This window comes from Clavelina lepadiformis, chromosome 3, assembly GCF_947623445.1.
Source record: "Clavelina lepadiformis chromosome 3, kaClaLepa1.1, whole genome shotgun sequence".
In the NCBI taxonomy this organism is placed as follows: Eukaryota; Metazoa; Chordata; class Ascidiacea; order Aplousobranchia; family Clavelinidae; genus Clavelina; species Clavelina lepadiformis.
This window is the reverse complement of record NC_135242.1, coordinates 3,998,984-4,265,232: the sequence shown is the minus strand read 5'-3', so window position 1 is coordinate 4,265,232 and position 266,249 is coordinate 3,998,984. Positions and strand designations below refer to the sequence as shown.

The 266,249-nt window shown below is 36.8% G+C and overlaps 22 protein-coding genes across 47 annotated transcripts; 11 read left to right on the top strand and 11 right to left on the bottom strand.

The window, feature by feature from the left end:
* Positions 1-2,670: 2,670 nt before the first annotated feature.
* On the bottom strand, positions 2,671-11,146 carry LOC143450534 (uncharacterized). The gene is made up of 13 exons (XM_076951130.1): positions 11,026-11,146; positions 10,419-10,573; positions 8,337-8,436; positions 7,971-8,148; positions 7,756-7,877; positions 7,282-7,572; positions 6,332-6,541; positions 5,971-6,159; positions 5,612-5,787; positions 5,406-5,520; positions 4,640-5,293; positions 4,262-4,365; positions 2,671-3,139 (listed from the first exon to the last, which is right to left on the bottom strand). Exons 1-13 carry the CDS (start codon positions 11,096-11,098, stop codon positions 3,017-3,019), a joined length of 2,490 nt encoding a protein of 829 aa, XP_076807245.1. The 5' UTR covers positions 11,099-11,146; the 3' UTR covers positions 2,671-3,016.
* Positions 11,147-12,727: 1,581 nt separating this feature from the next.
* On the bottom strand, positions 12,728-20,564 carry LOC143450533 (uncharacterized). 2 transcript variants are annotated; one of them, XM_076951128.1, is made up of 17 exons: positions 20,447-20,564; positions 19,321-19,475; positions 18,997-19,096; positions 18,671-18,848; positions 18,470-18,591; positions 18,072-18,362; positions 17,578-17,790; positions 17,189-17,377; positions 16,785-16,963; positions 16,443-16,557; positions 15,942-16,187; positions 15,598-15,686; positions 15,063-15,216; positions 14,691-14,842; positions 14,399-14,612; positions 14,180-14,310; positions 12,728-13,896 (listed from the first exon to the last, which is right to left on the bottom strand). In XM_076951128.1, the coding sequence occupies exons 1-17, from the start codon at positions 20,523-20,525 to the stop codon at positions 13,669-13,671; spliced, it is 2,835 nt and encodes a 944-aa protein (XP_076807243.1). In that variant the 5' UTR covers positions 20,526-20,564; the 3' UTR covers positions 12,728-13,668. The 2 variants fall into 2 exon arrangements, with proteins under 2 accessions (XP_076807243.1, XP_076807244.1); XM_076951129.1 differs by having other exon boundaries at positions 19,351-19,475.
* A 12,798-nt stretch (positions 20,565-33,362) lies between these two features.
* LOC143450530 (uncharacterized) lies at positions 33,363-87,938 on the top strand. Of its 6 annotated transcripts, none has more exons than XM_076951117.1 (21): positions 33,363-33,503; positions 39,366-39,520; positions 39,601-39,700; positions 39,980-40,151; positions 40,238-40,359; positions 40,546-40,833; positions 41,121-41,318; positions 42,024-42,215; positions 42,350-42,519; positions 42,772-42,886; positions 43,470-49,127; positions 49,199-49,284; positions 49,406-49,568; positions 49,715-49,875; positions 49,984-50,101; positions 50,232-50,378; positions 50,445-50,558; positions 50,670-51,080; positions 86,554-86,766; positions 86,999-87,126; positions 87,381-87,938. In XM_076951117.1, exons 1-21 carry the CDS (start codon positions 33,428-33,430, stop codon positions 87,699-87,701), a joined length of 9,108 nt encoding a protein of 3,035 aa, XP_076807232.1. In that variant the 5' UTR covers positions 33,363-33,427; the 3' UTR covers positions 87,702-87,938. The 6 variants fall into 6 exon arrangements, 5 of the variants coding, with proteins under 5 accessions (XP_076807232.1, XP_076807233.1, XP_076807234.1 ...); XM_076951118.1 differs by lacking the exon at positions 86,554-86,766 and adding an exon at positions 51,167-51,379; XM_076951119.1 differs by lacking the exons at positions 86,554-86,766; positions 86,999-87,126; positions 87,381-87,938 and adding exons at positions 51,167-51,379; positions 51,714-51,838; positions 52,139-52,854.
* Positions 61,369-86,508, top strand: LOC143448473 (uncharacterized). Its single transcript, XM_076948236.1, has 26 exons — positions 61,369-61,495; positions 62,403-62,557; positions 63,049-63,148; positions 63,376-63,547; positions 63,633-63,754; positions 63,939-64,226; positions 64,398-64,595; positions 66,215-66,403; positions 68,320-68,486; positions 69,616-69,727; positions 71,117-71,716; positions 71,798-71,865; positions 72,151-72,292; positions 72,536-72,639; positions 73,099-73,935; positions 74,761-75,418; positions 76,472-77,154; positions 77,251-78,171; positions 78,847-79,356; positions 79,681-80,352; positions 80,440-81,310; positions 84,177-84,337; positions 84,533-84,650; positions 84,814-84,960; positions 85,031-85,144; positions 85,256-86,508. Exons 1-26 carry the CDS (start codon positions 61,420-61,422, stop codon positions 86,506-86,508), a joined length of 9,438 nt encoding a protein of 3,145 aa, XP_076804351.1. The 5' UTR covers positions 61,369-61,419.
* Positions 87,939-91,367: 3,429 nt separating the features above from the next.
* LOC143450539 (uncharacterized) lies at positions 91,368-93,457 on the bottom strand. The gene is made up of 5 exons (XM_076951137.1): positions 93,191-93,457; positions 92,736-92,961; positions 92,175-92,521; positions 91,789-92,036; positions 91,368-91,561 (listed from the first exon to the last, which is right to left on the bottom strand). Exons 1-5 carry the CDS (start codon positions 93,405-93,407, stop codon positions 91,475-91,477), a joined length of 1,125 nt encoding a protein of 374 aa, XP_076807252.1. The 5' UTR covers positions 93,408-93,457; the 3' UTR covers positions 91,368-91,474.
* Positions 93,458-95,720: 2,263 nt separating this feature from the next.
* On the bottom strand, positions 95,721-158,419 carry LOC143448287 (focal adhesion kinase 1-like). 8 transcript variants are annotated; one of them, XM_076947950.1, is made up of 38 exons: positions 158,012-158,419; positions 157,128-157,202; positions 154,140-154,232; positions 152,826-152,907; positions 150,221-150,748; positions 149,242-149,339; positions 148,746-148,961; positions 148,561-148,672; positions 148,287-148,395; positions 147,767-147,947; positions 147,577-147,647; positions 147,037-147,181; positions 141,027-141,117; positions 139,089-139,197; positions 138,508-138,683; positions 138,194-138,281; positions 137,445-137,587; positions 136,972-137,167; positions 136,554-136,658; positions 135,954-136,034; positions 135,195-135,305; positions 134,764-134,881; positions 123,934-123,987; positions 123,747-123,837; positions 123,570-123,667; positions 123,184-123,284; positions 122,911-123,026; positions 122,342-122,442; positions 122,172-122,261; positions 121,341-121,485; positions 120,987-121,046; positions 106,333-106,417; positions 99,117-99,275; positions 98,755-98,892; positions 97,843-98,025; positions 97,581-97,736; positions 97,260-97,449; positions 95,721-97,086 (listed from the first exon to the last, which is right to left on the bottom strand). In XM_076947950.1, the coding sequence occupies exons 1-38, from the start codon at positions 158,340-158,342 to the stop codon at positions 96,893-96,895; spliced, it is 5,220 nt and encodes a 1,739-aa protein (XP_076804065.1). In that variant the 5' UTR covers positions 158,343-158,419; the 3' UTR covers positions 95,721-96,892. The 8 variants fall into 8 exon arrangements, with proteins under 8 accessions (XP_076804065.1, XP_076804067.1, XP_076804066.1 ...); XM_076947952.1 differs by having other exon boundaries at positions 150,401-150,748; XM_076947951.1 differs by having other exon boundaries at positions 150,221-150,745.
* On the top strand, positions 127,979-134,245 carry LOC143448289 (uncharacterized). 3 transcript variants are annotated; one of them, XM_076947960.1, is made up of 10 exons: positions 127,979-129,337; positions 129,441-129,722; positions 130,006-130,134; positions 130,252-130,361; positions 131,700-131,859; positions 132,121-132,235; positions 132,410-132,562; positions 132,688-132,861; positions 132,963-133,182; positions 133,335-134,245. In XM_076947960.1, the coding sequence occupies exons 2-10, from the start codon at positions 129,445-129,447 to the stop codon at positions 133,955-133,957; spliced, it is 1,962 nt and encodes a 653-aa protein (XP_076804075.1). In that variant the 5' UTR covers positions 127,979-129,337; positions 129,441-129,444; the 3' UTR covers positions 133,958-134,245. The 3 variants fall into 3 exon arrangements, with proteins under 3 accessions (XP_076804075.1, XP_076804076.1, XP_076804074.1); XM_076947961.1 differs by having other exon boundaries at positions 127,979-129,559; positions 129,627-129,722; XM_076947959.1 differs by having other exon boundaries at positions 127,979-129,722.
* A 4,419-nt stretch (positions 158,420-162,838) lies between the features above and the next one.
* Positions 162,839-173,893, bottom strand: LOC143448433 (uncharacterized). 6 transcript variants are annotated; one of them, XM_076948190.1, is made up of 32 exons: positions 173,782-173,893; positions 173,628-173,683; positions 173,373-173,483; positions 173,047-173,187; positions 172,567-172,710; positions 172,166-172,288; positions 171,690-171,833; positions 171,400-171,537; positions 171,167-171,267; positions 170,813-171,029; positions 170,235-170,366; positions 170,057-170,158; positions 169,796-169,950; positions 169,599-169,626; positions 169,453-169,494; positions 169,249-169,281; positions 169,031-169,127; positions 168,670-168,814; positions 168,505-168,553; positions 167,900-167,985; positions 167,549-167,732; positions 167,284-167,349; positions 166,896-167,126; positions 166,602-166,676; positions 165,378-165,572; positions 165,201-165,220; positions 164,852-164,954; positions 164,618-164,752; positions 164,295-164,418; positions 163,997-164,109; positions 163,738-163,903; positions 162,839-163,403 (listed from the first exon to the last, which is right to left on the bottom strand). In XM_076948190.1, exons 1-32 carry the CDS (start codon positions 173,784-173,786, stop codon positions 163,286-163,288), a joined length of 3,579 nt encoding a protein of 1,192 aa, XP_076804305.1. In that variant the 5' UTR covers positions 173,787-173,893; the 3' UTR covers positions 162,839-163,285. The 6 variants fall into 6 exon arrangements, with proteins under 6 accessions (XP_076804305.1, XP_076804302.1, XP_076804301.1 ...); XM_076948187.1 differs by having other exon boundaries at positions 164,852-165,220; positions 166,896-166,911; positions 166,966-167,126; positions 173,782-173,892; XM_076948186.1 differs by having other exon boundaries at positions 164,852-165,220; positions 166,896-166,927; positions 166,970-167,126; positions 173,782-173,892.
* A 1,359-nt stretch (positions 173,894-175,252) lies between these two features.
* LOC143448434 (transmembrane 9 superfamily member 4-like) lies at positions 175,253-183,084 on the bottom strand. Its single transcript, XM_076948191.1, has 14 exons — positions 182,906-183,084; positions 182,667-182,766; positions 181,538-181,691; positions 181,172-181,306; positions 180,609-180,798; positions 180,210-180,321; positions 179,943-180,082; positions 179,580-179,728; positions 179,213-179,372; positions 178,785-178,960; positions 178,449-178,512; positions 177,485-177,604; positions 177,138-177,227; positions 175,253-176,639 (listed from the first exon to the last, which is right to left on the bottom strand). Exons 1-14 carry the CDS (start codon positions 183,029-183,031, stop codon positions 176,490-176,492), a joined length of 1,866 nt encoding a protein of 621 aa, XP_076804306.1. The 5' UTR covers positions 183,032-183,084; the 3' UTR covers positions 175,253-176,489.
* A 5,457-nt stretch (positions 183,085-188,541) lies between these two features.
* LOC143449600 (ubiquitin carboxyl-terminal hydrolase 14-like) lies at positions 188,542-193,186 on the top strand. Its single transcript, XM_076949864.1, has 12 exons — positions 188,542-188,617; positions 188,812-188,987; positions 190,018-190,122; positions 190,433-190,536; positions 190,748-190,970; positions 191,120-191,262; positions 191,409-191,499; positions 191,647-191,742; positions 191,853-191,945; positions 192,084-192,300; positions 192,369-192,476; positions 192,726-193,186. Exons 1-12 carry the CDS (start codon positions 188,602-188,604, stop codon positions 192,950-192,952), a joined length of 1,599 nt encoding a protein of 532 aa, XP_076805979.1. The 5' UTR covers positions 188,542-188,601; the 3' UTR covers positions 192,953-193,186.
* A 51-nt stretch (positions 193,187-193,237) lies between these two features.
* LOC143449601 (WD repeat-containing protein on Y chromosome-like) lies at positions 193,238-203,524 on the bottom strand. Its single transcript, XM_076949865.1, has 31 exons — positions 203,172-203,524; positions 203,010-203,101; positions 202,459-202,556; positions 201,506-201,652; positions 201,115-201,183; positions 201,013-201,047; positions 200,656-200,812; positions 200,331-200,433; positions 200,171-200,255; positions 199,848-199,969; positions 199,697-199,770; positions 199,434-199,603; positions 199,242-199,309; positions 198,998-199,143; positions 198,775-198,921; positions 197,044-197,151; positions 196,753-196,974; positions 196,594-196,664; positions 196,270-196,430; positions 196,086-196,189; positions 195,845-196,001; positions 195,690-195,756; positions 195,393-195,555; positions 195,021-195,236; positions 194,810-194,931; positions 194,560-194,738; positions 194,346-194,443; positions 194,099-194,236; positions 193,862-194,029; positions 193,679-193,786; positions 193,238-193,528 (listed from the first exon to the last, which is right to left on the bottom strand). The coding sequence occupies exons 1-31, from the start codon at positions 203,282-203,284 to the stop codon at positions 193,238-193,240; spliced, it is 3,999 nt and encodes a 1,332-aa protein (XP_076805980.1). The 5' UTR covers positions 203,285-203,524.
* A 172-nt stretch (positions 203,525-203,696) lies between these two features.
* LOC143450331 (uncharacterized) lies at positions 203,697-209,890 on the top strand. Of its 4 annotated transcripts, none has more exons than XM_076950837.1 (13): positions 203,697-204,150; positions 205,482-205,623; positions 205,769-205,952; positions 206,198-206,327; positions 206,531-206,624; positions 206,765-206,858; positions 207,229-207,328; positions 207,500-207,647; positions 207,854-207,921; positions 208,030-208,603; positions 208,701-208,835; positions 209,094-209,214; positions 209,421-209,890. In XM_076950837.1, the coding sequence occupies exons 1-13, from the start codon at positions 204,068-204,070 to the stop codon at positions 209,621-209,623; spliced, it is 2,076 nt and encodes a 691-aa protein (XP_076806952.1). In that variant the 5' UTR covers positions 203,697-204,067; the 3' UTR covers positions 209,624-209,890. The 4 variants fall into 4 exon arrangements, with proteins under 4 accessions (XP_076806952.1, XP_076806953.1, XP_076806951.1 ...); XM_076950838.1 differs by having other exon boundaries at positions 204,075-204,208; XM_076950836.1 differs by lacking the exon at positions 203,697-204,150 and adding an exon at positions 204,262-204,754 and having other exon boundaries at positions 207,503-207,647.
* Positions 209,891-210,173: 283 nt separating this feature from the next.
* LOC143450330 (uncharacterized) lies at positions 210,174-211,385 on the bottom strand. The gene is made up of 3 exons (XM_076950834.1): positions 210,783-211,385; positions 210,495-210,677; positions 210,174-210,374 (listed from the first exon to the last, which is right to left on the bottom strand). Exons 1-2 carry the CDS (start codon positions 211,222-211,224, stop codon positions 210,538-210,540), a joined length of 582 nt encoding a protein of 193 aa, XP_076806949.1. The 5' UTR covers positions 211,225-211,385; the 3' UTR covers positions 210,174-210,374; positions 210,495-210,537.
* Positions 211,386-217,823: 6,438 nt separating this feature from the next.
* On the top strand, positions 217,824-226,953 carry LOC143448365 (DDB1- and CUL4-associated factor 8-like). Its single transcript, XM_076948075.1, has 13 exons — positions 217,824-218,197; positions 218,750-219,060; positions 220,267-220,410; positions 222,362-222,573; positions 222,659-222,722; positions 222,912-223,120; positions 223,488-223,654; positions 224,489-224,706; positions 224,900-225,017; positions 225,121-225,244; positions 225,351-225,515; positions 226,109-226,215; positions 226,300-226,953. The coding sequence occupies exons 1-13, from the start codon at positions 217,869-217,871 to the stop codon at positions 226,409-226,411; spliced, it is 2,280 nt and encodes a 759-aa protein (XP_076804190.1). The 5' UTR covers positions 217,824-217,868; the 3' UTR covers positions 226,412-226,953.
* Positions 226,910-228,332, bottom strand: LOC143448367 (N-terminal Xaa-Pro-Lys N-methyltransferase 1-like). The gene is made up of 3 exons (XM_076948077.1): positions 228,137-228,332; positions 227,796-228,048; positions 226,910-227,251 (listed from the first exon to the last, which is right to left on the bottom strand). Exons 1-3 carry the CDS (start codon positions 228,308-228,310, stop codon positions 226,992-226,994), a joined length of 687 nt encoding a protein of 228 aa, XP_076804192.1. The 5' UTR covers positions 228,311-228,332; the 3' UTR covers positions 226,910-226,991.
* On the bottom strand, positions 228,332-231,239 carry LOC143448366 (uncharacterized). The gene has a single exon (XM_076948076.1). It carries the CDS (start codon positions 231,033-231,035, stop codon positions 228,831-228,833), a length of 2,205 nt encoding a protein of 734 aa, XP_076804191.1. The 5' UTR covers positions 231,036-231,239; the 3' UTR covers positions 228,332-228,830.
* A 1,330-nt stretch (positions 231,240-232,569) lies between these two features.
* LOC143448368 (large ribosomal subunit protein uL13m-like) lies at positions 232,570-234,502 on the top strand. The gene is made up of 6 exons (XM_076948078.1): positions 232,570-232,712; positions 233,318-233,535; positions 233,658-233,718; positions 233,806-233,892; positions 233,971-234,092; positions 234,306-234,502. Exons 1-6 carry the CDS (start codon positions 232,689-232,691, stop codon positions 234,328-234,330), a joined length of 537 nt encoding a protein of 178 aa, XP_076804193.1. The 5' UTR covers positions 232,570-232,688; the 3' UTR covers positions 234,331-234,502.
* Positions 234,503-236,407: 1,905 nt separating this feature from the next.
* Positions 236,408-241,250, top strand: LOC143448726 (uncharacterized). The gene is made up of 2 exons (XM_076948572.1): positions 236,408-238,096; positions 238,530-241,250. Exons 1-2 carry the CDS (start codon positions 236,484-236,486, stop codon positions 240,925-240,927), a joined length of 4,011 nt encoding a protein of 1,336 aa, XP_076804687.1. The 5' UTR covers positions 236,408-236,483; the 3' UTR covers positions 240,928-241,250.
* On the top strand, positions 241,209-243,250 carry LOC143449716 (replication protein A 32 kDa subunit-like). Its single transcript, XM_076950028.1, has 8 exons — positions 241,209-241,341; positions 241,416-241,492; positions 241,592-241,791; positions 241,918-242,020; positions 242,200-242,337; positions 242,475-242,582; positions 242,776-242,870; positions 243,000-243,250. Exons 1-8 carry the CDS (start codon positions 241,314-241,316, stop codon positions 243,076-243,078), a joined length of 828 nt encoding a protein of 275 aa, XP_076806143.1. The 5' UTR covers positions 241,209-241,313; the 3' UTR covers positions 243,079-243,250.
* Positions 243,251-244,700: 1,450 nt separating this feature from the next.
* LOC143449717 (2-iminobutanoate/2-iminopropanoate deaminase-like) lies at positions 244,701-248,894 on the top strand. The gene has a single exon (XM_076950029.1). It carries the CDS (start codon positions 246,856-246,858, stop codon positions 247,270-247,272), a length of 417 nt encoding a protein of 138 aa, XP_076806144.1. The 5' UTR covers positions 244,701-246,855; the 3' UTR covers positions 247,273-248,894.
* Positions 248,895-248,963: 69 nt separating this feature from the next.
* Positions 248,964-258,853, top strand: LOC143449715 (uncharacterized). Of its 3 annotated transcripts, XM_076950025.1 has the most exons (21): positions 248,964-249,103; positions 249,224-249,288; positions 249,759-249,802; positions 249,891-249,955; positions 250,162-250,281; positions 250,717-250,861; positions 251,025-251,078; positions 251,313-251,423; positions 252,103-252,203; positions 252,304-252,457; positions 252,574-252,746; positions 252,948-253,137; positions 253,323-253,361; positions 253,816-253,941; positions 254,298-254,350; positions 255,040-255,135; positions 256,253-256,451; positions 256,571-256,631; positions 256,706-256,763; positions 256,947-257,145; positions 257,366-258,853. In XM_076950025.1, the coding sequence occupies exons 1-21, from the start codon at positions 249,054-249,056 to the stop codon at positions 258,104-258,106; spliced, it is 2,844 nt and encodes a 947-aa protein (XP_076806140.1). In that variant the 5' UTR covers positions 248,964-249,053; the 3' UTR covers positions 258,107-258,853. The 3 variants fall into 3 exon arrangements, with proteins under 3 accessions (XP_076806140.1, XP_076806141.1, XP_076806142.1); XM_076950026.1 differs by lacking the exon at positions 253,323-253,361; XM_076950027.1 differs by lacking the exon at positions 255,040-255,135.
* Positions 258,854-261,871: 3,018 nt separating this feature from the next.
* LOC143450359 (casein kinase II subunit beta) lies at positions 261,872-263,883 on the bottom strand. The gene is made up of 5 exons (XM_076950874.1): positions 263,623-263,883; positions 262,939-263,089; positions 262,671-262,746; positions 262,287-262,476; positions 261,872-262,194 (listed from the first exon to the last, which is right to left on the bottom strand). Exons 1-5 carry the CDS (start codon positions 263,760-263,762, stop codon positions 262,104-262,106), a joined length of 648 nt encoding a protein of 215 aa, XP_076806989.1. The 5' UTR covers positions 263,763-263,883; the 3' UTR covers positions 261,872-262,103.
* Between the last annotated feature and the right edge of the window lie 2,366 nt (positions 263,884-266,249).

The following is a 266,249-nucleotide window of genomic DNA, read 5'->3' as shown; positions in this document are numbered from 1 at the left end:
CAATGAAAAGTGTTGACCAGACACTGTTGATCCGAAAATTACCCAATAACCCAGTATTAACTTCACCATATTAAAACCACCTTAGAGAAAACCCAAATCGACTCCAGGAAAATGTATTAATGAAGTTAATACGCAAGTCAAGAATAATTATGATACTTTTCTGAGTTTGGTGTAGTTGGTTTATTAGAAGAAAGCGCCGAAAATACTTACGATTGTTATAACTAAGTTTGAATTTTTCCAGCGTTGAGATTAATTTATAGTTGTCAAATATCCATTATCTGTCCATCTAGCCGATTAAGCGAATATCGTACTAGAATTGCAAATGTTTGTTACCACTGGGTAAATTTCATTGTGATAGGCGCGGTTTAAATTAGGGAGTTATTATTATAAATCTATTGTAACCACCTACGCAAACATGCGCTATTACGATGACAATAGTATTTACTGTGACGGTTCGTTTCGCGTAAACTGGTTGCGGTAATACATCATGAAAAATACGTTACGTATGTGATAAATGTTGTGTTAAATTTCATGACCGTTTCGCTACGAAAACCCCAAGCACCAACAAAACTCAGCAGAATTTATTCATCTTTTATGCTGGTACAACAAAGCTATTTACTGTGGTCTTTCTGATCAATCTTCTAACAAATCAATCGTGTTATTCAACGACCTTGCTTATTTAAAATTGTGACGAAGGATGATTCAAGATAATGACAATAAACGATATCTACTAATACCATGAGCCTATTGTACAGTAGTTCTTGCTAATTTTCTAATAGAAACAAGTCGACATGGTAGTTATGAAAACAATTCCTGTTAAACAGTGCGCTCATGTTTGTATCATTAATAAGACAGCAGCAAAGAGTTATGACAATAGCAAATACACCATGAATTATCGGTCGGTGCCCGATTTAAGCAAGCAAAGTTTTTAAGTGACACGCTGCCCAGTTTACAATGTCGACTTCAGCATCATTTCAAGAACAAACTTTAGGTGCCTTTTTTCAAATCACGAGCTCCTTTTCACAAATTGCTACAATTAACATTCATGAAAATCAAAACCAGTTTAAGCACAAAAACCCGCTTTCAATTCTTTGTTGCCGTTTCTAGCTTTTTCAAGATCGTTGAAACCAACCTGTAAACAAAGTGTAACTCATTATTATTATTATTATTATTATATATTATTATTATATATTATTATTATAACTCTTTCCGAGTTAGATCTAGGTATGGACGTGGTTTTCTTTAATTGGCCCGAAAAATTAACTCCAAGTAAACATGGTAAAATAGAGTATTACATCAACTCAATCTCTATTACCAAACGTAAAGGCCGGAAATGAATCGAAGTAAAACTGCCAAGTTGAACCAGCTTAATTGGGTTCAGCTAATATAGAATTTTACGTACGAGACATCTGTCAATATAACTGACACCACGTGTATTATGGCCCGGTTCACTCACAGGGTGGAAACCGCAAAGCAACAAAGATAAAACCCAATTGAAAGTAGAATTGAAATCACCACTGCTGCAATCCAAGACCAATGGATACCTGGAATGTGAATAGTTATTGTTTCGTGGGCTGGGATGAGTCATATGTTATTCTCACAGTTTGGTTGGTATAACTTAATATTAGGTATGCATCATTCACAAGAAAAGTGATTTATATTTTACAGTATGTACGGATAAGTGAAACATGTGCTTTAAAATTCCTGCACCATATTTGTAGACACACGTGAAACTTCCATCAGTGTGAACACAATCGTTATTTGCCGGACAAGTAAACTTGTATGATCAACACTGTTTTATATCAATGCATGATGTAGGCCTACCATTTCCTGCGTATCCAACGCATGATAAATTCATGTTTACGATCTCAGAAAGCCCTAGGCGAGACTATTCGAGTAATTGCTTTTTTGGTTATTTTTCTACATAAAGAAATCAACCAACAAATTGCCCTTTTTCTGACGCAACATACCCTTACTTACGTCACTTCACTCATTTTTGAAAATCTATGATGATTGCACGATTAGAGAATTGCGGTCCATCAAATAGCCTATTATGAACGATTACAATTGAATTTCCAGTGCAGAGTATATGCACGCAATTAAAATGCATTGTCACCGTGCGTCGTTTCAACTAATAAATAACCATTAGCTAACTTTTTCATAAGATTTGTAGCGGTAGCTGGCGCTGTAACCCACCAAAAAGCATTAATAATGATGACGTGTAATTTGGTTCTATTTGACGTCATAACTTATGCACCTTCTGGTTGTTTTGCAATCATGTGTGCATTAATGCTACCGCGTTGGCAAGTCACTCACAAATAACTCGCGAAACAGTAACTGAAGTTTCGGTGTGTATATATAGTTGACAAAGTTCCAAAGGCTGAAATACATCTTTACTTGGTCGTTTGAGCCTTTGTCCTAAGCTGAGGCTGTGGTGCGGAAGTAAGTTGATAAAGAGTAAGACGACAGAGTGACTATATGTTTATTTTGTTATCGTCCCAACCGGTACCTTATTTTATCCACTCTAGTAACAGACCAAAACCATCTTTAAAAAACCAACTTTATTAGTAACTATACTCCAAAACGCTTGAAGAACATAGTATTGACGTGTGCACTGTGCAGACACAGACATTGTTATGCTTCCCACAAGAATTACGCACTGATTAAAATTACATGAACGTTTGGCAAACTATAAGAAAAGTCCTACAAGTAGAAAGCTATGTGTGAATACAAAATGCTAATTTTTGGATTGAAATTATAAAGGTTGTCAACATTGTTACATTTAAGTTGGTCAATATTAATCTTGAGAGTTCTCGGGAGAGTTCCTTCAGATTGGAGAAAAGAATTTACATGTGTTCTTACAGCACTACAGCACTTTCTTATATCAGTGTTATCATTACATGCAAAGAAAATTACATTTCAAATGAAAAGATGAACTTATGCGCCATTAGATGGGTATTATTACATTGCTAATTATCGGACTTCCAAGCTTACAAAAAGTACTGTGTTATATTAATCAAAGGACACTGCCCACAAATCCACCGTCTTCATTTCTTTGTCTTTGGAACCTGACAGAGGCACTCGACTGCGTGGCGTTCAAAGAACTTCGTGCTTCTGGCAAATCATACAAGCCCTTTTGCTGTTGAAAGTATCAGCTTGATCAAAGAGTATCAGTAAATGTTTTAATTATTCAACTCAAGATGAACCATCGTACATCGTACTAACAGATTACACAAACAAGTTTTTTTTGTTTAGAAAATAACTAAGTAGCTTTAAACGGCGTTTCATGCAAAACGTGGTTTGTACTAGGGATGTGCCGCGAAGAAGATTATTCGGGTTCGTGCGAACCCGAATATCATGAAGGTTGACACGAACGAATCCGAATCTATTTGTATTAGAACCAAACAATAAAATTTCCTCCAAAAGTTGTCAAGTCTTGCTTCTAAAATAACGTAATCGATAAACAAATCGCTTTCTTTCAAAAAATAGTGTTTAAAAACGATTGAAAAAGCAAAATCATTGGGAAAGCGACCTTCATTGTAAGTACTGCTGACTCTAGTTTAGCTTTGTCGGAAAACTAGATCATCATTTTTTACGAAAGTCAGTAAATTTATAAGTAATATTGTATTCGGGTTCGCCATTGTTGGTATTCGTGTTCGCCCGAATCTTCCATAAAGGCGATATTCGACGAATCTATTCGGGTTCGGGTTCGTATAGGCCCGTCCCTAGTTTGTACATATACCGCAAGTTTGTACAGCACAAGTATTATAAACATCACATTTATCTAAAACGCTAACATACTTTTACCCTGTGCTTCATCAGAGCATAACAAAAGGAAGTATTTCCACTTAATTTATGACGTTTAAATTTGTTCGTATAAGTTTACCAAAGAACCACAAACTAACAACCACATGAAACAACAACAAAAGAAATAGTGTCAGCGTTAACGGCAACAGATACAAATAAGAATATATGAGTGCAATGTTGTGGGTGTAGAATCGGTAAAAGATCAGAAACGAACAATATAGACGGGTGTCAGTAATTGCAGTTTTCACGACAATACCGGAAGCAAAACAATAACTGATTGGGGTTAAGTATGTCATTCCTACAAAGCTCGATTTCCATATTAAGGTTACCACGGTCTCTTTCGTTTTTGTATCGTACGATAAACAAGCACAACGCAAATCAAATGTGGTAGATCTAAAATATATGATGTTTTTCTACATCTAAACGATTGAAATGCTTATTTAGAATATAGTACCTTATTTTTTAGTTTCTTAGTTAAAACAACCACAGCCAGTAAGAAAAGAAGCAATCCTCCCAAAACGGGGCCAATAAGCCAAACTAATGATCGTCCTCCAATATCTAAATAAATATTTATGTTTATACCGCTGAAGTATTAAAGCATACTACACATATATTATTGTAGTACAAGAACAAAATATTTTCATTATTATTATTATTATATATGTACTGATATATACATACAAATGATTACCACGATCACATGTTATAATATAAGCATGAAATAAAAGTATATAATATTATAAATTCATTGTACAGCTTAATAAATTATGTCTATCTTGATGAAACAAACTATCATTGCCTTGATCTTGAATAAATGAGGAAGGTAAATCACCCGCTCTTTCAGAAAAACAGTTTTTCTCACTGCACAGTAGAGAAGAACAAAACGAGCCATTTCCAGAATATCCATTATTACAATAACAAGCAAAACTTCCAGCAGCGTTGGTGCAATTGGCTCGAGGGTGACACTTTTCGATGCCCAGCGTACATTCATCAATATCAATGCAGATTTTACCATTACCAGTATATCCAGCGTTGCAGTTGCAAGTAAAACTTCCTTCAGTATTAATGCAATTTGCATTGGTATGGCAGTTGTGTGTATTAGTGACACATTCATCTATATCAACGCAGGATATGCCATTTCCACTGTATCCTTCACGGCAAGAACAAGTAAAGCCACCATTAGCATTGGCACAGTTGGCATTGGTATGACAGTTGTGTGTGTTAGTGACACATTCATCTATATCAACGCAGGATATGCCATTTCCACCATACCCATTATTGCAGGTACAACTAAAGCCTCCATCAAGATTAGTGCATGATGCAGAATTACTGCATCTATTACCATACAAGTTACATTCATTGATATCACTACAAGTGAAGCCGTCACCAGTGTAACCAGCATTACAAAAGCAAGTTGGACTTTCCACGTTATTGAGACACCTCGCATTAATGTGGCATGGATTCTCTTCAGTGCATTCATTGAAGTCTAGTAAAATCACAGAAACATAAATAAAGCATAAAGATCGTAACTGTAATCACAGTATTAAAGTTAATATTCGATTCACACTCGTCACACAACAAACCATAATTTCGAATACCGGTTGTAACTAAAAGGCTAGTTTTTGCTTTGGAAAGAGAGCCATCATGTTTTCGAGAAGTGGCTTCAACTGTAACAATGTTACTTTGGTGTTTCGGTAAATCAAATAGATGGACCTGGAAAGATATTCATAACACGACTCATTCAACAAATGTGTAATTTTCCTGATGGTTCATGGCTGGATTTGATAACGGTTTAATGACTTACCAAATACAGTGACGAGCTATCTAAGTCTGATTCTTGAAGTGTTGCAAGCACAGAGTTCACTGAAAGTGTGAAGCCAACAGCTCGCTTAATCCACACAGAAGGAATCTTCACCAACACACTAGTTACAGAAGTAGTTCTTTCAAATGTTAGGGAATTCCTCGGCAATGACCACAAACCTGAAGCAGGACCGTCAATTAAATAAAAAACAAAGTAATCATTTAATTATATGTTCAAAAATAAATATGATTTCCTAAAATGCGGAATCTCACAAAAAGCAATTTTACGTACTTTTGTTTACAAATCCAAACTCAAAACGCTAAGAAAGATAAGAAAAAAGAATTATCAATTAACAAAAGTACCTGATGTGTTGAAGATAGTATATTGGTCTGACTCCACTGGTGCCATAATATGTTTTGCGCCGTACAATCTATTGTAATAGGTTGTATGACGCTCCCGTTCTGGGCACGTTTTGATGAGATATTCCTGTTTGATTGCATACAGAGTATTTTGTGAGAAATTAAAAACCGTTCTTTCGTCGATTACAACTTCTGCGAATGAAGATAACGAGCAATGTTATTGAAATTAAAGTTCTTTAAAATTTGCTACTGTTATGATGACATATAACAAAATGGCTCTTTTAAGCTCTTTTTCCAAAAACACATACAGTTAGCAGATACGAACAAATATCTGAAATGTTGATTGCAGGCACAGAAGTTTTACCTCTTTCAGAAATATTTACTTTAGCCACGTGTTTGGGCGATTCGTCGTCAACAGTAGGCAAAACAGCCTGAACCTTTTCATTCCTGTCATACAAAGTCCAAAACCTTTTATCTGTTGAAATGTCGTCGCATAGAAGTCCTCCTCCATAGCCAAGAATATGAGTGTTGATATGGGACAAGTAACCATAATAGTAGCCAAGACCACCAATAGCTAAACAATAGAATACATGATAACAAATACGAGTACTCGCCCGGGTATTGGAAATTATGACCTGCTTAAATTTGCGAGTAATTCACAGTCTGTCTAAATTCGAACTGTATGAACGAAACTTTTGGTTTTGGAGTCATAACTTCCCCTTAAAGTACAGGCAATTCTTCAAGTAACTTTTTTAGTTTTCGCTCGAGTTTAGGGGGCACGGGCTAGGTGAAATAGGTTTTTCGTTGCCGAAAACTGCATGTTTTATCGTTATAGATTTAGGTTGTTCCACAAACGTGATGCATTTAGAAAAAAAAGTTAATAATGAAGAAAACAAACTAGTTCACAACAAATAAGCGAATAGATGGAGAAAGTCTAACACGGCGGGTCATATCATTATGTATTATTAATTATTATAATGTTTTTCATTAAATATTTTCATCCTTTAAAGTAACATCTCCTAAAGAGGCCATAGAATTTCACTCATTAATTTTCAAACATTCTTCCTACTAATTTCCATATCACCTGTCAATCATGACGTGTTTGACGTCACACAGAGGTGGAAAATTGCGTGAACTTACATGCCAACCATCTCTCAACAAGGCAGAAGTGTGTGTTTAATTAAGTAAAAAATATAAACTTCTCGTTAATTAGGAATCGCTACTGCTTATAAGTTAGTAGTGTAATAGCTAATAGGCCTCGCAAAATTGAACAAATTAGGATCCTCTACAAAGAGCTTCTTGTTCAGCGCTTACCATCAAAATGCACCATAGCATGGAGATACAACTCTGCATTGTTTAAAACGAAATCAGATATATCTGGAGGCCAATGTCGATCATTCAACACAATCTCATGATGACAAAGAATACTTCCTGATCCGTCATTCTCAAGTTCAACAACAGAGACATCAACAGTATTGCTTGCAACACTCTGATAAGCGTTCAACAATTCTGTTGCAATCTCTATCTTCAGTGCTGTGTTGGTGTTGTCAGTTGAAGTATAAGATCGAGTTATCAACTGGACACGTCCAAATGCACTGACTTTGTCTGTAAAAAACGCACAAATATAATCAACTTCACTGCATAATAACACGAGCTACGCAGGAAAACCCGTAAGCAATGGACGGAATTTTCGTATCAATCTCAGCAAAATTTCGAAGTGTATACAAATGTGAGTTCATACTCTAGAATTAAACCCCATAGTAAATCAAACAACACCTGGAAAAATACCTGTTTTTGAAATTGTAGTTTCTCCGTATGGGCTTTGTGCTTTATTATAATCTCTAAAGCCGCTGAGCTTAACAACTCTGACTCTAAGTTCGTAGACAGTGTTCGGCGAAAGAGGGGCGATTCTGGGAAAATTTCCAACCAAAACATTTGTAATTTATTCTTATCCACATAGCCTAAACACATTATTGCTCTGGTTGCAAATCTATCGTTCTTACATGGCAACATAATATGTCTGCGATGGCACATCATCCGGTACGGTTTTGGTGGCTTTCACTCCTGTTACGGTGTCGATGTATTCCACCTCCCATTTTACTGCTCCTGGTGTTTCCTCCAAAAATATAGTTACAAATGTTGGCGCTGTGATCACTTGGACAATTGTTGTTCCTCTTGGCGCTGTAATTTTGATTGCAAAAGTATTTAGAAAAACTGAAGAAAGAAAGAAAAACAATGGAAAGAGACCTTTCATATATTAAACAAAAAAATATAAGTTACAAATATAATAACAAATAACAACAGCATAACAAATAATAACAAATTCAATAACAAATAGTATAACAAACATACACCTATAATTGACACACCTGTTCTTGCCACAACAACGTTGCTGTAATTCCCACGCTCAACGTCCCTAACGCCACGAACCTTTACGTGGTAATTCGTATTTGATTTTAATCCGGTTATCTGTAGAAAATCTTATTCTAAGTAAACTTGTTATCTTGAGTAATCTTATTTAGTAAACAACGTGCTTAGACCAATCAGAAGGCAGCGTGGTTGGTGTTGTTTTCTAGCCTGGTAATTCCCTTAGCATTTGGCGCGTTTCAAAGTTCCAGGTTGGGCGGAAAACTTGGATAGAAATTGGCATGAAAAAGTGGGAAATGTGTGTTTTTAGGCTCAAAAATCCATTTTTGACTTTGGACGTACGTAACGGATTGTAGAGATTTGTGATTTTTATCTTTTGATATTGGTATTCCAGCATGAGATAGTATTAGGCAAGCCTAGTCCCGTGCAAATATTCAGGGATTCCCATGGAGCGATATTCGAGTAATTGTGTTTTGAATAATTTTACTACATATAGAAATAAACGAAGAAATTGATCCTTTTTTAAACTTATACGCCTCCGTAATACACTTCTTCAAAGTACTCAATTATTATCAACGAAATTGTGTCAGTTTAAAACTTCTTGAATGAAAGACAAATAATGAAAGAAATAAAACTGTTTATGTTTGAACCAAATTACCAATAATTCTCATCACACTCATTTTTCTGAAGTGTCTCGGTCGATTACGCAACCTAAAACTTAAAGGTCTAATAACCTACAGTTTCCTGATTCGTGTTCGATGCGACACATCCCTATTAAAACGCGTCTGAAATGACCTCGTGACGTAACAGCCCAAATTTAGATACGCAAGGATGGCGAGATGACGTCACCGGCTGTCTTGGAAGGCAGCTGCCCCTCCAAACTATTTTTGAATTACCCACATTGACAGGTTTTTGTTCACAAATCGTCAGCACTTATGTCAGTTTTGAGCAGTTCCACAAACAATTTTGAATGAAGGCAACGGAAGATAATACCTTGGTACGCGTACCACAGTTTGAGAACCACTGCTATACGTGGAACGTCAGAGTGCAAACGTTTCAACAATGCATTACGCTACTGCCAGCTAACGGTATTGCGCATGTGCTTCAATTTCAAGACGAATGAAGCTTGGTACTGGCAGCATTGTGTCTACAATTTATTACACAATAATTATGACACAACAATAAGTTTATGGTGTAATAAAAGCATTGAACTTTTGAACGGAGATAGTATATATTTGCGGTATACAGGGAGGTCAACAAGGTATTACAGGTTTTTGGAAAACGTTGCGGTTATAAAATTAAAACTTGTCGAATTTCTTGAAAGCGGGTTTTCATAAACGTCGCATCTATTTGAATGGCCACGAATAAAAGACTTGAGAGCCGCGGTTTGGCCACCGTTGTACACCTTTTAAATGTTTTTTTTCAAACCAGTTTTTCCAAATCAAAGACACTTTCTGAACAAACTGTTGTCACCAGTGTGCAATGTAGTAAACAAATATGTTTGTGTGTATTTATCGCTTTATTTTTGTTTTGTTGTCCAATAACTTGCGTTGACAGCGTAATCATAGTGATGTCATAACAAGTTTGCTGGACATTTTTTCTCCAATGTCTATGTTGTAAAATACTGTATGGGGTGAATTAGGTTCACTTCGACAATTTCATTAAACAACAAATAACTTCATATCAACTGTTCCAATGCGTGATTTATTTTGTGATAGTAGCAGAGGCAAAATTTTTTTCGTTTAAGCCTTGGCAACCGTAACGACAATGATCGGCAATCTATTGTGTTTTACGATTAACGAATTTGATTATAGTTTTATAACAACGTTGTCTGTATAGCGCATGTTTTGTCGCAAACACCTAGCCTCTGTCCGGTCAGTAGCCGCAAATATAAAATAAGAAAATGCGATGAATATAAAGAACAAAAGACGAAAGAGCGCTAACAGATGAAAAGACGGCCATAATGTCCTTCACTAAGTGCCCTAGTGCTTGATGCTAACATCCAGTTTCGTTAAACTGATAAAGAATACTCTTTCATGTGTTACAGGCAAAACGTTGCCTACTATATTTTTACGAAAACTCACCCTGCAAACGTTGGTAGCAGTAAAAAGACTTCCGTAACTTTCACGGTCATGTTGGGCTTTGTACGACACCTCGTAATGTGCAACGTCGCGAATACGATCAAAAGTCAAAGTGAAACCAAAATAAGTCTGGTCTTCAACTTGAACTGATGATGGGGCTGAAAATATATGATGCGTATTATGCACACATAGGCTATATCGTATATATAATTGTGTTTAATACGCCAAAAAAAACACAAACATAATGCACAAATAAAAAGATTGACCAGTTTAAATTTTACAATCCTCTAATTTAGAATTCATCTGTTTTACAAATCTAGCGAATTGTTAGAAGCGCGTGCCAAAATGTTAAGATTGCGTCCGCTTGTAAACTATCCATATCAAGAGCAGCATTGAATTAACAAAAACTTTCAGCTCTTCGTTTATGTGTTTTATAAGGACTTTGAACTTAAAGAGTGTGTTGGTCATCAGAAATAGAACAAAGCTCCGAACTTAATAACAGTTAACAGCGACAACAAGAGCATGGAAAAAATTTCGGCAAGCACAGAGGTCCTTTTTTTTCAGATATAACCGAGTTGAAAAATGCCACATAAAAACAAAAAATAAATACCTTTCAAAAAACCTGCAGTCCATCGCACACTTGCAAGAAATAAAAGTATCTTGAAAAGGATATAAGATTTCATGATGCAACCATTTGTTTATGAAAATACAAGATATAGTCTATATTTTCTACAACACGAATTAACACTTTTTTCCGAAGTATTACACTTGTATATAACCCTGCCTTGGGTTAGTTAAAACCTTGCCTTTAATGTTTTAAAATTCTTCCATTGTCCTGGTTTCTTAGTTTTAACCTTCAAAGAAATAGGCTTAATTCCTCGGTAACTATGTCCTGACAATTGAAAGTGTTTGCGTTTTCATCGCGGAAAACGCTTCTTTTTAAATCACACGCATTATATAGCGCAGATGCAATAAATCACATGTAGAAATGAAGCTGTATAAGATAGAAAAAAGTCACTGTGGGAGTTACTGGGCCACACCACGCTAATTTCTATACATCTGGATATGTACAAACTCTTTACGATTGTGCGAAATTTCATAACTTACTTTTGTTGAAACCTGAAGTTATGTTTGGAGGTTATTCGCATACTTTATGTGAAGTGCAGGTTTCTCCTCATAACAAAATTTAACAAACTTGATCAGTTTCAAAAAGAGGAAGATACCAAAGCACAACCAATCAATCAATGAAAAATCAGGCAAATGTGACGTAATTTGGATAAATTAATGAATTTGACGAAGTTCAATGTGACTTGTTTATTTAAATCAGAAAATTAATAACCATAGTAATTTCAGAAATTAATGCAAAATCGCCAACAAGCGCGCACAGAAAGAAAGCAGAATGCTGAACACATGAATAGAAATAAGCGCTACTTAATTTTTGGAAGTTTGCTGATTTCCACTGCGCACGGACGAGCGAGCTACTACGATATTGACGTCCTTCAAATTGGATTTGAGGTCGGCAGTGAGATCGACTTTACTTGGACTGCTTTGCCGGATCCAGTCGCTCCAAAGACCGTATAATTTTTCCTATTAAACAGCTTGTAGGAGAGATGCACTACCTCTAGTGACAGGTTTCACCGAGGTCATATGGTGGTTACGATGGGGTCGCATAAAGTTGAAATAGTTTTGGTTGAGCGGTTGCGTTATGACGTCAAATGATAGATGTTTTGTTTCCGTTTTGGGGATAGTTACAGGTCAATATAAAGTGTTGACTATGAGGTGAGCATGAGTTTAAACTTTCAGGTACGGTTCTATGAATTTCAGAAGGAAATGAATATTGTTCTCTTGTTAAGATTTCATTAAAGACTTTAAACCACAGGCAAGTTTCATTCCCATTTTCAGAGGTGGGACAAAAACAATATTATTCCCTTGAATGGCTTATAAGGATGGGGCGAGAATAGAATTACTCGCATTAATTAAAGCTACTCCTGAGTATACTTGGGCATGACGAAACAATGTTTACTTCAAATACGAAATTGTTGCAACCTTGCTGAGAAGGGCAAACGGGGTCATGCCCTTGAACGAAGCTTGATTGACAGCTGATATTAAATTCGTCATTACCTTTAACACTGAGCTATTTGTGAATATAAATTGTGCCTGGTGGCCATATCTATAGTGGTTTTTGTTATTGAAGACAACCCTAGCTAGGTAATGAATGATATAATGTGATATAAAAATTTAACCATCATTTTAATAATTCTAATATACTACCTATAAGGCTATAACCACTTTTTCTTTTCAAACGTTTTGTTTCTTACTGCATTTTATTTTGTACCGTAAAACATTCTGTATTTATAACAATAAAACTTGCAATATGACAATGGAACACACATTTACAGCATTAAATACCAATCCCCGGTGACAAACAAAAACAGTAATCTGAAGATTTAAAAATCTAAAACTTGATGTGATCTTATGACTTTGAAGTTGAGTTTTTGTTCCTATGAGTGAATGTATTTTTTCGGGGTTTAAGACTATCTTGTTATCCAGTCTATGTTCTCCACTTAATTTTGGGACATGTAGGTTATTTCAAACTGTTTGTACGTTGCTGTAGACAACAATTCAGATGACTAAAAGTTATTACTTCATTATATAGGTTAATGGGCCCAACTGACAGCGTTTGAATGAAATTACATTAACAAAATTTCAATTGCGTTCATAATGCAATTCAAATTAACAGCTTATTTTCGTAGTTTTACCTCACTGCTAGTGATATGCCAGGCCGTATACCTCTTCGCTTGCAATATTGAATCCACCGAAAGATCTCTGTTTTATGCAGCTTATTTCCAACACGTGGTTTCAAGATTAAATGATTGTAATTTTTTGTTAAACTTGCAAACGAAGAGAACTTTAAAGGAACATATTATATTTACACCATAACAATATCCGGGATTTCCCAACAAATGATGGAATGTTAAATTTTGTGCTTAACCTTAGATGGACGTTCAACAGACTAATGACTATTTGGCCAGAAAAAGTAGAACTATTTTCGCTGGAAATTCAGCAACTAAAATTTTCAAATTACAAACTACATTTTTTCTACCCGAATAACATCGCACTTTGCCTCATTAAAACCGACATTAGCGAAACACTAAAAACACACAAACTGCGAAACCCAAAGTTAGGAAAGTGAAAGCACTTCCATTAAAATTAATAACATGTTCAAAACGGCAAAAATAATTCTTTCATCGTATTATGAAGATATTTGACTGCTCAAGCCGCTATAAACTTCTCTTTCATTTTGAAGTGTGCTGTTTTGATTTCCGTTGTGCTCGAAGGTGCGGACAACTACGCTATCGACGTTGTCCAAATTGCATGCAAGGTCGGCGATGAGATCGGCTTTGCTAGGGCTTCTCTGCCGGTTCCAGTCGCTACGAAGTCCGTGTGACTTTTCCCGGTTGAACACGTTGTACGAACTTTTCTGGAAGAAGAATTAAATGTTTAAAATTCAGTTTCGGGATTAACCGTATATATCACATAAACTCAACGCGGTATCAAGATACAACGCTTAAACCAAAGGTATTTTAAGCATGACAACTGGCTGTTAGGTACGGTTGTTAAGGTTCGATCCAAATGTTATTCAAACAAACAAATCTTCATGTCAGAATATGGAAGCCATGCGAAATCCACTTAACATTATTACTGCCACCAAAATCAAGCACGCGGCGTCACAAATTTATTAGCTTAAATTGATAGCAACTTACGACGCTGCACACGCGATACGCTTTGCATATTGCAAAAGCTATTATCGAAATCCCAGTAAACATGATGGCAGGAGGGGCAATCCAGGGCAAAGATACAGAATTCTGCGGGGTTTCGGTTGGCCTTGGTCTCGCTGAGAAAAGATAAAATTACCGATGAGGACGGGCTAATAAATAATAACTAGTAATACATATTTTTTGCCGATTTCAAAACAAACTTACGCGTAGGTCGCCTTTGTGCTGGAGGATTCTCTTCCTCCTCCACTGATTCCTCTTCATCCCCCTCCTCCTCCTCCAGGACTCTCCTTCTCAATGGAGATATTGTGAAAGTTATAGATGAAGGTTCCCCGACGCCAGCGTTGTTTCGAGCGGCCACCGACGCGCTGTAAGTTGCGCCTTGAATCAGATTTGGAATAACGACGTTCGTAGCCGTCACCTGAAGTAAATGTATTTAGAGGTTAGAGCAATGTCCGCTAGTTGGCGGTAATTGAAAATGTACATCATGGGACCGTACGTTTCGGCGGATCACTTCCGCTTGTCTTTTTCTTCTGTGTTCAGCTCGTAAGAAAACCATAACGTAATGATGTGCGCCACGGACAACATCCCAACGCAGTTCGGCGTTATTCTTTCCCTTCACGGCGGATAAGTTGGTCACTTTGTTGCAGACTTGGAAAGAAACTTTGGTTAGTGTTTACAGTTTTTCGTATAACCACAACCTTACAATGATTAAAAAAATTTAAGTTTTATGACATTTGCTAGCATCCAAGCGGCAACCATGCGCCCAACTACAAGGCGCACGCTACATTACAGCTGCAAGATATTACTATTGAAGTCATACATCCCAGTAAATGGGCCAAGAGTAGGCAAGTAAAAAAGTCAAAATTACCAGTTATCTGACGTGTCGCCTGAGCTGAAATATTTTTTTCAAGGACTTGAATACGAACCAAGTAGACCACACCCGGCGATAAACCGGTTACATTGACAGGGGAAGACGACACATTTCTGTAGTTTTTCTTCACGTCATTCCCGGTGACCGTAATCTGAAAATAAAAATAAAAATTTTAAGAACTGTTTGATAGGTTTTTGACGAGATGCAATTATATACAATTTTGCAGAGTATACAAATCTTTGAGGTTAGCAACACCGAATAATATATAATATACCCTGATGTGCTGAATGTATTGAGGCATTTTTAAGCAAAATGCACACTCTATCAAAACCACTAACAAAAGGTACGGTTGAAGCGTCAAACAAGTTTCGCCGATTCCCAGAGATATCAAAAAGATTCTTTGTTGTTAAACAAGGAGTTTTGTACATACGGTGCGTTAACAATTCACTTCTCGCATGAGTGAAAACCTCTTTGTGCCCGACTTTAAAGGCGTTTTGTAATCAATTACAGGGTCGTATATAGAGTAACAAACCTGGTAATTGACAAGTTCAAAGAAGTTCCAGCGTAGTCGAAACGACGTCGTTTTGACAGAATCGAAAGACGCGACTGGTGTTGGAATGCCTGAAAATAAATAAAAACCGATTAGCAGCTTTTGACACAGACCGAGAAAACCGCTTTCTTGTAAACAACTCTAAGATTGTTATGACAGGAGAAAAGAATTCTGTCTTCCACGCACTTTTAGCAAAGCGCTGTAAGCCATAATCGAAACAAATAAAGAATTACTGTAGGTTGTAATATGCTATAAATGAGGAGATGTATTGGTTTATAACACCGCATTGTTTAAATCCCTACGTTTATTTGAACAAGCAGACTTACGTAGACACGAGGTGCCATTTTTCGCCTGTCGTGGCCCGCAAGTGCATTTATAACTTCCAGGTCTGTTTTCGCAAGTCAGCCAATCTTCACAGATATCAGGTCTATTTTCACACTCATTGATGTCGTCGCAAAAGGTACCGTTACCGGTGTATCCACTGCCGCAAGTGCAGACGTACCCGGGTATTCGGTTTCGGCAAGAGGCACCTGTAGCGCACGGGGAACGGGGCCTGGCACATTCGTCTTCGTCTGTGAAAATTGCAGGTAATATTATAATAACCAATGTAATTAACTGAATAAATAACTAACTAATAATTTAAAAAATGCTGTACGAAGATTTTTTAAACCCGCAAGAGAAAATAATGCAAGCTCGATTATAGTTCGCTGTGGCAAATTCACAAATACATGTTAGATGATAGATCCAAGAACTTCATTATAATAATTACTGCGCTCATAAATAGAGCTCGCGCGTCAGATAGATTCGACCAGTGTTACGTTTGTCACCTGTTCTCGCTTGAAGTGTCATTGTCGAGACTCCAACGGAACCGTTATGATATCTCGTGGATAGAGTAACTCTAAGGGAAGATGCAGAGTTCAAGGGGAGGTTTGTAACATTTATCTGAATAAAGCAATTAAAAAATATTTATTTCGAATCGAAATTTTGCAAACGAAGCATGTGTAGCGGTGTGCAAATGTTCTGTAAAGCAAACCTTGTATATTGCAATCAATGTTTATGTTATGTCACTGTCACATGCAAAACACAGACGTCAACCCAGAAAAATGAAAAAAAACAATATATTTACATAAAATTTGTAAAGTTAAACAGTGTGTAAACAAAACACTCACCGCATATAGTCTTGAGTTGTCCAAATCAGTCTCCATCAATGTTGTATTTGTGTCATTATGGGTGAAAACGACACTTGTTGCTCGTCTGAACAATGCCGACAAAAATCGCAAGTTGACCCCAGTTCCACTCTTCAAAGTACGAATGAAGAAAATTTCAGGCGACAAACTTGTTGAGTAACCTGAACCAATCACAACAAAAAATTTTCGTTTGATACCACGAAAAAATGGCTGACAATGACAAATTGATTATACAAGAATATGATATGATATCCACTTTAAGAAAATGTACTTCTCTGATAAAATAAACTAGCAGATTCTGAATTAAAATGAATAAAAAACAAATAAAAGGAAACTCATGTATATATTTTGTCACTGAGTTTGATGCAAGAAATTTTATCACTCACCAGTTGTGCCGAGTATTGTATAGCGGTCAGAAGTAAGAGCTGTTTTTGTACTTGTAGCGCCATACAATCTGTTGTAGTAAACGGTTAAATTCGCATCAGCAGGACACGTCCTCAACAGATAATTTTGCTTTATGGCAAATATGCTATTCGGAACCAGAGAAGCTGCTTCTATACCACGAACCATGATTGCTAAAAACATGGGTAAGTATTACAAAGAACAATGGTAATTACCTTTGTCACCGTTAACTGTAAGTTACAACCACAACTGTTTATTATGCTTAATAATTACAATGCATCTACATATCAAACATAATCATGATTATGCAAAATTGCTGCATATTGGCATTAGAGTCATAACACAGTTGTGTCTGTGTGCATGCAATGCATACATCTGTCAGATATATCCACATTCAGTGCGGCTGTTGGACTACTGGTTGCTGAACCATCCGGCAAAACTGCTAAAGTAGATCGTGTTCCAAAGTAGGATGTCCATGTTTTTTTATCGACAGACAAAGATGGACATCTTAACGGACCTCCATAAACTATGCCATTTCTTTGTGTGCCATTAAGTATTCCATAAAAATAACCAGGACTTTCACCAACTGTAAAAAACTCACTTTTTATTGCAATATATATATATTTCTTCTGAAACGTACCAGCAAAGGTGTATTGAGTTAACTTTATCAGCAATTTTGAGAAAGTGAGGCTTAATAGGATTTCACTGTATTTTCAATAATGCTCAAGTTTACCTAAAAGCTTTTATGGTGTCTGGACTACATTATGTAATAGAGTTCTACAGCTTTTAGATTGTGGAAGACAAAAAAACTAAAAGAAAACAAGCACATGAACAACTGCAAGTTTATTCATAGATTAAATTTCTTACCTCCTAGCTTTACAGTAGCTCCTCTGTATAGGCTTGAGTTTCTTAAAATCAAACCAGAAATATTAGGTGTAGGTGTTTGGTCGTTCAACAAAATCTCATGATGGCAAAGTATTTTTCCTGAACCATCATTTTCAAATTGTAAAACCGATACATTGGCAACATTGCTGTTGATGTTCTTATATGCATCGCGGAGCTCCCTCGCAAGCTGAGATTTTAATTCTGTGTTATCATTCGAATTCGTCGAGTAGTTTCTTGTTATGAGTTGTACACGTCCAAAAGCAGATATTTTGTCTAAATTGAGAAATGAAAAATATCGATATCATTTTGCAATGTGGTTTTGAATTGAAATGAAAGATTGAATTTCAATTGTAATGAAAACTTCCAAACCATTGACAAACCTGTCAACACAGACTTTACTGCCCCATAAGGGCTTGCAGATAGTGAATAATCAGTTGCACCAGCAATTTGAGAAACTCTTGCTCGAAAATTATAACGTGTGTTTGGTGATAATGGACTTATTCTGAAAAGGTAGTCATACCACATGTAAAACATTCCCACTAGAAATATATTTCCTGAGGTTCATATGGTTGAGTACTCACATAGCAACATAGGATGTGTTTGATATTACATCATCAGGTACAGTCTTGGTTGTCACAACTCCGGTAGCAGTGTTGTTGTATTCCAACTCCCATTTGGTCGCTGCTGGTGTTTGTTCGAAAAGCAGCGTGACAAAAGTTGGTGTTGTGATGATTTGGGTGATGTTTTGACCTTGAGGAGCTGTGGTAACATCACAAATAGATTTACCAACATCATGCAGATGAAGCATTCCAATTTGTTTTGTTACATTCGTAAATTGAGCTCGAAAAGAAATGAACAAAAAGTTTAAAAATGACTTAGAACCTGATACACAGAGTAAATGTATTACCTGTTCTTGCTTTAACAATTCTGCTATATTGGCCAGTATTAGCATTCTCAACTGCTCTCACTTGAACATGGTAATTAAAATTTGACTTGATTCCTGTAATCTGTAGCAAAGTAAAACAGTAGTTCTAAGTATAATGCAATGTCAATGAGGGCTCCTGCCTAATGATAAGATAATATGGTTGAAAATCACCAATAAGCTTTGCATGACTCAAAATATATTGAGCAGCGAGCATAGTACATCAATGTAATAAACCAGCATCATGCCAATTCAGTTCACAACAGATTAAGAACTTCAAGAAGGTAAAATAATAATAATCATACATACAGTGGCAGGAGATGAGGTAACACGTCTCACATTTCTGTCTGTGGTGTTATGCTGCGTGGTGTATAAAATGTCATAACCAGTCGCTCCTGGAACTGTACTAAAGTCGACATTAAATTTCTCAAAAGTGACACCTTGAATTGACACTGACGATGGTGCTAAAATGTACGAAAAACAACAAGTCTGATTATTTTTTTTATTGAATATCATTGTAATACATTGATATTAAATTTTATTAATAAAAACATCTTTGAAATGTCTCAAGTTATAAGCCTATTTACCTGTAAGCAGGTCACAAAACCTACTATAACAGTTAAAATAGGAGAAAGAATACAACAACGTTGGTAAGGTATAAAAATATTTATCCTCGGACTGAGGATTTCAAGTCTTTGCACGACTTAAACCCAGAGATGGTTCCTCATCGCTCGAGCCTCGATTACCGAACCAGTCTTCGTGGAAATTCTGATGTACACATAACTTTTATTTTGGTTTTTTACGTAGTATTGCGCCAATTTAGAACTGCCAACCAACTGTGTCTGAACATGAAAAAGTACTGCTTGTAATGTCTGTCCAAGGGCAGGACTGCAGAGTATGACCGTTTTCAGCAAGAGCTTGGGTGCGCCAAGCAACCAAAAATGACAATTGCAATGCGCAAAAATGCTCAGACCCAATCGAACCGCGCACTTTGCGCTCGAACCACTTCTAACGAGCTACGGAGCCGACGAAAACCGCAGTGTAATACACCGTAGATTGCTGTGCAAGGGTGCATTCCACGTGAATTATGTATGCTTCGGCGTTCCTCCTTAGGCATAACGTCAAACTGACTTTCGGCGTACGCATCGCATCGAATTAAAGTTACCGTAAACTTAGGTTAAATTCAGATTTGAAAATGAATTAAAAATTTAGTTCAACAAAGAATTGAAAAAAATAGAACTTTACAACTTTCTGCTGAAATAGTAACGGTCATTGTGAATGGATATTTCGTTCTTGCAAGCCTACAGACTAGTTTGCTCAATTAATTATTTTATTATTCCTCCCACAATCACTCTAACTAGGGGAAGGACCTAATGAGCGATTTAAAACTAAACAAACTAAAAAATGATTTCGATGAAAAGCAGTTCCTTCTTACCTGGTAATTCCATGGTAAAAACTGAAAGCAGCAAATGTTGAAATATTAGAGCTTTAAAATAATTTTTTTCGTAATCCATTGCAGGTTCAGCAATTTATCTATACAAATTTTCTTCAACCTAAAGTAAAGCTCTTTTATGAATTTCAGATGCGTTTCCTAACAGTGTTACTGTGTACTAAGGCTCAAAGTAAAATGTCATTTCCAGAAAAGTGATGTTTTGATCACACTGTGATCTTATACGCACTTTATCCCGTGTACATGCACTACCATCTAAATCGATTCGTTACTTGCTTGATCGCTTATACACAGCGTTTGTTGTTTTAGCTTCCCTTACTTAGCCTAGGTCTTTTTGCAGTGATCAAACAGGAAGGTAATCTCTCTGTTTTTCACAATGAATTAAATCCAGTGCTTCGATTTTTGTTTATAATTAGCTCCATAAAATTTTATTTCACAAATTACAAACAAGAACAAAAAAAACGTAACCTCGATAACACAGAATAACTAATGCATGGGCCTACTGTGGCTGAGTAGCAAACTTAGGCCTGACTATAGATTTTGTTACAATAAAGTGTGAATATCTTTGCTCTACATAACTAAAGCGTTATTCGCGTTTGAAAAGACTAAGAAGTAATAAAAGGTGTAAAAGATTCAAGGCACAAAAAGTGGCACATTTTTCATCTTTAAAAGTGAGCCGGTTTGCGTAAAAAATGTATAAATTTTTTAATCCCAAGATGACTTTGTGAAATCAGAACGTTCGATCAGGTGCGTTGATAGAAAACGACGGCGATAGAAAGTGACGGTAATGGACATTGTTTCCATTAAAGAATAAGTAATTTATTTTGGATTGATTTTCGGGCGTGAATTTGTTATCGCAGATAACCAAACTTAGCAGCAACAAGCATTGTTTTTACGTCTTCACAGCGCAAATAATGAAAGAAATGATTAGGGATATGTAATAAGACCTTTCAGCAAATAACGATTTGATTAGGACTAAATAGGGCTAAGACTGCATCCGGTTAAATGGAACGCTCAGCTCCGGCAAACTATGTAAATTTGACAATCCGCCTTGAATACCACATTCGTGTTTACTTAGTGAAATCCAATACAAATGTTGACAATATTAAACTTTATGTGTTATGTATATTCAACTCATATTTATTTAGCAAGAACTAGCGTTACTGATACATAAATGCATATGAATTGTAAGCAGAAATAAATAAATAATATACTGCACAGTGCTACCAAAACAGATTTGAAATAATGATGTGATTTTATTGAATAAACAGGAAGTAGAATATTCAAAAATAAGCCAGGAAAATAAAGACATATAATTTATTAATCTGGTACTAAACCAATTGAAGACAACATTTATGAGTACGTTTTTAAACCTGATCAACCCAGATCAATCAACTAGAAAAACCTGATAATCTTAAGACTATATTCCCATTTTATTAAATTATGCATTTTTAATGGAAACACTGTTTACCATTCATTTTCAGCGTTCCCCCTTCGATCTCCATTTGGACAAAACAAAACGTGACAATTGCTAAGCGTTTTTACTTTAAAATGTTTACTTAATCTGAGGCACTGAAACTACGTGTCTTGCTGTTTTAAGACGCAAATCCATTAAAACACCTGTTAACTTTAATGTAGCTATAAACTCTTAGTGAAAATAAGCTTAGACCACTCGTTTACATCATAAAAGGATTAATTTGTTGCTAATTGATTGAAAGTATGGCACTAGTGGAAGACACGTTCAACTTTAACCTTCCCTTTTTCTTGGTTGTGCGCTGCGTGTAATAGGCCTACGTTTTTAATACAGAATATTTGTTCTGGTTGGTTTTCAACAGCAACGACTTTCAAACATATCAACTCAGTGTGGGTCGGCCGATGTACCGATAAGAGGACTTACAACGTAGATGTATATTGTGTATCCTTTCTGCTTACAAGTTTGTAATGCATGACTTTATCTTGTTTCAGACACAAATAACATTGAGAAAAAGCTTTTAATTTCAATGCTCGTTCACCAACAAGTACTGTTTCGTGCAAACCTTGTGACATGATACGGTAAAAACTTGTCACACAAATACAGTGCTGTGTTTAGTAAAAACACTGGGAATTCTTTATGCTCTTTTTGCAAAGCAGTTGCGGTTATGGTAGCAGTTTATAGCAAGACACGTTTTTTAAAAATTCCAATTTTGTCTTTGTCATTGAAATTTACGTCCTATTTTGTAATGTGTATAGTGTTACTTTAACGTACGTCATCAAACAAACGTCTGTTATAGTCTACACTCTACACTCTACACAGAGGTCGTATATGCAAATAAAGCAAGGCTAAAACTCCACTGGCACATGCAGTTTGAAAAGAAGAATATTTTTTGCGCGTTTTGTCGCACGCTCAAACATTCAAATTTATCCCACATTTTTTTGAAAAATTTTCCGAAAGAACTGCTTTCTATATGACTCGTCGGAATGCAGATTTTACCCAATGACATCATCCGTTCAACATCATCCTGCAGCATTGCAAATCAGAAGACATGATTCGACGGCTGCCGATTTTTACTACGTCAGACTTTCATGCGTTACTTTGATTGCGTTACAAATGTAACGTTTGACAAGCACCTTATCAAACGTATAACAACGCAGTTTCTTTAAAAAAACACTAAAATGTAACAATACTTTGATAAGGAGCTTGTCAAACGTTACATTTGTAGACATTATCCGTTCAAGAATTTAAGGGCAAAGATATGAACGGAAGAGAAACCGGTGATGGATTTATTTCCAACACAAGTCGAGTCTTAAAAATAAGATTGAGTTTCTAATTTTTGTTATGATTTGCTTTGGTTTTGCACTCAACAACACGTCACGCTTGAGTCACCATGCAAGAAATTTAAGAAGGTTAATCTGTTTTTCACTTGCAAGCAGCCAAGGATTATTCGTTATTCATTATTATTCATGATAAATTATATTCATCTATTAGATCCATAGAAACGTTTTACAAAGTGTCATTCAATGTAATTGAATGGACTGGAGCTAGACTCACCACTTTTGAAAATAAATGTGTGAAAACAGGATAAACGCTTTTATGATAGACTTTTTAAGCCAGGCCATAGCCTAGCTACTGGATCTGCACCCACTAGCTTATTGAGTGGGCGTGGAGAGCATTGGACCATGCATCTCACAAACTCCTTTATGAGGCCATATAGCGGTTTTTTCGTTTTTATTTCGTTTCTTTCATTGTATTATTGTGTTTGCAACGGCTTATCGATTATAAGTTTTACAATGACAACTTTAGGTGGCCAGGTGTATTGTTGTAAAACAAGGACCGTAGTCAAGAACATAATAAGCTCATGCATACGGCAGGTTGCGAGTCGTTCTCGTCATCAAGCACTGAGAGATAGTTTTCGACGAATTATGCTTCCAACCAAGCAGATCGAGCTGTTGATGCGGAGTATTTCACCGATTAAATTAATTGTATACTGTAGATAGATTTTGAAAGGAAAAACGCTGAAAACCTCGTTATGATATGGGTATGGATACGTACCATAAGCAGTACAAGCTCAGTTTATCAAAAGCAATTGGCTAAATCTTGTAAACAATATAGGCCCAACGCGCAAAATCGTTTTATACGCCGTTTCAAAATTGAACGCCATAAAGAGCCAATTATACTGTACGCAAGGTTATGTGAATATATTTTATTTCGATGCGTTTTTAATCGTTTTCTGAAAAAATTGAGGCACAAAATTCTGAATTCTGGTACTTTCGGCGAGGTAAGTAGACGAAAGAAAATTTGATGAAACTTTTCGAAATTTTAAATCCAATTGAATTATGTTTCAATTAACGCGATGACTTTTTTGTAAAAAAACATGTTTGATGCAAAGGAAAGAGATAAAAAAGAATCCCAAAACTGATTGTTGTAATATTTTTTCGACAGTATCTATACAAAATATAGTGCCAGTTTGTTGTTGCTACTAACCTGAGTGCCAAAAAACGGTTACATAGATTTTGTATGCAGCAGTACGTTTCAGTTCTTTTCATGCATTTACAGAGAAAAAAGGTTGAAAAACACGGAGGTCTACTTTCACCAAAGTGGGGTAAAGTTGCAATATTTCACGGATGGTTATCGTGTCATTGAATTCTTATTCGCATCGCGCTAATTTAACTTTCTGGCCTGTTGCTGAGCAGCGCTGCCGTGTCCTCAATTAACTATTTTCTTTTTCGAAGTTGTCTTGAGTAATTTGATGCAAGCCAGACATTGACGGTCACCTTTTATGACGTCATCAATAAAGAATTTATTGTGAAAATCAGCGGTGAAATCTGCAACGGTGCAATCTTGTTGAGTCAAAGTAGGCTGCGGTCACTTTAAGAAAGCATCTTTGGAATCGCATGAGCCAATTTCTGTTTTTATAGTGTTGTTGATTTCCACTTTTGCCATAAATCTTACAGATATTGCAATAAAATTTATCATCAACTATTTTTGACGGTAAAATTCCTCTTATTTAAGCTTTTAGTTCACTCTTTTAGGTGACGTAGTTTTAATTTACTCCAAGCTGAATAAAGGTGAAACCAGAAGCAAGGATTTAAGTGAAACAATTCCTGTTTTTAGAATAACAAGCAAGGCCAGGAAACTGAAGGGTAAATTAAACCAGGAAATTGTCGTTTCCTTGCTTGCAACAAAACAAAGATCCAGAAGGATTCTTAAGTTTACAATTGAACGAAATGTGGAAGATTGAAAAAGCTTTTTAAACTTGAGCTTGGGGAGAAAACCACTTCAGAAAAAGGTGAATTTGGCGTCAAAAACTTTTGCAATCTTTTTGGACGGAACTTTAACTTCGATTCTCTTCGGTGAAATAATTCTAAACTTTTTCTCTAAAAAATTCTATTGCCTTTAAAAGTTCAACACGAACAGTAAATGACAGAAAAAGCGTGAGCTAAGTTTCAAGATTGAGATCTGCCATAACATAAGTTAGCTTATAAACACCCAAAAACTAAAAGGTATTTAGGTTGAAAGCTGGGCTATTATCAGTCTGCTGTAAACTTATTTATTTGTCTTTATAAGAACAGTTGACATTTACATCAGCTACGTTTAAAAATACTTGTTATAAGGTGTAAAACTACATATAATGTTTTGTAGTGATACATTTGTTTCACGAAAATGGTTTTGTCGGAAAAAACCTCTCTGAATAGGTTTTAGGCCTATTGGGTTCTGACGTAAATAGGCCTACAGTATAAGGTAACATTGAGCTGGTAAATTTTTGATGTTTTTCGGAATGACAATTTGATGACTTAATAATACCATTTATAGGCCTAGTTAAAAAATACTAAATTTGAAATGGAAAAGTCAGTTACTTGGTTTATCCTTATGTGTTTCCATGTACAGCATCAGAATGCTTCCGGGCAGTTGGCAGGTTCGGTACATTTATCTTTTTATTTGTCGATGATTATTATTATTAATAATTTTAAAGGAACGTTTTGTTAAAAAGATGGTATTCACTTATTTGAGTTTTGATTACAAAAAAGCAAATGTTAATTAATTCAACCGCCATTTTCAATTTTTTTTTTCTATATTTACCGTGATGTATGGGTACTACTTAACGTAACTACTTAAAGGCTTTGTGTGCGGAATCATGTAGAAAATGATCTATAGGTTTAGTACACTGATATACGACGTATATAAATAGCATTCTTCTCATAGACTATAATGAAGAAACGTAGCGAAAAAACACCACAGCCGGTTTTACTTTTGATAAATACCCGTATACCGATTTGTTCCCATATTTAACATTTCTTTCTTTTATCACACTTTGATTGATTGGATTAGAAGCCAGTGAGTGTAGCCAACTGCTGGTTTTATAGAATTTAGTGGTAATGCTTTACAGTGCTTTTGCATTTGGTGAAACCTAAAAGGTTTACATTTAAAAACCGTTTTGTTGTTTCTATGTTTCTCATGGACACTGATAATGCCGTCAAGTGAAACATATACATCTAATAACATATTAAAGTTGACAGATCTGTGAACTGCGTTTGCAATCATTGCTTATTGTGAAATATCGTATGCTTTATATGTTTTATTACTTATATATCATTCAAAACATTTAAAATCAAACTCTTTCCGTTAAAATTTCACTACGTTTCTAAAATTTATAAATAAACTAGTTGGCAATTATTTTACTTAGGGAAAACCCCGATAAAGAAAACGAGACGTCGATCTACCATTCATTTAATCTTGGCCTTAATTGCTGCAGCCAGTGGCATAGGGTAACCGTACTGGGCGCCTTGATTTCCTCAAACTACCGCTTTCCTTTTTATACTTTAAATGCTTAAATGTTACTTTCTTTGCATTTTTTAAAGTAGAGTTATTCCCTTTCTTCCTTACACTTGCGTCAGATCGTGAGTCAGATATTAGATGTGCAATACAACTAACATCATATTACCGGTACCATAGTGAAAATTGCGGCACCTGATCGCACGAGATTCATAAATGTGCAAGTCGAACCTTCTTACTTCACGAAACTGTCGCTGAACTTTATGCAATTTTCTGTCAAAACACGATTACGCTACGAAATCAACTTGATATTGATATTTTCGAAAGTACCAAGTTTTTGCACTAATTTTTCGTTATTGGAAACCATACTAAGCAGCTGTGATTGTTTGCGCGATCAAAGAACAAAACTATAGTCCAGGTAAAAGTTACTGGAAAAAGCGACTCAAGTCAAACCAACCAGAAAAGAAGAATATGCAAGACACTATAAATCAATCAATCATTTTATTTCTCGTCAAAAACGCGGTGGAGAGAAAAAATCAAGCCAGTTGTTACTAACACGCGCCAATGAACAGGAAAACGTGAAAAAGCCGAAAAGGCTTAAGGCGTGTTCAAGAGAAATAACATTAAAATTTGCTAGTAACAACTAGCACGGCCACTAAACTATAATTAGTTAAATCCACATATAAGCACAGCAACTATATACTTCGCACACCGAATCAAGTTTTTTGGGAAGATCAAGAATAACTGGAGGTCAACCTGCGTTAATTTTAGGCTGTAGTTAACTCTAAGGCCGTTTTCCAACTCTTAGACACTGCTCCTTTTACAAAGCGATGAACTCTCAGAACTATATTTTATTGATAACGATTTGGTATCTGGTTGTCAATAACCTTTTGTCAAATCATCACAAAGAATAAATAATGTAATGGACGTATCATCATTGCGTGTATTTGGTGGGTCTGCCAAACCATAGCTTCCGTTTTACGCTATTTTAAAAAATCAACCACTTGCAAGCATTGGCAAAAGAATACTATAGGTAAGCTCTTAGAGATTAGTAGTACAGTACTTGGAAATGCAGTTAAGAAATTAATACGTCAGAATTACCAATTGGGCAAGTTGAACAAATTAATCATATTGAATCAACGCTGGGTGTCGCTAGCAACCTTTAGGAAAGTTAGTTACACAAAGCTGCAAGCTATGAAGTGCGGACGCTGCATTTCCTCTAAATCGAAAGTATCTTATCTTTGTTAAAAATGTCTATCTAGTTGGCAAGAGTGGTTCTACATCAACTACCCTGGACAGTATTCTCAAAGAAAGTGCGCATTCTTAAAGTGGAGCAGAGGAAACACTAAAACATTTACTGGCGTTATTTTTGTCAAACAAATAACCTATAATTTTTACCGTCATATTTATGTTGCCTGTAAAGAAAAATTATTTCTTTCTCCACAAAAACAAAACATAGAGACAATGTATTAAAAACTTTGTAATTCATAGATATTAGCACTCTATAGGCTTATCTATTGATTATACTTTTGAAAATAAAGCTTATTAATTTTTATTTAAAAAAAAACAATAAAACAGTATTTGCTGTCATTACAAATGACTAAAAACTGCACAATATCGCAAATTTCAAACCACACTAGTTGTGTATGTTGCTTTTCAGCGCAAGTGTAAGCCAACTCTGCAAACGTACAAAAAATTCATTACGGCATGCAATTGTGAAGATACCGCTCTGCCAAATAGAGAAAAAGAAACATTTGACGACGCTAAACTTAGTTGGTTACACGTATAGTATACGATTGGTTGTCAACATGATTACTTGTTCTGTTTGGTATATTGGCAAACTCAATCATGTCGTCTTGTTTCTGAGTATAACAGTACTATTGAAAGACTATAAGTTGTGTGTACTTTCGGAACTCTCTTACACAAACCAATCGTGCGAGGTTTCACTTCCATCTGGAGTTGCAGAATTTTTTAAAAACAAATTCGTTCAATATACGACATAGCATCGAGAAAAAGATTTTTGTATTTCATGGCTTGTGCACAAGCAAGTGTTGTTTCGTGCGAACCAACAGCCTTGACTGCTGGGAAATTCTTCCATAAATATAAGACTGTGTGCGATGGAAACACAGTTTTCTTTATTCTTGTTTTTCTTTTTATTTTGTTTGCTGTCTGTGATTTGAAATTGTCCGTTGTATTTTGCTATGGTTTTGGTAACGCTATAGTGTTTGTTACCATATTACATGCATGACCGATTTATTGACGACATACATCGTATATGCAAATAATGAAGCAAATATCAAATTATGCTGATCTTATTTGAAAGGAAGATAATTTTGGGTCCACGACATATGGCCGCGGGAAAGTGACCGCGAACAAACTCACCGGGGTCAACTAAACGTGACGTAAATTGACCGCGAACAAACTGACTGTGATGTAAATTGACCGCGAACAAACTAACCAGGAACAGACTGACCGGAATGAAAATTGACCGGGAGGTAAATTGACCGTGCAAGTGCTGAATTATTGTGTTTAAGTTGATGGTAGTATATGATATGTAAATATTTGTTTGTAACTATTTCCTTTGTTTTTAACAAAAATTTTTTTTATTTCAATACACATTGAAACATTTATTGAAATTAACAGAAATATTTCCGGAAATACGAGAAATACGAGTAACAACATTAAAAGACGTTCACTGCAAAACACATATGACACTACATAATAAGGGCACTAAAATTTACACAAACTGTTATTTGACAAATAAGGAAGTTTATTGCGCAAATTGTAGGTTGTGGGCGATGCCTCTGAGAAAATCTAATATGTCACGAGATGAGATAGGGTGAGATAGGCTACAACGCATTGTTTCATAATCTTATGGGAATGATGGTGGTATGATGGTAGCTTAGGGATGGCCTAAGCCAAGCCAAGTTTTACAGTTTTATTGTCTGACTCCGAAATGATTGTCTTTGACTCCGTTGCGTTTACTGTCTCTATATTGCTTCTTAAATCAACACCAACTTCATAAAGTTTAATTGTTATATTGTCCGAATAAGTTGTATCGAATTAGCAATATTTACACCATGCTTCCAATTCCCAATATCTTAGCAATTACTTCAATTCACAGGAAATAACTCAGAAGAAGTCTATGTCTAAAAGGGGCGATTTAAACCAAATAATTCTTTTTATACTCAAAGTGTTGACCAATCAGCGCTTGCCAATTAGCCAGACAGTCAAAACGTGACTACTGTCAAGTATTCCAATTTAAGCCTTTTTCTCACAAAAATTCAAATCGATTTACATCGTGTACAGAAAACCACTTGACACACTTAACTACGTCACAGGTCAATTGGAACTACTTTTTGACTACAAATTGCTAGAAACAATGCATTTGCTACGTACAAACTATTACACGGTCAAATACAATGCTACCTGAAATACTTCAATCTGCGTCAAATATGTCGGTTAGTTTGAATACGAGCTTAGCACGCTACAAAGCTTTGCAAACATTATTATCTGCACTGGAGAAAAAATACAAAAACTTATGCAATGCCAATTTATATAAATTATTGCAATTATGAAATTATCACGAACGCCACAATCTCATCAAACAACTCGTCTAGACCGGGAAAATGCATGTAACAATAAGAAATCTATGAATATGGGTCACCGTACAAGGGGCCAAAAAACTCTACGAGTGGCAACCTTGACTGCAATACACATACTGGATAGTGACTAGATAGCGACTAGATAGTGAATTAGAATTTTGACCTTTTGACGGCCAATTTGTCGCCGGTTAATTTGATCGCCGGCCAATTTATCGACGGTTAATTTCATCGCCGGCCAGTTTACGTCACGGTTAATTTGATCACCGGCCAATTTGTTGCCGGTCAGTTGTCCACAACCAGTTGTCGCCGGCGAGTTTGTTCACGGCCATATGTCGTGATCCCGATAATTTTGTACCTTTATTGGTTTTAGTCGATTTTAATTACTATTGGATATTATCATACGATAGTAAATAACTTTTTCCGGAGAATCGCTTTGGAAAGATGCTTTTTATGACGCATCCGAATTCAGATATCGCTCATGACATCATCTGTTCAACATCACTCGGCACATCATAGAAGGAGATTTGTACTAACATTTGACGATTTGTATTATTGTCAGCAAGCTTTACTTTCATGTAAAAGGTGGAGTACACGAGAAAATATTTTATCCACAAAGAAGTGTAAGAACTAAAACTCGACCATGTTTTGTGATAATGTTACATCTTCGAATGGTTACCGGCAGTCGACGATTTCGGAGTAGGCCTACATATCTGGAACTAGACTTGATTACATCAAACACATGCCAACATTTAAAACAGGAAAGTTTTCACCAAGTCTTGCCGTCGACGAAGTTACAGTATTTCACGATCAACATCCTGATTATTTTGTGGCACCAAACAAGAAATTTGAGGAGACCTTGTTGCCTTTCAATTTGAAGTCACATGCCACACATAGAACCGTCGTTGGGATCTGCATTACATTTAGATTTTACAACATGTTGCAAGCGTATTTGTAATCGACCAGCAATATGATTTGATTTCAAAGAGTCATTAAACACGGTTTAACGCTGTAGACGAAAACTTAATTAAGCGCTTTGCCAACACATTCATTCTGCTTTTCCACGGTATTGTTTACTGGGTATTATCATGGACCGGATAGTATAATATTTGGAATTTGCATGCAATTGCACTACATATGGGCAAACGTGTTTGTAAATTGGCAAAAATTTATTGAACCGAATTACATTAACACAATTACCAAAGTGAGATTTTAATAAAGCAACATTTAGCTTACAGATACAATGTATATAACCTCTAGAGTCCAGGCTGAACGACCACAACGGGGGTTCATTCCAAAATACCAAGTAAAATCATTCAGAACATTTTTATATGTAATTTATACACAGACAAATAGTCTTTTGTTGAATGTTTTGAGTGTGACCTGCGAATTAAATTTGTTCTACGATCGTTGGAAAGTTTGTGTTATGTTTTTGCAGTCAAAAGGAGCAAGACGAAATATTTATTCGTAATACTTTGTCGTAAAATTGGTAAACGATTATTGATAAACCGCGAATTAAGGCGCAATTTTTCACGCTTCAATGCATGCAGTGCAACAGTGTATTTTTGGCGGGGAAAGCAGAGGAAAGAAAATTTGATGAAACTTTTCGAAATTTTAAATCCAATTGAATTATATTTCAATTAATGTGATGACTTTTTTGTAGAAAAACATGTTTGATGCAAAGGAAAGAGATAAAAAAGAATCCCAAAATCGGTTGTTGTAATATTTTTTCGAAAGTAGCTATACAACCTATAGTGCCAGTTTCTTGTTGCTACTAACTTGAGTGCTAAAAAAACGGTTAAGTAGATTTTGTATGCAGCAGTACGTTTCAGTTCTTTTCACGCATTTACAGAGAAAAAAGGTTGAAAAACACGGAGGTCTATTTTTTCCAAAGTGGGGTAAAGTTGCAATATTTCACGGATGGTTAAGCATCGTGCTAATTTATCTTTCTTGCCCGTTGCAGAGCAGCGTTGCCGTGTCCTCAATTATTTTCTTTTTCGAGGTTGTTTTGAGTAATTCGATGCAAGTCAGACATTGACGGTCAGCTTTTATGACGTCATCAATAAAGAATTTATTGTGAAAATCAGCGGTGAAATCTGCAACGGTGCAATCTTGTTGAGTCAAAGTAGGCTGCGGTCACTTTAAGAAAGCATCTTTGGAATCACGTGAGCCATATTCTGTTTTGATAGTGTTGCTGTTTTCCAGTTTTGCCATAAATCTTACAAGTATTGCCGTAAAATTTTTTACCAACTATTTTTGACGGTAAAATTCTTCTCGTTTAAGCTTTTAGTTCACTCTTTTAGGTGACGTATTTTTAATTTACTCCAAGCTGGATAAAGCGGGTGACATCGGAAGCAAGGATTTAAGTGAAACAATTCCTGTTTTTAGACATGCAAGGTCAGGAAACTGAAGGTTAAATTAAACCAAGAAATTGTCATTTTCTTCCTTGCGACTAAACAAAGATTCGAAAGGATTCTTAAGTTTAGAATTGAACGAAATGTGAAAGATTGAAAAAGCTTTTTAAACTTGAGCTTGGGGAGAAAACCACTTCAGAAAAAGGTGAATTTGGCGTCAAAAACTTTTACAATCTTTTTGGACGGAACTTTAACTTCGGTTCTCTTTGGTGACATAATTTTAAACTTTTTCTCTAAAAAATTTTTTTGTCTTTAAAAGTCCAACACGAACAGTAAATACTAGGACAAGCGTGAGCTAAGGTTCGAGATTGAGATCTTCCATAACATAAGTTAGCTTAAAAACACCCAAAAAATAAAAGGTATTTAGGTTGAAAGCTGGGCTATTATTTATCAGTCTGCTGTAAACTTATTTATTTGTCTTTATAAGAACAGTTGACATTTACATCAGCTACATTTAAAAATACTTGTTATAAGGTGTAAAACTACATAAAATGTTTTGTAGTGATACATTTGTTTCACGAAAATGGTTATGTCGGAAAAAACCTCTCTGAATAGGTTTTAGGCCTATTGGGTTCTGACGTAAATAGGCCTACAGTATAAGGTAACATTGAGCTGGTAAATTTTTGATGTTTTTCAGAATGACAATTTGATGACTTAATAATACCATTTATAGGCCTAGTTAAAAAATACTAAATTTGAAATGGAAAAGTTGGTTACTTGGTTTATACTTATGTGTTTCCATATACAGCATCAGAATGCTTCCGGGCAGTTGGCAGGTTCGGTACATTTATCTTTTTATTTGTCGATGATTATTATTATTAATAATTTTAAAGGAACGTTTTGTTAAAAAGATGGTATTCACTTATTTGAGTTTTGATTACAAAAAAGCAAATGTTAATTAATTCAACCGCCATTTTCAATTTTTTTTTTCTATATTTACCGTGATGTATGGGTACTACTTAACGTAACTACTTAAAGGCTTTGTGTGCGGAATCATGTAGAAAATGATCTATAGGTTTAGTACACTGATATACGACGTATATAAATAGCATTCTTCTCATAGACTATAATGAAGAAACGTAGCGAAAAAAACACCACAGCCGGTTTTACTTTTGATAAATACCCGTATACCGATTTGTTCCCATATTTAACATTTCTTTCTTTTATCACACTTTGATTGATTGGATTAGAAGCCAGTGAGTGTAGCCAACTGCTTGTTTTATAGAATTTAGTGGTAATGTTTTACAGTGCTTTTGCATTTGGTGAAACCTAAAAGGTTTACATTTAAAAACCGTTTTGTTGTTTCTATGTTTCTCATGGACACTGATAATGCCGTCAAGTGAAACATATACATCTAATAACATATTAAAGTCAACGGATCTGTGAATTGCGTTTGCAATTATTGCTTATTGTGAAATATCGTATGCTTTATATGTTTTATTACTTATATATCATTCAAAACATTTAAAATCAAAGTATCAAACTCTTTCCGTTAAAATTTCACTACGTTTCTAAAATTTATAAATAAACTAGTTGGCAATTATTTTACTTAGGGAAAAACCCGATAAAGAAAACGAGACGTCGATCTACCATTCATTTTATCTTCGCCTTAATTGCTGCAATCAGTGGCGGGTAATCTTACTGGGCGCCTTGAGTGGCTCAAACTACTGCTCTCCTTTTTATACTTTAAATGCGTAAATGTTACTTTCTTTGCGTTTTTTAAAGTAAAGTTATTCCTTAATCCCTTTCTTCCTTACACTTGCGTCAGATCGTGAGTCAGATACTAGATGTGCAATACAACTAACATCATATTACCGGTACCATAGTGAAAAGTGCGGCACCTGCTCGCACGAGATTCATCAATGTTTAAGTCGAACTTTTTTACTTCACGCCGATTTGTAATAAATAAATGAAAACACTGGTTGTTTAAACTGCAATTTATAATGAATAAACAAAAAATTAATTCTTGGGTGCACGCCATCACCCCAAAATGTCTATCTTGCTAGCTAGCTAGCTTTCTCGTCGAAAAGTACTTTCATATTTTCCTGTCAGGTAGGTATACATTAAAATGTTTAAAGGAATATATTATGAAATATTACTGTGGCGTTTGGATATCATCAAATTATAATTGACACTTTTAAAAGGCGGTTTTTGCATTCTCTCTGGCTGGAATTAAGTAAATGTTAAAACAGACGTATTTATCGTGTTAATCTCTTATTCAAACAAGAAATTCAGAACCGACATATTTAACGCAGATTGAAGTGTTTCAAATAGCATTGTTTTCACGGCGTAAAGTTTGAGTGTACTTGAAAACGTTCAGATAACGTACAATGCGACACGTGGTTTATGGTAGCAAGGTATTGTTTTAGTATCTTTAATCAAATCGTGGTTTCAAACCAATATGTGATATAGTAAGTGTGTCAAGTGGTTTTTCTGTACTGGTGTAAAATCGATTTGAATTCTTTGTGATGAAAAGCTTAGAATAACATGGACACATGTACACGTGTGATAGCAGTTAATTTGGCACTACCTCATTGGTCAATATTTTAGTATATAAAACAAGTGTTGGATTTAAATGGCTCTCTTGGAAATTCTCTCTTCTCGGAGTTATTTCCCTTGTTCTGCTAAATTGAAGTTATTACTGAATTACTATGAAAATGGGATCATGGTGTAAATATTGCTAATTCGATATCCTAATTCGGACAAGTTATTCGGACAATATAGCAAATTTGAACTTATGAAGTTGGTGTTGATTTAAGAAGCAATATAGAGACAGTAAACAACGGAGTCAAAGACAATCATAGGAGTCAGACAATAAAACTGAAAGACTGGGTTTGGCTTAGGCCATCCCAAAACCATTACCACACCAATTTATGGGATTTTGCGGTGTGGTAATGGTTTTGGGATGGCCTAAGCCAAACCCAGTCTTTCAGTTTTATTGTCTGACTCCTATGATTGTCTTTGACTCCGTTGTTTACTGTCTCTATATTGCTTCTTAAATCAACACCAACTTCATAAGTTCAAATTTGCTATATTGTCCGAATAACTTGTCCGAATTAGGATATCGAATTAGCAATATTTACACCATGATCCCATTTTCATAGTAATTCAGTAATAACTTCAATTTAGCAGAACAAGGGAAATAACTCCGAGAAGAGAGAATTTCCAAGAGAGCCATTTAAATCCAACACTTGTTTTATATACTAAAATATTGACCAATGAGGTAGTGCCAAATTAACTGCTATCACACGTGTACATGTGTCCATGTTATTCTAAGCTTTTCATCACAAAGAATTCAAATCGATTTTACACCAGTACAGAAAAACCACTTGACACACTTACTATATCACATATTGGTTTGAAACCACGATTTGATTAAAGATACTAAAACAATACCTTGCTACCATAAACCACGTGTCGCATTGTACGTTATCTGAACGTTTTCAAGTACACTCAAACTTTACGCCGTGAAAACAATGCTATTTGAAACACTTCAATCTGCGTTAAATATGTCGGTTCTGAATTTCTTGTTTGAATAAGAGATTAACACGATAAATACGTCTGTTTTAACATTTACTTAATTCCAGCCAGAGAGAATGCAAAAACCGCCTTTTAAAAGTGTCAATTATAATTTGATGATATCCAAACGCCACATTACCATAAGATGCCGAATTGAAATTGGTTATTTGAATAAACTTTCTAGATTTTAACACTTTATAATCTACCAAGCAAACCTGTAGCGCTTATCGTTGCAGTTTTCAGAACTAGACTAACTGCAACGCATACAAGTTAAATTATTTTCTTTTTTCTTGTGCTCAAGTTAAGCTATTTTCAATGAAAAACATGCCCTCTGTTGCAAATAGTTAGTTTAACTATTCTATAGCTATTCATCAGTTGCAGATCATCGTTAGCTTGATTGCTGAATCGGCAAAGCATTTTTTTCGAGAAAGAACATGGTGATATTTATTGGCTACATATCGCAGATCAATGCTCAATGAAAATGGCTTTTAGGTTTGCAGCAAACGCATTACAGCATATTCAGTTTGTGACCTTATTTCACTTGGCCTATGTTTTTATGAGTTTTGAAATATACGTTACAGTGTGTAGGCCATATAACCTTATGAAGGTCATCTTTTTGCCCATGTTTTGTGATGTGATAAGGCTGTTTCTCTCCATTAATCTTTGTGTTTATGCTTGCTAATCCACTTGGTACTTGATGTATATGCTTTTGCTTTTCTGAATTGCATTTTTAGATGTAGTGGAAAGGTGCATAAAGTGGACCACTTAAGCTTTAAACTGAATGATTATTTTGACTTATATGTAAATAAATTCTGGTTTATATGAAGCGTAAAGAATTTATGTGATGATATACAGTCGAAACGGTTTAATATCGTAGTTTTATCTGTAAGCGTTTTCTTTTTATAAACTGCTTACCAAAGCCCACTTTACCCCACCAGGGTTGGGTAAAGGCACAAAAGATGAGCGAGCTACTGTGCATGTTTTCATTTGTACTATTAGGGCTGGCAATTGTTTCTATTGCAACTTTCGGACTTCCTTGAGCACTGCACGAAGTTGTGGGCATGTCCATATTAGGATGCAATTGCTCGATTGTTGATGAGTTACGCTTATTTCCAGGTGTTGGATCATCCAATGGTACTAGTTCATCATACAAAACTGGTTCATTTGTTAAAAAAAGAGATTGCTATATCAGTTGTTTCTGCAGGTGCGAAATCAACATCATTAAAAACGTTACGATCAGGAGGAAAATTGTCGTTTTGTTAAAACCATTAATGGCGTTTGAGGTAGTAGCATGTGGCATTACAAAAAAGCTGCCCATTTGGTATTGCGTTACGCTTCTTCCTGGATTAGCACGAAGGAACTTTTCAATTTCCTGCGAGTAGAAAGTGTTTAGTGGCGCACTAAAAGCAATATCTAACGGCTGCAACTTATGACTACAATGTGGAGGTAGGCATAAAACCTCAACATAGTTCTCCCGAGCCAATTCAACAAACTGTAGATTTTTAGTGTGGGTTACGTGTCCATCCGAAATTGGAAGTAGTGGTTCATCTTCTGATTATAAAATCCAGAAAATGGCGAAACAATGAAGTAAAAAATTCTGTCTGCATCCACCATGAAGGATGGCAGGCATACCTAGTCCCTGGAGGAGCCCCATCAAGAAGCTCCGGTTTCATTAGTTTTCTAGGAAAAATTAAAAATGGTGGAACAAAGTTTCCACCAACAGACATGCAAACAACAGCTGTGCACCAAACTCCTCTTTATGCTAATATAAAGCTGACAACCTGTTTCCTTCCTTTGCATGCGAATATTTTAGACTTTTTTGTTTGTACAGTAGTGATACCATTTTCGCCTACATTGTAAACTTGATGAGCTTTGAATAGTTTTTTATCATATTCTGGTGTAAGCAGGTCAAAAATCTTTCCTGCGCTTACTTTGTTAATTCCTCTGGCCCGGGTAGCTGAAGTTGTTTTCGACGCAAGAAGGCTTATTTTCAGATTGCAGAGAAGAAATTCGCTTAACCTGTCCTTTTTCTGCTTGTTGCTGTTGAATTTGTGTTGCACACCGTTTTTTGTGGCAAGTTGAAATACCAGTTTCTGAAGATTTTTTCTTGTGATGCCAAATAATCTTTGCTCCAGTTGAAGGACATGTTGAACGAGTTCTTTCTTTTAGTATTCAGTAAAATCACAACAATAACATACAAACACTTTGGCAGATTCTTTTGTTGTGCTTTGAATAGACTCATCCTCCGCAGACTTGCTGCTCCAACTCTGCTGGTTTGATTTTCTTGCTTAAGCTCGACCTATTACTATGCTAGGGTACTCAATTAGGCTCTAATTACTATCTTTACAACTTTATCTTAATCAACAATTGCCATAAAATCTGCAAAAACAAATTGGTTTAACAAACTAAAATTTGTTGGGGTAAAGTGGACTCCTTCTGGTCCACTTTACCCGTTCTGGCAGTACTGAGTTTCTCCAACTTTTCTGACCTTGCCTGACTTTTTAACCTAAAATGACTCAACCTGCTAAAATGCTAAAGATTCTTCACCTTCGTTATTCGATTCAACACGATATGAAACCCTACTAATAGTTCGAAAACTGCTCTTGCCTTCTTACCAATAATAACATCAGAGTATGCCAAAATCAATCTTTCCCAAACAAATTTAGAACAAGCAACTAAATTACCAGAAACTACATGACAGACAGTATGGTCATGGCTAAATAATTACCAGAGTTTCCAATTAACCTTGTTACATCACAAGAAAATAATTAATCTGGGTGGTCCACTTTACCCAGGTGGTCTGCTTTATGTATCTTTCCCCTATTGTATCTATATTTCTGAACACTGTATTTCTAATAACTCAATTATTATTTATTGGTTATTGATAATTTTATGTTAAATATATTAAATTAATTTTATTGTGGTCAGTACTTCTGTGCCTCTTAAAATTTGGTGCCTAGGGCAGCGGCATCTCTTGTCTCGCTAATATTACATCACACGTGACAGGCGAAAAAATGTACCGACGTGGATGATCGCGAATGAACTAACAATTAAATTAAAGCGGAATAGTATTAATAAGCTCACTGTATTTTTATAACCAAAGTGTAACTTGCTTTTAGCACCCTCTTCACTGGCAATCAGCGGCGTCACATCGGAGTCGTTTACAGCAATCTTTGACTCAGTGTCTAGTGCAACGTCGTACGAAGTGTCATATACTGCTCAGCATGACTCAACAAATACTGGCAGTGTGAATATTACTGCAAACTATACAACGGTAAAATATTTTACAAACTATTTGGATAAATAATAAATTTTGTTGTAGATTGTTGGTGACTGTTTTATTTTTTCACTAAGGTTACTGGACTTGCTTCGAATCTCAATTATGATGTCAGAGTAAGAGCATTCCTGTCAGATGTGGCTGGAAATTACAGCACAACTGTGAGAGCTCGAACAGGTATGATTCAAAGAAAGTTTTATTTAAAAATGCACTGATTACAGAACATAGTATACAACTATGCATATCCTGATAACAAGTTTTTGTTAAATTGCATATATCTATGTATTAATTATCATAAAAAAGTTTCAGAACTATTAACCAACTGCACATCTTCTAAAAGTAATACCAAGACTGACTTCACCTTTTTTGTCTTGAATTAATAAATTAAAGTTTGGGCTTTATCAGTGTTTTGAGCGGATTATTAATAAATAAATTCAAGTTTGGTTATATTTTCAGCACCATCTGGTTCTTCAATCTTGCAAGTGATAACAACACCAACTTATATAACCGTATTTCTTGAGGAAACACCGGGAGCAAGCAAATGGGAGGTGGAATATTCAGGTGGAGGAAACACTTCAACAATAATTGTTCCTGATGATGTTCCATCCATGACTAACCACATAGCAATGTAAGTTAGACTTAAAATAATTTATAAATGAAATCAAACCTGTTTGAAAATTAGATGCATTATTATTATCATGCCTTACTATGCAGAATTTCATCATTTTTACCTAATACAAGTTATACGTTGAGAGCAAGAGTAAGTCAGATTAATGGTGACACAAATTACAATGTTACTCAAAGTCCTTATGGAACTTCTACTGAAATAACAACTGGTAAATAAAATATGAAAATTATATAATAATTAGATTTTATTGCAATAAATCTAAACAATATCCAGTCACTATGTAATTGTTTAAACAGACGTTTTTGTTTTCTTTTTCTTTTTAATATTGGTTTAATGGTGTTTTTTTACACTGCAATGATTAATATTTTGTAAACGATCCCGTTTTCTTCTGCAGACAAAGTCAGTGCATTTGGACGTGTCCAGTTGATAACTCGATCTTATACTTCAACTGACAACACCAACACAGCACTGAAGACAGAGATTGCAACAGAGTTGTTGAACGCTTATCAGAGTGTTGCAAGCAATGTTGTTGATGTCTCTGTTGTTGAGCTTGAGAACGGATCAGGAAATATTCTTTGTCATCATGAGATTGTGTTGAATGATCAAACTTCACCCCCAAATATATCTGCTTTAACTTTGAGTAATGCAACTTTGTACAATGGCAGCTCCGTGAGATTTGATGGTAAGTTTTAAAGCCAAATCTGTTTTATACTTATCTTTTGTATTCTTTTTTTAAATTGCATTAGAATTGAATAGAATTGAATAAACACAACTATTGCATTAGAATTGAATAGAAACTTAAGTCTGTAAAAATAGTTTTTTTTTGAAGTTGCTGAACACTTTTTTAAATTTCAAATTATTGCCCTCGATCTGATCATTGTTCGAAGCGGGAGAACGTTTCAATCCGGGTAATGTCTGGAGACCATTTTCTTGATAAATAAACACTTAACATTTTCATTTTTTTTACAGTGGATGAAAGTTTTAATGTGGAAAAGTTTGGAGATGATTTTGATATACAATATGCTGATGGAACACCTTGCCCAGGCTCTTTATCACCATCCAGAGTTTGGACATTATATGATAAAAATGGAAGCATTTCTTCAACTGAATTACCAAATGCCGATAACGCTATAGATGGTGTAAGCTCTGTGACCTTTGCAGATACAGGTATCAACCAAGTGTTTTAAACAGTAATTTAGATTAGAAATCTTTAAGCAAACCCAGGGACCCCCTAGTCAGCGACTGGATTGTGCAAGGGTTCAATAAATTTCTAGTAGTCAAAAAAATGGTGAAATGTTTGGGAGGAAAAAACACGGGACATAAACTCAATAGACATAAAGTCAATAAACTCTTAAAGATGAAAAAATGTCATTGGTTGGAATAAACGAAAACGATGATTGTTAACAACGCACATGTTATAAAGAACAGCACACACATAGGGTTTTTTCTAAGATAAGACGTGTTATTACCATTTACCAGAAGTTAGATTTTGGGTCTATTTTACAAACATGTAACCATTTTTAGTTTATTTACCATTCATAGTAACTTTCTTAAAGTTAAATGAAGAGATTGGTTGTGAGCTCTTTACAACTTTTTTATGTAATTGAAAAATATTTAGCTTTTCAACATGCAAAGGTTGATTTGATATCAAGGTTACTACGATTGAAAACGTTTTTGGTCTATTGTTTAGAATTTTAGACGAAAAATAGCCTGAATTATTCAACACTTTGCAAAATTTAATAAGCTATTATCTTTAGACATAAAATGGGGCTAGTATTTCGTTGTTTTTCATAACTTATATGTTTACAAATTGCCTTTATATTTTTATCACTTATCACTGATAGTTGTTAATCACTTTTATACTGTTTTTAGGTGTCACTGCTTCTTCTTCTACCATTTTGCTTCCCTTCTCACAAAACACCATATATGGAATAAAGCAGGAATATCTGATCAAAACTTGTCCTGATGGTGATAATTCTACTTTATATTACAACAGAGTGCATGGGGCCAATGGTGCATTCACAAATGTTGAAGCTAACAAGTACACAATCATACACACAACAAGTTAGCAGATAATCATGTTTTTTCATCAATATACTAACAGTGATTTCATATCATATTCTATCAACTTATGAAGAGCTAAACCAAATGTAATTAAAAAGCTGTTGGTAACGTCATGACATGTTTATATGTTCCAGACGTGCAATCAATTGGTTCCATCACTTACACCAGAGCAGCAAGTGGAACTGAAGTGACTTTGAATGTCCCAGGAGATTTAATACAAAGAGCTTTTCGGTATACTTTTGATGTGGCTGGACTTGTTACTACTTTGTCACAAAGTGACTTAGATAGTTCCACTACATATTTGGTTGGTGCCCCGGATCTATGAGATGCTTTTTATTGCTGTTATATTAAATTTACATTTTCTGATTATAAAATACACGTTAGATTAAATAGTATTTTAACAAATTACTTTTTTCCAACCCTTTTAAACACATGCTTATGTTGCTTATTTCATTTTTTGTCGTTTCCCGCTTGGTTCAGTGTACAGACTTTTAAAATTTACAATCCCAATTTTTTTATGATAAATTTGTTATGTTTCAATTTTCTTTGCCCTTAGGTGTCGTTAACCGGCTTACCCCAGGATGCAGCCTCAGATGTTACCATGGAAGTGAGAGCCAGAGGTGCCGATAGCTCCACTTTTACTGCCAGCAGAACTGTTACAGTCACTACAGGTATTGAAAGTTTGAAACTAACTGTAACTTAGCTATGGAGTTTCAGCTGACATGTTCTGTTCTATTACAAGTGTTAACTTTTTGTGTGAGGTTGTTTTTTTATGAATACTGTAAAGTGAAATTTCAGGAGTTGAGTGTGGAAACCCAGAAGTATTTACAAAAAACACTCAGCCAAAAAACTAGCATTAATTTTGCTCGTACATAGTTTAAGTTTTAAGTACCTGTTTTAAGCTGAGCTTTTTATCAATACGATTTGAGCAATCTGTGAGTGGAGTAATCCACAGCAATGCAGGGTATTTTTCAGCATAATATTATGCGAAAACAAAAAAAGATTAATGTCCTCAATAAAAATGTACACAACATATGTACAACATGTATTCACCACACAGCCAAATACATATTTACAACCAAAGCCCATCTCTTAGCTCCATTAACCAATAACTTGAGCTATGACCACAGTGCAGCCGTATTTTACCTTGCTTTTTAAAATAAGTTAAATAATGTTGAGTGATAAGCAACATCTGTTCTTTTAATTTCATAACTATACATAATAACTAATAACTTAGACCAAAATGTTTTACAGATAAAAATGAATGTGCAGTCCGCGTAAGCAATTGTGACACAAACGCGTCATGTGACAATTTTGTGACTAATTTTACGTGCACCTGCAATGATGGATACAGTGGGAATGGTACCACATGTAATGATATTGATGAATGCACCAACATGACTGATAACTGTCATGAAAATGCAAATTGCACTAATACTGATGGAAGTTACACTTGTACATGCAATGATGGATATACTGGGAATGGTACCACATGCAGTGATATTGATGAATGCACCGACATGACCGATAACTGTCATGAAAATGCAAATTGCACTAATACTGATGGAAGTTACACTTGTACTTGCATTGATGGATATACTGGGAATGGTACCACATGCAGTGATATTGATGAATGCACCAACATGATCGATAACTGTCATGAAAATGCAAATTGCACTAATACTGATGGAAGTTACACTTGTACTTGCAATGATGGATATACTGGGAATGGTACCACATGCAGTGATATTGATGAATGCACCGACATGACTGATAACTGTCATGAAAATGCAAATTGCACAAACACTGATGGAAGTTACACTTGTACTTGCAATGATGGATATACTGGGAATGGTACCACATGCAGTGATATTGATGAATGCACCGACATGACCAATAACTGTCATGGAAATGCAAATTGCACTAATACTGATGGAAGTTACACTTGTACTTGCAATGATGGATATACTGGGAATGGTGTCACATGCCGTTATATTGATGAATGCACCGACATGACTGATAACTGTCATGAAAATGCAACTTGCATTAACACTGGTGGTCTTTTTACTTGTATTTGCTATGATGGATATACTGGGAATGGTACCACATGCAGTGATATTGATGAATGCACCGACATGACCGATAACTGTCATGAAAATGCAAATTGCACTAATACTGATGGAAGTTACACTTGTACTTGCAATGATGGATATACTGGGAATGGTACCACATGCAGTGATATTGATGAATGCACCAACATGACCGATAACTGTCATGAAAATGCAAATTGCACTAATACTGATGGAAGTTACACTTGTACTTGCATTGATGGATATACTGGGAATGGTACCACATGCAGTGATATTGATGAATGCACCAACATGATCGATAACTGTCATGAAAATGCAAATTGCACTAATACTGATGGAAGTTACACTTGTACTTGCAATGATGGATATACTGGGAATGGTACCACATGCAGTGATATTGATGAATGCACCGACATGACTGATAACTGTCATGAAAATGCAAATTGCACAAACACTGATGGAAGTTACACTTGTACTTGCAATGATGGATATACTGGGAATGGTACCACATGCAGTGATATTGATGAATGCACCGACATGACCAATACCTGTCATGGAAATGCAAATTGCACTAATACTGAAGGAAGTTACACTTGTACTTGCAATGATGGATATACTGGGAATGGTGTCACATGCCGTTATATTGATGAATGCACCGACATGACCGATAACTGTCATGAAAATGCAACTTGCATTAACACTGGTGGTCTTTTTACTTGTATTTGCTATGATGGATATGCTGGGAATGGTACCACATGCAGTGATATTGATGAATGCACCGACATGACCGATAACTGTCATGAAAATGCAAATTGCACTAATACTGATGGAAGTTACACTTGTACTTGCAATGATGGATATACTGCGAATGGTACCACATGCAGTGATATTGATGAATGCACCGACATGACCGATAACTGTCATGAAAATGCAAATTGCACTAATACTGATGGAAGTTACACTTGTACTTGCAATGATGGATACAGTGGGAATGGTACCACATGCAGTGATATTAAAGAATGCACCAACATGACTGATAACTGTCATGAAAATGCAAATTGCACAAATACTGAAGGAAGTTACACTTGTACTTGCAATGATGGATATAGTGGGAATGGTACCACATGCAGTGATATTGATGAATGCACCGACATGACCGATAAATGTCATGAAAATGCAAATTGCACTAATACTGATGGAAGTTACACTTGTACTTGCAATGATGGATATACTGGGAATGGTGCCACATGCAGTGATATTGATGAATGCATCAACATGATTGATAACTGTCATGAAAATGCAAATTGCACTAATACTGATGGAAGTTACACTTGTACTTGCAATGATGGATACAGTGGGAATGGTACCACATGCAGTGATATTGATGAATGCACTGACATGACCGATAACTGTCATGAAAATGCAAATTGCACTAATACTGATGGAAGTTACACTTGTACTTGCAATGATGGATATAGTGGGAATGGTACCACATGCAGTGATATTGATGAATGCATCAACATGATTGATAACTGTCATGAAAATGCAAATTGCACTAATACTGATGGAAGTTACACTTGTACTTGCAATGATGGATATACTGGGAATGGTACCACATGCAGTGATATTGATGAATGCACCGACATGACTGATAACTGTCATGAAAATGCAAATTGCACTAATACTGATGGAAGTTACACTTGTACTTGCAATGATGGATATACTGGGAATGGTACCACATGCAGTGATATTGATGAATGCACCGACATGACCGATAACTGTCATGGAAATGCAAATTGCACTAATACTGAAGGAAGTTACACTTGTACTTGCAATGATGGATATACTGGGAATGGTGTCACATGCCGTTATATTGATGAATGCACCGACATGACCGATAACTGTCATGAAAATGCAACTTGCGTTAACACTGGTGGTCTTTTTACTTGTATTTGCTATGATGGATATACTGGGAATGGTACCACATGCAGTGATATTGATGAATGCACCGACATGACCGATAACTGTCATGAAAATGCAAATTGCACTAATACTGATGGAAGTTACACTTGTACTTGCAATGATGGATATACTGCGAATGGTACCACATGCAGTGATATTGATGAATGCACCGACATGACCGATAACTGTCATGAAAATGCAAAATGCACTAATACTGATGGAAGTTACACTTGTACTTGCAATGATGGATATACTGGGAATGGTGCCACATGCAATGATATTAAAGAATGCACCAACATGACTGATAACTGTCATGAAAATGCAAATTGCACAAATACTGAAGGAAGTTACACTTGTACTTGCAATGATGGATATAGTGGGAATGGTACCACATGCAGTGATATTGATGAATGCACCGACATGACCGATAACTGTCATGAAAATGCAAATTGCACTAATACTGATGGAAGTTACACTTGTACTTGCAATGATGGATACAGTGGGAATGGTACCACATGCAGTGATATTGATGAATGCACTGACATGACTGATAACTGTCATGAAAATGCAAATTGCACTAATACTGATGGAAGTTACACTTGTACTTGCAATGATGGATATAGTGGAAATGGTACCACATGCAGTGATATTGATGAATGCATCAACATGATTGATAACTGTCATGAAAATTCAAATTGCACTAATACTGATGGAAGTTACACTTGTACTTGCAATGATGGATACAGTGGGAATGGTACCACATGCAGTGATATTGATGAATGCATCAACATGATTGATAACTGTCATGAAAATGCAAATTGCACTAATACTGATGGAAGTTACACTTGTACTTGCAATGATGGATATAGTGGGAATGGTACCACATGCAGTGATATTGATGAATGCATCAACATGATTGATAACTGTCATGAAAATGCAAAATGCACTAATACTGAAGGAAGTTACACTTGTACTTGCAATGATGGATACAGTGGGAATGGTACCACATGCAGTGATATTAAAGAATGCACCAACATGACTGATAACTGTCATGAAAATGCAAATTGCACAAATACTGAAGGAAGTTACACTTGTACTTGCAATGATGGATATAGTGGGAATGGTACCACATGCAGTGATATTGATGAATGCACCGACATCACTGATAACTGTCATGAAAATGCAAATTGTACAAACACTGATGGAAGTTTTACTTGTATATGCGCTGATGGATATTGTGGGAATGGTGTCACATGCAGTGATCATGATGAATGCACTGGCATGACCGATAATTGTCATGAAAATGCAAATTTCACTAATACTGATGGAAGTTACACTTGTACTTGCATTGATGGATATAGTGGGAATGGTACCACATGCAGTGATATTGATGAATGCACTGACATGACTGATAACTGTCATGAAAATGCAAATTGCACTAATACTGATGGAAGTTACACTTGTACTTGCAATGATGGATATAGTGGAAATGGTACCACGTGCAGTGATATTGATGAATGCATCAACATGATTGATAACTGTCATGAAAATGCAAATTGCTCTAATACTGATGGAAGTTACACTTGTACTTGCAATGATGGATATAGTGGGAACGGTACCGCATGCAGTGATATTGATGAATGCATCAACATGATTGATAACTGTCATGAAAATGCAAATTGCACTAATACTGATGGAAGTTACACTTGTACGTGCAATGATGGATATAGTGGGAATGGTACCGCATGCAGTGATATTGATGAATGCATCAACATGATTGATAACTGTCATGAAAATGCAAATTGCACAAACACTGATGGAAGTTTTACTTGTATATGCGCTGATGGATATTGTGGGAATGGTGTCACATGCAGTGATATTGATGAATGCATCAACATGATTGATAACTGTCATGAAAATGCAAATTGCTCTAATACTGATGGAAGTTACACTTGTACTTGCAATGATGGATATAGTGGGAACGGTACCGCATGCAGTGATATTGATGAATGCATCAACATGATTGATAACTGTCATGAAAATGCAAATTGCACAAACACTGATGGAAGTTTTACTTGTATATGCGCTGATGGATATTGTGGGAATGGTGTCACATGCAGTGATCATGATGAATGCACTGGCATGACCGATAATTGTCATGAAAATGCAAATTTCACTAATACTGATGGAAGTTACACTTGTACTTGCATTGATGGATATAGTGGGAATGGTACCACATGCAGTGATATTGATGAATGCACTGACATGACTGATAACTGTCATGAAAATGCAAATTGCACTAATACTGATGGAAGTTACACTTGTACTTGCAATGATGGATATAGTGGAAATGGTACCACATGCAGTGATATTGATGAATGCATCAACATGATTGATAACTGTCATGAAAATGCAAATTGCTCTAATACTGATGGAAGTTACACTTGTACTTGCAATGATGGATATAGTGGGAACGGTACCACATGCAGTGATATTGATGAATGCATCAACATGATTGATAACTGTCATGAAAATGCAAATTGCACTAATACTGATGGAAGTTACACTTGTACGTGCAATGATGGATATAGTGGGAATGGTACCACATGCAGTGATATTGATGAATGCATCAACATGATTGATAATTGTCATGAAAATGCAAATTGCACTAATACTGATGGAAGTTACACTTGTACTTGCAATGATGGATATAGTGGGAATGGTACCACATGCAATGATACAGATGAATGTGCCCTTAATACAGATAACTGCCATAAAAATTCAACTTGCATTAACACTGGTGGTCTTTTTACTTGTATTTGCAATGAAGGGTTTATTGGAAATGAAACTTATTGTAAAGGTAATGCTGTAATTTTTGTATTTTTATGTATTTTGATTATTTTTTTATGTTTTCCTTTATATTATTTTCAGAGATTGTCATTCCTATTTTGTCAATATCGAATGTATCAGTTTCAGGCTTTTTTCTTTTATGGGATTTTGATTTTCATTTTGGAGTAGTAAGTTTAACTGCTGTAGTTGTACATTGCAAAATATTTGTCACCATTTTAATTTAGAAAAATTTTCATTTCAATTTTGATTTGAATTTCAGTTCCTGAAATTTTATACATTTCATTACAGGTTTCTTTGAGCTACCTTAATATGGTAATCAAGAATTATAATGTCAGTACATCACCTTTGCGTATATTCGGATTTGAGTCGGGAAGAAACTACTCCATTGATTTAGTCTCAACTATTTTTGAAAACTTTCCTGTAGAATCTGAGAGAATTTACCAGATGACTTGTAAATTTACACGTGGAAATGTTAAAAGTCTTGTTATTTGTATGAGACTGGTACAGTCTTTTTAAACTGATGTCATTAAGATTCATAGATATCTTTCCATTATTTCACTTATGTTACTTTGTATTTTATTTTTATATTTACTGTAGTGCCAGATGCTATTGGTGATGTCCAAGTCGATTCTGTGACAAGCAGTTCCTTATCATTGAGTTGGCAGGTGGTGCAAGGTGCCAGTAGTTATGATATAACAGTTTCTATGCTTATCAGCCGAAAAAGAAAAAAACGCCAGGCTGAATCTATGATGAAAACAGTAAGAATAGCTTTTGATTCACATTCACACACACATTCATGAGTATTATTTCTCTCTATTCTACTTCCTTTTTTTAGTATACAATGAACTTGTCGTTTGTGATTACAGGTGGTTGGCTCAAATGCAATAATAGATGGCCTAGAAGCTGGAACACCATATGAAATAGGCATAGCATCAGCAAATGATGGTGGCATTGGCGCTTCCACTATGATTAGAATTTCAACAAGTTAGTGAGACAATGACAACAATATCTCATAAAAACATGTTGTTGTAACCAATTGTTGAAGTTACTTTAAGTCTAAACATGAAAATTACATCATGCGCTAAAATTGCATGTTTTTTTGCATTTTTACCAGGTCCCACCTCTCCTAATAGTATCAGAGTTGAATTCTATAACAACACTGCTGCCAACATTACATGGGATCACAGCAAAGGATCTGCATATTACAACATGACCTTAAAAACATTGGATGAGATGCAGTTTTTGGAAGACAACACAACTGGTAAATGAATTTATAACTTAGTTGAATGTACATGCATTACTGATTGATTATCATTTTATATTAAAGGTTTATCGTATTTTGTGAATACCTTGAATCCATTGCTCGCTTACCAAGTTATGCTAAAGGCATGTACAGACATGGGTTGGTGCAGTGACACTGCGATTACAGTTTTGGAGCCAAGTAAATTGCTTATGTTGCTATCAAAGTGTACATATTTCTGAACAGCTGGGTATACTACTTGCCTGTTTCATAACAATAGTTTTTTTTTTTAAATACGTACTATGCTTACAGTGTGCGAGTTCAATCCATGCGATCCTGACCAGTCATGCAATGATAATGCGACAAACATCGTTTGTGATTGTCTTCCTGGTTTTATGAAAAATGAGGAAAACGCCTGCATAGACATCAATGAATGTTTAAATAATACATTGCACAGTTGTCATGTTAATGCAACTTGCATGAACACGCATGGCAGTTATAACTGCTTGTGCAAATCTGGATTTCTCAGAAATGGTACAACATGTATTGACATCGATGAATGTGCAAATTCTTCTTTGAACAACTGTGGTAGTAGCGTCACCTGCATTAACACTCTTGGAAATTACACCTGCTGTGATGCTAGATCGCGTGATCTTGTCTGTTCTCCAGAAAGCATTGCAAGATCTTGTACACCAGACAAAGTGTGCACATTGGATCCTGATAGTATGTACAGTATTAACCAAGCCATTTTTTGTTTAAGATAGTTTGCATGCAACATGTCACCTTGTCAGTACTTTTCTTCATTTCAGACACAACAGCTTTGGTTTATAATTGCTCTTGTCAAATGGAGCGGGTGTCGTCCTGTTTGGGTTTGGGATCAGTCGTGAGATGTAATTATGATTATTGTTCCAACGACAGTTCATCGTGTGGTTCAAACTTCAGATGCTTGTCTAGCTTAGGAACCGGCTTTTCCTGTGTCTGTGAAGCATCTTATTACTTTGAGAATGGCGAATGCAAACAAGGTATGGAATAGTAAGAAAGTAACCTTATGCTGAATTTATCAGTTATAGAAAATCCCAACTCTCTGAAAATAAAGTTTTGCATAATCCAAAGTAACTTAACTAGTCAGTGCAAGTTCGCAATACGTGCCCAATTACCTATGTACGTTGTGCCAATTTTCGTGAACTCAAAGCTATTAAACCTGTGTCATGAGTTTTATGTTAACGAGCTTTCACAGAACATGTTAATGAAGCAGTATGACGTTGTGTTCCAATTTAGTTTTATAATATAACTGAGAAACTAAGTGATACTTATGTGATTACGTTATAAAAACTCTATTGTGTCTGTTTTCATCAGTTTCCCCATCATTAATCCCTGTCTATGTTTGGGTGCTCGTTGCTTTGGGCATTCTGTTCTTCATTCTTGGAGGATTCGTTTTGTGGTATTGTCTCAATAAACACAGGAAAACTCAACAGGATCTTGTATGTCGTTTTACTTTTATCTTTTAGACTGTATTTAACCTTTGTGATTTTTAGTGTAGTTAGATTTCACTAACATACGATGTTTTTTATCAAAAATAAGTTTGTTTAATGCAAACACAGTTTGAGCAACGGAATTGATTGTTGCGGTATTGTATCTTTTTAACTACTATCAACCATTTTAAATACAATTTTAAACGTATTTTGACTTTAGTACAGTATTTCGATTTTAGAACCGCCTATGTAGGGCTAAATGAATGCGAAACACCTTAGAAAGGTTGAATCATAATTTTTTTGTTTAAGCATCAAAATCCACCCGTAACCGGGCAGCAGTTTGAATCAGCATTACCAACTTATAAACAAATTCCAGTTGCGAAATCACGCGGTGTAGACTTGATCAAAGAAAACCTGCCCAGGTTAATGTAGAAGAAAAACATTCAGTGCTTCTACTCAAGAAAGTGATGGTATCTTTGGCAGTTTTGCCTCCCTCAAAAAGTGTAACGATGAATCTTTTTCAATGCAACTCTAACCGGACTCAGATACTGAAGCATTACCAAAGAACATAGCCGAGGAGTCGAACAAAACCCAATGAAAAACTCTTGAAACATCTGATATTTCTTAATCAGAGGTGTCATGAGGAATACCCGGCCGCATTTGTTGTTATTGCCGTTCTGCCTACCATGTGAGAAAACGAGAAACGGCTTTAGAAAATGTCAGTTTGCTATTTATACGTTATCTTGTTTGATTCCAGGCAAATATTAGTGCAAAGGCTAACTGTATATGTGCTGTATATGCAAATTGTATGCTTGTGTTGATATTGAACGAGATTACATTAAATTCTTCCGTGTCGCTGAACTTTATGCAATTTTCTGTCATATGCGGAAACACGATTACGCTACGTAATCAGCTTGATTTTGTGCTATTTTCGAAAATACTAACATTTTGCACTAATTTTTGTTATTGGAAACCATACTAAGCAACAGTGATTGTTTGCGCGATTAAAGTACAAAACTAGTCCAGGTAAAAGTTACTGAAAAAAGCGACTCAAGTCAAACCAACTCCTACTAAAGCAAACCAACCAGAAAAGAAGAACATGCAAGACAATATCAGTCAATCAATCAGTTTATTTCTCGTCAAAAGCACGGTGGAGAGAGAAAATCAAGTTTCTAACACGCGCCAATGAACAGGAAAAAGTGACAATGCCGAAAAGGCTTAAAACGCGCTCAAGAGAAATAACATTAAAATTTGCTAGTAACAACAAGCACGGCCACTAAACATATAATTATTTAAATCTATATATAAGCACAGCAACTATGTACATCGCACACCGAATCAAGTTTTTGGGAAGATCAAGAATAACTGGAGGTCAACCTGCGTTAATCTTAGGCTGTAGTTAACTCTAAGGCTGTTTTCCAACACTTAGAGTCTTAGACACAGCTCCTTTTACAAAGCGATGAACTCTCAGAACTACATTTCATTGATAACGATTTGGTATCTGGTTGTCTATAACCTTTTGTCAAATCATCACAAAGAATAAATAATGTAATGGACGTATCACCATTGCGTGTATTTGGTAGGTCTGTCAAACCATAGCTTCCGTTTTACGCTATTTTAAAAAATCAACCACTTGCAAGCATTGGCAAAAGAATACTATAGATAAGCTCTTAGAGATTAGTAGTACTTGGAAATGCAGTTAAGAAATTAATACGTGAGAATTACCAATTGGGCAAGTTGAACAAATTAATCAAATTATTTCAACGCTGGGTGTCGCTAGCAACCTTTAGGAAAGTTAGTTACATAAAAGCTGCAAGCTATAAAATGCAGACCCGGCATTTTCTTTAAATCGAAAATATCTTATGTTTGCTTTAAAGTGTGTATCTAGTTGTCAAAAGTGGTTCTACATCAACTACCCTGGACAGTATTCTCAAAGAAAGTGCGCATTCTTAACGTGGAGTAGAGAAAGCACTAAAACATTTACTGGCGTTATTTTTGTCAAACAAATAACCTATAATTTTTACCGTCATATTTATGTTGCCTGTAAAGAAAAATTATTTCTTTCTCCACAAAAACAAAACATAGAGACTTAAGACAATGTATTAAAGAGAGACAATGACTTAGACAATGACAATGACTTAGAGACAATGTATTAAAAACTTTGTAATTTATAGATATTAGCACTCTATATGCTTATCTATTGATTATACTTTTGAAAATAAAGCCTATTAATTTTTATTTCAAAAAAAAAACAATAAAACAGTATTTGCTGTCATTACAAATGACTAAAAACTACACAATATCGCAAATTTCAAACCACACTAGTTGTGTATGTTGCTTTTCAGCGCAAGTGTAAGCCAACTCTGCAAACGTACAAAAAATTCATTACGGCATGCAATTGTGAAGATACCGCTCTGCCAAATAGAGAAAAAGAAACATTTGACGACACTAAACTTAGTTGGTTACACGTATAGTATACAATTGGTTGTCAACATGATTACTTGTTCTGTTTGGTATATAGGCAAACTCAATCATGTCGTCTTGTTTCTGAGTATAACAGTACTATTGAAAGACTATAAGTTGTGTGTACTTTCGGAACTCTCTTACACAAACCAATCGTGCGAGGTTTCACTTCCATCTGGAGTTGCAGAATTTTTTAAAAACAAATTCGTTCAATATACGACATAGCATCGAGAAAAAGATTTTTGTATTTCATGGCTTGTGCACAAGCAAGTGTTGTTTCGTGCGAACCAACAGCCTTGACTGCTGGGAAATTCTTCCATAAATATAAGACTGTGTGCGATGGAAACACAGTTTTCTTTATTCTTGTTTTTCTTTTTATTTTGTTTGCTGTCTGTGATTTGAAATTGTCCGTTGTATTTTGCTATGGTTTTGGTAACGCTATAGTGTTTGTTACCATATAACATGCATGACCGATTTATTGACGACATACATCGTATATGCAAATAATGAAGCAAAATTCAAATTATGCTGATCTTATTTGAAAGGAAGATAATTTTGTACCTTTATTGGTTTTAGTCGATTTTAAATACTGTTGGATATTATCATACGATAGTACATAACTTTTTCCGAGAATCGCTTTGAGAAGATGCTTTTTATGACGCGTCCGAATGCAGATACCACTCATGACATCATCTGTTCAACATCACTCGGCACATCATAGAAGGACATTTGTACAAACGTTTGACGATTTGTATTATTGTCAGCAGGCTTTACTTTCATGTAAAAGGTGGAGTACACGAGAAATTGTTTTATCCACAGAGAAGTGTAAGAAATAAAACTCGACTATGTTTTGTGATGATGTTACATCTTCGAATCGTTACCCGCAGTCGACGATTTCGGAGTTCATATCTGGAAATAGACTTGATTACATCAAACACATGCCAATATAACAGGAGAGTTTTCACCAAGTCTTGCCGTCGTTGGAGTTACAGTATTTCACGATCAACATCCTGCTTCTTTTATGGCACCACGCAGGAAATTCGAGGATACCGTGTTGCCTATCAATTTGAAGTCACGTGCCACACATAGAAGCGTCGTTGGGATCTGCGTTACATTTAGATTTTACAACATGTTGCAAGCGTATTTGTAATCGACCAGCAATATGATAGGTTTTCAAAGAGTCATTCAACACGGTTTAACGCTGTAGACGAAAACTTAATTAAGCGCTTTGCCAACACATTCATTCTGCTTTTCCACGGTATTGTTTACTGGGTATTATCATGGACCGGATAGTATAGTATTTGGAATTTGCATGCAATTGCACTGCATAGAGGCAAACGTGTTTGTAAATTGGCAAAAATTTACTGAACCGAATTACATTAACACAATTACCAAAGTGAGATTTTAATAAAGCAACATTTAGCTTACAAATACAATGTATATAACCTCTAGAGTCCAGGCTGATCGACCACAACGGGTGTTCATTCCAAAATACCAAGCAAAATCATTCAGAACATTTTTATATGTAATTTATACACAGACAAATAGTCTTTTGTTGAATGTTTTGAGTGTGACCTGCGAATTAAATTTAAATTAAACGTATCACATACAACCTGCAAGTGATGGTCGTACAATAAATGTCAATCCTATTATTTTGAAACGTTCTAATTCAAGCTTATTTTTGAATAATAATGTTCAAAGTTTTTCGAACCGCCAATTAAGGCGCAATTATTCACGCTTCAATGCATGCAGTGCAACAACAGCGTTTATTGTACAAAAAGGCCAAAAATGTTTTCAAGAAAGCAATAGAAGATTGCAATTACAATTGATAGACAGATATTGCAATATTCTACCAAAAAACGCTGGTACGTGGTGATAAACAGCAAAATTGTTCGATATTTTTAGTGTTATTATGCATCAGCACGAACATGTACATCATACATTGAACACTCGCTGGATATTTATCGTAACACCGTTTCTTTGCGAGATTTGCACTGAAATACCCCACAGCAGCATATGGGCTATATCTACTAACGGTTATATCGGAGAAGTAAAAATACTTCAATTGAAGCTGGATGCGCTTCATAGGCTGCTGCAGTAAGTGCGTTTTACATTACTTTACTACCTTTACCTTATCTACCGTTTAAGGGAGGCGAACAACGGTTTAAAGCCTGCACGCGCTTTTAAATTTTTTCCACCGCCTTGCGCCATGTCGAAACCGGTCAAATTGCGGGATGTTTCCACAGACGCGCGTCATAAACTTCGTTCTCTGGACGACATATTTGTTCTAGTTCGCATTCGTCACGAGCACGTGAAGAAGACGTGACGCCGGGTCCGTTATATTTATACCTAGAAGCTGGCATACCAGAAGCTGGCATACCAGAAGGTGGAATACCAGAAGGTGGAATACCAGAAGGTGGAATCCAGAATGCGAACTATAGTTTTGCGCATCAGACTATAGTAGTAGCATAATAGGCCTACAAAGGCGGAAGGATGCGGAACGTTTTGAAGTGCTGTTGAGTCTCTTTTAGTGAGAAAACTTAATTCTGCCACAAAGGAAAAAGAAGGGAGTTTATGTTATAGGTTTATATCAATTCAAGGTTGCGCAAAACTTGAGAAAAAGGTTGAACAACTAAACCGCTTATACGATTGTTTCAAAAATAATGTTTTATTTCATTTTAAAAGACCTCTAAAATAGCCAATTTACAGGAGGCCTAAACACTCGTAAGTGTTTATATCAATATAATTATCTGGTGTGTAATGTGTTAATTGTATTGCCGAGATATAAGCTTATTTGTATTTATTTGCTTCTAAGTGTAAGCGTTGCCAAGTAAAAACCAATAAGCGCAGCCTATATATATATTCATAGATTTAGAACAATTTTATTGTTTAAACATCAAACCTGTGATCAGAAATGCTTGCGTATATTTAAAAGTTTGGGAATCCTTTCATCAATGTCGAACGATTTGGCTTGGTCATTTCACGCATGATTAGGCTAAGCATTAACATTTCGCCATTCTGATCTCAGCAGACAAGCATTTCGTCAAACTTGTTGGACGGTTTGTTAACGATATTAGTAGAGAAGGTTTTCTAAAAAAAACTTGTTTTTTATGACTTGTCGAGTTGCAGGCACCACGCATTACCTCATCTGTTTCACGTCATCCATCAGTATATCAAAGTAGACAATTTGTATAAACGTCTGAGGAGATGTATTTTACATGAAACTGACTTCACTGTAAGCTTTAACGTCGGATATAAATTTCTTATCTCAAAGAATTTTTAAAAATAAACTTCAACCAAATATTGTCATGAGTTTACATTCTTGAGATTTCATACATTCGCAACGCATCAACGGCAAGGGTATTATGGGTATATATTGACCGATAAAGACGGAGACCGCGATGGAAGACAGAGACCGATAACGGCGATCGATTTACGTCCAATACTCGTCGAGTCTTAAAAATAGGATTAAATTTCATTTTCTTGCTTTGGTTCCACAGTATACTCGACAACACGTCACACTTATGACACTATGCCAGATATTTGAGAAGGTCAAGTTGTTTCTCACGCATAGACGGCTTCAACGAATGCATGCTTAAAATTTACGATATAGTTGTGCTTTTGAAAACTGAGGCGTTTATTACATCCATCAAAGCATTTGATGGTAGCAGTGCAATGACGTATGACGTATGCTTGTAGCAGTACAATGTCCCCCACTAAATGAGTAGAATTACTTTAACCTTACACTAAACGAGTCGTATAAACTACAAACAAAATCGTTATTCGAAATTCTAAGATATCGCCTCGGAATTGGTGTAGCTTGTATAGACGATTATTCGGCATGTCCATTTAAAGCCAAAAACTACCGACCAAAACCATTTAGAATTTTATTTGTGCATGGGTTCAGTATGGATGAAAAAGATTTCTGTCAGATGATTTAGGCGTGACTATAGCGAAAGAAATTTGTTTCCCTGCTGTTCGTCGGTGGTTTTCTCTTGTTATCTCGTGATGAAACTTTTGTTTGTAAAAATTTACCGCTGAAAATTAGACTGTATAGAAGTTTTCATTTCAATAGAAAAATATAGTGATGACGCTTCATATACAAACTGCAAGTGTAGCTCATAGAATAAAGACGAATGTTGCTTTTAACTTGTTTCAAGATAACACAGTTCAAAACACCAATAACTGTGCTAGGGTGAAATGCACGCGTGAGTGTATGAATTATTTCGAATGTATGAGCTCGAATGTTTTATGAAAAAACTATTAGGGTTCTTGTTCTTATAGTAATTCTAGTCTATAGTGAGCAAAGATAAAGAGAAGCTGATTAAAGCATCAGTGAGGAAAAAAAATTCAAATTCAAGTTTGACAGTTAGCTTTATTGTTCACTTTACTGTTCTTTTTAGTGTCATGAGAAACAATCGTTCAAAAATATGCGTACGCGTTAAAGTTTAGCGTTTTTTGAAATCAGTTAACTGAAAGCATGCAAGTGAGTCTCTGGACACGCTTGACGGACGTTCATTGACCTGGTGAACATTAAGAAAAAAAAACGAAGCCTTCTTGAAAACGCCTTGATGAAGACGTATGGCGGATCTTATTTGTACCTCGAAGTTGTCACAGTTGCTTTGAGGACTGGTGAAATATATGGCAGTGTGGGTTGATTTAATTAAAGCATAATACGGCGAAGAAGACAAAGTCAGTGATTTATTGATTGACATCATCGGTCTAGACGGCTATAACGCGGCCAAAAAATTAAGAAACAAACACACTATACAGTCTAGTACAGAGGTTCGCAACCTTTTTAAGGAGACGTAAGTTTTCATCGTTTTAGATTTAGATCCAGCTTTTGCTACGGCACATTAGGCCAACAGGCTTTCGCGAACCACTGAAGTAAACTTGTTCCGCCAAACAAACAAAACATACCGGTAGTATTCAGCACCAAAAGTTACGAACTCTACCAACTTGCCAAAGAAAATCCTGCGTTTGGTTGCAGTTTTTAGATTGCACAGTATTGAATTCGTCTCATAGGTTGTTGTCAGTGATTGCGTTCTATTGCTAATGCTTGGCGTATCATTTTTTAATCTTTCGTCACGAATTTGATATGAAACAACCTGAACGAATCACGCGTTGTTATTTCGTTTTAAAAATCTTGATTTGAATACTTGATGACTAATCCACGTTGGTTTGCAGTTTTGAGCACGTTTAGTTGAAACCAAAACCAAGTCATCACATGATACATTAACAAAATGCTTAGTGCTTCAATACGAGTGGTAACAAATGAATTTTTTTGCAACCCAGAGGAAAATGCTCAGCGACCCAACTTTGGGTCGTGACCCGTAACCCACATGCTGAGAACGCATGCGAATGAGTTTATAAACTTATTTACAAAATATGTTCATTTAAACCTTTCTGGCGATACCTTTAAAATATCATACCGCGTACAGGCAAACTATTTATTAATCTGATTTATACTGATCGTATATACAGCTGGGTTGGAAATGCTTACAAGGTATACAGAGAGCTGACAGGCGTATGAAGTTTTAGATACGGATAATCATAAGACCTAGGTTGTGTGTTATTAAGACGAAGCCGTGAACAAAACATTGCTCATATGGATTTGACGTCTCGTTCAACCAACGTGGGGCGAGATTGTGTCATTTCACGGGTGGTTTCATTTCTGGCACGTTACTGAACTGCGTTGGTGTGTTTAATCGTGTTCATTCTCTTTCTCAAAGTTGTGTTGAGTAAATCGATAGAGTTCTAATGTTTGAAGATCACCTTCAAAAAGTTACTTGTCGAGAATTTGTTTTGAAAATCAGCGGAGAAATCCACGACGTTGAAACTTCGACCCGTTCTACACTTCAAAACAACGATTTAAGAAAAACTTCGTGTCCTTTCAATGCCCCTGAGTTAAATTTATTGTGAAAGGCGAATCCAAAACACCAGCAATTTTGTCGTCTTAGTTGGATGTGTTTAGTTCTTTGTAGAAGCAACTTGTGTTTGTTGACAACTTTTTGGCAATAACCCTCGTTTGCAATTTAAAGCTTAAAGATAAAACTCTATTTTTTCTCTTTGTTATCTTCCTAAAGCAAAGCACAATCTTGTTCAAAGGAAGGATTTTTGCAGTAGTCTGAGTAATTATGCTCGTGTTGATGGCTTTTGTCGTCGACTTTACAAACAATGTACTGGAAATTGCAAATACTCTTGTTTCTGTGTCACTTTTTTGGTTAAACGTCTGAAATGAAGTGTTTTAATTGACTTCCAATCCGAAATTGCAAAGCAAAACGAAAATAAAAACTTAGATTTAATCTCATGTTGTCGAACGAGATTTTATTCAACCCAGGAAATTGGGGTTAGACGGTTAACGTCCTTGGGGTTGGGGTTGTCCGAAGGCGTTTCCTATCTGGCAGCGAAACCGTCTAAAAAGAAAACGTATCCCGTTCAGTGGTGCAGCATTTCAACAGGTCTAAAAGCTTGCTAAAACGTGAACTTGGGAGAAAACTACTTCAGACTAAGGGTGACTTTTGACATCAAGGACTGTCCAGGCTTGTATAAATCTTTATCGAAAATAGCGGTCGGCTTGCTTTAGTTACACAATTTCGCGTTACAAAGTGTGCGTGATTAGTCGATGATAAAATTTAAGCGCCGGTTAATGTTACAAAATCTAAAATAATGTCTATTCAGCAGTAGTCTCCGCTTCATTAGTTCCTGTTTTAGTAATTGCCGCGGCTTACACGCGCTTAAGCCATAATTTTAACTATTGTCAATTGGCTATATACCTAGTTATGTATTTTTTGTAAAAGAGTATGTATTTTAAAAATCAAATTAATTTCAATCGAATTCGTAAAGCATAAAATAGCTTTTACCGTTTTGCGGGAACAGCTTATACTAACGAAAGTAATTTGTCGAAAGTATCATATGTTTTTATAAGCAACAAAGTATCTAAGTTAAGAATTACATGATAAATTCTTGTTTTAACTTTCTTACATTATAACTTATTTGTACAATATGTAAGCAGATGTAACTTATAGCAACTATTCCACATGCTTGAAAACTAAAACTCTTTTATGTTTTTCAGAATGATGTTTCGAAAACTTCTATCATTTATAACATAAATCACAAAACTTGTAATGAGAAATTTATTTTTTTGGTTTCTTCTTTCATGTCTCTATTCACAGATTGAAAATTCTTCCGGACAGTTAGCAGGTTTGCAATAACTATATTTTATCATTACTGAACAATTAGGCCTAGCTGAGTTGTTTTTTCGTAATTTTTTAATGCTTTATTGCCCAGTTTTGAACTGTCCATGAGAACCTCGGAACAAAAGCAAGCGTCGCTAATGTCTTGACAAAGTGCATTTGGCCTACTACTGGGTCACCATCACTGGGTCTCGAACACCAGATCAGGGGTCGCATTACTGCAAGCCCAGCGCTCAACTAAACTAAACGCTGCGGAGCCGTCTAATTAACATTATTAATAAAGCGGAGAAGCAAGGTTTCACTTTAGGTAAATTCCCCTATACGGTTTTCCCAAGTATTTCCACTTGGCCCTGGTAGTTAAAAGTCCAGTAAAATGGTGAGACGTTGAGAATTAAGATCATGATCATGAGGTATTTTGAGGTATCTTTTTTGCTAGCACCGAAGTGCTTTGAAACTAGTGAAACCGAAGTGTTTCTAATTATTGATTCCAACTTTTTCACCGGGCATTTTACTTGATTGAACTGTATTTCATGAGAAAGGTAGTTAGACGGCCATTTCTGTATAATAGCAGTAACTTCTTTGCCCCTGTTTGTTGACTTACATGGATAATTAACTATATTATATTCAATTTCCAGCATTGATATAATATAAACATGAATTTATAAATTCACTTTTATAAATAAATCAACAAATCAGTAAACATAAATACACAACAGTCTGTAGGCTACTTAAAATCTTGACCGTTCAATTAATTACAGTTTTTAAGATTCTCAGAATCATATGAATAAGTTACCTTTTATTTTGCAAGTACATCATAGACTTAAATTTACTATGCTTTCATAAAAATCTGATGCTGTTGATTAATTTCTTAATTTTGCAATTAGCAATTAAATAACTAGCTTTCTATTTTGTAGCACCTGCTTCACTGGCAATCAGTGATGTCACATCAGAGTCATTTACAGCAAGTTTTGACCCCGTGACCAGTGCAACGTCCTATGAAGTGTCATATACTGCTCAGCATGACTCAACAAATGCTCGCAGTTTGAGTGTCACTGCAACAAATGCAACGGTAAAAAAATATATTTCAAAATAAGCTTTGCATTTGATTTCAGCCATAGGTTAAAATGCCCAAAAACTGTAAAGTTACAATGTACTTACTTGAGGTCACTCTTCTACCTGTTATAACGATAGCTGCTTAATGTTTCTAGTTTTGAGCTCTTTTAGATCAGATTGAATCCTAAATCCTTGCACAAGTAGTTTACTTTTTACTTTTAACCTATTGTCGGTGGTGTATTGGAAGGGAATTGCTGGGGATCATCTTCCCCTCCCCGCTCTTTTTTGACAGGGGATCGCGACCTCTTACTTTTTTTTGCTTTGTTCCATTTTATCCCCATTTTTATATACATTTAGATACAATAACATACCTGCTTGATAGCAAACCCCAACTTCTTGCTTTAGGAATACAGCAGCCAATACCAGGAATACAATAGCTTATTGTGACTTTGCAGCTTTAAAGTGAGTCAAATTCAAGCTTAATAATACAAAATTACTTTTATAAAGTTTACCAGTCTTGCGTCAAATCTCAATTATGATGTCCGGGTTCGAGCTTTCCAAGATGCTGTGGCTGGAAATTACAGCGCTGTTATGCGAGCACGAACAGGTATTGATTTTTAAACTTCATCTAGCTTTTACACAAAATATTATTTTTGCCTTGTTGTAACATTGCATGAGCGCTTTTAGGTAATTTCAACAATGCAAAGTTTTTATTGCCCCACTAAAATCTTTTGATTACGTATTATATTTAATTTGTACTGTATTTTGTTGTGAAGAACAATTTGATTTTCTTATTATTTTCATGTTTAAAATTAAACTTTGTCATATTTTCAGCACCATCTGGTTCTTCAATCTTGCAAGTGATCACAACACCGACTTATATAACCGTATTTCTTGAGGAAACACCAGGAGCAACTAAATGGGAGGTGGAATATTCAGATGGAGGAAACACTTCAACAATAATTGTTCCTGATGATGTTCCATCCATGACTAACTACATAGCAATGTAGGTTGACATTCTTAAAAAAATAAATAAAGACAACTGTTTCTACAAGAAAGTTTAAGTTTAAAATGATTCTCTTTACTTGTAGAATCACTTCACTTTCACCTAATACAAGTTATACACTGAGAGCAAGAGTAAGTCAGATAAATGGCGACACAAACTACAATGTTACTCAGAGTCCTTATGGAAGTCCTACTGAAATAACAACTGGTATATTTGAATATGAAAATAATATAGCAATTAGATTTTATTGCAATAAAGCTAAACAATATCCAGTCAATATACAATATTTTTAACAGATGTTATTGTTTTTTTCACTTTAATATTGGTTTAATGGTGTTTTTTTACACTGCAATGATTAATATTTTTTGAATTATCCCGTTTTCTTCTGCAGACAAAGTCAGTGCATTTGGACGTGTCCAGTTGATAACTCGTTCTTATACTTCAACTGACAACACCAACACAGCACTGAAGACAGAGATTGCAACAGAAATGTTGAACGCTTATCAGAGTGTTGCAAGCAATGTTGTTGATGTCTCTGTTGTTGAGCTTGAGAACGGATCAGGAAGTATTCTTTGTCATCATGAGATTGTGTTGAATGATCAAACTTCACCTCCAGATATATCTGCTTTAACTTTGAGTAATGCAACTTTGTACAATGGCAGCTCCGTAAGATTTGATGGTAAGTTTTAAAGGCAAATCTGTTTTATAACTATCTTTTTTAAATTGTTAGCATAACTATTGGATTAGAATTGAATAGAAACTTAAGTCTGTAAAAATAGATTTTCTTGAAGTTGCTAAACCCTTTTTTAAATTTTAAATTATTTCCCTCGATCTTGTCATTGTTTTACAGTGGGAGAAAGGTTTGATGTGAATAGGAATCGAGATGATTTTGATGTAGAATATGCTGATATATCACCTTGCGGAGGCTCTTTATCACCATCCAGAGTTTGGACATTATATGATAAAAATGGAAACATTTCTTCAACTGAACTACGAAATACTGATAACTATATAACTAGTTTAAGCACTGTGACCTTTGTGGATACAGGTATCAACCAAGTGTTTTAAACAGTAATTTAGATTAGGGATCACTAAACCAATCAAGACTGAGCTCAGGGACCCCTTGGTCAATGATTGGGCTCTGCAAGGGTTGAATAATTTCCTAGTGGTCAAAACAAACTGGGTCAAATGGTTGGAATAAAGGAAGATGCGTGATATTTTTAACCATGTACAATTGTACATAAGTGCAATTATAGCATAAAAAGAGCCGCACAGTTGTAGACATTTTTTCCTGAAATAAGACTTGTTCATTACCGCATAAAACAATTTAAAGCCACTAGAATTTTATAACATGTCCACCATCGATATAAAGTGTAGTTTTAAATTCTTACCTATTCGTAATTTGTTTCGAATGGGTGAAAGTAGTTGTAAAGGATTAAACAATTGTTTCTTTGTGGCTAGTTGTTGAAAACATTCATGATCTTTCCTGTACTTGTGTAAAACAACCTTTAAAGCAAATATTTTAAAAATCAAACTTTAAGAATAGATAAATAATGTTTCACTCATTAAAAAATTTAGGATTTTTAATGGCCTTATCAGAGGATATTAACCTAACATAAACGTAATCATTACTTAACATTGATCTCTATTAAGCAAATTGTTTTTAACGAATGTTCAGTTTTCATGTGTCTTCTTCTTAAAGTTAGCCACTTATTTCAAACAACTCTACATTTTAAGAAGTTGTCATGTTCTTAAAGTTAAATTTGTTTGGTAAAGTTAAATATAAGTTCTGCATTTTATCGCAGAAGAGTTGTGAACGTTATTTAATTACTTTATCTAAATACTTTACATTTGCTCATCTAAGTATATACTTTGTTTTATGCCTTGCATTTCATATCAAGGATACCATGAAGGATGTGATGGTGAAAAACTTGTAGAATTTCAAATAGCCATGCAAAATAGTTTAAATAATTAAAATTATTTTGTTTTGAGTTAAAATGTGGTTAGTAATTTCTTAGTCTGATGGCATAAAAACAAGTGTAACTTTTTTGTTTTTAAGTTGTAAAGCACTTTTGCTGAAATTCTCAAAAGGTGATTAAATTTTATGACAAGCGATTATTGAAAGTAATAAATTTGTTTTTTAAAACGTTTTCCATTTTGGTTTCAACTCCTATTATATGGCCTATTAGACCTCGCTGTAGGTAATTGCGGACATTTTTGGTGACATGCTGTATGTACGAGATTTAATTCATTCTGCTATTAACGTTCTATTTGTATTAGCTTGCACATGGTGCAATACTTTTTTGATTTCTGCTTTAGTAAAGATATTCCTGTATCTGATAGTACTGTGGATTGGTAAACACAACAAAAATATCACAAAATTATATATTTTTTTTTAATTGTTATATCTGATTGGCTAAAAAATGTTAACAACGCAATGCTAAACAAAGCTTTGCAACTTTCTTAAAATCTGTTTGCGAAAGATATTCATTATCAAAGACAATAAGTGCAACTTTCGAAAAGAATTAAACCAATGTTTCTAAATTTTCTGTTATATAGTAAATAAGTTGTTTTATTTGTTTTTTAATATTTAAAAAATGCTATGTTATTAGATATTTAGGTATTAAATGTTTAAACATTTACTAATCACTTTTATGCTGTTATTAGATTTTACTTCTTCTTCTACCGTCTTGCGTCCAATTTCACAAAACACCATATATGGAATAAAGCAGGAATATCTGATCAAAACTTGTCCTGATGGTGATGATTCTACTTTGTATTACAACAGACTGCATGGGGCCAATGGTACATTCACTGATGTTGAAGCTAACAAGTATACAATCATACACACAACAGGTTAGAAGATAGTTGTTTAGTTTCTTTCACCATAAGTTTCTTTCACCATATTCAAACTTATTTCATAACATGCACTACCATAGGATAAAGTATTATTATGTTAAGTACAGATTGTCTACTGACATTAAATTTTAATGTTTAAAGAAGTTGACAAATGAAAAATTGACCTTTAAGTTTTCTGTATAATGTGTAAATGCGGTGTCTTAAAATTTAAAGAAAATATTGAAATAAATGAAAAAGTTTTGGTTTTATGCAATGTCATGTGTAACTAATGATGCACATAATTTGGAATAATCAATCAATCAATCCCATGAGCACTGAATCTCAAATGACATCAATTTCATACTTTTTTCAAGCTCAGGAAACTTATTTTGTAATGAAATGCTTTTGTTGGCACACACTGGAATTTGTTGCCAATTTTTATTTCATACTGCAAATTGGAACGCTGGATATGTTAATTGTTGTTAATTGCATTATATCAATTAGACAGTGGTATATGTTTATGTTAGGTGCCCTTTTTTCCACCGTAATAACTTTGTAAATGTAGTGTAAAAACTCCAAAAGTACTGTTGGGAATTTAATTCAGTTTAGTTTTTTATAATTATTGCGGAATAGGATTTGAAATTCTGGTTTGGAATAAACTATTTTGCAATATCGTTGGATAGTCGATTTTTTGTAGTAAACAACCCTAGTCATAACCCAAATTTTCAATCAATAAACCTTTTTGTTTTTCTCTTACACATATTGGTATATTTTGCTTATTTTGTTTACTGCTTGTATTGCTTTTGACAGTTGTATAAATATTCACACAGAGATTTAGAAGTTTATTGTTTTTTTGCTTCTATGAGTCATTAAAAGTCTCATTATATGTTTAACATATACAGGTGGAAAACTTCTTGTTCTTGATGTTCTAATTTGCTTTATCATGTTGCTAATACTAGTCTATCGCTTTGATTTTCCGATGTAGATATCCTGTATTAACATTACTTTTTACTCATAAAGTACAAGTGCAATGCTAAAGTAAGGTTGTCTTGAGATAACATGTGCGGTTATCATATTTGCTCTTGTTTTGCTACAAAATTTGCATAATTGGTCGAAAAAAAATTGTACAGCATCTTTTTGAAAGTTTAATTCAAGCCTTCATAAAGGTACTTTATCTCTCAAATAGAAACATCTCAAAACATTTAATGGTTGATAATGAAAAAAGTTCCAGTTTAACGTTGTTTCTCCACCAACTATGCAAATATAAAACCGTGACGCGACAGTTAATCGAACGACAATTCATCGAACGACAGCTGATCGAACCGACAGTTGATCAAACCGACTGGGTTAGGGTTAGGGTTAGGATTTATTGTTCAATAAATAGTCGTTCGATCAACTTTCGGTTCGATTAGGGTTAGGATTTATCGTTCGATAAATTAACTGTCGGTTCGATGAATTGTCGTTCGATAAACTGTCGTAAAACCATATAAAACACAGTCAACATACTAACTACCTCTTACACATGTCATACTAAAACAATCTTAACTTTATCGTAATATTCTTGCACTTCCATCAAGTTGCTTAACTGAGCCAAGTAAATGGGTTTTTGTCGTATGTATTCAGCAATGTATTCATGTCAAGGCTCTCTAAAGTCTTCGCATATAAAACATCACGGCACGAATCTCCAACAACCAAAATTAAATTTTTATTCGTTTGTAAAAAACTTTCCGAAAGTGCCTTTTATAAAAAGTTGTTCCGAAATTTTTACATATCTTTCCAAACCATTTTACCCAGAGTATAAAATATATATGTAAAGGAAGAGAAAGTTCAGCTACTTTTTATTTTGGTGGTGACAAATAATATCATCATATATAGGCAAGGATAACTTGTTATTGAAAGACCTGTTTTTACATTACTTTTGCTTCATTTTTCAGATCTGCAATCTTTATCAAGTGACTCCATCAATTACACCAAAGCTGTGAGTGGAACTGAAGTAACATTAAATATTCCAGCCAATCTAGTGTCCAGAGCGATTGAATATGATGTTAGCACATATGGTTCCTTATCACAAAGTGACTTGGACAGTTCTTCAACATATATGGTAGGTTGTTTGATAATTTTGTTGCATATTAATCATAATAATTGAATATACGAACCGATGATTTGCAAATTGATTAAACACATTCCAGTGTTCAGCTGGGATAAAATATTTTAGTAAGGTTACAGTGTCTCAATAACGTTTGAAATTTTTTGATAATGTCACAAACCAAACGACATTTCAATGTTTCAAATTTTTTTACTGATTACCTCTGGTAAAAGTTCAGACTTTTTTATTAATTTCCAGTGTTAAGAAAGTAACTATTATTACATTTTTATCAATTCAAAGAAAAAATACCGCCTGGGGTTGCATTCACAATTTCAAATGGAATTGTGGGCAGCTACCACAGATCAAAGATGAACTCAGCCCAGCCCAGCTTAGCTTGAACTAGCTTACCTTTATTCTCTTGCAAACTCCCGAACTTGGCCAAAACAGTTGCACAGTCCCAAAATCATAATTGATCAAACCTTTCTGGTATTAGCGTAAAAGGTTCAACAAACATCTGTTGTTGCTGCCACACACTAAGTTAAAATTCAGAAATTAAATTCAAATTTGGTTTAAAATTTTTTAATTGCCTCCTATGAAGAACGATTTGTTCCTGGCATAATGACACACGGACTAAATTGCAACAATGCTTATACTGTACAGTATAAATCTATTGCTTATATATATATATTCGTATGTATCCAGTTATCCATATACTGTATATATATATACCATTACCGGTTACACTGGTTATGTGAAAGTAAAAAAAAAACAATTCATAAAAACGTTTTAAAAGACCTTAAGGTTCAAGTAATATTGAACACAAGAAAGGTATTTTTTGTTAATAAAATGCCAGCTCAAAGATTATTGTTACTAAGTCATAAAAGGATTCTGTGACTGTGGTTGTGACATGTTTGGAGGAACACACTCAAAGTTGTTTAAGGGCAGTCTACAGGCTGCAGGTGCACATCATAGAAGAGTGTGCTTGAAAGTAAATCGTTTTGTGCAGTTTTTTACGGCATTTTTCAAACACATCTAAAGTATATTTTTTAAATTAAAAACTTCCACAAAAACTCTTATCGGTAAGAAACTCCATAATTTTAGGTTATCTAACTGTTTAACATATTTTCACTTTGCATTTATGTAGATGCCACTTTCTGGATTAGCAATCAATGCAGGGACCGATGTCACGATAAATGCAACTGTAAGGGGCACTGACACCACGTCTTCAGCAAATGTAGATCTTCGAGTAGTGACAGGTTCTAACATCAATATTCAAAATTATCTTTATCTTAACTAAGTGCAAACAAAAAACAAAATTAACTAATGTTGATGCCACCTGTACCATAAATTACAAAACAGACTATTTGCAAATGGCATGGTATCACTTAGTTTATCCCATAGACCAGTGTTTCTCAACCTTTTTAGCCCACGGACTATTTTCCCTTTAGCATAAGTATTCGCACACTCGGGTAATAGGTTAGTTCAACACTAAAACAGTAAGATAAAAAAGCAGAAGCGGTTCGTTTATTGGGCATATATACACTATAAATCTCAGTGAGAACCTTGAAAATTACGACCTTTGCTCAACCTATCTTAATGAGAACCTTGTCCCTGAACTTGTTTCACAAGTTGATCGAAATCAGGAATTATTTATGGTCTTCAATGCACATCTGATATCATCTTCTGGTTGAAGTTGGTTGCGGTACTTGGTTTTAATCATAGAAAAATGAGTCAGAGAAACAATTTTGAACTTTGCGAGAATGACCTGATGTGACGTGCGCAGGCGAAATCGCATTGCTGGAGAATGAAAGAAACAAAAAAGGCGCTGACACTAAGAACTCCTTTTACAAAAGAGAAAAAAAGGGTGATTTGCGCGCCAGGAGTTGGAAGAAGGAAAAGAGAACAAAAGAATAAGGAATTGGATTGCCACCAGAGTAATAAGAGAAATAAGCAAGGCTCTTTATCAGACTATTCTAAATCACCAAAAATGGATGTTGTATTTACCAAAATTATCCAACAAACCAAGATATCTCTTGCGAGTTGCGACCCCTACTTTTTAAGGCAAATAGCCGTCGCAAAAAAAATGACCTATGCCCAACTATATAAAGTAAATTAATGGGCTTGCAGACTAACAAAAATCTTACGCGGACTCGGGGTTGAGAAACACTGCCATAGACTAAGGACGGTCTTTGCCAAGCTTCAACCCAGCAATGATATCTTGAGTCTCCGTTACCAAGACAGATTTTGTACCTGTTCTGATTTTCCGACATTTTCATTTGTTTTTTGATTTTGTATATCATATTTCTCAAATTTAAAACTGTCCATCAAGTCTACTGAACAGGAACAAGCAACATTATTACCTTGCCCAAGGATATTACAATAGTATCGCGCCAATGGGTATAGAAAATGGAATATGACTTACATTTTGGCAAGACCGCCTTTCAAACCACTTGATTACGGACTATAAACAAACGGAATTAAATCAACAAACTTTGTTAATGCTAAAATCTAATAATTGCTAAAAAGCAAGCTATTCGACAAATTCAACTAAGCAACCATTGTACCTCTAAAGCTATCACAGATATTAAAAGTAATTAAGTAAATTCCAATGCATTGTACAGCAACTCACTACAAAATCTATTTAGATCAAAATGAATGCATTTCTGACATTCATAACTGCCATGAAAATGCCACTTGCACAAACACAGATGGAAGTTTTACTTGTATGTGTGTCAGTGGATATACTGAGAATGGTACCGCATGCAGTGATATTGATGAATGCACCAACATGACATATAACTGCCATGAAAATGCAAATTGCACTAATACTGAAGGAAGTTACACTTGTACTTGCAATGATGGATATAGTGGGAATGGTACCACATGCAGTGATATTGATGAATGCACCAACATGACTGATAACTGTCATGAAAATGCAAATTGCACTAATACTGAAGGAAGTTACACTTGTACTTGCAATGATGGATATACTGAGAATGGTACCGCATGCAGTGATATTGATGAATGCACCAACATGACATATAACTGCCATGAAAATGCAAATTGCACTAATACTGAAGGAAGTTACACTTGTACTTGCAATGATGGATATACTGAGAATGGTACCGCATGCAGTGATATTGATGAATGCACCAACATGACATATAACTGCCATGAAAATGCAAATTGCACTAATACTGAAGGAAGTTACACTTGTACTTGCAATGATGGATATACTGAGAATGGTACCACATGCAGTGATATTGATGAATGCACCAACATGACTGATAACTGTCATGAAAATGCAAATTGCACTAATACTGAAGGAAGTTACACTTGTTCTTGCAACGATGGATATACTGAGAATGGTACCGCATGCAGTGATATTGATGAATGCACCAACATGACTGATAACTGCCATGAAAATGCAAATTGCACTAATACTGAAGGAAGTTACACTTGTACTTGCAATGATGGATATACTGAGAATGGTACCGCATGCAGTGATATTGATGAATGCACCAACATGACTGATAACTGCCATGAAAATGCAAATTGCACTAATACTGATGGAAGTTACACTTGTACTTGCAATGATGGATATACTGAGAATGGTACCGCATGCAGTGATATTGATGAATGCACCAACATGCCATATAACTGTCATGAAAATGCAAATTGCACTAATACTGAAGGAAGTTACACTTGTTCTTGCAATGATGGATATACTGAGAATGGTACCGCATGCAGTGATATTGATGAATGCACCAACATGACATATAACTGTCATGAAAATGCAAATTGCACTAATACTGAAGGAAGTTACACTTGTACTTGCAATGATGGATATACTGAGAATGGTACCGCATGCAGTGATATTGATGAATGCACCAACATGACATATAACTGTCATGAAAATGCAAATTGCACTAATACTGAAGGAAGTTACACTTGTACTTGCAACGATGGATATACTGAGAATGGTACCACATGCAGTGATATTGATGAATGCACCAACATGACTGATAACTGCCATGAAAATGCAAATTGCACTAATACTGAAGGAAGTTACACTTGTACTTGCAATGATGGATATACTGAGAATGGTACCGCATGCAGTGATATTGATGAATGCACCAACATGACATATAACTGTCATGAAAATGCAAATTGCACTAATACTGAAGGAAGTTACACTTGTACTTGCAACGATGGATATACTGAGAATGGTACCGCATGCAGTGATATTGATGAATGCACCAACATGACATATAACTGTCATGAAAATGCAAATTGCACTAATACTGAAGGAAGTTACACTTGTTCTTGCAACGATGGATATACTGAGAATGGTACCACATGCAGTGATATTGATGAATGCACCAACATGACTGATAACTGCCATGAAAATGCAAATTGCACTAATACTGAAGGAAGTTACACTTGTACTTGCAACGATGGATATACTGAGAATGGTACCGCATGCAGTGATATTGATGAATGCACCAACATGACATATAACTGTCATGAAAATGCAAATTGCACTAATACTGAAGGAAGTTACACTTGTTCTTGCAACGATGGATATACTGAGAATGGTACCGCATGCAGTGATATTGATGAATGCACCAACATGACATATAACTGTCATGAAAATGCAAATTGCACTAATACTGAAGGAAGTTACACTTGTACTTGCAACGATGGATATACTGAGAATGGTACCGCATGCAGTGATATTGATGAATGCACCAACATGACTGATAACTGCCATGAGAATGCAAATTGCACTAATACTGATGGAAGTTACACTTGTTCTTGCAATGATGGATATACTGAGAATGGTACGGCATGCAGTGATATTGATGAATGTACCAACATGACATATAACTGCCATGAAAATGCAAATTGCACTAATACTGAAGGAAGTTTCACTTGTACTTGCAATGATGGATATACTGAGAATGGTACAGCATGCAATGATATTAATGAATGCACCAACATGACTGATAACTGTCATGAAAATGCAAATTGCACTAATACTGAAGGAAGTTACACTTGTACTTGCAATGATGGATATAGTGGGAATGGTACCGCATGCAGTGATATTGATGAATGCACCAACATGACATATAACTGCCATGAAAATGCAAATTGCACTAATACTGAAGGAAGTTACACTTGTACTTGCAATGATGGATATAGTGGGTATGGTACCGCATGCAATGATATTAATGAATGCACCAACATGACTGATAACTGTCATGAAAATGCAAATTGCACTAATACTGAAGGAAGTTACACTTGTACTTGCAATGATGGATATACTGAGAATGGTACCGCATGCAGTGATATTGATGAATGCACCAACATGACTGATAACTGCCATGAAAATGCAAATTGCACTAATACTGAAGGAAGTTACACTTGTACTTGCAATGATGGATATACTGAGAATGGTACCGCATGCAGTGATATTGATGAATGCACCAACATGACATATAACTGTCATGAAAATGCAAATTGCACTAATACTGAAGGAAGTTACACTTGTACTTGCAACGATGGATATACTGAGAATGGTACCACATGCAGTGATATTGATGAATGCACCAACATGACTGATAACTGCCATGAAAATGCAAATTGCACTAATACTGAAGGAAGTTACACTTGTACTTGCAACGATGGATATACTGAGAATGGTACCGCATGCAGTGATATTGATGAATGCACCAACATGACATATAACTGTCATGAAAATGCAAATTGCACTAATACTGAAGGAAGTTACACTTGTACTTGCAACGATGGATATACTGAGAATGGTACCGCATGCAGTGATATTGATGAATGCACCAACATGACATATAACTGTCATGAAAATGCAAATTGCACTAATACTGAAGGAAGTTACACTTGTACTTGCAACGATGGATATACTGAGAATGGTACCGCATGCAGTGATATTGATGAATGTACCAACATGACATATAACTGCTATGAAAATGCAAATTGCACTAATACTGAAGGAAGTTACACTTGTACTTGCAATGATGGATATACTGAGAATGGTACCACATGCAGTGATATTGATGAATGCACCAACATGACTGATAACTGTCATGAAAATGCAAATTGCACTAATACTGAAGGAAGTTACACTTGTACTTGCAATGATGGATATACTGAGAATGGTACCGCATGCAATGATATTGATGAATGCACCAACATGACTGATAACTGTCATGAAAATGCAAATTGCACTAATACTGAAGGAAGTTACACTTGTACTTGCAACGATGGATATACTGAGAATGGTACCGCATGCAGTGATATTGATGAATGCACCAACATGACATATAACTGTCATGAAAATGCAAATTGCACTAATACTGAAGGAAGTTACACTTGTACTTGCAACGATGGATATACTGAGAATGGTACCGCATGCAGTGATATTGATGAATGCACCAACATGACATATAACTGTCATGAAAATGCAAATTGCACTAATACTGAAGGAAGTTACACTTGTACTTGCAATGATGGATATAGTGGGAATGGTACCGCATGCAGTGATATTGATGAATGCACCAACATGACATATAACTGCCATGAAAATGCAAATTGCACTAATACTGAAGGAAGTTACACTTGTACTTGCAATGATGGATATAGTGGGTATGGTACCGCATGCAATGATATTAATGAATGCACCAACATGACTGATAACTGTCATGAAAATGCAAATTGCACTAATACTGAAGGAAGTTACACTTGTACTTGCAATGATGGATATACTGAGAATGGTACCGCATGCAGTGATATTGATGAATGCACCAACATGACTGATAACTGCCATGAAAATGCAAATTGCACTAATACTGAAGGAAGTTACACTTGTACTTGCAATGATGGATATACTGAGAATGGTACCGCATGCAGTGATATTGATGAATGCACCAACATGACATATAACTGTCATGAAAATGCAAATTGCACTAATACTGAAGGAAGTTACACTTGTACTTGCAACGATGGATATACTGAGAATGGTACCACATGCAGTGATATTGATGAATGCACCAACATGACTGATAACTGCCATGAAAATGCAAATTGCACTAATACTGAAGGAAGTTACACTTGTACTTGCAACGATGGATATACTGAGAATGGTACCGCATGCAGTGATATTGATGAATGCACCAACATGACATATAACTGTCATGAAAATGCAAATTGCACTAATACTGAAGGAAGTTACACTTGTACTTGCAACGATGGATATACTGAGAATGGTACCGCATGCAGTGATATTGATGAATGCACCAACATGACATATAACTGTCATGAAAATGCAAATTGCACTAATACTGAAGGAAGTTACACTTGTACTTGCAACGATGGATATACTGAGAATGGTACCGCATGCAGTGATATTGATGAATGTACCAACATGACATATAACTGCTATGAAAATGCAAATTGCACTAATACTGAAGGAAGTTACACTTGTACTTGCAATGATGGATATACTGAGAATGGTACCACATGCAGTGATATTGATGAATGCACCAACATGACTGATAACTGTCATGAAAATGCAAATTGCACTAATACTGAAGGAAGTTACACTTGTACTTGCAATGATGGATATACTGAGAATGGTACCGCATGCAATGATATTGATGAATGCACCAACATGACTGATAACTGTCATGAAAATGCAAATTGCACTAATACTGAAGGAAGTTACACTTGTACTTGCAACGATGGATATACTGAGAATGGTACCGCATGCAGTGATATTGATGAATGCACCAACATGACATATAACTGTCATGAAAATGCAAATTGCACTAATACTGAAGGAAGTTACACTTGTACTTGCAACGATGGATATACTGAGAATGGTACCGCATGCAGTGATATTGATGAATGCACCAACATGACATATAACTGTCATGAAAATGCAAATTGCACTAATACTGAAGGAAGTTACACTTGTACTTGCAACGATGGATATACTGAGAATGGTACCGCATGCAGTGATATTGATGAATGTACCAACATGACATATAACTGCCATGAAAATGCAAATTGCACTAATACTGAAGGAAGTTACACTTGTACTTGCAATGATGGATATACTGAGAATGGTACCGCATGCAGTGATATTGATGAATGCACCAACATGACATATAACTGCCATGAAAATGCAAATTGCACTAATACTGAAGGAAGTTACACTTGTACTTGCAATGATGGATATACTGAGAATGGTACCGCATGCAGTGATATTGATGAATGCACCAACATGACATATAACTGCCATGAAAATGCAAATTGCACTAATACTGAAGGAAGTTACACTTGTACTTGCAACGATGGATTTACTGAGAATGGTACGGCATGCAGTGATATTGATGAATGCACCAACATGACATATAACTGTCATGAAAATGCAAATTGCACTAATACTGAAGGAAGTTACACTTGTTCTTGCAACGATGGATATACTGAGAATGGTACCGCATGCAGTGATATTGATGAATGCACCGACATGACATACAACTGTCATGAAAATGCAAATTGCACTAATACTGAAGGAAGTTACACTTGTTCTTGCAACGATGGATATACTGAGAATGGTACCGCATGCAGTGATATTGATGAATGCACCAACATGACTGATAACTGTCATGAAAATGCAAATTGCACTAATACTGAAGGAAGTTACACTTGTACTTGCAACGATGGATATACTGAGAATGGTACCGCATGCAGTGATATTGATGAATGCACCAACATGACATATAACTGCCATGAAAATGCAAATTGCACTAATACTGAAGGAAGTTACACTTGTACTTGCAATGATGGATATACTGAGAATGGTACCACATGCAATGATATTGATGAATGCACCAACATGACTGATAACTGCCATGAAAATGCAAATTGCACTAATACTGAAGGAAGTTACACTTGTACTTGCAATGATGGATATACTGAGAATGGTACGGCATGCAGTGATATTGATGAATGCACCAACATGACATATAACTGCCATGAAAATGCAAATTGCACTAATACTGAAGGAAGTTACACTTGTACTTGCAACGATGGATTTACTGAGAATGGTACCGCATGCAGTGATATTGATGAATGCACCAACATGACATATAACTGTCATGAAAATGCAAATTGCACTAATACTGAAGGAAGTTACACTTGTTCTTGCAACGATGGATATACTGAGAATGGTACCGCATGCAGTGATATTGATGAATGCACCAACATGACTGATAACTGTCATGAAAATGCAACTTGCACTAATACTGAAGGAAGTTACACTTGTTCTTGCAACGATGGATATACTGGGAATGGTACCGCATGCAGTGATATTGATGAATGCACCAACATGACTGATAACTGCCATGAAAATGCAAATTGCACTAATACTGAAGGAAGTTACACTTGTACTTGCAACGATGGATATACTGAGAATGGTACCGCATGCAGTGATATTGATGAATGCACCAACATGACATATAACTGTCATGAAAATGCAAATTGCACTAATACTGAAGGAAGTTACACTTGTACTTGCAACGATGGATATACTGAGAATGGTACCGCATGCAGTGATATTGATGAATGCACCAACATGACATATAACTGCAGTGAAAATGCAAATTGCACTAATACTGAAGGAAGTTACACTTGTACTTGCAATGATGGATATACTGAGAATGGTACCGCATGCAGTGATATTGATGAATGCACCAACATGACATATAACTGTCATGAAAATGCAAATTGCACTAATACTGAAGGAAGTTACACTTGTACTTGCAACAATGGATATACTGAGAATGGTACCGCATGCAGTGATATTGATGAATGCACCAACATGACATATAACTGTCATGAAAATGCAAATTGCACTAATACTGAAGGAAGTTACACTTGTACTTGCAATGATGGATATACTGAGAATGGTACCGCATGCAGTGATATTGATGAATGTACCAACATGACATATAACTGCCATGAAAATGCAAATTGCACTAATACTGATGGAAGTTACACTTGTACTTGCAATGATGGATATACTGAGAATGGTACCGCATGCAGTGATATTGATGAATGCACCAACATGACTGATAACTGCCATGAAAATGCAAATTGCACTAATACTGATGGAAGTTACACTTGTACTTGCAATGATGGATATACTGAGAATGGTACCGCATGCAGTGATATTGATGAATGCACCAACATGACATATAACTGCCATGAAAATGCAAATTGCACTAATACTGATGGAAGTTACACTTGTACTTGCAATGATGGATATACTGAGAATGGTACCGCATGCAATGATATTGATGAATGCACCAACATGACATATAACTGCCATGAAAATGCAAATTGCACTAATACTGAAGGAAGTTACACTTGTACTTGCAATGATGGATATACTGAGAATGGTACCGCATGCAGTGATATTGATGAATGTACCAACATGACCGATAACTGTCATGCAAATGCTACTTGCACTAATACTGAAGGAAGTTACACTTGTACTTGTAATGCTGGATATAGTGGGAATGGTACCGCATGCAGTGATATTGATGAATGCACCAACATGACTGATAACTGCCATGAAAATGCAAATTGCACTAATACTGAAGGAAGTTACACTTGTACTTGCAACGATGGATATACTGAGAATGGTACCGCATGCAGTGATATTGATGAATGCACCAACATGACTGATAACTGCCATGAAAATGCAAATTGCACTAATACTGAAGGAAGTTACACTTGTACTTGCAATGATGGATATACTGAGAATGGTACCGCATGCAGTGATATTGATGAATGCACCAACATGACTGATAACTGTCATGAAAATGCAAATTGCACTAATACTGAAGGAAGTTACACTTGTACTTGCAATGATGGATATACTGAGAATGGTACCGCATGCAGTGATATTGATGAATGCACCAACATGACTGATAACTGCCATGAAAATGCAAATTGCACTAATACTGAAGGAAGTTACACTTGTACTTGCAATGATGGATATACTGAGAATGGTACCGCATGCAGTGATATTGATGAATGCACCAACATGACTGATAACTGTCATGAAAATGCAAATTGCACTAATACTGAAGGAAGTTACACTTGTACTTGCAATGATGGATATACTGAGAATGGTACCGCATGCAGTGATATTGATGAATGCACCAACATGACATATAACTGCCATGAAAATGCAAATTGCACTAATACTGAAGGAAGTTACACTTGTACTTGCAATGATGGATATACTGAGAATGGTACCGCATGCAGTGATATTGATGAATGCACCAACATGACATATAACTGCCATGAAAATGCAAATTGCACTAATACTGAAGGAAGTTACACTTGTACTTGCAATGATGGATATACTGAGAATGGTACCGCATGCAGTGATATTGATGAATGCACCAACATGACATATAACTGCCATGAAAATGCAAATTGCACTAATACTGAAGGAAGTTACACTTGTACTTGCAATGATGGATATACTGAGAATGGTACCACATGCAGTGATATTGATGAATGCACCAACATGACTGATAACTGCCATGAAAATGCAAATTGCACTAATACTGATGGAAGTTACACTTGTGCTTGCAATGATGGATATACTGATAATGGTACCACATGCAGTGATATTGATGAATGCACCAACATGACATATAATTGCCATGAAAATGCAAATTGCACTAATACTGATGGAAGTTACACTTGTACTTGCAATGATGGATATACTGAGAATTGCACCGCATGCAGTGATATTGATGAATGCACCAACATGACATATAACTGTCATGAAAATGCAAATTGCACTAATACTGATGGAAGTTACACTTGTACTTGCAATGATGGATATACTGAGAATGGTACCACATGCAGTGATATTGATGAATGCACCAAGATGACATATAACTGCCATGAAAATGCAAATTGCACTAATACTGATGGAAGTTACACTTGTACTTGCAATGATGGATATACTGAGAATGGTACCGCATGCAGTGATATTGATGAATGCACCAACATGACATATAACTGTCATGAAAATGCAAATTGCACTAATACTGAAGGAAGTTACACTTGTACTTGCAACGATGGATATACTGAGAATGGTACCGCATGCAGTGATATTGATGAATGCACCAACATGACATATAACTGCCATGAAAATGCAAATTGCACTAATACTGATGGAAGTTACACTTGTACTTGCAACGATGGATATACTGAGAATGGTACCGCATGCAGTGATATTGATGAATGCACCAACATGACTGATAACTGCCATGAAAATGCAAATTGCACTAATACTGAAGGAAGTTACACTTGTACTTGCAATGATGGATATACTGAGAATGGTACCGCATGCAGTGATATTGATGAATGCACCAACATGACTGATAACTGCCATGAAAATGCAAATTGCACTAATACTGAAGGAAGTTACACTTGTACTTGCAATGATGGATATACTGAGAATGGTACCGCATGCAGTGATATTGATGAATGCACCAACATGACTGATAACTGTCATGAAAATGCAAATTGCACTAATACTGAAGGAAGTTACACTTGTACTTGCAATGATGGATATACTGGGAATGGTACCACATGCAATGATATTGATGAATGCACCAACATGACTGATAACTGCCATGAAAATGCAAATTGCACTAATACTGATGGAAGTTACACTTGTACATGCAACGATGGATATACTGAGAATGGTACTGCATGCAGTGATATTGATGAATGCACCAACATGACATATAACTGCCATGAAAATGCAAATTGCACTAATACTGAAGGAAGTTACACTTGTACTTGCAACGATGGATATACTGAGAATGGTACCGCATGCAGTGATATTGATGAATGCACCAACATGACATATAACTGTCATGAAAATGCAAATTGCACTAATACTGAAGGAAGTTACACTTGTACTTGCAACGATGGATATACTGAGAATGGTACCGCATGCAGTGATATTGATGAATGCACCAACATGACTGATAACTGTCATGAGAATGCAAATTGCACTAATACTGAAGGAAGTTACACTTGTTCTTGCAACGATGGATATACTGAGAATGGTACCGCATGCAGTGATATTGATGAATGCACCAACATGACATATAACTGTCATGAAAATGCAAATTGCACTAATACTGAAGGAAGTTACACTTGTACTTGCAACGATGGATATACTGAGAATGGTACCGCATGCAGTGATATTGATGAATGCACCAACATGACATATAACTGTCATGAAAATGCAAATTGCACTAATACTGAAGGAAGTTACACTTGTACTTGCAACGATGGATATATTGAGAATGGTACCGCATGCAGTGATATTGATGAATGCACCGACATGACTGATAACTGCCATGAAAATGCAAATTGCACTAATACTGATGGAAGTTACACTTGTACTTGCAATGATGGATATACTGGGAATGGTACCACATGCAATGATATTAATGAATGCACCGACATGACTGATAACTGTCATGAAAATGCAAATTGCACTAATACTGATGGAAGTTACACTTGTACTTGCAATGATGGATATACTGGGAATGGTACCACATGCAATGATATTAATGAATGCACCGACATGACTGATAACTGTCATGAAAATGCAAATTGCACTAATACTGATGGAAGTTTTGTTTGTAACTGTAATTCTTCAAATGGTTTCCTTGGAAACGGGACCTATTGTAAAGGTATTTTTTATTCGTTTTATCTGTAGTTTTGATTGTTAATTTTTTTATTTTTAGTTTTCATTCGTTCCGTAGTCGAGGTTTTTTTGTTTTAGGTTTGTACATTCCACGATTGTTAGTCACAATGATAACAACGTCAGGTTTCGTGCTTTCGTGGGAATATACTTCTGATATTTCATTTGGAGCGGTATGCGTTGTATGGTTATTTTTAATGGAAAGGTTTTAGTTTACTGTTTTTCTCTGTTATGACAATAATTTAATTTTTCAGCTGGTTTATGGATTACAATATTTTTCTTTTTTGTTTCAAGTCTGTTTTATGTTTTAGGTATGCTTGAATTTAAGTTCAGATTTTTTCCATGCTTTTTTCAGCCATTTTCTAAAATACTTCGTTTTTAATCTGGTGAAATCAATACAGTTTTTTTTGTTTGGATTCAGTAGATAGTTCCACCAGGAATATAAGCTAGTTTCAGTTTAAATACGTTCTGAAATTATAAAAACACAAATTCTTATTCCGGTCAATTTTTCCAATTTTTTGATTTTGGAACCAGGATTTTGTTAGTAAGAGATGCTGTCTTTGCCACAGGTTTCTTTTGGCTACAATGACTTAGTGATCAAAACATATATTGTCCATGCACCACCTTTGATGATAACCGACCTTGAGGCAGGAAGCAACTACTCAGTTGATTTAACCTCAACTTTTTTTGAAAATTCAACAGCACAATCTGAGAGAATCTACCAGGTTACTTGTAAGTTCACAAGCTTGCTGACAATTATGAGATTTGGGTATGCTTATATGATGTTGCTAATTTGCTATATATATATATATATATATATATTACACCTGCCGCATTTCTTCTAATTATATACCATCAGAATTCGTATATGTTTTATTAATCAATTTTTTACTGGTGCCAGTTATGAGACTGATATAAAATGTTGTCATTTGCGTGTGATTAGTATGTTCTCCTTCTTTTTGTGGATCTCAAGTTATCTTTTCAAGAGGGTTGTTGACGTAGCAGGTTTAGGAGCTCCCTAAACAGTTAGCTGTCTTTCGCCTGTTTGGTTAAAGAGATACCCGTTTGCGAATTACCGTACGAATTACGGTTAAGACTCTAAAGGCAACTTTAAATTGTGGGGTCCCTTATCTACCACGTTATGTTTATTCCAGTGCACTGAAACAGTGTCACATCCTGTTTTTTTGCCCTGCAAACAAATTGTCTCATTTTAGTGGCAAAAATAAGTACTTGTAAGCTACCTGGGCAGAAACTGTTGGATTGACACTAGAGTAGAAGAATTTCCACTCATCAAGCAATTAAACATTTCCGTAACTATGGGGCTTTGTTAAAAAAATAATATCTACAATGTCTAAGTGAGTAAGTTTGGTTTCTTCAACTAGTTGAAGAACTGAAGATCTTCAACTTTCTTTCCTGTCAGACAAAATACATACCAGTTCCACAGATAGCAAATGCATTGATGGTTTTCATTTTATGACCGGTTTGTGGTGGAGATTTTCGATTACTTTTCATACGTAACCCTCTTCCTAAAACTCCAACACCTTCCTCGTTAACTCACACAACAAACGTTGTTGCGGTATCGTTGACAGTTTTGTGTGTATTCATGATTTTTAGATTTTGATCACTTTTACTCTGACCTCTTGCTTTCGACCTGACCTGGTATCCCTTAGGAAACAAATCTTCTTCCAATTTAGCTTAAAGTTTGAGACACTCAAGCTTCTCTGCTATGACAATGCAGTAGTCCATAGAGGAGTTAGGCTTGTGTGGTCTTTCTAATCTGTTATCATTGGGATTCATAGATATCTTACTTCACTTGCACACTTTGCACCTAATTATTGTTTTCATTTTAGTGCCAGATGCTATTGGTAATATCCAAATTGACTCTGTGACAAGCAGCTCGTTATCGTTGAGTTGGCAGGTGGTGCAGGGTGCCAGTAGTTATTATATAACAGTTTCTATCTCTATCACTGGAAAAAGGAAAAGGCGTCAGACCGGGTCAATGATGAGGACTGTAAGTGGTAGCTTTCTATTTCGGGAAACTTCTGTTCTATCTATTAGATTCTACTATGTAGAGAATTTTGTTGCAGTTTCTGTTGAAAATTTTTCCCCACTGCTGTCCTACATGAATCTGAATGTATAAATCTATGTAACTGTATGAATATTTATAACTTTCTTTAGTAAAATTATACAATCTTCATGTTTACAGGTGGTTGGCTCAAATGCAATAATAGATGGCCTAGAAGCTGGAACACCATATGAAATAGGCATAGCATCAGCAAATGATGGTGGCGTTGGCGCTTCCACTATGATTACGATTTCCACAAGTTAGTGAAACAATAACAGTTAGTAAGATAATAAATCCAATTTTTAACACATATTTCACAAAATATATCGCCATAAATGAATTAGCACTGTTCCATGTATAAAAACTTAATCATGCACTAAATTTATTTGTATTCTTATGTTCATTTCTTGTTTTTTTTCCAGGTCCAACCTCTCCTGATAGTATGAGAGTTGAATTCTATAACAACACTGCTGCCAACATTACATGGGATCACGGCAAAGGATCTGCATATTACAACATTACCTTAAAATCATTGGATGAGATGCAGTTTTTGGACGACAACACAACTGGTAAATGATCTTATAACTTAGTTGAATGTACATGCACTACTGATTGATTGATTATCATTTTATATTAAAGGTTTATCGTATTTTGTGAATACCTTGAATCCATTGCTCGCTTACCAAGTTCTGCTAAAGGCATGTACAGGCATGGGTTGGTGCAGTGACACTGCAATTACAGTTTTGGAGCCAAGTAAGTTAGTCGTATTGCTATCAAAGTGGTCATATTTCTGGATAGCTGGGTATACTACTTTCCTGTTTCATTACTATAGTTTTTTTTAAAAAATACTTACTATGCTTACAGTATGCAAGTTCAATCCATGCAATCCTGACCAGTCATGCAATGATAATGCGACAAACATCGTTTGTGATTGTCTTCCTGGTTTTATGAAAAATGAGGAAAACGCCTGTATAGACATCAATGAATGTTTGAATAATACATTGCACAGTTGTCATGTTAATGCAACTTGCATGAACACCGTTGGAAGCTACGAATGCGATTGCAAGTCAGGATTAATTGGCGATGGTTCTATTTGTACAGATATCAATGAATGTACGACACCTATTTGCCACCCCAACGCAACTTGCATGAATTTTTATAGTGGTTACAGCTGTACATGTAATGCTGGTTTTACAGGCAATGGTACCAGCTGCACAAATAGGTGTTTAGTTGCCAGCTTAAATACATGCAGCGTAAATGAAACTTGTATTAACTCAGTGGAAGGTTATTCCTGTGACTGCAAACCAGGATATTTCAGAAATGCTTCAATGTGCATTGACATTGACGAAAGCGCAAGTTCTTCTCTGAACAATTGCAGTACCAATGCCATTTGTATCAATACCCCTGGAAGTTTTATTTGCAGATGCCTTGAAGGATTTACTGGAAACGGGACTTTTTGCAATGACATCAATGAATGCGAGTTATTTAATTGCTCAAGACATGCGGACTGTGATGATTTCAATTGTTACATTAGCAACTCAACAGGTGTTTCATGTCCGTGTGATGATAATGCCACATGCAAAAATTTGTTTGGCACTTACAACTGTACTTGTGATGTTGGTTTTACTGGAAATGGTTCGGTCTGTTGGGATATCAATGAATGTGAAAATACAACATTTACCGATTGTCATGCTGATGCCAATTGCTCAAATACCATTGGGGACTACGATTGCATTTGTAAGGCGAGATTTACCGGTAATGGCACCATCTGTACTGACGTCGATGAATGCTCAACTGCAGAATTAAATGACTGCCATGATAATGCTACTTGCATTAACACGCATGGCAGTTATAACTGCTTGTGCAAATCTGGATTTCTCGGAAATGGTACAACATGTATTGACATTGATGAATGTGCAAATTCTTCTTTGAACAACTGTGGTAGTAGCGTCACCTGCATCAACACTCTTGGAAATTACACTTGCTGTGATGGTAGACCACACGATCTTATCTGTTCTCCAGAAAGCATTGCAAGAGCTTGTACACCAGACATAGTGTGCACATTGGATCCTGATAGTATGTACAGCATTAACCAAGCCATTTTTTGTTTAAGGTAGTTTGCATGCAACATGTCACCTTGTCAGTACTTTCCTTCATTTCAGACACAACAGCTTTGGTTTACAATTGCTCTTGTCAAATGGAGCGGGTATCTCCCTGTGCGGGTTTGGGATCAGTCGTGAGATGTAATTATGATTATTGTTCGAACGACAGTTCATCGTGTGGTTCAAACTTCAGATGCTTGTCTAGCTTAGGAACCGGCTTTTCCTGTGTCTGTGAAGCATCTTATTACTTTGAGAATAGTGAATGCAAACAAGGTATGGAATAGTAAGAAAGTGACCTTATGTCGAATATGTCAGTTATAGAAAAAACTTGTTAACCCAATTCTCTTAAAACAAACTTAGTAGTTAATTTTAACTATCTTAACTATACTCAATGTAAAATGGTTTTACATGCCTACCAAAGTCTTGCCAACTTTGAAGAACCCAGAGTGGTATTTATGAGGGGCTGATTACGTAACAAAACTTTTGTTGTGTTTGTTTTCATCAGTGTTTCAGTCACCAACTCCTTGGTATGTTTGGGTGCTGATCGCTTTGGGCATTCTGGTCTTGATTGTTATAGTGGCACTCTCAGTGTGGTATTTGATCAAACAACACAGGAAAGGTCATTACGACGTGGTATGTATTTTACCTTTTTCTTTTGGACTTACTTTCTTTTGCATTAATCTACAATATTTTACATCAAATTGAGTTTATCAAATTTTTGCCAATACAGCCAACATTAATTTTCGTTCGGAAATAATGCCACGTTATTATCATTAACATTCTTTAAGTGCAGTTGTAAACATAAGATTTTGGTACTGCCTAGGTGCGGCTATACGAATACGAGATAGATATGTTGAAAATTATAATTTGAATTTTTCTTGTTTAAGTATAAAAAACATTCTGTAACCGGGCAACAGTTCGAATCAGCGATACCAAGCTATGATCAAATCTCAATGGCGTCATCATGCGGTTTGGACTTAAGTGAAGAAAAGGAAAAGAAAGAGAAAAGTCGATTTGCCCAAGCAAGTGACGACGTTACTGACAGCTTGGCCAATTCCGTTGATGCTTCGGTCGATATGTCTAGTGCAATTGAATCAATTACGGAACCAGACATTCGTGGGTTGTCAAAAAACTATGCCCAAGGATTAGACAGAGTAGATTGTAAAACTCTTGAAACAACTGATACACCCAAATCAATGGACCTATGACGAAATCCAGCTGTTGCTGGTTTTACTACCATATTTTTATCTCTTTATGCTTTATCTTGTTTGATCCCAAGCACTTTTTAATGCATTTTGTTGATGAGGTGTCTTCGCCTTGTTCTAAGTTTTTGAGATTTGTTTTTACCAAGTTTTGTACATTTTTCGTCGCAATTACAAGCACTATTGCATAGCGATGTTGGTTTCGTCGTTTTTGATTGAAAATATTAAACATTGCTGCACTTATTTTTGGTAACTGGAATAAACACGTTCAATTTATTTGCGATCATACGATAAAATTAGTTCATGTAACAGTTATCGTTGAGATCACTAAGTCATTACGTAATATGTTATCAACTGAAGGAGAAGTACGCGGACAAAAATACATAGGCTACTTACTTTAATTATCAAAACGAATTTTTATAACAAGATTGGATTGCGGTCAACCTGCACCGCCTTTTGACACATAGCAGTAGGATCTCCATTATCTGTTATAGTTTTCAGCTTTATAATGATTGCCGTAATGTTACTGTTGCAATCGCATTGCGTGTTCTCTTCACAGGCTGATTTCAAACGTCATTGACTGACTGACGTCATTGACAAGGTCGAGTATTAAATGGAAATACAAATTTATCTCTATCCATTTCTACAACGATCAAATGATTATTGTGAAGGACAGTTATGATTTCATAATGCCAAGCACATAATGTTTTAAAATGTTTAAATTGCAACTGGTTTGTCGGCTTCCCGCCATTTTTTTGTTGGTTTTTATTTAAATGCAATTTATTTGGCTGGTAAATATAGTAAAAATTAAACCATTATAACGTATCGCAGATATATACGTCATAATATATCCAGCTTTTTTGTGCTACTTGCAAAATCATCGATCTTATATTCTTAGCATTTGCTGCCTGTTATACTTATAGCCTATAAGATATTACTATCAAATAAATGTATTAATATATAATAACATATTTTTATAAGACTTCACATCTTGTTCCAAGTTAAAAATATTTTTATCATATACTTGGACTCAATAATAAATTAACTTAAATATTCATGGCACAATAATCTTCTCGGCAAGCAAATCTCCAACTAAGTTAATAAGGTTTCGGTGGCGACATCGCGCGGTTTATACAAGAAGGTGAACGCAAGGAACTATAGTATAGTACATTCACCCAAACCAGTAGAACATTTCTGAGTCGGATGGTTTTTAAGGTTAACTCTCTTGAAAGTTCCAGTACTCAACGAATTGCACAAAAACAGTCTGAATGTGTCAAGCAAAAGACGGAATCAATCCTGTACTGCATGTCACATCTGATGAGCAATGTTCAAACCGCATGACTGGTTTGAGCAAAAGCTCGACTGTTGCAAAAGATTCATAAAAAAAGCTTAACAGCATGAAATATTTTGCGTTATTTAATGAATATTGTTAGATCGAAAGCATAACATGCTGCTAACAGAAAATTTACTTGTTTTACAGTTTTATAGTTTTACTTGTTCTTACAACAATGGCTTTGTTGGAAACGGTATCATGTGCCATGACGAAGATGAATGCCAACCTACCACTTGCCACGAAAAAGCTACTTGCAACAACTCGGTTGGAACTTTTCAATGCTACTGTCAGGCTGGCTTTATCGTAAACAGGTCGTAATGTGAAGATATAGACGAGTGCGCTACAAATGCTGTTGTCTGACACAACAATGGAACTTGTTCAAATACAATCGGAGGTCATACTTGCACTTGTTTGAAAGGTTTCTATGGTGACCGGTGTGGGCTATCCTTGCGAGGTGATGGCGGGTCTCGAAATATTTGGCCTTGTAGTCTATACCGGTACCACTTGTGGGGTTTGATTTTAATAAGTTTGTTAAGAAATTGGTAACCTTAGGGATAGAAATTGTTCTCAGAATTTAATCATGCAATCTTTCCGGTAGTTAGGCCTGCTAGATCTACATCAAGAAAACTTTGCAATAATACCGAATTGCTTAAAATATATGACATGAATGAATATTTTTAGTACTATCGGTAGGCTTATCGTTCATTACTGTTATCTTAATGTTATAACTCAGTTAAGTTATCTTATAAATTATGGTAGTGATCTACATACTATGTACATTATACAACATCTACAACATTTTAGTGCTTGTTTTGGCGTTACCTGGGCACCTTTTACCTTGAGTGCTGATGAGTATTGAGCCATAAATATTACATTAATGTAGTATACTACAGATATAGAGATACGTATCTATGATTGAATCATCCCGCTTGCATTGGGCTGCATCAACTGTAACCGTATGTCATAGCGTTGGTAGCAATACACTTTTAACCAGTCAGAACCCGTTTCCCCAACAATCCGACCCTAAAAAATAGCTTAAACAATTTCGAAGCAGGGTTATCAATATTTTATTTGAAAAACAAATCGCAGGCTACGTTCGGAGCTATTATTTTCAGATTCTGGTTAACCTACTGTAACTTGAATGGTACACCATTGAGTATGACCTACACCTAACCTAAGTCTAGCTTCTAAGTCTTAATCTAACTTCTAATGAACCCTAAATGGCAAAGTCAACTATCTGCATACCGATTCTTCTAGCGTAACCGCCTATTTTTACAACAGGCTGCGTAGCTTATGATTGCGGTGAAATTGTCATTTTCTAAAGCAAAAGCTGGTTCTGGTCGCTCTGTATAAACGCAAATATTAAACTTGACAAGCTCATAAGCCTAGTCACAGATAAATGTAAAATTAGCAAGAAATGTGTTCGCTGTTAAATAGGTATCCAATGCACTGATAAATTATTCTGAAAACAGAAGCAACCTCTTAGGTTTGATGACGTTTCAAGTACCGCCCTGTCACCAACCTGTGCTAGACACCTTTGCTATTTTCACGTTTTGTTATTGCTATTTTGTAACAGCACAAATCTGTTTTGCACTAGTCACTAGTGGCTTTAATTTGAGTAACGCACTTAACCATAATTAACTATGAACAAAATGAGCGCTTCACATTTTGCTGTGCTCTGAAAAAGAACGAAAACTTAAAAGATGTCAGTTTTTCCAATGCAAGCAATATTTAAATTTGGTATTGTGTTGCTTATTGCGTCCACTTAATACACATATAAACGATAAACCTAGGCCTTCAATGCAAGTAGGTTTTTAAGGATCCATCACGGGTTAAAATTTTCTTATCCAAACTCTCTAGAACTTCATTTAATTAAAGAAGCATACAAAGCTTATTTACAGCTGTACTACAAGGAATATTTTCTCGCGTTATTTTGCAGTTGTTCATATGGAGCCTACTTGTGTTCTGGTTTTATTCTTGTGAACAAAGTTAAAGTTTGACAGCAAATCTTTGAGATGTCACATGCCATGGTAGTTGTTTGCTTATCACTATAGCAGAAAATACACATTTCTTATCAAGTAAAAGTTAAAAATGTAAACACAGGATTTTGCTATTTTTTGAAAGCTTATAGTGGAAATTTAATTACAACGCGAAGCTTTACAATAACAAGGGATGATACCACGACCAGTTTTGTGTCATTTTTGATATAATTTTACCAACCATTAGTTACATAAATATCAATATATTCAGTATTAACCGCATTTATTTTGAACTCAATACAAATATATTGCTTTTATTCGGTAACAAATTTATTTCAATTACCATATCTGTGTGTACACTCCAGATATCGTGTAACTTATAATTTTTCACCAGATACTAAGAACATTTGCTCTAAAAATGCAAATAAAAAAGCAAATTTGTCGATTTTGTGCAATGCAGTCAATTCTTATGGGCAACTTCCCGGTGTCACACGAAGTTGATCAATGGCCACATCTCCCATCCAATCAACTCCCCTTTCTCCAACAATCCGGATCTAAAGAGAAAGGTTCAAATAACCTTCAGATTAGGTTAAGCGAGATGTTAAACGAGAGAGTAAATGGAGAGTTCAAAGCTAGTTTTGATCACTTTTCTGCAAAAAGTAATTCTATAGCGAAGGTATATCTAATTGGAATGATACATAATTGTACATTTTGTGGGAAATGTATTTTAACCTACTGGTAGATAAACGTTTCATAAAATGGAAATTCTCTTGCGACATACCGCAGTAAATTCGTCAGAGTCAATCTGCAGGCTTCGCTGCACCCAATTTGCGTCGTCTCTAATTGGAATATTAAGAACTTCGTTGCCCAGTTCTACAAAGAGCCGGTGAGGCGGGTTCCGTCTACTAACAAACATGGATGCCGAAAATTGAAAACAGAAGCAACCTCTTAGGTTTGGTGACGTTTCAAGCACCGCCCTGTCGCCAGGCTGCGCTGGAGAGCTGGCGTCGAAATACGCATAAAAGTCGCCTGGAGCAACAATAAAAGTTACGTTAATATTACATAACAACAAGGGATTGCTCTGATATTTAACGATCACTGAAAGTTATGCGTCGTGTACCACTTTCAGGCCCAAGGCTATATACGTGCTGTAACAATATCAAATACCATCAAATGCTCCATTTGGTCCAGTGCTATATGACTGCGTTTGACCGCGGTTTCTTTGCCACTGTCGCACTCCTGTGTTTATCCAACCTCCAAAGTCCTCAGTTTCAAAAGAAGTTCTGTAACCACTGGCTGGGACTGAAGTTAGGGAGCTGAACCGGCACAGGTTCCCGCCACCAGGTGGAACAAATGGTAAAACTTCCGGAGTTGGTGGAAGTATTGGTGGGAGAATAGTCTGAGGCGGAGGGGGTAGGGTTTGTGGCGGAGGTGTTTGAGGAGAAGGTTCCACGCATCTCAGTTGCAAGACAACATCTTCTTGAAACGAAGCAAATGATTGAAGAACTGTTGCCCTAAATACACGAGAAAAAACCGACCACGATTAATAAACATATACCAGCCTCACTTTTAACTCAACCGAAATTTGCTTGCAGAAGAAAGGTCCTTGCTAGCTTTTATGGTACAGTACGTCATATAAACCTTAAGCATAAAACATCGAACTGCCCCAGTTAAATCATACACATAAGCTATAGTGGGCTATGATCAGTAGAAACATTCGGTATTTACCTGACAAAGTACGTTGCAGATTGGCAGGAGCCGCCTGGCGCCGTCCATGTGAAGCTTGCGCCATCTTTATTATTGCTATTGGAATGTGTAACGGTGCTTTGTCTGTTATCAAAGCATTCGAGGAACTTGAAACCAGCATTCGGAGTTTGCCAATTCCCGATCGCATTTCCGTCCAAACTTGGTCTGACTTGCATCACCAATCCTCTTAAGGTTCCAGGCACTTGAACTAAGTTAGAATAATCCGTTGTTACTGTTATTGAATAAACCAACACGGCATTGCTGGCGTAGAGTTTAACTCGTTATGGTTTGTTGAACTATACATAAATTAAATGAATTTAAAATGATCTTTGAATTCCTTACAAGATACGTAATTACTAATTAGTTAAGTTATTGTAATTACTAATTAGTTAAGTTATTGTAATTCACTAATTAGTTAAGCAAAATTTTATTTTTACTCGACACATTGTCGCCAGGACTAATCGTTGTTGGGTTCGCTTGAAGGGTGTAACCAAGATTGGGATCAGATGTATGACCTCTAAAAGTGTGACCCAGTGGGGTCAAAGAGCCACAAACTTGTGTAGGGGCACCAAACGGAAACGCGTAGCTTCCCGGAAGGAAAGCTGCAAACGTAACAATCAAACACGCCCATATAGGTATGCTTTCCATTCTCATTGGTACTTATTGTGCAACACGCCTATGTACTGTATGTAAATAAAAAAAGCAAAAGTAAAAGTAGTCTAAGAAATAAATTTAAACGCGATACATAAATTACAGAATCATCGTCTTCGCGAGCATATGTCACGAAGAAAAACGTTCCAGGTTAACAACAAATTTTGTGCTTTAGAAACGATCCTGTGTAGCAGTCGTTTTTAAGCAATTCCTGACTTCTACTTTATTCAATGAGTAAATCAATCTAAAATCTGAAATAAATCAACATTTTGCTTGTTTCTGTTCGCAGTTGCGTTACATTATTACGCGCTAAAACTGATTTGGGTCAACATCTTTACACCTTCTTCAGATCTGCGTATAACACAATAACCAGCTTTGCATCCCTTTGGGCCACGTAGAGAAGTTAATTTGGTAAACCTTACAGCAATAGGGTAAGACTAAACTGCTATTAATGTCAATATATTGGATCACTAAGTTCATCCGTTAGCAAACCAACAACGCCCAAAATGAAAGAAGTAGTTGACATTTTTGTTTTGGCCGTCGTCAACCCTCCTCGGGGCGGTTCAAGAATTCTTTTCCTGGGCTTGGCAGATTATGGTACAACAGGTTATTCAATATTATGACTCTGTTATCATATTGTACAAGCAATTACTAGCTGTATGACTGGGCATATTCTCGCCCATATATTGGTGGTCCAAATATGCTTGTCTAAATTCTTCATCAACGTTTTTAGTTGTTGGCAGCAGCACAAAACTGTATATTAGTTTTTTGTCATTACAGTTTTGCATACCACTTAAAGTAAAAGTTTATACCGCAGTTAATTAAGTGTCTATGTCTTTTCATGTTAATGGTATTCTTGATTGTTACTAGGCTTTATAAGAAGAATTTAAATTAATGTCGTCGGCAAACCGCTCCCTTTGAAATACCTAACACGCCTTTAAATGAATTAAATACTACTAGTAAGTTATTAGATGTATGATTTCATGTGATGTATCAATTGATGTATATTGTGAGACGGAACAGTTTAACCCGGGGCGTCATATCTCATATGCAATTAGAACGACTTTATTTGAATTTTTCATAACGACTTTTTAAAACTTGGAAGCCTTAAGTATTCTCCAATAGTTAACAAATTATATTGCCCTCCAAACACAAATACGTCGTAAAGTTAATGCCTTTGTTGTGATAGCAGGGCATTTTAAATTTCTTTTTTTTCACGCGAAATATGAAAAAACGAGTCGGCACTCAATTGCCAACAATGCGTTGTTAGCTTAATTTTACGAAAATATCCAAATGAAATCACTAATTCTACTTTATTGAACGTCGCATTGATGTGTAGCTTCAAACGGATGGGACGTGGTTTTAAACAGAAGAGTCGATTCTTTACCGTATAATATATAAAGTCTCTTTATGCAACTAAATAGTACCGTAACGATTACAACAGCCACAAAGTGGAAACAAAAGTACAGTATCTATGGATATTGATATCTACGCACAATGTGTGTTGAATATCTATTATTTATTTCTGTCCTATTTAGAAATAATCTACTTATTTTAAAGAAAACTGTCTACCCAAAATTTGCTTTGTTTTATTGAGCTTCAATTTTGCTTCACTATTATTTTGTAAACATTTTTATAGCGAACGTTTTTCAAATAAATTTTGTGAAGCAGTGCCAGTAATCTTTTGTTATTCTAGCTTTGTGTGGTGGGTAGGTGGCGCTATTAACCTTGCTTTCATGAAATCCTCCACTAATAATCCTCACACTACAGTAAATGCTAACTTGATAATGGTACAGTGAGTAGATGGATCTGAAAACACAGCGCATGAACGAAATCTTTCCTCACAAGCTGATGCCGCTTCATGACTTTTCAACTGAATAAAACCAGTTAAGCCTCATGCGTGGTGATTTGAATCGTCCTTTACTGGCCATTTCGGGTAGATTTGCTCATAGATTAGGATTTTCGTAAGGTTGGACGCCATTAAGTTATAGTCAACACCGCGCGCAATCCAGTTTTTGCACGTAATACTTTAGACGAAATATTGCCTATTGGTCTAATTACTTATACGTTTGTGACATTGCTTGAGTGCATTATTAACTGATGTAAGGATGTCTGACGAAGCCCCCTAACGATAACAAAGATTTCTACAACACGACTATTAGAAATTGGTGCCATGAACAACCGAAACCGAGTAATCCATTTTTGAGTAAAACTGCCCACTGTCTATCGTTGGTTTCTGCGGCTAAAATCACGGCATTACCCTATCACCCTTTTGTATAACTCACCCTCACAGACATATCTAAACAACGGGCATAGTCAATTTTAGCTTTGCTTTATTATTATTATTATTGGCTGCACGTAGCAAACGAAGGAATAATTAAAAACGTAAAAGAAGGCGGGAAAACTCGAGAAAAGAATTTGGCGCCAACATTGCGAAATACGAACCGCACAAGTAAGTATAGCAACGCGCGCCATTTTTATATAGCGGCGCCGTGAAATTCGTACGCAGCCTATAACATTCACAACGTTTCACACGATGGTTTGCTTTCGACGTCACGTTGGTACCAATCGTAAGAAACAAGAGATGTGTTTGGTCGTCCACGAAAAATGCGCACTATAACATACAGACGTTGACTTGCAGCTAACATAGGGAACAGACACACCGAAATATATACAATGGTCCACATAAGATATCTTTACTAGCACATTCAGATACTGCACGGTGATTACAGGCAAATAGAAAAACACTGGAATATCGTCGGAATGATAAAACCCGACAATGGCGGAAAACTCAGGCTGGCAAACGCAGGTACGAAACCGCATTTTGAACGACTACTTCGTAGCACGGTCCGGCAGTATAATGAAGGGCCAAGTAATGTGCTTATTCCAACATTTTTTCCCTATAGTTGTTTATTTTGAGACATTTAAGAACTTAAGAACCGCGTTTGGATTGTATACAATGTATAGCTATCGCGGTTTCTCACTTGACCATGCTTGAATACACGATACGCAGCAGATATTCTATACAGCGGTTTTACACTGAATCGCAATAACATTATCGCTGGTATGACGCGCTCGTTAAATAATTCCACTAAAACACCACAAACAAACAGGTTAAGTGCCAGTGCGGTCAAACACGTGAAAAGTATATAACAAGCAATAAAGAAATGACAGCTCATAATCGTGCGATCGACTCGAGTTTGACGTAAACATGACGTCATACCAAAAACGGTGTGTAAAGCGTGTTACTATTGCGCGCCTGAGCTGTTCTCAAAGCAATGTGGCTTGAATGGGTCGATGAAAAGTTTCCTGTGACCGTGTCGCAACCTTCCTAATCGGATGCCTGAGTAAATTGTTTATGATGTCACAATGGGTAATTTAAACAAAACAATTGGATGTTTTGTGACGTTTCACTCCAAATCCGTCCAACCTCGCACGTCGGCCAAACTTTTCAGGTTTCGTAAAAAATTGTTGTTTGTTTCATTGATTCAGCCTTCCTCGCCAGAAGGAGATGCAGCGAAGTCATCGGGATTTGAAGCTTGTTCCCGCGGGGATTCGGGCGGCGGACTTGGGCTGCTCGTCGAAGGTTGCTCCGCGTGTAATTTATGCAGTCGTGCTTTGTCAACGACGTCCAAAAGATTCTTGGCGTCCATTGCAAGGACCTGAGTGGCAGCCATCATACCTTAAAGAAAGCATCAGCTCAAAAATTAGTTCTAAGTTAAAATTTATCATTATTTCTAAATTCTAAACCGAATATTTGGCGTATTCAACAGCGATTCGACGTTGCGCATTTATGCTTAGTTTTATCACTGATTTTTAAATATTACGTAATGCGAACAAGACAAAAAATCTTACATTTCTTGTAGGCTGTAACTTGAGTTGTTGCGTAAAATTTCTTGACCAACTTCATCTGGTTGATTATTTGTGAGAGATCTTTGTTGGTCGTCTTCTGTGCCATGTCAATCGCGCGGTGGAACTGTTCGGGCAGACTCGGCATTTCTTGGTCGAGGCTGGTGCACAATTCCTTAAGCGCTTTGCCGATATTCTGGAACAAATGGTAAATTAAGCCTTTAAATTGAGAATGAAATGTGTAAAACATAAGACCTAGCACGAGGAAATAGCTTAACCAGTGTCAAGTATAAACTAAAGCGGGAGCACTTCTGACTAGATCTATACCTTGACTAGGATGAAAATCTCATCGGGCTGGGCGTCCATTGTTTCGTGATTTGTGGTCAGAACAGACTTGACCACATTCATAGTGTCTCTGTACACACTGTCGCCCTCCCTGTCCAGTTTCATCGTCGGAGTCGGTTTTACCTCTTCGAGGCTTAGCTGCAATAATGCGGTGATAGTTTTATAAATGTGATGAAAGAATGACACTATATGTGACATCATAAAAACTGCAAAGTTAGTGGGTATGTTACGAGTGCTACATTACCTTTGGAGGCGCTGGGACGGGGACCTCTGTCGAAGGGGGATTTCGAGGAGGTTTAGGAGGGGCTGCGTTGGGAGGAGGCGGGGCTTCGGCGTTCGTCTTTGCTCTTCCTCTTCTGACATCATCGGCGCTCTGATAAAGATGATCAGGATCGTCTGATTCGCCATTGGTTGGAGGAATCTTTCTCTGAAGATAGAAACAAAAAATTCAAAGCATCTAAAAAATACATCGTATGAAATAAATGTGATTGTAATTATGACGTCATGCACAACCGACTCAGTAGACATCAGCACTTATACGCTGCTTTCATAAGTTAGCGCTAATAAAAATCAGCTGGACCGAAAGTTGAGTCAATTTCTCTTTACCTTGGTGACGTACAATAAAACATTTAAATGAATTTATTGAAGCGTGACCAAACTTTCTTACGTGACCAAACGCACACGCGATTTGCTTGTGTGACGTCACACATAGAACTATTGAACGCATAAAAGGGAAACAATTTGGGGGCGAAAGTTCAGTGCAACATGTAAACGTCAATATTACGTCACAGGAGCCTTTATTACGTTTCATCAACAACCTACGATGCAATCCCAATAAACTTCTTAATATAACTTTGCGATGATGTTAATTGGCGCGCTACGTGATCTACCACGACTGTAAATATAAATCAATGCACGAACACCAGTTATAAGCGATTATGAGAGAAGAATTAAAAAACGATATATCCTGAAGCGACTGTGAATTTTATTAAACTGAAGGCGAAGACCTGGATAATATTGAATTTTATTTTTTTCGAAAACAGTCTATTTGTCATGAAATTTGTCGTTTTTATATCAATTTATTACTTAAAAGGGGGGACGACGCACGAAATTACGTATCACACGTCACCATGGCTCTTATTATGACATCACTTACAAATTGTTGTTCCTCCTGCTGGATCCACTTGTCGTCCTCTTCCGCTTGCTTTCGTTGGATGGCGAGCCTCTGTTCAAGATTCGCCTCTTCCTGCTGACGCTGTCGAAGCTTCACTTGAGCTTCATGATCGGCCAGCTCCTATAATTGAACATTATGACGTCACAATGGGTTAAACATTAACGATTTGCAGAACTGGCTCGAATTTCAGTGCTTTTATGCTCAACGACCTTTAATTTAATTAAATTTCATCAGCATTCATTTGAATTAAACCATCTAGTGCACATCAGCTCACGCAGACACTTCTAAGATATCGTATGAGTGGAAATCGTTGCTTTTATTAACAAGTAAAGCGAGCTATGTACCTCTGGGGACATTATTCTCATGCCGGTTTTAGGGGGCACGACTGGGAGGTTGCTTCGTCCCGGATTGGGGTTCATACCACCCTGCATGCCGGTGGGTTGGTAGACGGGTGCGCTTGTTTGGGGTGGGTATCTGTTCGGGGGGAATCCCTGACGACTTGGCTGTAAAAATCAACAAAAGTTTTATAATAATTTTAAGTCAGGTGCAGCTAGGCTTTAAATAATTAATTTATTAGACGCCTGACGACAGTTAAACGCAACTGTAAGTTATTTGCAGAACTTGAATGCGGCCGCATTATATTTGTAGAAACTTGTGGCTATTCTGTGTTCTAGTTCTAGTACAGAAGCGTGTTACAATATTTGTAATCAATCATGAATTGAAACCTTAAAACTTATAATAAATACACAACAATCGCAAGAACAAAACCAAACATGCTCCTGCAACCGAACAATTTTTACCCATTTTTTTGCGACTCGTCCGCCCCTTCTGATCTTATGCACACAAGAGTAACACGCATCGTTGTCTCTTTTGCCGAAACTCGGCGTCCGATGCGCACTACCACTCGATCGTGCGCTGTTGCTATGGTTACGATTACGCGGACGGTCCAAGTTCACATCTTCTGACGACGTACGCAATGACAACGACACTTTGCTCAGTAACTGTAAGGTGTCGTTTAATTTCTCTATCTCTGAGTTTCCATTAGGTACTAGCACCCCTACAGACATTTTCATTTTATTTTCTGCAAAATTGTTTTTTGACTCTACTCTCTACGTATTAGATACTGCAGTCTGCGGATGAAGAACAGCAATTAAGAAAACTCGAATTATTTAACTAACCAACCATTCCCTCTCAATAACCAGAAACAAGTGCGACAGGGCGCGCCTCAAACAATGTTTATAAACAGGTGTGACGATGACGAAATCGATGAAGGAAAAAAGAAACTCCTTCCCAGAGTTGAAATGCGTCCTCGACCGGAAAGCGACGACTTCCTATGACTCTATATATGTGCTGGCATTTTTCGCAATGTGTCAACGACTTCCCTATGTTGGGATGAAAACTCTAACCCCAGCTGAACAGCGAACACCAGAGCTACCTTTGCTTATATATGCAATGTGACGTCACGATTGGATTTCTACTTTCCCATTGTGACGAAACGACTTTGGAAATCTAATCCGAAAAGGTAAGGTTCAAAATAGACGTGATTGTGATGTGCGTCCCAAGCTTGGACTTCCGTTGTTTAGAATTATACACAGCGAATCACTCATAACGACCGCAAGCAATGTATGCAAAAATAGAGCAGCAACAGCGCGGTGCTATTTCCGGCAAAGGGTGTGCTGTAAGTAGGCCAGATAGCTGACTTAAACAGTGATACCTGGCGACTCAGCAAAACAGGACGTGGCTCACACTTTCAATATCAAAACCTTAAAAACGCAGCAGGAAACTCAACTAAAACCTTTCAAAAAATGCAGCAAAACTCCAGCTCGAAAATCCACGCGTGCTCGTTCTGAGGATGTGCATTCAAAGCTGCCAACTAGCTAATGGCGAGTGATCTGGCGTTAATCAAGATATTTATTTCGGACATCTTCACGTAATCGATTCTGTAGAACTTCAATGATGACGTAATTTCCCGAAGAAGGGCGCATCTTAACGAAGACGACCTTTATCAGGGTAATGCTTGTTCAGTAGTCGATCTATGTGACCAATCTATCGTTTGCAGGACTTCATGTCTGGTGCGTGCTGATTTAAGTAACGTTTATTGAATGCGACGAAGGGAATAGGTTTCTATATATACAGGGTAATACATCACCAGAAAAAGTTCAACATGATCTGAATAACTGCATCAAGGCAAAAACTTCTCCTATCTTCTAAGAAGCGGTCTAGGTTTAAATCCATCTGATGATGGATCCCAGTGTTATCCCAACACTTCTGATTTTTTTCCTGTGTTTATCTTATTTCTTTGATGAAATTAACGAGAGTACCAATCGTGGATATTGTAGTTCGTAGTGAGTATGATGTCACAGCGACGTTGCCGAGTATGAAGTGGCGCAAAAGCGTCAACTGATCGATCAAGGATCTATTAACTCAAATAACTGTTACGGCGCAATCCATCCTGGAAAAATATTTTCAAAATTTCGAAATAGCGAAAGGAAGCAACATTTGTGGATTACGTCATTATTCTCAGTACTAGTCCCTAAGTATTATAAATTCTTCTCCGTTCGACTTCGAAACACACTAAATATATCCATGCAAACACTGTATGTGATACCAATGTACCAAGTACAGCCTAAATAACCTGAATATCTGCACTTTGAAACTTACTACTATCCACAGCGGCGCTTAGTGATACAATATATATCCAACTCATCTATTATTTAAAAATCGATACATTTTTAAATCGAGCGAGACTTAGTTCAATGAGTTTCGTTGCGTTGGAAGTTTCTGAAATAGTGTAAAGCAATTCTAACTCGCGAAATAGGATTGAAATTCAGCGAAACTACTGAACCGATACAGCTTTGGACGACTAACAAGACGCCAGAGCCTTAGGAAAGTGTCGAATGTGCAAGTGTGATGCATGGTGTTAAGTTGGACAACTATCCATTTTAGGTTCCAAGCTGCACACAACGGTCACGTGATGGAGCCAGGCCGCACCGCGTAAATGATCACCTGACCCAATATTTGGCAAGAGCATGCCATTGGATTGGCGGTAATAACTTATAAGCTTGCAGTGTTGCGAAGAGATGATTTAATTGCTATGATATCACCATCATAACAACTGAGAACGGGCGTATGTTGTAATGAAAACAGGAAAGTAAGAGAAGTTGCTGACAAATAGGGCTACGATTGTCGCATACGCTTACCCACGCATTTAATTCATGGAGCGTAAGAGGGAACCATTCTATTAAATCACAAAGAATCGAACAAGCAACATTGGATTTGACGAACAAATTAACACAATCGTGTTCTTACTACACTTACTTATAGCGAGGAATGGTATTCATAAGTAATTATCATCTCTTATAAATGGGATTATACAGTGGCAGGATATTAGGGCATTCTGGTATGTCGTAGCACAAGGGGTTTTATTCTGGTACAATTAGTTGCAGCTTGTTGCACGTACATACCATGATGTTGACTAATTACTGCGAAAAAACCTTTGAAATGCGACCGCAAAAAGACTGAAAATAGCCGCGCAAAAGCGTCGTTCGACCGCAGAATAACGACTTCACTGGAAAGCCACTTAGAATAATTTTCCACAGTTCGAAAGAGGAAATACGTCCGTGAGAACGCGGAGCAACCTCGCAGGGCGACATGAAAACTGGGCGCCAACGCCAATAGGCAAGAATTTTCTCAAAGCGCTATGATTTCATTCGTACAAGTACTGAGGTGACTGTACAAGTGTAACGATTATTTTCTCGCTCAGTTAGCCAGGTTTCAATTTCACGCTTACGGTGAACCGCGACACCAATAACTGTGAGTCACTTTCCACTGTGAAACTGAGTAGCGTTATAACGCTAATAAACCAAACCGACGATCCTCGAAAAGCCACATTTTATTGGTCTCAGCCAGACGCCGACTCAGACTCCTCCCCTACTAAAATCGCACAATCTTTATATACAACCAAGGTGCCAAAACACGTGATTAAAATAGTTCAACAAACGCGTACACGGTGCTGATTGGTAAAAACGCTCGCTTCAAACGAAAATACGATGATAAGTAACAACATGTGGGAACAAAGTCCGTGACACACCCCCCATCCTACACTTGAGACCACCCGGGCGAAACTTTTCCCCTGTCCCAAGGTATGTGAATTAAATCACGGTGACTTGTGTATACGATGCAAGCTAAAAACATAAAAACGACAAAAAGTGCTCTATTACCTAAAAATCCGAGAACTCTAACACGTGTTCGTGCTCCCCAAAACACTAGTAAAGCGGAATATGTATGCGCTTCATCGGTAACAGGCGTCGGCATCGACTTTTTGAGGGCCCCTTCCGACAGGTCGGTCGCTTGATTGTTGAGAACTGAAGTAGGCAAGCTCTCATCGGCTTCATTCTGTCCATCATCGGAAACATCTGTGCGACTGCACTCTCCATCGGTACCGCTGTCATCTTCCTGGCCCACCCCCAGTGATAAAACTTCTTCAGCTTCTACAGCTTTCTGGGGGTTAGTGATGAAGCAATAAAGATAGTCGAAATCTTTCTCTTCGAAGACGGTTTCTGGAAGAGACGTGACCATTTGTGGATCCCTTAAGCCCTTCATCACACACAGAAACATTAAGTCCTTTCGAAGACGTTCGTCTGTTGGGTAGGCCCTTCTACCCAGAGTGTTTATTGTCTTTACATAATCACATGCGGACTCGTCTCGTAGTTGTCGTCTGTTGAAAAACGATTTCCGCATTCTATACAGAGCTTCTGGATAGTCGACAATCAGCTCGAACTGATAAACAACGTCTTCTAAAGACATCTCGGCAACAGGTAAGTAGCTTAACCTTTGGAGAAACATTTCTTGAATCGAAGCCAAGAAGAACGGTTTCTTCGCTTCGTCGGAAAGCTTGGTTAGACGACAATAGGAGTGGAACAAATACAGAAATCGTCGTAAGTCGTCTCCCGCTTTATAGAACGGCCGTGGAAGGACGAAGATCGGATCCATAACATTCACACGACTGCTAACCCTTTTGGCGGTTGTGAAATCCTGGCGCGCTCGCCAATTGTAACGATTATTTTCTCGCTCAGTTAGCCAGGTTTCAATTTCACGCTTACGGTGAACCGCGACACCAATAACTGTGAGTCACTTTCCACTGTGAAACTGAGTAGCGTTATAACGCTAATAAACCAAACCGACGATCCTCGAAAAGCCACATTTTATTGGTCTCAGCCAGACGCCGACTCAGACTCCTCCCCTACTAAAATCGCACAATCTTTATATACAACCAAGGTGCCAAAACACGTGATTAAAATAGTTCAACAAACGCGTACACGGTGCTGATTGGTAAAAACGCTCGCTTCAAACGAAAATACGATGATAAGTAACAACATGTGGGAACAAAGTCCGTGACACAAGTACTTCAGGAATGCATTCATAAAGTTCCATGCCAAAAGCAGCTGCATTGCTATGCATTATATGTCAGTCGATATAGTGATTATGAAGTTGGTAAAACGCCAGCGATACGTATCTAAAAATTAGTCATAATTTTTCGGAAAAAGCGCGCGATTGAGAAAAAAATAGGGAAGTAGTGACGTCAATCCACATTATAACGTGCAAGAACGCTGTGTTGACGCAGGATAAAAAACTGTCGATTTGGAAAAGAAGTTAAAAGTATCAGAAGGCATTCATGAAAACGTGGGGTTATGACTTAGCTCTTGAGCAAGTGAAGACTATTTCTACTCAACCCCTATATCAACTTAAATTTCTTTTTAAAAAACCCATAAAATTGACATATAAGTACGTTTCTAAACAGCACACTTACAGTGCAGTTAAAAGAATGTTTGTCAGAGATTTGCGCGCGGTGCTTTACGCTTTTTACGGATAATTTCGGTTCATTCTCGCATCGCGTGCCTGGTGAAAAGTCCATGTCACGAATTCCAATCAACGAACAATCGGAAAACAATTAACCGACCACGCAACAGCAATTATCCATTCAATATTCTTCAATTTTTTGTTGTTGCAAAGTGTGTATCTGGGATTAATAACTAAGTACGTGTACAGTGGACAAATTCAAAAAACGTGTTCCGGAAAAAACACTTCAGTTATTAACAGAAAAATGGAAGCAATTTGAACTTATTTGGAAGCCTTAGCATGAAGTTTGATAGCCCATCGTACAACGAGAAGCAAATCTGCAGATTGCAACACTGCAAGCATCTTGGGTCGGACATGCCAATACCCGTTGGAAAGAAGCAAGATCTCAAAGTACATTTCCTTAAGCTGCCAAATAAATGCAAACTCGAACGACAACGCATACGGCGATAATAATCAAAAGTATTTTTGCTGCATTCAGCTGACATTGAATTAGGTCGCTACAATAATCACACAAAGTGGTCATCAGCATTACGAGCTGACGTTTTGAACCGCTAACAACTTTTCAAGCTCTAACACCATATGTGGAAATGTGAATGGCGTCATAGACCAACGGTGACGTAATACCGGGTCAAAACAGCGGTAACAGAAACAAACAAAATGCGTCGGTCGATAAAATAAAAAGGAAATGACATGAAAGTACAGAATGGTATTAATGACGTGAACAGAGTCAAGCGAGAATCGAATCTGACAGCTCAAGGACGCATTAAATGCACAAATCTATACACGAATGCGCATCTACCTGCTGAATACACGTCCCATTTAGAAATCTGCTTTGAATTTAATGTAAGCAAATCATAGCGTGATCAAGCAACGAAAAGCACCAATGCTTCCCTCAACACGAACGGCGGTTTTCCTGGAAACACTGTGGTTAACAATCTTCAACCTGGTTGTACATTCTACCACGAAGCTACACGTACCGCGTAGTCACGGATTAACTATAGGTTTATTTTCGTTCTGGTTAGAACGGAAAGCAATAATACTGATATCACGCAAATTAATGATGTAGTAAAGGTTAATGGAACCTAAGGTACGAAACACCGGGCATTCGTGTGACGCGTCGTGAGTTCTTTATAACATCCCAATGACGATGCAAAAATCGACCGGAGCCAAAATCTGGATCGAGAATTCAAAAAAGTGTATTTTCAAAGCCATGCATTGTGAAGTCGGGCCTTATAATAAAAGTCTAATCTGACTAACTGAAGATTAAAATGGTTTTTTCAAACATTGGCGTCGAATGCATATTTTGGATATCAATTAGTGACCAAACGTGCAGCGTATAACGTTGATCGGGTCATTTTGCTCAAAAAAACTTGGTACGTCCTTATAGCACCAACTAGCGGCGGCCATAAATCTAGTCGACTGTGAAAGTTGCCCCTATGGCTAATTAAGATGTTCCATGCGAAATTGGATCCGCCTACTTTGACACGTAATTCTGCGTAATGAGATCAGAATGCCGAGTATGACTTGCTGCTAACGTCCAACTTTTCATGGAAATGATTTCAGATAAATCCTTTCATTGCTTTACACAACACTGTTAATCACTTATGCGGGAATCAACACAAATGTTAACGGATAGCAGGAGCAATAACAAGAAATAGTTTGTGATTATAATATAGTGATTAAGTTCAATCTTCTTATTACCTTTGGCGGGGCCTCGTCACGTGACATGCCGGTCTCAAATCGCCGCATCTCATCCTGCTGATGGGTGACGTCATCAAGAATTGCCCTGCAACAAAGAAGGGAATAAAGTAAAAAAATGGAAGCGCAAAAGCATCGGGTTTGGGCTAACCTTGAGTCTTAGAGAAATGAAAGCATACAAAACATGCCAACATATCAACCGACATAGTCACAGGCTGGCATGGTAAAAGTGCTTGAAATATTTGCTGTTAGTGTTGGAAGCACATTGGCAAGCTGAGCATTAAAAAACACTCCCTTGCAAAACTCTCAGAATTTGTCTCCTTTAAGGAAATGACTTTATGAAACATAAATTGTTTTGGTGTGTGTAAAGTTATGACGACAGCGAATACAAGCACGCATAAACGAAATCGCATATACAACTCGCGTATGTGGAAACGCTTGGAGAGGCTTAATCACAGGTCATAATCATCAACCGCATAAGGACTGCCTACCCGTCAAACCCATAACACAGCACCGTGTAAGATATGGAAACTATACAATCATTTGCGACTCATGAAGCACTTTAACTAGCTTGTGGACGAACTCAAAGCTGAGCCACACTTTGAAATGTCATCGCAAAAAATCTTGAATAATAATAATAATCGGCAAGATTCTTAAAATACTTACACGTCATTTACAAATACGTCATCGTTTGGCATATCTTCCGACTTCTGCGGGATGCCAATAGCGCCTGGATTTTCGTAAACGCCGTAATTTTGCGTTTTTGACGTGCGGTAGAGTTCATTGTCAACTGTCTGTGGCAACAAGACGGCGTCCTCATCAATCGAGGATAGAGAGGACACGCTGCTAGCTTTGCGAATGCCGGAGCTGCAAGTTGATCCCGATGATTGTCTCTTCGGCTCATCGCTTCGATCTTTCAACGGCAGTCGGTATTGAGGACGATCCCGTTGATCGTTGGAGGGCAGATCTACGATTTCGTAGCTATGGGATTTTGGGAATGTAGGTTTTCTGACGACAGAGTATCCCGGATCGATAATTTCTTCCGAAGAACCCGTGCTTCTCCTGGAACTTAGTCCATCAGTACTACACACCGGGGACCTGTAGGCTCTCCCGTTTGTTGAATGTTTAACGGCCATCCCGGGATGGGAGTTGTTTGTGTGATCCGAAGCATCAGTGCTCCGTCGAGAGTCGTCGTCTCCTGTGCTGTTCAGCTGCTGTCGCCACGAGTGATCATTGTTCTGACGAAGAGCGGATGTGTATGAGATGTAGGACTTGGGATGTTGGAGCTCCATTCGATTGGGGAGGAAGACTCCGTTACTGTCATTTTTCCCGATCCGAAGCACAACCTCAAACTCGGAGTTGACTTGCTCCACGGAGCTGCTGGAGAGGATTGAATCTTTGGATGAGGAGCGGCTCACTTTACGTTTGGTGTCCTTTAACTTCCTCTTAAATTTGGTCAGGAGGACCCCGCTCTTTGAATCCATATTTGCCTTGCTACGACCCTTACGGGTAGCTGGTGTCGGCTGCTGAAGTTTGGGGTTATTTTCGGGGGTGAATGGGTAAGTCCCAAATATGCTTTCTTCAAGGCTGTTTTTGCTGACCACGCTGCTTTGAGATTGTCTAAAGTTGTCGCTGATGTAGAATCCGTCGCCTGAGCTTCGTGATATCATGTCACAAGAAGGCTTTGTTATGTCACAAGAGCTGCTCGCTGAGAACTGACGAGTATTGCTCATTCTCTCCGACTTCTGGTAACTTTTTTCTTCTGCCGATTCTGTGAGGGCTTTTATGGCCAGATCTAGTCCAGAAAAATCGCTACTCGAAGCCGTTTCGGCTTCCACTGCTTCAGTTGCTGCAGTACTATGCTCTTCTGATTGCACTGAATCGTTTTCCGCCCCAGATTGCGCATCGTTGTCTTGCTTTTGTCCCGACTCGCTGCATTGTTCCGATGGGTATCGCGATGACGCTCGGGCGTCATCAGAACGGAGTGAATAACGCGCGCCACTGTTGCGCATAGGGCTTGGTTTCTTCTTAACAACGGCGTATAAGGCTCTCGCGGAAACGGATTCACCATCAGCGTCGTTCTGCTGAATCACATTCCCATCCAATGCGCAGTTTGTTGTGATTTTCTCAGCGCATTTCACTGAATCACGGGGCTCTTTTGTACTTGGTGATATGGCGTCGGTCTGGTCGTCTACGCGCAATTTCTTCCCAACCAAGGAGTCGATATGTCGTGGACGGTCCGCGCTACTGAAAGACGTCTCCTTTGCTGAAGGGCTGCCAGATTTCGACGATGGCGATGCAGTGACGCAATTGATCAAGGATATATTTGATGACGTAGATGGAGGTGGGACTAAGGGCGGCGGCGGTTTATCGTCGGAGAGTCTTTTCAACATAGAGATGCTTTTAACGACGGTTATCATCTGATTGTCGTGGTTCTTCTGCAAAGTGTCGAACTTCTTTTCCATTTCTCTCATCTTCACTTCATTCTCAGTCAACCTCAGTCTAGTCTCGCGCACGTAGAGCAACAGCGCCTTAAGGACACGACGATCCACGACCACGTTTGCTTCGCCATCTTGCGGCTGGGAGATTTTCGAAGATCGCGACTGACGTTTTGATCCTTTTGTTCTGTTCAGCGACTCGCTTGACGTGTTACTACAGCGGCGTGGATCAGTCGTCCGCATGGCCACGCCACACTGCGGGCGGATATAGTGCGCCATCTTGGGACTGTCTTCCATACCGCTCACACGGCCGCTATCGTGCGTATCAGGTTCGCTGTCTAACTCGCTGTAGCCGCTAGTAGCTGGCGAAGGTGGATCGTCAAGAGAGTAATGACGTGCTGGTGTCTTGTAATCCTCTGTGAAGTAACTAGGCTTGCCAAACGGCTTAATTCCTTCCATCACAAACCATCAATTTCTTATCGGATTCTTTATACGCTTTGTATAGCTAAAATTACGGCCTGTAATAACTGAAGCAAACACCACATGAAAATATGAGACTGAATCAAGTAAACATGGCGAAGTCGAGAATGATTGATTTACTGCATTGCCTTCCTAACAATAAAACCTTTGTTTCCTACGTCACAAACGGCAGCGGTTTTTAATAATCGCCAAACCGAGCACCAGCACGACGAAGTCACTTCGACAAAAGTCGGCAAAAATTTGCACAGCGCGTCTATTGACAATAAAAGAATCGATCGACGAAGCCAGAATTCATTAACTTGATGCATCCCACAGTAAACAATATCCAAGCTCTCGGCATATCCTGAGTGTTGAAAACGATATCTCGTAATTCATTGTTAAACATAGCATTTATATTTCAGTCCCTTCAACAAGACACGTAAGCAAATATATATTAGTTCAATACGGTCCGTACAGACAAACTTTGACGAGCTGATTTCAATTTTCTGTATGTTTACGGTCGTTTTTTCTTTCAGCGCCGAGTCACAGGAAATTGGAGGTGAACAAACAAAGCAAGCCTTAAGCAAAGTATACCGCAGTTTCTCCTAATGAAGCCGCACAACCGCACTAAGTGCGCTTCTCGGTTAAAATTAGTTTCCGAGTAAACTTTGAGGTCGCAAAAAGTTCAGAGTTTGTTTCTCCTATTACAAACCAACTTGCAGCAAGCTATTGCAAAGAAATCAATTTTAAAAATTTTTTTTAAATATGGCCATGTTGTAATCATCTAAAAATATCAAGTTCCCTTTAGAACTTAATAACTTGACGCCTACACTCGGTAACTCCAGTCAAGCAAGCCACCGGTAATTTGAGGAGAGCATTACACAAAACCTTTCTTGTTGTAAGTACAACTGGCGAAATACGGGTATTACCATTTACCACTTCCAGTCCTGAACAAAAGCAGCCTTAAAGCTTTGGGCGGGCTGACAATAAACAAACAGATCGACACGAAGCACCACAGCACAGGAAAGCCTTGGATTTACTTAACAATTACGTAGCATATTCTAACATAGGAAGCTCTTGTGAATAAGCTAAACTATCGTTCTCATGTCTGGCGCATGAGCGAAGTTAACCCGGATTTAAACAACTCGTTGCTTCGAGGATAAACATCCTGGGGTCGGTGGGAAACCACCGGGAAACCCCCCTTTAGCCAAACAAATTTGAGGACAAATTGCTTTACCAAAAATAAAAAATATAAACCTACGTATAAAAGCGATTCTGACGAATTTATTGCCTTCCGCATTTTCACAGTTTCTTCATGTCGCTGAAATGTGCGTTGTATGGTATTATGCAAATGAAATTTTTCGTGGTCAACAACACACCTCGCAAGCTAGATCTCCGATACGATGAGTGCCTTGTCTGAGCGCTTTAAAACCACATTCAAAGCTGGAAAATTTTTCTCCGCTAATGCTGACCAAAACGAGCGATTAGATGCCTCGAAGCAGCAGGTAGTCCTAATGTCAAGCTGTGAAAACAACTTGGAATCTAGTTTTAGCGATTTTGGACTTCCTACGCAAATCGTAAATCGCACAGTGATGAGTGTGCTCTGGTATCTACAACGTTGTCGGGGAAAATATTTTCAAACGATTTCCTTCGACACTTTGCGGGCGCAACGTCGCAAAAAAAACTTTACGACCGGTTTACGTCAGGCTACAAGGCTTAATCAACGTCTAACGCGACTTAACAGCCGAACACGCAAGGCAAATAATATACAAGGCTTATATTGCTATCATCGACGAAAACAGACCGAGTACGAGCGCCAGTAAGACTTCAAACTTTGTTTGTTAGAAACACAGTTTCCATGTAAACACTTTTTCTAGTCTCAAAGCCAGCTTTGGCGACAACATATTAATCATTCTGACAGTATTTAGATACATTTAAATTTACCTCGACGATATAAGCTGCTGATATCTGGTCTGTTTTGGTACACAACACCAACCAACAAAACACACAGGAAAAGTTTGTGTGTGCTTGAGCAACACACCGGCACCTAACCGAAGAGTGTCAGTTAGCCATTACGACGCCTTTGTACATATGCTTTGACTGAAGGAAAAAACGATTTCTCTTTTCGCTTTGATAGCATTGATAAAGAAAGAAAAATAACACAGATTGGTTATCCAAGCACTTCGTGTAACGACACGCGAACTGTTTTGGCCTAACCGTAATCTGAAAGCGATACAACGGCCGATTGGACTTTACATTAGTGAAAGTGTAAACCATTTGCAACCCGACACCTTGGTTTTGAAACACCCCGTCTAGCTTGAATGAATCCCTGGTCAAAAGCTGTAAAACAATTAACAAGAACAGGCATTTAAGATTATCTCAACAAACAATGCACGAAGTGGTGAGATAGAACGCCTACTTAAACTGCTAAGCCTTTAACTCAAAATACTTGTGAAGAGATAAAACTTTCGGTCCTTCATTAACCACTTCTCGCCGATCTGTGGCCAAACTGAAGTGTAAATCGCTGATTAAGACGTGATAATTCTGAGACATCGACGCACGATCATTTCAGCGCGACACGTGACCAAGCTGGATAAAGTCGAAAAAGTTTCGCTATTTTAAGTCGAAACGGCACAAAGTTTAACTTAGCGGACGTTTGCGAAAAAAATTGTCAATGCGCGCACGGACGAAGGTGTCTCTTTTTTATCTAAAAATCGCAATCTCGTCGGACGTCCGTTGTATGCGGGGATTAGGGGATTTTGGGATCATTGTCAAACAACCTAGTTAGGGTGATCGGAGCAGACAATGGAATAGAAACAAATCGGGTTAATTGTTTGGAAAATCACTCGATTAATTTGTTCCGATTGGACACGAAATTGGTTGCTCTCGGGGTAGGGCTTTATTTGGTCATCTAAGCCAATTTCTGTCAAAATGAAACTCGGTGCCAACGTCGTACAAGTATTTACGTCATAATGCCTATTATTACCTGAATTCAGAGCCACGTGAAAAGAGCAATACACGCATACGCGATCAATACGGAATTCGCGGACAATGGCGGAACGTTTGTTTGACTACAAGGCTATGTACTTAGCACATTGTAAAAGTAAAGCCTTATTCTAATACAACACGCTTATACAGCGGCCTTATGGGTTAAGTGCAAGGTTACCCTCATATCAACATGAACCATTAAAAATCACGAAATATGATAATTACGTAAACAACGTTTTTGTAGCTTCAGCTCTGAGTTCGTTTTAACTGACTTGGTCATTATGCCAAAATTATTTAAAAATAGTTTTCAACTCGTGGTAATCGAATAAAAACAAATTTTCAACAGTTCTTTCAACGTGATTTACCTTTCAAAATAACCATCTTTCATCACATGGCCGTTGTTTTCAGTTAAGCGTAACGGTCGAAAGGACAACTTTTAAAATTTTTACTAACACTTCATTAATCATAGCAACTTCTTAATAGAGACTTAGTACAATGAATAGTTACTATTGCTAACTATGTTTTGTCACTAGCTTGTACATAAACAGCTTGTGAGTCACCTTGACACAGTGACGAACATTATGATTCATCGCGGTATAACACGATGAAAATAGACATCATATAATAAAAGATCAGCGCTCATACCATTAATGACTATTACGTACGAAAAATACCAAAATCGAATATTTCAAATCAAAATTACCACAATTTATCGTTAAAATTAACAATTCAAAACCGCGACGGGCCTTCATAACCTCTTGAGAACTGCAACGTCAAATTTAAATAACCTACAATTACATGGCAATATAATTAGGTATGTTAACCTGTTATGGCAGTAAAACACCTTTTAAATAAACTAAATACACAGAACATAAGATATCAAGAACTGCACTAACGATATATCCTTGTCTGTGTAAACTGGTAACACCCTATGCGGTCAGACGTGAATTTGTAAAGCAAACGAAGACCCTAACGCTACAAGTGCTTTCAAAAACATTTAGTTGATGTTAAATCAACTCCGCCTACAAAGCAACCGCTGCACGTCAGCTCACGGAAATAAAAACTTACAGGTAGTCAGGAATAAGAAGATAAATCACATCAACCGTAAAACATAAAATACAAATTTTTCTTTTAGTACGTTTATGGAAAGGGTCATTTATATAAAAATTCAAACGAGTCACCCCTAAAAGTGGAATTAATCAATTGTATTTTCGATGCTTTGCGGTAACTGCGGCAATAATTAACTGTTTCCGAGGTATTAAAATGAAGGAGAACAACAAAAAAGTAGGTGTAATAGACGATATTTATTAATAATTTTTAGCCATTGCCAACAGAATGCTGTTCATAGAAACCACAACCCTGCTATCATGTTGTTACTCGTGACAGCCCGGGACAGAAATAGTTTAAAATTATGCAAATTTTCTAACATAAAATAACAACACGACCACTCAAGCTGATGTCAGACGATTAATTTTCATAAGCTTTCACAAACGCGTGCCAGCTTTCAAAAACCTATATCTAAGCAAATAAACACGAGCCGCAATGAATACAGGTTTAAGTTAAAAGGCGTCTCCAAGAGCAGACTATGAGACCCTATTAAATCCACATTTTCTGTGTACTACCAGTAATTGAATTAAGCAGCCTACGACACGACTGCCTACGGCCTACGCCATGTTAAGTGTCTGTCTTTGATACAGAACTTACTCAATTAGGGATGAAATCTGAAAACGTGCTTCTTTACAAATTTGCTGCTAAACACATCCCACACACAATGTATCCGTTCCTGCTTTTTCTGCCAAAAAATACTTCACTCCTGCATCGTGGCTGGTTGTACTGACAGTGAGACCTATTTTTAACTCTTAAAAATCCTATTACGGAAATAAAGGCCAACAACTGGCAATAGTTCAAAGCTTTAATGGTCTCCACACGGGTATCGGAAACCACAAAAGTATCCCGAAAAGCAAATATAATCAACTGTTGTATAGCCGCTTGTCTGATCAAGTTTTTCTTCTTATGAAAAACAACCCAAAAGCCTGGTGAAAACCTGTCTAAGCCATACGCATAACATTCGCCTCCACTCAAACTACAGCGCAGCTAATCGCGAAGGAATCACAGGAACCAGTGAAAAAAGACCGTTCTCGTAGTGAATAGTGATAGCACAGGGAAAGAAAAAAAAGCGGCGGCAAAACGATTCGACACAAGGTAAAATCATCAACAAAGCTTAGGTCATCGCTTCTAAAAATCGAACTACACATGACTAAGCGCTGGCCACAGGCTGAATTCGTTGGTCATTTTGTGTAGGTGCTGATGGGTGGTGTGGATGATTTTTTGTTTTATCTAGCCTTCGTGTTTTGGTAAAAATGTACGAAAGTCATCAAATCTACTTCAGTTAAAGCTCATTCTTCTTCTATCATTTAAGCTGACAAGGCATCGTAAGAGCGCCCATTGCAGCACGGCATGCGTTGACATGCTCTTGTTTTTCAAATTCCTTTAAGCGACGAAAAATGCAATCATTTTCAGCGATAAACCTACCCGTCATTTCGACCAAAATTCATTTTAATCAAAGCTCGTAATACATCGCGCCACTCCCAAGCTTAACACGATAGAGTCACGGTGGAACGGTTCAAACCTCGGTACTAATTATCTCGGATAGATGCAGGATGGATACTTGGTAAATAAAACATTCTGATAGTCGGCTTAAGCCGCTATACAAAGGCCAAAAACGCTTTGGAAAACCAACATTGTTTGTCTCTCGCGATTCCAGCTAACCACTAAGAAACGGGTATTAAGCTACACAAGAGATAGATATTATTTTGTCGCAATTCCAACGTGGCGGTTTAGTCATAGATAGTTGGCCTGTTGAGTTAGATAATTGCGAGTAAATCGCCGTGAGTTTTGTCGCAACCTTGTCGAAAACAAACCGAACACGGGGTATTGTGTTATAGAGGAAGACGTCATAAAAATAAGACATTACCTAACGTCGAAAATTTGTGAATTATACGTCGGTTTATTATTTTTGTGACGACTCCACTTAAACCTAACGCCAAAAACCTCAATTGACCTATGAACTGTAAGCAAGGAGAAAAACACTTCGCTACCTTATCTCCAGGTAAGTCCTTAAGTGGCAAAAAACGGGCAACCTACAGTCAAAATAAGATAAGGCAAAAAGGCACACCTGTGAAGGACAAATATGTAGACAGACTGATGCACTTCGTAGCCTTGGGCGTAACGCATGCGCAGAAGCAAATATTTAGAAAACATATAGGCATCAGCTATATATTATGACCTCGTATACAAAATTGTGACGACCTAAATTACGATAAACTGATAGAAATGTGAAATACTAATACTGTACAGACAGAAGCAATATCAAGTAGGTTTAGATTTAGAACACCGGCACCGTTATGCAATGTTGCGGGAACAAATCACTGATTACAACCGTCATATGTTACATGGCAGAAACCAAGAACGCAACACAAACTTGTGAACCATTGTTGTCACAAAGCTTCTTTTCAAGAGCGTGTGATGTGTAATGTATTGCTGTCGTAGGCTGATTTTTTGATACCGCTTCCGTTTTCTGCCTGCACACAGATCGGTAAAAAAGGTCGACCGGAAGTTTTGGGGAAGTTGAAAATAAAGACAACCGAAGAAAGCGTAATAGGAACTCTGCTGCTTCTGTTGCAAAACTAACTGCTACTCGACATTTGCCTGAAAAATCTCGTCACGTTCCGTCGAATACCTGCGGTTTGTACTCAGATGCGGCAATAACCATTTTTGGCAACGGAAGAAAGTTTTGACGATATATTAGTCTACACCGACACTTCTTATGGAACTTTTACAAAATCTGGCAACACCGCAATCCAGTTTTGATTGGATGACGTGGTTTCAACGGATTCGGTGGTTTCACAAGACTCACTATGATGGTAAATGTCCATGTAATTAATCAAAGAGCCACACCGACAGACTGCGTACCTTAGCAAAATACATAGATGCAAATACCTGTAAACAGCTTTAACGTAACTACATATCTTTTGTTCTCGTTTCAAGAAAGAGTGACCGCTTGAAATACAATACATGTGTATTGCGTTAGGAAACGTGTGAGTTATGCTTCACCAAACAACCCCATGTACATGTACACCAAGTACGATGTAAAATATCACGTGAAACCGTTAAACAATACAATAACTTGTCGTTCCTATTGATAAAGCTTGCAACAACGAAATGACGACCAACTTGAAAACACGAAAACCAAAAAAGTCTATTATACACTGAAGGTCGTCTTTCTACTTCTTACAAGAGACATAATAAGCTTAACAGTAAACAGGCTATGATTGATTGTATATATAAAGATGAAACTATGTCGTGATGTCAAGGACAATTTCTTCGTCAAAGCCAAGATTAAAGAGACAATCCGGCACAGAGTTTGTTTAAGGCCGCATTAGCTGCTTAGCACTACCACGGGCGACATGCACTTTGGGTATTAAGCGCTCCTTCAAGCTAAGAGCTTATTACAGACGTCGAAAGGCCAACATGTTGTTCGGAAAAGTTTTACTCAAAAAGTTTTGCATACTTCCATTGCGTATTAGCCTCACCCATATTCATAAACTATCCTTCATTTTAAATAGCTTAAATTCATCACTACGTTTTTCTGTCGATCTCTGCATTCTACCCTATACTTTACTTCTGGGTAAAGAGATAAAATGAAATCTACGATTTATACAATTTCTCACATTTTGAAGAATAAAATCGCCATAAAACGTTTAGTTACTACGGGCTAGTACTAGTCTTAATCCAAAAACCTATAAAACCGGGAACAAAAAAGCCGACAAGTAACCTGGAGTCAAGCTGATAAGTAAAGTTTACAATTATAGAGCGCTCGTAAAATCTACACGCGCTCTGGTAACAAGTTCACAAAATAGGAAAAGACGATCCTTGTGTGTCAATCATCTCATAGAACCACGCAAAACATGAATTCCACTGAACGTGTTGTTACTCCTGTGCTTGCGTGCGACCTAGCTACAGTACTTGGCTGCAAGGTCTACTCCAGCCTTTGTTTTGCGGTCTTGTACCAACCAGAGCGCACATGGAACGGACGCGTCCGGAGATAGAATTCTGCGATAAGTAGCAGTCAGGGAAAGGTAAGAGAATTTGGTATTGTGTCAACCAAAACGGCAATAGATCAAACGTCATTTAAGGCCTTCGAGTTACTCGACAATATCTCTACGGTTGCTGCTGACGTATCGATCCAAGAGGGTACTTTTTATGTATTTATTCATGTCGAGGACAAGACGTTATCTCTTTAGATCGGGTGATTGATTCCTAGTGTTTTCAGTCGAACGATGATAAGTACACACACATCCGACAAAGCATCAATGGCTTTTTGATAAAAGAGGAAATTAGCTATCATAATACACTGTCAAGTTAACCTGGTTTATACATTCGATTAGCTTGGTTAGACGCAACACAGAGCTCCAAATAATGGCGTTTTGGTTGAATCTGGAAGAGATGAAATGTCTGGCGACGGGTTGTTATCTATATCGGCGTTAAATTATCGTCAAGTGCGATTTCAAATCTTTACCGATGTAACTGCATTAATGGCGGCAATAAAAATAACTTCTGGAGTAGGAGGTAATTTCGTGGGAAAATACCAGAAGAACTTTCTTGACCGATATTCTGTAATCGCTTGTTATTTAAAAAAAATTCAAAACACCAAATTATACCCATAAAGTGTACAAGTGAATGCAAATAGTTTTCTTCATTGAATAAACCCATGGCATATATCCGGTGGCATTTATTAGCTGCGGAGTATAACTTATTTATCTTATTTCATCTTCAATTTTTTAAACAGTTAATAATTGGCCAAGTTGTCTGGTTAATAATAATAATTCATACACCCTCTGTCGATTCTGACAGCGCAATAAACTGTACAAATATGGCAGCACGCAGCAACGGACACCATGGTCGAACACAAAAGAAAACGGTTTTATTTATCTTGCAAGTTGCTGGCAAACCAATCGCGTCCGAAAACTATTATCGCGTAACAATGAAACTTTTATTATGAGTCATAGAAGAAAGTATTATTACGTAGACATCGATCGACGTTAAATGTCGAGCACGGTGCCCAGTGTTTGATATTCTAGATCTCAAACAAGGTGCCGTACACATTTAGCTTGTTATAGCTGAGTAAATATAGAACACATGAACGCTTTCCTGAGCGCACACATCGACTAAAATGCTTTTAAGGAGCCGGCTGGTAGACGCAAGTCCACCTGTGATGCAACTGGGAAGTTTTACGAAAGTTGAAAAACTTTTTGCAACTTGGCTGTATTGACTTTTTCATGCAATACAAAAACAAGTAATGCAAACGCTTATATATGCGAAAACTAAAGTCAAACAAACAAACAAACTTCCGTCAATTTCTTAGCTGGCAAATCAACATTACGTTATAAAACCCAAGTGCCTTTGCTAAAACAAAGATAACAAATTTAACTGTTTGCACGTTTCTCCTTGTTTAATAGGACGGCAACTTACACATAAAGCGATCGCGTATTGTCTGACTTTTAAAGGAAAAACTGCTTACTTTCCATACAACCAGCTTCTGTAGCTCGTACAGTGAGTTTCCACTTACCAAGCACTCCACTCGAATTATGTGACATATTACTAATATAATTATAAGAAAGCGTAGAATAGTAAGCTTTAAGCAATATTAGCGCATGCTATAAAATGTGTTCTTAACCTGATTAGAAGACAAAGCTCTAAATGTAAGTTTGTTTTCAAGTTGGCTTTGCAACTGTTCTCGCTCAACTTAATTCTATCACTCAATAACAGCTAATTGTAGTTGCGCGATGCACTTCTCAATTTATGGCACCTAGCAGTAGCTTGCTGATAGGTCTGATGAATGAATAAAACTATCTACTGTTCCACCTTCTTCTTCCAAGACGTTTAATATTGGCGCCTTATGCTGCCAATGACAGACCATTTCGTATAAAAATAAAACACTTGACATTTTGATGAATGCCTACCACATATTTTTCGTTGCCTTAGCGGCCAATGAAGAACGCGACATAAATGCTGGAGCTGGGTATTTAGGTCGCGTGGTTAACTCAGACAATCTTTCAACGTCAGTGGAAGTCTGCAAAATGCTAAAACGCCAATTGAATTACAATTGGCTTGATAATAAAAAAAGCACAATTCGCTGAACTGGGCCGAGTTGCTGCAACGCGCATCCAGCACGATATTAATTTCAGTTATAACGTCTCCACTGTGAGACTTTACAGTCTTTACAAGAAGGCTATTTGTAGCAAACGCTGAAATAGAATTGTGACAATGCTATCGTAATAACGATCGCTTTCACGGCGTTGGTTGCCTTTTTCATAATGTTCTCGTGTTAAACATTAACCAAGCGGCAGCGTAGAAGTGTGTTCAAAAAAAATTATTTTTTTAAGCACTGTGATATTGACATCGCCTACGCGCTGTGACGCAAAACTTGTGTCAAAGTTTGCCAGGTTTTGACAGAAAATTACGAGAACAAACTGCGACCTTCAGGCAAAGTCCAAACAGTAAGAGACGTAGATACTAATGCTAAAAAAATAAATCGAAAACAATCTGGTTGCTACGCTCCGGCATAAAATCAAGCTTCCTATAAAGATGGCAACATTCTGCCGATTTTTCCAGTTAAACCTAGTCTATTGTTCTAAACTGCTGCCTGTATGTTTTTGGGTGCAGTGCGATTAGCAAATGCCAATGAAGACCACATCACAATAGCATCAACAACTTAAACAATAAAAGAGATGCGATGTTTGTAGCCTATGCTGAGCAATCTACAAGCACGAGGCAAACGTTACAAATAGCCGGAAACAGCACTAACATTGGCACTCAAAGTGAGCTGCGCAAAACGTGCCGACTAGTGCGGCATCCAGCACTATGACGACTGACTGAAGATAAATTATTCGCTCTTGGTCACATGACCGACCATGAGAACATATTGAGTACCGAGACTAGATAGGAATGAATTGGTGAAATATATGGCCCATTGGTTTCAACAACGTTGTTCGGTTACCGAGTGTTTCCGTCAGTTTTGTGCAGGCTGTGAAACCGCGAGCATGCATTTTTACCACCAAGCACTCGTTGCAGATAAACATGTTTACGGAAGAGAGTCGCTTAGTAAATGCAAAGCATTGTTTACTTGAGACGAAAGCAGCAAATCATGCCCAGTAATTGAGTTTAAATAAGTTCCAAGGTTAATTTCCTTACAAAACAAACTTATCAGTGTGAAATTAGACTCAGCTAAAACCGCTATTACAAAACAATTATTATGCAACAACTGGATAAAAGCCAGATATATATAAGATATTCAGCACATAGTATAAGTATATCTTAAAGATTTGAAAAAATGTTTGTCACGGCGAAGCGTCGTTGCTGCCGATCAGGACATTAGAGCTTTATCGCATTGCTTAGCTTCCAAACACGGAATTGGTATGACTTTTAACTTTCAATTTTCATTAAATTTTCTGTTAAATAATGCCGTAAAAACTTGACGTTTTTTTGGAGTAATTTTCCAAATATCTCCTTGTTTATTTAAATATTTCTTGATAATTTGGCTGAAGTTATTGCTTATTTTAAACGGCAGCCAAACGTCTGCGGAAGCGGCTTTACACACCCAAGGTTAGCCGAAAAACTGGGGATTCAATAAACAGATGTTTCCTGTCACTACAGGTCGGTTGAAGGTCAAAGCATTGATACCAAAACTAGATTATAAACGACCAAACTCACCTTAATTGCTGCTGGATTTCTTCAAACAAAGGGCGGAAGCCGGGGTCGTACGACCAACACCTGCAATAAAACAGAATAAGAATTCAACTAACTTATGATTAGCTTGTAGAAGGAAGTGTGACGTACCATTGAAATATCAAGGCTATCGAACGAATGAAATATAAGTAGGAAGCAGTGATGTTACTATTTAACAACTACGACAATTACTGAATTTCAAGGCATACCAGTAGGTACATAACCGCTTAAACATAAAGCAAAACTGAACGCAGCAACGTGTAACAGTAGCTTGCCAAAGCGAACCACACGTCACTCATACAAGATAGCGAAAAAGCATGAAAAATTTCCAACACCAACCTGAGCATAAGTTCATACAAGTCAGGCCTGCAGTTGGATGGCATCGCCAATCGTTCGCCGGTCTCTATCTTGCCGATGACGTCATTGTTCTTAACGCCCTGAAAGGGTTTAACTCCCATCATGAGGATCTCCCAACAGCAGACCGCTGAAAGTGGAAAGGAAGATTGAATAATTTGAAGATTATCGACTCCAAAGAAATATATGAGCAAATTACAACTAATCTTAGTCATGTAGCTCTTAACCAAGACAGGACAAAATAAGTGCTAGCACGAAAGAGCAATGTTGAGTATTTGAGATGATGCAACAATGTAGAGGTCCTCTATTGAGGACAAATCGTTAGGCGGCCAAAATACACAAAAGTGCTTAACAATTAGTCAAGCAACGATACGTGCAACTGCGAAATCACCGTAACAAGCATAGGGTTTAGGTTTGCGTGGTCACTTGCAACCGAGTTAAATAAGTATGCGTATGGTCGTGAAAACCAAACCGAGAGATATTGCAATATCAATCTGGCTGGACGCTAGTCACGCACAAAATGTAATCGCTATATTATTATTTTGAAACGTGAGAGTTTTAATCTCTTTCTTGGGAACATGGCCGATGAAACAATTAAAAATCTCCAGAAAAAATTTAAATACTGCATGCAAATGTTAACCCTCGTTAAAACCCCCGAACTAAAAATACTCTAATTAAAACATAAGCACTTGTTTAAGCATCGTACGTCGGCGCTCAACCTAAAAATGCCCATTTGGAAATAATCGTGGTAGTGAATGTCAATGGCATTGGTTTTGCAAGCTAAAACAAATTGGGTGGAAGTGAATTGCCGCATACCAAACATCCAGACATCCGTTGCAGTTGTGAATCGTCTGAAATTAATGGACTCCGGGGCCATCCATTTTATTGGCAACTTTCCTTTCGATGCTGCAAAATAGTAGCAAGGACGTTAGCCTCATGCAGAGTAAACATACCAGGAAATGACTCAATTAATCAGGTATTGTCACCTGTGTAATAGTTCTGGTCCTCCATGTAGCGCGAAAGACCAAAGTCTCCAAGCTTAATGCAGTCTGGCTGCATGACTAGAATGTTACGAGCTGCTACATCCCTGAGGAGAAAGAAGATTTAAGCAGATTATATCACGTTAAATGCAGAATCACCGATCTTAAATTAGACATGCGTTTAAACAGAGATTTTGGGTGGTCAGAAGGACCAGTACAAAATTTTATGCAAAAATTGTTTTAAATCGTAATGTTTGAAATAAATGCTTTTCTACGAATTGTCTGCAAATGCATAGCGGGAATACCCATGGTGATATTTCTACTCCAAAAAAATCCGTTTGTCAGAAATCAGTGAAATGTTAAAAGCTTCCCAAGAATTCGTTTACGCAATACGCGCATTACAGCCGTGTAAGACGTGCCACGTATATAAAAAACTTTGTCCGTGCGCTTGTCCATTATACACACTGCAACGGTTTTTAACCACAACTGACCCAATGTCGCCAACTAGCGGGAAATGCAAGACGCTTTTCGAAAAATTTTAACCGATTAAAGATAAAGTCAATTTAAACTTTTACCTGTGCACAAACTTCTTTCTTTCAAGGTAGCAAAGCGCTTGGCTCAACTGGTAGGTGTAAGTGATAAGCATCGCGACGTCCAGAGTGTGTTTATGAGATTGAAGATACTGACGCATCTACAATTAACAGTAACATACGTCAACCGACGTAGAAAGTTCATCTTACGCGATGATTAGGCGACAACAATAAACATATCAAGTTGAGTCAGTTGACAAATTGCTCAAGAAACGCCTCTTTAGGAAGCAATAAGATTAACTAGTAAAGTCAACATACTTCTCCGTATTTACAGAATTCCATGACTATCCATATAGGATGGTCGGTACAAACTCCGATCAACTTGACAATGTGCGGATGATCGAACTGGCGCATCGTATCTGGGAAGGAATGAATGCATGAAATAGAGTGACATTGGTATAATATTTTGTATATACAACCCGTGTTTAATTCAAAACAAGGGACTGTAGTTAGGCCTTTAACATAGGGTTCTGGACGTAATGACGCCATAAAAATTGCTACAACAAGTCAAATTTTACACCCAAAGGACAGCATTTTAGCATTTTGGGTAATGACAATATGACTTTTACGGGTAGAAATTTTAAACCACAGCTACAGTAAAGCAACCTATTATGCCAAGAGTGGTTAAGTTCAACTTTACTCACGAGCTTCCTCCAGCAAGCGGTCGGCAGCTCCCTTGCCATCCTGGCCTTGAAACTTACAGGTCTTGATCGCCACTGTCGTTTCAATGTTGTCCCTTCCTCTGTCAAATGACATTGTTATAAGTTAATTGAGCCTGCCGTTGAGATAACGTTACGATCGTTACTCTTAACTTCACTCACAGGTACATTCCTTTGTGAACGTCGCCGAACTGGCCCTCGCCAATCGTTGTGACAACACGGATGTGATCACGAGTGATTTCATAATCAAACTCTGCATGGAAAGAAGAACGTCGGGGTTTTACAAATCCGCTTCGAAGTTAAACTTACACACTTCAGTCGAATCACAACAAAATAACCAAAAAGGCACCTTTAGGCATGTTGTACAAGTCCTCTTCGGTGATTTCGGCATAGTCGTCGGTCTCTGCAAGAGGAAAAGAGCTCTTACTGTTAGGATCACGAACGGTTATTTCGGGCAGTATTGGCGGGTCGCTATAACGCTTTTTGTCGGCCGATACTTTAAACGCTCCCGATTTCGCGCGACTGAACGCTGGGGGAGTAGTGGCGCGCTGCGTGTGAGTAGGAGAAGTTAAGAACTGTGGAGATGATGGAGGAGCAGAAAAGTGATCCGGTTTCTGCATTTTTGAAACCGACATACGATACGGGGAAGCAGTAGTCTTTGGAGATGCAGGAGGTGAGAGATCATGTTCCAGGCTGGATGCTCTGCTTAATTTTGGTGACTGTAGATCTAAGGGGAAGACGGTTATCTTTTCCGACGGGATCAATTCCTGGAGCATTGAATTGAGTTCATCTATTTTTTCCTCTTCTGGTCTTAAATCTAGTTCCTTCTTCCAGTATCGTTCAAGAGTCCCGGACCGTTTGCGATCAATGCTCGAAGTCGAGTATCTTGTGCTGTTTGCACTTCTTGGAATGTCATAATCAAATTTCTCACATTTCTCTTGGTACCAGGTGTCAACCCTCGGACGATTTCGGGAGCTAAATGACCCAGAAGGGGTGATGCTGACAGATCCACAGGACGATGGACTAAGCAGTGAATCCACTGGAGTCATAGGTCGAGAATAAGATGGAGACGGTCTCGGGCTATCGTAGAAGATTTCGGAGGTGGAGGAAATAGCAGGAGATGTTGCTCCGACAGATTTGATGGGAGACTTTAAACTAAGATCAGGAAGAGAAGTGTTCACGCTGGATGAGACCTGATGAGTCGTCAGCGAGCGAGGACGTCCCGCGGATACAGGAGGAAGACCAATCGTAGATGTGTTGCGACGAGGTGACAGCACAGGAGACGCTGGAGAACCAGAACTACGCCTTCTTCGTTTTCCGGAAGAGCTCGAATTCAAAGTATTTTTGCGAGATGCAAAACTGGAGGAATCGGACGTGATGCTGCCACTCTGAGATTGAAAGCTTGGATGTTGAGGAAGTTGACTTAATGGAGGTGGAGAGGGCGGAGTAGGAGGCGAAGTAAGAGCTCTGGGACGCAAGGCACCCTTATTGAAATCACCCTCAGTTGGAATTGCAGGCAAAGGAGTGGTACTTCTAGTGAAAGTCGGTAAATTGGGCAAAGCATCTATGGGTGACGAAATCTCCATCTTTATGCCAGGGGGCGGTTTAGCTTTCCAAAATGATCCAAGTTTCTTTTTAATATTTCCCGGCTTCTGCATCTGGCCATCTTTCATCGAAAGCATTAGTTTCTTAGCGTCCCCTGGTGGCAACGTTCGGGTTTGCTCACTGACACTAGATCGCGCATTAGAGCCGGCGGAAGCAAAGCTGTCGTCTGACGAAACTCTGTTGTGAATGACGCTGACGTCATTAGTACCTCTACTAACGGTCTCATTCACGGCTAGTTCCATGTAGATATTCTCTTCGGTGGCATTTTCGAAGGTCGGGGGCGTCAGAGGTGACGTGCTTTCAGCGGGGGCTTTAATGGAGCAATTATCCGCCCTCTGTATTTTGTGGAACTTTTTCCGGTCAATGCTTGCGTACTTTGAGGAAGGAACCCTGGTCTTCCGTAAACCGAGCAACCGATTGTCGTCCACTACTAGGTGGGGATCGTAAGGATACAGACCGCTGTCATTGCTCCCGGAGCTCATTGTGCTTCCTCTTGTCTTCCTTATCCCGGACTGATCCTTGATGTACTGGAAGTTGCTAAGGTCCACATCCATGCTTGTGTAGACAGAATCGACCTCCTCCGAAGAACAGCTGTCGTCTCTTCCTATTTCTAGCAAGCTCGGATCGCTCCTGTGCCGAGATAGGTTCGTCTTTTGCTGGTTTGAAAGCGATCCTCCTGGCTTCAAGGAGCGACTTTTCATCGACGTTTTTAGATAAGAACGATTGGGCAATGCTGGTGGTTGCACTGACTGTGTCGTCTGTGGCGCCATCTCGTGACTATCGGTCTTCGAGTCGTTGGTGTCACCCAAGGTCGCGTAAGATGGCGCTCCCTGTACGCTGACGTAGACATCCTGGACATCGACCATGGACTTCCAAGCTCTGGAAAGTCCGGTTTCTTCCTTTTGGATCGTTTTCTTCACACTCTTGCGGCGAGGGAGGGTGCATATGGCCCCCGCCATGTCACTGTAAATGTCATCGGGACTTAGCAGGTTCCCGGATCTGACGTCTTGAAATGTAACGTCATCAGTGTCGTCATACACGATGGGTAGTTGGTTCAGTTCGGCTTCGCTGAGATCATCCAAGGACTTACACGATCTTCTTCTAAAGGATCGCCTGCATGGTTCCCTATTAAGTTTCACCCTGGTGTAGTTTATCCCGTTGACCTGATCAACTCCGGGATCCATTACACTACACATTCCACTACGCTGTTTTCTCTGGTAAAGCGAAATACAAGTAATCTGTGTTCTCTGTTACTGCTAATGAGCTTGTTATAGTCAACTTCTTGCAACCGCGTCTACGTGCTATACAGATAATGGCGTCATTTGTAAACGGAAATACAACGTAATACGAAGACGTTTTGGGCGGAGATGAAATTGCTAAGTTCGGTTAGGTGCGGAAATCTATCTGACGCGTTGCTGCCGAATTTTCAGCAAGTTACTAAAAATATTGCAATATGACGCATAATATGTTTAGTAGACACTGCTCAGATTTGTGCGTCAGTCACGTTTGAACATAGAGCTTTCACTCAGGAAACATACAGTACTACGTCATTACAACTTATTTCCTTCATAATAATCAACTCGTACAATCACCGGTACCCCAACAACCGTTAATTTTTACAAAATTTTCATAAACCTCTCTTTCACCTTCGCAGTGTGGTGCGCAACACAGCGACTAAATAAAGTAGGAACGAAATGATGGAGAAAGTACAGGAACATCGAGCAAACGAGCTTGTATCCTCTTTCATTCAATGAGTAAACGTCATAGGGAATCAAGCATTGAATCGGTTAGAAATGTCGTGAGCACCGGAAACAGGCAAGACCGCACAACTGCCAACGTGCCTGGCCTGAAAATGTCGGAGTTAGACACGCAGACCGCCACTTTTTACCAGTGGTTTTGTACAAACATTCACGTATATGTAGAAATTCAGCAATTCTTTTAAAGCTCGAAGCAAAATGCGTCTAATGTCAATTGCTTGAATTGGAGCAAACAATAACTTTTTTATCGAAGAACGAAAATTCACCGACCTAGCATTTAATCAACACACTCCTGGTGTATTCATTTCCCATAATATGCGTAAATACACGGAATAATACCACTATACACAAAATTGCGGGTGAAAAATTTTGAACTTTTTGAGTTTGCGACTAGTGTTAAATCAAATTGAAGATAATGCCAAAATTTTTTAGTTAGAATTCTAATTACGCAGTTTGGACTTTCCTGGCTTTAGGATTAAGGTAGAGACTCATTTCGCAGCACTGCGTGTGCGTACAGTTCTCGCCACTTCCAAGCTGATTTCTGATAAAAACACGATTGCAATAATACGTTTTCACGAGTCGTCAGCGACCCATAATGTTTATCTTAAAATTATTTTCGGCAATATAAACACAAAATCCAGAAGCGCAAATTAATTATTTGCCACTTAAAAGCAGAACACATTTATAAGAGGATTAACTTTGCCCTACTTTTATCCACATTGAGCAAACGGCGCGACCGGTTTTAAAAAATCTATCATTAAATTCTTAAGCCTTAAAGTATGTCCGGCCGAAGCGCCTTATAGCAGGGTCTACTAGTCTTAATACTTGACAGGGTCGTAGCGTAAATCAGTTTTAAAATTTGATAGGCGAAGGGTAAATAGTGTTAGATCAATTACTATAAAAATAACATTAACATGGCCGCAACATCACAACTTCTTTAATACGCCATCATTCTGGCAAGGAAAAACGACTAGAAAACAGTTGAAGAGCTAAATATTGACCGTGCGGCGGCCAACCGTAAACAAATGAACATAACGGCTCTAAAAGCCCGAGGCGATTGCTAAAATCAACGAAGAATTTCCAGACGAAAGAACACTTGTACGTGAACCAGGCGGGAAATGCCGTATAATGAAGGTGCCCTGATGTTCTAAAACTATTTAGAATTAAAGCAGACTGAAAGAACCAAGTCAGAAAGTTCTAGGCAACCGTATAGCGAAACAGTTATAAATAATAAGCAAAAATAGAGCTAGAGTGGTGAGAAAGTTATGACGGTTGATAAGTTAAGATGACGACGAGTCGACAACCACGTCAGCATATTAGACTAAAAAATCAGTCAATAAAATGATAAACTTACAAGTGTAAAAGTGCGTTGCAACTGGTTTTTTTAATACTCTAGACATCTAGACTTCTAGAGCGTTGGTGTCAGACATATAAAAAGAAAGCAAATGAATAGAAATTCTGTAAAACGGCGATTTTTTATGTAAGGTGACTGTATCGTAACCCGTTGCAAATACAAAGCTAAATCCGAAAAAAAAACAACATTAAGTAAAACTGGCTCTACCCAAATGACCTAACTGGCGTCCTACCAAAAAGCCTGAAACCACTTATCAATTAAAAGCATATTGCTAAGTAAAAGTTGGTAATACAATTAACGAATTGTCAAACTATTAGGGAGTTTGAATAAGGCTTCAATGTACATGTTTAAATACGTATTCTACTTTGGCTTACGCAAATGCATCAAATCAAAGACAAAGTATCCTTATCGGGCGAAGATTAATTATATCGGCACAATCGATTCTCTATTTGGTGGAACAAGCAAATTGGCAGCGAACAGTGGAGCAAATCTTTTTTAAATGTGACGTCAGAACGCAGGAGATTAAGCAACAGTTTTTTTCTTAACACCAGCGAAAAAAGTCCTGTGACTGCACCTTGCTTGTAAATACCGGTGGAAAATTTATGACAGTTAACGAAGTTTATTGTTTACAGTTTATTGGGTTCTCAAAGAAATTTTACGGCGTCGTGATGCAAAGTAACTGTATGGAATACAACGCACCTCTTGACAACGACTCATTCAGCCCTATAATAAAATTAGTAGAAACTGGTAGCAAAATTTTAAGAGCCTGCACCTTCAAGAAATCTAGCTTTGCACAAAGGTGCATGGTCAAAGCAGATTATATCTACGAGGCTTGTCTGCTTTACGGCCTGATGACTAGCTTAAAAATCTATTCATAACGTATATCTGCGATAATTGACGATAACTTTACACACATAGTCTGACCATTACGCGCATAATCACATTGGCAGGAAACGTTTGTGATTTGACTGTAAATTACGCATCTGCACTTCCGTTGACTCAGTACTGGAAACAACGCAACAAATTTTGTCGCATTGGTATGATTTAGATATTTTATAACGTACAACGAATTTAAGCCTTTAACCGTTTGGCCTACGACGTTATGTGATGGATTAGTTTTTTTTTATTTTGTGAACACAGTGACATGTCTAGTCCACTAAGCACACGGTTTACTACATGTCTTGTGCTGTACAACGCGCTATCTGCTTTTGTGACCCTACTACAACTATACCCCGGGTCGTCTAACCTTCAACAAATTGGTATGATTACGCAACAATGGGCTTTGCTACCACTTGCTCAATCACAAGAGGTTTTGTGTCCATGCAGCCATTGCGGAAAGGATACCTACTGCCACCAGATGTCGCTCACGAGGATACCATATGGGTTACCTGCGGCTGGAATAGAGACTTTGTATCTGTATGGGTAAGACAAACGAATGTGTGGGTTTTCGTGGAGGCCATGGTTGGAGTTTGTATGAAACCGTTATGTTGCGTAGCCAAAAAAATTAAATGTATATACAGTAGTACACCAATGACGTTAACAATTCAAAATTGGTAGTGAAATGGCATAGGATCAAATAATGCACAACGATGCCTCTTGTCCAACAGGCAAAAGCCCGTATGCTGCGTTAACGCGAACACACATCTTATTTGTGTTTTATTCACGCGCAAAGTTTGTGACTTATCTACATTTCACGTCATTTCAGAAATAACATCACGAATATCAACAGCAGCAGTTTTCGTGGCATGAATGCGCTCACCAAACTTATACTCGATAAAAACAACATCAGTCGAGTGACGAGAGACACCTTCGAAGCGTTAACAAGCCTGGACACGTAAGCCCTTGAGTACATTTGACACTGCTCGAGCAAACTAGTACAGTTATACTGTAGCTTCTGAGTTTAATTCACGCGGAGCGAAGTTATAACTTTGTAATCGGTTTTCTTTTCCAGCTTGCACTTGGAACATAACAAGCTTCGTCACGTGGATGATGGAACGTTTTCTCAAACGACGAAGCTGCGGTTACTTTATCTTAATGATAACCAACTGGATTCTTTCCCAGGTACATGTTGTCATACCAAGGGAACACACAACATTATTAAGGCCATATTTATGCGAATAGCCTGACTTATTGTACTGTCCTACTACCTGTACTGGTCTAACTGCACAAAACTAGCGGAAAGTAATCCAAATCTTAAAATATTGCCTGCTAATACTATTTACAATTTTCCTTTACGTGTTTTCCTACAACACAAAAACGGTTAGACGATCTAAGTAGCTTTCGATGTTAAAAAAGCTCGTTGCGAAGCATAAGCTATGACGTGTTTTCTTTCCTGGCTTCGTGAGACGACTGCGTGCCTAGTTGCCAGTCCTGTGATTAAAAGCAAAACAAAACCAAATTGAGACTTACCGGACACATAAACCTTTGCTAGTCCAGGAAACGCTTCATGAATAGTTATCACCTCTCTTGGAAGCTGCAGGGCTTGCCATTCATCCGAATAGCGGATCTTTTTCGGTTTGCGAACGGTTGCGTAGATGACTTTATGACTATCGCGTCGTTTTGGTGGATTGCCGGTGATCTTGAGGTACCCGGTGACCGACATTGCCGCTGACTTCACGCTTTTGCAATTGAAACTGACAAGAGTGTTAGGACTCCACGATCAGATAACTAGTCAATCAGTGTCCAGGCTTCAAAGACTTGGTCCAAATTCCTAAGGTTTCTACGCGCTTATATGCTCTATGGTCAAAATGCATTGGATTACAGCTGCCTGCATTATGAGATCAAGCATAACCGTTAGAAACGGATGTAACAAAATCCGCCTTTTCAGAAAAGCTTCGTCGGGCTATCAGTTGCTGACTAAACCTCACGAATGCTTGTCACAGATAGCGTGCTGCCATATAGCAGCATCCTACGAGGTAAAAATTAGTCCCGGTTATCTTGTTTTCTACGTGACGAAATGTATGACCATATATAGCACAAGATAACTTTCATGCGTGGCAGCTCACAATTATAGTACGCCCTTCTACGACTGGGGAAATCTTAATGCGATGGGTTTCATGGAAACCCGACATTTTTAGTGATTTTCGTGCATGGCAAAGACAACTCTTGTACTACTGCATTTGTACACAACACACTGCAAACTTTTCACGCCATTTAACTAAATGGTTTTCGGTGAAATGAAGAGTTAGCTGCCTGTTAATGGCAATAATAAGGCTTTAACTTGTCGAGTGTGACGTCATTGCAGATCGCAACACTTGATAATGCAAGAACAGAAAACGCTTAGACTGAATCCATTTAGTCGAATGTTGTTCTGCCCAATGGAGGCGAATAAAATTGTCAAATATCATCACATCGGCCATGGACTAACCTGACAACCATTTATACTGATTACTATTGCAGTCGGTATATCCTACCTGACGAAACTGGAAAAGCTAAACATCGCCAATAACCGAATCAAACGGATCCACTGGAGCAGTTTCATTCAAATGGGTCGCCTGTCTACACTGACGTTTTGGGACAATCCCCTAATCTGCGACTGCAACGCCCGTGAACTTATACGGTACTGAGCTTTGTGCTTGATGTTACACATACTGGTGTAGACTACGACTGGAGCTAGAATACAATTAAGTAATGCACAGCTTTTTAATAAAGCATTACACTTTATGGGTTGGTGCCATTTGTAATTAAACTAAAATTCAAAGCAATTAAAAGCGGCATTAATTTGACACGGCCAGATATTTTAAGCGCGATTTCGGCGCCAAACAATTTCTGTTATGCAAAATAGGTTTGTGCGCTAAAATAATTCTTTGCGCTTGAACAGGTGGCTCACGACGTCATCTAGAGGAAAGACGATTAAGACAACAGACTCGCCACCAGACGCGTGTAGGAAAAAAAGAGACAAAACAGTGACATGCAAGAAGCCAAGTATTGAAAGTGTAAGTTGTCTAAGTTATGTTTTAGTTTTTGGATTTGCCGAACCAAAGAAGTAGTGTTAGCAGCATATGCTGGTTCTAATGGTGCTAAAGTAAAAGCAAAATTGGTTTTTAGCTGTGTTGGGATGCTTTTAGTTGTAATTCTTCAGCAAAATTTTCTGTCATTTACGCGACCAGATTGAAGTATTGCGACAGCACGACAATCTAAATGACAAATTTGTTCTAAACCAAACTGTGGCTCTGCATTGCAACATATCCTGGGCATTGATAGCGATATGGAAAACGCCGCAAGCTGGTTATATACAACCGTACCAGCGCAGCAGGATACAGGTTAGGCAGTAACTTAACCCTAATCTCAAAGTATTGTCAACGAAAAATGTTTGCACCTTAGTTATATCGTGGCTTAAATACCAAGTCAAACACAGCATATAGCAATTCGTTTAACTCTTTCGCAGTCTTACCTTAATGGGACATTGGTGGTGTCTAACCTGCGAATGACAGACAATGGAACGTACGCTTGCCACGCTCACTACAGCAACAATAAGCAGCGAGCATCACAGACAATTTCGATAAGAGTTGTAAAAGCCACCAAGCCAACTTTCGTGGGTGCCGTAGAACGCCGAGTCCAAGTAATTCGACTTCTTTGCTTTTGTCTCGAAACAAAGACACTATGTGACGTAACATGAAGAATCTAACCTTCCGAGTTTGTAGTTTTTTGTGTCTATTTCAGGCAATACATGGTGAAGAAACGCGACTTACATGCCAAGTTGATGCCATTCCGGTAGCCACGGTAAAGTGGCGGCCTCCGCGCCATGCCAACAATCTTGGCCCTTTTAATTTTACAAGCAATGACAGGTTAAGGCTGGAAAATGGTGGAATGACCTTAGTTCTAACACGGACCAAGAAGTCAGATCAAGGAAACTGGACGTGCACCGCGAAGAACGTAGAAGGTACCAATAGGAACATCGCATGAGTTACAAGCGAGAGCTGTAATTCCAATTTCGTGTTTCACAAGCTAATCCAAGATCAGCAAAGTTAACTTCGAATGTTAAATGTGCTGCTGTGCATACAGTTTTGATAACACACATTTTGACGACTTTAGGCATGGCAAGAAGAAAGATATCCCTGGAAGTTGATGAAACGTCCGAGTCATCTGCTAACGACACAATGGTGATCATTATTGCGTCTGCGGTTAGTGGAGGAATCCTAGTTATCGTCATCCTTTCCATCGTGGTGGTATGTTACCTGCTTCGAAAGCGGAGAAAAGCAGAGGAAAATGCGATCAAGACGGAGCTGAGTGACGGAAACCCGACAAACGGAACCAGAGTTGTTTATGAGAATCCGGTCAGCACAGAAGAGTATGAATCGGAAATCGACGATGATGCAAATAATGATAGTTCCATCGACTTGGAGGAGTCCGAGGTTGAATCAAAAGAAAAAGAGACGAAAATGGCAAACGAGAACGACGACAAGAAAAACGATGAACGCGAGAAGACGATTGATAAAAATAGAAAATGGTTAAGCAAAAAGAAAAACTACCAGCCTAGTAAAGGCAACAAGAACAACAAAACAAAGAAAATTAAACAAAATGATCAACCGACTGACGGTGACGGCACAGTTGTGTTCGAACAACAGCCACAGACTATGGCATATTACTACCCGGGGCAGAATCAACTACAGCAACCATTCGAGTACCAGCCTCAAGTGAAAGGGTTCAGATTGTGACGTCACTATGAAGTGATTGTCACATGCGAAACGGCATCGATTTTATTAATTTATAGAGCTCTAATGTTTTGCGTGTTTGGGACATATTTACATAAGCTATCGCTTTTTCACCGTAAAACTTACCACGCTACCTTTTTTATTCATGTTTTTCGCCAACCTAACCGCCTGTCTTTAACAACAGGCAACGTTTCTGACCGATGACCTACTTACGATATTCACATATCACCGAAATTAACTTTCGTTTTTGTAACAGAGCAGTGGCAATAAACAAACTTTTGTAACATTTCTCATTTGTTTCACGAATATTTGATTGAATTTGTAAACCGGAGACGAGGCCTCCTCTAAATTCATATACGTCACCACTCTCCATTCTCCAGCTGACGTTGCTGTCATTCACAACAGCGTGCATAAACCGAATGACAAAAGAAAAAGCGCTCATAGCGACCGCCAACACGAGTGCCAGGTGCTTATGGACTCATTAAAATTGCATTCAAATTCAAAGCAAACCATTGGGATTAGAGTTAGATAAAATGATTTTAATTTGCAGATTAAGATTTTGAGTAATGACTATAATTAATCATTGTCAATGCAACGTCTGCAATTAAAATGTTTGCATCTACGCTGGCTCTGATGTTTTTGCTTCGAATTACTTTCCAACATTTTGCTCCTGAATTGTGTGTAGATTGTACAAGCACATCGAAATTTAAAGAAGTTGGCCATTGCAAGATAAAATTGAAAAACCAAATCCATACAATATGACACGTTTTGTAAATCGGCATACATGAGGCATATTGTAACCAAACTACCTGAATTTATTCCTTGCGAATGATCTCTCTTCGACATTGACCTAACCGGACTGGCTTCAACCGCGACGTGGCTTGCCATGTCGTTGCCAGGCGTCGGTGGCAGCTCGCGTTTGTTCAGCTGCAGGGAATCAAAAACGGGAGATCGTTATTTTCGTATAAAATATCATTAATAATAATCCTTGTTTACGTTAAAGACAGCAATTAATTTCATAAAATAAAATTACTGTTTTTTGTAGAAAGTGCTATCGAAGAGCTTGCGGAAGTGCACGAACTATTTACACTCTGACACATTTGATATTTTGTCATAGCATACACGTTGCCGTGGTTTTGGAAAGAGAAACCAATCGATATGAACGGTTGACGAAGAATGTTCAATTTATACCATACGCAATATCATATTCGCTCCTGATCATGTAACATGCAATACTCACAGCTTGCACAATGAAACTCTGGTCAGTGCTGTTGACGATGCGGCAGTATCCGTCTATTAGATCCGCTATGTTCTCGGCAACGAATAGTGACTGGGCCGTGATGGTGAGAGGCTGAGTAGGATACAAAATATTTACAACTGAATCCTGTTATTCGATATTAATTTGTATGGAATGGTAAAATACGCTTGACTGCCATGCATAGGGGTGTAAGGCTTTTACCGCATTACAACCGGCCAATCGTGGATTACTAAATCGAACGATCACACAACTCACTAGGGTGGGCAGTCGACCCACGCCCACTGATCCATTGAGTAAAATTTCAAGCGGCAAATTAGAATAAGGTCGACTTCAAAGCACAGACTAAAAACAATCACTACTCAGACATAGTTGTTTAATTAAAAAAATCATCGATCAGATACTAAGCGGAATTGACATCACAACTCTACAAGAGCTACAGCCAAGGTAAAAGTATCATCACCTCGATGGATGAGATTGACATCATGCATGATTTGTTATTTTTTCTGTATCTAACATTTGTGGTTTACAAGAGATAAACAACAATCACTGAAAACATTTTTTGACAATGTTTCATTCTCTAAGAAAATCAGGATTAGGATCAATTTAACCAATTTTCAAACAAAACCTACAAATCGAAGCCGAATCCAAACAAGTATCCCTGACTGGCAAGAGCTTTCATAAGAAAAAGCTTAAATACGAGCTAACTGCAACACACGGAAGTCGGTTTATGCTTAAACTTACGTCGTTAGCTCCTTGTATCTTGAGCAGTAGGACCCCTTTTCTTCTCGGGTCGGTTGCGGAGTCGGTTTTGATTGACAGAACCTGAAGTCAGAAAACATAAAACTTTGAAAAAAACGGCTAAAACGAAATATGCAAAATGTCGTTTCTGTACAATAAATGACGACTGACTTTGCAACGGTAAATCCACTATCCAGCCATAACATCTACCCATCTATACCTATAATTGCACCGGGGCTGGTCCTAAACGTTATCATTTTCTCTTCTATGCTAAACAGCCATAACCAAAACAGTGCTTACATGATTATTCGCTTATCACCATAGCATGGCGGTACCAACGAAAGCATTACGTATTTCGTTTACTTGGAAGCGCTAAAATATTAATGTATGACGAAGCCGGTTACGTGGATATTTTTTCTAGTTAGTCTTGTTGGACTTCACAGAACAAGAAAACTTTTACAGAAAATTGCATGGTGATGGTTTTGGCTGTACCATGTACTTTTTCATTTGTTTATGAAAATGTATTTCTGGTTCTGTTAACAGTGAAAATTCACACGGATACTGGTCATCGTGAGGGCACAGATGTAAAATCGATTTGAATACCTGATGAAACTCGGCCAGGACTGTTGGGGTTGCTCCTTTGTCGGTCCAATAACTTATTCCAACTTCTGGGCCAATAACAAGCTCGACGGACACGCTCCAACCGGTCTGAAATATATTATAAAGTTTTCCACATTTGACAAACCTATTTACAAAGGATAATACTTCACTAATTAAACCGTCACTTCGCTACAAAGTACGGCCTGCATAGTGTGAAAATTATAGCAGTTTAATAAAGATAAATAAATTTTCCTGGAAAAGATGTCTGAAATCACGTTTGGTAACAACACTACTTGTTTAAAAGATTTTGTCGGGCTTAGAAGTAAAATAAATCAGATTCTTGAATTACATGGGTTATATCCCAATGGAGGCCTTCAAAGAATTTCGTTGACCCAGGAATAGTTTATAAACGTCAACCTACCCCGAGTGCACATTTGTACATTTCCTGATCGAATCTCGTGATCCGTTTCAATATCTCGAAAAATCTAAAGACACATTGCTCGCCAGTGAAGCCTGCGACCGCTTTAAATTCTTTTGTCACTGTCTTGCGGAGATCCCGCGTCCTGTAAGACTCGATGACGCATTGTGGGAAAAACTTGCGCAATCCGACGTCCTTTCTGGAAATTTCGTTTGACAGATGTTAAAATTAAAATTTAATTTAAATAAAATTAAAATTTAGTTACTGAGATGATCATCAGTTAGTTAGATTGTGAATTTTGTGATTAGAAATAGTGGCCAAACCATAAAAGTACAATCCAAGTTTATAAACCTTGGCCTTGGTTAGGGATTAGGCTAGCCTGTTCACATTCATTTTAATTCAGCTAGTGCTAGAGGTTGCCTGGTGAGCAAATATTTCTAGGAAGTGGTAAGTTATCACATCATGGGCTGACTTACTCGAGTAATTCGAAGTTGGATTTCTTATCAAAGACATCCTTCGGCATATCTTTGTAAAATCGTCGCAGTTCAAGGCATCCGAGTTTGACTGAAGTATCGCTTTCAATCTTCTCGGCGATAACTTGTAAGTAATCGCAAAATACCTGAATACACAGACGGTATTTTAGCAAAACTCTTGGTAAGCAAATTCCCTGAAGACCTAGAACAGTGGACAGAGAAAAATGTTCAAACTCGATGGACAATAGTTACTGCCTGGACACAAAGCATTAGCAGCGATGGTTGCTTCAGCAAATATCTTTCCTTCTACAAACTAGCAATGGTGGGAAATCGGTCACTGCCACGGGACATATTAGGCGATCCCCAATGGGTTTGACAAATAATTTGATTGACAATTAAATGAGTGGCAGCATGTCTGTGAGGTGGTAGACCTGTGCCTACTGCTCCCTTTGTAAAACACTGTACGACATTCGTTAAGCTCATACAATAAATAAGAATGTACAGCTCAGGGTGCACAAAACAGAAATAAATGGGCAGAAACGCCAAGTGATTTGAAGCAGACCTTCACTTTGTATATCCGCTCGTTGAGCCGTTTTGCGGTTTTTGTAGAATTAATTCAATCGCGTTACGTTAGGTCTTGCGCCGGATTGCGACACGAACAAGTCGTAACCGCGATGGCGCAACTGCAAGACTTACGTGATGATAATACTTATGTTTAACAAGTGAGCTACATCAGGTTGTTGGCATCTTACCTGCTCGTAATAGAAACTGAATGTAGCTCGGTCTCGGTCGTGGAGTTCCTGAAGGTTCTTTGGTAAATAACGGACTCTTAGTTCGTACCTGCAAACAACTTTCCTTGTTAAAGGCATGGGCTATTGAACTAGTGTCTGGTGAGTAGTTAACAGCAGGGCACGCGTTTGCTGGCGATTGATAAATAGACAGGAGAGAGGACATTGCTGGGGTCGCTTAATTTTTTGTGTAAGAATTTCCGGTTTCATTATGCAGTCAAATTGACTTCGATCATGCCAACATGCGAAAAATGTAGAAAGGCGCCAAAAATAACTACCTGCATTCATCCATTGGATGCTCGTTGTGATATTTTTCTTTCACCTCTTCCATAGTGAGGTTTGGATGCAGCCAGTAAACATCTCCACTTACTGCGTGGATCAAACGTAATCCGAACGAATTTTCGAAGAAAAGTCCGTCAGGGTGTATGCGACGTGTAACGGCACGGATTATGCCCTAAAATATACCACGATTAACTGTGTCGTACTCCATTCGCGTCTCTGACTAAGAAAAAATTCCGTTTTTAGGTGAATTACGGAAAAGAAAGTGGTGGAAAGACAAGTGAGTTAATTTAAATAATGTGGTCATGGTGAACAAAGCCACTGCATGCAATTTGCATAACTTGGACCAAGAAATTTAAATTTAAATTTTTATGATGTCATGTCATTCATGATGCATGATGAAAGCAAGACTCAAAAAACTGCTTTTTCTCAACTTGGTTTCTGTTTCAGTTTTATTGAATCAAAATATGGAAAATGAAGAAACTTGACGAAAAAAGGTCAGTTTGCAGAAGCAAAATCCACAATAATTAACTATACGAGGAAAACAGGCAGTTTGTCATTTCATCAACTATGCACTCACTTTGATATCAGTCGAATCCATGTACTTGACTGTGCTTAGTGACCCATTTGGTTGATGGACCTTAATTAGGCTTTTCTCCAACATAGATATGCTCTGAGGCTCAGATGGCCTGGAAAATATGAAGTTTAAATTGGTAAGTGGACTAATAACAAACAAGGCTTATTAAACCCAAACAAAATAAAAAATTCAGAATCAAGTTTGGTTTTATTTTCATAACTGCCATGTTGCATATAAATAACTAAACAAATAACATTCCTTATTATGATATACCATGGTTTTTGTTCAACGTAACTTTGGTCTAAGTCACAAAACGGTGTCTGAAACCATACATTATTGTTGTTGCTGCCTCTGGTGTAGAACGTTGAATTTTGTCTGCAGTAACTGGCTGTCATGGTATAAGACTAAACATAATTTACCAGAACAACAGAATAAATGACAGTACTAGAAAAAATAGCTCATTAAAAACTGTCTTTTTCAAAGAGTTTTGGAAAATTGCTTTCATCAATTGCTGGATCTGCTCCATTGTCCTACCTCTTAAACTAGTCAGGTATCTGACTCAAGACTTTCTTTCCTTGAAATACACATTTCACAATGACACAAATACAATACACCTTTCACAAATACCCCTATCACAATGGCAAAATTCATTCTGGTTGCGTCATTATTTCCAACAATAAGCGTTTCATGAATTTGGGGTTGTTGTGGTAGTTGTAATTTTTAGGATAGTGTTATATGAGATATTGTCATTTGTGTGGAAACTGAACTCTGGCAAAGTGCCCGATACCAACATGGCGTTAAATATTGAAATGCAACTAAACATACATTAAAAAGTCTAACTCCCTACACTTGCAATGCAGTATCAAAAACTCAAAACATTCCTCATAAAATTTTAGAGTAAGTCACTGCTGACAAGAATGCTGTTCTATTCAAAGGCCTTTCACACAATGCAGGTTAGTTCAACACCTGAGCAAAAGCCAAAAAAATTTTTTTAAATAAAAAATTGCCTGCCTGACACATCCTTCTTGTCTGCATAAATAGAAACAGAGCGGAACGCAAGGCGAGCTGCTACTACTTTCACACAAGTACGCCAAATAGCCGTCACTGCAGTTGGGAGAGCAGGAAGCCGTCAAACACAGTGCAACAGAATTTACTTTAGCATCATTCAAACGATGAACAAATATAGTACTATGAATGAATAAATGATAGGTCTTTGTCAAATGGAATCATGGTGGTAGATAAACCAAAGTTTGAATTGGACAATTTAGTTTTGTACTAGTACTGTATATCCAATTAATATTTCATAACAGCTTGGATTTGATGATATTAAAACAGTCGCATTGTCATAAAACCTGCTAAAAACTTTCAAGCTGGTTCATGAAACTAATCTAACGTTGTGTTTAACAAGTAAACTAGGAATTGTAAAACAACATTAGTGCATTGCAATCATTGTCGTCTGATTGTTGGTCACGTAACGTAATACATGTATTACATCATTTCTTTACTTACCAGAGAAGTTAGGAGAAAAGCTAAACCCAATATTGAAAGAGAATTTGAATAACAGTTCTTCTTTGCAGCATTCTAGCAATCTCGCTCTCAAATCTACACGTAGCAGTACAAGTACTGCTTCTACCATATGTTTTGAGGTTAAATCACCATTCTCACATTCAGCTTTAATGTTTCCAGAAATTAGGTCACTATTGCTCATGTTATTCATGACTAATTACTTTTGCATTGTAACTAACCCATTGTTGTGATGTAATGATTGAAACCTAATTCTGTCTGATAAAGTTGTCTGATGTGTAATGTCTAACTTCATGAACTGGCCATAATGCTCAATATCAACTTAAGCAGCTGAAATGACCAGACTCAATAAACATTTATACAATATACAATAGTGAGCACCACTAGCTAGTTTGCTAAATTGCGTCAATAACCAACCTGTTACGTTGAGGTAGAGGAGGATGGTCTGGCATTTTCTTTGATTCTTGTATTGGTCCACTCACCCAATTTGCGGTGTCTTCTTGGAAACCTAAAAGTTACAATAAAGTTAAGTGGCTATTAGCAATGACAATCATAGCTCATAAGCAGAGCAATTGCATTAATTTTAACTGATTATTCTATATTAACCATGAAAAGTGATTTTGTGAAAACAGTTGAAAAGTGTTAAGTGTTGAAAACAGTTAAACGGTGTTATGTGGATAGGTTGTAACAAAATGTTGTACAAACATGCAAGGAATAACCCAGATTAAATACCAGTAGGATTACCAAAAGGTAGGAAATATAGATTATACCATCTACCCATTACCTAACCGCCATTTGGCTTCATACATAAGCATGTGGTACATAATCATAGAATAAGGGTTCTATCATATCATCCAAAACACAATCTAATAAGGTATCTGACAAATCTAATAACCACTGACACATAACCCATGAAATCTAATAATACGGTGCTATTTTACCTGCTAGTCAAGCAAATTAAAAGTACTTTAAACTGAGAAAGTTAACAATGTATTAAAGGTACAATGTACAATGTTATTAATGTATTTATTGTACGAAGGCTTTATTCTGTAGGATAACCATGCAGTGAAAGCTGACCAAAACACCACCTATTGAGCAACAATATTACGAACTACTGAAATGCCAATATTGAATGGCAATGGATTTTGCTGTGACATGCTACGTCCATCCATTATGCTAGAAGAGTGACACTTACTCCAAAGGCCTTTTAAACAACATATTTTAGACAGACCATATACAAAAAGTTTTACAAAGTAATTCCAACTGAGTTCAACTTCACGTAACTAGGACAAGGTTTATAACCACACTGAACGATCAATAAATTCCCAAGTAAATGGCTAACCATGTAACTCGAACATGACCATAACCTGTGTATACCAATTACCTTAAATTACAACAAACCTTGAGAAACTGTCCTAGTGATACATTTATTTAATAGACTCTTCCAAACCATACCCTGATGCTACGTCATTTGAAGATAATCTCAACAAATTCTTTGTGAAGTAAACTACATGCCTCACATACCACTGTATTCACTTGACTTTATTTTACATCAGAAAAACGAGCAACTGAACGATGTAGCAAAAGTGGAAGGTAGGCTGTGTTTGACTATCTAATGTCAATAAAAATGGTTATAGTCCGCAGGTTCAATGGCCTGAATGGCGTCGTTAGTTGGGCAAACAAACCTACCAGAGCAGAGAGAAAACACGTACCAGGTGGATGGACTACACGAGTTCTTGGTGAAAAAAGAGTCGATGTGTCACTGGTGCTCTTTGATAATCTTCTCCTGGGTCCAATTGTCGCGTATGAAGGTGATACATCAACATCACTTGATGAAGATCTTCTGACGCGATTATTAAAAATAGAGTCCTTCAAACTGGACGCTTTTAAAGGCTTTAGTGTGCTCATCCTGAGCTAGAATCTTTGCTTACACAAACAGCAAATATTCTCAAGATTTAAATCTATGGAGTGACAGAATAACGCTTCTTGGATGCAGATGAACTATCAACATCCACAAAAACTGGGGACGTAAGCCATGACTTCTGTTAAATCCTGACTGAAAAACCTGTTATAGATAACATAACTTCACCAAACGTTTGGGCTGGCTGAAATCTCTTAATTAATGGAAACCAAAACAATAACCTAACAAGCATGAATCATAAGCTTGGTGAACTGAAGCATAAATCATAACACCATGGAATATCATCACACAGTCAGCAGCACCGATGCAAAGTTTCCTTTGAAATTAGTACACTGCTTTTGGTATCGCTACAGGAAGACTGTGTTTATGCCTTGCAGCATGACATGACGTAAAACTTAGTACGTTCAATGACCAGCGCTGTAGTCTTAACTCACAGATTTCCACACTTCTCAAACTGCCCTGACACCGTATACATATGTTGCTACTGCTAGACTTAATACTAACGATCTTACTTTGTGCTGGATTTTTGTGTTACAAGTGCTTATAAAACGAACTTATTATATTTGCTGATAATTGTCATCAATGATTTGGTAAAAGCTAAACGTATGTCAAAACTACTTGGTATATAATTCCATTGTCTGCTCACATTCATACCTAACAATTTACTTGCTATGTCAACATATCAAAGAAAGTTCAAAAAGTTTTCAAAAGTGTCGTTTAGTGCTGATGGATTGGAAATATTGCCATTTTCTCCATTGGGCAGGAAATTGTCGTCAGTCAGTTGCACGTTTACATGTGACCTTTTCCACTGTCTGCTGCACATGCCGCCAATAGATAACAATCAGGTTGGTGAAACGGAATTATTTTTGGCCTTACTAAATTTTTCACACCAACGGAATTACATCGATGTTGCTTCCATAAATAATGCTGTAGCAATTTCATCGTGTTTTAGTTTTTGCATCAAATGCCAAAGAATCACAAGTGAATAAAATAACAATGAGATGAAAAAACCTACTTCTATAACGTGTATTTATAGCCAGATCCATATACATTAATATAACTTAGGCACCAGGATGTTATCATGGTTGCAAGCAAACAGAGTGATCATTTGCTTCCGTTGAATTTTTTGTTCAGTCTTGTGGGGACACAAGGTACATACCTCCCCATAAGTCCTTCTTCTCGGACACTTTCCGTTTGATACGAAACGAACTCGCATGGGATCGTCTCGGTGCGCGGTCGAGGGCCAACATCAGCATTTAAGCGTTAAACAATTCATTCAAAAAGTAACAAGATTTTCAATGGAACCAATATTGCTCTGAGCTTGTTTGTAAATCAAATTATGACATTTCCAATTGCAGTTGCCAAGATACACAGTCAAACCCTGGCAACAAGTTCTCTATTTTTATTCACTTAAGAGCCATACATTTAAATTTCTGTCACAAAAAAAGATATTAATTGATGTATGCAATTGTGCTTTTTTACTTTTTATCCAAGATAGGCTGAACTGACCTCTTGAGAACATGGAAACACGCACATTTACCTGTTTACTGTATTTACCCAACAATGTAGTCTTGGCAGAGGGCACTAAAACCAAGCCAAAAAGTTTGCAATGCGGTTAAAGATCGTAGTAGAAAAGGAAGTAATACTTGTGTGACACTATCTTAAACTGGATTTCTACAGGGGCCTATTAGGGAAGAAATGAAACCAGACTTTTTCGTAACATTGACTTCACTCATGTAACTTTAAATGACTGAGCCTTACACTATTATTAATAACTCTACTTCTAAGACAAGACGGTATCTGATTCTAATAAACTAGTTAAAAAGGTATTAATACAAACATTCTAAACCCAGAAAATCGCTGTATTCACATGTGTCTGACAGTGTAAGTCTTTTCATGTCAATAAATGTTACCATTTGCAGACTTTAATTGAATTCACTTCTTCACGATTAAACAAAAGTTTTAATTAGTAACAGTCATGCACAGCGAACCACGCAATTGTCATTTTGTCACTACAATACGTGGAGTGTCATATCTTCATGCTTCGATGGTTTCATGTTTTGCAAACTAATACATGGCTCTCGACGCAATAATTAGAGAAAGTCTATTTACTTTTCTTCGTTCCGTTAATACCAACTTCCTGTCCGAGAACCTGTAACTTTCTCCATATAAACAGCCGCTGAATCTCCCGAATTTTAACCCAACTGTATTTCCAAGTTTAAGACTGTATGAATAAGAAAGTTAAGTTGTCCAAAACCAGTGAACTACTTTCATTTTGAGGTATTACATGGCTCAGTTCCATTAAATTGTAAGGTAAGCTTTATTCTAACTGATATCGGATAAGAGATTACAGTTCAATGCCTGACCTCAACAGACAGTATTTCAACACTTCTGTGAAAATGGTTCAATGAGCGTAAAATTAAACACAAAAAGAACTTGGGTGTTCTCTGCCTGAAGTTGTATGCGAGCTTGCACTGATACAAGCTTGTATTTATGTTGTAGGAGTAGCTTGTCTTACTTGTACTGCTGATAAGGGAACTAGCCTATTAGTGGAAAACGAAATCGCCACAATAAACGCAGTATCACAGAGCTTTTTCTCTTCTTAAGCTGCCTTTACAATTAAAACAACACTGATGTGCTTCCAATATGAGAACCTCAGTACAACAATATTAGATACTGTGCAGTTTCATGAGAAATTAAGTACAAAATTCATTTGGGTAGAAACCAATACATTAACAAAGTTGAGCTTTAGGTTAAGTGGAAAATGTCGAGAACGTATGTATGCATAATGTATGTAAACAGTATCATGCATTCATGCTTCTGACAAATGAGAGACTGTTTATGACATAAATATTTCAATGTGTTTGTATTAAAACTGGGCTAATAAACATATTTTACTGCATCAAAAGCAAGCAAATCTGGAGTGAAATCATAGTCATAAAACACGGTTCTTAATCCTGCCTCACAGTGACACAATTGAAATATGTTTAACTGCTCTTTATATCGGCCTGCAAATTTTAATGTTTGAGTAAAATTTTTAAATTTCTGTCAAATATATATTTTAAATCTCAATTTCTATCCTCGCCCCTGGGCCTGTTTGATGCTGTTGTTAAACTTTGATAAAAGACCCATTGTAGGTCGTCAACTAAACTGAATTAAATTTGATAATTTTGGTGTGTTGCAATAACTTTGTCAAACATAACATTTACTGGAACAACACCGTTTAAAAATGCATACAGTTAAAATCAGATCCCATGATTAAAAAATACATGAAAAATGTACTTATGTTAGCTTGATACCAATCTGATGGAACAAAATACTGTAATACAAATTATTTACAAGAACATGTTCCACTGTCGTTAAACTTCTTAATTCGTTTATGCATTTACATAATTGTAGTTTTAATGCATTTTCAACATATCTAATTCTCCACAAGCACCTTACACCTTGTAAGCAGTAAGCTTTCTTATTAAATCTACTCAGTTCCTGCTAATAGACTGTAGAGCTTCTGTATCCATCAGGGCTTTGTAATGTGTAAGTGTAATATCTGGCACAAATCAAAAGCCATAGAAAAACCTAAATTATGTTTTTCTCAAACCCCAGGGGGGAAGTTTATTTCACTACAAAGGTTTTCCTCGAGTTTCTAACGCCAAGAAAAAATCAAACCAAAGCAAATGAGAAAAGTTCTTTTAAATGTAGGGATGAACCGCAACCAGATGACCGAACATTTCTATCCAATTGGGAGTTAATGTGACAAGATTGTTTAAGGAACTCTTGGCCTCACACTTTACACATACGTGCTACTATGTTAATCAAACACATACGTACTGTAAAGAAGGGTAATTACTACTTGACAATAAATATTTTCCTTGTAATTTTACGAAGTTCAACAAGTGGACGTCTCACTAAACCATTTTACATTATGTAAGCTACTTATAAACAAGTTTTATACTTGTAAAAAGTGAAACCGTCAAAAAACAAGTATGCTTAATAAACAAAACCAGGTAAAACCGCTACAACAGCTAAATACCCAACAAAATAAGAAATAATGACTTTAACCGAAGTCTAAAAAATGTGTGGAACGTTTGTTGTAAATGTACTTTTTGGCAACAATAGCACAAAACCACCTTGTGACAAATCCTTGATAAAAATATGACCACAAGATGATGCAGCAAGTACAATGGTTGGAAATTTTCATGAGAGTAATGCCTAAAACTATACACAACTACACCACATAAGTTTGGACCACAAACATGAAGGGAGGTAATCTGTATAAAGGGTTTTCTGCTTTTTTATGCATCATTATGTTCCAGTAATAAATGTAATTTTGTAATTAAAGGCGAAAAAACTGCCGAAGTAGACCACCTTTAATTATCATGTACCAATAGAAATCCTATTTTACAATCTGTATGCATCAAAATCAGCTGAGTTAGAATGAAATCACAGCTGTTAATAAAACAAGCCATTTACGGTTATTTTGCGGATTATAATACATCGACAAATCACCTTTTTTATGCTGTTGTTTACTTGAAACGGAATAAAGTGGATCTGGATTATTTCTTCGCGATCTTGGTGGAGTGCTGACCCTTTTACGAGCTTGTGTGGCTAATTCAAGGTCGTAGCGTTCGCTTTGAATTCGCCTGAGAGAGTCCTTTGTAAAGCAAACTGTATAATTACCACTCAACAAATGACACTGAAAGTCGTACCAATCGATCATGAGTGGAAGTTATAATGATCAATGATATATATCCATATGATTGCTAACCTACAGAAAAACTTCCAACAAAATTTGTAACGCCAAAATGAATGCCAATTTTAATAAGGTCCTTTTTGCACAAACTAATATTTAATCAACACTTTGTATAAATTTTCATAAAGAATTACATGAAAAAAAGATGTTTAAAAAGTTTTCCTTTATAACAGGTTATGGTTAAAGTAATGTTAAGTAACAGATTAAAGCCAGTAGCAAAGTCCAGTAAATTAAGCTAAATACAGTAACTCTTGAAATCCTCTCAGAAAATAAGTGCACTTAAATGTTTTATTTACCGAATTACGTTGTGCGCTCGGCGACCTTTCTCTATTGTTAACACTGTGGATACGTTGAACTTTACGAGATTCTAAAAACAAAACAAAGCAGTATGTTCCATCTTAATAAAAATGAATTTAGCAGTAACAACGACATGTTATGACTTGTAGAATTTAAAATATGTATAACACTTTTAATAAACACACAAACCTGGTGTTAGTGGAGTAGCTGGGTGTACCAATATCGGCGGGTGCGAGCTCGTTTCCTGGTCCTTCTCTTTATGACCTATTTGAAATCTTCGCCGGATTGAGCGACCAAAACCCTTGTCTTTTGCTTTTTCTACCTGGACCTGCTTTGCCAGTTTATCGGCTTCTTCCGCTTCTTTCTTGGTCTGCATTAGAATAAACGACATCTTTAAATTGGCCTGATTTGTAAAGAGCATCTGACAAGAGTTTACGAGCAACTATGCAGTGCACACAAAGCCAAGCAGCTTTTGACTCTTCTCAAGTTGCACTTGACCCTTACAAAACATTCACCCAGAAAGTACTGTAGATTACAACACTTCTACAATTCACTTCACCATTTTTTTAAATAATGGTGCAGTTATTTCTAATCATGCGTGAATTAATCACTAGTTACAAAGGTTTTAAAAATCTTTAACTTATCAATCTTATAATGTTTACAGCCAGTTATGATGTATTGATGCTCATTTGTTAATAACTTAACAGACCTCTTCGTAAGATTGAAAAAACTTCTCCTGGAGTTTCTTCACGTTTTCTGATTCCGATCCGTGAGCGTCCAACTCGTCAATTAAATCTATACCTCCCTCCTCTTCGTCACTAAACAGCACATATACATGAGAGAGACAAATTACATGGAGGATGCGAGAAGTACCTCAACACTCAGGCTCTACTTTATAATACGTTCATTGCACAGCCAAGACATGATGTGCATAATGGCAAACACTTGGCACAAAAAAACGACTTTCCTTAGATTTGGTTTACCTGATAGGTATAAAGCCAGTCTCTATTGAATCAACAGGAGTATAATAAAAATACCCTGGGTCCTTCTTTTCATCTGCTTCTGACAAAGGAAAACTGCCAGATCGTGGTCGTTCTATAATAACAATCAAAAAATTCATGTACAACGACACACAAATGCAGAGATCAAAGTTGTGGTTGAGCCTCACCGTCAGCTGCAGACAAAGACTCTGGAGGAACACTCTTGGCACGATCTCTGTCGTCGATAAAAAGATATGATCTGTCAAAATCTCCAGGAAGAGAATATGGGTCTTCTGGTGTTAAAGGTTCATCGATTGAACTCTGTCCTGACGATGATGTTCTTTGTTTATTTACCCTTGTGTACAGCGGCTTCCGTTCTCCTTGAGGAGAATAACGTTGGATGGCTGAAAAGTAAAAGAAATCACCATTATTACTTATTGTTTTACACCAATAAAAATGCATTGCAAAGTCAAAGAAAATATTATTATTTCTTTTTGTATCTTTCTTTCGTTTAGTTTACAACACAATCTAATGATTGTACGTAAAAATTTCTCCTTTAAATGATATGCAAATTGTTTCAGAAAGTAAAGTATAGTGCTGATTACGAAAGCACAAAGTACAGAGCTTCTAACATGTTTTTAAGAATTATGAACACAATGATGTCAACTTTTTCCAAAGTCTTACCAGGTGGCTTTTCTGATCGAGTCCGTCGAAGATTTGAACTTCTATTTTGGCCGAGATTGGGTGATGAAGGACTGTTGTGCAGCTTGGACCCTTGATTACTGTTGATACGGTTAAAATAAAGTTAAACTTTTGCAAATTTGTATAAGATTACAGAAACTTCCCGACAGACGAATGACTTGTGTTCCAAGTGATTGTTTACATGTAAAAATTTTCTGCCGAAAATAAATTTTATGTTGTGAGAGCAGTACGGCACAGTTGTCTTGAGGGTGATACACTTGTTCTGTTTTAACTCGAAAAACACGAAATCAAAAACAGTTTAATAATGTCCAAGTTTCGAGATATCAATGATGACCATTAGGCCAAACTTTGTCATGGAAGACTCGACATGTAAAACATGGACACGAAACTTTTGATTTCTTTACCTTGCGCAATGCCTCTTTCTTGTGAGGATGCAAAACATTCATTTAAAAAAATCATTTTACAAATGCAACAAATGTTTACAAATGCGGTGCATGTTGTTCATATAGTGTCTATGTATGTATTGGAAGTTTGCAAGTCTGGAAGAGCCTGTACATAGAAAGCAGAAAAACAGGTGAATATTTAACAAGCAAAGGTGACCATGCGTCATGCAAAATCAAGTAATGAAGTGTTTAGTGCATGCGTGCAAGATAGCTCTAAGATTTAACGTCAACCACCAACAGCAGTGAATATCGATACAGTGAAAAAACGCAACACACTCACATAACATTCCAAATAATCGGGGTGCACGTGAAAACAAAAAAGTAACAGCCAGCAGTATCAGTAATTAAATTTTCACTGTAATTTTAAATAATAAAATAACAATTCAACGGTAATCATAGATCACAAAAAACATATAAAATTAAACGTTGTTAGGTGAAAGTAATATTATGCATGGCATAGTTACAAACAATTGCGTATATAACGAATCTCATGATTTGTAAGAGTCTTACAAATTCACCTTGGTTGTAAAAATGACTTTGATCTTGACACACCAGAGTTGTTTTTCAAACCTTGGTGCACTGTGTTAGAGAAGTCAGCATGCGTCGCAGCACCGGAATACTGTGTTTCTTGAAGCGTTTCAATGCTTTCGTTTTTCAACCGAAAGATTGGCTGCGATAGTGCATCTGCAGAAACTGACCTTCGGTGACTTGGTGATGGTGGAGGCCGTCGTAAATGAGGATTGCCAGGTTGAAAAGTCGGCGGAGTATTGAGACGAGGTCTTGACGAGTGGTTCGGTCTGGAAGTTGACAATTCACTTGGTTGAGTATTTGTCACACTGCAAGAGACGTTAGTTTCAACGGAATGTGACAAACTGTCAGGCTCATTCCAATCAGAAGATTCCAACAAACAATTTTTGTCATTGACGAATATGCCAATACGACTATAGATATGTGGAGCGCGATTATGGCGTTGTGGGCTTAGGGAACGCCTAAATCTAGTCTTTTTCTGTGTTTCACGATGTTCTGTTAGTTGATTGAGGATTCTACTGTTAGTAGTCAGCCAACAAAAAAATTTTGATGGTGATGTCATCAATTCACATTTCCATTGATGATGAAATCAGGAGATGAATATGAAACAAAAACCATGCAAAATTATAAACACACTCAACAGGCCGAAAAAATACAACATTGTAGAATAATTACCAAAGGTAGGTAAAGTAATTAAGTGACACAAACTAGTAACATATACAATCATTCACAAATTCTGAAGCTCAAAAAACAAACTTGAAATCAAAGGGGTTTGCAAGCTATAGAATAACAACAAAATGACATCAATAAGTAAATGACATGGGCTACAAAGTGCCCAGCTTTTCAACATCAACTTTTACAGACTACAGTAGCCCACAACCAGCCACGCAATGAATATATAGGTTGTTTTGTAATATCACTCCTGGATCTTAGTCATATATCGTAATGAAATCATGAGTATATATATGGCAAGTGTGTAAAATCGATTCAGATGGGTGTCCACTTATGATGTAAAAGCCATTAAATATATTATACTAGTAGAAAACCAGTTTCATTGAATATTAACCAATTAAGCTTATTTTTTTCACACATGAGTGATAGAATTGGTGTTTATAGCATAAACTTCATTTGACTCAAGCACACACAAACTGATACTGTTTGTAACTAGCACCAGTCACCGGAAACTAAAGACCATGTCTTATTCCTAGCAAACAAGCTGTCCACTGGTCTGTTATATAAGCTTCCAAACTAAGATTGATTATTATGCATCAGCTGCTAACCCTGAACGGGAAAAGCTGTTTCATTTACATGTATTTATATTTATGTGTCAACATGTGTATTATATGCCATGTACTGGAAACTCATGCAATCGCCAAACAACACAAGTTAAACACTTGTCATTATGATGTCACTATGCAGTAAGAAAATTTAGCCAGAGAGTCAGTTGCCAGGTTACAATCATTGCATCCACCTTTTGGCCTCTTAAAACTCTCACAAATGACAAAACACATGCAGGCCCTTCAGAAAAACTGATAACACAACCAATCACTGAAATTGAGCTAGTTTCAAGTATGCAAATTCAACTTAAATTGTGAGAATAAAATGTTCCAACCGCCTAAAAGGTCCTAGAATCCTATATATTAATACCTAAAAACCTTATTAATGTGTGAACTAAGGATAACTTTTTCTCACAGTTCCACCATAGGACTACTTCTATGTGCACAATGCGCTCAGCTATTGCTGCACTTAATAGGGGACATCAATCAACAGTTAAGATGTGCTAAACTAAAAAATATTTGGATGCGTGATGGTCGAATTTGTATGATTTGTTTTATTTTAGATCGAAATAATTAACAAGCATGAAAAATATGTTTCGATTTAGGCAACATTGATTAAGATTTAAGACAAAAATAAATCAGGTTTCTTAACAGCATTTTTTCTGTATTGAACCATGTTTACGACCAATCATACAACTTAAAACTTTTAAGCTTTGCTATTTTTTCTTACTTGACAGAAAATAAAGGATTTATCTCTCTCTCCCTGTAACTCTCTGTAAATTTGTATATATTTGAGCAAAAAACTAAAACAGCCAATATTTCAATATAATAAACGGATTCATTTTTGTTTCAGCATACCCTTAATCACACTAGCCAGATAGTGCACCAACACAAATTTTTATGTTCAAATTTCTAAAATTTTCAGCCTTACGATTTGAAATGTTTTCATAAAAATAAGTTCTTGTTTTTTCATCATTCTTCAAACTAATAAATCCATTCATTATCCAATACCTTTTGAAAAGTTTTGTATTGTGTGTGTAGTTATATACCTTCTCATTGTTCTTAATATTTGCACTTGTTCAGCATAGACGGCAATCGGTGTCATAAACTTTACATGTACATGCAAACACAGTAAACATTCTTCCTATCAATACCAATCAAACTACCTCAAATCACCAAAAATATATTAAAACTAAGAATAAAAATTAAACCGAGACAAACCATCTCCAAATCTCTACAACAAGCACATAAACACATATCAATTTCCAAACAAAGAAAAATATGTTATATAACAACACCAGGAAGTGCAGCAACTTACATTCCAGGAGCAGCTGGTGATGATTCCCTCCTCTCGTAAAAAGAACGTGGCCGTGATGCGCCACATTCACTGATACCTCGCCCTGCCATTGTTTATTGTCATTAAACATATGTTTTTATCATTTATGATAGCAGAGATATTCGTCTGGTATGACTTGTAACTAAAACAAAACGTTACCGGTATACTGTACTTAGCTCTAATCCTAGTTGTAACTACTTACATATGCCAAATAATTTACATCATTTGCGTTACTGCAATTTTCTATGATTCACGCCGTTACATCAGACATTAATCATAACTTGCAGTATTTAGATTTTAAAATAGTCGTAATTTTAAACAAAACCTTCACACGACTGTGAAGGTTTAAATGGAAAGGAATTATAACGCATCATGATGATATGTGATGCATTAACCGAAGCTTAAAAACATGTAAACACAGGGTAACGTTGTTGGGTAATGCTGATTAGAGTAAGCATAAGTTTTACCAGCAGAACACAATTATCATGAAATGTATCAACAAACAGCATAAAGGCAAGTTAAAAATGATTAAGGTTTATAACTGCAAATGTTGTAATTTAAAGAACCATGTAAGCCAGTTAGTTAATTAATATGTTAGCAATGGTATAGCAGAATACTTGTCCTCTGAAAAACAATAAATACAACAACCAGGATGACGTACATAAGTACAGTGCTTTTTTTAAGGTGTTTTGGGGGACCGAAACGGTCCCCCAAATTTCTCCAGCGGTTTCCCAAAATTTGGGAATAATAAATAAATAATTCGTTTAAGCAAATATGGCTATTTTTTGATATTTAAATGAAACACTTGCGGTCTCTTAAAACTACTTAGCGGTCACCCAAACCAAACCTTAAATAAAACCCTGCATAAGTACATATATAAACAGAGCATACAGTTAATGATTACGCATTCTTGTAGAGAACTGACAGGTGAAAGTGAGTATTCACCAACCATTATTGCAATCATCCATGTTAGGTATTAGTAGTTTTGTGCATTTGTGAATAAGCAAAATGAATGTTAAAGCTTTTGCACAGACGACTATGTTGATTTTTTTTAATGCAAATTAAAGTAGGCTATTGGCTATTTGAAGTAGGCTAAATGATGTACAATATATGAAAATTCAGTACTGTAGTTATTAAAATTAAACAAATATATACCAATAAAAATCACCAGGGTGTATGGGTATGTAAAATGTAAACAAGTTAAAATTAACAATATCAAACATATTAAAAATTTGAAATATATTATATAACGTACATGTAATTGACTAATTGGTAAAATTGCCATTCTAAACAAACCTCTCTCTATGAATTCTGTTTCCAGTGGTTCTTCTTCTAAATCTGGAGGCAATTCTTGACTTTGAAGATTTCTTATTTTACAGCGTTTTACACCTAAAAGTTATATAAGTACAACTTTTGAACATGAATTTTTGATCAATTTCTCAATTAGAAAAACATTAACTAGCCGCATGTATTAAACCAAAACAAAATCAAATAGTTTTTAACATACTATATACAAGATAAGGAGAAAAGATGCTAGAAAAAAATTAGTATATAGATTTTATTTATTTTAGGTAATATTGAATTTAGTGTGAAAGCAGACGCAATGGACTTGAATTAGTAAGCAATAAATTAACATTTTAAAGTGAGGTTCACATTTTAAATATATAGATTACTAGAACACTGTGAATAAGAAAAAATTACAGAAGTTTAAGTGAAAGGGTAAAATATTACTTTAAGATAGTATATAATAAAAAAGAGAAGTCATTTAGGTATTTCAACTGTCCCCGAATTTAACTGACTTATAAACATCCTTGTAATGATTGTAATGATGATGTAATGATTGTAATGATCCTTCTAAAATTTATCTTCATTAAACGAGTTGGATATACAAAAGAATTTATGCCACTTGGAATTTAGTATGTGATAATGTACCTTTATTTGCAATGCTGTTGTTATGCTATTTAAAGCAGATTGCATAGCCTCTGATACGTCACAATTGAGTTCTTCAAAAGGAAGTGCTCAAAAATACACAAACTTTAAACACAAATGCTTGATTTAAGATAAGTGATAATACAGAGTTAACATGGTTACGTGCCAACTAATCAGGATTAAACATTAAAATGAAAATATACAGCCTGGTCCGAATATACAAAATGTTTTGCTAGCGAAATAGACTGCCCACACAACAGATTAATCAGCTGTTCATTTTAATCGAAACATTTTCAACAAAAATCAAAACTCAGTGCATACACACTTTGGAACACATCCCAAAGATGTTGATTTTAAGATTAATTTACCGCAGGCTACAGTGACTGCATGAAACAGCTGATAAAAATTAACCAATTCCATAATGAAATAGATGCCCTTCAAGTTAACTAAGATTAATCAAAATTCTAAAAAAAATGACCCAATAAAATTATGTATAAAATTATTATATATATAATTATTATAATAAAATTATGTATTAAAATTATTATAAATATTATGTATATATGTGTATAAATTATTATATTGTTTCGAAAAATATGAATTTAACCTTAAGAGTGCCCAACTATATCCTGTTTCTAATAAAATTATGGTGTCGGTTTTATTCAAACAACCATACTTGCTATTGTTTGTAACTGACCTATATTGTGTGATATTTATAGCTCAACATTTCTTGGTAACAATAAAATAACGTATTCAGAATTAAGTGTTTTAGTGTTAGCAACTAAATATATAATGCATTGGCGCATATAACATGTTGTTCAATGTAAACTCAACCCAGGTGTTAACCACTCAGTCGTAACCCAAAACTAAGCCGTGGAGTGATTTTGATGGGATAATTAACAATAACATTCATAATATTAAGATTTCTAATTAATATTTCAAGAGTTACATTTAAACAACTTTTATAACAAACTTTGGTGTGGAGCTACAGCTTATTCTTTCTTAAGTTTTTATCCAGTTATTATAGTGTTGTATATTCTAGTGTCCAGTTATTATAGTATTATGTGTTGAAATTGGCGCATTACATTTATTCGCTTATTGGGTGTCTCTTATAATATTAGCACCATTGCATATGAAGACCTAAATGAGAAAGAGATAGGAAATAATATCAAAGTTTTTGCAGAATAATTCCTCAGTAGTCAGTCTTTGCAGATAGCAGAATTATAGTGTAGGATACTTGGCATATTAATCCAGTCCAATTTGATGAAAGCAAACTTTTAACAGGTCCAGTTGCCAGACCTACACATACAATCGCCAGGTATCTGCATCAAGCAAGTAGAAACTTTCTGGCAGACAATGTCTGCTAGCTAGATAAAAATGGCATTCCAGGTGGGTTACACCGAAAATCTTCAGCGTGATTGACAGTTAAGCAGCATAAACTCAGTTTGACCTCGGCACGGCACGAAGCAAATACACATATTGGAGGATCCATGGCAACTGGATGGCAAAGTGTCTGCTTTTTTGTAGATTGCAATTGGCATAATGTACAGTACATGTATTCATTCATTCTTGTGTGCCAAAGTGACCTTCGGCAAATGCATCCTGGTACAATTGGAAAGAATGGCAGTTTTTGACGAAAAAAATTGTGCGAGCGCAGACGTAAAATTTTTTTGATTTTTTTGTTTTATACTAACGTGAACATGTAATACCATAAGGTTCCACAAGAACATTGGTGAGTCTCATGCAAGCATGTACCACACTTTCACCCACAGACAGGTATACAACCAGGCCAGCAACCATTATGGAGTTCAGCTGACATTTTAGACTAAGATACAACAAGTCCAACTGGTGTAAGTACAACATTTTTCGGTTGCAAATATACAAATTTTGGCGTGACGACATGCACTGAAGCCTCAATTCCTTGTATATTTTTTATAAATTGGGCATTCAAGCAGCCAGTTTTTCCGGTCTAGTGGAGAAGTGTGCAACTAAATGACGTCACAACTTGAGCAGTTGAGGTCTAGTATACAAATGCCTTCTGTGGTTGTGCACCTCTGCACTAGACCTAGTTTTTCTTGGTTTATTTTGAAATAATTGGTGTTAAGATAAAACAGTTCGGCAAGAACTTTGATGAACCTCATGCCTGCAAATGCCGGGGCTAGTATACAATTTCACAACCAGATGACGTCACAATTCCAGAAGCTGGGGTATAGTATACAAAGGCATCCTGTGGTTGCGCACTTGTATGCTAGACCTGACCCCAAGTGTCACACTTCCCACTATGGGCCACCGGCAATTGTGATAATCGCACCAGCAATTTAAATAAACATAAAAACTTTGAAGACTTGAACAAACCTGGAGCGTTCGCACTATCTTGCTTAACTTCTTTCAGCCATTGAAAAAGTGCATCAACAGTAAACCACAGTGTCTCTAAAAATAAAATCTTTGCATTACCACCAATAACAGCATACTTTATGGTAACATACAAGAAATGAAAGATTGAGGCAATGCTGTTTACTACCGATAGTTACTTAAAGGTCGGATCATCCCAACCACAATCCGCCCACCCTAGCCTACTTAACCTGAGCAGAATTTATTTGAACCACAGCCCAATAAACTAAACCTGTACAGTAGGTACAGTTCATTTTCCCTTTGCTCTTGGTACCTAGCGTATCAATACTAAATCTTGAAAATGCTAACATTATGCTATTCATTCCCGTGGTTTTAAGCAACTAGTAATATTTTTTGCCAGTTTTAAAGATACGACTAATTAATCAGCCTGTTGTCTTTCTCAATTTAAAGTGGGATAAAAGCAGACCGAAGCCTAACCTTCAGTCCCAAATACAGGACACAATAGGATCAGGACGACGACCGCCTTAGAGAACTCGCTCAAGGGTGAGTGACGGTAAACTCCGGTAGCTACCGGACCACGATAGAGTTACATACTTACATTACATATTATTTATTAAATCTAACTGCAAACATCTGGTATGAATTGCCGGAAGGTGTAATAAAACTATTAAGTTTATCCGGTGAATTATGAATTCAACAAATGGGCGTACAATGAAAGCTACATGTGTTGCAATCAAAGCAAATGATAACCCTGAGTAAATTGGTACCTAGTGATTAAAAAAGAAACTAAAAAAACAGTTGGAAAATTACTTATTACAAAAACATATCAACTACATACTTTATAACTGTAAGATAAAGCCGTATGTTTCCAACATAATAGATCTTACCTCCAGCGATGATTGCGTTGGTTGGAATAGGGGAACTCCCTTCCGATAATATGGCACCATTAGAATATCTCTGGCTTGTGGGTCTATGCGCCTCTAGACCTTTTTGCCGTCGTATTACAGTATCTTTTCGATTTTCAGCCATGGGAATGCCCACTTCTGTATCTGAATAGCTTCCACTAAAATCAGATTCTTGCCTAAGCAGTTCTTCATGGCTGCTTTTCTCATCTGGGCCCTCGGAAGACGTCGAGTCTTGACTAGGAGTTTTGAAAAGTCGGCTGGACCGCTTTTCCTTTTTGCGTTTGGTTGATGCGCCATGTTTAAACTTAAGCATGTTTAAGCCATAAACCAACTCTGCATGTTTATTATGTAATTCCGATATTGTGGTAAATGGCGACCTATGCTGTTACCTATTCTGCGGTTAAAGGAGCAGTTTATTAAAATGCCACAATAAAAACATTATGAAAATGACTGGTAATGAAGACTTGGAAAACACGGGTATGAAATATTTTACTGGTTGCAGCCATTTCATTTATAATTACTTAATAAAGTAGGCCTACAATAACCAATGGAGTAAAAGTTACCCAACTAAAGGTGAATTTAATTTTGTCAGAAATATTTCCGAAAATGAAGCAAAGCAACTCCACTACTTTGTTGTTATTGAATATAAACAGTTCATTGAAGCGGTAAAGTCGGGTTAAGGTCGGATTAACGCAGTGGCAAGTGTGGCACCTGCCAGGCTTCGCACTTTGAAGGGTCCCCCGCAAGTAAATTGCAAGTTTAATTCAGCTGAGAAACTGTTTTCATTTTACGATATTAATTCCCGTATCCAGGCTACTTCTAAAATTTATAACATTTCTTTGAAAACTTTACAAGTATAGAAATTGGTTGAACTGGTGTTTGTTAATTTTTAAAACAGCTCTCAAATGAATAGGCCTACTTGAAACTGATAACTTGAGGCGGGCCACGCAGTTAGTTAAACCGACCTTGGGTAAGGTAGGTCACGGTACATCTTTGAAATATTATGTCATTACTGGCAGTCGATTGTTTTATCCTACTTTGGCAAGGCCGTGTGTTGTTCAGTTTTGGGTTTCTGAAGTTCGTGTTAAGGCCTCGATCAAACAAATGCAAATTTATCTGATAACAGCGGGGACTGCGCGACAAATTATTATTATTGCATTGTTCAATCTTGTAACCGTTCAAATTTCAGCTTAGCTGTTGCATTCAATCCTTTTCATTTTTTACCCAAAGGATAGAGCTGCTGTAGACATTTTTTGGTGTGAAAACAGCATACAAATTTGTGATTGAGAAAAATACACCTCACTTGTGCCAACATGGTGCAACACATATTTTCACACCTTATAAAAGTGCGTCATACCAAACAGTAAGCCAAAATAACCTACGCAGATTGATTATTATTATTAACGACGTAGTCAAAAGATTCCTATTATCTTCCAAACAGTGACAGAGTTGACTCGGAAGGACTCTTAGGTGTATACGAAGCTATGAGATCGTTTACTGTAAAATAAGTACAAAACTGACCTGGGATTGTGAAACACCATGCAAATTGTGGAGCCATTAGCTTGTAGGCTACTTCAACCCGTCATTACCAATTACAAACTGGTACAGATTTTATTATTATATAGTGCATAGGAATTTCAACCAAGGGCAGTTGTGTACGCAGCTAATGATATAAAATGTGTAATAAGGTCAGCTATGTACTTGGTCCTGGTGACAAAAACTTGTAACAACGCTTATTATCACGTCACATTTATATTTTTCACGCTACTCCAAACATTGGCGGCATACGTTGCCTGATTGAAAAAGGGAAAGTTTTGCTTGCTTTCAAAGACCTAGCTTAGTTCCGTCTTTAGGCCGCATAATTCTTGCGATTATGACAATAACATTCCCATTGCTTCACCACGCCATGTATTCGTACAAAATATATAACCAAAGCGGTCATAGTAACTCATCTCAGCTTTGTAACATCTTCGAAGTAACCAGTGTCGTGCCATTAATAAAGACAGCATATTTCTATTTTGACACCGGCTTCATAGATAAGCAACTACTCGTTTTCCAATAAATGTACAATGACGAATAGAAGCAACCTTGTCACAAAAAACACTTTACGACAATGCGTAGGAAAGTAACTTGAACTTTTCAGACTATCTGCACAATACATGGGCAGGCTGACCATACAAAAACAATGATTTACCAAACTGAATACATATAATCCATTTGCGCGGGTGGTTTTCTCTTTACGACAAAAATCACTGCTAGCTCTCAACAAAAACATGCGCTTTTCCCTCGCCCAGATGAGTAATTTGTGTTAAAATATGTAGGGCTAATGGACACATATACCACGTAACGATTACGCAGACACCCACGCACAGCTAAAACATCCTCTATGCAGTATTAGCAGCAATATGGAAAGATCTAAAACTGCGCCATAGCCATTCTACTTGCATATGGGGAAGTCGGTGTATAACGACCATTAAAGCTTCCTGTAACACACGCGCTGAGTGCACGCACATACATTTTTTATTTTTATCAGCCGGCGTCGGTGTTCATTCAATGTTTTCTTGTGCTAGGGGCTGCAGGTTTTATGTTCGACATTGACGAGAGATTTTTCGTGGAATCCAACTTACTGAAACTTTGTCAAAATCAAAATTTCCATCAATAAAAAATTTCAGGTCACAATAGTTATGGTAAGGACATAAATTACTGACGCTACAGTTTCAACCATTTTACTATGCAGGTGAAGAAAGAACATACTTTAGCAAAAAACAATCGTACCTGAACGCAAGTTGCCTGAACATGAAATGCGACTTACTCTTCAAACCGTGATAAGCGAATCACTAAATTCAATTTTTTTACCAACTGTGTTCGAATTTTAGCTAACATTTCAATTCTAGAATAGGCTGTTATTGGGTATAGCGTTTCTCAAACAATTCAAACCTATTTGCCCAAACTTACGTCGCGGACGATAATTCCAGATTTGAAGGCGTCATTTTCGTAAAAATCGAATATGCAAATGAAGTCACAACAAGAGTGTTCCATCTTCAAGACTTAAATCCACGTCACTCTCACAATATCAATCAAAACACAGACTGTATAACAAATTAACCGCCTAAGCGATACATTATACTAGGCAAAATATTTTTCCGAAAGTAGATACCAAATATTTTGGTTTAGTTGGCATTTATTTCGAAATTACATTTTTTTCCTTTTCACTAACACTTTAAAAGTGTAGATTTTTTCCAGATAAGTTAATAAAAACTTTAATTTGATTTCATTCCAAGAAAAATTAGACTTTAAGATTCTTTCCGCCTTGTTACTTGACATCAAGCTTTTGCTTAAAATCTGCACCTAAACTAGCTTTGTTTCGCTCATATTTACTGTTGAAAAGAGTTAATTTCACTTTCTGTGAAGTTTGATAGTTAAAGGAAACTTCAAGTTTTGACAAGTTAACAAGTTTTGCCCGCGATAATTTTTTCCGAATTCTACAGAAAGTACAGAATGAGCTACCACTGTTTTTCAGCTAAACTATTTTGTAGTGCAGGTAAAGATGAAGTTGATCAACAAGAAACCAAAAAGATGCTTCAAGGCTGTTAATACGACATACAATTGGAATTGTGACAGTCTGAAAGAGTATATTGCATTCTACGTACATTTTTCTGCCATTGCTAAAGTTGTAAGCATAATATCGCCAGAAAAGAGCGCAGTGACTGCAATTGGTGCTTGCGCAAAGCATTGTTTCATAATCGTGAATAAAACGTATCTTCACGAAATATCCTAAAAAGAACAACAATATTCGAACTGGCCCAAATGTTTTTTGTGAAAGAGGCTTAGACCTCTCCAAGGAAGTTATCAGATCTCTCCGACGATGTTATCTGGAATGCCGCGACCAATCACTGCAATATAGGCGACTCTTTCTTTTTTCGTTTAGTTTCAGGTGATATACTGTGCTTAAGCAACTATAGGTGGGCTTTACAATTCCTCCAAACAGAAGTTAAACAAGAAATAATTATGCGCCATTTTTGCTTGTGGTGTCGTGCAGGTTGCTATATATACAGCCTACACAAAATGTATGCTGTACCAGAAATATATACGGTACGGCAGTACAGTTTTTATACAGTATATGGATTATATTATCGTTTAGTGTTCTTGGCGTTAACATAAACTCCTGTTTAGCATAATCACTTCAAAAGTGTGCAAGTAGCTATGCATCATGTACAACCAGAACTAACTAAAGCTATAGCTTAGTTAGCTTTAACCCAATACTGTAATCGTACAATATTTCATCTTAAAACCTTATAAAAAAATTCAAACTACGAACTACTATATCTACTAGCTTGCGATGTTTTCTTGACGCTTTCTTGTTTCCATAAGGTTCTGTAAACTTTGTAAGCCATTTGAATGAAACGTTTAAGCTGACTGCTTACGTTCTTTGAAGTCGCTTGCATGCCACTAGTCACATCGCATCATCCTTCGTTAAATGCTAACTTAGTCAATCTGTTTACTGGATAGCCGAGCGACTTTGCACAAGCAACTTTTTGACTGATTGTCAGACGTCACCAATAAAAAATAAAGGGGTTCTAACTACGAGTAATCGAGTTAGATAAGCCTTGTAAAGCTGTTGTATTGCCGTATATTAGCGCCCAGCATGGCTAGGGTTAGCATGCATGCAGAAACGGATATTACACTATCTCATTTCCTGGGATGTACGTGCGTCCACCATATAATGCGCGGCAGCAATATAAGCTTCTTGCGTGCGCATACACACACGCTGGTCCAGACAGCCCTTAAATCTGTAACCAAACCGGCAAGCAGAATACGTGCGCCGCACTGTAGTTTACTTATATTAATTGGGCTTCAAAAGATGGCCTCGAGTACACCTATATATGATCTCAAATAACTTCTAATTACGATGCTGATAACCAATACAATTATTTGTAATAAAGCTGCAAGCCAAAGCAAAGCTGTGTTACTTGGACAACATCAGAAAAAATGAAATTTAGCTCCACCTGGCGGATAACGACTCTCTAAACCAATGTGGGTGTACTTGGATAATAGTAATATATTGTTACCATGCGTATTATACATATTCTAAGCGAAACATCATACTTTGCAAATTACTACAGCACAAAAAGCGCTTAATATAGAAACAGGGCACAAATGCAACTACGACACTAAGCCGCTTAAAATGCAAAGTAAGTTCGCTTTGAAAATTTTTACATTGCGTCCCAGCATTATGCTTGGCAAAGGGTCGAGTGCTTAAGGTATGGCAGGGGCGCAGGAACTTTCGATATACACGTCCGTCACAATCAGGTCGAGTTTGCCACGAACTTCAACAAGAACAGCCGCTTTACGGGGACTATATCGCTGTACGCACCTGTGTTGAATAAAGGCCACGTTAAAAGTCATCTGCAACATCATATGCAGATGAATATGTAGACTTTTAAACAATTATGTAGCTACTCGTCAACCGCGTAAGCAACTTTCATCATCGTCATGTGTATATGGGGTAAGTATTACGCATGATATTCGCATTATATTATAGCGTTTCACAAACGTAAACCTACAAAGATAGAATCTAGCCAGTGACCTGACCTCGTCAAATTCACTTGCAATATCGAAAGAACAACCAAACCTTATAAATATATTCAAGCATGCTGTAATGTTTGGTTCAAAGATGACCAAAAAAACACAAAATTATTTTACGTTACCCGAGTTTTGTTCCAGAACAGATGTCTACGTCACATTTTGTTTCTTCAAACCATTGGAACTGTCCATTGTAATAAAGGAGGTCCACCAAGTCTTCCGAATCCGGACTGATACGGGCTTGGGTGCGATAAGTCGTCATCTTTGTCTCCTCGCAAAGGAACGTCGGTCCTGTTATAAAATTGTTCAGTGTTGGTCGAAAATTGATAATTTGTTAAAATTACAGTCGCTTTTATTTTTTTTTAAAATGGAAACTATTTTCACCGTAAGTCGCGTCCTTAATTGATCTTCGTCGTCGTCTTCTCCCTGCAGCAGCGGAAGATGGATCCGAATAACAATAGATCTCCTTCACAGCCTCAGGAAGAGCAAATAGTGACCTAATCACATGTTGTATAGGAACATTTCAAAGCAACAATTTAACAAGCGATTTAACTCTTAATTGTCGTTGAGTAGCGCAAAAGATGGGCTACTATGCAAAGACAGTAATGCAGTATGGTTTAGAAGAGGTATATCTACTTATTGCTGTCTATATTTTTATGGTCGCAGACAAGTTGCGTTATACCTGACATCTTCGAATCTGGCGCTAATCCCTTCCGGATGTTGCCTTTCGAATCTACAGCTCTTGGTGTCCGGATTCATGGAGCAATCGAGTTCAGATCCAACTTCCGGGACACACTCATTTACTACTATAAACCAAAGCATGCAATGTAAAACGAAATATACAAACGTATCTCTTCAAACAATAGACTTGAAAATAATGATTTTGATTTTTCGTAACAAAAACGTCCTCAAAAATTTTGCGTACAAAATAACAATAGACCTGGATGGCAATAAAACAAACTGATTTCGAACGCACAGTTCTTAACGTAATGTGGGAAAGCAAACCTCGACAGTATCTGCCGTCGCCAAGAACATCCATGGTTTTGTCAGGGCAAATACATCTGTGATCTCCAGGCATGTTAACACAGGTAGCTTTTGCGTCACACCGGTTCGAGTCGGGGAATTCGCATTCATCTTCGTCTGCAACGTTAACGAGTGTGTATTTGAAGTTCAGATAATATAAAGTGTAAAATTCTTCTGGCGAAGAATTTCGGATTGTAAAATGGGCGAAAATCATACCTGTACAGTTGCCACCATCTCCCACGAAGCCATCAAGGCAAGTACAATTAAAGCTTCCTACGGTGTTTGTGCATGTGGCTGCAACGTGACAGTCATGTTCTCCGCTTTCACATTCATCGACTTCATAGCACGAGATGCCATTTCCTGTGAATCCATCTTTACAGGTGCAAATAAAACTTCCAACAGTGTTAGTGCAAACGGCATATTCATCGCAGTTATCGGCTCCTGTGGCACATTCATTTATATCACTACATGCTACACCGTCTCCAGAAAATCCAGCATAGCAGGTGCAAATAAAGTTGCCCACTGTGTTGTCACAATGGGCAAACTCATGACAGTTGTCTGTGTCCCTTTCACACTCATCGACATCTGAATACATGCCACAAAACGAATCAACAAACTTTACCAAGACAAGATATGAGTAAGCGAAAAAGATATTTTTAAACAAGTGACATTAAGCTTTTTGTACAAACTAAGCAGTTTAACTTTGTTGTAAGTAAAAGAAAGAGAGTTTTTGTCAACTTACCCACACATCCCTCGCTGCCTAAACCGTCACCTTCGAAACCTTCCGGGCACAAGCATATAAAGGACCCAGGCATGTTCTGGCAGGTGGCACCGGTAAAACAGGTGTAAAAAGAGGGAAATAACCTGTCAAGGCTCAAGTGACTGTCAATAGTTGAAAAAAGCGCCCCGAATTCTCGCGGGTGGGTTTGGAATAATTCTGTAGGAAAAGATAAAAGTTGTAATAAACATGTTTTGGTTAATCTCGTTAATTTTAACAAACGATTCCAGTTTTTTGAACTTGTTGTAAAGTAAGGTACCAACAGATCAACATTCGCGCAATTAAGCTAAAAGTTAAAAAAATGACAGCATGATGTAACTGAAGCGCAATAGTGAACGTATTCAAATCTTAACATAAGGTGGTACTATAAGAGAACAAGCTGTTATGTCGTTACGGTCACGTGTTCTTCTTTCCAAGGCTCGAGCGATGAGGAATCGTCACTGAGTTTAAGTCGTGCAAATACTTTCCTCAGTCCGAGAATAAATATTGTGATATCATTCGATAACATTCTTGTATACAAGAAGTATACAAGCCTATAGGTTACATAAGCATACATGACCTAACACTGTATACCGAAGACCTTAGTTTTAAAAAGGAAAAGCATATACACAGATGCAAAGCAAGTAGACCTATTATCGAGTTTATCGATTATAACGAGTATTATCAGCCGGTGCTATTTTTTAAAAGAGAATAAAGACAACCTTCTGCCATGGGAATGTTGGGAGAGACTTCAACCATTTCAGAATAAAGAGTTTTATTTGTTATTTTTGTAAAATTATTGATAAGATAAGTTCATTTGAAAATTAAGTACCATAAAAAATATGTGCATTGTGAAGCGCTGCAGTGTGAAGCATGTTATCACGACAAAGCCGCGCAAAAATAAATAAACTCTTTTACACATCGGTAAGAAATCTAAATATAAGTCAACAAAATCTAGTTCGCCTTTCAACGAAGTTGAAGCGTAGCTTAAAATCTTCAATTTCTTGTCTTATTAATATCGATCTGTCTAAGATTTTGACAGAATTCCACCCAGGCGTGGTGCCGGTGTCATAACGAAAAAGTCACGAAAATTTCCAAGTGTTGGTTTTTGCTTCGATTGCTTATCTTATTTTTAATAAAGTTTATCTGTATATTATGATCGAAATAAGAAAAAGGTTTTAAAGTAAGCATTTAGAATTATAACCTCACCATAAAAAATCTTCCCATCTATTGCCGCTTCTACGTCATCAATGATGGTTTCGAGACAAACGTTGCCAAAAGAATCTGCACGACGTCAAAAACGGCAACAACTAATTAATTGCGAAATTAAATTTTGTCTAATAAGTTACAAGTCTTGAAATAAGTTGTTTTCAACAAATAAGTGACGTCCGAAAGCGAAGCCACAGAGTTAACAATAATTTCATGGCATTAACTTCTTCACATACAATAGCATTAATATTACTCGGTTAATTTTATTCGATTTAATCACTTAATACTGCTCACTTAATTCCAGCGTCCCTGACCCGGACCCGGACCTGGACCCGGACCCGGACCCGGACCCGGACCCGGACCCGGACCCGGACCCTGTCAAACCTTCCGAATCGTCGATCACTTCAGCGCCAAAAGCAGGTGACCTACCCTCGAAAATTGATCCCGAACCGAACTCGTCGTCAAAAAGAGAGGCGGCCCTCGTGAGTAAAGTCGCATTCAGGTAGCATTCGAGTGGTTTGATTTCTAATTTAATTTGATTTAGAAGAGACATATTGGTAGATAATGCACGCCGTCAGGTGGCCTAGGCTGTAGACTCGTTGCGACACGAACAAAATTAGCTTTCAAAATGTTTCACTTCAAATGTTAAATGCTCTTTGTACAACATAGTTTGCTTTCTCACCTTTGGTTGGTGTCATTTTCAGATTTGGGGTCGGAAATGTTGGCGGATGGAACAGAAGCTGCAAAGCTGTAACTCAAGATAATGAAAATGAGTTTAAAATTTGAAGAATTAAGCATGCCTTGATCAGGGACAGTGTGCCGGTTTGTACGAGCCGGTCCCTTCCGCAAAATAGGCTGAAAGCTTTAGGCTACTTTTCAAATCCGAGTTGGCAGCTCATAAAACTGATTAAAACAAGGATCGACATCTCAAAAGAAATATTTGTCACCTGGAACAAATTCCAGGATAGACTTGGTGTCGATTTCGTCGGCAAAAGGTCGGAAAATCGCTTCCAGAAAAGTTCTGCTCGCAATTAAGAGTTTCTTTGCAAACCCGCCCAGTTCAGCAGCCGTGAATTCGTTGGTAATTGAACGGGTCACAAATTCATTTATTTCATTCAGAGTAGTAAAAGCCTTCGGCAGATAAAAAATTTAAGCTACCGGGAACAGGTATGTTAAATTAGGCTTGCTTTGTAACTGTTATTTATTAATCCAACTTATGTTGTACATTTACTGAATTTAGGCCAAGTAAATGGTCATAAAAATTTGTTTTAAATTATGCATGGTAAATTTTCCCTCACTCGTAATCCGTATCCGCTTTTAAGTTCCTTTGCTAAGTTGGGAAGAAAGATGAGAACAAATTTTCTTGCTACGTCATCTGGGGTAACTATAAGACAAAAAGTAAGTTTCAACGTTTATGATACACAATTTTATTTGTTTGGTTTGTTACTCCATATACACGATAATGACCAAAAAAAGCGGATTTTTGTTATGAATGACCGAAGAAATCATTGATCTTGTATAATGAAATGCGCTGAAAAGTTACCAAGGCAATGTCAAAATATTTCTTAAACATCACGACGTATAAGTGCAGTTAAGAGATGGGTGCTACACGCGCCAGTTGTATTCCAAGACAAGGAAGTCGCTTAAATTCCGCGTTTAGGGCGTAGTTACAGTCATTTGCATTAAACCAAAACGACTAGAAAGAACGTGAGATTTCGGTTGAATAAACAAGGTATTTCACAATTGCGGGAATAACTTTTCTCCTCAACTATAATTTTAAAAATAACTATCTCAGTTTTTTCGTTGCGTAATCGTACCATGATGTATAATGTTGCGTAACCGCTGCTTTGTGGTACTTGGAGACTACGGATTTACAAAAGGCTTTTCCTATATGGAAACTTACCAATTGTTGGCCCTGCGTCGTCATGGTATTCTGAGAGGGCCTCGCGAACCTGAATGAAAATAAAAAGGAAGTACACATCTAATGAAACACAACCTTTCAAATACTTGTATGATTTCACGCTTATTCTCTACGGCTCGTGGTGAATTCATGCAAGCAACAACCTACTTCGGTCGCAACATTCTCTGGATCGAAGCTGATTTTCTGAAATAGGAGGAAAAACTGATCCACGACCTCGTTATAAACGGAGATGTGAATTGGTTTGTGGGCGTCGATGTCATCCACAAAATTTATGCAGAAAAATGTAACGGACCTGTGTTGTAAGAGCAATTAATTGTTTTCAAAACACTTAATGCCTGATAGTTAGTTAGATAGATAGATAAATCTAGATACAAAAATGGCTTATTTAAAAAAGAAGCATTTGTAATCTAGCGGAAATGTTCAAAATTTAAAAATATATTTTCAACTCAGCTTAGCCCGATGGTAACCTTGGTTTAACCGACAAGCTCACATATCAAAAGAAACTAACTTCAGCTGTTCAAGGGTTTCTTCTTCGCTGTCAGAATGGAAGCCAGTAGATTCAAAGCTTCCAACTATGCACTCCCACAGAGACGCAACCGTCAAACCTGCAGAAAGTTGTGAAATATAAGACTAAAATTAAGCTGTGAAAATTGATTTAAAAAGTCATTGGTAAGTCTGTAATGATTCGATATTGTCACTTACAAAATTTTTTAAGAAATTACTCACGTTCTAAAACTCCATCTTCTAAGATGGACGGCTCTATAATTGAATAAGGAACAAAAATATTACATTTTAAAAACAAATTTTCATCACTTTAGTCGTTGCATCTGTAGCTGCTTTATTGAGTTTATATTGTGTCTGGTAGGCTACATATAAATATTCATATACAATAATATTTAATTCATTTTTAGGAATTTAAAGATTACTTGCCCGGTATGACCACGATGACGTCACCGCTTTCTTCGCCACTTCCTGGAAAAATTTTAAAAAATGGTTAAAAACAAAAACCCCAACAAAATTTAAATCCGTTAAATGTATTTTTCAAACCAAAAAAGAAAGAAAGAATAAAAGTTTACCGAAACCCCTTGAAATTTCGCATTCCGCCTAAAACAGAAGAAAAATATCAAAAATAAAAACAGTCTATGCACAATACGTCTTATGAAAAATACGTACTGGTACAAAGCAGATATTAATCATTGAAATTCGATAAAAAATCTATTTAAATAAACTACTGAGATGAAACTTGCCAAGTTGAACAAAATCTAAAAATTACCTCAGGGATACAGCGGGTTGAGTACGTGCTTGAGCGCAGAAAGCCTGTTGGACAAGCGCAACCAGCTTGGCAAATGCTGGCGCACAATCTTTCAGCGCAAGTTGCTCGGCACATACCATGGCAGACAGTTTGGACTAAGTCGCCAGGACATAAGCCTAAAATCAATAACATTAATAAATAAGGAAGAATAAAAAGTTTAGAAGTATAATTTTCGGGAGCCGACAACTAACTTAAGCTCAATAAATGGGGAAAAATTTTTACCACGTGCAGCAACGTTGAAGGAAAGAGCAAGGAAAGCAGGGAGTTGGTCGCCTTCAAATTCTTCTGATCTTGCAACACTTGTGACACGACATTCGTCAATGTCTGAGGAAGATGCAAAGTCAAATCAATACACATTCTCTTGCAGCAGTATTTTAAAACAAAAATTTTACACAATCACCTCTGCACTCTCCTATCTTGCCAGTTCCTTCAAAGCCATCTACGCACTTGCAGGTAAAAGAACCGATTGTGTTCATGCAAATCGCCACGTGTGGGTCACAATCGTGAGTTCCATCAGCACATTCGTCCACATCTGCAATTATTTCATAACTCGTTGACATATAACCAACAACCCGTTGTAATAAGTTTGGAGTAATACATTTGTCACAAACGTTTGTCTTTTGCATCATACTACAACATTACAAAATTGAAAAGGCATAGGAAGACGGACTAGCAGCCGTAACGCATACACTTTTAACCTACACAGCAGTTAAGACAAAGGCAATTACGAGTCTGTCGTCCTTACATGCAGTCACAATTTCATGAGGTATGTAATGTGAGGTAACAAACCAAAACTGAGATAAAAAACATAAGTGTAACACGGAGCTGACATTTAAAACTTTAGTGACAATTTTACAATTCTACTGTATTCAAACAGCAAAATTAAAGTTAAGCCCAACACCAACGTTGAGCACCTAATAACAATGGTAGAGCCACACAACTTCCTACTGTAAAAGGCAAGCACAGAAGCACTTTTACCTAAACATTGGGAACCATTTCCTGCAAAACCGGGGTTGCACTCGCAGGTGTGGGATTCATTTCCGATAGAGCAAATTGCTTCAAAATCGCAGGGTAGGTAACTGGTAAGCTCGTCCAGTAGGGTTGGATTGTAACCTTGGAAAACTTGCCGGAGTGAATTTTTACCGACTGGCACCGCGTTGTAAACCGTGTTATTCACCAACATCATTATTGCGGCCTGTGTTTTATGTCAATAGATTTATTATTAGTATTCACCACTGATCATTTTATTATTAAAATGTTTGTATTTATATGGAATTTGCTTCATTTAATTTTCTTAATTAGTTAATTAACTTCATATTTCTTAAGACGTACGCTGACTGCAGCATCATCAAATCCGGTCTTGGGCGGAGCTCCTTCAAAAGTTGATGCAACCGCATTTTTCACCGCGTCAAAGTCTTCGCATGCAAGAACCTCTGAAAAGGAAGTAGTCGCAAAAAAAATTAAAAAAATATATTTTTCAACTTCACTCTCACAAAACCGAAGTCGCTCAAGCAGAAAAATCTTTCATGAAAGGTGTTAATTGATGGATTGTACATGTAGATAACCTCTGCATTTTCCAGTGGCTTCATCAGGAACGTATCCATCCAAGCAGGGACACATGTGGCTCCCGATAGTGTTTATGCACCTTGTATTAGGGTCAACATCGGTGCAGATGGCGGGGAAAGTTTCACATTCGTGGACATCTTTCAGATGTGAGAAGATGTTATTATCAACCAAAGATATCAACAGTCGTATAATAATTTCAAATACACTTACAAAAGACAAGAAAAAGCAGTAATAAATCAATATAAAATAACATCAAGGTGAAGTAAGCGACTGCATTGTTACAGGGCACCTGTGCACTCCAGATTTTCTTCACGCATTGCTGACGTATGTTTATAACCTTCAATACAAGCGCAATAATAAGCTCCCTCGGTGTTGACGCAATTTGATATGTCAAGGTTGCATTTGTGGCTGTCTTCACTGCATTCGTCGATGTCTGTAAGAGTTGTTGCTCGTGAAATTCATATAATTTACGGCATATTTTGTTTAATGTTTGCATAAGCCCTATATTTACTCTGATACCAAAGTTTTATTAAACAATTTATAAATACATTTTAGGTTTAACGATCGCCTTGCAAACGTTTGTTTATGGAAAAATGTGTATAGCAATAGGTGTACACTGTATTATGCCTAAAACAAACGAATTTTATGCGCTAAAAAAATCAACACAACTAACAAAAAAAATCTTAAAAAACGAAGTAGTAATAATAAATCTTAAGTGATGTAATCTTAACAGACAGTAAAAAAATGTAAACTTTTTGTACAAACCTTCACATAGACCAGTCTCGGTGTCTTTTCGGTAGCCATCGAGACATGCACATTCATAACTGCCGGGCGCATTGACGCATTCGCTGTTCGCTTCACACGGGTCGCTGTCACACTCGTTGACATCTTGTACGATAAATTACTGAGTTAACTTATGGAGAGAGTTTAACTATCTAAATATACGAATCATAAAAATGCAGCAGTAAACGAAAGATTTGCTAAAACACATTCACAGAGTTTAAGTTGTGAGTAAATTTATATATTTGCTGGACTTAGCCTATATAGCCTACTCTCATACACGGCACAATAAAATCTATCTTCTCATAGAAACAGTTACTTTTAAAACAGGTTTAACACGATATATAAAGAATATGCGTATATTGCTGATGTCTATGTTTTGTCACCTTCGCAGATGAGGTTTTCTTCTACTACTGATGAAGTGATCTGATAACCTACCAGACATGCGCAGTAGTAACTTCCATTTGTATTGGAACAAGCAGATGATGACGTTTCGCATGAGTCACTGTTTACAGCGCACTCATCGACATCTTAAAAAAACAAAGAATTTTAAAGTTTACACCACTACGTTGTAAATAAGTGTAATAAGTGCGTAGTTACGTGTAAGCAAAAGATAGTTCGTCTAATTTTCTATTTAAGCCGACCAGGATAGGTTTGCTGCATTATACTGCCGTGTAGCCTACTACTGTACGGTATATTCCGTAGTGTATAGTTATCGAAAAAGTCGGTTTAAAAGATATACTTGTACTATGTATATGCTTGTTCAACTCTCGCACTGTAATTATACGTCAAAAATTGTTAAGCATTTCTTTAAAACCTTATTTGTCCTTAAACGAGCATCACCACCGAAACAATCCCCCACTCACCAACGCAACTTTCCCCGGTAGAGTTAGACCCAGGAGCATCAGTGTAGCCATCGTTGCAAGTGCAGAAGAATCCACCCAAGGTGTTGTTACAGGAAGCGTGTTCGTGGCACGGAACGTCGATTCTTCCACATTCGTCGATATCTTGTAAAAAGAAAAGAAAAACTTATCGACAAAATAAAGCTGTTTACCAAGACCTTGAGTGTCAGAAAAAAAAATTATTAGCAGACTACATTGGACCTGTTTGTCCTCAGTCAAGCAGTGGCTTATGACGCAACAAGTAATAATTTACCAAGAAGATATATTGTAAGAGTTTAGAATTTCCGTACCTCCAATAGTTATATTGCCGGCGTCCTGGCTAGAAAGTATTTCTTGAAGCTGAGCTAACAATTCTTCGACACTGAATCCCATCAAATTTGAAACGGTCAATAGTAAGCTGTCTGCAAAAATACTGGTGTAATTTTTGTGTGCTATGTTACAAATCCTGAAAGTGTATTTTATTTAAACCAAGTTGGAGTTTAAAAACTCATCTTTCAAATATGCTCTTCTTTATATTGTTCGTCAATACGTTGAGTTCAACTTACTTTCTGCATTAACACGGCACGCAAGCATTGCGAGGAAGAATGAAATAACGACGACCCTGCAAAAAAACAAAATCTGATTGTAAACCACCACCACCACGTATCTAGCTATAGTCGGTTTAGTGATTCGTTTTGTGGTAGCAACAAATAACATTACCTCATTTTAGAGTACAGTATATCTTGGTCCACAAGATTGAGTCTCCACCTAAGCAACGCGGCAGAAGATTGAAACGGAACGAATTCCCAGGCTTGTTTGGTTTTATAAACCATATGACATTTTTTCTCCAAGATTATTGCGGGGAGAAAAAGAATGGAGGTTTGAACAGGAGCTGAAAGGCCAGTCGGCCGCCGTAGCCTATGTCGTGCGTGAACGTTTCAAAAATTTTATAACCTTTTAAATTGTTTTAAAAAAAACACCTTAACATTTTTACCATTGTTTCCAGACAAAATTATATTTTCCAACCATGGAAACTGCCGGAAAATTCTGTTAACATTCAGTGGTCCGATGCGGCTTTATTGTCCCAACTCATAACAACTTTTGTGGGCGACATGCTACGCTTCGAACAAATGTCACAGATTAATTTCAGGTCGGGAGGGGCCGCAGAGTTCTCTTTTGTCATACATTAGTTTGTCAAAATTTCAACGTGGCAGAAATGGCTTTTCTCAACGGTAGTCACAACAACGAAAATCAGTCGGTTTATTGGGTTTAATTACTCGATTGAGAGAGCTGGACTCCGAACAATAAAAGACACACCAGCCGCAAAAGAACACCCACTGGATGGCTGAATTTAAGCGAGGTAGGCTAAGAGTTGAAGATGAGCAAAGGCCAGGAACTGTCACCACTAAAGAAAACATCGACCTTGTTCGCAACATGGTAATGGAAGTGTGTCAATTGCCGTAATTATCCCTTATTCTTACGCAAGTTTCGTGCAGATCTGATGATATCATAATGTTATTAGTGCTTTATTTCGTGTGTTTAACGATAAGCGCTGTACTATAATTTGGCTGTGTCTAGTTTATGCGATCCGGTGTTGATTACTTCCCAATTAAGCCATTCTCACTACAGCGCTTAACGCGTCAGTTCAGATATGGACAGTCTGTTATTTACAGTCTACCGAAAACAGCTTTATTCTGTGCTCTGAAAACAGTAACCGTTCCGTTGAGAACCAATAATAAATATTATTCAAGGCATTAACAGTTTGGTTCTGATACTGTAATGCTTAACTAGGCTATCAAGGGTTAATGAACGCGCTATCAATGGAGTCAGATTAGCGAAAAATCGATCAAGCAATAATTAACAACAGCCCTCGACCCCAACAATACGCTCAATTAGCACAGAAGATCGCCGATTGTCATGTCGTCAACTAGCAGAGAGCATCTTCTAAAATCTAAAGTGTCTGAGAGAAAATATCCGTCACAAAAGGCGAGGAATGCTCACCAAGGGTGTCCTATTCCACCATCACGATGTTCCTGTTCACACCTCGACGATTGCCATGACAACGATTCATGGTTGTGGGTTCGATATTATTCCTCACCCACCTTATTCACACGATCTTGCGATTCACGCAACCTAGTAACACACCAATTATCCCCAGCCGGCGGAGTTGGTAAGAACAAATTAGACCGGATGCAATACACTTTGAGCTCTATTTTTCTACACTCAACTATGTATCAGAAACATATATAGTTGAGTATCCACCAACGAAACATAGATGGAAATTAATAAAACACGTTATAAGCAAAAAAATCCACGCAGCGTAAAATCGCTGATAATAATAGATTTCCTAAATAATACGTAAAATAAATCCAATGCGACAGAAGTAAAATATGAGCATTGGCGTAAGATCTACAACGACATCAAAGATTATTAAGTTAACTGAAACAAATTATTCTTTTACGTTTTCAGTGAAATTTCGCTTTATGGTGAAAGGAAATTTTGGTTAGTACCATTTTAATCCAATTCGTATATAGTGGACGGTAAAAAATCACACAACAATGGCTACAGAAACTTTAAGCATAGCAAGCGTTCAAAAGCACAAAATTTCCAAAAAATTCGCATTGATTTTAATAGTTGTGACACATTCAGTATGCTTTTGACTTGTAATAAATAACAACGAATATAATACATGTATATGCGTCACCAAACAGCATAAACACTCGAAGCAAAACACAAGGTTTTCTTCGACAAGATCGGTTCCTAAAATTCGGCGTGATATGGAACTGCAGCAAATATAGCCTTAAATCCGAAACCAATGTCACAGTAGAAGCAGCTACAAGTTTGTTAGCTCTGTGGTATGGCATGCTTCATTTCTTATTAAATCCACAAAAATTGCGGCAATGTTCACTCAAAAAGGGAATTATCGAAAAAAAAAATTTGCATTTTTCTAATATCTAGCTGACTTCATGACTACCACAAAATACAGAATAATCCAAAGCTCAGGAAATACTTCATAAACTACTCAAACAAATTTCGTATGACTATAAAAAAAAACGGTAGTAACGGCTTCAAGCAATATCTAGTCTAGACGAACCGAGACACCTGTGCACTGTTAATGCAGTCAATTCATCAAAAGAAAAGTAACAAACACATCGCAAGTGCGTATATGGTCGCCACAACCAAAGTATGGATAAGATTTTCGTAATGCCCCCAAATAAAATGAGCAAGTAGAAATAACCCCTTTTTATCGACCCCTATCCCTACCCCTAAACTCACGTATTCAACGATATATTGTTACAACCAAATCTAATTGCGAAATGTTCAGTTGGAGGGCGAATAAGCTTGGATAATTCAACTGAATCTATTGTACACGTAATAACTGTTGTCAGTTGTAGCTTGAAAACGGTTGCCTTTTAAGTGGGGTCCCTTCAGTCAATCTTCACCTGTGCATAGATCTTGCGAATGAAGGCGTAGGAAGCGAAAAATCCTATTGTCCCGGTCAGAATCCAGAATGTGAAAACGATGATGAAAGTGTAACCGAAGTATAGAATAATTGGCACGAAAGCAGTAATATCCAACTAAAAATATATGAGTTAAGATGACGTACGAATTCACACAACAAAGCAAGAACCCTTAGTGTCAATAAGACTTACAGCAAAGGGTTTTTTCAAAACTCTTTTTTCCATGCAGCTTAACTTTTAAGAACAACGGAGAGTTTATTTATACCCAATGAGTTGACATTTAAAGGAAACTTTACCCAAAACGGGGAAAAACGCATAATAGGCACCTTCTAAAGTCGCTACCATCAAAGATGGAGCGATGGACATTTCTGCGCTGTTAACCATTTTCCATTATTACCATCGAAAGTTACTTCCCTAGCACTATATATCCGGGTAATCCCAAAAATCTCGACTAAGCAGTTAGAACGCGCCAGGAATCTCAAACATCCAAACTGTCGTCAAATTTCAATTATTGCGGCGCCATGCGCAGTGTGGGCCGGAATCTCCACAACGTATTTCCTCTAAAACTATTCATAAAAGTCGATTTTTATCAGATTGTGATGTAAAAAAGCTTACCTGGGTGTGGAAGTAGAAGAGGGCGTAGAGGAAGACATAAATGGCTGCTCCTCCTGAAACGATGAAGGACCTCCACCACCAATGGTAATCCTGGATGGGTTTCAAACGTTTAATATTTATCTCCCAACTATTACTATCAGTACTAAAACTGTCCCAAGTAACACCGCAGCACAAAACGTCATCGGTAAAAGCTATTGCATAGCTATTAGTTATATCCAGCGTTGAAAGCTAGGTTAAGTAATTTCAATGGCTAAAGATATCCTGGAAGTACTAATTACAAAAATATTCGGCGGCAAACAGCTACTAGTAATTTGTAAACAGAACGCGACATAATCTAACTAGCTCACCTCGGCACAAAGCTGGAAATAGACCATGACGATTGCGATCTGGCTGCAAGCGATCACCAGGATGATGAACACGAGGAAAAGAAATCCGAACAAGTAATAAAACTGGTTTTCCCATATTGCCTGTGAAGGAACGCAACAGTGATCTAAACAGTGCGATCTCGTGCTTAAAATTTAAGATCAATGTTGATTTGATCAAAAATTAAGATCAATGTGGATTTCGAAGTAGTTGGGTAGGGCAAAATACTTTCTAAACTTCTAATTGTTCGATTTGCGAACAATGGGTTCATTCAAGGTTTAAGTGGATATTAGATATCTAAAGTCTAGCCAGGCTAAACTTTGGTGTAAAAATGCCCTCAAGCGGGAGAATAGTGAGGTACCACGTTGAGGCGGCAGACAACCACATGTTAAGCTTAAGCAGAATGCGTGCTTGAATAGAAATACGATTATTCCTAACGCAGCACATTGAAAACAAAAATATGATTGTGTTTGTCTTATCGCTTGCCTAAAAAGAACTAGAGAACGTTCCATTCGTGATGTTGTTAGCAAAGTGTAAATACGGTGAGTCGTTTACAACAATGACGTCACGTCAAATTTCACGCGTCAGCGACTACGTGACGTGGCACGTGGCGGACGTTTGAATATGAGAATTGTGTGCGCAAACGACTAGCACACGATAGAACTTTAGGTGTTGAAAGCTCACATACAGCTGACCTTTGTAATCTACAGGCTTCCAATTTTTGGAATGTTTAAATTAGCAGACTGCAACGCTGAAAAGGTTTGTTTTAATGGCCATAAGATCTATATCGTGTTGTGGTGGTAAAACGTTATTATAATTGACTGTAATAAGGTGTGGAACAAAATTCGTTTAGTTGACTGTAAAACACTGCGCATTCTGATTTTAGTTTTAAACCGGCAGGAATTTACAACAATGCGCTGCGCGAACAAAGATCAATCAAACGCTTACCGTGAAGATAAAGAATAACTCAATAAACACAGCTCCAAACGGTAGGATGCCCGCCATCAATACACTGGAAATGCAAAACGGAAATTATTTTAGACATACTGCATTCTGCGTGGTAGTTGTTGGGTTACACAAGCGAGGTATTTAAAATAATTGTGACAATACTAGCGGCTTGAAATTGCAATCCCCAGCAAGACTTCACCAACCACTGCTAACTTAATCATTTTAAACCTAACATACCGTCAATTGCCAAGATTTAGACAGCAAAAGTAACAGTGTGAGTAACTTGACGGTTAAACAGATCAAAACGTACTTAAAGGGACACACATAACCTCTCACCTTACAAAGGGATTCATATACCAGAGTTGTTCTGGCACTTGTCTGGGGATCTGGTTGGTTCGGACGGGATTCTCATAGGGCTGCTTGCGATAGCCGAAGTAGAAACCAATGACGACCAAGGGAAGGGAAATCCCGAACCACATGCTTAGAATTGCAAGCATGGTTGTGAAAGGCAACTATCCCAAAAAGACAATATTGATATTCTAACGACATTGAAACGCCTGCTTGTTATCCTAATGAAATATTGCCGTTGGCTCTGGTTACACACAGTGAGTAAATCCTACCTGTAGCTTGTTCGATGATTTAAGTTAATCATAAACAAATGGTTTTGGTTTAAAACAGTAATATTACTAGTTTCATACCGACTAGTAATATTGGCTACTTTTAACACTTGAGGGCATAATAGAAGCAAAACCTCACAAACATACCGCCCCTGAGGAATGCTTTCCCCAGATAAAGAAGTTAAGGAGGAAAGCAACTGATGCACAGATACCGGGGTATAAAAGTGCGGTTTGCACAGCCGCACGCTTCCACAGTTGCCCTTTAAGACTTTTGTACAGACGTCCTGAGAAGTAGCCACCAAACACACTGAAATGTATAATAAATTAAATGAATGAAAAATTGCTGGTAACTCTCAAATACCTTGCGTTCTTATCAGGTTTCTGGTACTTCTTTTTAAATTAACAAATAATTTCTTACAATCGCAAAAAAATATGACTCAAGAAAAATCTTAAATAATAATTATTATGTATAATTAATGCTTAAACGGCCTAGCCACAACAGTATTCTACGTACCCCATCAATATAAATAGGACAAAGGATGCAGTTAGCAGAGAACCTCTGCTGGATGGCGAGAGCATACCAAGCATAGCAACTGCGATTGTGATCACGCCCATCCCAAAGAGCTGAATCCCGGCACCAACAAATGACACGAGTAACATTATCTAAACACAAAAAATAAGTCTTGAGTACATTAATAAACTCATTTGAGAAACTTGGTTTCACTTCTGACATGCAACAGGTTCCGGATCTATATCCAATCTAATTTTAAAGCTCACACTACCATTTCCACCGTCCACTGAAAACATGGCATTGATTAAAACTATATACTGTACTTCTTATTTAAACATTAAGAATAAAACTAAATTAGGCACACACTCGTCTTGGAGGACGGAAGACATCCCCATGAACCAACTTCCATCCTGTTTCTTCCAGAGCATCTTCCAGTTCATCATCCTCACGATTGTACTGGGCAATATCACGACGAAGAGTACGGATAATTATCATAGTGAGCACACCTGAAAAATAAGGTACTTTTAATATCAATTATACCACAAAAATAATCAAATATATAATTCTTCATTATAAGGTACTGAATTTATAAGAAATTGAGCAATTAATTGAAAATAAAGAAATTTTGTTTACCCGCCAAGAAAAGGACAACAACGATGGAATTGACAATCGAAAACCAGTGAATCTGGACATCACCCATGGCTAAGTAACTGTCCCACCGTGAAGCCCATCTTATTTCACTCTCCTGAAACAAGATAGGAATATCAGTCATACAAGCATGTGAAAACAATACTGAAAATGTTTGTGTTGTTTTGTTGGTTTGTTTAACAGCAATAGCAATCTGGCATGGGCCTTAGTTTATCAAGCAGTACAATAGTGAATAATCAGGAAGGCATAATAATGCTACACAGGATGAGCATTTGATAAAAACACTGCTAAAATGACCTACTATTCTTTGCATCCAAAGCAGCTAAACGTCAGCAGCAGCAGCACGTTTTTGTATGTTTTATACAAAACCATTCGTTTACTTACGTCCCAAATAACTTCATATGAAAACTTGATTTCAGAGGTGTCAGCAGTAATTGCTTGTTTCTTCAAATGTTCACTATCTATTTTACAAGTGTCTCCTGCGGCTTGTGCAATTAGTGACATGTCAACACTAAATGGTACAACCTCAAACCCAACGATTCTATATGTCTGCTCGATGGGATCCTTATTATACCTGAAAAAATTAATAAAGAATTTCGTATAAATACAAAGAATTACGGGCATTAATCGTTTTCTCTTAAGCAATTTTTTTGTGACATGAAGTATATAAATTTCTTTGGACTTCTGAGTATGTGAGCTCTTTCCGAACTCTAATGAAGCAATGATAACAGTCATAGAATAAAAATACCAATAATAAATAATAAACTCCATTGTTTCCAGCCATGGAATATCAAGTATTTTATGCAACAGACTACTATGCTAACTGTTGAATCCTTTTTTATTACAGAAAAAAATTAACTTGCTAGAAAAAAATCATTCTAAATATTAGCAATAAACAACGAAGGACATCCATGACCACATGGACTTATTAACTGACAGGAACTTACTTGAGATTAATGACAAGATGGTTGTGAATATATGCAACATCATCAATTACAACACCGAGTTTAAAGCCATGCTCCATTTGAACCTCTGCGGATTGTAGCTCCCACTTGGTAGCTGCAGGCAGATTGTCAGCAAGTCTAAAATAAAAATAACACTGTGTTGAAAATAGCTCATTTAAGTCATCTGTTGGGGAAAGTAAGTGCCTTTCTCCCATTAATTACAGTCCTCACTACAACATCCAGTGCAAGACACAGCCATTATAGCAAAGCAAGCTAAAGGCAACACATCACGTTCAACTAGTAGTAAAAAAATAAATAAATGAAAAAACTAACCAATAAATCTAAAATTACAGACAAAATTTTACTGACAAGTGTATGGAATATTCATCTTTTATCCGTTGCATCAAAGTCTTAGCCATGTCCTTGTCAAAGACTGATTTGCAGATCACACTGCATGGTAATTTCTCATCCATTTTTGCCTTGTATGGTGTGTTAACAATACGATCACCTCTCAATATCTCACCTACGCAAAGTTGTTAAATGTGTTGGCAACATGGAAGTTTGTTAAAAAAGATAAGATTTTGCGCAAGAAAAAAATGTAGCTATTAACTGCATTAGAATTAGTATAAGTTTATTTGGATATTAACCAATAATCAGAGTGGTTGTAAAATGGTTGCCTGGTTGTAAATTTTAGAAAAACGAATGATGGACACAAAAGGCAAAAATTAAATTGATTTCTTAAGCAAGTAAAATTAACTACAGTAATAATTAATTGTTACAAATCACAAACACCTTCCGTTGTTGTTTTCAAACCTTGTTAAATTGATTATCATATCATTATCATGATTTGATATCATATCGTATGACTGATTAAATTATCATATAGATGACACTAAATGCATGTCATAGGCTATTCAGAAAAAAACATACCAGCAAACACACTGTGACAAAGCTATAGCACAGGATTTAGTATGTAAAGGATAGCAAGGTTACAGGATTGCAATGTAAAATGCTAAATGTCTAGATCAGAATCAAATTGCTAAATTTATAGAATTTCAAATAATCATCCTAAATCATCCGGGATATGTTATGTTCTGAACTGCTTTTGCCAGTTGGTATTCAGCAAATATTGCTTAGAAGCAAGCAGCACTTGATTATTACCGAGAATAAATCTTGTGCTTTCTGTGTATTTTACGCAAAGAAGTTCAATTTACTAAGGTTTAAAAAACTTGAACAGAACTATCCAGAGAACACAATCTGGCAAACTCCAAATTGTGAGTCTATTACTTAATAATACAATAATATCACGTAGTTAGTAGTAGGTAATAGTACTACTATACAGTCAGTCAAAATCATGCCAGTTGTGTTACCGCAACCTACTTGTGTTCATTAGAACTGCCCTTAACTTTAGCAGATTTAAGTTTCAGTCTATTTAGAACATAATCAAACAAACACAAAAGCCAACTCATCCCCACTAGTCTAGTAGTGTGACTCTTACCTAGGTTTTCAGTTTTATACTCAACATGTTCAGGTTTGCAGAAAGGAAGGGTATAGTATTCATACGGAAGCTGGGTTTTTGAGCTAGTCATTTTCACAGCCTGAAAGTTAATGATTCAAATTAGAAAATTTTATAAAATAAAAATAACAGTCTAATCAATAAGCAGTGTGGTATAGAATATAGCTACTCAAGCTGCATCATGAATAATCACAACGTTTAAAAATAAATTGAGACCTTACCTTAATTTCCACATCAGCGCCCTTCTCAAATTCAACTGGTGCCACCCCAGGCACATAAAATCCTGAGACCACGCACAAATGTGCCAATAGCCCAACACCAACCAACAGAAGTCTTATACCAGTCATTTTGAATCCTGTTTTAAATGTGTCTATTAATTATGATTCTGTGATTAGGTGAACACAAAACAAATTAGCTACACCTGATGAAGTAAGCTTAAATTTGCAAAAGCTCATGTAAATAAATAAGTGACAGCCTAAATAGACTGGTGCTACCATATCTAGTTACTGTTCCACAGAATTTATGGATAAATTATTGTGGTACAGAAGTCTGAGGATATATATTATTTAATCACTTTGTGATAAACATGCCAAAGCCTTTGCCATGACTGACCGACCACCTATAGGAACTTGTTTAGAATATCATACATTACAAAAAAAATGCTTAAAAAATATGCAGCGGTGTGAAAGAAACTCACTACTACTTACTGAGCTTCACACATAAGTGGTAAATATCTTAACATTCATGATCTGTACTTTTTCATATACATGGTTATCCCACTTAAATACATACATGTATAGGTGGTATGGCGCGTCCTTATAAATCCGTGGTTCTTAAACTGGGGTCCGTGGTCCTTTTGGGGTCCGTGAGACAATTTTCCGGGACCGCGAACGGCACTACTTGCCATCAAGCCAAAAGCTCGAAACCGGTTGAATATGATTCTTGATATTAGTGTTGCGTTGTCCAAAACGGAACCAAACTGGTTGCAAAGAAGCAGGTACACCCGTCACATTGATACCACAAAAACCAACGTGTCGTTTTGTGTTTATTTGTGTTGATTTTTTAAGGGAACGAGAGGCATTTAAAAAATTGCTAGGGGACCGTTGCGTACTTTCTTTTAAAAAAGTTTGAGAACCACTGTTATAAATGTTTATAAATTTAGTGCTGTTCAACTGTTTTTTGCAACAAGGTGGAGCGATTAAAGAAGAAAGTTTTCGGAGCCATACCAAGGTTTTAAAAATATCCCTGGTAATACAAGAGCACATGATCTTGGCATAAATCCATCTCCAATGTACCACATTATATTAGAACAGAATACATATTAATACAATCAATACATACATATTGAGCGCAAGAAAAAACATACTTGTAAACAAAATGAGCAAAAGTTAGGAAGAGGAAAAAACAGAAGAAACATTGCATGTACAAAACAAATTTGTCAGATATATATATCGATTAATCGATATCACTATATGCCAACACCGCTGATAACCAATTTTTTCGGAATCATTGTTGTAAATACAGGGTTTTCGAAAAATGCGATGAGAAATAAATTGATAACAATAGAAACAAACCACTTATACATTTACAACAAATAAATAGAATTTTTTTTAAATATTACGTTATTATTACGTAATTAGCATTTTATAAGCATTTCTTTTTATACTGTAACCAATAAAATACTTAAAGTTACCATAAATTGTATTTACAGTTTGTATTTTTTTGAAAGACCCTGTCGAAAGATTCATTAACTTCTGTCAATCATGAACCATAAATGGGTTATTGGCCGAGGTAGTTTGTGATTACTCAAGTCAATTCAACAATTTGAGTTACTCGTTTTTGTCCCATCCTTTGTCCAAACTAGAGCATACGTGCCACAAATATTTCACAGACACGCACAGTGAGATAATCTTTCAGGAACACAAAGTAGTACATTGTATTTACTTGGGTTTGTAAGTCGTAGATTCTTAGTAAATAAACTGAAGGATAAAACATGATGCTACACCTTACTGGTAAACTGTATATCCTGCGGAGTGAAGGCAAGACCTCTAAACTTTACAGAACTGAGACCTTAACTGGAAAGTACGGTTCAGGCATTCTTGAGTGAGGGTGCTGGGCATAATCATCATTTAGGATAAGCATCCCATTTAAATCCAAGAATAATTCCATCTGGCCAGAGCACACACGACATTTTTTTCCAAAACAGCATTGCAGAACAGGGCAAAGCGGTGTTTCCAAAAAAAGGGAAATACTGATTTCTCTCCTAATTCTTAACATACCGATATTGGGCCGAACCTTGCCTGCACAAATGCCAGGCAGCCTTGGGCCACAAGTCGCAATGCACACTAGCTGCTTCTTTGTTCACCAGAATTTTGCTTCCGCACACCAGAGATCTGGGCAAAAACCGTCATACTCTGCAGTCCGGCCATATGACCATGATGAAAAAAAAGATGTTACCCGAAGAGAAAGCGAAAAACGAAACGAGGATCATATTAAGTCACACAAAATCACCCAGAGCAATATAGATGTGCTAACCTCGTGATTTAAATCTGGTATTGTTTCCGATTTGGTAAACCTAAAAAATTCCTGGGATTCTGACAGTCTGGAGTGAAATTCAGATTGGTCGGGTCGAAATCCCAACCTTGATTGAGAATCGTTTATTATATAGGCTATAGCCTAACAAATTCTTCCATAACGTCAATTCGTCTGTACTAGAAGAGCCGTTAGAAGCAAATACTTGGTCTGGTGCAGAAATGCACAACAAAATGATGTCACAATTTGAATAGCTGGGGCCTAGTATACAAATGTATCCTGTAGTTCTGCACTACACCCTGAATTCTATACTGTTTAACCTCGATGCCTATTTCAGTACGGTATTTTGTACACAATGCAAATACAACGATAGTGTGTAATAGGCTTTTGCCATTTACTAGTGCAAATGGACTTAAAATACAATCATTAATGAAAGGTTCAACAGGAGATGTTCTCGTTTTCCAACAGGCTAGTTCAACTCTATCACCAAGCCTCTAAACTTGTTCGACGTGTTTTCAGTATTTCTCTAAAAAAGCCAACGAATACTCAGAAGGTCAAAAGTCACTAATCGTTGTTCTACGTTGGGAGCATAGATACCACATTAACGTTAACACTAACGGTATGGTATGACTATATGCTATCACATTCTTTATCTTCAGATTGTGGAGAATCTTTGCTTGCTTTAAACTCAATGATTTAATGGTTCAATAGTTCTTCCAGCGCTGGTTTCCGGTTTATGTATCGATTTGAGAAGATTTTCGAATCGGTCTCATATACATAATTTATAAGTCATATTCAAGTGATGACTTTGTATACATACAAAAATTTGTAAAATATAAATTAATCTGGCAGAACTTTGTTGTCATTAATGGTGCCAGTTATATTGCCACAAAGTTGGGATCTTGGCCTACAATTAAACCAGGTTAGGTCTTGTATCACAGTTGTTTCTCATTGTTTGCTACTTCATTTTATTGCCAAAAAGAATAGCTATATCGTTCACCCCAAAGTCTTCATATAACCTCTATGGTCTTTGGTCTACTCTATTCATGCATGTGAATGTAGGGTGACGTATGGAACACCAAAGCCACAAAAATAGCAAAATATTTAATTGCATCACAACGTTGCTAATTATAGATTGCTTTGATAAACTGATTACATGGTTTTCCGACCAATTTAAACAGACTTTCTACGATTGCTTTTATTACACGGTTCATATCCACATTGTGAAAAAGGTTTTGCAGTATTTACAATCGAACCATAGCTTTAGAGTTTAGACAGTAGCCTAAACTTGATTCTTAAAAATCAAACCACGATATCTTAAAATTTGTATAACAACTTAGATAAGCTATAACATACATGCAGAATTTAAACGTCTTAAAGTCAGTTAAATTTTTTACGTGGGGAATAGCAAAGAAAGTTTGATCAAATGCAAAAATCTGTGTCATTAATCACTATTGGTAAAGGGAACACTTAGAGTATGAAGACAGCTATTTCTTGTTACACATTGAACACGTTTGGTCCGCTGTGATATCATCGATAAAGTTATGTTATTTTTCTGTGTTTCTTACTATTGTATAGCTTATCTTTTTGCCACAACTATGCGGAACAAAACACTAACAACGGTTAGCATCGAAAATTTGGCTCTGCACAGTTAATGGCAAAAAATAATCTATATGTACAAAAAAAAGAATAGGACTATGACTCCTTGTCACTGAAGCCTTGGTTACCAAGCTTGCATTTGTGCAAGTCCCTATAAACAACACACACGTGTGTACTGGAACGTTTCTTATTTGATTTCTTAATTATTTATTTTGTAAAAACCGTACATAATATTGTAAAAACAATTGCGGCTCCGATGCCATAAAAATAGATGTGCTCTAGCTGGCGTTTCATACGTGCCAAATGTTAGTAAGCACACTTGAAGTGAATTGAACGATTCTGGTCACCGTGACTTCATGAATAGGCTCACTGTTGGATCGACTTGGCATAGTTAAGCCCAGTGTTTTTTTTAAGGTGTTTTGGGGGACCGAAACGGTCCCCCAAATTTCTCCAGCGGTTTCCCAAAATTTGGGAATAATAAATAAGTAATTCGTTTAAGCAAATATGGCTATTTTTTGGTATTTAAATGAAACACTTGCGGTCTCTTAAAACTACTTAGCGGTCACCCAAACCAAACCTTAAAAAAAAACCTGGTTAAGCCTACTACGTTTTCTAGTCGATTCAACCCAGGATGACCCCAGGGTTGCCATATTGGCTCTTTTGACGCCAAATTCTTCGAAATTGGCTCTTTTTATTACTGTTTGGCTCCCAAAATTTTGTTTTGGCTCTTTGGCGTTTTTTGGCTCTTTTAATGAAAATTGAATTTAATTGCATAAATAATAATCCCTAATTTAGGAAGTGTGAAATAAATAATTATCTTATTATTTATAATATTCTTGTTGGTTATTTCTTTAGTAGCCAATTATTATTTTCAAACCTATCATAACAAACTTTACAACAATTTGGTTTTTTGATTTTAATATAGGTTTTACAGATGTTGAGAATATAGTGTTAAAGATGATGTACAGTTGACTCTATAGTGTTAGGTGTATATTTTGGCTTCGGAATTCATTATTTCTTGCTTTTAAACCCATCATCTAGGGTTGAATTGTAATTTTGTGGTTAGTAAAATTATTTGGCTCTTTTTGGCTCTTTTTTATTGTCATCTTGGCTTTATTTGATCACTGGGATCTGGCAACCCTGGATGACCCAACCGACCCTTTGTGTTGAATTGACCTGGGTTCAATCGTACGTTGGTTTAGGCCTATTTTTCCTTAAAAGTTAAACTGATCGACTATATAATTAATAACTATTTTCTAGCCTAATTGCAATTAGGCTAGAAAAGCTCTGAAGCTGGTTGTTTAAACGCCAATTTATCATATATAAACAAGGAATTGAGGCTTTAGTTCACGACATTATGCCAAAACTTGCGTCTTTGTACACTCTTGGCAATTTCTCATATAATATCGTCTGGCTGTTGTACTGTTCAGTTGTATAGTCAGCACGTTTTTGGTGTGCACTATTGAAGCCTTAATTCTTTCGTTATTTATCATAAATCAGCGTTCATGTCAATTTCGGTGAGTCTCATGCTTGCATGACCCACGCTTTCCAATATATAGGCACCACCAGTTATTGAATTATTTGAATACAAACCCGTATTACCGGTACCTATAGCCTATTGCAAGCTTGGTGCTTTAAGTTTACCCACTCTGCTACTGAGCCAGAGGTTACAGCTAAAATTGATTAAATAATTGATATTGTAGTATAATCTATGCTATTTTTGTAGGACGATTCTTTCGTGGTTATAGGGCCTACTTGTTTTTTGTTAAAAACAAAAACATCCAACATGCCTAATTATAAAGGTTAGTTTTAGTGTGCGATACAATAGTCTACCAATAATATCAAGTTGTAAAACTAAGTCCAACTGTTGGCTTATTGTGAAATGTATTTGTTGGACCTTTACTTTTTCTCCTTATTGCTGATCGTAACTGTTTCTAAAACACAAATTAAAGTCATAATAAGATTCTATAAATTAACTTTTGTCGTCTTTCTACAGTGAACGTGAAATGGGGAAAAGAGAAATACGCCGGTTTGGAGTTATCCACTGACCAGAGCCCAGATATTTTTAAACTGCAGCTCTTCTCTTTGACCAACGTACTTCCAGAGCGGCAAAAGGTTATGCTGAAAGGAGTAACCATCAAAGAAGATTGGGGAAAGCTGAAGCTTAAAGATGTGAGCATTTGAACTGATCCCAGGCTGTGAAAGTATCTATTGTAAATTGTTTTATACATTCTTGGTGTTATTGGATTCATTTATAGTATCTAATAGTTGAGTATCATTGGCACTACTCTCCAATAATAGACCTTTTACACACTCCTTATTGAAATAAGCGCACAAAGAAGATTCTTGTTTATTTTCAACAATAGAGTGCTGCATAAATTTGTAACATTTTTTCAATTGCACAACGTTTAAGGATCAACCTACATATGTTTTTATCTAAGTGTGTAGGCTAGCATGCAGCACATGTGAAACATTTAACGATACACATTTAAAAGAATTATACATATGTTTTCATTGTCCTCGCATAATTTTAAATGTGCTTTACCTAAGGTGTAGGAATAAGCTGCAAGTCGGTTGTAAACATGCAACATTGCTGCATTGGAAATGTAAAATGAGAAAAAGATATATTCCACCACCTCTGTTGCATCACAAAGATTAAAATAATTGTTCTACTGATCACAGGTTATGACATATTTTACCTGTCGTTTTTCCTCCTTATCATTGGCTAGTCAGAAAAGCGTACTATGCGTAAAAAATGTTTTTCATTAGTAGGTTGTATATAAATCACTGTAAAAACTGAGTAGACGATAAAAAATTTTTTTTTTTCCAGTAGCCAGTATGATATGCACCAACTGAAAAAATTTGTAATTCAACCCAATTTGTAAAAGTATTAGAGCATTTGCAATATCTCTATTTAAAATTATAGATGTAGATAGGTGCACCTGTTTCAATATGTCAGGCAGCAGTGTAAACTCTATTATTAGTTAGATGCGAAACAAAACTTTTTTGGCCATGTTGGCACAATAAGTTAATGCTAATTTGGTGTTGCAAAGTTTAACTGGGTTAAGCTTAGCATAACTGGGCCATTTTATCACGGATAAAAACAAATAATATGAATAGACTACCATTGTAACATATGTTTCCCAGCGTAGTGATCGTTCACTTTATTTTTTCTGTTTTTATTATCATTGCTAAAACCCAGGGCATGAACCTTTTAATGATGGGCTCAGCTGAAGAATTGCCCCAAGCACCAGCAGAGAAAACTGTTTTCGTCGAAGACATGTCTGAAGACCAATTGATGTCCGCTGTAAGTCTCTTTTCACATAGTAGTTTATGTTTGGTTAACTGTGTAAATTTCTAAAAATGTTTGAAGTGTATGCATAACATTTTCTTTGATCCATGATATGCTAATCTTTCTTGTTTTAATTAGCACAAGATTTTTGTTTTTGATAATATTTTGATGCTTTAATGCTTTTTTGCGATAAATTTAAATCTTACTTGTGTCTTAAATTGAATGACTGTAATATAGTAAGTACTGAAAACCATTTGTAGGTGTTGCAATGCTGTGGAAGGGATTAGGCAACGGTTTGTAATTATAGAACACATTTTGTTTGCAGATGGACCTTGTCACTGGGTTAGACAACTTAGGTAACACATGCTACATGAATGCCACAGTTCAGTTGTTAAAAACAGTTCCAGAAATGGACCACGCATTGCAAAGGCATGTAAATTTCGTATTTTTTCAACCAGATTCTGCTACATCAACATGTGTTAACCCAATGTGTAGAGATTTTGCACTAGTCTTGTAAATGAATGTATAGTTTTCGAATAATTGTGGCATACAGATTTAAGCTCTGTTAATTCTTAAACCTGCCAGAATAACATTCAAGTGATATTGGTGCATTAGTATAACGTCTGCAAAATGATTGTAGTTTTTCTGGTAACGTCAACCGAGCTGGACTGATGGCTAGTCTCGGAATGACATCAGCCGGTGCAGAGATGGACGATACCGTCACTGCAAGTTTTCGTGATCTCGTGAGGGATTTGAAGTCAAACGAGCAGTCCTCTATAAAACCTTTCATGTTCCTTCAACTCTTATATATGCGATTTCCACATTTTGCTGAAAAAAATGACCATGGTCAACCTATGCAGCAGGTTTGTTGTTTGATATCAAGTTTTCAGTTAGAGAGAAAAAGAAACTCACGAATAGGCTTCATTGTTTCGGCATGTTGTTTTCAATTACGTTACCATCATTTTCTTCTTTTTGTGGTGTAATATAGTAACAAAAGAATTGTCCTTTGTAGGATGCAAATGAATTCTTAACAGAACTTTTAAGGATTTGTCAACTAAAGCTGAAAGCTGTTCCTATGGATGTTTCTGGAGGTAGACCATTCGAGCCGCGTGATAATTTTGTAGATCAGTATTTCGGAATTGATTATGACATTAAGTAAGCAGAAACTTATTATTTACATAGTAAAAAAGCATTTGTGTAACGGAAATGAAAAAGAAAAATTCTGTTGTAATTAGCAAATAACATGCTAATAACTCTTAGCATGTCTTATTGGTTGCCTTGACTGAACTTAAACAACTCAGATTAAAATGTCTCGACGAAGAGGCAAAGGATGAACCTGAAAAAGATTCCAAAGAAACCTCCCTCCAGTTGAACTGCTTTATATCGCAGGAGGTGATGCTTTTTTGATCACTTTATTCAATTTCTTTGACATTATGAAATAATGTAAATAATTAATGTAAATAATAATGTTTAAAGAGATCTTTGACGTTAGGAAATTACAAAAAATAATCATAAATTAATTGTGAAAAACTCAACCAGGTCAAGTATATGCTCACCGGAATAAAATGCAGACTTCAGGAAGAAATTACAAAAAATTCGCCCACCTTGAACCGTGACGCAAAGTATAGCAAAACGGTATGCATTTAACCTATGTATGCTAATGATGCAACTCCATATTTTCTCGTGATGTAAATCTTTCAAACTGTTCTCTTACATAAACGCTTCGTATTTCAACTTTAAAATAGAGCAAAATAAAGAGGTTGCCTGCATACCTTTGTGTTCAAATGGTGCGATTTTACTACAAAGAAAAAGGACAAGTCAATGCCAAAATACTTAAGGTAAGCAACTACCATACTTCAAACATAATAATAATGCATAAAGTCACAAAGTTTTGTTCTAAAAAAATCATTAAGCTTTGCAATAAGTTGATGGTTAGCGTGTGCAAATACTGGAGCTCATCTCCTGTCTTTCACCAGGACGTAAAGTTTCCAATGAGCTTCGATGCTTACGAGCTCTGCGCCCCAGAGCTTCAGGAGAGGCTCCGTGTTGCTCGAGGTAAGTTTGAAGCTGACGAAGAAGAGAGAGCTGAAGCACAGCTTGCTGGAAAGCAATCAGGAGAGAGCAAGAAGATGCAAGAGTTAAAGAAGAAGGAAGAGGAACCAAAGGAATACGAAAGATTTGACTTCCCTGATGGTAGCACCTGGATTAAGATGTTTATGGGAAGCGTGTGTTCTGTAATGTAATGAACTTCTTTCTTCTAGATGTTGGCTCCAACAACAGTGGACATTATGAGTTGCAAGGAGTGTTAACCCATCAAGGAAGATCAAGCTCCTCAGGACATTATGTTGCTTGGATAAGGAAGAAAGGAGGTAAATCATTGCAACGAACCTAAGAGCTTTTTAATCAAAATTGTTGTTCAAAGTATAACTTTTTTAAAAATCATGATTGCCTTCATGTTTTCTCTCTCCCGCACTAGGCCATAATGTGCTTTTTTAACAATTCTAGAAGACTTTTGCAAAGCGTGTTAATTTGCGATAAATTCAGACTACTTTCCGGCATTTACAGCAACCTGCTTTTTTCCAATAATGACAAAGTTTATAAGATTGCTCAACATTTAGATGATTGGCTGAAATGTGATGATGACATAGTCTCTCCGGTGACTTCTGAAGATGTCCTCAAGCTCTCTGGTGGAGGAGATTGGCACATCGCGTACGTGCTCTTGTACGGTCCTCGTCGTCTGGAAAAACGGGACCGTTCAGTAAAACCGGCTGCAGGCGGTGAAACAGCTTCGATTTCTGAAGCTACACCCATGGATACTACAAGCACAGAGAACAGCGCCGCCTAAGTGACACCATATTGTAATTTTCTTCGCTTTACTGCAGCTTGCGCTAGATACAATACGTTGTGTCATAAAGCTGCTCTTGGTTAACTTAACTGGTTCTTGATCTCGCTATTTAAGTTAGAAGATTATATCTTCCCCGTTCCATAAACGCCATGTCAGCATGTTATTAGTTTTTGAAGTGGAATATTTGTATTGCAAGAGAGTTAAACAATTAAAATGTTCACGTTTCAAAATGAATGGTAGCGTTCAAAAGATTGTGCTGTGACGAAATGCACCACGACAAAATCTCTACTTCTGCTGTTCAGGTTGCGATTGGTTGAATCGGTTTGCCACCTGACAAAACATTTTTAGTATTAAAAACTTTACTGCACAGTTGATGCGCTCCAGCGAACAATGAAAAATAATGATAATACTAGCGGTTCTCGGAAGACGTTCTCTCACAGTTTTTGCAACTTGAGAGAAGGAAGCTCGATTTTGACTTTTCTTTTTCGCATTAAATGATCCTAGAATTCGATTCTTTACGCGAACCCCAGCGATTGAACTTCTTAAATTCCTCGCTTTTGCTGCTTCATTTTCTAGCTGAAATCAAAAGAAATAAAAGCATGCAAAGTAACTTGTACGCCTATTATCAAATAGATCAGTTGCAGAGAAACTGTGGTGAAGCTTGACTTTTTGTTTTAGACTTAACGTGTAGTTTACACCGGACAATTCGATCGAGGATGATCGGACCTGAGACATTTCTTTTTGCAACCTCCACTTATTCTTGAGGATTTCAGGAACCTCGATCTCCTCCATTTTTTCCAGAGAAGAAAATGGAATTGACGAGTGGATGAGGAACTATGAAATAAAGAAAACTTATGCGTCAAGCCACTTTTTTTACGCGAAAAACGCGTTAGTCAGCAATTTTCGTACGTTGCCAAAATGAGTCTTTATGTCAATCTTCGGCAACATCCGGTGTCTCTGCTTGGGTTTGTACCAATTTCCCAGGACTTCACTTTTCTCCATCGCTTTCACTGTCTTCTCGTAGTCACGTTCAACGTTATCTTCATGCTTCACGTTTTTCAAATATGTTTTATTAACCTGTTGGGAATAGTAGAAGCTCTTTATTTGTCATGTGATTTCCGGTTAAGTGGGCTTGTTACACGTCACCTTCTCAAGCTCTTCTTTTTTTGCTTCGACGACTGAAGGTCCAAGCGATTTCATTTTTCCTCTGCCCAAATCCCGTAGAGCGACGAAATGTTTTAAATTTTTAGCCAACCTCCACGGGCTTTCACCAGTTTTGAATGCCTGAACAACGCATTCAAAAGACGTGACTTGTACATGTTGAGTGAATTCAACGTTGGGAAAGTGTTAACCGGTTTTACCCTGGCAGAAAATACGTTTCTAAACAGATTACCTTGAATGTATTTGAAGAAGCAACACGTTTAATATCGGTAGGTATTCTAACAGTGCTTGGATTGCTTAAACTCCACGAGAACTGTTGACCAAAAGTACCTGCAATATATAGACATAAACAGTGGCGCAATTGTATAATTGCTGAGATCATCAAATTGTAGTTGCAGTTGAAATATCCCAAACTCATCACCTAGCTTTCGATAAGTTTCACTTACCTACGTATGAACCACTTACAGTCCATAACCTCACTGTGCCTTCCGAGCCAGCTGTGAGGAACAACTGTTTTTCGTTGACGTAGGTGATGTCGTTAACCGACCCAACATGAGCCCTGAAATAATGGTTCAGATCTGGTGGCACTGTGTTTAATCTTACCATGCGACGAGCAGACAACAAACTGCAGTAAAAAAGTAGCACATGATTAGAACAAGGATGACGATTGTGTCGATGTACGAAAACTTTTCTAACTTGGCCGCTTCCTCGTCCATCAAAGCAGAATGAAGCTGAGTATTAAATATGTCGTTGACAAGGCTCTTTCGTTTCGGATGCTGTCTAGGCTTCTTGTAGCAGTAAGTGTCAATATCCCAAACCTGATTAGTATAGCTGATTCACGTATTTTGAGCGACAACCGTGTATATATTACGGTATAGGGCTACAGGTAGACAAAAGGATAACTAACCTTAACATAACCAGTTGAATCTCCAGAAATTAGGATCGAATTTTCGTCGTCCGTTGCCATGGAAACCACTGATTCCCCATCATTTTGTGCCGCCATAAACTGCCCCAGGAGACCCCCCTGAGGGTGTACTGACCACGAATGTACCCAACCTTGAGCTCCGGAAGATACTAAGGTTGCAGTGTGGGGACTATGCGGCCGGCTTTGGAGAAAAAGTAACTGAAACATAGATACATTGGTGTTTAACTCACTGAGCTTATTTTTACAAAGATACCTACAGTGGCCTATCAACTGTTTCTTGTAAAACGCTCGAAAAAATGAATGCAGTTAAGACGGTTACTTAATCATTCAACAAATACTCGAACGGCCTCCTACTTTATCAATGGCCACTTCCGCTTCCCAGTAATCCCTGTTCTGTTTGCCAAGAAGAACATCCAACTGGTGCTGGGCGTGGTTAGTTTTATCAAAATTACAGGTGTCCTCTCCTCCAGCCGATGGCATGATAGTGGAAACAGAATTAGCCTTCGGGCTAGATAATCTGTAAAAGCGTCACAACAATACTTCTCATGTAGGTCTATGCTACGGAATGCATCAATTTCAAGGGCTAACATCAGACATGGACACGTGTTGCAACGTGGAAGATGCGCAGAACTGTTTTACAAATTAACTTACCGAATAGACGCTCTAGACGAAGTAGCTATCGGTTCTTTCCAACGGTCTTTATTTTGATCTCCATAGCCTAGAATGAATATATTTGCTTAAACTATGTATGAATGTCACCTAGAAAGAAATCTTACGACGCGCAAGTGGCCATTATCCGTAACCACCTTGCTTAGGAAATATTGGCGGTAACTTCAACGTTGAAACTTTGTCTGAAAACTCCGTGCTCTTTTCCACTCCCAGTTTACTGGAAATTTGAGGAAGTTTCAGTTTGTTATTGATCATGCTCAAACTCTTTTCTAATCGGGTCAATGTGTGTGTTCTCTGTGTAACGTTAAATGTTAGCCTATCTCTCGCTGATTATGGTTATTAGTTCAAAGTACAACCCATGTGTCTTTCTCGTATTACTTTGAGTTTGGAGTAGTCAGGTTTGTCTCGTTTGGCGGCTTTGGATCCTTTGTAGCTGAGAGGAGAATAGCTGATCATTTTGTTTAATCGGCATAGTACGTGACCTAGTAAAGTTTCCAGTAAATATAGGAGAAAAATTCCATCTGTAGCTGTGTTTTGTATGCCGTTCTGGTAAGTTCCATACCAGAATCAAGAGACCAAATAAAGACGTTTCCATCGTATGAGGAGGACGCGATTGTGGCAACTCCATTATTGTGCCGAAAGGAAGCGAGACACAGAATATCGTCGTGGTGTACTTCAGCCCATTCTTTCACGTCGTCTTCTGTATCTTGATCCTGGGAATCTCTGAGAAAAATAAACCTTTTATTCAAAGTGTTTTCTCAGTCGGGAGCACTAAAACTGCCCAACTTGGCCCATAAAGAATTATTAAACAGAGACATGTAAAAACGCGGCAGAAAAGCTAGCCAAAGCCTTGTCGTTAGGTTGAATGACATCCGTATGTACGTACATATACACAGTGAGTTTTTTGTTCCAGCCGGCTGTTATAATCTTTTGCTTGAGACAGACAACTCCGGTCACCTGTAATGATATAAATACTACTGTTTATGAGTGTAGTCCTAATAGTTCGAATCAGAGTATTCTCAGCATTTGCCTGTGTCATCCATACCTCTAAACCATTGCCTGGTGAAAGAGTTCTCAAACAGGCACCGTTATTAAAGTTCCATATTTTAACTGCACCATTCCTCGAACCGGTTATGAGACGTCTATCAGTTTGGTCGAAGCACATACAGGTCAATTCTACTCCCTTAATGGTGTGGAACTGGATTGTTTTGCTGCCGGTATTTAGATCCCATACTGACAGCACCGAGTCATGTCCAGCAGTGACAACCTTCAGCAGTTATTAGGTCAATACCAATATTTTTACTGCACAAATTTGGAGAAGGGTGTTCAAGCTTGCCTGGTTAAACAGCTTGTTGTATAAGACGGTGCTCACTGCACCGGTGTGGGATTTGACGTCCAGCAGGTCAATCTTTTTCTTACCGTCAAAACCTCGCAAAACACCCACCTGTCCAATAGCAAACAAAACACCAAATAAAAAAAGTCTTTGGTAGTTTACAAAATGGGTTCTGCCTTAAATCTGTGATCAAATAGTAAAGTCAATCTGCACTGTACCTTAATAAACGAACAGCTCTCTACCGTACCGACACTTACACCTATGACAAATTATTAGTTCGTTTGTGTATTACTTGTGTGAAGTATTACACAACAAACATATTCGCCATAAAGACCGCGTACACTGGCGGCTATTGCTACAGTATGAGCGAGGATGATTGATAACTTGTTTTGCTTCTGCTTTGATGATATGAGTTCTCATTTCTCGAACGGCGTGACAATGCTGTTAATTGCTTAAATTCTGTCTATGCATATTACTAAATGATAAAGTTCCCATTTTATTTATTATCAGACACAAAGGCTTTCACCTTCGGGCAAAGCTTACTGAATGTTAAATTGCGCAGTAGTAACAAGTGAAATCAATCACGTAAAAAGGGAAGATTGCAAACATTACATCGGTATATATATGGCACACCAGTTCAAGCGAGGTAATTTATCTGAACGTCATTAAGGAGACTTCAAGTCCGGTCTACAACTGAATTGCAAAATCCCAAAATAAAATTTCAGCATTTCGAAAACAATTCGTGACTCGTGAAGTAACAGTCACACACCAAGTAAAAATCCATGAAACAAGGATTTCAACCACGCAATGATACAAGCAATTTACCAAATTTTTGTCAGTACCAAAACTCTTTTATATCCAAAGCATTGGTGATTAATTCATGTTGTTTGTGTGTAGCAGGGTTGGTCGTTGCGCATTTTTCAGAAACAATTGGTTCCTACTTCTCACATAGGCTACAAACAACTGGCTTAAATGTGGAGTTTGCTTGGATTATGGAACAATTTCCACTGTTTTAAACTGTGTCTTAACGAGTAAAGTAACGATCAGACGGATCAGTATACTCTACAAATGAAAAGACTATAGGTCCATTGATAGCCCATAGCGTACTGTATATATTATAAATGTGCGCTCATCGTACAGCATTTGCAAAAGCATCATTTGACAATTGCGCTTTTAGTTGTGTTTTCAATACCTAAACACTCAAGAACGAGGTATAGCGTTTTAAGTACAACTAAAAGAACACAGCGAAAACTAAAGCCTGCAAAGCGCACTATGTTTTACGGCAGTGGTTCTCAAACTGGGATCCGCAAGACAATTTTCTGGGACCGCGAAGCACCTTCCAAAAAAACGGCACTACTTGCCATCAAGTCAAAAGCTCGAAACCGGTTGAATGTGATTCACGATATTAGGGTTGCGTTGTCCAAAACGGAACCAAACATTGCCGAACTGGTTGCAAAGAAGCAGGTACACCCGTCACAATGATACCATAATAATCAACGTGTTGTTTGGTGTTTATTTGTGTTGATTTTTTAAGGGACCGTGAGGCATTTAAAAAATTGGTAGGAAACCGTTGCGTACTTTCTTTTAAAAAGGTTTGAGAACCACTGTTTTAAGGTATCCAGTTTTTCCTCCCCACCCTGCTATTGGCATTAAATGAAAATGAAGATTATGTACTCTCAAGTAAAAACCACACAATTATTTGCAGCACTTAGGCTACCCCTGAGATATTCAAACCTGCGTGGTGCCGAGGAGCATACATTTACAACGCTTGTCGTAGAAGATTGTGTTGAATGCGTGCGAGAGAGGACCCATGGATGAAAACAAACGGGGTCTGATAATCTGGATGGTTGTGTGGTCACGGAGATCTATGACTCGTACGGTCTAAAATTTCGAATAAATTTACCATAAAATTTGCGATTCATACTCAACAGTTTCTTCGTGCGCTGTGCCGCTTTACCTTATCTTTTCCACAAGTTATGACTTGGCCGCTTCCAGGAATAACAGTGATGTGCTGAACCGGAGTGAGATGACCCTTGATCACGGAAGCTGGTTTTGAGCTGTACGGGTTCCATGTCCGGACAATACAATCAAAACTTCCAGTAACTGAAGTCGAACAGGAAAATGGCAATTGCCTCTTTTTTCACTTATTCATCAAAACAAAATATCAACGAATGCAAGCATGATAAAAATTAACATCCTACCTATTAAATTCCATTCTTTTGAATAGTCTAATGCTAATATCCCTTTCTTCACTTTGTAGTAACAGCTCCTGCAAAACGTTCAGACCTTCGCTTGAGACCGATTTTACATCCACCATGACTAATGGTTATCATGTACTTAAATTAGGTTTAAAAAGAAATTTGTCGTTTCTTATCTTCGTATTTTGTCCTCACCTGTTGGACCTTAACCTGCTAAAACCGGGCCACTTTGGTTTATAAGTTACATGTGTGAGATCTCCTAGAAACATAGAATCTTCGTCTGTAGAGCAACACGATATAAAACATTCCAGACCTTTGGCTAATTGAAAATATCTTGCACAGTTGATCCAATTTGAATGTAGTTTCTGTGTTAAGAGTATAAGCGGCAGCAAAACATGAAGTGTTGTCCAATGAAATGGTCACACAAACGGCGTACATCACAACTGCGTTGAGCTTACATTGAAAATCAAGCAATAAACTCCAGGTATCATATGCGTCATTACTTGGAATACCGGGATTCTCTTCACAACGCCTGTTAAATGCAGGAGTTATAACATTACATCAGCTTGTACGCTTACTTTCCTTTATCTATTGTAGCTAACGTTTTACCCTTTGGGGGGTAAGCGCCAAACAACCCTCTTTTCATTGCCTCAACGAATCGAAATGCAGTGACACATCCGTTAGAATCGCCGCCTATCAGAGTGCAATTGTTCAGGTTTTCACGATCAAACCTAGAATATTTACTTCCTTGTGTCAATGTTTTTCGTTTTGTTATTGTTAAATTAAAAAGTTAATTTATTTTACGAAGAGTTGAAATTTCTCAATTTAATTTAAAATTCAATCTTCCGTAAGTACTTGGCACAATAACGTAGCAACACAATTGTCAAAGATTTTAGGTTGGATAAGTGCTTATGCTAATTAGGCCTACTTACGAGAAACACATGGTTAATATCGGATCTCGAAATCCGATTAACTGGAAACGACGTTCAAATCTATTTGCGCTCACGTCATAAAAACCTGTAATAAACAAAACAATAAACCTGATTCGAAGCAAAATTGAACATTTTTAATCCCAACAAAAGCCTTAAATACTTATTTCTCTATCCGTGGAGCTGATGGCAACCATGTTGACATTCGGACATGGGGCTAGATCGGTCAGCCAGATCGCTACACACGTCTCTTTAGCTGGGCCTATCTGAAGTACTCAAAATCCAGCTTAAATTGCACCGTAATGTGATCGCCAAAAATTGTTTAATCTCTAACACATTAACTGCTAGCTATTGTTTTTTATTCCAACAGGCCACTGAATTCAACCATTTTACAACAAAATTTATATGCCAGGAATGCTCAAAATTTCAAACAACCTACAGTAGGCTATTATAGCCCCGTCCATTCACACGGTTCGTTATACTCACACCGTTACAGACTTTTGCAAGTCAAAATCTAATCCGTAATAAGCCAGCTGTCCCTCTTTGCTAAGCGACATGTAGCGGCCACCCGGACTCTCCGTACTTGTATGACGATTGGACAAGTTTTGGAAGAACTCGATGCGAACTATGTTGTCCCTGTGATTTCTGTTAACATCTCAGAGAAAAACACTTGTAATTTCTCCATCTGGTTGCCACTAAGATTTATGCTGATGACTTATAGTAGACTTAATTAAGTTATATGTCTGAACTAAACGCTTTTCCTTTCAACTATGCTCGTTATAGTCGCTATACCATCATAGCCTATACCTACTGATCGTGAAGAAATGACCATACATTTAACTTACGACGGAAGCACTTGGAGTGGAACTGGAAACGGTTCCTGCACAGAAAAAAAACATTATATTCACCATGCTAAGTGGAAGGAATTACGAATGTTGCTGAGCCACCTCTTTGACGAGACTTGTCATTGAGTCTTTTTCTTGATATTCAAGCAACATGTATGAAAGGTATTCGTCCTGTAAAAGATAAGAAACCACAAGTATAATACCAGGCTGATACTGGTATGGTAAGGTGTCACAATTTATCTTTATCCTCGAATTGGGGAAAGTCTTTGCACGACTTAAACTCGGCGACGATAACTCATCGAGTCGAGTCCCATTTACCGAGATTTTGCTTTGTGCATGTTGCGATGGACATCACACAATTTTCATTCGTTTTTTTTATACTGTCTGCTTTCAATAATATACGTGATTATAATTATACAGCATATATAAGCTTGCTGTAACTTATGAATTCAGCGTTACTATTCAGCCTATTCTTCTTTCATGTTTGTCTTACCCAATCCACAGCGCCATCACAATTGGTGTCGACTTTCATAAACAACATTTCGAGCTCTTTGACATCAATCTCGGATCCCATTGTTTTTCTCATCGCTTCTCTGAACTCGTCCATGTCCAGACCACCACCGTTGTCAGCATCAGCTTCCTGGGTCATTTTATTTTGAGTTAAAGCGACAATTATTAAGAAAAGTTTCACACAATGATTGATTGAGGTCAAGTGAACACCGGAAGCAGAAAATATTTTAAATTCAGTATATTTAGACGAGAAAGAGCAAACAATACAACAAACTGTAGGCTTTCAATTCAATACAAAATTTTGTCAAAGTTGGACAATTTCAAACAAGAAAATGATGCAATTAAAATTCTTCCAAAACAGATTAACCTTTATTAATATACTATACAGTGAGAAAAAGAGAAAAGTATCCGAAACAGATGACGAGTGTAGGAAAAAAAGGATACAAGAATTTTTGTGGGAAGTGGGAAATTTGTTTGGTTAATTCCTTTCTGCTCATTTAATTTTGGTTACTATAGTCTGTACCATTTTGTTGTTTGACAGTTTAGTTATTTCTTTGATTCCATTTTCTTTACTTACATTTTGGTATGATTTTGTTTCGATATTTTTTGTATGAGAATTTCCGAACGACTTTTTTTTACGAAAATAGCCCACTTTATTTGTTTCGTATTTGTAATATTCTGGAACTGTATGCTATTTTCTTGTTTGGAAAATATCAGTTTGAACACTTCAATATTTATGTTTGAACAGTTGAATTTTATTTTTTTGGGAGTTTCTAGTTTAATTAATTTTTTACTAAATTACAGTGCTTTAGGTTATAGCGTTCACGTCTGCAATAGGTTTGGATTAGAGTAAAAAAACTCTGTGACGAAGTATAAAAAGGCTCTTATAAAGGCCGATAAAATATAATTTTATGTTCACAATTTTTGTTTTTTCACCTGAAATATCGCTTCCAATTTCTTTAGATGCTCGAAGTTCATCTGATCTTCAAGTTTACTTGATAAAGATGCATTTCTTTTTGTCTTGGTTTTTGTAGCTGATGAAAATATAAAATAATATTACGATTACCAATAACTGCATTCTGTTGACAGCACCGGAGGTTAAGTTATAATGTAGGGTATCCGAAGTTTTGTAACTGCGAACCATTTTTGCTTTTCAGCGGTCTTCGATGGCCACAGCGACTTTTCTGATAAGTTTTGTTTCAGTTTCAACAAACTATGACTTTTAAAACTGTTTTTTAATTTGTGCGATTCATTGATCATGTCAGCAAACAACTTTTAGACAAAGGTCAGTCTTTTAATGCAATTAGCAACTTTTTCTTGCTTAATAATTTGTTGCCATAACTGCAACCATTCGATATCTACGGTCATTTGGTCTTGCGTGAACTCATTTTGTTCATAACTTTGCTAATAATTTTATTTACATAAAAACAAAAGCATCTGTTAAAAACATTCGTAGGTTGAGGATAGTTATGATGAAATACTGGTACCTTTGTTTGGGTTTAACGTGGTTGTTTTAGAGTTGGAATCTTTTGTTTTTATTTCATTGGTGGATGCCGAACGCTCTGGTAGGCTTCTGTTGCTAAAAAACACACGTCATGTCATACCTAGGTATAATTACCACTTTCTTTGCCAATCAACCACAAATTTACGTTTCTTTTTCGTTTCCTGAAGTCACTAAGACTTTCGTAGAAGCTTGAAATGGTTGCTTTGATCCCACCACCTGGTTATCTGCAAAACCTCCATCGTCTGAGTTCGTCATCATCAAAAGTCTTTGTGAATAAAAAATGAAAGATCTTCTTTCCGCAATAGCTCATAAACGCGTTACACACGTTGTCGTTACTGGCAACCTTACAGAAAATTTGTGTGGATAGTATAATGAACTGCGAGTTGAAAGGTGTCTGTATCAGCGCGCAATTAGTTTTAACTTAATTCTGTCCCGTGGCTCCAAAAAATAACATCTAAGCCCATACCACATACAGCTACAACAAAATTTCACTTTATTTTTGCCATTAAAGTTATGGAATAACGCATTTTATTTGCAAAAGTGTCAACATAAAGCAGGATCATGTGTAATAAAGGCTGAAAATACATGCTTTGTTTGGTAAGAAGCAATTAACAAGTATGTTCATGTTGATAACTTTTGTGTCGTGTTTTTAAGGTAAAATGTAGTAAAATTCTAGCAAAGTTACTACTCAAAAAAAGAAAGTGATTAAATGTATGCTTTTGCTGTTTCGCCGATCCAAGTATGTTAATGTTACCCTAGATTCCTAGAATGAATGGATGTGATTATGGCGCTAAAGAGTATAATAATTCTATTTGCTTTGATTTTTAATCGTCCAGAAATGGGTAATTCCCCGTTAGTGGTAAGCAATCAGTATTATCTCATTGACGATAACATCTAGCCAAAAGCATACGAAATTTCAAATGTTTTTCTGTCAAAGTTTCAATGAAAATGTCGAAATCAATGTAGAAAGCAAAACTAGGAACAAACGCTGTATATCTTTGAGCAAATATTACTTGTAGCGCCTGAAACCAATCCTATAATATGCTTTCCTCAAATGAACTTGTAGAGGATTCAGACGACGAGATTTTAAGCTGTGATGGACCTCTTGGAAATTTACTTGCATTGTAAGCCGATTACTCTTTTTATACATGCCAAGTAGTTGGTCACAGTTGCAATAAGCAGGTATTATTAGTGCATTTGCGTAAAATGTTTTCATTTTAAACAAGTTTGTTTTCGGTTGAGTACAGAAGTGCACAACCAAATGACGTCAAAATTGGAGCAGCTAGGGTCTAATATACAAATGCATCATGTGGTTATGCACATTTATATTTTTGAAAGTATGGCAGTTATTGACAAGAAATCGTCCGTGCAAAGATGCAAACTTTGGCATGATGGAGTACACTGAAACCTCGATTCTTTGTTTGTTTGTTATAAATTGGCATTTAAAAAACACTTTTTCTTTGTTTATTTATTATAAATCGGCATGAAGATAACAAAGTTTGACATGCGTCTTGATGAGTCTCGTACGTACAGGTGCTGCACTATCCACTTTGGTTGTATCCTAGTTAATTTTTTTCACTCAGATTTTTTGTTGTTGTTGTTTGTTGGTGTGTTATAACTACTGGTAGAAAACATGAGTATGATGTTATGTTCGTTTGGGCAGCTACCTAATAATGCTCAACCCCCAGCCCATGGTAGGATGACTTGGGTTAAACCAAGTGAGAAGGCGTAAGTGTACACCTTGGCTGTCTTGATTTTGGTTCTAGGCTTCTCTGATCAAGTGCTATTAAACCTAATGCCTTACCTTATTCAAATAGAATTTCAGTTAACTTTGTTGTAGTTAACTTTAAACATTGAAATACTGTAGAATCACTACTGTACAGGTATCACAATACATGTATATGAGCTTTGATACAAAAGAAATTTAGTTCGAATGATATTGTTAGCATCTTACATAAATGCAATGTTAATACTTGCATTTGTGGCACTTATTACAATCCATATAGTAGAAAGCATGACAACTACTAGTGTGTGCTTTCTGCACTGGGCCCTAAGGTCAAAGGGACTAAGTTAGATTCTTAAACAGAGAAAACGTAGCCTTTCATAATATATATATTTCAGAATATAATATAGTTTCTGTATTAAAACTTAAACTTACTTTAATGTAAACCTTACTATAATTCAATTCAAATTATCTGAGATCAAATTCTTGCATACGGCAATGTTTCTTCTTTACCGCTCACCCATTTTTAACAAAAGGCTGCTATTTTTTTGTTGTCTTCCCTAAATTTAGTTCCAGTACAAACCAGTTGGTCATTTTTACCACTAAGCATTGGCAAGAGAGAAAAGAAAATATAATATATATCTTTTTTAATTAACATCTAAGTTAAACATTTTTATTGTAAAAATTTTCAGCACAATAACCACATTTCTAATATTACTCTACAAATTTCAGGATGAACGAAGCTAGCCCTACCAAACATGAATGTAATTTCAATCGAAATGAAAGTGTTGTCCCTGATGATGATGATGCTTCCAATATAAGCAATAACAGTATAGAACTGTTTCCAAGTCTGATACAGGGTAGCAATGAAAAGGTAATAATGATTACTTAATACAGTTAAAACAGTCGGCCTAATTGCATGTTGTCCTTAGTCAATACATTTGTCTTAGTTTTCGTTGTTTTACATATTCAACCAAATAGTATTATTCGTTTAATTACACATCTAATTTTCTGTGCAGCAAACTACCATTGACAGTGAAGAGTGCAGTCATTTACCAATGTCAAATGTTTCTTTTGTGGCAATAAAATCGCAGCCACTATTTTTTTCTTCGCCAGTGATTGCATCAGTGGATAAAAGTTGTTTGAACAATAAATCTCTAGTTCAATATGTTCCTGGATCCAATTTAAATCCCTTAACAACAGGTAACTCAAATTGGATAGCTTACCACTTGCACAGAGGGTTTAAAGTCTTCACACCACTTTGATATATGATTTTTTGCGAAGATTTGCCTCCCAAAATTTTCAAAATCCAGTGTTGCAAAAAAAAATTAAATCAGTTTTCAAGCAATAGGGTGTGTTTGCATCCTTTTCAACCATCAGACACAAATAACCATTGCTTTGAATTTGCTTGGCTAATTAAGCTAAGTTAATATTCAATATAATTATAGATCAGACACAAAATTTTGTTGACTTGGATGACATCATACCATCTTCACATGTCACCACCCTCCATCAGAATAAAACATGCAAGAGATACAGAAAAGCATCTTATAAAATGAGAAAAATGCCAAGAAGAGGGTCAGTGCTGTACAGTACAGTTTGTTAAGTTGATGTTGCCAAATTTTCAATTTTTTTGTACTTGGAATGGGTCGTAGAATAGAAAGAATAGAATAGAATACTTAGAAAGTCTGATAAGAGTATAGCAATATTCACATAGGGATTGTTAAGTAAGACCTTTGTTAGGTGAAAATAAAATAATATATAATTTATGATTGTCCTAGTTTTGGTCTGAGTGGTCAGCTAGCTAAACCAGCTAATTCGCTAAACCCAACGAAAGCTGCACTTAGTCGTTCTTCTAAGAAATCATTACAGAAAGTAAGCATTTATGATTGAAGTGCTATTAATAGCTGTGCTGTTAATTGAAACCAAGCAGTAATCAATGGAAAATAATTTACTAAATTGCAGTTATTGACTCAAATCTTATTTAATGCATTTACCATTTGTTTTGGTTGTAGATACACTGCACTCAGATGGAGGAACTTAATATAATTGAATCAAAATTGTCTTCAGTTGAGAAATTACTTTCAACAACGCTTCAAATAAATATAGGTAAGTATTTAGATCAAAACAAAGAAGTTTTTTTTGTTTTAAGTAAATGTAATTAAAAATCTGGCAAAGAAAGATCATGAGTTTGAGAAAAAATCCCACCAGTACTGTTTTTACTTGCACATGAGCTAATCTGAAATGATGATCCTTTAGGGCTGTACTTCGTCTAGTCTGCTTTTACCAATAACACAAAGTTCATTGACCAAAATTCAATCAATCAAAATTTAAGTTTTAAATAAACAAATTATTGTGTTTCTGTTTTGGTATCGATGCACACATACAACCTTGATTGAGAGGATACAATCTTTTCTGTTTTTTTAAAAATGTGACTTAGTTATAAGACCCACCAGCATCAAATATGGTTACTTTCCAGATCAAGCTGTGAAAATCATGAAAGAGATTAAACTTCGCAGCGAACAGCTAAAAGAAAATGTCGGCACCGTTAGGCCTAATCTATCTCCGTCTGAGTCAGAGTGGGTGTTACCTTTGATTTTACTTTTTCTGTCTTATTTTTAATAGGTTTTAATTTGAAATGTTTTTTAACCTAAACTCTTTAATCTATGCCTTCTGTTGCTCATAATAAGCTACCTGTAGTCTATGCATAAACTTCATTAGTTTTAGTTCAGGCATCAATATTATTTTAGCAGTGACAGTGAAACTGAAAGTGAGATGATGCAGCTGTTAGATGTGAGAAAGGGCAGGTTAAAAACAATCTTGGTCAAATATGGTCAGATGGAGGGAAAACTAAATTGTGCAAAAAGGAAAGCTTTTGCTATAAGTAGCAACACTACTGTAAGCAAGAGAATGTTTAGTGTATTCTTATGCTTTTAACTTAGTCGCAGCTTACAACTATAGTAAAGACTTTAAAAAGTACATACGTATAAAAGCAAAAAAATGCAGGTTTAGGAATTGATATTGTTCACAGTATAATGTTTTTGTATCAAGTATCACACGCGTTTTTTTATTTGCTGAAGATTATGCAAACAAAATATTTTTAGCCAATATCCAATTGCAAAACACTGGACCGACCTACTTCAAAAATTCAATCTGGAAGCTCTGGCAGCATGTGAGAAAAATTGAATTGTATGAAGTTTACAATAGTTTTCGAAATGACGCAGATCTTGCATGCCAATATTATAAACTGCCGACGTCACCAATAATCTTGTTGTTACAGCATTACAAGCACATTAAGTGTCGAGTCTGCCAGACATTGTGCGAATGCCTCAACATATAAAATGAACTTGACAAAGACTATTTCTCCGACAAAGTCCATTATTTATATTCCTGTGATTTCGACAAGTTTAACAGCAAACCAAAGAAATGTAAAAGACAGTCGGCCACAAAGTATTGTGGCTGTGACACATTCAAAGAGAAAAGATGTTATGACAAAGAAGGCTTCAGTATATAAGTTCCAAGATGGCGCTGACGCAAGAACACCACCGCCAGTATCCTTAGATTTTAATGGTAGTCCTTTGAGAGCGTTACCTTTAACTACCGGTGCTAAATCTGCTGATCTCGCAAAGACCTTGCCCACTATACGTACTCAGAACAACACAACAACAATATTGCAACCTGTTGTTTTAACCACAACGGTTTTGAATAAGACCATCTCTCAGCCTTGTTCACGTAACAATGGCTCCATTGTTTCTTCATCTTCAACCAGTGTACGCTTGGATTTTTGTGACTTACTCAAATTAGAAAAGATTCAGAGAGGAATTGATGTTTTGTCATATTCAGAAATGGCGCAGGTAACAATTTTATACATTGTATTTAGCTTGATAATACTGTACTGGGGTTAATTCAAAATATGATAATATTTAATTTACTGTAATTAATCATTTACAGGGAGATGTAATACACAAAGCTTCAATTGTGGGAAATGGTTTAATTCTCTCCTCTGATCTCCAGATCTATACGTCACCAATGACTTGGATAAAAGCATTTGGCCGAACCTGCACTAGAATCAATGCATTTAAAAAGGTGTAAATTCGGAATATGTTAGTGGTGGATATAGACTTAATACGTTTCAAATTCCAATGTTACCACCCTTTACTTTACCGCAGCTAGAATCTGTCGTGTGCAAGGCAGCGGAAAGATCCTTGGTCATTGATTTTTAGCTCAATTGTATTCGCTATTCGATTAACTCCAATGTTATTGTTTTAACTCTTGCATTCAATCTGTGTATAAATGCCGACCTTGTTGTTTCAACGTGTACACTAATTATGATGTTTTCGGCAGATATTCTACAATGGAACTTCGTTGTATGATATTTCTGTGAAAGGAATCATTCCTCTACATAAATCTCAAACAACGGTTTCTAGTTTGGCCACGGATTCTGTATTAGCTGGACCAAGCTCAGGTATGACATGCAGAATACACACTATCTATCTACACACTCAATGCTGTCTATTGTCATGCACGTAAATCAGCAAAGTGCTGTTCACAGTACAGTGGGGTATTTACGGTTGTGTAGATGTGGAGCCAAAATAGTTTGAAAGCTTGTTGAAAATTGTTACGTTTGTAAAGAGGGCAAAAATACAGCTTAGTTTACTTTTTGCAATGCAGCATTTTCAAAAAGCGATTCACAAGCTGTGGTTTCAAAATCCCTTCCTTACTCCAATCCTCTGGATGATCTTTCCTCTTATCTAAGAAAATGCAAACTCCAGCTGGTGGAAGATGATGAAGTCTTTGTAACCTCATCCTTATTTTCAAGCAAACATCCTTGGGATGAAGAAAAATTAATCAAGCATTTAATGGATGAAAAATGATGAAGGTGATCTAAACTTGTGATTGAAGAAAGCACAACTCGAAAAATTGTTTAACTTGTGTAAATGCGCAGGTTATAAAAATCAGTGTTAAGCTTCTACACTTCATAGTTATATTTGCTGATTTTATTGACGTTTTTGTTGTCTTATTTGTAATGATTTCATTAAGTTGCTTTGTTTCATGTGATTGCTGATCCATTGTGGAATAAATCTTATTGAAATATTGTTTTGCAGATGCTAAGTTTTCTTGGTCATTACACAATGTACCATAACAAATTATCTAGGTTTCTGATCGGATCAGTTTAAGTACAAACTAATAGTAAGTAGCTATCAAGGTCTAACATTCCCGTACTTAAAAGGTAAACTCATAACAATGCGCCCGTAACTTGTTCCCATTTTGCGCCACATAAAAATGTAATTACACTGTAGTACAGTCCTGTACAATCAAAAATTTTGCTGTTGAAAGAACGTCATCGAGACTATGGTATTTCGTCCGAGTTCTTTACTATGCTAATTTATTTTACCCAACATATCACTTTTTGAATGACAAATGCTTGCGATATTGTTGTCAGGCAGTATTTTATTAGCGATTCTTTGTTATCTACACAAGATGCGGCGATATTGAATCATCCAAAAACGGATAGATTTCAGATGCACATTTGATGGTTTGTCTGGTTCCGCTTATTTTCGTTGTACGTGACCATTTCGAAGACGTCCTGGTGTCGGATATTTAATGTTCCTCTTTTGTTAAGAGCTTGAAGAGTTTCAAAATCACAAAGTACAAACTGACTATAGTACCAGTATGGTTTCATGATCATGTTGCTTTGCATTCAGTATTTAAGAAATCAACTGTATGTGTTAAGCTATGCCTCACCTTTTTCATAAATTTATCCTTACTTGGGCAGCCGCTAAAGCTGTTATGAGCCGGCGTGATGACCACTGGCGTGGCTGGTGCCTATGCAATCTGGCGTTGGACATTCTCTATTCTTATATTTTCTGTAATTGTTACGGATCAAACGGCAAATAGAACACGTTGTCGGTGAGCATTTAGTTTTGCCTGAAAGAAATTTGTAGCCGATGTATTGTTACATATCAAGATATTACAATCATCTTTAGGCCAAGCAATTATTTATCAAAACAGACGACAGAAGAGGTTGCTTACATGATGTCTCTTTGTAACAGGAAGGAGTCGTCTGCCCACTGAAAGGGTATTCACCCAGATCGTAAAGCTCAGCCAGCGCCGATCGTTCTAGTTGTGCGTGGAAGTAATCATTTATCAGCTGAAAAGTTTCTTTTGCCCGAGATTCACTTTGCGCTGGAGACGCTGCCGACTTGGTTTGGGTCGTAGGTGAAACTGGACTTTTATTATCCCGGAGAACGTCGTGATTAGCTCGCTCGGTTGGGTTTCGCGTTTCAAATGACATCCCACTCATCTCTTCCGTTATTATCGGTAGCTCGTCGCTACAAATCATATCAGCAGACTCACCGGCCAACAAGTTCTTGCTTGACGTTGGTTCTCCTTCATTTTTAGAGAGGCGCCTTTCCCGCTCTATTTGCTGAGTGATCTCGTCACAAAGGCGTCTACTAATTCCCTCTAACGACATCAGGATATTTTCTCCCCAATTCTCAGTTCGACCCAAACCAGTTGATGCACTTATATTTGTCGAATGACGTCTTTAACCGTTTTCCTTAAGTGTGTATAAAAATAATTTGTTATATATGATACGTTAGTATTGCTTAATACTTTGTAGTAAGTAATGACTTTGCCAAAATATAGCCTAGTAATAACACAATGTGTTATTATTAATCCATAAGGAGAATGGCTTTTTTGCAAATTGACGTTTAAAAAATTTGGAAAAACTCATGAATAAAATAGCGGCGATATTTAAACACACAGTTCTATAGATAATTACATTTCAAAAGATGTTCAAACAACAAAATGATTTTTTAGCATAAAATTTTCCTCACGCGGGAAAACATTAATCAAAGTTATTATGATAATCAAAAACTATCATATAATCTACATTACATGCAAAACAAAAAAGCAGAGAAACCCAAAATACTTGTATCTAAATAAGATATCAACCACCAAATGCGACTTCAGTAATGTTTAGTCGATCTGAAGTTAGATCAGCGATTCTCAAACGGTGAGAACTTTCCCACCAGTGGGAAATTTTGCAAGTTCAATAGGGAAATAATTAACCTATATATAAGCTCTAGCCAAAACACTGTTGAAAACCAAAGGTGGGAAATTTGGATTTGGTAGTTGACGTAAATTGGAAACAGTCGTCAATAAAAGACAGATAAAGTATATTAACTTTCTCATTGTTTCTTCTGATAAAATTTCAGCTAAGACGTTAAAACCAACCAACTTTTGTTGCATCTAGTACGCATACTACTACTTGCAAATTTTTTCAATTTTTCTCTCATAAATCGAAAATTATAAAAATTCAAACATAGAATCAACTACCCTACTTCGAAATATTCGCTTTAAATCAACTTGAAACAATATTTTCCTGCTCTAAGTTTACTATTGCGCCATTAAAGAGCGCAGATGGCTTTTGAACCTGCACTTTGAACAACTTTTGCTATTTTGAGCTACAAGCAAGTCGATATCTATGCACACGGACTGGTAACTGGCGTTTCACCATTTACTTCTAATACGTACTCTTACTTCTACTGCCTGCCATCTGCTCTAAATCTGAAGCTTTTCTCTCTGCGTCTTGTTTGTTCGTTGTTTTAGAACGTATGAGTACTTTACCAGTTTAACAAACGTTTTATTTTGAGCTTTTGTTATAGATCTACAAATCGAATCAGAGCATTTCATGCTTGATAACTACCATGGTCTTTTTCATTTACAACATATATTTATCATGACGTCATTACACATCCGTGCTTACATCAAAACTCTATCAGAGAGCATGGCGTTGTTAACATTTTAACTTTATTTCCCCCAAAATAGTTGTACTGTTTTTCAAACCAATGATCACAGTTAATGAATCTTATAACAGGGCAAACGCTTGGACTACCAACCAAGGTAATGCTTTGTGCGGGCAGACCTAATTCTAAACAAAAAAAAAACAAGACATAATAGTCATGCCCATTGGCAAAGATAAAAATGCATTCGGCAAGCCGTAACAAAAGCAATTACTTTAGAACCCGATGACACAACGACGGGATTAGCTGGCTTTCTCATTTGATCAACGCTAAAACAGGTTACTATTGAAACAGGTTTGTATTGAAATTACCAGGTTTTCGGCCGCTTCCACAAACTCGAACAATACCCCTCTGCAAATGAAGCGAAAGAATGAATAAAACGAAATTGAAGAATTCATTTGAGTTTCTGTTAGTTTCCCATGATCGTTCGTGAGCTCCATACCCGAACGTATGAAGCCGTGAAATAAGGGAAGGTAAAACGCGCATGTAACGACAGATGTGACGTAGATGTTAGACAACCAAGCACACGTTTTTAATAAAGGTAAAAATGTTACGTTATTAACTCATTAAGTATTACGTCATTAACTATTACGTGGTGTTCGTTATTCTCCTTTTTTCATCTTAATTTTGGGCCAAGTGGCAGCTAGGTGTGTCAAGATCCGAAGACGAACAATTTTAATTTATTTTTTGACATTGGTCCGTTTTTAAACACAACTTCTTCTATATACTGTAGTAGTTTTACCTTATGCGGCTGAAAAAAATGCGGGATAAGTGCATCAAACGTTTACGAACAAGTGATTGTTTGTTTACAGCAAATGTGGGTATTCTTTGTCTGAAATGGGTCACCGACTCATGCAGAGGTTTTGCCTTAATAGTCAAATATAAGGGATAAAGCTATGTATGTCATCTACGCTGTGATTGTTCATTGTTCGCTGTTTTCCAGTCGCCAATTTGATACGATGGCTCTTAAATAAAACAAAGAAATATAACTTTGTTTGGGTTGAGCTAGACTTTACATACCAAGTGGTTGCAATAAAAACCACAAAACAGGTATAAACATGTTAGCGCTTTTATAATAAAATGTTTATACCTGCTTTTGTGGCTTTTATTGCAACCACTTGGTATGTAAAGTCTAGTACAACCCTACCACAATTAAATTATGTCTTCATTTTCGTCTTTTATTAATCCGGGACAATCAAAGATTAACGTTGCGTAACTCGGCAAGCGACCCTTTCCGAAATGAATAAAACAGGAAATGACATAGAAATTCAAATTAGGCAAATCAAATTCGCACGTTTTGATAAAAGAAATTAGAATGACGTAAGAAGGTTTAGAGAAAAAAAGAGTAATTAAACTTTTCTTTTTGTACAAATAAAGCAGGCTTTATGAAATAAAATTGTTGCCCGAATGATTTCGCTTGTCAAAAAGAAATCCCTAATTGTCCAATATCATGATTATTAAAGATTAAATGGTCGATATGTATTTACATATCATCGAATTATATGTATTATAGCTAGGGCAAGTTTTTGTCGCATTAAAATCGAGAGAAATTTGCATTTAATTTTAGCAAAAGTTGTAGTAAAAAGTTTTATTTATGCACAAGCATTTTAAACAACAGTGATTTACTCAAAAAATTTATTTACATGTAATGCTAAATACTTCCAAACATTATCTGGAGAGAAATTGCGATCTTTAGCTAACAGTTTGCGTAGCATGCTAAAACTTCGTTCCACAGTGCATGCTGAAGTTGCTTGGCAATTTAACAATTTGGCATACAGTTCTGGACTGATATTAGGCGGGTCATTTCTACAATTGCTTTTAGGTCACTATTCAGTTCGAATCGGTGATCCAAATACAATTTTGCGCAATACTTGATAAAAGTTGCAGTAAAAAGTTGCACGTAAAAACGAAATAAGTTGCAACATAAAATTCCTGAAAACAGCCTAAAACATCGTATTACATAAAATCTGAGTATTTAGGAAGCTGTAAAACACGTTGCAAAAGTTGCAAAAGCTTGCCCTAATTATAACTTATATCTCGATTTTTGTCGAACATTGTCGAGTCTCAGGGTTATTTCAGATGCCTTTCGCTTAAGTAGCTTATAGGCCTTCTTCCAGCATCCAGGCGTAAACATTTCAACCTGAAAACGTGTTGAAAGAAATAATTTACATCGCTTATACTAATGGCAATAAAAATTCACATTGAATTAATGGATTGCATGACAAGCGAAGTTATTGATAAAATTACAAAAACCTGGACATATCAACAATTGCTTTGTAGTCTAAGGTACCTGTACCAAATAAGGCACACCTAACACTTTTTTGAAAATAACTAAAGAACCACAAATGAGAATTGACTGAAAAATTGTATTCTATTAGTGAGGGTATATGACTACAACATATTAAAACCACAATACCTGACAACCCCCCAAAAAAATTTTATAAAGAAATTAAAAATTCCAAAAAATGGCCCATCAATTTTGTGAGTATTTTGATTCAAAACATAGCTGAAAAATCGTATTAAGCAAATAAAACAAGACAGCAACCACCAATTTGTGTAAGACAACGACCAACAAACGTGGGTTGAAAACTTAAAGGAATGTGACCCATCAGCATAGGTGCAGCAGGCGGGGGGTCACCGGCCCCCCTAACCGTCATTAAATAGGCAATTTTTGGGCAGTTCAAAATTATTTGAGCAATTTTTGGTACTTTTTCTGGAATAGTTTGTAGCAAAGACCTTTTTTCTTTTTTTGGGTGGATCAACCATCAAACATCTTGCATGGGCCTTATTAGACGCGTGTGGCATCCACGAAAAAAATGTCACATTTTTATTATCAGAAAAATTTTAGCAAAAAAAAGTGCATTATCCTTTTCAATACTAAGTTGGTTGTTACATGAAAACTTCAGCCGGCTGACAACAGTTCATTTAACTGGCCAAATTCTCACTCACTTTTTTTCTAAATTAACAAAACCACCTTAACTGCAAATATCAAATTTTTGTTGTGCTCTAGCGAATCGGTTGATCACGTGACAAGGATGAAATCTGGTAAACCATCATGAATTTATATTAGTTTTTATATAGGGATAAAATTTTTCATTTATTTGCACGGGTTTGCGAAATATGAGCAATGGGCCTTATTAGGGACCGGGCCTTATTAGGCACAGGTACCTTAGTCGAACTGACATACGCATTTCTCTTGAGCGGGCATGATAGCCTACTGAAGTTTACGTTATAAAATAACCTAAACCTACTGCAAATCTATTTGTTTATCCGTTGACTCTGAAAACGGCAGTATTGGACAGCAACGGTAACCGGTGTTTCCGTTACAAAACAAGGCTTACAGCTTGCCGTTTAGTTGTAACATAGCAGCGCTAATGTTTATTTTACATAGACAAAAACACTTGAAAAATATGCACTGCACAACAACAAATATTAAAAATAAAACAGTCTAACTTTAATCAATAGAAAGGTTGTGCAATGAAAGATTTTCGCTGATCATAATTTGATTTCCATGATATGTTGTCGACTTGCTGTGAAGAGAAACTGAGCGATTAGCATTAGCCTACCTACACCTGAATAATGCTAACACACAAAAGATAGGGTTAGAAGTAGAAATTTGTCAAAAGTTCCAGAAACTTTAGATGATTTTCGAGTTCGAATGGATTTTGGCAAAATGATTTAATAAAGTATAAGAATTTATCAATACACACTTGTGCTTTTTGTTTAGCTACGGAATTTGGATTATTCTGGTGTCGGAATTAAGGCAGGAACCTGTTCATAAAAGAGCTGCAGTTATGTCAGAAATGAAAACACTAGTAACCATCATTGTTTAGTATACCGTCATACGTCCTTGACATAACGCACCGATGATCTTTTCTACAGGCATGTTCCTTATCGACACCTACCGTTCAGCTGTTTCAAGTTTTAAATGACACTTGTGGTGTCACTGACTTGAAATGTCAAAACGACAACAGAATCTAAGTGACTACCTTCAGGCTGTGACCGATGTTGTGGAGATTGGGCTTTTGAGCTGGACAGCTGTAACATTTACAAAACCTTCCGGAGCTATCCCGCTGTAGATATTACGTATGATAAGCGAAAATGTTGTAAAACGTTTGGCCCTATTACGGAGATCATTTAATCGACTATCTTTATAGTATACTGTAGCACTAATGCACTATTACATTGTTGGATTATGCTGTTATTATCCGGACTAGACCTACATATTACGGCAATTTTCGACGAGAAATCGTGCGTGCAAACACGCAAGATTTGGCGTGATGGTGTGAACTGAAGTCTCAATTTTTTGCCTCAACACTTCCCAGTCTAGTATACAAGTGCACAACCAGATGACGTCACAATTTGAGCAGCTGAGGGCTAGTATACAAAGGCATTCTTTGGTTGTGCACTTGTATACTAGACCCCAAGTGCACAACCACAGAATACCTTAGTACTATTTCATGGAATTAGGCCACAATTGGTTATTGGGGGATACAGGGGTTTATTGGAAGAAAGAATTTTGGGTGAAATGGATTTAAAAATCATTTTGCAGTAGATTTTGTTATTATTGGATTAGCTGTTGGCCATAAAGCAAGACATGTATGTTATTCTTATGGGCTTGGAATCTCTATCCTCGGACTGAGGAAGCCTACTGCACAACTTACACTCGGTGACGATTCCTCACCACTCGAGCTCGTGTTGCATAGAACGTTTTCGTGTGTTTTCCAGTAGATCCATAAATGGAAATATAAATTTTGTATTTGTTTTTCTTTATGTGATATTGCTGGAATTTGGAAATGTTTATTACAGGTTAGTGCTGAGGAGTCTTAAACTTGGGGTCATATTATTCCAAGCTCAGCGCTCTAACCACTGCGGTCCCTAGTCGACAGTTAAACTAATACTTATCTGCTTTTGTTAATAATTAATCTGACCTAAAACGATGTAAAGTCGTGGCTTAGTATATTCACATAATATAGAAAACTATTGGATAAAACAATGCTACATTTTTGAGAATGTTGCTTCAAAGTAAGGAGCTACAGTATCCTGGCAGAAGCATGCTCTCTGTGAGTGCTTTGGTTATACTGTATATATATCTATAGCCTGTATGTTTTATCACAATCAGCTAAATCACATATATATATATATATATATAATTGAAACTTTTCTCAATGTGAGGATTTAAATCCAACAGCAAATTGAACTATGTGTGGATGTAAGTTGCTTTTCAAATCTTCATATATATAAATTTTCATTCATATGTAGGCTTATTGCTTATATTCTTGTTTAAACTAAGTTTAATAGTTTTACTGAAATGGATGATGAAACACATGATGCTGATGTTGGGAAATCAGACAATGATTGTGTTGCAAAAAAATCAGCAGCTGATGACAAGGACTTGATTAATAATTCTGAATTTGTTACTTGTGGACAAGTACATGGTGAACCACAAAATGGATTGGATGTGGTAAAAATTTCATCTGACAAATCATTGAATTCTTCCGATGCTGGTAAGGTTTCGGGGAAAAGTATTGACATGATTTCTGAAAGCGAAATGCCAAGTCACCCAGGAAGGTTGTGCCACAACATTCAAGTTGATGAAAAAAAATCGAATGAAGTGTTAGGAGCAGACTTTTCTGGGAGGTTTGTTGTGCTGTTGTAGAGTTGTAAAATTTTGTATGATAATACGCCGGACTTGGCCTGGAAATGTGAGCGTGATTGAATTTAAATGTAACAATGCATTAAATTTGTGTCCTTAAACCAAATTAGTTTATAAGTCTGTAAACTAAGAGCATTGTCCCAAAAGGCAATGGTGACGTCTTACCTAGAACTGGAGTGACACCAGTTGATCGGAACTAGCTAACTCCCAATGATCTGTATGCAAGTATATTTGTACAGAGTTATAAACTTTGTATATAATGTGCTTAAAGGATCAGTTTTAGTGCAAGAACTTACTGTTTTGGCGTTTTGTCACCATTTTTGCCTAAATCAGCAATCTGGTATTACAGTTTCTTTGCGTTATAATATCACAATCGGAAATGGTGACAATCACAGGCACGTAGAGCTAACAAGCAAAGTGTTTTTTATTCAATAAAATATATACAATGACACAATTGTAGAATGCAACCTTATTGTTAATCAAAATAGAGCTTTTGCTTTGCTACAAATATGCAAGTTTTGTTTTCATCTCTCCAGCATGGCCACTGAAGACAAGCCACAAGCCCAAGCCGACCTCAATGCAATGGAGGAAGGGGACACATCCCAAGAAAAAGTTATTGCAAAGTTTCACACCGATTCCGACGTTGCTGAGGGAAATGCGATGGAAAAATGTAAAATAGACGATACAGGACCGCCTACTGTAAAATTTAAAACAATCAAACACAGAGGAAAAAGCAAAAAACGGTCAACCATGGATTCAAATGACGAAGACAGTAATAGAGACAGTGACTCAAAACCCAAAGAATCAAATACTTTCGAACCAGCAGAAGCTAAAAAACAACGAACTGGTTAGGAACTGGTTTATCTACTTTCGTTGTAGGATTGGCTTTAATTATAAATAATTAGTGTTTATCATAGCATCTTAGCCTATATTAATCAAATTTTTTGCTGGCTTCAGTATAAATTTTGGTTATCTTCAACATGTCGCTACAGTATTGCTGTACCATGTTTATGTACTGTACACTACTTATAGCATTCAATGCCAACAAGTTAACCGATAATCACAAAGTAACTAACTGAACATTAGAGGTTTTTGGGGTGCCTCCAAAATATTTACTTCGACTGGTCGTTTGGACCACTTGAACGGCTTGGATGAGTTCTTTTTAACAGGCGTGGCACTGGCAGCCCACTAGTGAGTCACTAACTATTTCAGGTGAGAACGAGCCATGCAAAAATTTTTCAGTACAAAAAGATAATGTTGTGAAGTGGGCTATTGTAAATGCAGTTTTTGAAAAAGTTTATATTTAATTGACTCGTTGGTTTTATGTGACTAGAAGTCAGTCAGTAAAATTTAGATTTACTGACTGTAAAATTTAAATCATTGTCAGTAAAATTTAGTCATCTAAATTAGTAGGCCTCAAAAAAATAAAATGTCAGTAAAAGTGAGTCATGAGTTGAAAAAGGATGGAAAGCACTGACTTAGATCATTTGTGATCTTGAACCCACTTTTAAAGCTCTCAGTTCATAGTTTTACTATTTCAGCTACAATTTCAATAATAACATAGTTGTAATTAACCATACTTAAAGATTAGAGCACCTTTACTAACAGTTTAGCCAGCTCCTATTTAATTGACACCGTTAGTAACATGAGCAAGCAAAATCAATGAAAGCTGTAGAAGATAGATAATTTGGCTTGGTTAGGTTTGGAAAAGAGTTTTGTTATTTCCCATTTAATAAATTTTGTGTTGACCTATAGATATTTTCCTCTTGGAAGTTTTGTAGTAGGCTAACACCAAGCGATTCCACCTGTTTTGAATAGGCCATTACAATTATTTGGCTGTAATTATAAACATTGGAAGACATAGGCCAAGTTATTGCTTTAAAAGTGATACCAAGTCCGTAATCCGTAAACAACCCAAATAAGTTGTCCGAGCTTACTTAACAATCCAAGTGGTCTTGCTGGTGGTCCAAGCACACTTGTATAAACCTGTATATTTTGGAAGCACCCCAGGTTTTGGCTTACTTGTTTGCTTATGATATCATAATATATTGAGGTGCTGTAATAACTGATAGCGATGATGATGATGATGAGTTTGTGGATGCAAGAGAACACACTGATGGTCCTGTCAAGCGGAAGAAAACAGCAAATAGATTAAAATGTGATGCGCCATCGCTTAATGATAGTTCGTCATCTACTGGTTTGTTGCATTTTTTTGTTATTTCTTGATTTTCTATTACTTTAACTAATTACGGTAGAATCTGCTTTTAAATTGTAACCATGAATAATAAATTGCCAGTCACCTTTTATGACCATTTAGCTATGGCCTCGATTTTTTATGTAAAATTCTTCAATTGGCATAATCTCACTGGCTGACAGTGACTTTAGATTGTATGTACAATGATCACTTTTTTCTTCCTCCCTCATATACTTCATCATTGCATTTGGCCAGTATCTTTTGGTTTCATGGGCATCACCGCTTAATCCTTATTTCATCTTTTCTGACATGTCACATTTCTGCATGTGTGCTGCAAGTTTTATGCTTGGAGGCTATGTGGTGGTTGACCAGTTTGTAGCACAGTTAGTTGTTTTCTTGCTTGTGACTGAGCTATTAATTCAGTTTTAAGTTCTTGGCATAAAACATGCAGCCGGGTTGTGATTAATGAAAGTTTTTTTTTGGTCATTTCATGGCTGGCTATGTTGACCTAGGACTGGTAATAATGACTTTGATCAAATTATTGTAACCATTCAGGTTCTATGACCAAAAGTCAAGTTCCAGAGGGGTCTTATTCAGTGGCTACTGCACTTCTGTTTGTAGTAATTTCTTTACCCATAAACTAGTAGCTTCCATTGGTGCTTAGCATTAAGCATAAAAAATTAACGTGTTCATATTTCTGGTATTGAATGAAATACTTTGTTATTGAGGTATGATTATTTAGTTGGTTTGTTGATCGTGAGACAAATAAGATTTCAATTATGATTATCTAAAAATGGTAAAGTCTCTTAAACACTGAACTAGAATCAGTGTTGTGTTTGTGTTTTTTTCTTCTTCATACATCATTCACTCGACACGTTAATCAGACATTTCATAAAGATTTTACGATGATCAATACAATGTAGGTATAATTAAACGTTAAACTGTTTCAAAAATTTCAAAATGTTGTATTGATGTGATTTGTCTATGATATATACCAGGGGTGGCCAAACTGCGGCTCTCGAGCCGCATGCAGCTCTTTGAGTCTTTGATTGTGGCTCTTTAATGAATTAGCATTGTTGAATTAGACATGCAATTTTCCCCGGTCTAGACGAGTTGTTTGATCAGATTATGAAACAATGTGTTCTATCACACGTATTAACAATGGACTCATTGTTAGCAATAATCAAATTACACTCCGAAAAGTACATTATTGTACAGAAGTGTGCAAACTTGTACACTGTAGTTAAGTAAACTGTCAGATTGAAGCTGTACTCAGGGCTGACCTAGTTTTAAGTCTTGGTTATGGTTATAATAATAATTGCAAAAAGAGTTGGTGAAGCCCAGTTGGAGACTCATAGTATCACCACGCAGCACTAATGTTAATCAATAGCTACACTTCTTTGTGAGTGAATAAATTCGTTTATTTTATTGTGTTTGTGTTGTGGCTCTTTTAAAACTGGAATATGTTATATGCGGCTCGAGCATGAAGCAGGTCTGGCCACCCCTGATATATACATTTTTTGAAAACCTATTGTTTATTTTCTTAAATTTTTACGTTAAAGATCAGTTTTATGTTGTTAGAATATTTTTTAAGAACATTTGTTTTTGGTCACATCTGACCCAGTGCTCTTGAAAGTATTTTGAATACTTACCCCTTTGTGGAATAATTGACAATTAATTGAATCGACCACCTATACAGTACATCAGCATTTCTACATGCGTTAGCAACACCTTGTGGCCACTGTGCTTTCAGTATATATGATGGATTTATACTGTGAGAACAAGTATATTTGGCATTTCTTTGACGTAATAGTGTTGTCATGCGTCCACAGCAAACTTTATCCTACTAGAATTTTTATTTGCGTGATACTCCACCTGAAGTATTCTGTACAGTTCATAAAATTCCTAACAATTACGCTGTTACATGCAATCACTATTACATAATTTTTTGCAGATGACAGCTCTATTACAAGCAGCTCTGAAAGTGACAGTTCCAGTGACGAAGAAGACGCTGAAAAGAAGAAAGCAGATGAAGAGAAGCGTCAGGAAGAGGAGGAAGAATGGCTGAAGAAAGACATTGGAAATCTTCCGCATCCAAAGTGGCGAGCCACGGTTGAAATGAGAAAAAGGGAGATATTACCATCAAGTCATTACTGGACCACGAAGGTAAACATTTCATTGTACGCTAATTGTGAAACGTAAACAAACGTATGGAATTGTTGTTTGTAACCAAGTTATTCTTTTAACCCAGGTATGTGGAGCTTATGGCATGGTGAAAAGGTTTAAGTTGGGTTATGAATTGGACAAGCACAATGGTGAGAAGAATTTTAGTCATTATTGATTCTTTTCTTGTTACTTGACTGGTAAATGATAACAGCTTCTTGGTTATCTTTAACTAACTTAAACTAAATAAACAAGACTTTTTATTGTGTAAAAATATTTCCAACTAAGTGAAAAAACAAATAAGCAAAGACTTGTGTTAAGCTGTTTTTTACAACAAACAGGTTGTGTCAATGCTCTTCACTTCAATCAATCTGGAAGTCTTCTTGCATCTGGAAGTGACGACTTGCAAATCATGCTCTGGGACTGGGCCTACCCAGAAAGAGAACCAGCCGTGATGTACGAATCGGGCCACAAAAGCAATGTTTTTCAAGCAAAGTTTCTTCCCAACTGTGGGGATGCCACGGTTGTCAGTTCCGCACGTGACGGACAGGTATTTAATAAATTAACTAACTGCCGATAATAATTAATTAATCGTGCATTTGTGAATAGTTTTTTTTTTGTAATCGTAATAATTAATTATTTATGCTTGTGTCAAAGTACCAACACTAGAAAACGTCGATTGGTGATCATCCATAAATTTTTCTATGATTTTATTGCTTTGCTAATTGCTATCTGTATTAGGGCTACAATTAGAATTAAAACAGATGAGATTGCTCCGTTAGATATCATTGTCTGGTACTACAATACTGTATTAGATATGATGCATACCAGCCACATTTTTAATTGTGTGGCTTGCAGAAGTAATCCTAATAACACTGAAGTTAATAATTCGTCTTTGTATACTTCACGTAATTAAGGTTCGTGTTGGTGATATCTCGGCAACTGGTTCTTGTCGTGGTACAAAGAAAGTAGCCCAACATCGTGGTTCAGCACATAAGTTATCTCTCGACATCGGGCAGCGTTCCTCATTTCTTTCATGCGGAGAAGATGGGGTGGTATTTGGAATTGATCTCAGACAAGACAAGTAATTTTTGTTTGTCTGTTGTACAACTTGACACCCCTGAATGTTGCCTGAATTTAGTTTTTTTTTGAAACACGTGTGGGTCATTTCATGCAGTTTCAACCAATATTTTGCAAATTTTCAGGTCATCTTTTCAGATTTTGTTAATATTATACTGAATGGTTGAGAATGTGTTAACCAGGTATATGTTGGAGTTTTTTGCTTCACTTTTAGTACACAGCTTACTTATTGTGTTCAAAAATCATGAAAACGAGCATTTTCTTCATCAGCATTTATTGGTACATGTATGGAAGTTTTAATTGACAGCAAAATCTTAAAAGTTCACTATGAGCCACGTGGCTTTTTTGAGCTTGAATGTGGGCGTCCGAAAACTTCTTGCAACTTTTGGGGGCTCCCTGGCACCACCTAGTGGCTGAAAATTGTCGAACGTTTTTGCTATCTAAAGTGAAGTTGTTTGAATATCAGACAAACAACTTTTAAGAATCTTCAAGTAATCATCATAGCCTTCATAGGTAATATAAGGCTTTAAATATGACTAAAACATCCCAAAATTGGAATTTACGAAGACTTTTGGCGATCCATAAAAATCTTATATATCATGATTACAAATTTTAAGTTTAATTTTTTGAAAGTGCATTAACTTTTTACTTTATGTCTAAGGAAGCAAGGTCATAAGGACTTACATATTTTTAACAATTTACTAAAATATTACCGAAATCTGGGATGTGACCAAATCTTCTTGGTTGAAACGGTGTGAAATGACCCATATCTGCTAATTCATATGATTTTGTGCATAACATGTCGAGTTCACCTTTATAAGTTCTTTTCCATGTACAGGCCCGACAAGCTGGTCACTGTAAAATTAAATAATCGGAAAATCCCCCTCTACTCAATCCACACCAATCCGTCACGAAGTCATGAGTTTGCTGTGAGTGGGAGGGAACCCCAAGCTCGTGTATACGACAGACGTATGCTTGTGGAAGCTGTTGATGAAAACACCGAACCATTAAAACTGTATTGTCCACATCACTTAGAAGGGATGTCTGACATCAAAGGTAACTTTCGAGGCTACAAATGATGAACTTAGTAAAATCACTTGGTTTTAACGTTTTCAGCAGCAATTCTTGCTGAAATGAAATAATGTTGTGGCGGTTAGTGTTCAGCAGTTGCAAAGCTCTTAATACTGTTTTCGGCAAGTTTTTTACAAACCTGCTCTCCCGCACGCATATTTCTGTGCTTATTTTTCAGCCAACATAACCTGCTTAGTCTACAACTGGGACGGAAGTGAATTACTGTGCAGTTACAACGATGAAGATATCTATCTATTTGATACAAATCATTCTTCAGGGGCGGAATACGTGAGAAGGTTGTTATGCTCAGTTACATCACGATTTCTTAATTTCGTATTAAAAGTAAATTTAATGCTGTAACTGACGCATTCATTTACCTTATATTATACATGTTGACAGATACAAAGGTCACAGAAACAGTGCTACTGTCAAGGGGGTTAACTTCTATGGCCCCCAGTCCCAGTTTGTAGTGTCCGGAAGCGATTGCGGAAATATCTTCTTTTGGGAAAAGTCTTCATCACGGGTATGCTCTGGTTGACCATATTTTGGTGCAAATATTTTTAAGTTCCATCGTCAGATGAAAGAAGACTATTTTTTAATGCAAAATGGGCATCTGTTGCTTTTCGTAGATTGTCGGTCTCATGGAGGGAGACAAAGGAGGAGTGGTCAATGTCCTAGAGCCACATCCAAGTCTTCCTGTCATGGCAACAAGTGGCTTAGACCATGAAGTGAAAATCTGGACTCCATCTGCTGACTCCACGACCAAAGCGAATGAAATGCCGAGATTAAAAGAGGTTTGCGTTGGTTATCTTCAACTGCACCCATGAATAGCTGACACTTATACTCAATCAAAAACAACTTTTCTTTCGATAACACACAGTAATTGGCCTTAAAAGAGGTTAGAATATATCGGGATATTCGCCAATTGATGTCATTTCCGGTGAAATATATTTTTCTTTGGTCACGTAACATTTATGTTCACTTGCTAAGCCTTATGACATAACTATTAAACTAGTTGAAGTGGGTTACTACAAAATAAATTACCTCCATGGTCACCATCTGCATTTGAGTAGTATTTAGTGGTCCATTGGAATTGCGTGAAATTCACAAACTCACTTGATAAACTTTTAATTTAAATCATAATCAACTTCGTAAGATAATATTTACAATTACACCAGTCAAAAAGAGTTACCAGACAACAGATAATATCCCAGAGAACAATGCCATGATTACTATATTTAGGGTGCCATTGTCAAGAAACAACAAACTTCATATCAATATGACTTTTTGTTCATTTCTAAAATCATATTTCCTTATGTATACATGAACCTGATAACAAGTTTGTGCTGTACGGACGGTTTGTATCATTAACGTGTGCATCTTGCAGTTCATGTTGTCAAATCGTCGAGACCGAGAGGAAGATCGTCAGAGCATGCCAGACATGATCGATGGACACATGCTCTGGTTCCTCATGAGGTCTCTGAGAAATCGGACGTGAGTTACATAATAAAACTTTCCTTGCAGTGTCTTCCGCTTACGTTTGAAATAAGCCGCTAAAGTGTGCTTGTCATTGTTAAGGAGAAGAATTCACGCCGAACTTCATGAAGAAAATTCAAGTTCCGAAGACGAATTAAACGCTTCTTCTGATTCAGGTGATGATGGACCAATTGAACGATGCACGCAATCATAAATTACGGTAACCTGGTGAAAGTAAACATACAGATTGCAGACACATGTTGCGAAAGCAGTTTTGTTTCAATTTTTCTGTGTTCCTACATTGCTCTTTTATGCAAGTCAAGCAGTTTTTTCATTGCCTGGCTTTACTTTTTACTGACCATGGTGTAACCGGTGTGTTATTAGTGAGTGCCACAGTGCTGGAAACCTGTAACTTTTTCCACAATTTTCAAGGCAACCTTAACAGCCTCATAGAAGCACAATAATGTTTTTTCATTCAAAGTGAAATCTCGGCTGAAATCTCATTAAAGCGTAGAACAGTGAAATTGGTACATACCAAACTGAGCTGTCCAAGCCCCTGTGTACATAAATTTTCAGCTTTCTCACATCTTTCTAAAACCTTTTTGTTTATAAACACTTGAAATTTTATTTATTGTTATCTTTATCCAGAATGTAAAGAAAAAATTTCTTAATTATGCTGCTTTGTTGTCTATTGTGCATTTACAACTGTGAATATGTTGTTAAATACATTTCAAGTAAATTCGTTAATACAACTGATCGTTTGCTGTAAATGAATTGAAAAAGTTACATCAAAGCTACGGCGCTAATGCCGTCATAATAACATTATAAAGTTCTGTTGGAAATCGGGTAACTTTTTCCTCCTTTAATATTCGTAGTCCAGATTCTTTGTAAATAGTTTGTAAATCTTCGCTGTTCCTCGTTACACTGCTATCTTGGGGGTCATGTTCAACATCTAAGATGGCAACGTTGTCTTTTATCACCACAATACCACCGGACCTGAGAGCTTCTTTGCATCTTTGTAGGAATTTTATCAAATGGGCGTCCGTTAAATGTCCTGTAAAATAATGTTGACGAAATTGGTTTTGGAGTTTCACACTAACCAACCAATAATTTATTTAATTCAAATACAATATTATGTATTGTTAGGCTGTGAGCAAGTGTGTTACCAAATCCTAAATATACAATAATTAGTGGTAGTTGAAGGAGGCGGTATATACCAAATACTGTAGCTAAATTTATATAAAAATGTTGCATTGTCACTATAGATTTCAAAAAACCAGGTTGGACCAATCAGAGAGCAGTATGATTGTTGTTAGCCAGGGAATTATCTTAAAAGATGACGTGTTTAACATCGAATGCAACTAGAACTGGCATAAAAATAAGTAAAAGGTGTGAATTTTCACCATCACTTTTATTCTTGACTTTAGGAAGTTAATAGTTTGAGACACACACATACTAATTCTATGAGTAAAATTAAAGAATGTCTCTTGCTGTTTTTTGTTTCTGTAATTTCCCTAAATAGCATGACTACCGGTAACATAAATTCCAGGCTTTTTAGGGGTATGCCACCACCTGAACTGAAGCATATTATTTATTACCTGTTACCCATTGAATCCATATCACATCATAAAACTCTTTTGGTAATTCAAGGCTTTGTAAACCACAACAAAAGTAGTTGCCTACACGGGATGCGTTTTGCCCTATGTAGGTTTTAGCCTCATCTAGAAAGGCTTTATTAAGTTCAACTAGATCAACAATATCAAACAATGGTAAGAGAAGATGTTTTGTCACTCTTCCAATGCCAGCGCCACAATCTAATGCTCGTCCGGTTTTTGTTTTAGCACTGGCACCCTATAACAAAATGAAGTTATACAATATAAACATGTCGGTATGCAGAAAGAAATGAAATCGGCTGTTTGCTAGCACTTAATATTCTTACTTGTATAAAAGGTTTAAGAAAAGATTTCGAAGTTCTTATGTCAACAGTTGAAATGTGGCCATATCCACCAAGCATGCCATTAACGTCGGCTGGGATAGACTTCCAATATTCATCCGCTTTTCCATAAAAATCCTTCTCGGATTGTACTTCCTTACACCGATCAATCAAGCTCATGCTTAACGTAGTGTTAAGTCATCTTAAACAAGAGCAAAAATAAATTGCAACTATGTGACATATGCACAAGTGTAGAGAATTTACAACGGAATTTTGATACCACTGTAGCAAATATCCTCACTACTACGATGTCAGACTTATCAAAAATCGGAAGTTTTAAATGAAAAAGTATCTGTTAAAAATATTCATAGAACCATGGTAGCAGTATATGTAATCAAGGCTATTTTTGCCTGAAGTACGTGAGTAGAAAGATATGTGGTCTGCATAAATTATAGGTAATGTTGTGCATTTGGTAGTCTCGATTCATTTTGAATTTGTTTTGCAAAGTATAAACAGCAGCGTATACAATACGGCAGGCATTAATAGAAGCATAGACGCTACAAAAGTATTGAAAAAGTTCTACTACTTGCATTTATACAGGAAGTGAATTTCTTTGTTATTGCAGTATGTTCCTAACAAATAGGCATATGGTAACGCAGTGTACAGCACAGTTATAGTACAGCCAAAGAAGACATTTCAGTTACAAAGACGGTCTAGAAGCTTTCCATTTTTCTAGTTCTCTAATTTCTTTAACTTCAAACACAAGCAAGATAACTAGAACTAAGTTGATAAGGAGACAAGCGACTAAAAACCAACGACAAACTCTGCTGTTTTCCACCTCTTCGACACTTCGCATAGTGACTGATGTTAAATTTGAAATTGCAGACTTTGGCGAAGAAGAATCAAAGCTTTCTGCCAGTCTGCGTTGCCGTGGTGTCTGAAGATTTTTACCTTCTTCATCATCACTTAGTTCTGGAAAGTTTTGTTCCCCAACCTGACTGATGCTGTCAAAAGCAGAAATATCTGGATCAGATTTTTGTTCCCAGCTATTTTCTAGGACATCTTGAGATGGCTCTGACCAATTACTTGTGGTTTTGCGCTGACCTACATTATGCCACTGTAATCTAGCTGGGCTGATCAATGGTCGTTTAGCTTGTGCAGTATTCAAAATACGAGTATTTCCAACAGCACTGGCAGTAGTGTTCAAAAGACGCGATGACTTCTGCCAGCTCATGGCTGGAAGAGAAGCTACAGACCTATGTCCATTCACTGTTGAAGTTGATTGATTAAACGTTGATCTTCCAATCACTGTGCTGGTCTTGTAGCTTTGGAAAGGTACGTTATGATGTGGTCGAGACATATCCATGCCAGTCAACTGATTGGCACAGTTGGTAGTTATTCTTCTAGAGGTAAAACCAGACTGTTGAGAGGATAGTGAGAGCAGGCTGGATGACCTGGAAGGAGGAGGGGTGTGCAAAGTTGATGGCAACTGGCCGCCTGGAAAAATCGAGCTTGGCTTTTTAAAACTGGTGGAAGTGGATCGATCACACTCATTCCCATCTTGTAAGTTTAGAGCAATCAAACTACCGTTCAGGTCAGGATCAGCTGTTTCTTCGTTCAAGTGATGACGCTTTGCCTTAGGAGCACCATCGTCATCATCACTAGGTAAGCTGCAATCGGAATACATGCTCACATCTAGATTAGAAGGATCAGTTTTTATAACCTTATTGTTATTACAACTCATCTTTTTGGCCATCAGTCCATATGCTGTTTTGATCACTGCTGGTGGAGATTTACAAAATGCCTTGTAGTAAAAACTGACAGCGCTAGACAGCATTAAACTAAAACTCAGCACACAATGCAATACAATTTGTATGACAGCATTTCTCACACTAACTGCTAAATCTTCATTGGATGTTGATAACACAGTCATATTTTTGTCTGCTTTGTCTAAACGTGTTGCTTCAGTAATTACATCTTTAAATGTTTTACTGATTGATACTTGTTTGCAAGGCAAAAACATAGCAATTAGGCATGCAAACCACAAAACTGTGCATAATACTTCACACTTAAATTTCTGATTGGATTGTTTCAGTCTTCTTGCGAAAACGCAGAAAATACATCCAGGAATGACAAGCATACCTTCAACATCTTTTTCATATGCAGGCTTGGCAAAACTCCACAATGACAGTGTGAAAATGTCACTTACAATTTTATTCATTTTGTGCCATGAATAGAAACAAGCTAGTGTAAAAATTACTGCCCAAATTAACCTTCCGATTGCACTGACTGTAATACGGTTAATTACTTTGAAATTCGGTGATCGTAAACTACTTTCAGATTTTGAAATGATGCTTTCCTTGTGTTTTACAGCAGTCATACTGCCACGCAAAATAGTATCTTGCATTTTGATATGATGGTCGGTGGCATTTTGGCACTTTTCACATAGGGCATAAAGTTTATCCAATTTCTTTTCAAATTCCTTTGCTTCAGCGTTAAAATTTCCTTCAATTATTGGCTCAAATTGGGAGAGCTGCCTCACCTTTAAATGTTGATTACGTGAGCACCGTTTACATAGCTTTAGTTGCTGCTCAATAAGGGCTGTGGGTTGTTTGGCCCTAAAATTTCCTGTATTCATTGTCTCATCATGCATTTGAGGGATTTTTTCATTGTAATCGCCACATTTCGTGAAACCATTATATTGTTGGCAATGACGACAAGTCCAATTATTTTTCAGCCGATACAAAACAAGACAATCTGTGTTGCAAAACCAACAATTGACCGCTGCTTTTCCATACTGCCTCTTCCATATCATGAACGTCAAATATGTCATGAAAACGATGAAGACAGAATAAAACACACTGGCAATACTAATTCCATTAACTAAGTTTATTAAGACACCCATATAGGCTAGGTAATGAAAAAAAAATCTAAAACTGTTCAAGTTTATAGCCTTTTAGGAAAAAAACTTCCGTGAAAAACTTCAAATCCAAAGAAGCACTATAGTAAATCGAAATCACGCTTCACCTCCGGCAATACAAACAACGTAGCCTGATAAAACAAACGAAACGATTAACAACTGTCTGCAACATGCCGCCTTTTCACATTTGCTACTGAGCTATCCTGAAGTCAACTTCGAGATATGACGCCACTAACAAACATGACAGGAAAGATGTCCTTTGGTGTGATAAAAAAGCTGTAAGTTTGTGATATAAACTACAGTATGTTTCGATTTATTTTGTTACCTAAAATTAAAAACCTGCGCATTGTCATTTAGCATAATAATAGATACAAGTAAAAGTAAAGAAACTTCTGCAAACTCTTGTTTGAAAGTGGCACCGCCACATCGGGTTACCATGTGATGATTTAAAAAGGGGCTTCACTGTAATTTTTGCTTTGATTTTACTAGCATCAACAGTAGAATGGTCAGCTGGTAGTGGTGGAAGTGGTTTGAGAAGGGAACATACCGTACGATATCATATCATGTATTTTTCTGTGCGTAGCGAATTTACGATGCTAACTGTGACCGTTAGTTATAGCGCAATAAATAAACAGAAAAAAGTGGCAAAGCCCAAGGCTTACATTATAAGCCTTAAAACATGCAGGACATAGGCTAGCAACTGCATATGCTATAAGATGGTATTAGGTTAGCATGGCCACCAAACCCACGAAATAGTTAAATTATTATCTATAGAGTAACCTAGAATATGGATGTTTGTTTTCGAATTCAATGCTGGTAGCACTAGCACATGAGGTGCAATAATACTGGAAGCCACAAATCATTAATAATTGCTTGTAAGGTTAATGCTAAAATTATCCATGGTCTAAAGTGTGGCACCTGCTGACAGGAGGGTCATCATCGTTTTCGCCAAACTTTTTTGTCTTCACGCCAATTTATAATAAATAAACAAAAAATTAAGGCTTAAGTACACCCCAGGCTGGAAAGCATGGCACTTTCTGCTGAGATCTTGTGGCTGCAGGTCGGCCAGAACCGAGGTGTCCAGGTGCAGAATGGTGTGCTAGGTGTATTTTTCACTGAACACTAAGCTAAGCACAAAAAAACTGTGGGTTCTCTTTTTGGCAGCAAAACAGGAAACATTCGGGTGCACCGCAAGCACAGTCTAGAAATATCTCAAGGGTGCGGTTGCCATGCTTTCCACTACAAGTGCACGCCATCATTTAAAAACTTGCACGTGCAAAATGTCTTGTCGAAATCTGCCATACTTTCCAGTTGTACTAAATATCAAGTTAGAATTTTTTTGCAAAGTTATAATATAAGCTAGGCCTATTGGCTAGACTGGTCTAGTATGCAAGTGCACAACCAGATAACGTCACAATTTGAGTAGCTGGAGCTCACCACACAAAGGCATCCTGTAGCTGTGCACTTGTATACTAAAACCGACTTGGCTATATGGATGATTTATTTCATTTAAAGATTAAAGCAATCCTCTAAACACCTAAGCTTTTGCAGCAGTAGGTGATATTCGTGGTAGTAACCAATTGTTTAAAGAAATATGATATGAAGTACCGGTACTAGTATTTGTTTGATATTATCAATATGTCATTTGGGAGGGCAAATCAGGTAAGTTGAAGTGTTATTAAAGTTTTTTAGTAAACACGTCTCCCTTGATCTATTTAAAAATGTCTTTTTTTTGTTTTTTGAACTTAAATGAACAGTCATATTAGTCCATTTCAGAGAAGAAATGTATATTTATTTGTTGGACGCTTGATCCTAGTTTCAATACTATTGCATGCATGTACATATTTTTAAACTTCTTAATTTAAATTAATAAAATTTACTGAGCATTCCATAGCCTCTGTAGTGTGGTACATGCATGCACAAGACTTATTAATATGCTTATTGAGTGCTTTTGTGTTCACGTCAATCTATAACAAAAAAAGTAACGTAAAGGTGGTAGTTTGAATGCCAAACTGTAATAACTACCTAAAGAATCAAGGCTTCACTGTATTCAATTTTGCCAAATTTGTGTCACAATCTTTTTCCAAAAACTGCCACACTTCTCAGTCTGGCTATAGCCGTTTGCGAACTTTCCAATTTGGTGTATAAGTTGTTTAACTTTACTATCTTTAATAGGTACAAACTTTTTGCAACTGGTTTGTGAACAAAAAATTGAGTTATGTAGATGAGCTAGATGCATTAATAACACTTTGTTGTATTTTTTGCAGCAATGGTGCACCTTTTCACGCTTGTGGTATTTAGTAAATGCTGACAGACAGCCTCCAGGTGGACTGGCAACTCTCATTGCAAAATACCTACAAGGAGTTCATAAGCCGATCTATCATGCATTGAGCGATGTTGGAGATCATGTTGTTGTGATAAACTCTAAATCAGTTGCATATTCTGGAAATAAATGGGAACAAAAAATGTTCCATTCGCACACTGGGTATGTTGCATAGGAAAAGATATTGTTGTTTACACACTTGTTTAAAGTTAAAATTTCATATAACGTTAAACACACCATCACCAGAATTGTGCTGTTAGCACTGAATTATCATGTTGTTACAGTCGCAAAAAGGGTCGATTACGAATGACTGCCGCCCAAGTGCATCAAATTGACCAAAGCTGGGTAAGTGTCACGACACGATCTGGGAGATCATACAAGCAGGAATTTTCTTTTGTGAATTGTGAATCACTGTTATTTGTTTAAAAATAGATCATGCGAAGAATGGTTTACCAGCAACTTCCAAACAGTGGATTACGTAGGACCCAGTTTCAGCGTCTTCATGTCTTTGAGGATGATGTAATGTTGTTTGAAAATGATTTCTGCTACACACTAGGCTTGATTACCGACTATGTGCATTGTTTGATGTTTTTGTAGAATGTTCCAAATGAATTGATGGAGAATATAAGTGGCGTCCTTACGCCTCCGCGACGAATTCCGAAAGGATTGTCTGACTACACACAAGAGGAGATTGATGCGTTTCCCAAATTATTTTCAAAGTTAGTTGAAAGTTATGCAATTATATTAGACATTTTAGTACCACATTTTTTGAGGTAAATTCTGTATTGCATGAAGTACTAAGATAAAGAATTTACAATGATAATGTCGCACGGTAAATGTTCTTGGAAGGTGGCTAATTAATTGTGTGTAAGAATTACTTTTACCAGTAAGTATTTTATTGCATATGATAAGCCTTATGCTTTGTATTGCAGGGATAATTTCTTTTTGAAAAGATGATGATATGAAAATTGACACTGAAAATATGCAGTTCATTTGTGGACACTGGGATACCTTGTTTGTTTTTTATCCACCATGAAACTTTTGTTTTGAACTTTGCCAATTTTAATGTAAGCTCAAGTTGCTGTGTTTGGTGCCGTATTGCTCAATACAAGAAATTCCTTGTAATGTCCACCTAGTTTGTTTTTGGCATGTGGTTATATCAAAATATACTTTTACTTAGGTACAGTATTATTCTACCTTAAGCTAAATTAACCCAGTTTTAGTTTCGGGAGTTTTTGCTCAATTTAACTTGTAACTCATATTCTACATAAAAGATAAAGCCCACCAAGCTTTATAGCGGTTCACTAATAAATAAATTGTTGGTGTAATTGTAGACTCTTGGTCACATTTAAGTGTTTTGTCAGATCCTGCTTACAGAAGGAAGTGTTAAAAATACCCAGGGATTTAAATAGGTATGCGTAACTTGATTTAAAGGTCTGACCAAAGTCCAAAGAGATTTGTTATCACTTGTGTGTTAAATTATTATCTTTGGTCTGACCATATCGTTGGTCTGACACAGCAGCGCTCAATCATGATCATCGTTCAATAATTTTTTGTTATTGGCTGTGAGAAGCGAAAAATATGGTACTAATCTCGTTGTAGACTAGTCAAACAAGAAACACCCTCACAAACAATCAATGAACTGTCACTGAAGTTTTAAAACGTGTAGGAAGTAAATATAAACGATCCTATGCCGTTGGAAGAGTAGCACCGCCATCAAACCCAATATTTGAAAGAGTATGTTTTTACAATGAAGATAATTTAAACTAATAAAAAACTAGCTGGTACAATACTAAATTTCTGCTGCTTGAGAAAATAATAAAATAAATATTTTGTGGCCACATCAAAATTTTGGCGGCACCTCACTTAAAATTGGCGCGAGTGCCACATCGATGGATACCATTTGCCATCACACGTGTCTGCCAGTGATTGTTGGAAATGGTAAGATGGTGCTTGTTGGGTATGTTTCGGGTGCAAGTAACGAAAGAACATAAGAATAAATCTTTCTGCTTTTTCGATGGTGCCTATAAACTTGTTTTTATCAGTCTTTTAGTCTGCAGTGTAAAAATAGATAGGCTGTATACCGATACCCATATGCAGATACTATAAGCCTAGGCTAGTTTTTCTAAGAAACTTAGTTTAGCTTATTAGCCTAGATAAAGTTTTAAGAAATTGTTTATTTGGTCTGTGCGGAAAAAATTTTCTCACAAAAATTGTAGGCTTATACACAATATACGGGTCTAGTGCAGAAGTGCATAACCAAATAACGTCATAATTTGGGTAGCAGAGGTCTCACAAATGCATCACGCGTTGTACACTTTTGCACTAGACCCATATACTATATATCCTTGCTTATATACCTTCTGACCCCTACAGGAAATTTTGCTTTCAGTGTGCCAATGATTATAATGCATAAATTTGCGCCACGCCAATACAATACTTACAATATCGGCTAGAATTTATGAAAAATCAGTAATTCTGCACCAAATTTCATACAAAACTTTACAGTAGGTTATTTTAAAAAACGATTATTTCTTTGTGTAAAGTATATTAACTGTAATATAATTAAAATAGCGTTTTACTAATGTGCGTGGACTTCACATTCATGCGATTTACTGAGCTAGACATATTGTGCTCTTAGCACGTGTTCACCACACGGCAACTGCATGCGTGAGATTCATCAACGTGCACTTCGAATTTTTTTTATCTTTTCACCGATTTATGATAGTCAAATAAAGAAAAGCTGATTGTTTGAATGCCAATTCATAATATATAAGCAAAGAAATAAGGCTTCTGAGCACCCCATCATGCCAAAATCTGCACCTTGGCATGCACGACTTCTTGTCGCAAACCACCCTACTTTCCAGCCGAGGCTTGGTCTACATAACTAAAGTTGTGCAGGCAGACGAGCTTTTTTCTTAACAAAATGCGTGTATAACCGTTATTTTTTGACCTTGTGTGGGGTTTCTCCCCAAAATAGTAAAGTTACCCATCTGAACATTATTACATAATATGGTAATACTTTTACTAATAAAGTTTTAAAGCCGTTACAGTTACTTTTACAGTTTAAGAATTTAAGAAACTTTAGCTAAGTAAAATAAAAGAAAAATATGGCGAAGATTAAGAAGAAAAAGACCACGATAAGCAAATCTGCTGCCAGCACTAATCCTGATCGAATGAAGGAAGTTGGCAAAGGTGGCCATAACATGAGATCTCAGTCAACTATAAAGCGTCTGAACATGTATCGAAGTGGAAAAGCAGTCCGAAACAGAAAAGGTAAAATTGTACAGGCTGCTGCTTTCCAGTCTGAGCTTGCCCCAGGAACTCGAGCAAGAGTTGAACCCAACCGGAGATGGTTCGGCAACACCAGGGTGATATCGCAGTCAAGTCTGCAGAAATTTCAAGAAGCTGTCACTGACACGGTCAAAGATTCATATCAAGTTGTTCTTAATCCAAGCAAACTTCCAATGTCGCTTGTAAAGGAATCATCAAAAACTTCGAGGATGCACATTTTAGATACTGAAAGCTTCGGTTCTACTTTCGGCAAGAAAGCAACTCGTAAGAAACCAAATATTGTCGTATCTGATCTCCAAGAGATGACACAAAAGATTTCACAAGCAAGTGATGACTATGATGAGGAAAAAGACAACGATTTGGTTAGGGATTGGGATGGGACTTACAGCATTGCTTTGGAAAAATATTTCAATGCAGGTCAATCACGTCGCATATGGAATGAACTGTACAAAGTATTGGACTGTTCAGATGTTGTAATACAAGTTTTGGATGTGAGAAATCCTTTAGGAACCCGTTGCCCACGGGTCGAGAAATTTCTTGCCAAAGAAAAACCGCATAAACATCTTATCTTCTTGCTTAATAAAGTTGACCTTGTTCCGACTTGGCTAACAAAAGCATGGGTGGCTACTTTGTCGAAAGAAAAACCCACCGTTGCATTTCATGCGTCCATAAAAAACCCTTTTGGAAAAGGTGCAGTTATAAACTTGCTACGGCAGTTTGGAAAGCTTCACTCAGAAAAGAAGAACATAAGCTGTGGCTTTATAGGCTATCCTAATGTGGGCAAAAGTTCTGTAATCAATACACTACAGAAGAAGAAAGTGTGCAAAGTAGCCCCGCTTGCAGGAGAGACAAAGGTCTGGCAATACATTACCTTGATGAAGCACATATTTTTAGTCGATTGTCCTGGCATCGTCCACCAATCGGGTGATAGTGAAACAGATTTGATATTGAAGGGAGTAGTTCGTGTGGAGTATGTTCAGGAACCTGATCATCACATAGCCGAAGTTCTACGTCGCGTCAAAAAAGAACATTTGGCCCGACAGTACCAGATTTCGGATTGGGAAAGTACCGAGGATTTCTTAAGCAAGATAGCTGTACGAAGTGGAAAACTGCTGAAGGGCGGCCTACCTGACATAAAAGCTGTGTCAAAAATAGTCTTAAATGATTGGCAAAGAGGGAAACTACCATACTTTGTAAAACCTCCCGGTTACATCGAGCTTCCTTCCAAAGGAGATGAGAACACTGCTGCTGAAGTAGAAGTTATTACTGCAGATGATAATGCTGAAGTGGAAGTTATTACTGCAGATGATAATGCTGAAGTAGAAGTTATTACTGCAGATGATAATGCTGAAGATGAGATTGACTCTATTAAAAAATTTCCTGAAAATCCTGATTACAGCCAAGATGGTGTAAATGAAAATGTGGATTAGAAGAAACTAATTTTAAAGAATTTTAGTTTTTCATTGCTTTTTTTTAATTTGGGCAATATTTTCATTATGCTTAGATTAACTTCGGCTGATTTTTTTTTATTTAAGCTCTTAAGTGAAATTCTCAGTTGTTTCATTTGGGAAAGCTTTCTATGTACAATATTACAATACAATATTTCTATGTACAATATTGCTCGTTATTAATATGTTGCACATCTTAAAATTTCTGGTGAACTTACGCAACAGACTTAAAAAATTTCTTTGAACATGTGTTAGGAGAAGTGTTTTGGGGTGATGGTTTCGTTCAATTTGAAATTTGTTTGAGCATAAAGATTTGTAATATATATTATAATACAGATTATATTTTATCTGTGAAAACTCTTGTCCTACCTTAATCCTTTACATTTTGCTGTCAATCGTGATCATGTCATAATGTCAATGTATTTTACAGATCACTAAAATTAGAATTATTAATTATATATATATAATGGCTACCAAAGATGAGAAAATGGATTTCTTGAAATGGAAAAACAACAAGAGAAGAAAACAAACTCAGTCAAAAGTAAGTCGGCCAATTGTGAAGAAATCCTGGCAAATTGAAGCTGAAAAAATTGAAAATTTGGAAACACTTTACACGGATTTTGATAGCTCAAAGGCCGATGTTTTTGAAGACTTTCCGTTATCGACGAAAACTAAAGCAGCTTTGAGGAAACATGGATTTACAAAGCCAACTGCAATTCAAAAAGCATCAATTTTACCAGCTCTGAAAGGAAAAGATGTACTGGGAGCAGCAAAAACCGGCTCAGGCAAGACTCTCGCCTTTTTAATTCCTATTCTAGAATGTCTCTATCGTCATCGATGGAACTCTTTGGATGGGCCAGGAGCATTAATCATCTCTCCGACTCGAGAATTGGCTCTTCAGATCTTTGAAGTTTTGTGTAAAGTTGGTTGCAAGCATGACTTTTCTGCTGGTTTGGTTATTGGAGGAAAAGATTTAAAGGAGGAAGCTGAAAGAGTTTGTAGGACCAATGTCGTTGTTTGCACCCCTGGTCGTTTGCTACAACATTTAGACACCACGTCCTATTTCAAATTGGAAAATTTGAAAATTCTAGTACTTGATGAAGCAGATAGAATTTTAGATTTGGGGTTTTCCACTACTATCAATGCGATTCTAGAAAATTTACCAAGTGAAAGGCAAACGCTATTGTTTTCCGCCACACAAACAAAATCTGTAAAGAACTTGGCAAGGTTAAGTCTTTGTTATCCAGTGTACATATCTGTTCATGCTGAATCACGGCACAGTACGCCGAGTGGACTAAAACAAAGATATGTCACATGTCAGGTATCGGACAAAATAAACATGCTGTACTCTTTTATTCGTAATCATGTTAAAACGAAAACTCTTGTGTTTGTGAGCAGTTGTAAACAGGTGCAATATCTTTTTGCTGTGCTTTGTAGACTTCGGCCCGGTGTACCAATCATGCATTTGCACGGCCGAATGAATCAGCCTCGCCGGATGGCCGTATATCAGGAATTCTGTAGGAAAAAGTTTGCTCTTCTAGTTGCAACCGACATTGCAGCAAGGGGCTTGGATTTTCCAGCAGTTGACTGGGTTGTGCAGATGGATTGCCCAGAAGATGTGGATACCTACATTCACAGGGTCGGGAGAACTGCACGATTTCATGGAAGCGGAAATGCTCTTTTGATGCTTCTTCCATCTGAAAAAGATGCTATGATTCAACAGCTTACTTCTAAGAAAGTTCCTGTATTGAAATCAGAAATAAATATCGATAAACTGACCAAAGTTGATGGAAGATTGCAGTCATATTGTGCAGAAGACCAAGAGTTGAAGGAAAAGGCAAAGAGATGTTTTGTTGCTTATATCAAATCTGTGCATTTGATGAAAAATAAAGCAATTTTTGTCGTAAAAGATCTTCCACTAAATGATTATGCTACCTCACTTGGCCTAGCCTTTCCTCCCAGGGTGCGTTTTCTTCAAAGGTCCATGGCTAAATCCAAAACAGCATCAACTGATGCAAAGAGATCTATTGATGATAAACCTGAAACAGTAAAAGACTCGACTAAATCAGAAAAAGCAGCTGACACTTTCGATATAAGTGATGACGAAGGCAATGATTTATTTTCTGTAAAGAGAGACACAACCAACATTACAGATGATGAGGAGGAGCAAGAGGAGGATCTTAATCTTCCTGATGCAAAAGATGAAAACAAGAAAAGGTCCAAAGCAAAAGAGGCGAAGCGACTTCTTCGGAAAGGAGTAAAGATAAATCAGAAGATCACATTTGACGAAGAAGGTGGGGTAGACGAAAGCTGGCCTCCGGTAGAGGGTGCAGCTCTAAATGAAGTGGAGAGTGAAGTGGAAGAAAAAGATGCCGGCGGCATTGACATCAACAAGGCTAAGGTGGAAATGCAACAAAGAGATGTTAAAGATCGTGAAAAACACAGGAAGAAGATTGCAGCGAAGCATAAAGAAGTGAGACTGAAAGCGAAGGAAGAAAGAAGGAAAGCGCAGAGACAAAAAGAACAAAACAAGTATCGTGATAATGAAGATGATCACAGTGAACAATCTTATTCCTCTGGACCTGACAATGATCCAGAGGTTGATGGAAATAACAAGATGCAGCCAATTGAAGTAGTTGGATCTAGTAGTGTTGAGGATAATGACTCTTCTTCGCCAAAGAAAAAGAGGAGGAAAATTGAACCTGAAGATTTTATCAAGTCAAACGATGATTGCTTAGCAAATTTAAACACGGGCATGACCTTACAGGAGGAAGAAAATCTTGTTTTACATCTGCTCAGGAAGAAGCAATAGATGCATGACTGGATGAAGAACATGGTTTTACTTGTTTAATTTTATTTAAAGTTGTTTGGTGGAATTGTGAGCTATAACTATTATATTGTTACACGCATGCTTGAAAATTGCTCATTTGGAATATAATAGCTCATGCTTCAGCAACACTTCATCGCACAACAACACGCACATCGCTATTAGCTGACTGTTTAAGATTGTTGAATTATTGTGGAATGTGTTCCGTTGTCTTAAATCATGCATTCATGGAATAATTTCATGCTCATCAACAAACATTAAAACATTGCTCAGTTAACTAAATGCAAACTACTGACTATTTCTTATAGGCTACATGAAAAGATTTAGGATTATATTTAAATGTAACTGCTTGTGAGTGTGGAAAAGACACCATGTTTCAGAATTCTGGTGGAATGCAAGGTATTAATGATTGTAATGATAACTTTTATGGAAATTATTTCAAGTAAGTTTGCATTTACTCTGTTTACTCATAGATTTTGGGGGAGATTTTGGAGGTGGAGGATTTCAAGTTGGAGGTTTTGGATCTCCGGCTGTTGGTGATCGCCAAAAGGTCAGAAGGGTTTAAAAAGAGTTATAAAGAGTCATATTATACCTACCTGAAACTTTCGTTATTATTGTGCTTACCAGCGGTAACTATATTTTCATGCAGAAAATTCGTTCACAAAACATTGTGCCAGTCACAGCCCAAAATGTCAGTGAAATGATTCCTGATGACTCAGCATTTCGCTTGGGTGATAATGACGTCAGTCATGTCACCATGGTTGGTACTGTCATTCACTCGGAAAAGAGTCAGACTTGCACAACATACAAAATTGATGACACAACAGGAACAGTTATTGTAAAACACTGGTATGCCTTTGGTCATGTATTGGTTTAATTTTTTCATACCTGCCAATAGACTTATTGCTTTATGCTCAAATTAAAATTTTTGTTTTTGTCTGGAGTTATATCTTTAGTGTGGGGTACTGATTTCAGGAATTCCCTTGATTCTGAAGATGATGGGATGGAAGGAGAGGAGAGCCCTGTTTACGAGCAGGGGTCAACAGTTCGTGTCTTTGCCCAAGTCAGAAGTTTTCAGGTGATATATTTGTTGCTCAAACCTTACGTTTTATAAATATACTATAATAACTATATATGTAAATAACTTCTTATAGTTATAAATGTATGAACAGCTAGTTTTGTGCTACTGTAAATGCCAATTGCTGTGCTTTGGGTTTTGTGAACTGCAAAACAGGAATTTAATTTTTTGATTTTCAGAAAATCGTCACCCTAAATGCATTGCACATACGACCAGTTGAAGATTTAAATGAAGTCACAGTCCATATGCTTGAGTGCATAAAATTCAACATGGTCTCCAAGGCTAAGAAGAATCAAAAGCCAAGTTTTCCAAATCAGGTAAGTGTTGTCGCAGATAACAAAACAAGATTGCAAATCAGATGCTATTGGCACTTTTACGGTTTATGAACTTGTCTGCCTTTCCCTTGGATTTACAATCTCAGAAGGTCGGAAAGTAATCTTTTGTATGTTTTCAGAGCAGCAATGCTGGATTTAGCCAGTTCAGCAGTGGAGGAGGTTTTGCTGGCAACCAGATGAACCAACCGAGCGCAATGAACATGGGAATGAACGCCGTACAAACTCAGGTATAATCTCACCTTCACTGATAACATTGATGTCAAAAATGTGGAAAGATGTTTTGCAGTAGCTCAGTTTTAAGCCATTCTTTGAAATACTTTGTGTGTATACAATATACATTGACAAAGTTTATCATTCCCTGTGTGTCCTGTCATTGCCTGCATCTATGCTGCATTTCATCCATGTTTGCTTTCTCCACAGGTGTGGCAGCTGATTGAAGGGAGCACTGATCCTGGAGGAATGAGCATCACCGAGATCAGATCGACTCTCAAAGGCTTGAATCTTAATCGAATAAAGTACGATCAAAAGCTTTTCAAACATCAATTTCTACGTCTTGTTAATTTTCTTTTAACTTTTAAATGTGAATCGAACCTTCAACTAGTATATTGGTAGTCAATAGCTAAGCACCGTGTGCTTCTGTATAGAGAGGCGCTTGACTTCTTAAGCAATGAAGGCCACATTTATTCCACCGTGGACGATGAGCACTTCAAGTCGACCAGTTAATACTGCTACAGACCGGTTTGAACCGGTAATAACGACAACATTTAGCAATATCACTGCCAAGTATAGGAGTTTATAAGTTCCTTGGTGACATTTCTGTTTTGTGCATTGTTTTATATTTCAGTTATTTGTTGTGTTGTTTCACAGAGCACCACATAAACTTGATTTCTTGCTACTTTCGATTGATTCCTGACGAAATGTTTTAAGCTGTTGAGTTACTCATTTTACGTCAATGTTTGTGTTTTTGTAAAAATACCTCAAGCTTTACAAATATTCACAACCCAATTATGCTATAATCAAGCGTATAGGTCGCCACAATAGGTGTAGTACATATGAACAAGTGCCCCTCATAACAGGGTATTACCAAAGTATCATCTCAAGTTTTCACATTCACTTCGTTTGGGGTGTAACGTGGAAGCCAAAATATGTACATTGCTACTATATACGCAGCAAAAGGAAAGGTTTATTACTTTGTTTATTTTGAGTTTTCATTTCTATTTCCAGATCAAGGAAAACATATCCATGTTAAATCCAAGTGATCAAGGACGTTTGTGCTTGAATATTAAACAAAAATGTTAGTAAAAACGTTTCAGATTCTATGCCACTTCGAATGCAAACATATCAAAAACCAAGGTTACCAGCTTACTATACTACATCCTAGTAAAAATGATGCTATTTTGTATATGTTGAATGTGGGCTACAATGTATAGTATGGAGCAGTGTTATAATGACTCGAATCATCGAGTCACAAATCGTAAATGACTCCAGTCAAGGTCCAAATAACTCGGGTCATGTTAGGACGACATTAAAAAGGATATTTTTTAAAAAGATTACAACTCCCTGTAAAAAGTATCAACCAGACTAAATTGTAGACATGCATGATGTTATAGCTGTGCTGTAACGTTTTTGATGACTCGAGTCAAAAGCCCTAAATGAATCGACTTATGTATAGCTGTCCAGCTTTACTATGACACGTATCCGTGCGGTAGAGTAACATACTTTTCAAGTGCTTGTACATTTAGAGTGTTACGTATTTAGAAGTGTTTTTGTTGACAATATTTCTGTAATGTGAAGTGTTGTTAGGTTGTTAGTCTTTACAAAGAGATATTTTTGGAAACATCACATGTGACATTTAACTGTGGCCTACTCTGATTGGCTATCGTTATAGCACAAGGTTATTGAAAAAAGGAAAAAGTTTTAATTTAATTCTCTTTGTAAAATGTCTCTTCTGAAAATCTCGGTTTATGATAGGTCTCTCTGAAAAGTGTGTTTGTGGAAATGGTACATGATAATTTCTTCTGACGCAATTACTTCACATTTTTGGAATATTAGAATTTGAACTTTAAATCGCCATAGCATAACGTGACCTCAAAATAGTTTACGTTAAAGGCATTAACTTGACTTCACTCGACTTGACTCAAAATGACTCGACTCGACTCCAATCGTAAAAAATGACTTGGTTACAACCTTGTTATGGAGTTTGATTGCGTATTTACGAATCACTAAAAAGAGTTTTAGAAAAAACGATACTGCATTGGACGTGACTAACTGACCATTACTTTGATGTCGATGCGATGTCGAAATCGCCTCGTACCAATAGGCACCTCAGCAGTCAGCAGATTAGTGAATAGGCCTAACGGTAGTCAGTGTACAGTAAATATACTGCTGATTGGGTTAGTAACTAGTATAGTAGCCTAAAATAGTGGAATGCCTGTTATGGTGTAAGAATCTTTATCCTTGGACTGTCTTCGCATAACTTAAACCCGACGATGATTACTCATTCCTGTAGACCCGGTTACTGAGCTAGGCTAGGTCTTCGCGAGCTAGCCCTAGGCCTATAGCCTTTGTGCAAGTACCGATTATAATCACACACTTTACATTTGAATTTTTGATGTTTTATATCGTTTTGCCGAATTTAAAACTATTTTGCCGCTTCCTACGAAGATATTATTCAAAATCGGGGGTTCTGTTGATTAGGTGCGGACTGCAGCGTATGGCAGGAGTACACCTTAGATTTTTTGGCTGAAACGGTATTGCATACCGCCCCAGGAGAAGAGCGATCTCTCTAAAAGGGAGACTCTAATTTTTTGCATTTTTTATTGTAAAAATCCACACCTTGCCTACCAGAAACGCCGGACAGGCTTGATGCACACCGGCCAGTTGCCGGCTAGACTGCAGAGTTTGGCATACTCGCAGGAGCTTCAGTGCCGCACTTGAGGTTGACATTGATGGCACTTGAGGTCGCACTGATGGCACTTGAGGCACTTAATCACTTGGATAGGAACTTCTGTGCACTTATTTTTTGGATCTATTGCAGAAAAGCATAACCACAGGATACATTTGTATACTAGATACCATCAGCTGCTCGAATTGTAATGTCATGACTATTTTTCATGAATTTTCAATTGATTTAAAGTTTGAATAAGTCAAACTGTGTACATTACTGTGTTATTTCGCACCTAAATGTGCACTTTCATTGCGTTTCCTCATATTTTTGCAGTCCGTACTTGTCATTTCTAATTGTTTAGTGCACCCAATGTCTTGCTGATGATGGCCATACTCTGCACTCTGTCACACCGTAATTTTGCTTCTGCACCCCCGAAATCTTGGTGAAAACTACCATGCTCTGCAGTCTTGGTTTAAGCTGAGTAAGCAGCCTACAATTTGAGAAAAGGTTAACAGATGAATGAATCAACAAACAAACAGTACTGTATAGGCTTGGACAGGCAGATACCAGCTTGGTTGTACACCGATCTGGTTGTTTCAGAACTGTCGTATCCCTTGAGAGATAGTGTGAAAAAGTTCGATTACACGGCATTGTGCTGACCGTTCTGCCAGTCATAGCTCGTAACTGATTATATAGGCCTATAACTATAATAGCAAAATTTTCCGGACTGCCAAGTTTGCAAATACGGTACGCAGAATGTGTGCAGCTTTTATAATTGCCTATTTTTGATATTATACAAAATAAAATTGCCTGCTCTCCATCTGACTATAAAGTCAGAAAGTTATCTATCTTACTCTTCTCATGTTTTTGGACTAAACCACGAAGGCATTTTTTTGTACAATAGGCCAGATTTATGACACACAAAGAAATTAACAAAGTGAGGGGATTTTTATCAGCAAGTTGTATTGTTTAAGATAGGCAGTTGCGATTGAAGTGAGGAAGTGACTTCTTTAGTTGTGGAATTGTATCTTCCAATGATGGAATCTATTGTGTTAATCATTTTAATCAAATGATAATGTGACAAATAGTTAAACATTAACCATGAAGTATTCTTAAATCCAAAAAATAAAACTAAACTCACCTTGAAACATTTTAATTATGCACCCAAAATATACTACACACTAGCAGGTATTTGGCTGAACGTTTGTTGTATGCAAAAGTAAATCAATTTTTTTTCTAGTAATTAAATAAGAACTAATCACCGTGCAGTTGCAATTACAACAATTAAGGCAGGTAGACTCGTAATAAAGCACTTGTTTTGCATGAAACGCAAATTTTTTGCATTCATTGGACTGCCATTTTATCTGACACAATGCACGAATAAAAATTTCCGCATATATTGTTTTGCATATAACATCATGAATATTTTTATGCAGATAATACGCATGAATTCCAGGACAGTGTGATATTCACGAATAAATTCTGTCGTGGATTTTTGCACAAAGTTTTGTACTTTTTAAACTATGGATGTCCCACAAATTTATTTCTTCAAGCTTTTCAATAATCGTCTTTGCTTTTTTTTTTTGCAATGAAATTTTTAGAAAACAAGCAAAATGTCGGCCACTAACAGTTTAATAAGGAAAATAATAAACACAGGTAACGCTCCAGCAGCGATCGGACCTTATAATCAAGCCGTCAAAGTTGGTAAAACGTTATATTTATCCGGACAAATTGGTTTGGATCCGCAGACCAGTCAGTTCAGTGGAAGTGATGTTGAATCTCAAGCAGAACAGGCATTGAAAAATATGGGAAAGGTGCTTGAAGAAGCTGGCATGACTTTCGAGAATGTAGTGAAGACCACAATTTTATTAGTTGACATTTGGGATTTTGCAGCAGTGAATAAAATTTACCAAAACTACTTTAAACCGCCTTATCCAGCAAGAGCCGCATATGCTGTTGCTGCACTTCCAAAACTTGCAAAGATTGAGATTGAAGGCATTGCCGTGGAAGGTCCATTTAGCAATGAGTGATTATGTGTAATATAAGTTGTTCAAGTTTTTCTCTGAATTATCTGTTGACATTTCAACTGCAAGTCCGCAATTTAGCAGGATTTCCGACATAATGTTATATATAATGTTTTTTTTTTCCGATATAATTGTTTTTGGGATAGAAAATAAATGTGTAAGGTAACTAAACGAATATTTTGTTTAATTCTGTTGTTATGTGTTGGTGGCAAGTGATGAACTGTTTACGTGGCTAAATGTGCTATAGTATGGGAAATGTGTATAACTGTTGGACCATTGACGGCGTGTTGCTATAACAGGACTTACCAAGGAGTTTAATCTCAATTGAGGCAGTTGTTAAATCGTTTTTGGGTTTGTGACGTACAAAAATATTTGCTCTGTATTATTGATTGGTTGTAATTGCCGCATGCTAAAATATTTGCATGTGAAATTATTTTTAACACAATGTTTGCTTTTTATAACAATGGATCTGTGTTTTTGGCAATAGTTAACTTGTGAAAATCTTTGTCATAGTTTTTATTTTGAGGTCAAATTATGTAAATAACTAATGTCACTTGCATGTTTTGTATATATGTGTTATACATTATTATATTCACGTTGTTCTCTAGTAATTAAATTTTATTTGTTACCAAAGTAATGATTTAGTGATTAGCCTACTGTCTACCTAACTATCAGTTTTCAAAATGTTGTATTATACCACGTTTTTGCTATGTCAGTGCAAAACCTAAATATTGATCTTTTGAATTAGATTTTAACGAAACATCAATGAAGTCCATCAATAAAGTAAATGAAAGGAAATAGAAGTTTTCTTACAATATATAATATATATATATTATGCATATTAATTTAAAAAATTTAAGACAGCAAGGCTACGTAAGATGTTATAATGTTTTTTAACTTGAATATTGTTTTTAAGTCCCTGTTTTATAGGTCTGCATTTCACTGTTTCATAGACATTTTTTCATCAAGACCAACCATAGTGGGTAATACATGCCAGATCACATATATATAATTATTAGTGGCGGTCTTGCAAGTATAAAGTAAGAGTCATTTCCTAATTTATTGGATAATTACGACATATTAGAAGGTTGTAAAATAAATTATGAATATTTATTTACATCTTAAGAACTAGAAAAAAAGGTTCTTGCTTTTTTAAAAAATGGATTTAATTTGGTAATGCCTTCTGCATCTGGGCATTTGTGTATAAATTTACAGATTGTTTATTAAAGTTTCTTGTATTGTCTTAATTTTTTCAGCCGTTCTGTTATTGGTAGATACCTTTGTTGTGCTATTCCATTTGTTATGATGTACTATTCCACTATTGTGACGTATATAATACAAAGCGTTGGATTAAATTACTCCGTTCATTCGTTATATGTTTTATATAAATATTAATTTTTTTGTATTGTTAGTATCAGTGTATATTACCTCTAAATGTACAACAGTTTCATATACTGTATCATATATAATTAGAACAACATTTTACTGAAATGTGATATTACTAACTGATACAGTCAGATATAGTGCATTTAGCATAACCAAATACATGTTATATATATAGTGTTGCAATTTAGCATTTATATGCAATATACGATATATTGTTCAATACTCAGATTTTGCTTTTGCAGCTTGTCTCATCTTGTTGTTAAAGTTAGGACATTTTGCTGACCTAAGATGTGACAAATGCTCAACGTAGAGTAAAAATTGAAAACCATGTAAATGTTATGAGATTGAACTGATACTGTGGATATATTTCTTCACTCATTTTGGTGTTAGCTCAGTTATAAATGGCAAAAGAAAAACAGACATGTGAAAACAGTTCAGGTTCACGTTTAAGGTAAAATAGAATTATGCACATATATGCCTTGTGTTTATAAACCTGGTTCACCTTTGTTTGCACGTTCTCAGTGTCGTTACTGATACAGTTCACCAGTTCATTAACTATTACTTTGTACAGGGAAAATGTTTCACGGATATTCGATTGTTTCCTAGTAGCAACCAGACCTGTGGATCGTGAGTCAGGTGGGATGAGTAAGATTAAGCCTTGATATTATGTTATTGTAATTATGATTTAAAGTTTGTGTATAGGCCAGTTATAACTAAGAAAACAACTGAGTTTTCAATTAAACTGCGACAGTGTTCATGCAATCATCGTTACAATATGTGTTCACTGGTACTGGTTGAGCAAACTTTAAATCTTTTGGCAACAATTGGACAACATAATGCCAACAATAATGTCATAGCATGTTATATATATCTAGATAGAATTGGCCATTGCATTATATGATATGCTTGAAGTTTTGAAAAACAATTTTGAATCATAGACTTGCCATTTCGTAGAGTGTTGATTTCGGAAAAGATTAATGAAGTGTCTCTTGAATCTTTGTGTTGATCAGTTTTGCTTGAATTAAGTCGAACTTACTCCAAAGTATTCATTTGATTAATTTTCCACCAACATTATGGTTATCCCTTTGACTTTTTTGATTATGCAGATCTTGTCCCAGACTATAAGTATCCAGCAGACTTTAATGATGAGGTTGGTAAAATTTGCTTAAGGTCTGATGAAATTTCTTCATGTCATTAATAGCCGCACATTATGTCATGTGATTGTTTTAAACATGCAGGAAATACTTCAACAATCTCTGTTCTTTTGCTTTCCATTTTTGAGATCGCCAGACGCCAGACGCCAGTAAGTAATATGTTACAGTCTCATACACACATAGGTACATTTTCATGAAGGCCTTCTATGTATTTGTATGCATGTTTTACGATTTGTGATGGACTTGCCCATTTGTATTTTGAACATAGGTTACATGCCTATATTCTTATTAGAAATTTTTGAAACTTTTTCACAAACTATAAAAATTCTATGACATCGTATTGTGTCTTCAACAGAACAACATTCAAAGAACGAGCAAACCACTTTACTTTCATTCTCACTGATATCGAGGGAAAGCACCGATTTGGGTTTTGCAAGCTGGTTGATGATGGGACCAAATGCTATTGTGTTCTCAGGTGAACTGCTCTACATATCTCCTAGCTCTGAAATAAATTATGTTGGTGTGTTTTGCAAGCAGACTTGTTGTTCTAGAGATCTACAAATAATTGTTTACGAAAATCTGGTTATATCCTTGAGCTAAAACAGTGATAGTTTTTACCAATAGAATTAGATTAGACTGTCATGTCATGACTACTAGGTAATACGGTAGAAACATGGCATGACCAGTAGATATTTGTTATACAGTACAGTACAACTATACAGTAACAGTACTTTTTGACTAAAGTACAGTATTTTAAGCCAACTAAGTGGTGACAAGTAGGAAATCCAATTTATTACAAGCACTTACTGAAAACATTTTCATTTTCACTGTCAAATAACTCAGCTCTTTGCATTAGCCGACTTGTTCATGTACGACACTAGTGCAAATTATTATTGTTACTTTCTTTCAGCTTTGTGCCTTGGTTTGACATCTTTGGCAAAATTCTAAATTATGCTCATGAGCTTTCATCACAGACTGGTGGTCTTGAAGCTATGCTTGAAAATCTTTATTTACAGTCAGTTCCTGACTCAAATCAGACTGTCAAAGTGAACAGTGTAGGTTTTAATCATATAAATTGAATTGCCTTTGTTCTGAGTTACTAATTATCAGCTTTTGATTATGAACTAAAAATTTAATTTGTTTAATTATGAAGTATAAATTTTATATACATACTCGTCAATGCTCTTATTATTCACAAGAAACTGTAATTTTTAACAGACTCTCAGCTTTCAAGTCCCTGATACAAATAGTTTACCGTCCATTCCCGAAAATGTAAGTGGACTCTATTTTTATGACATGTTAACAGTAGAAGGTTATTTGGAGTATATATTCATTCTAACTCACTTGCAGTTTGAATGGCATTATATGTATATAGCCGGTTTACTTACCACTCTTAAGTTTATTTGACGTGTTATTAATTACTGCTGTCTTCCCAGGTGAAGTAGTTTTACCAACCAGGATATCTTACTTGTACTTGCGTATAAACACATAACTTTTTGTTTTTAGAGAAACGTTTCTGAATATTATGCCGCTGTTAATATTGGTTTTATGATGGATATTTTTGCCAACATTATGCTTGAAAGAAGAATTCTTTTTACCTCAAAGAGTTTGAGCATTGTGAGTGTCAGAGACTTGGCCATGTCGTTTCTATGCACAATGATTGTAGCAATAACTACTGCATAGCTTCATAGTGCAGGTTATACATTGTATGAGTGTTAATTGTAACAGTGCAACTCAATTTTATTTTAATAATTAACTGGTTACCTACTATGTAACCAATACATAATAAACGGAAGCAACGACATTTTCTATTCATTTACTTTGATTGATCTGCCCACCTACATACATTGTTACTCAGAGTTCAGCATCTACCAAAAACATGTTGATAATAGGGCTGGAAAAATTTTTTCGAATGAAAATCACCTAGTGGCTCAATCTTTGAGCATTTAAGGAATTTGATAGTTGTTAGCAGAAAATATCACATAGGGCAAAATTTGTTGTAATCTAACAACCCAGTAAAATTTGCTGCTCTGTTATCATTTTGTTGCTTGGATTTTTTTTATTTTCTCGATAAACTTTGGAATCTTTCATAATATACATTGCTAAAGCAACAGCTTTCATCGCTGAGAATAAATATTGTTGTGCATGTCGATTAACTTGACAATTGTAAATTGTGAATGGACCTTAACGATTATGGCTAGTAACCATCTGCTAACAGCTAAAGGAAGTTGGCTTAATTCTCAGTTCTAGTTGACAAAGACTAGCTTAATTGATGGATGTCAATATTTATTTGCAGCTGACGTCTTGCATTCACAGTGCGGAGGCCCTGTTACGTCCATTGCATTGGCAGCATATTTACATTCCAGTTATGCCACCCCATCTTCTGGACTATTGTTTGTAAGTAGCAAATTTTTATTAAAATTTTCTTTCACGTTAAAACGATGTTGTAAACTACTGGCTATATGCTTGTTACTGAAGTTTGGAGTTTTCGCTACAGAGCTCCTATGCCTTACTTGATCGGAGTTCATTCCTCTCTGATTGAAAAAGTCCGTGGCATGATTTCTATGGATGATGATGTTATTGTTGCTGACATTGATAAGGAGGAAATAGAAAGTATTCACAATGACATGGAAAGGATTCCAAACGATGCTGTTAGTGGCAATTTTTCTGCAGCGAACAATACAGTCTGTGTTTAAAGTGTTACAACGATCTGAGTCAACAGGCATTGTGTTCCTTGTAAGGAAAGGAATCATAATTTTCTTCACAGATGTCTTTTCTCAAGTCGCTGTTGAAGAAGCAAACCATTGCCATTGGTACGAATTTGTCAATGGCATTTCTTCGCACACAAGCCAGACTAATAGGTGGATATCGTAATGGTTTAAAGTTTAAGCCCGGTGAGCCAATCCTGTTTGACGAAGGCCTCTTCATTGAACATTTCAGGTTTGTTGCTATATTGCTTATAAATTTCTATGAGATAGTTTAGTAAATGCAGTAAATAAAATAGATATTCCAAGAAATTTTCTTGAATAACATACACTGTAAATAGACTAAGCGTACACGGCTTCTACACAACAGACATAATTTAATGAAGCTTACTTGTATTTTTCAAAAAATGCACTCTTAGATGAGATTTATCTTTAGATCAAACACCGAAAAGGAATTTGCTCATGATTTGGTACAAATGCAGACGTTTAAGCAGTTCGTTGATGGGAGGTTAGACATGCTAAATGCTGGGGTCGGATTTCGGGATTCATTTGAGAATGAAGTAAATATGTTAGATGCAATCAGCCATGAAAAAGACCCATACAAAGAATGGCTTTCTGCTGCAAAGGTTAGCTGGCTAAGTCAGAATTAGAGTTTATCTTCTCACTTGCCTACTACTACCTTTGCCTTTTTACTGGCTTAGTACTTGTTGCTGATCGGTGGAGCCGATTAGCCAAGTCAATTGTCAACTTTGCAGTATTTCTGTTTCATCAGCAGCTTAACAGTGCTTTACTACTTTTTTTAAATTTGCAGAAAGGTGGAAATATATTCATCACACAATTCAAACGAAAGGTATTTTAAAAAAAACATGTCTAATACATGAAACCCATAACCTAAACGCTTGCTAATTATTTATCATCGTATTTGCATGTATAGTGATCTCTTATTTTATATAACCTTGTGGGAGTCACGTGAAAGTGCTTGTAACATAGTAGAGGTTGTATTTTATCCTTCAGTCTGGCTATGGTTTATAATACCACCCACAACCACTTCATACTTCCTCCTTAATAATTTTCAAAAATTGCTTATAGCTTGTGAACTTGTATGTTGACTGCACAAACTTTCCCTTCAGTGTTCAATGTTATGAAAACAATGGAAATATAATAAAATTATGAAGCCTATGGTTTAACAATCAAATTGTAGCGTTGATAAAAAAATGTTGTAAATTTTTACAATAGTAATTGGCTGCCAAATCTTCAAGGATTATTTTTGTTTTAAACTTGATTGAAAATTTGTTCCTGTCAAGGCTAAAGACAACATGAAATTTGCACGTCAGAACTTCAGGGATGCAATGAAGCAGCAGCAGCAGCAACAACAACAACACTCTTCTCCTTCTTTAAGAAAGAAGAGTTTGGACGAAACAACACACAGGGTATGTGCGTGTGTTTGCTGAGAGCAGAATTCCCGAGGCACTTTGCTTTCTATTTGTCTTTCCATTGTAGGCAAATCTGAAACATGCGCAGGCAGCTTGTCTTTGTTTTTTAGTTTTCATGTCTTTGACAAATATTGACATGCCATTATTGTAATTCTAAACTACCATGTTCACATTAAGTGGCTGAGCGTCGAAATTACGCGCTGTTGTCATCATTTATTGACAACTGTCATTTGCATTTGTTGCTAATCAAATAACACCTTTTTATGCAAGAAATAAATATAGTATAAGGAAACATTGAAGCAAGTTCAAATCTCACTCAATATGATGTCTTTTTGTCTTTATCAAACTTGCAGATGAGACCAGCTCGACCACCTTCAATCAGTCCAAGCACTGCTGATGAACAGAAGTAAGCATAAAGCATTCTGTTTCTTGTGTGAAATTTGTCCAATAAAGTGTTTGTATAATTGTGAGTCGCTAAAACTTGCTGTTTTGGTAGCAATTAGTTAGTTAACATGTTTGCGAGAAGAAACTTTTGTTTGTGCCATATTTTATTCACTGAAGGAAAGTATACTAGACTTGGAACTGTTGTCTTTGTTGAACTTTTATTACACTCATTGCTGTCATGGCCTTACTACTGTACGTTGCTTGATATACAGTCATTAGTTATTTTTTTGTCTATTACTTGTGATTGTTTAACCATGACTAATTCAGATTGATGTTTTCATCACAGTCTCACTTGGTATGGAGCTTAAATGCTTTGGTAGTTTTTAATGCATCAGCAAACAGTCTTCATGTGGTCCAGAAATCCACCATTATCTCACTATTTAACGTGACTTGATTTCTGAAAAGATGTTCACTAAATTTTTCAGTTTCACAACTTTTTTATTCCACGTTGTGCACATTTTTCAATGCAGCACTTTGATCTCCATGCTTGCCTTTTGATCAAAATCAAACATTCTGATGTTTGCATTTCATGATTTAAACTTTCACAGACTGTTCACATCATGGTGTTTATTTATTGTTAATCATATTTTGGTGACGTGAGCCAATTAAGGTGAAATTAAAGCACTTGTAACAATATTGCAACTGATATAGAGTTCAACGGCCCAAACCACCACGCCCCCCTCCGCCGCAGTTTTCGAATCGACCTCGTAACTTGCAAAACAAATCCTTCAAAAACACCCATAAACGGTAATACTGAGAACCGCTTTGAATGTGGTGATTATTTTTTTATGGTTTCCTTTTTTCCCAGCACTTTCAGTTGATGATTTTAATTTTTCATTTAGAAGTTTCTTTTTGCATTGAGCAAAACAGATATTTGCATGAAACGCTGATGCTTAGTCTGCTACCTAGTTTTCAGCCAACATATGATTTTGGCTAATGGAAAACTTATTTAAATTTAGATTCATGGTGACCACTTGTTATATTCGAAAAGTTATTTTATTGCGTTACCTATATGCGTAAAATTTATACTGCATGGCATGTTGTATGCACCATTCACGTTGATGAAAACATCTTTTGGGTCTCCTTATGCAAAAAAATACTGTACAGACAATGATGCAAATTGGATGAAAAACATCTTCAAAATAAAATACTTCTACTAAAACATAAATTATAACATTTTCACAGTACCCCTGAAGAAGCAAGCTTATGCTTGCGAAAGCTTGTGTCGAAAAATATGAAGTTAACCTTAAGAGTTCCAAACTATATCCTGTTTCTTATTTTACTTTAAAATATAAATGATAGAATTTGCATAGAAAATTTACTTGTGACTTAAAGATTACAAAATAACCTATGGCAAATGTGTATGTGCAATGTCTACACAAGTTTTTGCAGCATACTTCATTCTTGTAGGCTATGAATGAAAAATCAGATTTAACAAAAATTTGCATACTCTGTTACATATTTTTTCTGTCGTATGGAAATTGCTAACCAACGCAATTCTATCTGTTTATCATCTTAATTCGAATTGTCATTCTTTGATGTTATGTGTTTAATTAATAATTAAATAATGCTGTTAAAATGGTGGTCAATAACTGCTTTTGTTTCATTCTTGCTTTGGATGTGTTTGCATGGCACACTTGGTTCATGTATAATGTTACTGTCGAAGAATTGTTGATTGGAATATATTGTTCTTGTTAGATGAGTTAACCAGTATCAATATTTTATAGTGATCGTCAATATCATGACAACTATTTAACTTTAATTGTAATTGTTCAACATTTTTCATCGCTCATCCGTTTTAATGCCGACCTACAATATTATCCGTAATATTAATCTTTTTAAAAACTTAAATTGGTTGATTCAGGACCACTCGGCACTATAACTCTTTGGATTTAAGCGACGATGACAACGTTGACAACAACGAAACTCGGCCTAAATCCATCTCTGTTTTGAGCTCCGTCCAAGAGGAGGAGCGAGAACGGACTCTTTCGGATCTGTACAATAGAGTGGATGTTAATCTCATGGATGACTTCCAAGTTGCCATGGACAACATAACAAGAAATGTGCGAACAATTCTTGCCACTTTTTTAATTTTTAAATATGCTGCAAGATTACTTGCTAGGCAGGATTGCCACAGGAAACAGCTCTAGTACAGTAACTTAACATTATGTTGATTTTTTAGAATTCCTTAACTTCTCCTAGCAGCCCAAGTCCAATAGAACCTGATCTTCTGTTAGAGCTCGGTAGGTATTTTATATTTTGCATTTCACTTGATTTGTGTTGTGTGTGATTTTTTGTTACAAGTGCTATTTTGTAGGCAACGGTGCAACCAGTCCCAATAAATCTCCGCATCTTTCTTCATTGGAAGAAAACAGGTGCAAGATCTTCTGAAATATATTGAACTGTATTTCAAAAGTATTAGGCTGTATGTTATTTAATATTAAATTTATACATAAAATATCAAACTCTGACATTTGAGTTTCTTACACAGTTTTATATTTCATGAATATAGTTTTAGTTTGAATTAAGTTAACAGTGTCAATAAAATTTGTTATTAGTGAGAGCTGGCCTCACCGATCATCGGAAATCAGACGTTCTGCACACGTGCACACCCGCCCCAGCCTCCGGTTGAAGGGCAAATCAAACACTGGGTATTCGTCGGATGATCTAACCCCATCACCTGACAACGCACTGGATAACTCTTTCCCTTCAACCCCCCTTGTGGATTTGTCTATCACTTCAACACTAGAAAAAAAGGTGCTTTTCTGTTAGGTTTTTTTTTACTAAGTTGGGAATTGGGGCATAAATTTTGTAGTGCTGTGTTCCAACCTTGTAAAATCATATCTTGTTATGGAAACGTGGTGTTATTTGATTTCAAAATCCTGATCATGTTTTCAGTTCTGCAGATTCAGTGAAAGTCGCTCCTGAGAGTTAGTGAGCAATAAAATAGATTGTTACTTGACGTCATTGTTTTTAGGCTGATTTGGTGGAAAGTGCCAGAGCATCTGCATCATCCACTTGTGACGATTTGCTCGGACTTGACTTTGATTGTGAGGCAAACTCATCCATGACGGCCATCTCATCAGGGTCTAGCAAAAAGTGGGTGGCGTTTGATGACGATGAAGTGAAACCGCCACCAACCGCAATTGATCGTGATTCTGTTATCCTCGAACCTCAAAATATCAATCCCTCTAGTTCGGAAAATGATGTTAGACCAAACAAATTATCACCAGAGAAATTTAATCCATTCAAAACGGCTCGTCCTGCTGTGCCCAAATCCACAAACGTATTGAGTGAGGTTGAGCTGCAGAAGACAGCAGGCAGCGTGAGCAACAGAACCTCGTACTTCAACGATCTTCAAACGCTATCTTTTCCTGTCGCTCACCCACAGAACCCGCCAAATGCTTCCCCGCAAACAAGATCCACTTCTTTCCCAGCCGCGGGGCGAATAACAAACCCTGTAGTAAATAAGAACCTTAATCTTTTGTATAGTCAAAGCCAGGATTTTAAAAACTCTGACATTCCAAGAAGTTACTCTAATCCCGGAAAACCCGCTCCATTGCGACGTGCAGGCACGGTCTGGCAGAGGCCGGCCGCCTCAAAATTCGTCGCCAATGGTGAGCTTGTCCGCACCAACTCTTTAAATCAAAATCCTTCAAATGACAAAGAACTCTTTTCCGATTTATTGGGTTCATGGAAAACAAAGGAAGGCTTGTGAGAAAGGATACAGACGATTGTTAAATTTGTGCAGCTCTTAATCATGGTTTCTTTGGAATCACACCCGCGTGAAATTACACCCATTTCAATACTAAATGCGTACTCACTTGGAAAAAAGTTTTATTTTGATAATGAGTCATAATCAGCTTTGTAAGACAACATCAACCGAAAAACCAAAAGAGTCACCACACAACAAGTTATGGTCAAGGGTGCAAGTATAGGTGGGTGCATTCCCAAGGTTATCCCCCCATTATAGTATTTGCTATTACTTTGTCGTGTGCTTCTATTTTTCTTAGGTGTATTGGTTTTACCATGCTCGTTCCTTTGATTGTTAAATTTGCTTTAAACTAACCTATTTTATCGCGGCATAGTTTACATCGACTACCATTGCATTTACATACTCATGTCTACCTGCTGTTGTAACTGGCAAATAAATCGTTTCAGTCCCAAGTAAGGCTGTGGTGTGGCAGGGAAACAACTTCATATTAGACTTCTTTAGATTTCAGTCGTAACGTAATGGCAATCTGTCCCACATTGATCTATATTATGATATATTGTTTTTTTGTTGTATCGTGACGTTACTGTTCTTTTCTCAACTTGTATATTCTCATTTGACTATTTATTGACACTTTTTAAGTAGAAATCCGCGTACTTTAGCTGAAGAAATTGTGTGTTTTACTAACGCCATTGCTCACCCGTTATTTTGGTCGAACAAATGCATTCCAATGTGACGTTGTCAGTTACTGCTTTTTATTTGTGTTAATTCAGAGTTTTTACGACTTTAAACCATTTCCAAAAGCCAGGAGCAACACAATACTTTCAATTCCTACCGGGCAACGTCAATTGAAATAAAATGTAATTTGAAACTCTAAGAACTTCTGCGGGCAAAATCGACAAGTTTTGAATGATTTTTTGTACATACACACCATAACTTGGTTTTGGGCACCTTATGGCAAACAATGCAGCTATGCGTACATGGTTACCCTTTTCAGGTGCAAACCTATGGACATGATTGTTACTTGCTGGGCTAGACGCTGCACTTTGCTCCTGGGGAAATTCGTTAGTCACGTATGACGCAAACTTAATGAGGATGACACGTGTGTTGCCCCAGGAGTTATTTCTCTCGGCGACCTTACCTGGTCTGGCCAATTCTTTAGCTACCAGGCCGTTAATTAACTATTGAATCTTACTGACTGGGGCAAAACGACATGTAGGCTATATTACCATGACAAGTTAGGTAAAATTGCATACACGATGTCATACACCAATAACATAGCAAATTAATGTAGAAAACGTAGAAATAAAGTTAGAGTGCCAACCTATATCTTGTTTTTATTTTATCAATTACATAAAGTTTTGGTGGTCATAACAAAATTTTATTCTTGCGTGTGCCTGAGATTGTCAATACGTGGCTATTTTATCTAAGTGCTCGTAATTTTAACCACGCATTCAAAATCACGATGCTTGACCTTTATGACAATTAAGGAACGTGTACGTCACAACCACAGGACACAGGATGGGCCTGGTAGGTCTATTTACTCTATAAGTCTAAATGAGGCCTGGGGTATTGTGTGATTGAATAGCTTGCAAGGCAAGCATTCGTGTGTTGTATGTTACTTACAGCATACTTGGAACAAACACCTACGGGCTGAGAGAAATGCGTATCATTTATTGCCTCTGTATGTATTTGGCGTATTAAGTATGAAATTTTATTGGTATGTTAAACTCTATCTTAGGGCTGTAGAAAGTCTTTGAACGACTTAAACCCGGTGATGATTCCTCATCGCTAGAGCACTGCTAACTGAGTGCAAGTTCCGATGGACATACACTCTTTTGTTTGTTTTTCGGTGATTTTTTATATTATATACCCAAATTTAGACCTGGTTATCAGGACCACTAAACAGGAGCACGCGTGGTAAATGTCTTGCCAAAGGGCATTTTAATGGCAGCGCCTATTGAACTGGGTATGATCGAACACGGCCCAGATTATTGTAAGCCCGGAGCGGAAGCACAGGATTAAAACTTGTAACAAAACAGAAGCTATTCTTTGTGATTGAATTAATTATGTTACGCTTTCTTTTAGGTATATTTTCTGTTTAGAATGGTTACCGTTGTTATTAAACAATGCTTTGATCTGTCAAAGTTTTTCAAATAACTTACTATCTGATCTAAATCAATCGTTAGTTCTAACTTTTTGTGTTTTAGTGACATTAGCCGTCATAACCAGCTCATGAAACTGCGCCCTAAGTAAAAATTATACAACGGTATAGATTTACTAAACTAGGCAGAATCAATTTATTTAAAAACAAGAAATCCAGACTAATCGGCAACAATTGTCGTGTGATAGAAATGCCTGTATTTATTGATAAATTAATTGCGGTTAATTCGGCCATTCTTTTTAATTGTAACCCAGAAAGAGCTCACCTTCATTCATGAATGAGCCAGACCCACTCGAAAAAACATTTTGGCTGCAGACTGGCTTCTGACAAGTTCTGTTTGTCTTTCCAAACGCCACCAACTTGTAGGTGATGACAAAACGGTCGCACAAATTTGCGAATGACAACAAATTCAATGATAAAAAAATTTGCAATGAAAATTTGGAAAATAATCCCGAGGTTTGCGCAAAAAAAATATTTATATGGTGACAAGAAGCGTGAGTCCCAGTGTAGTTGCATCGGCCAACGCGGGACCTTCAGCGCGGTATTAATATACGGCTAAACAAGCATAACCCATATGGAAGAACGCATTAATTTTTTATGTATTGAAAACATTGGATTGTCAAAAGCCAATTAAATTAATGGGAAAATAAAAAATAATTTTTCATACTGGAGAAAAATAAACAATACGATACAATTTCAACTTCTGAATAAGCAAAATGCTTTGTGATTAATATCTACATCATGAGTACATTTAGCGATAAGCCGTTTATAAACCGGTATTTTGCAAAGACGAACCCATTGAATGTTTGCATGGGCCTAAATTTCCAGTCTGACCCGCCTCATACGAAGCTCAGCACAAACATCTCTCTGTTTAACTTCCTTTACTTTTTAGGTGGTTTCACTGCAAGCGCGATGTCACTGTGAATGTGCTTAGTTTTTAACAAGGAATCATTTTTAAGCTATCAATGCGTTTGTTGAATTATGCTGTTGTGGTGGTTAATGCCACGCAGTCGTGCCATTTGGGTATTTCCTTTTAAAAACTCCGCATTCCAAACTTTTTTATATTTACCATTAATAGCTTAAATCAGTGTATATAGGCTTCTTATATAAACGAGTTTATCTGTGCAGAAGTTCATTCAGTTTGGCTGGTACTGCTTCAATATTAGTTTTTATCAACGTTACTCATTTTGCTGGCAACGTCGGTTTACTTGCAGTGCCAGTCGAGAAGAATACGCAACTTTTACAGGAGTCAAATCATTTCGGAGTCGTGACCTCTCTCTCTCCTGGGGCCATAGGCGATGCCCGTTACGCGTTTTCGACATCGCTTCTCAGTTTGCACCCTGCGCTTTTAGGAGCGTATCCAGAGGATGCGTCGTAACGTTTATATCCGTCGTTCGCCACAGTATGCTAATTCCCGGAAGCTAGTTTATTAAATAAACACATACGAATTCTGCAGCGATGCAATTAATTTCGATGTAGCCAAGACAATGCATTACATATTTTACGCTACAGTCCGCAAAGCATTTCTTCCGTTCGTAACCAACAGAAAACATGAAAAGTAGAGGACCAATGGTTTAGGCTACGAAAGAAAATAAACAAGCAAGAGAAATCTTAACAATAAGAATTTATTTTAGAAATAAATCGGATCGTCAATTGGCAAATAAATACAGCAGTTAACTAAATCTTGTGCCACAGAATATATTTGAGCAAGTTCTTCATGAAATGTCCTGGTATTAAGTTTCTTGAAGCACCCGAGCAGAAACTAACGCAATATCTGACGACAAACATATTTACATAAGTAGTACATAATGGTGGAGGAAGCGTCTATGCTTGGAACGATTAGTGTCGCAATTTTGATGGATTTTTCAATTTTTGAGAAGCTTGGTACTGAAGCTGGTATGCCATGGGGTGAATTTTAAATCCAAAAAGGCTGGAAAAGGTTGAAAATAACAAGGGGTTAATACTTTACAAGACAAAATAATTAATTGCCTTTGCTACATCAAACAAGATGAGACTGTTTACCGAGGAACAAATTTATTTGCAGGTTGCTTAGGTCGGTATTCAGGGTGAACCATGAAGAGCATGTGCGGAAAACCAGTCCCGAAGTACGCCCCGTCAGTATGGTGGTGCCGTGACGATTTTGGGGTGTACACATCTTGACATTTCGGGCAATAAAGCTTCACCATTGCCTCGCCAGGCACATCGGATAGGCCTACAGCAGGAAACAACATTTTCATTCATTAAAATGCGTTTTGGGATAACTTTAACGTCAACTTCTTGGTAATTTCGTATAAAAACATACTTTGTAATATTTGATTTTTATTTAATGTAACTTGCGATATCGATGACCTTTTAAACCTTTCAAACTATTATTATGACTAACATGAGGTAACATATTTGACTCACCAATAGGTAGCATAGGTTGATTTTCACAGTAAACTCTTGAACAGTGGCCAAAATCTCCTTGTTGATATTTTTCCAGCTAATATAAAAATGTACACAATATCATGGTGAAGGGCTTGAAATGGTAGCAGAAGCAAAAGCTACAGGATTACATATAATTACGACCGATACGTAACAAGATACCATTTCCAAGTAGGCTCAGTAATAATTAATAACAAGATAAACACAGATTCTGTCTTGAACCAGCAATTAAGTAAACCATTTGTCTCACCATTTGTGCAATGCCCCTGTTTGTCAGGGTATAGCGAGCATGAATAAGGCCATACAACATCTCTGCGGCTTGTTCTATCAAGTCTGATTGATTGGTGTTATCTTCCAAATCATCATCGGGCTCCAGATCCAGAATCATATCAAGTGCTTGTCTAATGCATAAATGGGATAAAAATGACTGGTAAATGTGTTGAGTTAAACAGGGATCAAGTTACTGAGCAAGTAACAATAGAACTGGTGTCTGGACGGCATTCTTTGGATTCCAATACCTTCTAATGGTAACTTCAATTCACCTTCATGGAATTAGCAATCAATTCTTTGGCTTTTGTAGTAGTTCGCAATATTTAGTATAAAAATTTGATTTTTAATAAACTATTAGCCCAGGAGTCACCAAACAACGGCCAGCGAGCCAGATTCGGCCCTCAAGATTAATTTGTCCGGCCCGCCTCACTGAACCACAAATGAGCTTATTGTATGGTAACTTATTGAACAAAGTGGGATGTTAGCCAGCGATTGTCAGTTTTTATGATGATCTGGCCCTTTGTGAAAAAAGTTTGTGACGCCAGTATTAGCCTAATGATTTTCAAAGCTCTATATCTAACAACAAACAATTAATACACAAAGCTTAAGTACATAAAATAAGTAAATGACTTATAACTTTGGATGAAACATATTTGGATATTACCTGTAATGAGGCACTTGCTCTCCAAGGCCAGTTAAGTTAAACTTGTCCTGGATATAATCTTCATCTACCTCACAAAAAAACTCATTTCCTCTTAAACCACAGAACCATGAAATCCAAGACACTTCCTCTGAAGAGCTCATAGTCCTTATCCACGCTCCCCTTCGCAACGTTAAAGAATCTAACTAACTCTGGAGTGTCCTTGCCCTATGCAAGTGTCAGATCCTTTATACTTTACCGAGCTAAGAAGTAACAAAGAGAAATAGTTATGCTTATAGCAAATGAGTACGCATATGCATGGACAAAAAAAAGACAATCTATTTCAAATAGCTACTGTTACTTGAGAATAAGACTTAAAATACTGTGGTGAATTATTGGAGCATGTATCTGAAAGATCCCTTGACATTACTTGAAAAGCTGATATTGAAGCCATTTTACAACTCTAGGTGGAAAAACGTGTGTTAGCTGATATACCGTACAAATTTGCAAAACAATCTGCAAACCGGACAGTTTCACAAGTGCCACAAGGCACTTGCAGTAAAGTTATGCCTGAAACTATGCATGACAATTGGCTTCATAAGAAAGCATACGAAAAAATATATATTCTTTCTACTAAATTCTAATGCTGAAAATTGGTTTAATTGCATAGATCCATATGACCTATAAAAAGTTTCATACATTACACAGCTGGCCCAGAGATTGTTATTTTCTTAAATTACTAATTCGAATAGACAATTGACTAGACTGGACTTTCTAATAACCTCCTGGAGCAATTAAGAAGTATTTTAAACATGCTTGTAGTAAGCTTTGTCAACTGGGATTCTTATTTCAGAAAATGCCAGCCTTAGTTAGTCTTTTACTTATCGTTTCCCAGTTTTATGAGTAAAAATCCCCAGTATTCCAGCATTTAAAGTCACAGATAAAAATGCAATTATCAGACCATGCATGCAGATCGATATCTGAGGCTCGAGCAGTATAAAATCATTGTCAGGCCTAAATCATGCAAAGATATTTCTCAATCTTACATAAAAATGTCAGTACCAGCTACCAGTTCACAACATACAATTTCACTGTGGTCTTCTCAAATAAAGTACCTTTATAATGCCACAACTACAAATTGTCATACTAAGAAATACTTGCTTTAGTGTGCGCATGTGCTGTAGCATGCATTACAGTTTTTTTTGAGCCAAGAAGTTCAAATAAGGGTTTAAGCAGTGCAGATGCTTTCTTAGATAATGAAGAAATTAAACCATGTAAGCTATTGAAGATTGTAGGCACTCGATTTTCTCAGAAATTTCACACTTCCACAAAATAAAAAATTTGTTGCAATACTTTTGTGCAAACTTTTTTCTCCGGTGAAGGTGTATTTGTGCCATCTCCTAAGGACTGTGATGATAAAAATTAATCTTATTAAAGATGTTTAGTTATAAAGGCTGAAGTGCATAGAAACCACTATGCGTTCATACAGACAAAACTTTTGGTGGGCACTTCCACCTAAATTCCTACTTTCTTGGGGTCTCTTTAACTTTTGCACTCCCATATATTCAGGATCAAATGTCTGAATATTGAGGAACCACTATAGCAATGACTTAAATTTCTTCGGACTATTAGACAAGCTTAGATCTTGTAACTCTTTTCATTGACATATTGACGTCTTCATAAGGTGGTGCAAAAGTACAAGAGATCCTATCTTTATTATCTAGATTAGCGTTCTATGCTAAGCGAAAACGTTATGCATTCGCAAGCAGTCCAGAGTCGAGAGTCATCCACAAAAGGTACACGTTGATTTTTTTGTGAACATGTCTTCGTTTTAAAAGTTTTAATTTTACGCAAAAGATTATTACAGTATTATCTGCCCTGGCCAAAGAAATTAGGGTCGAGTGCAGAAGTGCACAACTACGTCATACATTATTATAATAAAACCCCACTTCCCAAATTATGACGTCATTTGGTCGCGTACTTCTGCCCTAGACCAAGAAATTAAGCGAATTAAGTTACACAAAGGAAAAAATATTACGATAGCCTCTGTGGCTAGGCCTATTCTAAACCAGCCTAGGTCACACATACAGACATATTACTTTAACAAAATTTTGAAAGCATGTGGTCTGGCGGTACAGCAATAAAACAGTCAAAAAGTCGTCAAAAGTTAACGACTCCATTTGTACGGTACCACTTCATCACATTTTGACTTTGATTAAAATTTCAGTTATTCTTAATGAAGGGCCTAAAATACTGATGATACACGTTTACCGGTATATCACGACGTCTCAAGTAAAATAATTAAGCCTATAGGTCTATGACCTGATAACACCATGAGACTTGATACAAAGGATTAGTGAATGATGACTGGTGACCGATGCCACAAAAGTTTCAGCCCCACGGACATGCCAACCATTGGCGCCGCAGAGCATAATATGTGGCAATATATTGATGAGGAAAACCCACTGATATCTATAAACACACTATCTCTGTGTCTTCAGCGATCAGTGGAAAAACTCTGTAAACAAAAAACAATTGCAGACCCTTGTTTCTCGAAAATACAACCTCCTGTTTTTGGGGACCTTTTTTCTTTATTTGAAAAAGGGAAAAATGCGACAAAAATTTTAAGCTGTTTTCGTGTTTCGTAAACT

What these genes read in the sequence shown, in the direction of transcription:
- LOC143449715 (XM_076950025.1), top strand. Translation starts at nt 249,054, where the DNA reads ATGGCAAAAGAAAAACAGACATGTGAAAACAGTTCAGGTTCACGTTTA. An exon ending in TCTTCATTGGAAGAAAACAG is followed by an intron (nt 256,764 to 256,946) that starts GTGCAAGATCTT and finishes ATTTGTTATTAG; the next exon opens with TGAGAGCTGGCCTCACCGAT. An exon ending in CTTCAACACTAGAAAAAAAG is followed by an intron (nt 257,146 to 257,365) that starts GTGCTTTTCTGT and finishes CATTGTTTTTAG; the next exon opens with GCTGATTTGGTGGAAAGTGC.
- LOC143448726 (XM_076948572.1), top strand. Translation starts at nt 236,484, where the DNA reads ATGGCGAAGATTAAGAAGAAAAAGACCACGATAAGCAAATCTGCTGCC. An exon ending in GTAAATGAAAATGTGGATTA is followed by an intron (nt 238,097 to 238,529) that starts GAAGAAACTAAT and finishes CATGTCATAATG; the next exon opens with TCAATGTATTTTACAGATCA.
- LOC143448434 (XM_076948191.1), bottom strand. Translation starts at nt 183,031, where the DNA reads ATGACTGGTATAAGACTTCTGTTGGTTGGTGTTGGGCTATTGGCACAT. An exon ending in GAAAGCATTCCTCAGGGGCG is followed by an intron (nt 178,961 to 179,212) that starts GTATGTTTGTGA and finishes TTTTTGGGATAG; the next exon opens with TTGCCTTTCACAACCATGCT. An exon ending in AGTTATTCTTTATCTTCACG is followed by an intron (nt 177,605 to 178,448) that starts GTAAGCGTTTGA and finishes GTTCCTTCACAG; the next exon opens with GCAATATGGGAAAACCAGTT.
- LOC143448365 (XM_076948075.1), top strand. Translation starts at nt 217,869, where the DNA reads ATGGATGATGAAACACATGATGCTGATGTTGGGAAATCAGACAATGAT. An exon ending in GGAGCAGACTTTTCTGGGAG is followed by an intron (nt 218,198 to 218,749) that starts GTTTGTTGTGCT and finishes TCATCTCTCCAG; the next exon opens with CATGGCCACTGAAGACAAGC. An exon ending in TGAATTGGACAAGCACAATG is followed by an intron (nt 222,723 to 222,911) that starts GTGAGAAGAATT and finishes TACAACAAACAG; the next exon opens with GTTGTGTCAATGCTCTTCAC.
- LOC143449600 (XM_076949864.1), top strand. An exon ending in GAAAGCTGAAGCTTAAAGAT is followed by an intron (nt 188,988 to 190,017) that starts GTGAGCATTTGA and finishes GCTAAAACCCAG; the next exon opens with GGCATGAACCTTTTAATGAT. An exon ending in AAGACCAATTGATGTCCGCT is followed by an intron (nt 190,123 to 190,432) that starts GTAAGTCTCTTT and finishes TTTTGTTTGCAG; the next exon opens with ATGGACCTTGTCACTGGGTT.
- LOC143449601 (XM_076949865.1), bottom strand. Translation starts at nt 203,284, where the DNA reads ATGATGACGAACTCAGACGATGGAGGTTTTGCAGATAACCAGGTGGTG. An exon ending in TGGCGCTTACCCCCCAAAGG is followed by an intron (nt 199,771 to 199,847) that starts GTAAAACGTTAG and finishes TGCATTTAACAG; the next exon opens with GCGTTGTGAAGAGAATCCCG. An exon ending in CTTCTTCAAATACATTCAAG is followed by an intron (nt 194,237 to 194,345) that starts GTAATCTGTTTA and finishes TGCGTTGTTCAG; the next exon opens with GCATTCAAAACTGGTGAAAG.
- LOC143450359 (XM_076950874.1), bottom strand. Translation starts at nt 263,762, where the DNA reads ATGAGCTCTTCAGAGGAAGTGTCTTGGATTTCATGGTTCTGTGGTTTA. An exon ending in GAGCAAGTGCCTCATTACAG is followed by an intron (nt 263,090 to 263,622) that starts GTAATATCCAAA and finishes TTTATGCATTAG; the next exon opens with ACAAGCACTTGATATGATTC. An exon ending in GCAAATAAATTTGTTCCTCG is followed by an intron (nt 262,195 to 262,286) that starts GTAAACAGTCTC and finishes AACCTTTTCCAG; the next exon opens with CCTTTTTGGATTTAAAATTC.
- LOC143448366 (XM_076948076.1), bottom strand. Translation starts at nt 231,035, where the DNA reads ATGGGTGTCTTAATAAACTTAGTTAATGGAATTAGTATTGCCAGTGTG.
- LOC143448368 (XM_076948078.1), top strand. Translation starts at nt 232,689, where the DNA reads ATGTCATTTGGGAGGGCAAATCAG. An exon ending in CATTTGGGAGGGCAAATCAG is followed by an intron (nt 232,713 to 233,317) that starts GTAAGTTGAAGT and finishes TATTTTTTGCAG; the next exon opens with CAATGGTGCACCTTTTCACG. An exon ending in TTCATGTCTTTGAGGATGAT is followed by an intron (nt 233,893 to 233,970) that starts GTAATGTTGTTT and finishes ATGTTTTTGTAG; the next exon opens with AATGTTCCAAATGAATTGAT.
- LOC143450530 (XM_076951117.1), top strand. Translation starts at nt 33,428, where the DNA reads ATGGAAAAGTTGGTTACTTGGTTTATACTTATGTGTTTCCATATACAG. An exon ending in GAGAATTTACCAGATGACTT is followed by an intron (nt 49,569 to 49,714) that starts GTAAATTTACAC and finishes TATTTACTGTAG; the next exon opens with TGCCAGATGCTATTGGTGAT. An exon ending in GTGCACATTGGATCCTGATA is followed by an intron (nt 51,081 to 86,553) that starts GTATGTACAGTA and finishes CCTTCATTTCAG; the next exon opens with ACACAACAGCTTTGGTTTAC.
- LOC143448367 (XM_076948077.1), bottom strand. Translation starts at nt 228,310, where the DNA reads ATGAGCTTGATTGATCGGTGTAAGGAAGTACAATCCGAGAAGGATTTT. An exon ending in TTCTTAAACCTTTTATACAA is followed by an intron (nt 228,049 to 228,136) that starts GTAAGAATATTA and finishes ATTTTGTTATAG; the next exon opens with GGTGCCAGTGCTAAAACAAA. An exon ending in ATGGATTCAATGGGTAACAG is followed by an intron (nt 227,252 to 227,795) that starts GTAATAAATAAT and finishes ATTATTTTACAG; the next exon opens with GACATTTAACGGACGCCCAT.
- LOC143450533 (XM_076951128.1), bottom strand. Translation starts at nt 20,525, where the DNA reads ATGGATTACGAAAAAAATTATTTTAAAGCTCTAATATTTCAACATTTG. An exon ending in AGCTACTGTAAAGCTAGGAG is followed by an intron (nt 17,791 to 18,071) that starts GTAAGAAATTTA and finishes AGTTTTTTACAG; the next exon opens with TTGGTGAAAGTCCTGGTTAT. An exon ending in TGTGGATATATCTGACAGAT is followed by an intron (nt 17,378 to 17,577) that starts GTATGCATTGCA and finishes CCATGTTTTTAG; the next exon opens with CAATCATGGTTCGTGGTATA.
- LOC143450330 (XM_076950834.1), bottom strand. Translation starts at nt 211,224, where the DNA reads ATGTCGTTAGAGGGAATTAGTAGACGCCTTTGTGACGAGATCACTCAG. An exon ending in CTGTTACAAAGAGACATCAT is followed by an intron (nt 210,678 to 210,782) that starts GTAAGCAACCTC and finishes AATTTCTTTCAG; the next exon opens with GCAAAACTAAATGCTCACCG.
- LOC143448433 (XM_076948185.1), bottom strand. An exon ending in CTTCAACGTTGCTGCACGTG is followed by an intron (nt 169,951 to 170,056) that starts GTAAAAATTTTT and finishes TATTGATTTTAG; the next exon opens with GCTTATGTCCTGGCGACTTA. An exon ending in TGTTCTGGAACAAAACTCGG is followed by an intron (nt 163,404 to 163,737) that starts GTAACGTAAAAT and finishes TATTCAACACAG; the next exon opens with GTGCGTACAGCGATATAGTC.
- LOC143450534 (XM_076951130.1), bottom strand. Translation starts at nt 11,098, where the DNA reads ATGAAATCTTATATCCTTTTCAAGATACTTTTATTTCTTGCAAGTGTG. An exon ending in AACTACAATTTCAAAAACAG is followed by an intron (nt 7,573 to 7,755) that starts GTATTTTTCCAG and finishes CGTTTTTTACAG; the next exon opens with ACAAAGTCAGTGCATTTGGA. An exon ending in TACTATCTTCAACACATCAG is followed by an intron (nt 5,788 to 5,970) that starts GTACTTTTGTTA and finishes GTCCTGCTTCAG; the next exon opens with GTTTGTGGTCATTGCCGAGG.
- LOC143449716 (XM_076950028.1), top strand. Translation starts at nt 241,314, where the DNA reads ATGTTTCAGAATTCTGGTGGAATGCAAG. An exon ending in GAATTCTGGTGGAATGCAAG is followed by an intron (nt 241,342 to 241,415) that starts GTATTAATGATT and finishes GTTTACTCATAG; the next exon opens with ATTTTGGGGGAGATTTTGGA. An exon ending in TTGAATCTTAATCGAATAAA is followed by an intron (nt 242,871 to 242,999) that starts GTACGATCAAAA and finishes GCTTCTGTATAG; the next exon opens with AGAGGCGCTTGACTTCTTAA.
- LOC143450331 (XM_076950835.1), top strand. Translation starts at nt 204,660, where the DNA reads ATGAGTATGATGTTATGTTCGTTTGGGCAGCTACCTAATAATGCTCAA. An exon ending in CTATCTCCGTCTGAGTCAGA is followed by an intron (nt 207,329 to 207,499) that starts GTGGGTGTTACC and finishes ATATTATTTTAG; the next exon opens with CAGTGACAGTGAAACTGAAA. An exon ending in GAATCAATGCATTTAAAAAG is followed by an intron (nt 208,836 to 209,093) that starts GTGTAAATTCGG and finishes TGTTTTCGGCAG; the next exon opens with ATATTCTACAATGGAACTTC.
- LOC143448473 (XM_076948236.1), top strand. Translation starts at nt 61,420, where the DNA reads ATGAGAAATTTATTTTTTTGGTTTCTTCTTTCATGTCTCTATTCACAG. An exon ending in ATAACTGTCATGAAAATGCA is followed by an intron (nt 72,640 to 73,098) that starts AATTGCACTAAT and finishes ATTGATGAATGC; the next exon opens with ACCAACATGACATATAACTG. An exon ending in AGAATGGTACCGCATGCAGT is followed by an intron (nt 79,357 to 79,680) that starts GATATTGATGAA and finishes GGAAGTTACACT; the next exon opens with TGTACTTGCAATGATGGATA.
- LOC143448289 (XM_076947960.1), top strand. Translation starts at nt 129,445, where the DNA reads ATGTCTAGTCCACTAAGCACACGGTTTACTACATGTCTTGTGCTGTAC. An exon ending in CCAACTGGATTCTTTCCCAG is followed by an intron (nt 130,362 to 131,699) that starts GTACATGTTGTC and finishes TTACTATTGCAG; the next exon opens with TCGGTATATCCTACCTGACG. An exon ending in CCGTAGAACGCCGAGTCCAA is followed by an intron (nt 132,862 to 132,962) that starts GTAATTCGACTT and finishes TGTCTATTTCAG; the next exon opens with GCAATACATGGTGAAGAAAC.
- LOC143449717 (XM_076950029.1), top strand. Translation starts at nt 246,856, where the DNA reads ATGTCGGCCACTAACAGTTTAATAAGGAAAATAATAAACACAGGTAAC.
- LOC143448287 (XM_076947950.1), bottom strand. Translation starts at nt 158,342, where the DNA reads ATGCTTAAGTTTAAACATGGCGCATCAACCAAACGCAAAAAGGAAAAG. An exon ending in TCAGTTTCTATTACGAGCAG is followed by an intron (nt 137,588 to 138,193) that starts GTAAGATGCCAA and finishes CTGTGTATTCAG; the next exon opens with GTATTTTGCGATTACTTACA. An exon ending in AGAGTTTCATTGTGCAAGCT is followed by an intron (nt 134,882 to 135,194) that starts GTGAGTATTGCA and finishes GATTCCCTGCAG; the next exon opens with CTGAACAAACGCGAGCTGCC.
- LOC143450539 (XM_076951137.1), bottom strand. Translation starts at nt 93,407, where the DNA reads ATGAGAATGGAAAGCATACCTATATGGGCGTGTTTGATTGTTACGTTT. An exon ending in TCCTGGCGACAATGTGTCGA is followed by an intron (nt 92,962 to 93,190) that starts GTAAAAATAAAA and finishes ATTCTAACTTAG; the next exon opens with TTCAAGTGCCTGGAACCTTA. An exon ending in TCTGCAACGTACTTTGTCAG is followed by an intron (nt 92,522 to 92,735) that starts GTAAATACCGAA and finishes TCGTGTATTTAG; the next exon opens with GGCAACAGTTCTTCAATCAT.